Source organism: Narcine bancroftii, chromosome 1 (assembly GCF_036971445.1).
Source record: "Narcine bancroftii isolate sNarBan1 chromosome 1, sNarBan1.hap1, whole genome shotgun sequence".
Classification (NCBI taxonomy): Eukaryota; Metazoa; Chordata; class Chondrichthyes; order Torpediniformes; family Narcinidae; genus Narcine; species Narcine bancroftii.
This window is the reverse complement of record NC_091469.1, coordinates 99,407,967-99,677,197: the sequence shown is the minus strand read 5'-3', so window position 1 is coordinate 99,677,197 and position 269,231 is coordinate 99,407,967. Positions and strand designations below refer to the sequence as shown.

The following is a 269,231-nucleotide window of genomic DNA, read 5'->3' as shown; positions in this document are numbered from 1 at the left end:
GGAATGGTCGCTCCATAGCACCAGCCCTAGTAGTGCTGGGGGTGTGAAAGAACCACAGACAGATATACCAGACATGCCAGAACCGTCAGCAGTACCTGCAGTTTTGACAGCTGGTGATGAAGAGAAGAAGGGAGTTCAAGAAGAATAAGATGAAGATGATCAAGAAGATGGAGAAGAAATACCAGGGCTATTGGGTTTTGGAAAAAAAGAACCAAATATGAAAGATCTTTACTTACTAATATTGGGTCAATATCAAGTTATAAGGGCTGATATTAGAGAGGTTAGATCTGATATGAAGGAAGATAAAAGTGAAATGTTGAGGTGTGCTTCAGAGGTAAAGGAAGGTAAAAGAACAGTTCGAAGAGTTGATTTGGATCTGCAGAGAGTTAAATACGATATGGATATTCATAATGATAGAATTGAAAGAGTTGAACATTCGGATACACGCTGGGAAAAACAGAGGAAGAAATGATGGATAAGATGAAATAGTTGGAAAATCAAAGTAGATGGAATAATGTTGAGATTGTTGGGCTTAAAGAAGATTTTGAAGGAAGTGGCGATCCTGTGGAATTTTTTCAAAAATGGATTCCTGGATTCTTGGGAGAAAAAAATTTTCCAAATGGAATTGAATTGGGAAGAGCACATAGAGCTTTATTGAGGAAACCATCAACCACCTAGAGCTATATTGATTAAATGTCTGTGATATCAAGACAAATAGAACATTTTAAGATTGGTGGTCCAGAAAGCAAGACAGAACACAGTTATTGATGGAAATAAAATTTTCTTTTATGTGGATTTAAGTAAAGCAGTGGTGGATAGAAGAAAATAATTCAATCCAGTGAAGGCAATTCGTTGGAAGAAAGGCTATATTTACTTTTAGATATCCAGCTATGTTGAAGGTGTTTTCGGTGAATGAATGACCTAAATTCTTTATGGATGAAGAAGAGGCATGAAGATTTGCTGAATCACTTCCTTCTATTAAGGAAGAGCAGCAAGAATTGTTGAGTTTAAATCTTCAAGTTCAAAGAGAGGTGCTGTAGATCCAAATGTGCCAAAGCAGATTACAAGCTGTCAAAAGGAGTCTCAGTTAGAGCCGGAATCTCAGATGGAAACATCTTCAATTGATGATGATCAAGTTAATGTGGCAGGAAATTTATTATTTCCTAATGCGTAATTAGTTAATTCTTCCCCTGTGGGTGGGGGGGTTGGATGTTCTTCCTTGCTTTCTCGAACCATTATGTGCCATATTGTAGCTGGTGGCATGACCTGTATGGTGGAAGGAAATAGTGCTGTTGTGGCAGCCCACTGCCATGGCGATCGAGCCAGTGCTCCAGATGGCGAGTGCAACCAAAGGCCAGTAACCCAACAAGTGATCTGGTGGATGAACGGCAAGGGCAGCTTAAAGGCCAGCAACTCCCAAAATGGCACTGGCCTTGCTACGCAGCCAACAGACTGGGACACCGTGTGGGGAAGAAGGGCATTGTTATGCATGTAAGTTATGCATGCATGTTATGCATGTTGTGACATCAGCCAAGGGGGGCCACGGCAAGAACAGTTCAAGTATAAAAGTTGGGCCTAAGCCCTAATAAAACCTGACTACACTACGTGTGTGTCTCTTCTTTAGAGTAGCGCGTGGCTATACTGTTATATTTTTATTCAGCACTTTTTTGTTGGTGGAGGGGTTTATAGCTTTTTTAAGCATTAATTTTCTTGTTTGGTTATTCATGGATTTTCTTTTTTTTTAAATTATATTTCTATTTTCTTTTTAAGGAACAGAGATGCACACAGATAAAGACACATGAGAGAATGGGATTGGAAGAGATTTTGATTTGGGATAATGGATGATAAAAATAATTAATTTTTTTAATGTTAAAATTAAAAGGATAAGAATATTGTTATATGAAAAAGATGAAGGTTGATATTGCATTTTTACAAGAACTAATTTGACAGAAAAAGAACATTCTAAATTAAAAAGGGATTGGGTGGGCCAAGTTATCACTTCATCTTTTAATTCTAAAGCAAGAGGAGTGGCTATATTAATTAAAAAACATCACCAGTAAAAATTTTTGATTATTTGTCATAAGTGTGGACACATGAATATTTATACACCAAATGTAGATAATGAAGATTTTATAAATAATACTTTTTTACTTTCAGCGGAAGCACAGGAAAAGGTTTTAATAGGAGGAGATAATAATTGTTGTCTTGATCCATTATTGGATAAATCAATTAAACTGGTAATGAAAGCTAAAGCTATGAAAGCTATATTAAGTTTTATAAAGCAATTAAATTTAGTTGATATTTGACAAAAATTGAATCCTAGAGAAAGAAAGTATTCTTTTTATTCGCATAGACATGACTCTTATTTGAGAATAGATGTAAAAATAATTATTAGTACTGTTACATGGAAGGATTACTAAAGTTAAGTATAAAGCAAGAATACTTTCTGATCACTCACCACTTTTATTGATATGTTCAACTTTAGAGGAAGAAAATATACCCTATAGATCAGTAGTTCTCAAACTTTTTCTTTCCACTTACATATCACTTTAAGTATTCCCTATGCCATAGGTGCTCTGCGATTAGTAAGGGATTGCCTAAGGTGGGATGTGGGTGGGAAGAAAAAGTTTGAAAACCACTGTTTTAATTGTACCTAAATGACTCGTTATGTTCACGGTTTCATAACTCCAAAGGAAATGGGCCAATGACAATTTTTCTCAAGCAAAATATTTCAGTAACAAATGGGTCTAGAACAGTGATTCTCAATCTTCCCTTCCCACTCACATACCACCTTAAGCAATCCTTTATTAATCGCAGAGTACCTATAGCAAAGGGATTACTTAAAGTGGTGAGTGAGTGGAAAGGAAAAGGTTTAGAACTACTGCTATAGATGGAGATTTAATATTTCATTATTAAAAAGAGTAGATTTTTGTGATTTTTGCTTTCTTATAAAATCACAATTATTTGTTGTGATTTTAATTAAATTCAATTATTTTTAGAAGTTAATTTTAATTCTATAGATAATAAATGTATTATTTAGGATGTATTAAAAGCATATAAGAGGTCAAATAATGTTCCTTGGCTAAAATTAAAAAGGAATATATAATAGAGACAGATCAATTCGAACAGGACATAGGTAAATTAGAAAAAAGATTTACAAAATTATCCTTCTGAAGAAAAACAATTAATTAATTAAAAAATGTAATGTAACACTATCCAGACATATAGAACAGAAAAATTAATTCAATGAACTAAACAGAGATATTATGAATCAGGAGAAAGAACTCAGTTTTATCATGGCAATTGAAAGCTGAACAGACATCTGGAGTCATTGATGAAGTTAAAAAAAATCTTTGGAGACTATTACATTCAAACCACAAGAAATAAATGATGTATTTAGGTAATTTTATTCTGAATTATATCATTCAGAATCAGTACGTGATGAAAATAAGATTGATAAGTTTTTTAAATCTCAAATTACTTTACCTAGTCGGAATGATGCGCAACAGAAAGATTTGAATGTGGTATTTATGGCAAGGGAAATTAGTGAGATAATGAGTTCAATGCAAAATAATATATTGCCAGGAGAACATGGATTTCCTGTAGAATTTTATAAGAAATTTAAATATCTTGTAATACCTCTATTTCTGGAAGTGTTAAATTGCGTTATGAGTCTAGAGGACCACAAAACCCAGCAGCAATAGATATGCACCACAACGAAGAGTTACTTAAACAAAAGTTGCTTTTAATTATCTTTGAACATGAAAATAGAATTAAACTTTAAATTATCTCCATTGACTCACTTAACCTACTTAACCCCCTTCTAGTGTGCAAGTTCAGCAAAGTTCTTTGGTTCATAGTCCAATCTCACTGGTTGCAGACAATGCTTAGAATGTGCACAGAAGTTAACATTAATAAAGTTCACCAGGCTTTGGTGTTTAACAGGTAAATGGTTACCACTCAGAAGGGTTCTTGTTGGTTTTCAGAGAGAGAGTTTTTCTTGTTCCAGGACACCCACAACTGATTCCTTTTTAATCAGTCACTCCAGTGTCTTGCTGATGCAAATCGCCCCCTTTAGGGTTCCTTTCTCTTTTTCCTATTCCAAGGGAAACACCGGGCAGCCAGTCCTCTCCTTTGACCAGGCTATCTTCCAAAGTTTGCCTGCTTGTCCCTCTACAACTGGCGTCTGTGTCTCTCCTCTCTCTCACCTCCTTCAACTATGAGAGCAAAGCCTCTTTTTTTCTGCTCTCTGCCTGCAAAAATCACATGACTTTCCAGACAGTAAATGCTCTTTTCCAGACAAAGCTGCTACTGCCTTGTGTTACATTTGTTGCCCTTTTTCAAATGACAACCTATCACGAGTCTGAGCACTCTGGCAAATGCTCCTGCAAAAATTCTGTGTTTTAAAGTGTTTGTGTGTGACTTGCTCTAACAAACCTTTCCCAATTTATCTTCCAAACACCCCTATAAACTCTGTCACATATGGTATGAAGGTACATTCTCTGCCAGAATCCTTTTTAAAGTGGCAATTATTATAGTGATTCTGAAAAAAGAGAGATCCATTGAAACCAGCGACTTATAGACCAATACCATTATTAAATTCTGATTATAAAATATTAGCTAAAACATTAGCAAATAGATTGGCAAAATATTTACCAAAATTAATACAAACTGGATTTGTTAAGGGTCGGAAATCTGTAGCAAGACTTCCTAGTTTAATACATTTGGTTCAAAAAAGGGCAGACCTGAATGTGGCAGTCACTTTAGGTGATGAAAAGGCATTTGACATATTAGAATGGGATTTCCTCTTTAAAGTTTTAGAGAAATGTAAATTGGGTTAAATGTTTATAAATTGGGTTAGAATGATGTATAAAAAACCTATTGCAAAAGTAATGACAAATGGACAAATTAAACATCTTTTGAATTAACGAGATCAAGTAAACAAGGTTGCCCATTGTCACCAGCTTTATTTGTTTTAGCAATAGAACCGTTAGCTGAATTAATAAGATGAGATTCAAAGATTGTGGGTATTACGGTGATCCAAGAAGAATATAAAATAAATTTATTTACAAATTATGTTTTGATTTATTTAACAGATCCTTTAAATTGTTTGCAACAACTTATAATTAGAATAAGAGAATATGGAGATATATCGGAATAAATTGGGAGAAGAGTGAGATTATGTCTTTAATTAATGGAGATTATCAGAAATGTAAGGAAGTAATTAAATCTAGATGGCCTGATCTTGGAATAAAATATTTCAGTATTCGCGTGGAATCAGATTTGACAAAAATATTTGAATTAAATTACTTATCTTTATTAAAGAAAATTAAAGATTTGGAAAAATGGAACATGTTACCTATGACTTTGATGGATAGAGTAAATTGTGTTAAGATTAATATTTTTCCTCAAAAACAATATTTATTCCAATTACAATTCTTTAAAAATGTTTTAAAGAATTAAATGCTTGTGTTAAAAAAATTATGGAAAGGAAAAATGACTAGGGTTTCTTTGGGAAAATTTACGTGGAAATACGATTTAGGAGGTTTACAGCTTCCCAATTTTATGTATTATTAAAAAGCAGCACAGTTGAGATTTATCAGTGTAATGTATGAGCTAAATAATGTTCCAGCATGGGTAAATATAGAACTTGATAAAATAAGAGAAACGGAACCATTGTAGCCATGCACTACTTGAAAGAAGACACAAACACGTATTGTAGTCAGGTTAAGCTCTGAGTTTTATTAGGGCTCAGGCATGACTTTTATACTTGCACTGTTCCTGCCGTGGTCCTCCTTGGTAGATGTCACAACATGCATAATAATGCCCTTTTCCCCTGCACACTGTCCCTGTCTGTTGGGTCAATAGCAAGGCCTGTGCTATTTTGGGGTCGCTGGCCTTTAAGTTACCCTTGTCATTCACCTGCCGATTTGCCAGGGCCGCTGCGCAGGCTGTAGGCCTTTGGATGCGCTCGCTGCCAGGAACGCCGGCTCAGTTGCCGCCATGGCAGACCACCACGTGACCCCCCCAGAACCAGCGGTATTGTCCTTGTTATTGTTCTTGGTGCCCGGAGGCAAAGTCTCTGCAGCCTTCAATAGCCTGCCTCTTCAGCGTGGTGCTGGTGTCTTGACCAGGCACATTGGGTCTAGGTATGCCAGCTTCAGCCTGTCTGAGGTGAAGACCTCTGTCATGCCTCCGACCTCCAGCTCCATTGTGGCCCCATTGTTGCAGATGACCTGGAATGGACCCTCTTATGGCCTCTGATGTGGTGGACAATGTGGACTCCTGCGAATAAAAACATACTCACAGTCCTGCAGGGCTTTGGGTGTGTTGGTCCTTGTGTGTCCATGCCTGGAAGGAGGAATCAGGGCCAGATTGCTGACTCCTTCCCTTAACCTGCTGAGGAAAACTGCAAAGTCATCCTGCTGTCCACCTGGGGATGATATGAATTCTTCTGGGACCACCAGTGGAGTTCCGTAGATCGGTTCAGCCGAAGAGTTGTTGAGGTCCTCCTTGAGGGCCATGCAGATGCCCAACAGTGCCCATGGTAGCTCGTCTACCCAGTTGGGTCCTTGGAGATTGGTCACGAGTGTGGATTTGAGGTGCCTGTGGAAGCACTCCACCAACCCATTGAACTGTGGGTGGTAGGCTGTTGTGTGATGCATCTAGGTATCCCAAAGGCTGGCAAGGTTAGACCACAGACTGGAGGAGAACTGGGCCCCTTTGTCAGATGTGATGTGGGACGATAACCTGAACTATGCCACCCAGGATGAGAAGGGGGCCCTGGCACACAAGCCTGTGGATGTGTCTGTCAGTGGTACTGCTTCTGGCCACCTGGTGAAGCTGTCGACCATTGTGAACAGATAACGGAAACCCTGGGATACTGTCAAGGGTCCTACTATGTCCACATGAATGTGGTCAATCCTTTGTTTTGTGGGCTCAAAGTGCTGAGGTGGGGTCTTGGTGTTTTGCTGTACCTTGGTTGTTTGGCACTGCATGCACGCCTTTGCCCACCCGCTGACGTGTTTCTGCAATCCACGCCACACGTATTTGCTGCCTACCTGGACTGTGGTTTTAATGGATGGATGAGCCAGTCTGTGGATGGAATAAAAAACCTGTTGTCTCCAAGCTGCCGGGACGATGAGTCTGACCTGACCGGTGGACACATTGCACAGGAGGATGTTGTTACTTGTGCCAACTTGGATGTACTGGAGCTGCAGTCTTGATATGGCAGTCATGTATTGGGGAATCTCCTTGTCTTTCTGCTGCGCCTCCAGCAGTGCCACGAAATCCACTCCCCTTGATAGTGCCTTGACAATGTTTCGGCCACAACATTGTCCTTGCTGAAAACGTGCCTTACATCTATGGTGTACTCCAAGATGTAAGACCGGTGTCATTGCTGGTGGGCCAACTAGATGTCCGAGATCTTAGCCAAGGCGAATGTAGGGGCTTGTGATCTGTGAAAGCCATGAAGGAGCGGCCCTCTAGGAAGTACCTGAAGTGGCGGGTGGCTAAGTACAGCACAAGTAGCTCTCTGTTGAAAGCGCTGTTCTTCAGTTCTGGAGGGTGCAGATGTTTGCTGAAGAAAGCCAGCGGCTGCCAGCTTCCTTTGATCAGCTGCTCCAGAACACCATCGATAGCCATCCTGAGGCATCCACCATCAGAGCTGTTGGGGCATCTGACCTGGGATGTGCCAGGAGAGTGAAGTCCGCCAGGGCTTCCTTGGCCTTAACGAAGGCTTCTGCTGATTCCTCGCCATCCAGGCGAACAATGGCCGCATTATATAAATCAAAATTACAATGGGAGAAGGATTTAAATATACAATTCCAAGAGGAAATATGGTCAAAATTGTGTCAAGAGAGTGTAACAAATACAGTTAATGCTAGATATCAAATGGTTCAATATAATTATCTTCACATAAATTAAATGGACTTAATTCTAATTATCTGTATAAGTGTTTTCGATGTAGCAACATTTTTACATTCAGTATGGTCCTGTGTGAAAATGGAACAATTTTTGAAAGATTTGAGTGTATTGTTAGGATGAATTATGAAGATAGAGATACAAAAAGTTCCAATAATATTTTTACTTGGGAATATATATGAAGAAGATATAAAATTGAAATTGGATAAATATCAAGACATTCTTTTAAATATAGCTGTAGTGACAACAAATAAATGTATAGTGGTAATGTGGAAAACCTAGAAATTGGTAAAAATAGATGGCATATTGAAATACAAAATTGTATATCATTTGAAAAAAATTACATATAGTTTAAGAAATTTAATTCAAAACTTTTATAAAATTTGGGAACTATATATGGATTTTATGAATAAATGTCCATCCACATCCTCAGCCTTGCCCATCCCTCTCAGTTAGTAATTATAAAAAATAGGCAATGAAGACTATATATGTCAATAATATATATGTGTAGAAGTAGGTGTTCTTTCTTTTTCCTTTTTCCTTCCTTTTTTTGCTTTATTTTGGGGGCAGGGTTGGGGAGAAAATAAAAAAAATTATTTAATCATTTTGTATGGTTTATGAAGTTACTACAGGGATACACAATCCTTTATCTGGACATCTAAAATCCGGAAAGCTCCAAAAACTGGCAAGTGGGGAGAAATGACAGTATGAGTCAGGTGGGCAGGGGGGAGACGGCAACACAATTCGGGTGGGCTTAAATCTGGCTTTCCGAAATCTGGAAAAATCCAAAATTCAGAAAACACTGTACCCCAAGGGTTCCGAATAAAGGATTGTGCACGTGTATATTATTGACTTTATACTTTGTGTTGACACAAATGATAATTTAAATTTTTTAAAAAACGTAAGTGCCAACCAGGTCTCGCCCCACTGCATTCATGAGTCACTGGAAGGTCTGTGTGGTGTTCTTTAGCCCGAACAGCATTTGGAGAAATTTGAAGAGGCTGAACAGAGTAATGATAGCGGTCTTGGGGATATCATCGGGGTTTACCGAGATCTGATGATTTCCCCGCATGAGGTCCACCGCGGGGAAGATCCTTTCCTCATGCAGGTTAGCCACAAAGTCCTGGATGTGTGGCACGTTGTACCGATCTGGTGTTGTAGTCTTGTTGTGCCGGTGGTAGTTGCCACATGGTCTCCAGTCCCTAGTTGCTTTGGGTACCATGTGCAGGGGAGAAGCCCATGGGCTGTCTGACCACCATACAATGCCGAGCTCCTCCAGCTTCCTGAATTCCTCCATCACCAGCTGGAGCTTCTCCCGAGGAAGGGGTCTTGCCCTTGCATGGAGCGGTGGGCCCTGGGTCAGGATGTGGTGTTGTACTCCATGTCGGGGCATCACCATGGTGATTTGGGGTTGAGCACTGCAGGGAACTTGGCCAGGACCATGACATACTCATTGTCCGATCTCTTTATAGAGTCCAGGTTGAGAGCTGGGAGCCTGTTGTCTTTGAGGGGGAAGGTTTGTAAAGTCTTTGTGTGGACCAATCTCCTTCCCTTGAGGTCCACTAGCAGGCTGTGGGCATGTAGGAAGTCTGCCCAAAGAAGAGGGTATTCCATTGCGGCCAGCGTGTACACCCACAAAAGAAGGCTGCCTCCCAATGGCAGTTGGACCTTGCAAATACCATAGGTCTGAATCGTGGTGTTGTTGACAGCCCTCAGCATGGGGCCCGACTGCCTGTTCCTGGTGTCCTGTCCCGACAGGGGCAGGTTGCTGAACTATGCTCCTGTTTCCTTTTTTTAAAAAACTTTATTTAAAGATTTTAACACATGAATAAAACAAAAAAAATTACATTTAAAGAAAAATAAAATTAAAGTAATTATTACAACACAGCATTAATGACCTAACTTAAATCAGTCTAACCCCCCCATATATAAAAAATATATATATAAAAAAAAACCCCACCCTTCCCCCCCCAAAATAAAGAGTGAAGAATTAATAAAGTTAATAATATTATATATAAGAAAAAACACTCACAAACAAACAAAAAAAAATAACAGGTAAAAATACTAATAAAAATAGTTATCAAATCTAAAATATCACACATAAAAGATATTTAAGTCAAAATTAATTGCATGTACTTAACAAATGGAGTCCACTTCAGCTTATAAAAAGACATCTTATCTTGAATTGAAAAAGATACCTTTTCCATAATTAAACAAGACTTCATCTCCAAATACCACCTATTTAAGGTTAATATATTTCTGTCTTTCCAAGTAAGCGCTATACATTTCTTGGCCACCGCTAAGGCTAAATAGATAAAAGAAATTTGATAATCATTTAAGCCTAAGTCAATTAATGATTGCATATTCCCTAATAAAAATATATCAGGATCTAATACAACATAGATATTATATAAACTATTAAATATAGATTGAATACCTTTCCAAAACTGTTGCAATCGATCACAAAACCAAACAGTATGTAAAAAAGTATTGGCCGTCTGATCACAACGAAAACAACAATCTGACTTACTAAGACCAAATTTTTTAAATTTCTCTGGTGTTAAATATAATTGATGTATAAAATTATAATTAATCATCGCTAATCTAGCATTGATCAATTTCCAAATACTATTCTGACAAATTTCCATACAGGCTTCTTCAGCTATTATAGAACCTAAATCTTTTTCCCATTTCAACTTATCTTTATCCCAATCTGTCTTGCTTCCATTTTCTTGTAAAATACAATACAAATCAGATATATACCCCTTTTTTGGTATGGAAAGTACATATTTCTCAAAACTAGTTTCAGGCAATAAAATCATATGTCGGCCACATATCTGTTTTACAAATGATCTTAACTGATATACAGAATTTCCACTAATACCAAATTTCCTTTGTAATTCCTCAAAAGAACAAAAACATCCTTCAAAAAAACAATCTGATAAATTTTTTATTCCTTTCCTTTCCCATTGTTTCAAAGTGATATTGGAGACTGTAAAAGGAACAAGTTGATAATTATATAATGGCAATCGCCCAGACCATTTATTTTTAAGCCCCAATTTATTAAGTTTACTTGTCCATAAATTCAATAAATGTTTCAATATTGGTACATCATAAGTTCGTAATAAATTTTTATTCCATCGAAACAAAAACTCATGTGGAAATTTTTCTAAAATAACTGCCATTTCTATCTTTGCCCAACTAGGTGGATCCTCCATATTCATTAATGCACTAAGAAATTTAAATTGAGCTGCCTCATAATAATGTTGAAAATTCAGTAATCTCAAACCTCCAAATTGAAAATCCCACATCAACTTTCTCATTGCTACCCTCGGAAATTTTCCCTTCCATAAGAAGTCTAACTATGCTCCTGTTTCCATGAGGAAGCGTCGTCTGGACTGGCGGGCAATGACTGGCCCGGCGTTTCCCTGGAAAATGCATGTCAGCTTGCACTGATGTGATCTGGCGCCCCAACTGGTCATCTGGTTCACCTCCTCTGTGGTGCTGTTATTCTCTCGATGGTTCTGCACGGGTCTGACTGCAGGGTTTAGTGATGATTCCCATGAACACCTAGCACTCTCTCTTCTGTTTCAACAGAATGTCTGCTAATGCTGCGACTTTCCAGGGGTTCCTGAAATCTGCATCAGCCAGGAGCAGTTGGATGTCCTTGGGCAGTTGCTCAAGGAGTGCCTGCCCAAACATGATGCAGGGCTCATTTTTGCCCAGGAGTGCCAGCATCTCATTCACGAAGGCTGATGGGGGCCTGTCCTGTAGCACATCCAGGTGGAGTAGACGTGCCCCTCTCTCACACAGTGAGAGCCCGAAGATCTTGATCTGCAAATCCTTGAAGACTGTATACGCACCTTCCAATGGGGGCTCCTGGATGAAGTTGGCCACCTGGCCTGCTGTGTCCTGGTCTAGGGTGCTCATCACGTGGTAGTACCAGCTGGATTCTGCTGTGATCTTTCAGATCTGGAACTGTGCCTCAGCCTGTTCAAACCACATGCATGGGTTGATCTTGAATGCAACCGCGTTGGCTGCTGCCTGTTTGCTCATTGAAGGGTTTAGATGCCGTCTAAATGGTTGGGTTCACCAATTGTAGCCACGCACTACTTGAAAGCAGACTCACGCATAGTGTAGTCAGGTTAAGCTCAAGCCCAACTATTACACTTGCACTGTTCCCCCCATGGCTGATGTCACAACATTCAGAACAAAAGTGGTTTCCCGGGCGTGGGTACTTTCCTGCATAACAATGCCCTTCTTCCCCATGTGCTGTCCCTGTCCGTTGGCTGCGCAGCAAGGGTAGCGCCATTTTGGGATTGCTGGCCTTTAAGCTTCCCTTGCTGTTCACCCGCAGGTTTGCTTGTTTGGGCTAGTGCCACTGTGTAGGCTGCTGGCCTTTGGATGCACTCGCCGCCTGAAGCACTGGCTTGATCGCCGTGGTGGCAGACTGCCACTTGTGGTGGTGGTACACCACTGGCCTACTGTATGGGGCAACCTCTGTACCTGTAGAAGAGCATGGGGACAAGACAACACCTGGCTGGCTGTCAATCAGCCGACCTGAATAGACCAAGCCCCACCCGGCCAGGTGTCAATCACCCTCTGGGATATAAGTCTGAGCCGGCCCTTTGAAGACACTCTCAGAGCTTACAGCAGCTCTCCTCACAGCTGACTCTGAGGAAGTTTATGTCAAATAAAGCCTGTTGTACGGCCTTTTAGTTTTGTGTGTTTGCTTCTGACCGACAGCGCACCACAATTTATTCAACATAAATTCTTAAAGCTGCTGTGGAAAAGCTCCTGAGTGCCGGGAGCCTCAAAATAGACCTACGCCACCTGGAAGCACAAATATGCTTCGAGATCTGGAAGCACATGGTCGAAGCGATCATCGAGGCTCACCCTGGACTCCGATCAAAAGAGGCTCGTCTTATTCCAATCAAAGCTGGGTCCCTGAGCCTTCCAGGCACTTAAAGACTGCACTGGGTACTCAGAAGTGATGAACACACTTGATACCATGTATAAACCTCCCATGAATGTGGTCTTTGCAAGGTGGTCTATCTCCTGAATATCCGAGCCCATCTACCCGGGGAGATGGCCGAGTCTTACCTGGGAGCCCTGCGTGAGTTGACCCAACCTTGTCTGGCTGAACCCGGGATAAATGAAAGGGAGGTCGAGAGGCTGATCAGAGATGCCTACGTCCAAGGGCTACACATGAGGGCCATCAGGCAGAAGCTGCTGGAGGACAATATCTACTCCCTGGCCAAAACAGTGGAGGTAGTCCGAACTCTGGAGGCAGCAGCCCTGAACACAGATTCCAGGCCTCAGGCCTCCATGTGGTCAGCACATTTGGCTGCTGTGGCTCTAGATCAAGCTGGGGAAGAAAACATCGTTGCTGCAGGCGACCAGCATGCATGTAAGTACTGTGGGTCCCAGTGTGGGTCTGATCGCCGATCGAGCCAAAACTGCCCAGCTAAAAACCAGTATTATTCGAGATGTGTCAAGAAAGGCCACTTTGCCAAAGTATGCCTCTCAAAGCCAGCCAGCAACTCAGCGGCCCTCTATGACCTCCCCCCCTCCACAGTCCCCGCCACATGCGATTGCCGGGCGATGCCATTGCTCCCGCAGCCACTTCCGGCCTCCAAACCCCGGTGGCCCAACTTCCAGCCTCACCGACATCGATCGCCACGTGTGCGCCATGTGCCCAGACCAGCCCTCGCTCTCGCCAGCGCCGCCTCGCGAAGACTATAACGACATCACTTCCAGTCTATGGAATGACGTCAGTTCTGCCGGCCATGATGATGTCACCCTCACCGACAGTTAGCGGTGTGATGTCACTTCCCCTGGCGCAATGAGCGCAGCTGGGGAAAGGAGGCCAGCCATGCCTCATCCTCTCATGCGACACTGCCATCTTGGGCAGGACAGGCGTGGACGCTGCATCACCGAGGTCTTCCCAGGCCTCCAACGATGACAACATGGTCAACACAGTCATTGACCAGGCTGCCCTACTGATACACCCCATGCCTCTGGACTCTGCTAACCGCCGCACACCACACCCTATGACTACGGAGAGCACCACCAGTCGACACTCTTCTCTCACGGTGCCTACAGAGGACACCGACAACCACAATTCACCTCCACCATCGGAGAATGACGACTCAGACCCTGAGATGGACCAAGCAGCCACCACCCTGACCAGAAATGCTCCCCACAACCTCGAGCGCTCCATGATGGACGTAAAAAAGTACCTAATCAACAGTGGCAGCACCAAGAGTTTCATTCACCTGAGCGTAGCCCACTCACTAAAGCTAAAAATTCACCCCACCACCTTCTCTATCGCCTTCACTGCCAAGGACCGGACTATCAATACCCTCAGGCGCTGCTCAGCCGATCTGACTGTTGGGGGGTGGTGGGGGGAGACATACAACGGGTTCAGGCTCCTGGTCATGCCCAAACTCTATGCCCCAGTCATCCTGGGTTTAGACTTCCAAAGCCACCTGCAGAGAATCACCCTCGTCTTTGGGGGCCACTACCTCCACTCACGCTCCACAGCGCGCCGTCCAACCAGCCCTGGCCAAACTTCGGGCTCTACTCGCTGTGCATCACCCTTCCCATGTTCTTCTCACACCTCACGCCAGACAGCAAGATGATAACCACTAGGAGGAGGCACTATTGTGCCGTGGACAGATTTCATCAGGGCAGAGGTGCGGCGGCTTCTGGCAAAAGATGTCAGAGCCCAGCAACAGCCCTTGGAGAGCCCAGTCCCAGTGGTCAAAGGGGGCAGCAAACCAAGGATGGTCATAGACTATAGCCAGACCATCAACTGGTACACCCAGCTGGATGCTTACCCCTTACCAAGGATAGTCAATATGGTCAACAAGAGAGCCCGCTATCAGGTCTTCTCCACAATTGACCTGAAGTTGGCCTATCACCAACTCCCCATCCACCCGCGGGATAAGCTCGAAGGCGGACGGGCGTCTGTACCAGTTCCGCTAAGTTCCATTTGGGGTCATGAATGGGGTCTCTGTCATCCAGAGGGCGATGGATTGGATGGTAGACTGGCACAAGCTAAAGGCGACTTTCCCATACCTGGATAATGTCACCATCTGCAGCCATGACCAGCAGGACCATGTTGCCAACCCGGAGAAATTTCTCCGGATGGCTGAGAGGCTGAACCTCACTTACAACAAAGGGAAGTGCATGTTCAGCACCACCTGCCTCGCTATCCTGGGGTACATCGTGGCACATGGTGTCATCTGCCCAGATCCAGAAAGGATGCACCCGTTAATGGAGCTTCCCCTCCCCCATGCTCAAAGCCCTCCGCAGGTGCCTTGGCTTATTCTCTTACTACTCACAGTGGGTTTCCCGCTTCTCGGACAAGGTCCGCACACTGGCCAAGGCCACAATTTTCCTGCTCCCACCCGAGGCGCAGGCAGCCTTCATGCGCATCAGGCAGGACATCGCAGACACCACGATGCATGCCGTGGATGAAGACTCCCCTTTCCAGGTAGAGAATGATGCCTCCGATGTAGCCCTCGCCACTTCCCTCAACCAAAGGAAGTGCCCGGTCACGTTCTTCTCCAGAACCCTCCACGGCTCCAAGCTAGGGCACTCCTCCATTGAAAAGGAAGCCCAGGCGATCATGGAAGCAGTCCACTACTGGTGCCACTACCTTGCCAGCAGGAGGTTCACCCTCCTCACTGATGAGTGGGCAGTGGTGTTCATGTTCAACACCACCCACAGGAGCAACATCAAGAATGACAAAATCTTGCGCTGGAGAGTCAGACTAGCAACATACAGCTACGCCATCCAGTATCGTCCAGGGAAATTTAATGAATTCCCTGATGTCCTCTCCCGAACCTGCACGTCACTCCACGATAACCAGCTGCAGGCACTGCACGAGTCTCTGCCACCCGGGTGTCACCCGCGTATACTATTTTATCAAGTCCTGGAACCTCCCGTACACCATCAGGGACGTCAGGACCTTGACTGTGGCATGCTGTGTCTGTGGTGAATGCAAACCTCGCTACTTCTGCCCACCCCAGGCTCATGTCGCGAAGGCCACTCGGCCTTTCAAGCACTTCAGCATGGACCTCAAGGGGCCTCTGCCTGTCACAAATCAGAATGTCTATTTCGTCACAGTCATAGACGAGTACTCCCACTTCCCTTTTGCTATCCCTTGCCCAGACACCTTCATGGCCACCTTCATCAAGGCACTGACACAGATCTTCACTTCACCATGTTTGGCTACCCCGTATTTATCCACAGCGTCCGGGGGTGGTCTGACTTCATGAGTGAGGAACTACGCCAGTACCTGACAGCAAGGGGCACCACGACTAGTCACATGACTAGTTACAACCCAAGAGGTAATGGGCAAGTGGAACATGAAAATGGGGTGATCTGGAAGGCAGTTCTCCTGGCCTTTAAGTCAAAGGGGTGGTCCGTAGAATATTGGCAGATGCATTTCCTGAGGCACTCCATGCCATTCGGTCACTCCTGTGCACGGTTACCAACAAGACCTCTCACGAACACCTGTTTTCATTCCCCAGAAGAATGGCAACGGGAACATCTCTCCCAGCATGGCTTGCATCCCCAGGACTGGTGCTCCTGCGTAGACACATGCGAGAACACAAGGCCGAACCCCTGGTCGAGCAGGTATTCCTCCTACACGTGAACCACCGCTATGTCTACGTTAGGTTTGGCAGCAGCAGGAAGGACACTATCTCAATCAGGGGCCTGGCACCAGCAGGAGCACCCTCCACAGCACAGCACCCTCCAGCCCAGGACCACGTTGGCTTGACACACACCCCCGACCCTGGACAGCTATAGGCACTTAAGTCCTCCTTGGGAATAAAGGACTTGCTACAACTGCCCATCCGATGCGATACTCATGCCTTAACCATGGCTCCCCCAGCCATGGCTCCCCCAGCCACTCCACTGTGCTGGACCTTGCCAGCTGCTCCAGCCCCTGCCCCCTCACATCCTCACCGTCCAGTGACCAGGAGCCAGCCAGTCCTGCAATGGTTGCAGAGACTCCTGGACTATCTCAATCTGTAAATATTATGTATATATGTTTTGGGGCTCTTTACTGCAACTCCCCCCCACCCCACTGGGACAATTTTAAAGAACTGGGTGAATGTGGTGGTACACTACTGGCGTACTGCAGGGGGCAACCTCTGTACCTGCAGAAGAGCATGGGTCAAGACAACACCTGGCCGGCTGTCAATCAGCTGATCTGAATAGACCAAGTTGGGTGCCAATCACCCTCCGGGATATAAGCCTGAGTCGGCCCTTCAAGACACTCTCAGAGCTTTCAGCAGCTCTCCTCACAGCTGGCTCTGTGGAAGTTTATGTCGAATAAAGCCTGCCATACAGTCTTTTGATTTTGTGTATTTGCTTCTGACCGACAGTGCACCACACCACTGTACAAAATTTTATTTATAAATGGAATGCAAGATTGTAATAGCAAACACGCATGATGAAACATTTAAATGAACTTTGAAATAAAATTGATAAAGATATTGGAGGAATAGGTTTGAAGTCTTGAAGAATACCTTTATTTCAAAGTAGACTTATTCCATTTTCTATGGAAAATACATTTAAAAATATTTGGCAAAATTGTGCTATTAAGAAAATTAAAGATTGTTTAGAAGCCAGGAAATTTATTTCTTCTAGCAGGCTGAATGAAAAATTTAAGATATTGGAAAATGCTAAATTTTGTTATTATCAAGTTAGGAGATTTTTTGTGAAAATTTTGGTCAAGATTTAATATTACCAACAGAATCAGAAGAAGAATTATTATTAGGTACTAGGGATGTAAAGAAATTTATTTCAGAGATGTATAAATTATTACAAAAGAAGACTTGAAAAGAAGGAGTTATAAATCAAGACATAAATGGGAAATAGATTTAAATAAGCAAATAGATGAACTTTGGTGGATTCAGATAATGTAGAGCACACATGTCAAACTCTGGCCCGCGGGCCAAATTTTGCCCGCGATATAATTACATTTGGCCCGCAAGATCATTTCAAAAATGTATTAGAGGTGGCCCACTGGCCGCGGCGGCAGTATAACACATGCACAGTAATACAACAAATCCCAGAATGCATTGGCGTCAGCCTGCTAATCGCCCCCACCTCCTCTGTTTACGTTGCAGGGTCTCACCGTGGACTCTGGTTTTGGGGCCTGGCCGGTGTCAGGGGAAGCCAAGGCCGCTTCCCAGCGCCCGGAACTGGAGGCCTCGGGCCTGACCTCGCCAGGACCGTTGCCCACTCCCCCTCCCTGCTGCAGGCCGATCCGTGACTCACTGTGACGGGGCCGCTGATCCGCCGAGATGCCGCCCTGCAGCGAGAGCCGATGCCCCCGCACTGTCGTTGTCCAACCCGATTGCCCGCAAACCCCGCCCTCCCGCACACAGGCCTGAGTAAGTATTATGAACTTTAATCTCAGGATAAAACGATCTTCCAATAGTTTCATGTAACAGTGATAAATATATTCCTGGTTAAAAATGGTCCTGCACCTGGATACAAGCTCATTAGGCATAAAACTTGAAAAGTGTGTAAATCAAAGGATATCTGTACCAATGGAAAAAGGGCATGGCAAATAACCCTGCTAGAGTTCATGCCCACAATCAGTCACCCATTTGATTGTTTCAGGAATCATGTTATTCTCCCACATTCTCAATAGCCCTCAGATTTTACTATTCGACAGCACACTAGCAACATTTGACAAATCCTCTATAGAGAAATATTATTTATTGAATATTTTATTTCTCATTTGTTAATGCTTCTGGAAAGAGTTTATCCAAAACTATTATTAAACATTTATTTTAATAAGAAAAAGTATAACAAAACATGCAGATGTTGTTGAAAATTTTCAATAAATATTTAGTTCGGCCCTCGACTTAGTCCAAGTTTTTAATTTTGGCTCTCCGTGAATTTGAGTTTGACACCCCTGATGTAGAGTATGAAAAGTACAATAAATGTGAGATATCGGTTAGTTCAATATAATTTTATTCATCCATTACATTTAACACCACAAAGTTACATAATATAAATTATATTTATTTAGATTTATGTTTTAGATGTGGTCAAGATGTTGGTACTTTTTTTTTGCATTTGACTTGGCAGTGTTTCACAATTAAACCTTTTTTGGCTTGATTTGGGTAATTTATTAAAATGAATAACTGGAGTAAGATTCCCACAGGATCCAATGTTATTTTTACTAGGAGATGTTAGAGGAATTGAATCTAAATTAAAATTGAGTATGTATCAAGTAAAATTTGTTCAAATTGCTTTGCCAATAGCTAGAAAACCTGGAAGTCGGATATTGATTTGGGAATGGATAGATTGATGGCATATTCCACGAGAAAATTACTTATAATTTAAGAGATAAATATTATATTTTTTTCTAAAATAGGGAGCCCATATTTACAAACTGTTGATATTAAAATTTAAAAGACTCTTGAACATTCCCTTTCTCCTGTTGGTCTCTATTAATACATATATACAAGTTTAAAAGAATTAGAAAGTAAAGTATTCCTGTTGTGGTTTTCTTGTCCCTTTTCTTTTTCTCTTTATTTTTAGTTTGTAGGGGGTTGGAGGGAGAGGGGGGATTTAGGGGTGTTTTTTTCTTTTATTTATTTTACTTTCTTTTTTCATATATATATATATATATATATATATATATATATATCTTATATATATAAAATACCACATGTATTTGGATTAATTTTGAAACATTGTCATACGTTTTTTTAAGTAGTTTTATATTAAATTATTAAATTTTTTTAAAATGGCCACAGCGGAAACCATTCACAATGCCGCCATGGACCATGCAACACAATTCTGCACAGCCTCCATCTGCTCTGATGATGTAGATTCCAGTGCCCTGCCAACATGGGCCCAACAGGAAGAGCAGTCACCTGGGGTCCAATGGAATTCGACGGTGGGCAGACGACTTAAGGCTGGAATTAACCCAAGATCAGGCGTGGATGGGGGTAGACAAGTGCCCTTCATGCCAGAAGGTTAAACTGCATGGCTGGCCGACGGGTACACTGGGGACATTTGGCACAGCATGGGAGCAGGCCAAGTCTGGCAAGTAAACTATATTGGCCTTCTCCCACGCCAAAAGATAAAGGCTTTCATACTAATGATGGTGGACACCTACTCTGGTGTCTTGGTGGCAGTGCCCTGCAAGTGGGCCGACCAGGACAACATCATTCAGGGACTGAAATACTTCTCCTCCAGCTATGGAACTCCATGGAAGGTACTGTCCAATCAGGGTTGTATGGAGTCTAAGGTACAAAACTTGGCGACAGAGACTGGTATCTCGTGGCTGTTGCACATCTTCTACCACCCACAAGCATAAGGACCAATTGAAAGAATGGACTCCTCAAGCAAAAGAGACAACACACTCAAGGGGTGGCTTAGCATGCTGCAAGAATTGGTAGGCCATCTTAATTCATGCCCCATTATACATGGGGGGGGAGGGGATCCCCACTTTCTAGACATTTGGACACGTCGGCACAGCAAAAGGTAGATGAGGTTGACCTTCCAAACCCTGAGGAGTCTGGAAAAGTATGGGTGCAGCAACCATAAAATCTGCCCAGAAAGGGGGAGGTAGTTGTGCAGGGACAAGGAAGCACTCAGTGGGTTGCATTCCAGGGAGAAATGTCATTATCATGTTACCACACTAGCAAACTCTCCAAGAGGGATTGAAGAAAATTCCACCCATTCAACCTACAGGCCAAAGACAACTCAATGTTATGGAAGACCACCCTGCAGGACAAAGTTCACTTCAATGGAACAGACAGCTGTGATTCCCCTTACTGATTTTCATAGTCTTCCAGCCATCACCATCAGCTTGTTTTAGTTGCAGGAGCTGTTGCCAAGAATTATGCAGAAAACTTTCAACAGATAGGCAAGAATGTTGCTATGGACACATTATTATAGGTAATTCCAGCTTAACAACATCCACACCGTTGCCATGGACCTTTCAATTAGAGCCTTTGTAATGGACTTTCTTTTATTGAACCCTGAGCTGTGGTATTTACTCTTCACTAATGTCTAAGCACACAAGAATTTGTAGTTTCAGCTTTTAATTACAATGTTTGCTCATCACTATCTCTTTTCTAACAATTATTTTATCACATCCATATTGCCACTCTTTGGCATGCTGGATGCATCTTTCACCATGAAGACTGATACAAAATATTTGGTCAATGCCTCGGCCATTTCCTCATTACTCAATATCAGTCTCCCTTTCTCATCTTCCAAGGGGCCTATGTTGACTCTAGTCACCCTCTTCAATTTTATATATTTATAAATTTTTTTGCTATCTGTTTTTATATTTTGTGCTAATTTAGCTTCATAATCCTTCTTCCTTTTCCTTATTTCCCATTTACCTGTCTTTTGTTGCCTTTTAAAGTTTTCCCAATTCTTCAGTTTCCCACTACTCTTGCCTACTTTGTAGACACGAGCTTTTAATTTTATACTTTCTATTATTTCATTAGTTAACTAAGGCTGGCTCTTCCCTCTCTTACTTCCCCTATTTTAAACAGGAACACATTTTTGTTGAGCACTGTGAAGAATCTCTTTGAAAGTCTTCCACTGTTCCTCAACTGTTCTGCCAACTAGCCTGTGCTCCCAGTCCACGCTGATCAATACCTCCCTCATCCTGTCGTAGTCTCCCCTGTTCAAGCATAATACACTAGTTTTAGATCTATCGATTGCACCCTCCATCTGCATGAGAAATTCAATCATACTATGATTGCTTTTTCCAAGAGGGTCCCTAACTACCAGATCATTAATTTTACCTATATTATTACACAATACTAGATCAAAAATAGCATTCTCCCTTATTGGTTCCTTAACATGTTGCTCAAGAAAGCTATCACAGATGCATTCTATGAAGTCATCCTCCAGACTCCCTCGATCAACTTGATTTTCCCAATCCATATAGAAGTTAAAGTCCCCCACGACAACTGCCATTCCATTCTTACGTGCCTCAGTTATCTCTCAGTTAATTGCCTGTGCTACTGTGCTATGGTTATTTGGTGAGCAATAAACAACTCCTACCAGTGATTTTCCCCCCCCCCTTTACTATTCTTAATGACAGCGTCCTTCCAGTCTTCCTCAATAATAGAAACTAATTCCTCATGGGGTGGATGTTTCATCTTTCATTTAAAAGCTACTAATATAGTTGACTTTTAGTCCTAATTCCTCCTGGGTATCGTTACTGAGAACCAACACAGGCAAATGTGGGACCTGTTTAAAGGGAACACAAGCAGGAATGGCATCCTGGTGTCATACAATGGCCCAGAATAATGGGGCGCTCCCACGAGAATACAGGTACACCCTGGATGTACGGCTGCTGATGTCCCCTGCCTCACCATGTGACAGCACAGTGACAGGATGCTCGAGTCAAGAGAGGGTTTTGGTACCTTATGGGTGACCCTGCACAGTACCTACTAGCTTGAATATGCCTGGGATTATCTGATCTCAGAAGCTAAGCAGGCACAGGACTGGTCAGTACTGGGAGGAGAGACTACCTAGGAACACCAGGTGCTGTAGGTTTTTAATGAGGGGCAGTGGACAAAGTGGTGACTTTCTGTCTGCCTTATGGTAGACAAAAGTTTAAAAATTTCAGGTAACATTCTAAATGTAGTATTATGTAACAATAATGGAACTTTTACCTTCAGTGCCTGCTAGCAGACATTAGTGGTAAAGGTGCACACATACGCCAATTAAGCCAGAGAAACCAGACATGTGGGTCAGTGAACATAATTTTCTTTCTCTTCTCTTCCTTCTCACACTGGGGAACAGTTCCCACAGCACCCAGCTCCATCGGGAACACAAAGACCCTGTTTAGTCGGGGGTGGGGGGTGGGGGAATGGTGGGTGGAGCTGCTGAGACATTGTCATTGAGTTTGATAATATGCCTTGTCCATCATACAGAAGGCAATTGTGTATATATCGATCCACTTGCTTTGCACAGTTTTAGAAAAGTTTTTACAGTTATAACACAACTTAGATTTTACAGTTTGGAAACCAGTTATCCATTGTGTTTGTAGTGACTGACGAGCTATGTGACTTCTGAGGGGTGGAATGTTATATGTGGATTGTGGAGGAAGACATGGCCTCCCTGTCTGGAACATTGTGGATTGTGGATAGTCATGTGACCTCCCTGTCTGAAACTTATTTGGAAGTCGCATCACCTGCCAATCAAGGTTGGACTCCAGCCACCCATTAGTGCACACCTTACCATTGGCTGACTCAGTGTCATCATTGGCCAGATGCCCAGCTCAGAACAGTATAAAACATTGATGCACAGCACATTTCTTTCTCTCTGTCTCTTGGTCCAAGTCCTGGACATTGCTTCACACCAGGGCACTATTGTGGACATCATTGGAGGTGTCATGGGTAAGGTATGCACTACACTTGAGTTGAGCCATAGTACTGTGATAGATCAGTGCTTGAAAAAAGCCACACTCCTGTTGGTACATGAAATTGGGAGTGTGTTTGAAAGTCCCTGTTTTTGAAGTGTGTTCACATGGGAGCATGTAGAAGATAGGCGGCCAATGGTATTGGAGTACAACCTGGGTCCAATCTGAATGTCTATATAGTTGTTTAGTAGTAGAGTAATTAAGTATCATTTGATGCCTTCCCATTTGTCTTGTGTTCAATAAAGTTACCTTTGTTGTATCACTTGTGTCCAAACTCGTCTCTCTGTGAATTAACCGAACTTGATACTTTCCAAACACAACACTAGATTAATGTGTTTTTCTCATAGAGACCAAGATACCAACATACCAAGGTATCACGCATGAGGACATGCAAATAATATAGCCCCTTTCAAATTGCCAACTCTCCTAGGAAGTGGGTAAACTTATCGGGCATGAAGTACCCAGTAAGCCATTCACACTAGACCATGATTTATGTAGTTCATCTGGTTCTCTTGGACCTAAAGGGGGCCCCACCTCCAGTGGTGATGTCACAAGTGATGTATTACCTACTTGCTGGCCAGAGAAATTGTAGAAGGAATAAAGCACACAGGCGCTCTATGTATAAAGGACCGTGGGAAAATCTACCATAGTGGACTTCAGACTGTTCAAATTTAGGACAAACCCACATACCAGCTTTGTCATTATTCCCTAAACAATAAAATATAACAACTATTTAAATAGCATTGCATTGTATTAGGTATTATAAGTAATCTTGAGATGATTTAAAGCACAGGTATACATTGACAGCACTGCCGGCCACCCTGTGACAGCTCCACCATCCGGCTTGTGAAATATTACTGTACAGCTATATTTCATAGGGTGGCCAGTGGAGTTGTCAGTGCATACCCGTGCTTTAGATCATCTCAAGATTACTTATAATACTACCAGACAGACGCATGCATACAGGCACTAATGTCACTAATGGTACCTGATAGAGCTGGTTGAGCATTCACACTGCCACAGAGTTATTAACAAGTTAACTTGGCTGGGATCTGGTACTTGTCCCCAGCAAGAGTCAGAGCCCGGATGATCTTTACTCACCCTGCCCAGTTGGGACCTTTCACACCACCAGATTACCTGCTAAATTGGCCAGTTCAACCCACTTTATTTGGTGGGGTGAAAGGGGCTATTACAATACAACATCTAACCCATGATCATGCTGGAACCCTGTTACATATCCAGAGGATCAACAAATCCTGGTATTTGGCTATAACAATATAATTTAATTTTCATCTTCTCTCAAGAATATTTAGGTATCCCTCATTGAGCCATTCATTTCCCTGTCTTTAAAATATACTCTCATTGTGATATTGTGGCTTCCCTTTACTGGAGAATTTACTCATTGGAGGCAAATCTTGCAGGTTCAAGTACAGATTTTCTTTCATATTCAAGTGAAAGTTTGGATTTCCTTAATCTTTTCTAACCATTTTCCTTCACTCTCACTGGGTCACACTGTGTAGCTTCACTGCAACAGTAAGACATCTTCTCATCAGTGCAATGCCTTGGTACAGGGATTCTTTGGCTTGGCTTCGCGGACGAAGATTTATGGAGGGGTATGTCCACGTCTGCTGCAGGCTTGTTGGTGACTGACAAGTCTGATGCGGGACAGGCAGGCACGGTTGCAGTGATTGCAAGGGAAAATTGGTTGGTTGGGGTTGGATTTTTCCTCCTTTGTCTTTTGTCAGTGAGGTGGGCTCTGCGGTCTTCTTCAAAGGAGGTTGCTGCCCGCCGAACTGTGAGGTGCCGAGATGCACGGTTGGATTAGTGATTGAAAAAAAATCAGTCATCTTATGCATGTGCAGTTGTATTCTGAATGGATGGTGGAAACAGATTCATTCATAACATTCAAAAGATAATTAGCCAAATTATGGAAGGAATAAAAATAAACCCAGCATGGTTATAAAAGATTTAATAAATGAGGGGCAGTGGAACTGTCATGGTCTTATTTGATTCTATGTAATTGCACCCAAGTAAATCACTCATTTTCTGCAGTCCTCACTTCCAGTTTTGTACACCATCTTTGCCCATTTACAACACCCAATATTGGAATAGTAGAAACTCTTTCCTTGGTGGGTTGACCAATTGTACATACCATCTATGCTTGTAACAAATTCTATTTCTCACCCATCTACTTGATCTTTCTTCTTGCATTTGGTTGAAATGGACTAAGATGTTTGGCAACTTTTGTGTTGTATTTGACACAAGAAATTGACTGGGAGGTGCAGAAATTCTGTGGCTGCCGCTCTGCTGAGGAGAAGGCTGTCAGCATAAGGTTTGCCCCATTTCATTCAGAGTCCCTATGTCTTTTCAACTGCTAACAGTTCTATTGAACTAGCCAGTCGCCAACACTAACTGAGAGGAAACAAGAAATTCTACAACAGTTCTATGGAAATAATATTTTTAATTAAAGTTAGCTTAAAAACTCTAACAGAGCAGCTAAATGTATCAACAAGCAAAACAATTTACAACATATTTTGTGGAACTCCACTTATTATAAAACAGGTCAATAGTTCCATCTTAAAGAGATTGCCTATAGAGATCTGTTATCTCTCAAAGTAATTGCAGCCCTGTTGGAAAACAAAACAAAGTTCTGAATTCATTTAAGGTAAATTCTGATATTACAACTTATTAGTCATGTCAAACAATACAATAAACCTCTAAATTTGGCAAGCTTGATACATTGATGGGTTCGAAGTTTTGGATCTTTGAATATGATTCTATTAATACTCCACACAAATGTAATTTATCACTGGGTAAAAGATACAGAATAATAACTTTTCCAAGGTTTCTGGTAAAGTTGAAAGAGCATGGGAAATAGGGTTCCAGTGAAAATTCAAGTGACTGCAAGTCACAGAACCAGAAAAACTGCAAGTCACAGAACCAGAACCCAGATTGGCTTAAAGGGAACAAAGCAAAAAGGGAGTACAGGAACTGTGGGCCTGATGAGTGAAAGGTAGTGGCCAAATCAATGCTCCAATGACTCTAAAAAGAGGGAAGAGGGTGGGAACTGGTTCTTGACCCATATGAACCAAGTACCAAACGATTAGGATTTCTGAATAGTCATATAACGGAATACTAGTGTTTCAATGTACAGCAATATATTAACTGGAAATTCCAAACCCTTACTCAAACAGGAATAAATCCTTAAGATCAATTAAATGGTGTTTAACATAGAGTTTAATTCCTTAAAACAGATGGAACTAAATATTTTATGTTTGAACATATTGGCTCTGTGTGTCCAAACACTACCATGCATTAGAATGGTGCTATTTAATCTTCACTGTGATCAATCAGAGCACCTGAATGCAGTAACAGATTTGATGGCATTTATCTGTAAATAATAAATGGTACATAAATAAAGTAAATTAAAAATTGTTTGTGCATCTTGAGTTAGAATCTCTATGTATTTGTGCAATTTGATACCATTAGAGCTCTCCAATTTGCAATACAGCAGAGCTGCATGTCCTGCTACATGTTAAGGCACAAGCAATGACCACAGCTCTGAAAACTTCTTAGCTTACATGTAATGGCACTAAACTTACATTTGTTTGTGCATCTTCACTGATTCCATAATTGTCCTTAAAGATTCATTCTCCAGTAAGAAACAATACAGTATGAGATAAAAGGATGAACGTTGGCTGTATATTGTATTAATGACTGCATCAATAGTCATTGGTAAAATAAATTATTTATGATCTTTCACCAACAATACTTAATATGCAAAAGAGTTAAAAATATCAAAAAGAAATTCAAAATTGTAGTAAGTGCCAAGGAACTTGGTAGATGGTTAGAGGCAGCTGTGTTGTGGACCTGCCATTGGGAACTTCAACACTGCTGAAGGTAATGGAAAGGTGTTTCGTTATTCTAAGGGCCAAAAAAAGTGTCATGAGACAGAAGCTGGGGAAGAGTAAAAATCAGAAGATGCAGATTTGATTAAGGTCTGAAATAAAATTGTGGATAGTGTGTGAGGGTAGAGGTGTAAGAAATCTATTGCAAGTTACTCCTCCAATGGAGACTAGAGAATTGGGAAGATCTTTGGGCTGAAGGGACAGGAGATCAACTTGAGTGTTGAGAGGATGTAGATGCAAGATGGAAGAAATCATGGCTTTGGCTGGTTGTTTGGGAAGGTGGAGATTGGCAGGTTGGTGACCTCCAGGAGGGACTGGTAGGCCATAGAGTTTATTAGCATGGTGAGTGAGGCTTAAAAGATATATATACGGGTCTTATTTCTCCAGTCTGAATCTAATGCATAGAACTGCTGTCTAAGGAGTACCCAATTATGTGACGTTGGTTAAATTTCCTCTGGAATGGTCCAAAAGGAGTGTTGCACACTAGTTAATATGTGCATTTCTCGTAGAGAACTTGTCACATACATGAGTATAACAAATACTGGAGGAGGTCTGTCAAATTTCCAGAGCGACGAGAATGAGCTTCAAATAACCATTATCGCAATTTAGTCTGTGTTAACTCCTCCGAAACAAAACTGTCCTTTACAATCTACCAAACTATCAGTATCTGGAGAAAACCCCCAGATGAAATTTCAGTGGACAGTGAGATTAAATTTACCACTAGAAATGTATACCTATATTGCAGATCTCCAGTCAGTGCAAGGCCTGGATAATTCAACTAAAAACTCTCTGTTTTATACAAAGCATATTCCAGTTTATTCAAATTATAACAGATCCCCAATCTGAGCCAAAGGGGTCAGAAAAACAGGTGCAAAGGTTTCATCAATTGTCAGCAACTCCTTTTGTCCCTGAACTCTAGCCTGAAACCCAAGTTCTGTTCAGTAACTTCCACCGGGACTCTAATGTTTAAGGGTTCATCACAAACTTTGGTGCTATTCCTCATACCTACATATCTAAAACATCCTGAAATCAGTTCAATTCTGTTCTATTTTACATTTGTTATAAGGCCATCATTTTTTTTATTGTTGAAATTTTTACAAAAACAAGTGCTTGCCTTTAGCTCAAATTCTGCTTCTTCTTATGTTTATTTCTCCTTCTCCAACACATGAATGGTAGGCACATCATTGTTTTTGCCTCCCTAAAAATAAACAATATTGTGTAAAAAAATTGCAGTGCAGAACACCAAAACTTTACCTAAAACATCCTAAAATGGCCTCCCAAAAGCTTTAAATGTTAAAGGGCTAACCAAACTAAGGATTTTCAAAGAGGGCCATATACAAAAAAACAATCCACTATTTAATTAATTTACATTTAATATTTAAAAAAACTATCACATAAAGATCATAAGTAGCAGGAGTAGGCCAATGGCTCTTCCAGCATGCTCCCCCTTCATCACTTTTCTGTACTACTATTCCTCGATGCCCTCAATGTCCAAAAACTTTCAATCTCAGTTTTGAATGAATATAACAGTCTTCAGGGTAGAGAATTCAAAAGGTTTACAACCCTTTGAGTGAAAATTTTTTTAGTGCTGTGGTGATATGTAATTACATCACTAGGTCACCAAGGGTCATCCTGGTGACCTTGTATATAAAGCACTCCAGAGTTACAGTCTAGTCTGCCAGGTTCGTCTTGTAGAAAGACAAGACCTCTTAGTGTACATATTAGTTTATTAAAGTTGTCTTATACTCTCACTGCTGGTGTGGTTATTGTCAGTACAATTTAATAAACTAATAATATAGCTACTAGGATGGAAGCTGCTTCTGGTCCAATGCGTGTTCCTGACCACCTGGAGACTCTTCCTGAGGAATGGAATCTGGGGACAACCAACAAACACGTGTATCAGAGGACAGAGATGGTGAGAAACCGCTGTACTGGAATCGTGGTGGAATGTGGGGAAGACCACAAAAGTACAATAGGGCAGGTAAGAAATGACCAAGAGCCCTGCCTGCCCGTGGGTTTGCAGGTACAGGCGCCGCTGACCCTAAACCCCGGTCCGATCAGAAAGGGGCCACTACAAGCGCAGGTGGAAGGATCTTCACAAGTTGTGCTCCCAATCGCCACGTATGTACAGAATTCCCGACCACTCCAGAGCCAGGGAAAGCAGGCACCACTACCGTCACTCCCCCAGCAGCAGTTTCCCCAGTACTACGGAGACCTGACACTACCGCTGGGACCTCTCCTAAAGCCAACATCCCAAAGCCAGAGATTCAGCCAACAGCCCCAAGCACCCAGGTTACTCCTCCAGTGGGCACAAGCCCCACAGAGGCTCTACCAGCAGTTCCCAGTACCCCAGGGTCCACCCTTGCTACACCTAGACCCAGAGACCATGTGGGGACCGTGAATGACCCCCGGGGTGCCCCTACATTACATAAGGGACCAGAGACTGCGGCTTAGCCATGTGCTGCAACAAGACAAGCTGGAGCTCGACCCCAAAACTCCCAGACCTGGCATGCACTTTGGCCGCTGGCAGAGATGCTTTATGAATTACGTGGAGGGTGCTGAGGCATCGGATAAAGAGCTATTAATGCTGCGGTTAGCACAGCTGGGAGACTACCCTTACTCCTTTATACAGGATGCCAGGTCCTACCAAGAGACAATGAGCACTTTACAGAGGCATTATCATTCAGAGCCAGCTCTTCAGCGCTTGACGTCCTGCTTTGCGGAAACTGCCAAAATGTTTGGCCTGGAAGTCAGCCTGAAGAAAACTGAGGTCCTCCATCAGCCAGCTCCCCACCATGACTACCAGCCCCCCCACATCTCCATCGGGCACACAAAACTCAAAACGGTCAACCAGTTTACCTATCTCGGCTGCACCATTTCATCAGATGCAAGGATCGACAATGAGATAGACAACAGACTCGCCAAGGCAAATAGCGCCTTTGGAAGACTACACAAAAGAGTCTGGAAAAACAACCAACTGAAAAACCTCACAAAGATAAGCGTATACAGAGCCGTTGTCATACCCACACTCCTGTTCGGCTCCGAATCATGGGTCCTCTACCGGCACCACCTACGGCTCCTAGAACGCTTCCACCAGCGTTGTCTCCGCTCCATCCTCAACATCCATTGGAGCGCTCACACCCCTAACGTCGAGGTACTCGAGATGGCAGAGGTCGACAGCATCGAGTCCACGCTGCTGAAGATCCAGCTGCGCTGGATGGGTCACGTCTCCAGAATGGAGGACCATCGCCTTCCCAAGATCGTATTATATGGCGAGCTCTCCACTGGCCACCGTGACAGAGGTGCACCAAAGAAAAGGTACAAGGACTGCCTAAAGAAATCTCTTGGTGCCTGCCACATTGACCACCGCCAGTGGGCTGATAACGCCTCAAACCGTGCATCTTGGCGCCTCACAGTTTGGCGGGCAGCAGCCTCCTTTGAAGAAGACCGCAGAGCCCACCTCACTGACAAAAGGCAAAGGAGGAAAAACCGAACACCCAACCCCAACCAACCAATTTTCCCTTGCAACCGCTGCAATCGTGTCTGCCTGTCCCGCATCGGACTGGTCAGCCACAAACGAGCCTGCAGCTGACGTGGACTTTTTACCCCCTCCATAAATCTTCGTCCGCGAAGCCAAGCCAAAGAAAAAAAAGACAGTAAGGGGCATAGTAAACTCCGCTCCCGGTACAGGCTCATGACCAGGTCACAACAAGTAGGGGAGTCTGCCAGAAACTTTATACTCTCTGAAAGACCTGGTGAGAGGCTGCAACTTTAAAGCAGTATCAGCCCGGGAGTATATGGAGGACCTTATTAGGGACAAAATTGTGGCGGGCATATGATCCACTAAGATGAGATATCGATTGCTGGAGAAAGGAATGGTGAGGCAGAGACTATTGCAGAAGCTTCAGAAAGCACCAGGAAAGAATTGGAGGAGTATTCATAGGACCTTGGGGCTGGGGCAAACGTCACATTGCTGGACTCTCTAGCCCCATGAAAAGAAAAGTATGCTGCCTCACAGGAATCTACAGCAGCAGCAGCAGCACCTTGAGGGTCCCAAGGGCTTTTCCTACGGACAAAGAAAGCACCCCAGAGCCCTCAGCCCTGCCAGAGAAAATGCCTGTTCCAACTGTGGAAAACGTGGGCATTATGCAAAAGTCTACAGAAGCCCTGAGGCGCCTGCAAGCTCACACCAAGGCACAAGAGCAACTTGTCCGTGAACTACTCTTTGCAGACGATGCCGCTTTAGTTGCCCATTCAGAGCCAGCTCTTCAGCGCTTGACGTCCTGTTTTGTGGAAACTGCCAAAATGTTTGGCCTGGAAGTCAGCCTGAAGAAAACTGAGGTCCTCCATCAGCTAGCTCCCCACCATGACTACCAGCCCCCCCCACATCTCCATCGGGCACACTGAACTCAAAACGGTCAACCAGTTTACCTACCTTGGCTGCACCATTTCATCGGATGCAAGGATCGACAACGAGATTGACAACAGACTCACCAAGGCAAATAGCGCCTTTGGAAGACTATACAAAAGAGTCTGGAAAAACAACCAAGTGAAAACCTCACAAAGATTAGCGTATACAGAGCCGTTGTCATACCCACACTCCTGTTCGGCTCCGAATCATGGGTCCTCTACCGGCATCACCTACAGCTCCTAGAACGTTTCCACCAGCGTTATCTCCGCTCCATCCTCAACATTCATTGGAGTGACTTCATCCCTAACATCGAAGTACTCGAGATGGCAGAACCCAACAGCATCGAATCCATGCTGCTGAAGATCCAATTGCACTGGGCAAGTCACGTCTCCAGATTGGAGGTCCATCGCCTTCCCAAGATCGTGTTATATGGCGAGCTCTCCACTGGCCACCGTGACAGAGGTGCACAAAAGAAGAGCTACAAGGACTGCCTAAAGAAATCTCTTGGTGCCTGTCACATTGACCACCGCCAGTGGGCTGATATCGCCTCAAACCGTGCATCTTGGCGCCTCACAGTTCGGCGGGCAGCAACCTCCTTTGAAGAAGACCGCAGTGCCCACCTCACTGACAAAAGACAAAGGAGGAAAAACCGAACACCCAACCCCAACCAACCAATTTTCCCCTGCAGCCGCTGCAACCGTGTCTGCCTGTCCCGCATTGGACTTGTCAGCCACAAACGAGCCTGCAGCTGACGTGGACATTACCCCTCCATAAATCTTCGTCCGTGAACCCAAGCCAAAGAAAAACAGAAGCCCCAAGGCCACAGCCAAGGCCCATTCTCATGCTAATGAGAGGCGGGAAAGCTCTTCTTTCTCCAAAGACAAACAGAAGAAGAATGCCATGTGCAGCTGGCCATCTTGGACAAATACTACAGAGCAGAGGACAGTCTTCAGGAGACGAATATGACGCTATACTATCGGATGGAAGGACACGAAGGACATGCCAGACTCGTTTCCCTACGCATGAATCAGGCGAGTCCACATAATTTATCTGATGCCACTGTGTGCATCAAAATTAATGATGTGAGGGTAAATTGGCCAGGGGTTAGTCAACCACCTTGACCTCCCCACACGCCCGAGTGAGCACTGGATCCTGTTAGCAGCCAGCAGCCTTGCGGCTGAGGTAAAACAGTTTTGCAGGGTTACTCTAGAAATCAAGGGCACAAAATACGAAGGGTTCAAATTACTAGTGCTGCCTCACCTCTGTGCCCCCGTACTATTGGGGTTAGATTTTCAGTTCCAGTTAGAAAGCATTACAATAGTGCACAACGGGCCTCACCCCCAACTACGTCTTACGAAGAAACAACATTGCAGCCTGTCTGTCCTAAACATAGAACCCCCTCCGCTGTTCACACACTTGACCCCAGAATGCACACCAATAGCCACAAAGAGCAGGTGGTACAGCCCGAGGGACAGAGCCTTCATTAGGACAGAGGTCCACAGGCTACTACAGGAGGGCATCATAGAGCAGAGCATCAGCCCCTGGAGAGCCCAGGTGGTTGTAGTAAAGTCAGGAGAAAAACTACGCATGGTAGTGGATTACAGCCAGACAATCAACAAATTTACACAACTAGATGCCTACCCCCCTGCCACGCATAGCAGACATGGTCAACAACATTGCGCAGTATAAAGTGTTCTCCACCATAGACCTGAAGGCAGCATACCACCAACTGCCCATTAGAAATAGTGATCGCATTTACACGGCATTTGAGACAGACAGCAGGCTGTATCAATTTCTGTGACTCCCCTTCGGACTCACCAATGGAGAGTCCCTGTTTCAGAGAGAAATGGACCAATTAGTAGATGAGTTCCAACTGAAAGCGGTGTTCCCCTACTTAGACAACGTGACAATCTGTGGTCACACTCAGGAGGATCTTGACATGAATTTAAAACGCTTCTTCCAGGCAACCAAGGAAAAGAACCTAACATACAACAGGGACAAATGCGTCTTTAGGGCCAGGAAGTTGCCAATCCTGGGCAACGTAGTGCAGAACGGGGAAATCAGCCCAGACCCTGCCTGTATGCGCCCTCTCCTAGACCTCCCAGTGCTACACATGCTGAAAGCACTAAAAAGGCGTTTGGGACTGTTTGCTTACTACGCCCAATGGGTCCCCAACTACACTGACAGGGCCCACCCACTTATAAAAGCCTCAGTTTTCCCACTGTGCCCAGCAGCCACCAGAGCATTCAGGGACATTAGGGAGCATATCACTAAAGCTACCATGCAGTCCATAGATGAGTCGATCCCATTTCAAGTAGAAATGGATGCATCCGATGTGGCTCTGGCAGCCATCCTAAACCAAGACGGATGACTGGTAGCCTTTTTCTCGCGAACCCTACAGGAGTCAGAGGTAAGACACTCAGCAGTAGAGAAGGAGGCCCTAGCCATTGTGGAAGCAGTAAGGCACTGGCGACATTATCTGGCATGCAAACACTTCACCCTCATCATGGACCAACGGTCTGTGGCTTTTATGTTCAATAACCAGAACAGGGGGAGAATTAAGAACAACAAAATCCTGCGCTGGTGGATAGAATTGTCTACATTTAACTACGACATTCTATACTGACCTGGGAGACTCAACGAGCCCCCGGATGCACTGTCCAGAGGCACTTGCGCCATTCTTAACCACACGTCCTAGTTGCAGAGCTTGCACAATGAACTGGGCCACCCGGGGGTTGCTAGACTGTTTCACTTCATTAAAACCCAAAACCTCCCATTTTCGGTAGAGGAAGTGAGGTCAGTGAACAAGAGCTGCCCCATCTGTGCGGAATGCAAACCACAATTTTACCGGCCAGACAAAGCCACCCTGATAAAAGCTACCAAACCTTTCGAGTGCCTCAGCCTCGATTTTAAAGGCCCGCTCCTGTCCAATAATAGAAATGTTTATTTCCTAAACGTAATAGATGAATATTCCCATTTCCCTTCGCAATCCCGTGTTCTGATGTATCAGCAGCCACTGTTATAAAATGCCTCCAACTCATCTTCAGCATATTTCGGTACCCAAACTACATACACACAGACAGGGGTGCTGCATTCATTTTTTTAAAACTTTATTTAAAAGAGTTTAAACAACTTACAATCAAACATAACAGAGAAAAACCCAATTTTTTATATAATATATATATAGAAAAAAAACCCCGCCCACCCTTTCAGCCAGCCCCTTTAAGGGGAGCCAAATATAAAGACAATACAGTGATTATAAAGAATATTTCTAAATTCATATACTTCCAATAAGACCACATTTTAACAAAATAACAAATAATTGTCATGCAAGTTATATGTAATTTTTTCCATAATAATACAATTTCACAACATTATGCCAGCGTGTTATATTAACCTCCATATTATCCTTCCAAGTACGAGCTACACATTTTTGTGCTACAGATAATACTAGACGTACAAATGCAATTTGAAATTTATCCAACCCTAGTACTTTCAAAGAAACCACATATCCCAACAAAAAGATTGATAGTAATTTAATCTTAAATAATTTTTCCAAAACCAATCTAATTCCTTCCCAAAATGGTTGTACTTTAAAACAAGACCAAACAGCATGTAAAAAAGTTCCAGTACATAGTCCACATCTAAAACAAGAATCCGAATGACTAAATCCTTATTTTTTCAATTTCTCTAGCATCAATTATAACTGATGTAAAAAATTATAATTAACCATTCCATAACGTACATTCATCACTTTAGTTATACTATCAGAACACGTAACCTCCCAGTTATCGCCCAGAAAAATATGTTAAATCACTTTCCCATTTAAACCTAGATTTCTTCCATTCCGGTTTATCCTGTAACAATTGATACATATCTGAAATATAACCTTTCTTAGGTACAGAAGAAATCAAAGACTCAAATTTCGTTAACATGGGTAAATTCAGGAGGAGTCACGTGATGGAGTAGTGGCCCTCTCCAGAAAAGAAGAAAAAAAGTGAAGAAAAAACAAAGCCCCAGATACACAGAACACAACAAATAAAAAATAAAGGTGTGGAGAAAATGGCACCTAAGAAAGAAAAGCCAAAAACAACAGGAAGAAAACAAGAAAGAAACACGCCGGAAGAGAAAGGTGAAGGCCTTACCTGCACAAAAAAGCAGGGACCCACCGTGGAAAGAGGAGCACACTCCCTGAGGTTAGTGGGTCGCGACCCACCGACCGCAGGACTGCAAAGTGGGTCACGGGGCCAAACAAGAGGTGTGCAACCGCGTATGACAAAGACAACACCGACGGGAGGAGGTACCAGCTGTGGAGTGAAACTTCACAGCACGAACAGCTGAGAGAGACCTGACAGCAGGGCTCCCAGCTGGAAGATAAAGAAAACAACGGGAATGGGAGGGGTGAGAATGAAAAAAGGAAACTAGAGACACAACAGATAACCAACCCAGAAGAAGAGGACCAACATCAAGACACCATGGAAAAAAAACCCAACAAACTGAGACAAGCAGCTCAACAAGAAAGTCAGAAGAGACAGAGATACAAGGAAGAGAAATAGAAGACACAAACCCAAGAGCAGACACAGAAGCAGAACATCAAGCTCTGCACAGGAGGTAAAATGAATGGACAGTACATAGATTAAAAAAAATTTCAAGAACATATGAAAGCATTCAGAGAATGGCTGACACTAGAATTTAGTGAAATAAAAAGAAAAATGAAAAGTACAGAACAAAAAGTGAGTAGAATAGAGCTATGACAGAAATAGGGTAAAGATTAAAAAATGTGGAAGAACGTGTAAAGGCCGTAGATATAGAAGTGAATGACTTAAAAGAAAATTGGAAGAAAGTGATAAAAAAACACAGAAACACAAAAATAAAGAGACACAGGAGTTGTTAACGTAGAAGATGGATGTAATGGAAAACTATAGTAAGCGAAACAATATAAAGATAATGGGCCTTAAGGAAGATGAAGAAGGCAAAGATATAAAAGAATTTATAAAAGAATGGATCCCAAAAGTCTTGAGAATGCCAGAAATCCAGGAAGGAATGGAAATAGAAAGGCACACAGAACATTAGCCCCGAAACCACAGTCACAACAAAAACCAAGATCCTTTTTAGTAAAATTACTGAGATACACGACAAGAGAAAATATATTGGAGAAGGCAATGAATAAAATGAGAGAAGACAAAAAACCACTGGAATACAAAGGTCAAAAATTTTTTTTCTACCCAGACATAAGTTTTGAGCTCCTGAAGAAATTTAATGCAGCAAAATCAATCCTATGGAAGAAAGGCTATAAATTTATGTTGAAATATCCAGCGGTGCTTAAAATAGTTATCCCGGGGCAGCAAAACAGACTGTTCTTGGATCCGGAGAAAGCACGAGAATTTGCAGAATGCCTGCAAGACAGAAAGAGAGATGAAGAGATGTAACAAGAACAAAGAACGACGACAAACTACATATAAAGAAGAAAAAATAATAGTAAAAACTAAAGGAGGGAAGAAAAGGGAAGTAAGGGAGAAGGGGGAAAAATGAGGAGGGATTAAAATAAATAAATAAATATATTGTAAGATTCATAATAAATAAATAAAACAAAAAGAAAAAGAGAAGAAATGAGGGGGAGCTTTGTTGCAATGGGAAGATAAAAGTCTTTTCTGGAGGAGGTTGGATGGGAGAGAATAACAGTCACTGTGAAATCAGTTGACACTTGCGAACGAGTTGGCAGTTCGAATGGAGAGGGGAGTTGTGGTTGCCCAGCAAGGGACAAGGGGCGACTCAGAGAGGGGGGGGACATTTGGGGTTAAGGGAATTTTAGATGTGGGAATGGTTGAAATATTTTATGTTTTAGAAGTGTTGTCATACAGTGTGTTCAAAAAAAGAAAACTGAGAAATGGAAATGGGGAGAAGGGGATGGTGAGGAAGCGGAAATGAGATGTAAACAAAGTATGAGATGGCCATGTTGAACTATATGACTATAAATATTAACGGAATACATAACCAAATCAAAAGGAAGAGGATATTAAATTGACTGAAAAAAGAAAAAAATAAATATAGCATTCGTGCAGGGAACACATCTGATTTAAGTGGAACACAAGAAATTAAGGAGAGAATGGGAAGGGCACATAATGGAAGCATCATATAACTCAAAAGCCAGAGGTGTAGCTATATTAATCAATTAAAATGTACCAATCAAAATAGAGGAGGAAATAATAGATCCAGCAGGGATGTATGTAATGATAAAGTGTCAGATATATTCAGAATTTTGGAATTTGCTCAATATATATGCACCTAATGAAGAGGATCAAAAGTTTATGCAAGATATCTTTCTGAAGATTGTAGATACGCAGGGGAATATATTGATAGGAGGGGATTTTAACCTTAATTTGGATTCAAAGATAAATAAAACTGGACAAAAGACTAGCAGAAAGAACAAAGTAGCCAAATTTATGGTTAAATCAATGCACGAAATGCAACTTATGGATATATGGAGGAGACAACACCCAAAGGAGAAGGAATACTCATATTATTCGAGTAGACATAAAACATACTCAAGGATTGACCTGTTCCTGTTGTCATCCCATATCCAAGGGAGAGTTAGGAAAATGGAATATAAAGCTAGATTGTTATCAGATCACTCACCCGTTATTAGCAATAGAGCTGGAGGACATCCCACCAAGAACATATAGATGGAGATTAAACTCCATGCTACTTAAAAGACAGGATTTTAGAGAATTTATTGAGCGCCAAATTAAAATGTACTTCGAAATAAATACGGAATCAGTGAAAGATAAATTTATATTATGGGATGCAATAAAGCTTTCATCAGAGGGCAGATAATAAGTTATGAAACTAAGATGAAGAAGGACTACGATCAGGAAATAGAACAGCTGGAAAGGGAAATAGTAAATACAGAAAAAGAACTAGCAACAAGGGAAGATGCAACAAAAATAAGAGAACTGGCGGACAAAAAAATAAAATACGAAACACTACAAACGTATAAGGTGGAGAAGAACATAATGAAGACAAAGCAGAAGTATTATGAGCTAGGAGAAAAAATGAACAAAATAATAACTTGGCAGCTTAAAACAGAACAAACTAAAAGAACGGTATTGGCATCAAGAAAAAAAGACAAACAAATTACATATAACCCAATAGAGATCAATGAAAACTTCAAGGAATTCTACGAGCAATTATACCGAACTGAGAACGAAGGGAAAGAAGACAAAATAGATGAGTTTCAAGCTAAAATTGAACTACCAAAATTGCAAGAAGAGGAGCAAAACAAATTGATAAAACCATTTGAAATAGAGGAAATGCAGGATATATTAAAAAAGCTACCAAACAATAAAATGCCTGGAGAGGACGGACTCCCAATAGAATTCCATAAAACATTTAAAGACTTATTAATTCCTCCTCTCCTGGAAGTAATGAACAAGATTGAAGAAACACAAACATGCCAGATTCATGTAAAACAGCAATAATTACAGTAATATCAAAGACGGGAAAGATCCACTAACACCAGCATCGTATAGACCAATATTAATTCAGATTATAAGATAATAGCAAAACTATTAGCAAACAGATTGGCCGACTGTGTACCAAAAATAGTAAAACTAGATCAAACTGGATTTATTAAGAAAAGACGAACAACGGACAATATCTGTAAGTTCATTAACTTAATCCATGCAGTACAAGGAAATAAGATGCCAACAGTGGCAGTTGCTTTAGACGCAGAGAAAGCCTTTGACGGGGTAGAATGGAATTATTTATTCAAAGTACTACAGAGGTTCAACCTACCAGAGAAATATATTAATTGGATTAAAGCATTATATAAAGGGACCATTGGCGAAGATGACAGTAAATGGATATATATCGAACCAATTTAAATTAAGCAGGTCAACTAGGCAGGGATGTCCACTATCTCCCTCACTGCTTGCTTTAGCTACAGAACCCTTGGCAGAACTGATAAGAACAGAAAATAAAATAAAAGGGATAAAAATAAAAGAGAAGGAATATAAAATCAGTCTATTTGCAGATGACATCATAGTATACTGAATAGAACCAGAATTATCAATAAGAGAATTACATAAGAAATTGAAGAAATATGAGGAAGTATTGAGGTACAAAATCAACGCAAATAAAAGTGAAGCGATGCCAATGAATAATGCAGATTTCACAAGGTTTATGAAAGAATCACCATTTAAAGGGCAATCACAAGCAATCTGATACCTAGGTATTAGGTTAGATAATAATCTAGGCCATCTATACACATTAAATTATTAGCCATTAATGAAGAAATTACAAGATGACTTAGAAAATTGGAAAGATTTACCACTAACACTGATAGGAAGGGTAAATTGCATCAAAATGAATATCTTCCCAAGGATACAATACCTATTTCAATCATTACAAATCCCCTTAACAGAGAAATTCTTCAATGAGCTAAAGAACATAATAAGGAAATATTTATGGAAAGTGAGGAAACCAAGGATAGCATGAGATAAATTAACAGAATGGGACAAACAAGGGGGCTTACAGCTACCAAACTTTAAGAATTATTATAGAGCAGCATAATTAAGATATCTATCAGATTTTTATCAAACAAGGGAAAAACCAGATTGGACCAGGTTAGAGCTAGATAAAATAGGGGAGAAGGTACCAAAACATATACTTTATAAGTGGGATGAAAAGCTGGTGCAACATAGAAGTTCACCAGTACCTCACCATCTGCTCAACATTTGGAAGAAGATTCACATAGAAAGGAAAAAAACAAATTACCAACTACCAAAATTATTATTGACGCAAAATCAACTAATCCCTTTCACAATAGATTACCTTTCCTTTAGAGCATGGGAGAGAAAAGGGATCAAAAGAATAGAAAATTGTTTTTTGGGAAATAATTTATTATCTTTTGAACAAATAAAGTGCAAATATAGTATAACTCATGGTACAATATTTGCATACCACCAACTGAAAACCTACTTGAAGGACAAATTGGGAAGCAGGCTGAGGTTACCAGAAGGAATCAGCTTTGAATATATGATTACAGACACAATGATAATTAAAAGATGTATAACAAACATGTACATCAAGTTGCAAGAGAAAGAGAAAGATGAAATAAGGTGTAAACCCAAACAAAAGTGGGAACAAGATCTAAACATAAAGATAAAAAACAAAAAATGTATTTCTCATATGCTCCGGAACTATGAGAAATACAATAAACATGAGGTTACGCATGATACAATATAATTGGTTAGACAGGCTATATACCACACCCCAAAAGTTAAATAAATGGGGCCCAACAGTATCAGATAGATGTTTTCGCTGTAAGAAGAAAACGGGAACAACAGTGCATGCAATTTGGGCATGTGAGAAAGTGAAAAAGTTTTGGGAAGATCTAAATCAGGTATTAAATAAAATCACTAAAAGCAACATACAAAAAAATCCAGAGATCTTTCTTCTAAGTAATATAAGAAGTAAAGAACTAGGACTCAATTTGAATGAAGCACAAAAAAAGATTTATTATGATAGCCTTAGCTGTAGCAAAAAAATGTATAATGTCAACCTGGAAATCAGAAGAGAGCCTGAGAGTACAGCAATGGTACATAGAAACGAATAAATGTATTCCATTGGAAAAAATAACATACAATTTAAGAAATAACGTCACAGTATTCGAACAAATTTGGGAACCATACATGGAACACATCAGAGAGGGCCTATCGCGGACCTCCACCCCCTATAATGACAGAGTGAGAAGAAGACGAAATGAACTGACCCAGTGTGTAGAAGTAGATGACACAATTTTCTTGTTTATTTTCATTGTGTGATGACATTGTTTAATGGGTTTATTGTATTGTATATGTTGAACGTTTAGTGGGTAGGGAGTGGGGTGGGAAGGAGGGAGGGAAGGGAGGGGGGAAAAGGGGAAAAAATGACATTGTGTATATTCAAGAGGGAAATGTTTGTGTGTATTTTGGTTAATATGGTTCATAGTGTGAAAAATAAAAAAAAATTAAAAATAACATAGGCAAATTCATCTTTTTACCATAATTATCTTTTATCAAAGCTCTGAGTTGATAATACACAAACAGAGAATTTACAGATATATCAAATTTCTCCCTCAATTGAATAAAAGAAAGAAATTGGCCTTCTTCAAAATAGTCCTGAATTATCTTTATGTCCTGAGAATTCCATCTCTTTAAATGATTATTAAACATTGAAAAAGGAATAAGCTGGTTATGATATAATGGGGTTTGAATTGGTAATTTACCCTTTGATCCTAAAACCCTATTGCTTTTAACCCATATCCTTAACAAATGTTTTAATACCACCATATTACATTCCCGCAATAAATCCACATTCCATTTAAATATAAACTGATGTATCTCAACTTCAGATATACAAGCCATTTCCATCTTTGCCCAACTCGGAGGTTGGTCCACATCCATCAATCTGCTAACAAATTTCAACTGAGCTGCATCATAATAATTTTGAAAGTGAGGTAAAGCATATTTCCATGTAAGTTTATGTAAAGCTCCTTGGGCTAATTTCCCTTTCCATAAAAACTCCCGCACTGCCCTATTCAGGTCTTGAAAAAAAAACCCTTTGAAAGTAAACACGGTATAGACAGAAACAAATATTGAATTCGAGGAAAAATATTAATTTTAACACAATTTACTCGACCAATTAATGTTAACGGCAAATCTTTCCATTTAATCAAATCCATTTTAATCCTTTTTAATAAAGGGACATAATTCAATTCATATAAAGACTGGTGTCTGAATTTACTACCACTCCCAAATATTTAATTCTATCTGACCACTTTAATTTTATAATACTTTTATATTCTGAATAATATCCACCCCCAACTGGCAATATTTCACTCTTATCTCAATTTTCTTTATATCTATATAGCTCTCCAAATTTTAACAAACAATCTTGTAAATATTTCAAAGACTGTTCCAGTTCTGTCAAATATACCAGCACATCATCTGCAAGTAAATTAATCTTATATTCATCCTCTCCAATTTTCATTTCTTTAATTTTATCATTCTGTCTTATTGTCTGAACTAACAGTTCAATAGCCAATGCAAATAAGGCTGGTGTCAATGGAAAAGCTTGTCGAGACAAACGCATTAAGTTATAAGGAAATTTGACCATTTGTTACCACCCTAGCAGTTGGGTTTGTATATTAACCCAGCCTATAAAATGAGGGCCAATATTAAACTTCTCTAACACCTTAAACAAAAAATTCCACTCAACCCTATCAAAGGCTTTTTCCGCATCCAGCGGAACCACCATTAGATGGTTGGCTTGCTGTCTAAATGCATTGACTAATATTATCAATCTAAGAATATTATCAGACGCGTTTCTATTTTTAATAAAACTTGTTTAATCTATATGTATCAACTGCGGTAAATATTTGGCAAGTCTATTCGCTAACACCTTCACTATAATTTTATAATCTACATTTAATAAAGAAATAGGTCTATACGAAGATACTTTCAATGGGTCCCTATCTTTCTTAGGAATCACAGTAATTATAGCACTTGAACAAGATTCTGGTAACAACTGCTCCTCTGTGACGTGCTGCAACACATTTCCAAATATAGAGGATAAATCTTCATAAAATACTTTATAAAACTCAACAGAAAATCCATCATCTCCTGACGACTTTCAATTTGGCATCTCTTATATAGCCTCTTTAATCTCAAAATCTGTAAATTCTTTAACCTCATCCTCCCCTAAAACAGGTAAATTTAATTTAGATAAATAGGATTCAATAGAACCAGCATCCTGCTTTCCCTCAGAAGTATATAATTTTTGCTAAAATGAATAAATCTGATCATTAATTTCCTGAGGTTTATAGGTAACTATTGAATTCTTTTTCACAGTATTAATAATTTGTGATGTCTGTTCTGTTTTTAATTGCCATGCTAATACCTTATGAGCTCGCTCACCCAGTTCGTAATAATGTTGCTTAGATCGATAAAGTAGACGCTCATATTGATAAGTTTGTAAAGTATTATAACGTAATTTCAACTTCATTAAAACTGCTTTTTTACTTCTGTAACATCTTTCTGAAATTCCTTTACCAATTCAGCAATTTGTTTCTCTAACATTAAGCTTTCCGGCGCATATTGCTTTTTAACTTTCTTAGTATAACTAATAATTTGCCCTTGTAAATATGCTTTCAAAGCATTCCACAATACAAAATTACTATGAACTGAATTAACATTCTCAGTCAAAAACAAAGTAATCTGCTCCTTTAAAAAATCTATTCTAGAAAAGGAATCATGTCTAGAGGAATAAAAGGAAAAGTCTTTCTCTGTAGGGTTTACTCTCATCCAAACATCAACCAGATTCAAATCCTTCATCAAAGTTCCTATTTGTATTGCCGCCCTTCATTTCCTTATACTTTTCAGAGATCTATCCAATAAACGATCCAAAACACAGTTAAAATCCCCTCCAACCAAAATATTATTATTGGCCTGATTAAGCAATAAAAAAGCCTTTGACATAAACCATTCATCATCTACATTAGGTGCATATTTAACAAAGTCCACGATTCAGCAAAAATGTTACAATTAACCATCAAATCCTTCCCCGCATTTCCTTCACACGATTCCAATTCTTATGAATTAAAATCGCTACACCCTTTGCTTTAGAATTAAACAAAGAAAATACATGACCCAACCACTCTCTCTTCAATTTCAAATGTTCTTTATTAGTCAAATGTGTTTCTTGCAAAAAAAATATCAACTTTCATTTTTCTTATATAAGCCAAAACTTGTTTAGCTTAATTGGGTTATTCAAACCCTGAACATTAAAAGTTGCAAAATTCAAATGAGACTTTTTAAATCTAATAACATAACCCACTACTATAAAATAGTGATCCCCTTTTAATTCCCTTAATATTCTAACCCCCCTTATGTAAATATTCTAAAAAAAGAAAAAAAAAAACGTAACAATCCCCAAAACAAACTACTAAAAAAGTAGTAGTTCCCTAAACATCTGGGTGTGGTAAAACCCACTAATGGCAGATGACTGAAGGTCTCAGCGTCATCCAACCCCCACCCCCCGAGTCAGACTTTCACAAAGTACTGAAACAAAAATAATCAACCCAATGAGTCCAGTCCCAATGATTGTTCCGAATCTTCAATGTCAAGAAGATTTTGTGTCAATTCAACTTTCTTTCCATTCTTTCTATGTTTTCCATTCTTCCCATTTCCTTTGCCATTCACCCTCTTCTTAGATGACAATGGTGACGATCGTCCATTTCCTCATAAATCTGGCAATGATTAGCAAAAATTAATGCATCATGATCATTTTCAAAGAATTGAGATTGAAAGTTCCCATAAAAAAACTTTCAACATGACCAGATAATGAAAGGCAAATTTATATCCCTTTCGCCATAATATTTCTTTAGCTGAATTAAATTCTAGGTGCCTTCTAATAATTTCTTGACTCAAATCTGCATTAAAAAAAACACCCTAGTATTCTGGACCATCATTGGAGCCTTTCTGCTTTCTGCACCGCCATTCATAATATAATTTCTCTGTCCCGATATTTCAAACAGTGAATCAAAACTGCTCATGGTGGTTGGCCTGGAAACCGTTTCTTCCTCTATGTGCTCGATCTCACTCCAGATCATCTGGAAAAAATTCCTTGCCTAACACTTCAGGAATCCATTTCTTAAAAAACTTTACTGGATCAGAATCTTCTATATCTTCTGGAAGACCTACTATTTTTACATTATTTCTTCGACCCTGATTTTTTAATAAATCAATCTTCTTCAATAATTCCTTCTTCTGGATCCCACAATCCACGAACGAATCCTCCACTTTTTCCATTTTTTCTCTATTACGCTTCAGTTGGTTCTTGCATTCAAAAAAAGCTTCTTCAATCTTTTTAAAATTATCTTGTAGTGTCCACTGATTTAATACATCTACTAACTTCACTTTTAACTACATTAATATCTTGCTTCATACAAGTCATTTCTTCACATATAGTAGTCATTTTAGTTTTCACTTCCATAAATCCTTGAGTTATCTGAGTCGACATCTGTATTGACATATTTTCCATTTGATGAGCAATCCCTTCCAAAATTGTGAACACAGAATCCAGTCCAAGTTCTATCAACTCCCTTTGAGGCCTACCTTCTCTCATCTCAGTCCTCATTTCTTCCTGTGTAAGTTCCTGTAATGTTGATCTTTCTTCCTCCTCTAACATCATAGGTCCTCTTCCAGTGTGGCTGTGGGTCTGGACGCCCGTCGACAGTGTGCCGACCTCATCAGCCCACCACCGTTCAGGCTCCCCCACAGCCCACACCTTGTCCAGTAGTTCCCAGACCCGTGAAGTTCCGTGCATGCCTGGCAAAGTCACTGTCCGCACAGGTGCGTCTTCCAATGCTGCACTATGCACTTCTGGACTGCCAGGCAGTATTGCAGGTTCGCGGGTCTGTCTTCGCTTGGCCAATCCACCCGCACCCCCGGACTCACAGGGACGTGAGTCAGGGCCGGCTGAGCCCATCACTGAGCCGGCGCCATCTTGCGATTGCGCGATCGGCGCCAGTGTAATATTTAACTGAGCAGGAGTCCTCTGAGGCATGGGAACTCCAGTCGATGACTCCAAGGCTTCAACTTAGTAAGTAGGCCTCAGTTCTTCAACACTTTTGTAAGGTCATTTCTTTTGCAAATGAGCTTTTGATTTTTTCACGTTTGCAGCCATTGCAATCCTCCAATATTCCAAAGTCTGTAAATATTATTTTTAACCACTTTTACAAATATTAAATTCGAGTATTTAGAAGTCTAACTGGGGGAAGGTGGAACCCACACGTCTTCCCACTACGCCATCTTGCCACGCTCCCGGGGTGCTGCATTCATGAACGCAGAAGTACAGCAGTACCTGCATGAGAGAGGGATTGCTACCAGCCACACTACGTTACAATCCCAGGGGGAATGGACAAGTCGAAAGGGAAAAAGCCACTATCTGGAAAACGGTCCTCTTGACTGTAAAAGCAAAAGACTTCCCTGTTACTAGATGGCAAGAAATGTTGCCAGAGGCCCTACACTCTATACGTTCTTTGTTGTGTACTGCCACTAACATGACCCCACCTGACCGTATCTTTTCTTTCACAAGGAAAGCCATGACGGGCACAGTGCTGCCAAAATGGATGATGACACCGGGTCCTGTTTTCCTCCGGAAGCACTGCAGACCCCACAATGCGGACCAGGTGGTGGATCAAGTGGAGTTGAGGCACGCGAACCCTCAGTACGCCTTCGTCACATTCCCAGATGGAAGAGAAGACTCGGTGGCCACCAGGGATCTCGCGCCAACCGGATGCGTGTGCAACGCGGAGGAAACACAAATGTCTATGGATCAACAAGGAGCGCAGCAGCAGTCACTAGAACAGTCGTCCATCGAGTCACCCCAGAGGACTATATCACCCACCCTGGAAATCAGGAGCCTGGGTACGCCCACCCCACAAAATATCACCACCCTACTTGGTGGCAGGACCTAATCCCATACAAGAGGATCCCCAGCCCACATGACCAACCAGTACTTCCCACTCCCACACCTCCACCAAGAAAGGCCGAAAAGCAGATTGCACTCCCCACCCCTATACCACTACTGAGGAGGTCCAGAAGGCAACAGAAGCCACAAAAAATTTTGGACTTATGAACTTACAAACAAGGGAAGTGTGGGGGGGGGGGTGTTTTGGGGTGGAATAACAATTTTGTAAGGGGGAGTGAATGTGGTGATATGTAATGACACCACTAGGTCACCAGGGACATATAAAGCAGTCGAGAGCTACAGTCTAGCCTTCCAGGTTCGTCTTGTAGAGAGACAAGACCTCTTAGTGTACATATTAATTTATTAAAGGTGTCTTATACGTGTACTGCTGATGTGGTTATTGTCAGTACAAGTGCTATCCTTTACTCTCAAATTGGTTAGGTTAAGTTAGGGTAAACACACCCAATGTCTAGCCTGTTAAACCCTTCAAGAATTTTGTGTTTTGATGAGATTTTCTAAACTCTAGAGAGAACAGCCCCAACTTAATTAATTTTTCCTCATGCATCGAATCTAGTATAGTATAATGAGTCTTTGGTAAGGAGATCAATAGAGTATAAAATACTCCAAGTGAGGTCACAGCAAGGCTCTTACAACTGCAATAAAACTTTATTTCTGTAATCACTCACTATAAAAACTTCTTAATCACTAACTATATCTACACGCTGACAATCAGTAACATGTCCAAGGTGATCCAGCTGCTTTTAAACATCAACATTAATCAATCTACCACCATTTGCCAAGTACTGTGCTTTCACAATTTTTTAACAGTATATTCCACCTGCCATGTTTCCCCTCTCTCATTCACCTTGTTCATATTCATCCCATTTATATTATCCTATAATTCTGCCTTGTTTATTATCATCAGCAAACTTGGAAATATGATGTTTTCCCCCTGATATTATTGATACAAGCTGGCAACAACTGGGACCCAAGCCCCAAAATTGTGCAGTGCCCAATACTGATAGGTTCTCACTTGTGGATTTCCATCCAATAACCAAGTTCTCAATCCACATGTCAATGCACTTTCTCCAGTTTCTATGGGCTTTAATTTTGCAGGTGGGACTTTGTTGAAAACCTTTACAAAAATCAAATTAAACTTATTCATTGCATTCCCATTAAGTATGCTACCAGTCATGTTCAAAGAACTCCAACAGATTAGTCAGACACAAATTTCCTTTTATTAATTCAAGTTATATTTTGAGATGTGCAGTTTTTTCATCTTTCATTGTATATTTCTACATTTTCCTTACCAATGCTGTTAGGTCAACAGATACTGAGGTTATTTACATTCGTTACACTACAATTTACAATTCCAAAATATATGGGATGTACTTTTTTTTTACATTCTCTATGTAGATGGCTGGCTACAGTTTTTTGAAGGGTTTCAAATAAACTATAATAAACAGCATCATCTTGTAATGACTCAGTAATTGGCTATTTTCTTGCTTCGTGTATGGTCAATGATGCTGTTAAGCTTTGCTCGCTCAGTTATCCATCATACATGAAATTACAGTACTTACAGGCTAGTGCTATCATTATTGTCATCAAACAGCTCCTCAGAATAGTTAAGGTCCACGTCCAATCCCTATTTGAATAAGATTCAGAATTTCATCTAATTGTTCTCATTTCCACGTCACAAAGACATTGAATTAAAAAAAAAATTCATTGTCCTCTGCTTTTATGGCTTATGGGGAATGGATTAACAGATATTTATGATAAAGAATCCAATGTGGAAACAATTGCAAGCAATGGAGTACGAGAGGTTGTTTCAATGTACAAGGCTATCAGTTTATATGTATAAATGCAGTAAACTGGTCCAACTTTTGTTTCAACATAAGCAGTTTGTTGACACTGCAGAGGAAAACAGCACATTAGAAAGTTCATTTTGATTTTGCTCATCTTGCATTTTCTTTGAAATTCTTGTCTGCTACCTGCTTCATAAGGCATCAACCTTATGGGTTGAATAGAGGAATTAGGGGATATGGGGAGAAGGCAGGTAGGTGGAGTTAGGTCATAAATTAGATCAGCCATGATCGTATTGAATGGCGGAGCAGGCTTGATGGGCCATTTTTGGCCTACTCCTGTTCCTACTTCTTATGTTCCTAACCTCAGCCCTTCATCTTTAATTATTTCTGAGCTCCAGCACCCTCTTTCCACTAGTCTATAAACCACCCCATAAATAAAGGACCAGAACATCTTGCAGTCTTTCAAAGTTAGTTTATTATATACAAAATGTGTTTCCTTGTGTTTGCCACGCTAAGAGGCACCACTAGTCCAGTGCCCCTATCAAGAAGAGAAGCAAAAGAGAGTACCTTCAGAGACTTTGAATGTCCTTGAATCTTGCTACCTCCTGCACTCCTATAACCTCATAGCTGAACAGCCTTCTGTCCATTCCAACGGGGACCCTGAGCTCCAGGCATCTATCTATCCTGGATCCCAATGCGATTAAGGTTGTCAATGCCTGAGGCTATTCGGCAGACTCTAACAGTCCCCTCATGAATCTCAGCCCTGATACCTGTTTTTCACAAGCCAGCTGCCAGCTTGGTTTGAAGACTTCGGCTGTCAAGGTCTATGCCTGTCTGCTGTTGTGCATTCCTACACTGTACAGTCCTCTCCCAGCTTTCTTATTCAGGGGGTGGGGGGAAAGAGTATGTCTGCCCATCCTGGTGTCCTGCACCAGCCCACTGATCATCTGGAGCCTGTAACCATTGAGGTCTGAGCTGCCGAGCATGCATGCTATCTTCTTAAGACACTGTTCTCTATGAGTTCTTCAATGTGGGGAAAAAAACATCATCGCCCCAGTTCTAGAGGAAGTTTAAACCTGTTTATGGTTGTGGGGTGGATGAATGTGCAGGACACTGTGCAGGAGCGCTGAAATGTACATGTCCGATCCCCCCCAGGTCAGCGTCAGTGCCACCATTTTACTATCAATTTCTTGAGGTTCTCATTTTTGCAAATCAAAGGGTTTGAGGATTAATCAGTGTAAATAATGTGTTATGAATGTAACAAACCAACTTTAATTACAGATTCTCACATTTATAGAGCAGCTTTGCTGCAGTAGCATCTTGGTAATCTGAATTTCTTATCACCATTATGGAGTGAGCTAAAAATTAAGTGAGCCCATGAACCATAACATGCAATGGACGGAACAGATTTCTAAGAATCAAAAAGAAAAATAGTTCTGCATATTTTTACAGGATTATGTCACACTGTTGCAATACGCTTTTTTGTAAAGCTCACCTCAAAGTGTTCTAGTGTAAATTTAGTTTGTTGTTTCTTGTAGTCAATCTGAATTAAAACAGAAGAGAAGTTCATGTTTTTTTTTAATGGATAAATGGAACTACACCAGATATCAAATATATAATTATGACAATATCCATCAAAATTAATACATACAGATCAGGTGGAATTTGTTAAGAGAAGACTACTTAATATAATACATATGGCAAAATCAAAGTTGAATCCAAGTATAACCATCTCTCTAGATGCAGAAAAAGCATTTGATCAATTACAATGATCTTTCTTATTTAAAACACTGGAATTGGTATAGACAGAAAATTTATAAATTGGATAAGAACTGTTTATCATAAACCACAAGTCAAAATTATAACCAACAATAAGGTGTCAGCAGTTTTTCCCTTGAGTAGAATCCTCTCTCTGGCACTTTTTAATCCTAGTTATTGAACAACTGGCAGAAATTATAAGGAGAGATCCGACATTAAGGGCTTCAAAGTTGGAAAGGAAGAACATAAAATTAGTTTATTTGTTGATGATGTGGTTTATATATATCTGACCCAGCTGAATCCTTGATAAAATTACAAGCAACATGAGAAAAATATGGAAGAATATCAGGTTATAAAATAAATATGATCAAGAGTGAGATAATGCCATTGAAAATTTTTGATTATGAAAGGAATCAAAAAGGTAGATTTAAATGGAAGATAGATGGAATCAAATACTTAGGAATAATGACGGATAATAATAACTTATAAATTTAATTACAATTCTTTTAGAAAAAAAAGAAAAAGATTTACAGAAATGGAAAGACCTGCTACTCTTGTGGGTAGAGTAAATTGTACTAAAATGAAGGTGATGCCAATATTACAGTATCTTTTTCAATTGTTGCCTATTGCACTACCTAAAAATTTATTTAAATTATTGAACAATTATGTAAGGAAATTCCTATGGAATAATAAAATGCTGAGAATTTCATTGGAAAAGATAATATGGGACAATAAATTGGAGGACTATAAGAAGCATTATTTATCAGCACGAGCAAGTTTTTTTTAAAAATCATTCTTTTTTGAAGAAGACAGTCCCACTTCTTGGATCCAAATGGGGTTGAATTCAATAAAAGAAGCAGCAGCGAAAGACTTTATTTATAAGTAGAATGTTAATAACAAAAAAAGCCAGGTAATCCTATATTAATACATATGATTAGAATATAGCAAGAAATAAATGAGTGCATTGGAAAAAAAAAAGCAAGTATATCATTAAGAACACCATTATGTAATGTATGAATCTGGGTAACAAAATATTGAATTCATGGTATGATAAAGGAATAGGATATATTGATGACTGTTATATGGATGGATCTTTTATGTCTTTTGAACAATTAAGAAATAAGTACAGAGTGCTTAATTGGACTTTGTTTTCTCCAGCTAAACTTGTCCCTAAAAGAAAAATAGGGGCCAAGTCTGGGCTCACTTGAAATTAGTGAAATGGAATGAACGATTTGGTTGGAGAATACACCTATATTTATAACTATTATGTACTATGCTCTCCAGAATGAAAGAGTGAAACAAGGTTTACAGAGATCGAGAGAAATGGGAGTCAGATCTAGGTGTTACAATAATGAAAAGATGTTGATTTGATTGGTGTTTGGATAGCATGACAACAATTATAAATACAAGATACAGATTAGTGCAATATAATTTACTACACCAATTATATCTCTCACCACAGAAGTTGCATAAATCAAAATCTGAAATATCGGAAAGGTGTTTTGGGTGTTGGATAGAAATAGGAATGTTCTTACATGCTATGTGGTTGTGTGTAAAGGTAAGACATTTCTGCCAGGATATTATTGAAATATTAAGAATAACAGAGGTGGCCTTTATGGGTGAACTGGAGCTTTACCTTTTGGGCAGCTTCATTGAAATAAGTAATAAATTACTAAATTCCAAATTTCATTTGTTAAAATAGCCTTAGCAGTGACTAAGAAATGCATTGTGATTACTTGGAAATCCAACTCCCCTCTACATATAGCATGATGAACTGCTGAGATGAATAGTTGCATACCTATGGAAAAAAAATTCACACAACTTAAAAAAACAAATGACATATTTATTAAGATATGGCAACCATATATGGATCATATAAGGGCCTAATTGTAATTATAAATACAATAATTAAAAAGGATAATAATAAATGCTGCTAATTATAAATTCCAGTGACTTCCCCATATAGCATTCTTGATGATCAACATAAATGTGAGCCATGATGGGGTGTGTGGATTTATACTGAGAAAGCAAGGGGGGGGAGGGGAAGGGGTTGTTTTGTTTGTGTGTGTATATTTAATATTGGAGAGTTTTTCTATATTTATAGAAAAATTACAAAAAATATATAGACACACATCAGAAAAGGAACTATCAAATCAGAGAAAATCTACAGGAAGCACATAAATCCAACTTCACCTTCCAGAAACTAAAATTAAATTAAATTGGCCATTTCAAATGAGCAATGGGAAATTTTTATTCATAAAATGCAATATGGAAAAAAATATAAAAATTAAAATCATTGAAATAAATTGAGTGCAAATTATTTAGTGATCTTGATTGCAAATACGTTAACATGAGCAACAATGTTATGGTGCCATTGACCAGGGTTCAAATCCAGCACTGACTGTAAAGTGTTTGAATATTCTCCCTGTGTCTGCATGGATTTCCTCTGGGTGCTCTTGCTTCCTCCCACCATTCAAAAAAAAACTTACCGGGGTATAATTGGTGGCATGGTCTTGCGGGTTGAAAGGACCTGTTACCATGCTGTATGTTGAAATTTAAATTTAAATTCTGAATGATCTATCTTTGCCATGGCTTTATATTGGATAGTTACCACAGCTTTATCCTTCACCACAAGTTTCATTTCTTCCTCTGCACAATATGACTATATAAAAATAATTATAAATTAGTTATAAATTATCTACCAAGGTTCTACAGTTTAAAGCCCAAAGAATGGTATAGGCCTGGCATAAATTAAGGACACTGTGGCACAACTTTTGGTTTAAACTTCAAGGTACATAACAATTTATGGACATTATCACAAAATGAAGATCAATCAATTTCCTGGTTGTCCTGAAATAACCTTATGCTAATGCTCTTGTCCACATGGCAAACAGCCATTCAGTTTAATTCAGACATATTCCAAGGTTCCAAACTCTGATCAGTCCATATTGTTTAACTTGAAGTAAACAAAACACAGTGCTCAAGTTATTGGACCAGCAGTCAGAATTCTGAAACACTGATTGTTCTATTTTCCCTACCTCAGACTTGATGTACCAAATAACATCCCTTGTTGCCTTGCAGAAAACAATCCTATTCCATTTCTTATTTTCCTGTAACCTATCCATGCTTATTAATATTCTTCTAATTTCTTGCCATTGTGGCACATCGTGATGCAGGCGAACCGGCTCCGCATGTGACTGCCACGGTAGGGAGCAGCCACGTTAAGATCGGCATGGTGGGCATAGTGGTTAGTGCTACTTTTGTTTTACAGTGCCAGAGATTGGACTTGGGTTCAAATCCCGCGCTGTCTGCATGTTTTCCCCGCTCTCCCATGTCTGTGTGGATTTTCTCCAGGGGCTCTGGTTTCCTCCCGCTGTTTGAAATGTACCAGGGGTATAGGTTAATTGGATGGCAGAAACTCATGGGCCGAAATGGCCTGAAACCAATAATCATACTTAAATGGTATTATATGTGGTTAATCACCTTTCTTTTAGATAGAGTGAAAGAATATTCAAAAGACTCCACACTTCCAATCTGAAAGGGAAAGAATATCACTCTTACTAAAATTTGGGAGATAATTTTTCTTTATAATAGCCCATCATTTGTTAAAATAAACTTTTATTCCCAGGTCAAACTGCCCAACTTAAAAAAAAATTCAGTACATTTTACAAAAACTGCTCTTAAATTGGAAATAAAACTGATTGAAGAATAGAGTCAAGAACCAGGAGCCAATGAGGTCATGTGATGGTGGACAGCGAGTAGGAGCAGAATCCAGGAGCTCTTCTGAAAGAGAGACAAAAAGTCCACAACGAAATGTGAAGCCCAATGGATGTCAGGCTGCAGAACCTTGTGGAAGAGGAGGTCGGCGGGGCTCACTCAAGGCCACTGTGGGAGTTCGCAGCTGACTCTCCATCAAGAGAGAGTTGCCCAGAGTTAAGACAGGCAGGCAGTGAAGAGCCTATGAGCAGCGATGATGGCCGTGGGACGTCATGTCAACAGAGGAAGGGTCTGAAGGAGACAGCTGCGGCAGCAGCAGTAGTGGCAACATCAAGCAGGTCGAGGGTGGCACGGGGGTTCAAGGGCTGGCGGTAGCGGATGGGAACAGAATCACATGCGATATTGGGAGAGCAGCCTGACCTGTGGCCCAGGCAGACCCTATTGGCAGCAGATGAGGAGAGGAGGCTCTGGATGGCGAGAGGAGATGGCTGAGAGGTCGAGGACAAGTGGCATGGAGAGTGATGGTGAAGGGGAAGAGGAGAAAGGTGAAAGTGAAGGCCTGTTGTCGTAACAGGTGAAGGTGTCAGAGGGGTGGAGGCATTCTTGGAGGCCAGATTAAAGACTGTTTTAAAGGGACTTTCAAAAGAAATGGGGGAGATAAAGAGGGCAGTGGCAGATCTGACAGGGAGAGTTTCTATTGCGGAGGGCAATGGCCTCAGTCAGTCTTGGTGAAATTTGAGAATTTCAGGACTGGGAAAGGGTTCTTCAAGCAGCTGCTGAGGATGGGGGTGGGGGGTGGGTGGAAGCAGTTAATCCAGCCATTAGTGTGATATTGCTGAAGCGAAGGAAACAGTTTAATGAGGTGAAAAAGGTCTTGTGAGCCAAAGCATTAGAATATAGATTATTACACCCAGCAATGCTAAAGGTTATATTGCCCTGGGGGGGGGGGAGAGAGAAATAAAAATTTCAAAGGAGGCGATGAGATTCACCAAATCCTTAGTGGCCACCCAGGAGGAGGGGCAATAAGCTAAGAAGGAGGGTTTCTGTTTGAGAATATATATTTGTAAATATTATATATCTATTACTGTAAATATGCTGTATTGCTTATTAAGTTCTGCCTTAAGGTTTGATATGTTATTTGGGCCTGTATATATGAGAGGAGTTTGGGGATGACACGGGAAAGGAGTGAGTAAGATGGGTGCTGTGTGCACACCTCAGTTTGGTAAGGGAATTGGTGTCAATCATAGGGTTAGTGGTGCCAGGAGTTTAGGGGGACAGAAGGTGGAGGAGGAGTTGAATTAGTGGGGGGGGGGGGGGGCGGGGGAAAGATACATTATATTGTCTTACTTGCTGAATTTCTTTTCTTAATTTTCTTTAATTGACATATCCTTTGGTGGGTGTGTAAATCTATGTTCAAGGTCTGATAGGACAAAGAGGGCAGAAAGGCCAAGGGAAGACTTGAAAGGGAGGTGGGGGCTGGGGAGGATATCAGGAAGATATGAGATTATGGATCAGATAATTAAGGTGGTAAGTATGAATGTCAATGGGATAGGATATCAGGAAGACCCTGAGATAATGGATCAGATAATTAAGGTGGTAAGTATGAATGTCAATGGGATTAATGGTACGATAAAGAGAGTGTGAATCTTGACACAACTTAAAAAGATGCAGATGGACATAGTAATTTTACAAGAAAACCACCTCACGCATCAAGATACAAAGTTGAGGAGGGGTGGATGGGTCAAGTGGTGTCGTCCTCCTTTGGTTCCAGAACCAGGGGATTGGCTATCCTGATAGGGAAGAATGTTCCATTGGTGGTCTGGAGGTTCACTGACCCCGTCGGGAGATTTGTGATGATGCATTGTCAACTTAACTTGGAATCCTGTACCCTGATAAATGTATATGCCCCAAAGTATGATGATAAGTTTATACAGGATATATTTTTGAAATTATCTAAAGGGTGGGGGTGGGGGTGGAAATAAGGTATTGATTGGAGCGGATTTCAAATTTGGCCTGGATCAGGTCATGGATAAATCTATAAAGAGGGTCATGAGGATAAAGGAACTGAATTTTTAAAAAATGTTTTATTTATGATTTTCCAGACTTTAACTCAGTTATCAACATTATCAGTGTCAATGTTAACGTAATCAGCATTGACAACAATTTATAATTGACATCTACCTATTTATACAGTTTCTGCAGAGTTCAAGTTATTTTATCTCCCTTCCTCCCCAACCCCTCCTTATTTAACACTCAAAGTTTAACTAACCACAATTATACAGGACACTGAGGACACTCACAACAAAGGTGTGAAACATATATTGGGATTTTGTGGGTTTTTCATGGCACGGCGGTCAGAGCTCAAGCTTCTTTCTTGACTTTAACTGGTTAGGATAAGATAGATCTCCTGTGCCCTCCCCCAAATTCCCCACCCAAGGCGGTTGAGGAGTAGATGGGGAAGGCAGGGCAATAAGACACAACGGTCTACCTATAGTCATGCTCTTAGGGAACTTGTGTGGGGGCCAAATTTTTTTAAAGTATTGCATTTATTTCCTTAAGTTGTAAGTGATGTTGTAAGTGATCTTCTCTAGGGGAACACAACTTTGTATTTCCTTATTCCAGCGTGCAATGCTCAGGCAAGAGTCGGATTTTTAGGTAACTGCTATGCATCTCCAGGCCACTGTCAATGCGATCATTACGAATTGGATTTGGAATTTGGACAGCTTCATTGTAAGTCTTATGTCCATTATATTTCCCAACAGGAACAACTCAAGGTCCTGTGGGAATTCTTTACCTATAATTTTTCCCAGGACTAGACCTAGTTTCACCCAAAAGGGCCTCACCCTGGTACATGTCCAGGTTGCGTGCACAAAGGTTCTTGTCTCAATTCTGCATATGAATCATTGATGTGATCATTCTGGTTAAGATCTGTTCAATTTTTGTGGCGTCAGGTACAGCTGGTGCAGAAAATTGTAGTCATGCTGGTTTGACACAGGTCGGAGAGCACCGTTCATCAATCATTACTCATAAGTCCGACTCACACTACAGCCTTGATTTGTGAAGGCCTGGTTTGCGTCCTTCTGCTTGGAGCAGGAGATACTTTGGTGAGATCAACTTCTATGTGTCCCCCCTTCGAATCATGGTCTCTATATCACTGCACTTTGGCAGGGCCATTGTTGGACCCAATTTATCCTGCAGAAAAGATCTTATCTGAAGATAGCAGTGGAACGTCTTGTTTGATAAGCCATACTATGTCTGAGTTGTTCAAATGACATTAGTTGCCCCTACTCATAACAATCCACTATGCACCTGATGCCACTGTGACTCCAGGATCTCGTTACCTACCATTAATGGTATTAATCTATTTGGAGTCGGGGTGTTTTTGGTGACAGTCCCACTTTGATACCTAAATATTGGTTAATTTTGTTCCAGAGAGTGATGATTTGTTTTAGTATAGGGCTGCCTGCTTTTCCAGATATCAATAAATAAAGTCCTCTGCCACCTTCTTGCCCATCATGTGCAGGCCAATTTGTGCCCAGGATGGTACATCTCCCCCTTCAAAGAGTGAGGCGATGTATCTTGACTGTCCTGCCCAATAGTATTTCTTGAAGTCTGGCATTTGTAGTCCACCTAGACTGTAATCCCAATTCAATTTTTCCATAGAGACCCTGGCTACCTTTCCATTCCACGGAAATGTTCTTAATTGTGAGAACAAATTTTGGAAGAATCCCTGATGCAACATCACGGGCAATGTCTGGAAGAGGTACTGAAGCCTTGGCAACACATTCATTTTAATACAGTTGATTCTTCCCACCAAGGTTATTGGCAGGGACATCTACCTATTTAAGTCCTCCTTGATTCTCTCAAGCAATGGGGTATAATTTAGTTTATATAAATTATTCAAGTTGTTGTCTATTCTGACTCCTAGATACTTGATCTCATTTTGTGGCCACTTTAAATAGCTGTTTTCTTGACATTTACTGTAGTTCCCTTCAGTGAGTGCATAATTTCACTCTTGTTTCAAGATCTCCCCATAGTCTTCCAGAGTAGAGCGCAGCTTGCACAGCAAGTTTGCTGGGTCTGTCACATCCATCAATACATTATCTGCAATTAAGTTGATTTTATGTTCTTCCTGGCCTGCTCTAAAACCTTTCATGTCTGGATTCTGGTGAATAGCTTCGGCTAGCAGCTCCATGGCTGTATAAACAGGGCTGGAGACTTTGGGTACCATTGTCTACACTTGATCTTGTCAGTGGGAAAGCTGGAGAAATTTGTCCATTGGGGACAAATTTAGCCTTGGGGACATGATACAACGGCCTTATCCAATTTGTAAAAGTTAGCCCTAACCCCAACTTTTCCAGCATCTTGAATAGAAAATCCCACTCCAACCTTTCAAATGCCTTTTCTGCATCCAGGGCCACAGCCAGACCTCTCTTGATTCTGGTTTGTGCCAAATGCATTATACATGACATTCTGCCAAAGTTATCTGCTGCCTGTCTTTTTTGCACAAAGTCCACTTGGTCTTTGTTTATTAGTTTTGGAAACAATTTTGCCAATTTATTTGCCAAGGCTTTGGCAAGTATCTTATAATCTATGTTTAACAGTGAAATGGGTTTATAGGAAGACAACATTAGCGCATCTTTGTCTTTTTTAAGAATCGCCGTAATGATTGCTGTCGAAAAAGATTCTGGGAGGGTAAGGGTCTCCATTGCCTGATCTATCACCTCCATATAGAGAGTCATCAGTAAATCTTTAAATTCGTTATAGAACTCAGGTGGAAGTCCATCCTCCCCTGGAGAATTGTTAGTCTGCAGCGAGTTCAATGCTTTCCATATCTCCCTCTGTGAAGGGAAGATCTAGGTCCTCCTGTTTTTATGGGTTTCAATTGGGAAGCTCTAATTTGGAACCTGTTGACTTTATCAGAACCTCCCCCCCACCCTCATTAGTTCTGATTTGCATGACCCTCACAAAATTCCCTGAAGGTCTCATTGATCTCCTTTGTTTTGTACATGACCCTGCCATTCCCAGCTTGTATCGCATTGATCGTCCTTGAGGCCTGTTCTGTCTTCAACAGCCAAGAGAGGATTTTATGGACTCTCTCCCCCCAGTACATAATATTTTTGTTTTGACCATATTATGGCCTTTTCCACACTTTACGTTTGAATGTATTTCATTTTTTTATTTGCTAGAGCCCTGCAGTTGGCCTCTGAATCTGATTTTTTTGAAATCCTTTTCTAAGTGAGTAATTTCTTGTTCCAATTTGTCCACCTCCCTTTTTCTTCACTGTTTTGGTGTATCCAATTATCTGACCCCTCAAATATGCTTTGAGGGTAACCGATAGGAGGAATTTATCTGGAATAGAGGTACAGTTGGCCTCACAGAATATGTCTATCTGCGCTCTTATAAAATTACAAACCTTCGGCTTCTTAAGCAGCAACACATTAATACTGTAGTATTCTGCTTATCTGGCATTTCTATTGTTAATGTCAGAGGTCAATGATCTGAGAGAAGCCTCAATATGTACTCAGCCTCCATGATCCTACCCTCTGTATGGGATGAAGCCAAGAAAAAAATCTATTCTAGGAGTCATGTTGTTTGTGTAGAAGGAATAATCCCTCTTCCTCAGATGTTTCTGCTTCTACACACCTATCAAGTTCAGCTCCTTCATATAGCCATAGTAGCCTTTGCTGCCATTGTATTAGTTATTTTCTTTGTTGACTTATCTAAGACAGGATCCAGACAAAAATTTTAATCTTCCCCATTCGGAATGTTCTCCTTTCCTTCTGCCAATCTTAGGAAAGTGCTCGATAATGAAATTTTCATCATCAAAGTTGGGGGCATAAGGTCTATGATTCTGAATATATCTGACAGTGCACCATTACAAATCTTCCTGTTCTGTCTGTAGTCACATTCTGCACTCTCACAGGAACATGCTTCCCTATCAGAATTACCACTCCTCCTTGCATTCGAGCTGAACGAGGAGGATATTACCTGGGCCACCCATTCCCTTTTTAATTTTTGGTGTTCCCTCACTCTTAAGTGAGTTTCTTGGAGAAAGGCCAGATCTACTCCCATTTTTTTTTAATGTATGCCTAGACTCTTTTCCTCTTCACCATTCCGTTCAGGCAATTAACATTGAAACTAACGTACTTTATACTCTTAGTCATGGCCCCGAAGACTCTCAGACCTGTGTTTCTTCTGCACCTCTACCCCATGTCCATTATTCATCCGATCTTTTACCATCAACTATCTGCTCCAGCCCGCCAGGCCTGCAACAAACCCTAGGAAAATAAGGCAAGGACAAAAAAGACAACAAACCCAAAAAAAGAGGGGAAAAAACCCCCAAAATTATAATAAGACAGTAATCATCCCCAATTTATAGCCTTGTTCCATCCATTGTCCCCTCTGTGGTGATACACTACTAGCCTAATGCAGGGGGCAATCTCTGTACCACCGGAGGACAGACTGCACCTGGCCAGCTGTCAATCAGCTGACCTGAATAGACCCCTAAGGGGCTAACTGCACCCGGCAGGCTGTCAATCACCCGATCGTGATATGTTCCTGAGCCAGCCTCTCCTGAGCAGTCACTCGCAGCCACCATCACAGCCACTAATGTAGCAGAGACTTTTAGTCAAATAAAGCCTGTTGTACAGTCTTTAAGTTTGTGTCTGCTTATTGCTGCTGCAGTGCATCACAATTTATTTGGCTAAAAGTTAAACCTGCCATGGAAAAGCTCCTGACTGTCAGGAGCCTGGAAATCGACTCTTGGCACCCTGAAGCCCAGGCCCGCTTCGAGATCTGGAAGCACGCGGTCAAGGCAGTCATCCAGATCCACTCTGACATGGTCAATATGAACCAGAAGAAACTCGTGGTGGTCCACACTAAGATGGGCCCTTGTGCCTTCCAAGCCCTCAAGGACTGCACCAAGGACCCGGAAGCAATGGCTACCCTGGAGGCCATGTACAAGCCCCTGACTAACCTGGTATAAGCCAGATACCTGCTAAGTATCCGAACCCAGCAGCCAGGTGAGAACATCTGAAGTCTACCTGGGAATCCCGTCCATGTTTGGCAGAGCCCAGGTTGAACAAAAAGGAAGTGGAGCGACTAATCAGGGACATCTGTGTCCGAGGTCTGCACTCAAAGACCATCCTGCAGAAGCTGATGGAAGATAACATCTCCTCACTTGCCTGAACTGTGGAGATGGTCTGCTCCTTGAAGGCTGCAGCCTTCCATGCAGAAGTCTTCAACTCCCGACTCCCCCAAGCCTCTGCGTGGCTGGCCCAGATGGCTGCCGTGACTCAGAGACTGGTGGTGGAAGAGAGTATCAATGCTGCAGGCACCCAGCACCCTTGTAAGTACTGTGGGTCCTAGTGTGGGTCAGGCCGACAATCTCATAAAAACTGCCTGGCCAGGAACCTGTTCTGCTCACGAGGTGGCAAGAAAATGTGCCTTTCTAGGCCTGCCATCAGCTCAGTTTCCCTCACATCGCTACCCACCCCCTACCCCGGACCCCACCATGTGCGAGGACTGGGTGATACCATTGCTCATCCCACTACTTCCATCCTCCTCGCCAGCCCCACTTCCGGCCCTGCCCTCGACAGGCACCGTGGCCATGTATTCACCACAGGCGCCACCATACCTGCTGAAGCCTCACCTGCCAGGATTGATAATGATGTCACTTCCGCTGATGCCAAATATGCCACTTCCACTGGTGCCAAAACACCATTTACGGCCCCTTTGATGACACTATCGCCTGTGCATGCGGTGCGACCGGGGAGTAAAGCAAGCCAGGGTGCTGCCACCTTGCGCTGACTGAACACCGCCGCCATCTTGGGCCGATCGGGCCTACTCGATACTGCACCACACCCTCCACCCAGAACAGGACGTAGTCAATATGGGCACCAACCAGACCGCCCACTTGACGCACCCCATGCCTGTGGACACCGCCACTGGCTGCCACTCACCTCAACCATCGGGGAACAGCGACTCGGACTCTGAATTGGTCCTAGCGACCAGTACATTTAAAAGAGACATTCTAAACGGACTTGGGTGCTCGATGATGAATGTTGCTATCAACGGTAGATAACTAAATGCTTATGTGACAGCTGCAGCATCAAGAGTTTTATACATCCTAATGTGGCCCGGACACTAAGACTTAAATCTACCCCACGAACTTTGCCATAGCGTTCGCAGCCAGGACTGCTCCATAACAGCCGTTGGGCACTGCTCCGTCGATCTAACTGTGGGAAGGGAGACATGCAATGGGTTCAGGCTCCTGGTCATGCCCAAACTTTGTACCCGTCCTCTTAGGGATATACTTCCAATGCCACTTACAGAGCATCACCCTCGCATTCGATGGGCCCCTACCCCCACTCACACTTCACAGCACGGTGTCCAACCAGCCCCAGCCCACCTGCGGCCTCTCCACACTGCGCATCACCCCTCCCGCCCTCTTCAACTACCTCATGCCAGACTGCATTCCAATAGCAGCCAGGAGCAGGCACTATTGCGCAGCTGATTGAGACTTCATCAGAGTAGAGGTAAAGTGGCTTCTGGCAGAGGGTGTCATAGAACCCAGCACCAGTCCCTGGAGAGCCCAGGTCCTGGTGGTCAAAGGGGGCAGCAAACCGAGGATGGCCATAGACTTCAGCCAGACCATTAAACAGTACACTCAGCTGGACGACTACCTCTTACCCAGGACAGCTGACATGGTCAACTTGAAGTCGGCCTACCACCAGCTCCTGATCCACACATGGGATAAGCCCTGTACCGCCTTCGAGGCAGACTGGTACCTCTACCAGTTCTGCCGTGTTCCTTTCGGGATCACTAACGGGGTCTCTGATTTCCAGCGCAAAATGGACCACATGGTAGACTGGCACAATCAGAGAGCGACCTTCCCATATCTGGACAGTGTCACCACCTGTGGCCACAACCAGCAGGACCACGATGCCAACCTGGAGATATTTCTCTGGACGGCCGAGGAGGTGAACCTCACTTACAACAAAGAGAAGTGTTTGTTTAGCACCACCCACCTTGCCATCCTGGGGTACATCATGGAGCATGGTGTCATTGGCCCTGATCCAGAGTGCATGCACCCATTAAATGAACTCTCTCTCCAACACACGCTCAAGGACTTCCGCAGGTGCCTCTCCGATGTGGCCCTTGCTGCAACCCTCAACCAGAAGGGGCGACCTGTTGCCTTGTTCTTGAGAACCCTCCACAGTTCTGAGCTCGGGCACTCCGCCATTGAAAAGGAGCCCCAAGCGATCATGGAAGTGGTCCGCCACTGGTGCCACTATCTGGCAGGCAGGAGATTCACTCCTCAATGACCAGCGGGCAGTGGCGTTCATGTTCAGAACCACACTCAAAGGCAAGATCAAAAACGACAAGATCCTGCACTGGAGAGTTTAGCTGACAACGTTCAGCTACGATATCCAGTATCGACTGGGGAAGTTCAATGACTCCCCCAACGCCCTATCCTGGACCTGTGCGCCGGCCTAGGATGACCAGCTGCAGGCACTCCACGAATCCCTCTGCCACCCGGTGTGATACACCTGTACCATTTCATTACAGCCCAGAACCTCCCATATACCATCCAGGAAGTCCGGACCATGACTGAGGCATACTGGGTCTGCGCAGAATGCAAGCCCCGTTTCTTCCGCCCACCCCAGGCCCACGTCGTAAAGGCCACCCAGCCCTTCAAATCCCTCAGCATTAACTTTAAGGCCCCCCCTGCCTTCAACAAACAGAAATGCCTACTTCCTTGCAGTGATAGACGAGTACTCCCGTTTTCCTTTCGCCATCCCTTGCTCAGACACCTCAAAAGCCACCATCATCAGGGCATTGACAGAGATCTTCACTTTGTTCAGCTACCCCGCGTTCATCCACAGCGACCGGGGGTCCAGTTTCATGAGTGAGGAGCTGTGCCAGTACCTGGTAGCATGGGGCATTGCAACTTGTCAGTCGCATGACTAGTTATAACCCGAAAGGCAATGGGCAGGAGGAGCGCGAAAATGGAGTGATCTGGAAGGCAGTCCTCCTGCCCCTCAGGTCCAAAGGTTGGTCCATGGACTACTGGCAAGAAGCTCCACGCCATCAGGTCACTCCTGTGCATGACAACAAAGGAGATACCTCATGAATGCCTGTTCTCATTCCCCAGGAAATCGGCGACTGGAATGTCCCTTCCAGCATGGCTCACATATCCGGGACTGGTGCTCCTACGTAAACACACAAGAGCCCATAAGACCGAACCCCTGGTCGAGCAGGTGTTCCTCCACCACACCAATCACAACTACACCTACATCAGGTACCCTAGTGGCCAGGAGGACACCGTCTTGACCAGGAATCCTGCTCCAGCAGGGACACCAACACCAGCACAGCCTCCACCGCCCCAGGACCACGCCAACCCGACGCATCCTTCCTACCTTGGACATCCATGGCCCACTCACGACTCATTGTTCGACCTATCTCCCTGCCCCTCCAGCAGCTTCCCCTCTTGCCGATCCAGGCCGACCCGGCCACTCCACGCTATGTCATGCCAACTGCTCTGGTGCCCGTCCCAACCACCCCGACTAGCCCTCAGGCACCTAGTACACCCTCGCTGACCTTTAACCAGGAGCCAACTCTGCAATGGTCACAGAGACTCCGATGGCCACTGGACCGTCAATCTGTAATATGTAAACACCTCCTGGGACTATTACTCAACCCCCCCTGGACAATTTTAAAGAAGGGGGTGAATGTGGTGATATACCACTAGCCTACTGCAGAGGGCGATCTCTGTACCTGCAGGAAGACCACCAGAGGACAGACTACACCTGGCCAGCTGTCAATCAGCTGACCTGAATAGACCCTAGGGGGCTAACTCCACCCGGCCAGCTGTCAATCACCCGACCGGGGTATTGTCCTGAGCCAGCCTCTCCTGAGCAGTCAGTCAGAGCCACCATCACAGCTACTACTGTAGCAGAGACTTTTAGCCAAATAAAGCCTGTTGTACAGTCTTCAAGTTTGTGTCTGCTTACTGCTGCTGCAGTGCATTACACCTTCACCTTCCTTTGGTGACTGGTTCCCCAATTTCATAACCATCCCCCTCCATATAATAGGTTGTGTGACTTGCACCCATCTGCCTCTCTGCCCACCTTCCCCGAGCACTCCAGATGATCCTTCTTGTCACATTCTTTCCCCATTCTTATTTTAATGCACAAACCACAGACTCTTAATTCTTATTAGTCCACTATCATTATTTAAAATGCATTTTCACTTTTCATGAAACATTGACCACTTTTTTTAGGCTCCTAATCATTGTTAACCCATAGTATCTTAATATAGTATCTTAATATAGTATCTTAATAATTTCCATTCCAGTATTGTTAGTTATTACAAACTGGAGGCTGTCTGACAAACTGGGAGGCTTCTTTTGCTTCGGAGAAGAATTTTCTCTTCCCCTCTCAGCATTGATGTCTTCAAAGTTCTTGGTATCCAATTGTACTCTTGTATCCCTTCTGCTTTGCTACCCTCTTTATTGGCCCCAGCTCTTTCCTTTGGCGTAGCAGGGCCCCACTTATATCCGGGTAGAAAAACACTTTGTTACCATCTAATTCCAGCAACCCATCCCCTTTCCTTTGCCCCTGCAATTGCAGCACTCAAAATCTTTTCCTGGTCTTGGTGGCGCAGCAGTTTTACCAGTAATGAACGTGGCCTCTGACCAGGGCCTGGGTGAGAGAGGAAGAACCTGTGGGCCCATTTTATTTCCATTGACTCCCCCAGCTTCTCCCTCCCCAGGTCTCCAGCAATCAGTGCTGGAAAAATGCCATAGGGCATTTATTATATTTTTCCTATTATAATTTTCTAGAGCATCAATTTTCTGCCAGAGGCAGCTCCTTTCCATCCCTCACATTGTCACCTCTTTCTCCAGCTTCACTACTTTATTATCCCCTGTTCCCACCTCCAGCTCAACCACTCTTCATTTTAAAACATTTAAAACATTTTCACATCTGTCCAGTTTAGTGTTCAACTGTCTTTTATTTTGCTTAAGTCAAAAGAATCGTTTTTCCATTTTCTCCATCGCCTCCAGGATAACCCACAATGAGGGTTCCTCTCCACTCCCTGCTGTCATCACCTTGGCCACCTTGTGCTGCCCGACGTCCTCTCTCTTGCCACTGCTACTGGCCACCATGTCGCCTCCACCATCACTGTCACAGTATCAGCTGCCTCTGCTAGGTCAAGATCTCCCATGCCTCCCCTCTTCCCAAGCCTGCCAGCTGTCATGCTCCTTCCCTTATCGCTGGATGTGTCAGTCGTAGCCTCTGCCACCTTTGCCATTGCAGGGCAGAGGTCTCCCGCGCTCCCCTCTTTCTGTGCCTGCCGACCATCATGCTTCGCATTTATGTGCCTTGTGCTTGTCGCTCGGGAAGAACTGTTCCCTCTGCCACTTGATGCGCTAAAGTCTCCTGCCATGGGGCTGAGGTTTCCTGCACACCCCCGCTTCACACTCTTACCATCCAATGGGATTCAGACTCGAGTGCCCATGGAGTTCTAGCCATCATGGGAGTTGGTCCCCTTCCTGGGCCCCATCTCCTAACGACCGGTCCCCGACCATGTTATTGCAACTTTTTGGGTTATCAGCCTTACTGTTGACTGTTTCCCCGGGCTAGCCCTGGGTACTCTCCTCAGGTTTTATAGCGGCCATTACCATGGAGGCCACCATATCCTGCACCATCATGATCCTGTCGAGTCAGGCTGAATCGAGAATCTCTATTCCCAATCATTTTACTGGTCATCTTTTGCTGGCTCACATTTTTCTTCCCCATTTTGGCAGGTAAGCAATCTTGTCTTGCTGTCTGGACCTTTTAGTTCTTCTAACTTTGACTTTTATGGCTTTTTTCCTTTAATGTCTGGGAGTTCCTGGGGTCCACATCCTCCTACTCTCTCCGCATCACGTGACCTCAGGAGTCTAATTATATAGAGGTCTGGAGAAGGCTGAATCTGAGAGTGAGGGATTACTCTTTTTATTTGCGGGAACATGACTCCTACACTTGTATCAATTTTTTTCTTGGCGTCAGCCCAAATGGAGGGTAGGATAGTGGAAGCCGAGTACAGGGCATGGCTGCTGTCAGACCTTTCACCTTTGGTGGTATCGATCTTAATGACAGATAAACAGGCCCCAGCATATACAAGGTGGCTGAACATGACGTTGGTGGGAAAACTGGAATTTTGTAGCTTTGTGAGAGCTCCAATAGATTTGTTCTGTGAGGTAAACTCCCCACTACTGAGGATAACTTCCTGATATGGGACACAGTGAAGGCTTATTTAAGGGGCCAGATAATTGGGTACACCAAAAATGTCAAAAAATAGTATACGAGAAAGGTTAATGATCTGGAATTGGAGATAACACAAATGGAAAAGGACTATCAGAGGGTAGGCACAGAAGAGAACTATAGAAATGATGAATAAAAAGCTCAAGTACAATACATTGCAAACATATAGGATGGAAAAGTTTATTTTAAGATCTAGACAGCAGTGCTATGAGCTGGGGGAGAGAGCCCATAAAGTCTTGTGCTGGCAGGTGAGGGTGGAGGAGGCCACAGACAGGGGAAGGCAAGATCTCATACAAGCCAAAAGAAATAAATGACATATTTAAAGGATTCTATGAAGAAATTTATTAATCAGAGTTGGGGGAGACCCTGTCAAAATAGACAAGTTCTTGCACCAATGAGACTTGCCAAATTTAGGACAGGAGGAGCAAGAGGGGTTGAGTGCCCCATTTATTACGGATAAAATGGAACATGCTCTGGGCTCTTTGCAGGTGGGAAAATCCCTGGAAGAGGATAGCTTCCCTGTCGAATTTTACAAGGATCACTTGTTGCCCCTTCTTATGAAGGTGTTAGATCAGGCAGCGGAGACGCATACCCTCCTGGAATCTTTTTCAACAGTGATCATTATGGCCTCATAAGGGCGTATCTTGTTGTTGAATGCAGATTACAAAATTATTGCAAAAGCATTGGCGAACAGGCAGGTGAAACTTCTGCCAAAGTTAACAAACCCAGATCAGGTGGGTTTTGTAGAAAAGAGGCAATCAGCAAATAATATGGCTAGACTGCTAAGTATTGTACATCTAGCACAGTCAAGGGCAAATCCGGGATTGGCTGTAGCTTTGGATGCAGAGAAGGCCTTTGACAGATTGGAGTGGGATTTTCTGTTCAAGGGCTGGAGAAATTCAGTCTGGGACAAACATTTATCAATTGGGACAAGGCACTTTACCATAAACCTCAAGCCAAAATTATTACATATGGGCAGATATCCCCGGTGTTTTCCTTAAACAGGTCAAGTAGACAGGGTTGTCCTTTGTCTCCAGCGCTATTCATACCAGATATGAAGCCTCTGGCGGAAGCCATTTGGTGGGATCCAGACAATGTGAGCCAGGTGGAACACAAAATCAACGTTTTTGCTGATAATGTGTTAGTATATTTGACGAATCCCAGGGGAGGGGGGTGGTTGTTGGCCGGGCTGAGGACCATACTGGAGGGTTATGGGAAGGTTTCGGGTAGAGTAAATTTCGATAAGAGCAAGGTTATGCCTCTGACAAATGGAAATTATGATCAGTATATATGTGGCAGGAAGGTATAAATTATTTGAGGGTCAAAGTAGAAAAGGAATTTGTATAAGCTTAATTATATCCATTTGCTCCAGAAGATTGAGGAGGACCTGGCCATTACATTGATGGGCAGAATCAACTGTGGCAAATGAAGGTAATGCCAAGGCTCCTGTACCTTTCACAGTCGTTACTCATTGCATTGCCTCGGGTTTTTTTAAAAAAGGTACTTAACGAGTGTGGAATGGGAAAGTGGGTAGAATCTCCATGGAAATATTAACATGGAATTATAAATTGAGAGTTCAAAATTACCTGACTTTAAAAAGCATTACTGGGCATCCCAAGCGAGATTTATCACCTCTCTCTTTGAGGGAGTCGGGGCCCCAGCGTGGACGCAGATTGGGTTGCATTCGTTAGGTGAAAAGATAGCCGAAGAATTTATTTATAAATGGGATGTAAAACTATTCTCAAAGAAAACGGACGACCCCATCCTAAAAATGTACTTCAACATGGAAAAGGATAAAATAAGGTATTGAATGGAAAGTGGGGGTGTCCCCCAAAGTGCCCCTGACTCAGAATAATACCCTTGACTCTGGGTAATAAGATTCTGGACACCTGGTGCCAGAGTGGGATCAGGTATATTAAGGATTGTTACAAAGTGGGGCAGTTTATGTCATTTGAGCAATTGAGAAACATGTATGATTTGTCTAACAGAACATTTTTCTCCTATAAGATCTTTTCTGAGGGAAAAATTGGGACCAGCTATGACCCTGCATGAATATAGTGATATGGAGATTCTAATTCAAAAGGGGAATGTGTGTAAATTTATTTCTAAGATAAATTATATATTCCAATTTGAGCATCCTAAACTAGGCCTACAAAGGTCGAGGGAGAGATGGGAGTTGGACTTGGGTACAACAATCAATGAAGAATGGTGACAGGATCCAGTTCTGGACAATGTGACAAGGGTCATCAACACTAGATACAGAAACTACATTAATCAAAGATGGAGATTTCAGAGATGTGTTTCAGATGTGGTGTGAAGGTGGGAACTTTTGTCCACTCTACCTGGTTGTGTTCAAAGGTGAGACCTTTTTTGGGAAGACATAGGGGACACTCTAAAGTGGATTTTCCACAGAATCCAGAGCTGTTCCTCTTGTGGGATATTGGATAAGTGCAGTTTAGAATGACTAAGTTCCAAATTTTATTTCTGAAGGTCGCTTTGGTCGTAGCCAGGAAGTGTATAGCAGTTTTGTGGCAGTCCGACTCCTAGCTAAATACCACATGATGGAATATGGAAATGCAGAGTTGCATTCCTCTGGAGAAAAACATATATAATCTATGGAGGAAATATGACACATTAATTAGAGTATGGCAACCTTACTTGCAATAAATTGGTACTCAAATAGACTGATTCTCCCCTTTTAAATAGGGATACGGCTAAACTATCCCAGTCAGGCCAGAGATGTGATTACAGAAATGGGACTTGGCACAGGTGATGCACCTTTTCTTTTCAGTGATTTCTTTTGAATGACTTTCCCACTGTTATTTCTTTTCATACAGGTTTCAATAGGGGTCGTGTGCCCCATGATGATCTGGATCAAGATAAATTTTTGGAATGTATTCGCTGAGACAGGTGGGGGTGGGGGTTGGGGACAAATACAGACTTTGGGTACGAATATGTATATGGATGGCTTTGATTATTGGACTTCGTAAGTCTGAAAACTAAAATAAAATATTCAAAAAAAGTTTGCACTCTGAACCAAATTCACACTGCTGTACATGCTGGATTTAGTAATCATTGCAACCCTAATGAAATTAATTTCCATGTACTTTTATGGATGTGAGAGAAACTGTTTCTTAGATTCATATTCTGTGCCAGAACTTCCAGAGTATCTCTGGAGAACAGGTGAAATGCAACTAACGGAAGCCGATGACAGTGATAACTTTCACGAGGAATGTTCTCCTACCTGGAAGAAATTATGTAAAAATTTCCAATGCTCTTGATGATTTTTATTTGTGCTTCACTAACTTTAAACACAACTACATCTACTGTAGATATTCTCCAGCCGCTCTCTAAAAAAAAAAATCACCACCATCCAATGTCTTTTTAGTAACAATTATACCTCAAACATACATTGACAATTCCCGTTTCCCTCCAAGTATAACAGTTGCTCACAACAGGCATCTAAGCAACAAAAAGGCACTTCCATTCACAATGACTCAGGAGGCCGGAGCAGGGTCCTCTTCTACTCACAATGACTCAGGAGACTAGGGGAGGGTTCTCTTCCTACTAATGAGCAATAATGCACTTCTGCCACAACTAGGTTAGCAAGAATTGTCTACCTGTGGTTCTCAACCTTTTTCTTTCCACTCACCTACCACCTTCAGTAATCCCTATGCCATAGCTGCTCTGTGATTAGTAAAGGATTGCTGAAGGTGGTAGGTGGGTGGAAAGAAAAATTTTGAAAACCACTGTTTTAATCATACCTAATTGACTGCATATGTGCACAGTTTCATAACTCCAAAGGAAATGGGCCAATGACAATTTTTCTCAAGCAAAATATTTTAGTAACAATTGGGTCTAGAGCCGTGGTTCTCAACTTTCCCTTCCTACTCACATACCACCTTAAGCAATCCCTTACTAATCTAGACCTTAACCTTTCCTATTTTCCAATGCTCTACCCCTATCTGTCTGTGTACTTACTGCTCATTTCAATTAAATAGCCTGTAATTTGATTTTTTTGTGGGTAAAATATTTTTGATTTTCATGCTCGACAAACTTGTCAGAACATTAAGCAATCAGTATGATTTCCAATTCCGAAGAAGATGTCTTTCTTTTCATTTATTGTTCACCTTCCATGAATAGTACTCATATAGTAGAAAGTGTTAAATTCATTTTTTTTTTGTCTTCAATAAAACTAATTTGTAATGGGCACAAGTTGATAAACTCTGGTACTTTATCTAATGCCAGCTCAGCTACTGAGTGTTAACTGTGGAAAACAATGCACCCAGCCCAATCATTAATCAATCCTAGAAATAAAGCATTAGATATAAGAGTTTTTCATGATATAACTTCATACAGACATGTTTTTCACAAGATCCTTAAATGACACGACTGATGAATATTTAGTAATCTTTGCACTCTGCACATTACATTTCTTAAAAGTTAAACAGACATTTTGATCATCCTTTGGCAAACAAACTGGCTCGAGCAGTCACGGCCAAGTCTGCAGCCAGTGGAAACCGGGAGGGCTTTGAGTGTGGGGCAGACCTCAGCCAGGAAACCCACATCACTTCCAACCCGCAAAGCATGGGGGTTGCTGGGAGTGGGCTCTTAAGTGTGTGCTGATTCAAACAGTAAACAGTTCAACTGGACCCTGCTCGATTCAGTGTGTTGCTTTCACTCACTGCGATCAGCGCGACTACATTGGTGATCCTGAAAGTCCAACGGCATTTGGACCCAGCATTTGGACTTGACTCAACAGAATGTAGTTCCCCTTAAACTGCCAACCCTCTGGACCATGCATCCCCTGGTCTGGTTCAAGCAAGCAGAGACCCAGTTCCAGGTCAGGTAAATTGTCTCAGATGCCACCAGGTGGGGCAGAAGACAGCGGGCTGCGTTATCAACTTTCTGCATCAGCCCCTGGTGACAGACAGGTATAATGCACTCAAGTCCCTGTTAATCCGCACATTTGGCCTCTCCTGCCGTGAATGGGCCATGTGTTTACTGCATACGGGTGCCTGGGCGACCACACGCCATCAGCCCTGATGAACGATATGCTAGCATTAGCAGACAGCCATAAGCCTTACTTGCTTTTTTAACAGATCTTCTTGGAGCAAATGCCAGAAGACATCAGCTTCCTGCCAGCAGATGACCCACGCTGGGTGGCTGCTTGCACGGATGTACTGTGGTGCTCCAAACAAAATGGCAGAACATGGCTGAAAGCCCAGACCTCCCACACCCCAGCAGCAAAGCCCTTAACAACCAAACCAGGAAACACCTCTACTTCTGAGTCTTAGTATTTTTATCATCAAAGGAGGGTCCCCGAGGCCCACCGCTGCCGACCACTATGCTTGTTCCAGGGAAATGCCAAGATCAGCTGATGGCTACAGGGTCACCATGATAGCTTCTTCTATGTTTGGGACAAACACACTGGGCATTGATTCCTGGTGGACATGGGGGTGGAAATCAGTGTCCCATCCCCCTCAATCTACGATACCTGAACTAGAAGAACTGGACTGGAACTTGCGGTAGGCAACAGCAACACCATATGCACCCAGGCACAAGAACCATCCCCTTGCAGTTTGGATCCAGCTGCTTTTCATGGACATTTACGCTGGGTGCAGTATCACAGCCATTGCTGGGTGCGGTCTTCCTCTGCACACACGGCCTGCTCGTGGATTTGAAAGGATGACAATTGGTTAATGCGAAGACGTTCCAGACTTTATCCCTTGGTGAGGCCAGGTTACTGGCCCTGCACCTGGATTCCATCACTTATTCTGTCAACGAGTTCGCCAGAGTGTTATCGGAGTTCCCTTCGATCATCGTACTGCAGCTTTCCTCCACCCCAGACAAGGACCTTCACTTCATGGTCAGGTCCACAGGCTACCACCCAATAAGCTCTGCGTCGCAGAAGAGGAATTCAAGAAAATGGAGGAGATGGGGATTTTGTGGTGTTCTGATAGCCCCTGGGCCTTCCCACTCTATATTGTTCCCATGTCCGTGGGAGGGTGGAGACTTTCTGGCGACTATAGGAGGCTGAACATGCCACTATGTCTGATCGCTATCCGGTACCACACATCCAGGACTTTGTGATCTACCTGCATGGGGTGTGCATCTTTTCGAAGACTGACCTGATCCGAGGGTATTAGATACCAGTCCACCCAGATGATGTACCCAAGATGGTCCTCATTACTCCATTTGGCCTGTTTGAGTTCCTCAAAGTGCTGCTCAGGCAATGCAGATGTTCCAATGCCTGATGGACGCAGTAGGATAAGATCTGGACTTTCTGTTCATCTACCTTGATGATATACTTATCACCAGCCATTCCTGCCAGGAACATCTAGCACATCTAAGCGTACTCTGCCATCACCTAAATGACTACGGCCTGGCTATCAACCCCATCAAGTGCCAGTTCGGCCTACTCGCCGTCGACTTCTTGGGACACTGGATCGATTGCCTTGGAGCTGTTCCTCTGCCTGCAACAGTTGAAGCCATCCTCCAATTCGCCAGCCCAGCACTGATATGTGGGATGGTCAACTTTTACCACCGTTTCCTGCCTTCAGCAGCTGAGATCATACGACCTCTTTTCAGCTTGATGTTCAGCAAGGCCAAGGAAGTCACCTGGACAGAGGAGGCAAAGGTGGCTTTCAAACAAGCAAAGAAAGCACTAGCAAATGCCATGCTCCTGGTCCACCCCCGGGTCAACATCTCCACTGCTCTCACTGTGGATGCCTCCAACGCAGTTAGTGGCGTGCTTGGAGCCGCTCGCTTTCTTCAGCCGGCATCTACAATATGTACAGTACTTTCGACAGGGAGCTGCTGGTCCTGTATCTTGCCATTTGGAGTCTTCACAGACCACAAGCCCCTCACTTTCGCATTTGCCAAAGTTTTGGACCCGTGGTCATCTAACAACAACTCCACCTGTTGTACATCTCAGAGATTACCACCACGATCAAGTACATCTCTGGAAAGAAAAACATGGTAGCCAACACACTATCATGTACCTCTGTCCAAACAATGCACTCTTGGTCTCCGGGGGTGGATTATGCGGCATTAGCTGAGGCACGACGACTGGACAGTGAGATGCCAGACACGTCTCAGGACTCTGCCTCAAAGACATTGGGCCCAAAGGTAACAAGCTCCTTTGTGACGTGTCCACCGGGCAACCTTGGTCCATTGTCCCAACTGCTTGGAAGTGTTGAGTCTTAGCCCACACTTCCATCTGGGTGACCATCGGCTGATTGCAGATAGGTTTGTGTGGCACAGCCAAGGCAAGCAGGTCAGGCACTGGGCCAGGACATGCACGCACTGTCAAATCCAGAGGCATGTGAAGGCCCCACTAGAACCCTTCTAGTCGACACATTGGAGGTTTGCGCATGTCCATGTGGACATTGTCAGCTCACTGCCAGTTTAGAGAGGAGCAAGATACCTGTTCAACGAGGTGGACAGGTTCATGAGGTGGCCAGAAGCTCTCCCATTTGCTGAAACAGCCACAAAGACATGTGAAAGACCCCTGATTACCACCTGGGTGGCATGGTCGGACTCCCAGCCCACGTCACTTTGGAAAGGGGTGTGCAGTTCACATCAGTTTTGTGGTCTGCTCTTGCACAGCTCCACCGAATGACTGCTTACCACCCGCAGTCCATCAGCCTGTGGAACGTTTCCACAGGCATTTGAAGTCAGCCCTGATGGACGCCTCTGAGGCCAGACTGGGTGGACGAACTCCCCTGGATACTGCTTGGCATCTTCACGGCACCCAAGGAGGACCTGGTCACATTGTCAGCCGAACTGGTTTATGGAGTCCTGCTCACAGTTCCCCATGAGTTTGTGCTAGTACCCTGTGGCCAGGAGGACACACTTACAGTGGTCCTAACTAAACTCCGGGAGCGGCTTGGAACACTAGCCCCAGTTCCGATGTCCCACCACGGAACAATACCCTCTTTCGTACCCAAGGACTTACAACAGAGCAAATATGTTTTCGGTTGCCAAAGCATGCATGGACCGCCCCTGCAGTGACAACATGAAGGACCCTACAAAGTGATGCACCATAATGGGACAACCTGTATTCTCGACATTGGCAGTTGTGAAGAGACTTTTACCATTGACACCCTCAAACCGGTGCATCTAGACCTTGAATGCCCAGTTGTGGTGCCATCCCCATGACGACAAAGCCTGCCACCTAAAAGAACTGACAGTGTGTAGGCTATGGACTCTGCTCCTCCTATCGCCGGCTCTGGGCGGGCGGGGGGCCATGTGGTGACTCGGCCATGTAGCAAACAAACTGGCTCCAGCAGTTACGGGCAAGTCCGCAGCTAGCAGCAACCGGGTTAGCTCTGAATGCAGGGCAGACCTTGGCCTGGAAACCAACATTGCTGGGTCTGGGTTCTTAAGCACACACTGATTCAAACATTAAACAGTTCAACTGGACCCTACTCAACACAACGTGTTGCTTTCACTCGCTGCGATCAGCACAACTACAATCCTACTTTTGTTTGTTCTCTTTAATTGCAATTCATTCTTTAGTTCTCTTTAATCATCAATTAATTGCAATATTTATCTTGTAACTTTTAAATCTTACTTTTCAAATATGTATCCTTTCCTTTGAAAATAATTGTTTCCACAAATGTGGTAAAAATATGCAAATCGCTATATAAAAATAAATTTAGATTTCTCAACTAGAATATTTTAAAGATCAGCATTTTAGTCAGAAAGCCTGCGTGGAGAAAGGGGGAACAGTTTATGCTGCTATCGGAACAGACAAACAAAACCATGAAGTTATAAGGACAGATGAAACCATGCAATAATTATGGATGCCATTAAGAGACAGTCAGATATATGAAGATCTGGAAAACTACCTGGCACTTAATGTACAATAAACAAAGCTTATAGAAATAGTACGCACATTTACAATACTGCTGAAAGTGTTATTGATGTGTTGTGGAAAAATTGTTGCATGAAATAGTTTAGATGAGTAGCACAGAGATTGTCTTTGTTAACAGGTTAGATTAGAACATGATAAACATTAGAAGCTCATGATTCACACATGGATAAATCTGGCACAAGTGGACTGCAGTTGAGCCAGTAAGTAGGCTTAATTTGCTTAGTGAGGTTGATATCAGAAGCAACAAGAAAATGTAGATGCTGAAACCTGGAGCAAAACCAAACTGCTGTAAAAAGACAATGGGTCAAGTACCATGTGTGGAAACAAAGGGATGGTTCTGATGTAGGGTCTTGATCTGAAATATCAATCATCCTTTTGCCTCCACAGATGCTGCTTCACCCGGTGACTTCTTCCAGCAGTTTGATTTTTTCTCCGCACAGATCTGGATGAAAATACTGCTAAGGGTGAAAACAAAATCTGCAGATATATGTATACATGTCTAGTACATTGTCTTGCATGCTTGAATACTTGTGAAGCATATCAAGACCCTTGAAGGGCCATTAGCAGCCAGGAGCACAATCCTTTCTAGGTGGGAAGTTAATGATAGGGTGCCTCTGTGCCAGGCTAGTGGTGACATTCCCAAGCTGCAGAATTTGACAGAGCAGGCTTCTATCTCCAGAGGGTCAGGTAGAGGCCCACCAAAGTCTACAGTAATTTCTAATTCAGAGAGCACAACCCTTGGTATTTCAATAAAGATTAAATAAATTTCCAGGGACAAGTTCCAGATATGTCAGATAGTATTGTCGTCATCAGTGCCATCAGATTTGAACCAATTCGTGTGATCACCTTGCGTTGGTGGAATGGCGCAGATAGTAACATTGGTAAGATGAGTTTAATCCTGACCTCAAATGCTATCTGTGATCACCTATGTTTTTACCAAGTATTCTAGTTTCTTCTTGCATCCCAAATACTTGTAGGTGATAGATAAATTGGCCGTTGTAATTGCTCTTGGTATATAGCTAAGTGGTGAAATTTGGCAGTAGTTGATGGGAAAATTATGCTTATTATATGATTTGTAGAAATGATGATAACAATTTGTGAAGTAAATTCTGACCCACCTCTTCCTTCATATCAAAACATTCTGAATGGATGACATTTCTTCCTGCCTGTAAATGAAATATATTTATAAAAAGCATATTAAAATTTGAAAATATCATCTGAAAATTATAAAATCAAGAGGCCTAATTGTTTTTCTTTCACCATTCTTTAGCACATCCATATATACAGATTAATTTTGATATTATCCAACACATTATATGATTAATTTTAATTTAATCTGGACAATAAACTGGCTATGAAAAGTTATTTCAGATATTATTAATTCTCTGGTTGTGATAGTTTCCAGAATCATAAACAACATTAGAAATTTTCTTTAAATCCTAATTTTTCACTATATTATCCCTGAAATGTTATCAATTCCATGTGTGAATTCTGTCCAGTTTATACTCCAGTGAAATACTATAGCTTTTTAAAAAAAATCTTTACATTCAGACACTGAAGAAAATTGCAAGCACATACCAGAGCCTCCTCCATCATCTTGGGCCCTGCATTTGTGCTTTGAGTCTCCTGAATAAGTCAAAAATAATTTAGTAAAATATAACATGTAAAACAATTACTCTGTCATGACCTTTCATGAGCTAATCTCCATGTAGGTGAGTACTGCACACAAATTTATGATGACAAAGTCATCCTACTATATGTTTCTAAATGACTTGAATTGTAGCAATTTAAAGATTATGTAATGATATTATACTTCATTCTTGGTTTTCTAACTGGCACTTTCCTCAATTGCATTCTGAATAATTGAGATGCTTTCTGTTGCTACTTGGAAATTCTGGAAAATGAACAAATTATGCAAGCAGCAAAATGCAGTAACAGTTTATTAACCTGACTAACAAATGCACAATCAAAATACAAGGACAGCAAACAAAGAAATGATTCAAAGTGTCAGTTGGAAATCAAGTGGGCCACTGTCTTGGGAGGTGCAAACCTTCCAAGCACTATTGGAGCCGCACATTATTATTGGTATAATAGCTTTGGAAGTCTAGAGGGGCTAGCTATCCAGCCTCTGACATACTTTTGTCATTACAGTATTTACATGACTGATTAATTTTCTGGTCAATGGTACCAGGCAGGATGTTGAGATTTCAAGATTCCATAAAGATAATGTCCATGAATTTCAAGAGTACACAGTTGCATTTTTTCTTATTGGAAATAATCATGATTTCTTTACTTGGCAAAAGGCTCAGTTAGTCCAAGAACACAAGTCCAGAATGTTGTTTGGTCTTGTTGTGTTTGTTATATCCAGTCATCATAGAGCAAATCAAATTAACAGAAAACTGGCTTCCATGACTCTGGATATCTCAGAAGAAAGTGGGATGGATCATCTACTCCATTCTTCTGGCTGGACAGAAAATACTTTAGCCTTGTTCTAACATTAAAGCTGGCCTAGATATTATTAATCTGAGGACGTTCCTGGAGTGTTCACCTCCTCTTAGCTGTTTAATTGTTCTGCATTATTCATGACTAGATGTTGCAAGACTGTAAGGCTTTCATCTTGTCAAATGGTTGTGGCAACATTTAGCTCTGCTTAAAATATACTATTTTTGCTGTTTGCGTGCAAGTTTGGCAAATTTTTAAGGTGCATGTTCTTTTCCTGGAATATATTTCTCTTTCAACCAAAATTGATCCTCTGTCTTGATTGCAATGGTAAACTGACAGATATACCTGGCCACAGGTTAAAAAAAAACCTGAGGTATAGCACACAAAAAGGATTAACACATTTGGGTGAAGTAAAAAGGAAATAAAATGTTATGTCAGATAGGAGAGAAGACAAGAAATCTTACCAGTTTATCAACAGTCACTGTTGGGCTCAGGTAGTTGTTTTCCAAAATCAACCCCTCCTTTTCTTGCCCAAAAAATTCTTCAGAACTTTGGTCTTTAATATTTGACTTGTGAGCTCTAGAAACAGAACTATATTTATTTTAAATCTCAATTATTTTATGCTGTTGAAATACAGATATCCCTTGCTTTTCGAACTTTCGCTTTACGTCACTTTGGTTTTACGAAAAACCTACATTAGAACCTGTTTTCACTAATCTGAAGAGGATTTTTGCGTTTATGAAAAAAAGGGAATGAAATGTCACAGTGTCAAGAAGGGCTGTCAGCTGCCATGGCCAGACTTTGGGTGGGTAGTAGTGATCAATATAAGTGGCGACAAGGAGGACTCGCGAGAGCTGGCCTTGTTGGCTGCTATATTGTATTTGGCTTTGGCCTTTTAATAAGTTGAGAACAAACAGGAGGAGGAGGAAGGGTAGATGGAGTGAGGGAGGTACTGAGTGCAGGGGGCATGGGAGGAAAAGGCCTGGGGCAAAAGGAGTCGGCCCCAGGAGAGAGGCCCATAGGTGGTGCCATCTGAGGAATGAGAGGTTGGAGATAAAAGGCAGTGAGTAAGCGAGGAAGAAGAGGTGCATGTTCATTGTATGTGTGTGTGCGTGTGTATCCGGGGTGGGAGGATTGCTAGGGATGTGGGAGCCAAGGGGGCAGCAGCCTGAAAAAGTTTGGAAACCACTGCATTAGATGAATCTGGTATGATTTGATAGGTTATTTTTGTCTGGGAACACTAAAAAAAATTCCCATATTAATTGATGGTAATTGCTTCTTCACTTTATGACATTTCGGTTTATGAAAGGTTTCATACGAATGCTCTACTTTTGGATAGTGGGGTATACCTGTATTCTCTGTATAATGCTGGAAAATTATTGAATATATATGGCCCATTAATGATCTAATTTTCCTCACTGGCTCTGCTCAATGAATTAACAACACTCAAAGGTGAATACCTGTCTATCCAATGTGTTCCATTTATTTTGAGAACTGAACTTAGCAATGAAATCCCAGTTTATATAGGCCATCACAAAATTGTGCTGACCTAGATAAACCTATTTAACAATTTAAACTTTCTCTACTTCACACTCATAACCCTTAATTTTTCTTGCATCCATGAGTCTGTCCGTCTTAATTTCCCGATTGTACCACCACTCCAGGCAATGCATTCGGGCACCCACCAATTTGTGCAAAAAATCGTATCCCTACTGTTTGCAATAAACCTTCCTCCTCTCACCTTAAACAGATGTCCACCTTATCTATATCTCTCATAATCTTATAGACTTCGAATAAGTCATCTCATCCTTTATCATTCCAAAGAGAACTTTGTTTCATAAAACATTCTCCAATCCAAGCAATATCCTTTGCTTAAGAGTAAAACACAAAAGTCTGCAGATGCATTGCCTACATTTTGTTCATACCTTGATGAAGGGCTCAAACCTGAAACATTGGTTATGTATTTTTTATCTTTGCTATATAAAGTATGCTATTTGACCTGCTGAGTTTCTCCAGCATTGTTTTCACTTTAACATCCTCTGCACCTTCTCCAAAGCTGCCACATCCTTCTTGAAATGAGGTGACCAGAACTGAACACAATATTCCAAATAAACAGAGTTTTATATCACTGTAGTATTAGCTCACAGCTCTTGAACTCAATCCCTGACTAATGAAGGCCAACACACCACAAGCCTTCTTAACTACCCTATCAACCTGTGTGGCAACCTTGAGAGATCTATGGATATGGACCTCAAGGTCTCTGTGTTCTTCCACATTGTTAAGAATCATGCCATTAGGGGTAGTGGATTGAGCAGATGTGATTTGGCTGAGCTCTCTGTGAAGAGTTTTTAAAGATGGCTCAAAAGTACTTTGTTGACGACTTTTAAATAAAGTTTACTTATATTGATAACTAACAAAGATGACTGGAAAAAAAAATCGAAACCAAAGTTGGAAGAAGCTTTGAGTTCACCTGTGACATTGACTGATAGCCAGAACCCTCAAATTCAGGAACTTCTGCTCAAGAATTACAGGCAATCCTATCAAGGGTGGAAGCCTGAAGAATGCGGTTTTCAAAAGTTGAAGGAGTGATGAAAGATTTAACAGACTTGCTCAAAAACATGGGTGAGTCAATCACCGATTTAATAGAACAAATGAACAGTGCTGAAAGAGACTTAGGAAAGCACAATAATAAATTGAAAGATCTGCATGACTAAGCAAAACAGTGGGCAATTGAAAAACAACCAGCAGCATTTCAAGGCAAAACAAGAGACGGAAAAGTTTGCTCGTGGACTTTGACATTGGAAGAGAAATTTATGAAGATTGTACTTTTGTGGACAAAGTAAAGATATATTTTTCTTGAGTCATCTGATATTTATTAGGTAACGTTCATTTTTCTTATTGATATTTCACATCAGGGAAATGTTGAATGTTGAACAAAGTAAAAGCAGGGTGTAGATTCTCGACTAAGGGGGGCATAATGGCATCAGGAGGGAAGTTTGCTTTAGGGTGGTGTAGTTATTTTTTATCCTTGGATGATTATGTGGGCTTTTGGGGTTTCTTGTTTACGTCACCATCAGAGCAGGGCATTGCACTTTTTTTCAGAAGGGAAGAGATCATGAGATTATTTAACTATTTACTGTGACTGTATTACACTACAATATCTATTTGTAAATCAATATGGATGAGACATTAAAGTTTATAAGTTTTAATGTTAACAGTTTAAACAGAACGATCAAGAGAATGAAGATTTCGGCACATTTGAAAAAGAAAGGCAGATGTAGTATTTTTACAGGAAACAAATCTTACTAAGGTAGAACATGACAAGTTAAAAAGAGGATAGGTGGGGTAGTCTTCTCTTCATCGTTCAATTCTAAGGCAAGAGGGGTTGCTATTTTAATAAATAAAATATTCCAGTTAGCATAGAGAAAATCAAAAGACCAATTGGGTAGATATGTGATAGTAAATTGTAAGATTTATTCAGAATCATGGACGCTTATGGACATTTATGCACCAAATTATGATGATGAAGCCTTTATAAAGGTTATATTTTTGAAAGCTGTTGAGGGGAGACAAAATATTTTGATAGAAGATTTTAATTTCTGTCTGGATCCGATATTGGATAAATCTGCAAGAATAGTAACTAGGGCTAAGGCTGCCAAAATGATATTATCTTATATGAAGGATCTAAATTTGATTGATATTTAGAGGCAGCTTAACCCAACAGAGAGAGAATATTCTTTCTACTCAAGGGTACATGATGTGCATACAAGAAACAATTTATTTTTACTGTTGCCTGGACTAAAAGATAGGGTGATGAAGTCAGAATATTTATCGAGGTTATTTTCTGATTACTCACCACTTACACTGACCATTTCAACAGTGGAGAAACAGTAAGGTGTTTACAGATGGCATTTGAACCCTATAATGTTAAAGCAGGAGGATTTTAAACAATTTATTAGGTGACAAATAGAAATATTTTGTGAAACAAATTTGGGATCAACAGATAGCAGCTTTTTAAAATGGGATACAATGAAGGCCTTTTTGAGAGGTCAGATTATTTGATTTACAAAAAATGGGAAGAGGGAATATAATGCATAATTAAATAATTTTGAAAAAAGATATTGGAACTATCGAAAGAATATCAAAGAACAAGTGAACAGAATAAATATAGAATAATGGGACACAAAAATTCTATTATAATACCTTACAATTTACAGAGTGGAAAAAAATTCTTAAGACGAGACAAAAATATTATGAACTGGGGGAATGAGCTCAGAAGGTGCTGCCATGGCACTTAAAGGCGGAAAAGTCAGCAAGGGCGATAAATGTAATACAGAAGGATGCCAATATGGTTACATATAAATCAGAAAGAAATACACGATGCCTTTTGGCAATATTACACTAAGCTTTATAAATCAGATTTACCAGGGGATGAAAATGAAATATGTGAGTTCTTAGAAAGCGTTGAACTTTCCAGATTGGATCAAAAGGATAGAAATGGCCTGGATGCTGTTTTTACAAGGGAAGAGACTGAGAAAGCATTAAATACATTGCAGGCTAACAAGTCTCCAGGAGAGGATGGGTTTCCACCTGAGATCTATAAAGAATTCAAAGATATGTTAATGCCATTACTGATGGATGTATTAGATCAAGAGGAGGAGACACAGACACTTCCAGAATCTTTTTCAATGGCAATAATTATGGTATTACCCAAAAAGAATAGAGACCCATTAAAAATGTCATCATACAGCCAATTTCTTTTCTTAATACTGACTATAAAACTGTAGCAAAGGTGTTAGCCAACAGGCTTGGGGAATATCTACTGAAATTAATAAATCCAGACCAGGTGGGATTTGTAAAGAGTAGACATCCAGCAAATAATTTAGTTAGAGTGTTTAATATAAATCATATGACAAAATCTGGGCATAATCCAAGTATAACAGTTTCTCTAGACGCAGAAAAGGTATTTGATTTATTAGAATGGCCCGTTTTTTAAAAACATTGGAGAAATTTGGTATAGGAATGGGATTCATTAATTGGGTTAAGGCATTATAATCACAGTCCACAGGCTAAGATAATTACGAATAGTCAAATGTAGGCAGTATTCCCCTTGAGTAGAACGAGTAGGCAAGGGTGTCATCAGTCTCTAGTATTGTTCATAATAGCAATCGAACCTCTGGCTGAAAATCTCAACAATCCCTTCTAATAATAAGGGCTTCATAGTTAGACAAGATGAGAATAAAATAAGTTTATTTGCGGATTATGTACTTTTATATTTGTCAGATTCAGAAGGGTCCTTGAAAAAGTTACACGAAACTCTCAGAAAATATGATAGAGTGTCTGGTTATAAGGTTAATATGGACAAAAGTGAAATAATGCCCTTAACAAACCATGCTGTTGAAAGATACAAAAGAGGCAGTAGATTTAAATGGAAATCAGATGGGATTAAATATTTGGGAGTAGTAACAGATAACAATTTACAAAATCTGTATAATCTTAATTATTTTTCTTTAATAAAATAGACCAGCACTTACAAAAATGGAAGAGTGAGGTGTTTAAAAATGAAAGTGATGCTGACACTTCAATACTTATTCTAATTATTACCTATAGCTTAATTTAAGAATATTTTCAATTAAACAATCAAGAAAGACAATTCCTATGGAATACCAAAGGGCCTAGAGTTGCATTGGAAAAGCTAATTTGGGATTATAAATTAGGAGGACTGAGACTTACAGATTCCAAAAATATTATCTGGCTACATAAGCAAGAGTTTTAGCATCTTGTTTTGAAGGGAATTCACCAAACAGGGTTCGAATGGGGCTTTCTTCTATGAATGAAGTAACAGCTAAAGACTTTATTTATTAAATGGAGCACTAAATCAATTAACCTTATCTTGGTATGTATGGTGAAAATATGGCAGGAAATTAATTAATGTATTGGAATAAAGTGGGTATTTTGCTAAGAGCTGTTATGTAACAATGTCTTGTTAACTATGAATATGGGTATCAGAATTCAAAACATATGGTTACAAAAGGGTACACCTGGTGACACCAAAACACCATCTTTATAACAGTCTGCTATATGACCAGACTGTTATAAAGATGGTGTTTTGATGTCATATGAACAAATGAGACAGACCTCTTTGGTTTGGCTTTGCGGACGAAGATTTATGGAGGGGTATGTCCACGCCTGCTGCAGGCTCGTTGGTGACTGACAAGTCCGATGCGGGACAGGCAGGCGCGGTTGCAAGGGAAAATTGGTTGGTTGGGGTTGGGTGTTGGGTTTTTCCTCCTTTGTCCTTTGTCAGTGAGGTGGGCGCTATGGTCTTTTTCAAAGGAGGTTGCTGCCCGCCGAACTGTGAAGCGTCAAGATGCACGGTTGGAGGCGATATCAGCCCACTGGCAGTGGTCAATGTGGCAGGCACCAAGAGATTTCTTTAAGCAGTCCTTGTACCTCTTCTTTGGTGCACCTCTGTCTTGGTGGCCAGTGGAGAGCTCGCCATATAACACGATCTTGGGAAGGCGATGGTCCTCCATTCTGGAGACGTGACCAGTTGGGTCTTCAGCAGCATGGATTCGATGCTTGTGGACTCTGCCAGTTCAAGTACTTTGATGTTGGTGATGAAGTCACTCCAATGAATGCTGAGGATGGAGCGGAGACAGCGCTGATGGAAGCATTCTAGGAGCCATAGGTGATGCCGGTAGAGGACCCATGATTCGGAGCCGGACAGGAGCGTGGGTATGACAACGGCTCTGTACACGCTGATCTTTGTGTGTTTCTTCAGGTGGTTGTTTTTCCAGACTCTTTTGTGTAGTCTTCCAAAGGTGCTATTTGCCTTGGTGAATCTGTTGTCTATCTCGTTGTCGATCCTTGCATCAAATGAAATGGTGCAGCCGAGGTAGGTAAACTGGTTGATTGTTTTGAGTTCTGTGTGCTTAATGGAGATGTGGGGGGGTCTGGTAGTCATGGTGGGGAACTGGCTGATGGAGGACCTCAGTTTTCTTCAGGCTGACTTCCAGGCCAAACATTTTGGCAGTTTCCGCAAAACAGGATGCCATGCGCTGGAGAGCTGGCTCTGAATGGGCAACTAAAGCGGCATCGTCTGCAAAGAGTAGTTCACGGACAAGTTGCTCTTGTGTCTTGGTGTGAGCTTGCAGGCCTATGTTAAAGAGTAGGCCTGAGACAGACCTATGGTATACCTAATGGAATATTTCTATGCTTTCTTCTACTGAGAGCTCTTGAGGTACCGATGGGGACAGGCATCAACTCCTCTGGGAGTTAGTGAACTGGAAGAAACACTTTGGATAGGTAATATATTACCAGAATGGTAATATTTATTACCAAAATGTACTTTGCTCTTCAGTTAGAAAGTGATAAACCTGGTCTGTAGAGATCAAGGGAAAGGTGAGAGTCCAACTTAGGTGTTTCAATACCAGAACAATCCTGGTCTGAATGGTGTGTGGATAGTGTAACTTCAACTATTAATGCAAGATATGGGCTGGCTCAATATAATTTTTTACATCAGCTGTATCTCACTCTATAGAAGTTGCACAAATCTAAGCCAGAAATACCAGAACTATGTTTTAGATTTGAAATAGAGGAAGGAACGTTCCTTCATTCATCTTGATCATGTGGCAAGAAATTTCTGAAGTATTTACAAGAATTACAAGGGTGACGTTTCCAAGTGATTCAGAACTTTATTTGTTAGGTAATTTTATAGACATAAGTAACAATCTTAGAGTTTCAAATTACTTTTGTTAAAATTGCACTAGCAGTGGCCAAAAAGTGCATTGCAATCACATGGAAGTCAGACCATATAACGACCATATTTGAACTATGTTGGTGCCCAACTCTAATAATGCTGCTAAATTCAAGAATGATCTCTCCCTGAATCTTGAGGTTAATCTAAATTGTGAGCTCTAACGGTGTACGAAAAGGTATTTAATAAAGGGGGGAAGGGAGGACAGAAGGGGGTAGAATTAGGGTTTTTGTATGTTTTTTTTGCTTTATACAAAATTTATTGAAATGTCATAATTGTTAATTTCCTTATGAAAATAAAAAAAAAAGTATTTAACAAATCCTGCCATTAACCATGTACTCTGCCTTCAAGTTCCACCTTCTAAAATCCATCACTTCACTCTAATCGAGAATGAACTTAATCTGCCACTTTTCCACCAAACTCTGAATCCTGTCTATATCTGGTTGTAAACTTCAACAACCATCTACACTATTCATGACACAAAAGACCTTTATATCATCTGCAAACTTACTGACCATTTCTTCGACAGGTCATTTATAAAAATCTCGAAGAGCATGGGATCCAGAACAAATCTCTGAGGAACTCCACTCCTCACTGACCTCCAGGCAGAATACATTCCATCAATATCCACCTTCTGCTTTCTGCAGACAAGTGAATTCTAAATCCACACATCCAAGGTTCCATGGATCCCATGCCTCATGACTTTTTGAATGAGTCTACCATAAGGGACCTTGTCAAATGACTATCTAAAATCCATATAGACCTCATCTACCATGATCTTCATCAATTTTTTTGTCAAACTGCAAATAAGTATACAGCAATGAAATCCCAGTTCATACTGAGGGTAATGCAACGCAGACTCAACAGAATAAAACAATTAAATTATTACATATTTCCCATATACCACCCTGCTGTCCTCTCTGAAAACAAGTGTATGAGCCCTCCATGTATGTAGACATAGTCATTCTGTTGACTGGCTTCTTTTATCAGATGGATGTCCTTACTGTTTTCTAGAATTGGATGATGTACTTTAACTCATGGCAACAATTCACAAAAGTGCTTGAGACGTTCAACAGGATATGCAGTGTTCATAGAAAACTGTAGGCAGTCCATGTTTCAGACCTGAGCCTTTCATCAGGGATACCAATGATGGGGAAAACACCCAAATAAGATGGTGGAGTGGAAGCATAGACTTACTGGGGACAGGTGAATCCTAGTGGAGGGAGAAGAAAGGAGCTAAATGACAAAGGAGAAAGCAGAGGGCTGAGAAAGTTGCTCTCTGACAGGAAGGAAGCAAGGGAAGGAGAGGGCACCTGACTGGAGATTGTTAAGACAGAATTCAAAGTGCTATTCCTCCAATTTATGTATTGCCTCAATCTGGCAGTACATGAGCCCATGAAAACATTACACCAAAAGTAAAGATCCCAAAACTCCTTTTCTGAAGGGGTTGGAGTTGCTGGGATTATTGGAGTTTTTAAAAGGCTGATGAATAATGCCTTCTTATATAAGGGTTACAATGCATAAGGAGCTAATGGAATGAACAGAGTACCAGTAGGATCTTTTATTATGTAATGGAATAGGATTGATTGATTTCTATTCCCAATGTTCCGATGAGAGTGTGTGCCAGAAGGTCACGTTGCAGATTGATAAATTGTTTTCAATTAATCTGAACATGTTGATTCCCAAAAGTAGGTTAACCACCAAGAAGAAATGTCCTGCTCTATTTACTCAAGTAATTTGAAAGCTGAGAGTACTTGAAATATCAGCTGGGAAGTACACGGATCAGAGGTTGCATGACTACAACAGTCTATGCAATAGGCAGAGACATTTTATGATAGTAAAAATATCTTGTGGAAGAGAATGAAGTGACAAGATGTACAATAGTCAGTGGGATGCATATCCTTCTCAAATTATTCAGCAGTGGAGATTGCTAGGAATAACACATCAGAGAAGATCAGTTCACCATAAGGGACACTGCAGAACAGCAACATATCAAGATTAAGTTGTTATGAGAGATTCCATACACTGGGGACTTTCAGTGTGTTGGTAATCATATTTTGTGTTTAGGTGAACTTTCTTAATCAATGTGTTTTCTGTCCAACTAGAAAGTAGACATTTATAGTTCTGCTGTTAGGGAATGAAGTGGCTAAGGATTAATGGGAGAACACTAGAGTAACAGTAAATCAGCATTAGATTTAATTAGTAATAAAAAGCAAAATAAAAAATCCAAAGCAGAAATTTTACACTGGAAAACTTGAATGGGATGAAAGAGGCAAAGTGGAACCAATGTGATGTGAAATTGTAATGGACCATCTTCATAAATAGATGTTTCAGGTGGAGAATAGATATATTTCCTTAAATTAAAGATGGGGGAAATCAAAGCCACAGCTTCTTGAATGATGAGCGAGTTATAACATTTGACAAAATAGTTTGTGTAACTCATGTCAAGTAAATTCTTTAATCAAGAATCAGGATGAAAATAATAAGTTGAGAAGATGCAAGAGGCTGGAGAAGCTGGATTTGATCTCCTTAGAGCAAAGAATGTTGACAATTTTTACAAAGGCATAAATGATTGATTTCTTTAAAAAGCTGTTCCCATTCAATGATGATACAAGCATTGGGAAATGAAATTGACGTTTTAATCATGAGACAGAATGGGAATTGAACAACTTTTTTAAAATTTAGTGAATAGTAGTGAACTTGAACTCAGACTCTGAAGTGGGAGTGGAGAAATATTGCTAATCTCAGCTCCAGAAAGGCAGAACATGATGGAGTGATTGTCTACTGAGTCAATGTGGGTGGAAGTCAGACACTGGAAGGGAGCAATCACTCTACTACGAGTATTCTAAATGCCCCTAATAGCCTCCAGGTTAATGAAAAGCAAATACATGGACAGATTTTGAAAACCATAGAATGCTACAGTACAGAAAATAGGGCATTCTAGTCTATCCCAACCACTATTTCACTAGTCCCATTGAGCTGCTCCAACTCCATAACCCTCCTCTCCTATCCATGTATCTATCCAATCCATTTTTAAAATCAAAATAGAGCCTGCATTCACCATATCAGATGGCAAGCTATTCCACACTCCCACCTCTCTCTGAGTGAAGAACTTTCCCCTAAACCTTTCCCTTTTCACCTTAAATCTATGTCTTCTTGTATTTATCTACCCCAATCCAAACAGAAAAGCCTACTTGCATCCACTCTGTCTATACCTCTCATAATCTTGTAAACTTCTACCAAATCTCCCCTCATTCTTCTTCATTCCAAGGAATAAAGTCCTAACCTGTTTAATCTTTCCCTGTAACTCAACTCCTGAAGACCTAGCCACATCCTAGTAAATCTTCTATGCACTTTTTCAATCTTATTGATGTCCTTCTTGTATTTAGGCAATATTCCAAATTTCACAATATTCCAAATTTGACCTCACCAATGTCTTAAACAACTTCAACGTAACATCCCAAATCCTATACGCAATAAAGACTAAGATGCCAAAAGCCTTCTTTACAAACCTGTTCACTGTGACACCACCTTCAGTGAACAATGCATCTGCATTCTCAGATCTCTTTGCTCCTCCGTACTCCTCAGTGCTCTACCATTTACTGTGTATGTCCAACCTTGGTTAGGCCTTTCAAAATGCATCACCTCACACTTATCTACAATAAACTCCATCTGCCATTTTTTGGCCCATCCTCACAGTTGGTCCGGAACACACTGCAAGCTTTGAAAATCTTCCTCTGCCCACAACTCCTCCTATCTTTGTGCCATCAGCAAACTTGCTGATCAAGTTTTCCACATTATCATCCAGATCATTGAAATAGACAACAAAGGTCTCAACACAGATCCCTGAGACATACAACTCATCAAACGCCTTCAGTCTGAGAATCCTTGGCCACTACCACTCTGTTTTCTCCCACACAGCCAATTTCAAATCTAGTTTACAACCTCTCCATGGATACCTAGTGTCTTAACCTTTTGAACTAACATCCTACTGGAACCTTGTCAAAGGCCATGTTGACAACATCCGCAACCTTTCCTTCATCTACATTCTTGATAACCTCCTCAAAAAAAACTCTACAAGATTTGTTAAACACTACCTACCACCAACAAAGCCATGCTGAATGTCCTTAATCAGCCCATGGCTGTCCAAATACCTATATATTCTATCTCTCAGAACTCCTTCCAATAATTTACCTACTACTGATGTCAGGCTCACTGGCCTATAATTACCTGGTTTATTTTTGGAGCCTTTGTTAAAAAAAATGGGACAACATGGGCTACCCTCCAATCATCTGGCACCTCACCTTGCCTAAGGACATTTTAAATATAATCTCCCATGGCCCCTGCAATTTCTACACTAGTCTCCCTCAAGGTCGCGAGGGAATATCATATCTGGCCCAGGGGATTTATCTACCTTTATTCGCTTTAAGGCAGCAAGCATTTCCATGACACTTGTGCTTGTTTCCCTTCCTTCCTTATGCACTATGCCAGTTTCCTGAGTAAATACGGATTACTTAAGGCTCCACACACAGTTGACCACTCTGATCCTGGGGATTACTTAAGGCTTCACACATAGTTGACCACTCTGATCCTGGGGATTACTTAAGGCTCCACACATAGTTGAACACTCTGATCCTCTAGGGGATTACTTAAGGCTCCACACATAGTTGACCACTCTGATCCTGGGGATTACTTAAGGCTCCACACATAGTTGACCACTCTGATCCTGGGGATTACTTAACGCTCCACACATAGTTGAACACTCTGATCCTCTAGGGGATTACTTAAGGCTCCACACATAGTTGACCACTCTGATCCTCTAGGGGATTACTTAAGGTTCCACACATAGTTGACCACTCTGATCCTCTAGGGGATTACTTAAGGCTCCACACATAGTTGACCACTCTGATCCTGGGGATTACTTAAGGCTCCACACATAGTTGACCACTCTGATCCTTTAGGGCAGGGGTGTCAAACTCAAATTCACAGAGGGCCAAAATTAAAAATTTGGACTAAGTCGTTGCCAAATTAAATATTTATTGAAAATTTTCAACAACATCTGCATGTTTTCTCTTCTTTCAACATATGTAATGTTAAAATTTTTCTTATTAAAATAAATGTTTAATAATAGTTTTGGTTAAACTCTTTCCAGAAGAAGCATTAACAAATTATTTATTCAATAAATAATATTTCTGTATAGCCTTTAAGCTCCTTTTAAATGTATTTTTTTTTCACAAGCCAACAAGTCAAAAAAATAACAACTTGCTTTAATGACAAACAGGTTTGTCTTTTAAAATGATGAACATATAGTCTGTCTCCCACATGTCTTGAAAGGTCCTGTTTTCTGTCTTTCGTTTGGCCATTTTTCGTAAAGGGTTTATTACATGTGAGTTAGGCGACAGGTCGCAGATGCTAATGAAAGTAAAGAGAGGAGGTGGGGGCGATTAGCGGGCTGACGGGCCGGCACCCACGCATTTGCAAAGCATTCTGGGATTTGTAGTATTAGCTGTGCATGCGCTGTACTGGCGCGGCGGCCAGCGGGCCAGCTCTAATACATAGAGGGCCAAATATAATTATATCACGGGCCAAATTTGGCCCGCGGGCCTGAGTTTGACATGTGTGCTCTAGGGGATTACTTAAGGCTCCACACATAGTTGACCACTCTGATCCTCTGGGGGATTACTTAATGTTCCACATATAGTTGACCGCTCTGATCCGCTAGGGGAACAATTTTGTCCCTTATTATCCTTTAACTCTTAACATACTTTGGTTTTACGATCACATTATCTGCCAAAGCAACTTGGTGCCTTCTTTTTGCCTTCCTGATTTCCTTCTCGTGTGCTTTCTTGCATTTTCTGTACTCTTTAAGTACCTAATTCGCTCCATGTTACCTGTACTTGCTATGCACTTCCCTCTTCTTCTCAACCAGATCACCAATATCCCTTGAAAACCAGGGTTCCCAATGCCTGTTAACTTTGCCTTTAATCCTAACAGGAACATGCAAACTCTGCACTCTCAAAATTTTGCCTTTGAAGGCCATCCACTTCACACATCCTTGCCAGAAAACAACATATCCCAATCCAGTCTTTCTAGATCCTTTCTCATTTCCACAAATTTAGAATCCCAACATGAGGACCAGACATAACCTTTTCCATACTTAACTTGAAGCTAATGACATTATGGTTATTGGACCCAAAATGTTCCCTAACACATACATATGTCACCTGTCTTGTTCCCTAATAGGAGATCAAGTACTGCATCCTCTCTTAGTTGGTGCCTCTATATATTGATTTAGAAAACTTTCCTGAACACATTTCACAAACTCCAAGCCATCCAGTCCTTTCACAGTATGGGAGTCAATATTTGGAAAGTTAAAATCTCCTACTATCACAACTTTCTGCTTCTTACATTGATCTGCTGTCTCTCTACAGATTTGCTCCTCCAATCCTCTGACTATTGGGCTGTCTATAATACAACCCTATCAGTGTGGTTTCACCTTTCCCATTCCTCAGCTCCACCCATATGACCTCTGTAGACAACTATCCTGACTTCTCACAGCTGAGATATTTTCCCTGACTAGCAATGCCACTCCTCCCCCTTTCATCCCTCCCCCTCTATCACTTCTGAAGCAACGGAACCCTGGAACATTAAGCTGCCACTCCTGTAACCAAGAACCAAATCTCACTAATAGCAATAATATCGTAATCACACGTGTCAATCCATGCCCTAAGATCATCATCCTTTTTAACAATACTTCTTGCATTAAAATAAATAGACGAGAAAATTTCTATCACATACAAACCTTTGATTTCTGTCTATACATGCAGTCCTCTCATGACCTTTATTCTCCTCCTTCTCACAAACTGCTCTAACATTCTGGTTCCCCTCCCCCTGCAAATCTAGTTTAAATCCATTGGGACAAGACTAACAAACCTTGCTGCAAGAATATCAATCCCCTTCTAGTCTGATGCAATCCGTCCCATTGGTACAGATCCCACCTTTCCTAGAACAGAGAGAGCCCAGTGGTCTAGAAATCTGAAGCCCTCCCTATGACACCATGTCCCCAGCCATGTGTTAAGCTGCCTATCCTTCTACTTCTAAACTTTCCAGCACATGGCATAGAAAGTGGTCATGAGATCACTACTCTGGAGGTCCTCTTCTTCAACCAAGAGCCTAACTCCATGAATTCTCCTTGCAGGGCCTCCTCACCCTTCCTACTTACAATATTGGTTCCTTCATGGACCATGACATCTGGCCGATCACCTTCCCACCTAAGAATGTCGTGATTCTGAGATCTCAATCTGAGATATCTCAGACCCTGGCACCAGGGAGGCAACATACCATCAGGTATTCACTATCTCCTCCGCAGAACCTTTCATCTGTCTTCCTAACTATGGAATCCTCTATTACTACAGCTCACCTCATTTTTCCCCTTCCCTTCTTAGCCACAGCACCAGACTCTGTGCCAGAGACCTGATTGCCATGGCTTGTATCAGGAAGGTCATCCCCCTCAATGGTATTTGTTTTTCAGGGAGACAGCCACTGGGAGGGCCCTGCTCTGCCTGCCTGTCCTCTCTCCTCCTAACTGTAACCCAACTACCCTCGGTGTCCCTGCAACTCCTATCTATCACATCTTCTGCCTCCCAAATGCTCTGGAGTTTATCCAACTCCTGGTCCAAAGCCTTAACATGGCTTTTCTTGCATTTGTAGTCATCAAAGAAACTACCAACTTCCAAACAATCCACATCCTACAAGAGGAGCATTCCACTACCCTGGACACCATACCCACACTCTCCTTATCTAACCCTCTCTCTCTATCCCATTCTTTATCACATTCTTTATCACATGGGAGATTAAACATGTGAAAATAACAAGGTTGTCCTCATGGGTGATTTCAACTTGTCTAATACTGACTGGCAGTTCCTCAGTGTAAAAGCTTTAGATTCAGCAGAATTTCTTAGCTGTGTGCAAGGACTCCTGACACAGTAGGTAGATAGGCCAACTAGAGGAGAGGTCAAACTTGCTTTAGTACTGGACAATGAACTTGGTCAAGAAACAGATCTCTTGATGAGCAAGCATTTCAAATAGTGACAACTCCCTAGCCTATAGCATAGCCATAAACAAGGATAGGAACAGAAAGTGTGAAAGTGTTTAATTGAGGAAGGACTAATAATGATGGCATTAGACATGCATATGAGGGCATAAATTTGGAATAGATGTTTTCACACAGCAGATATGTGAAGGATGTTTAGGGACTAGATGCATGGGGTACCAGATTAGTCTGTCCTATTGAGACATGAAAAGGATGTTAGGGTTAAAGTGAACTGGAAATCACTGTTTATGGGCAGATTAGATGACTGGCCTTTCCTCTTGGCTCTGCCCCCATCGGTCCCGATATAAACCTTGTTTTCCTGCCTTATCTCCATTTTATCTGAAGACCATTATAGATACCGGCTGTTAATTGTAAGCTAATAAAAGCATGTTTGTACTCTACACAAGTCTCCAAGTACTATCAATCACATTAAAATTTTATTAGCTTACTTTTGGAAATGGGATAAAAGCCCTATTGAAGCCAGGCATGCTCCAGGACCCTCTGTCCCCAGAAACCCTGGAAGAATTTGCCTACTGGTTGGAGTGCTTCCACTCTTACCTAACGGCCACCCGAGAAGTCTTCGACTCCGACAGCCTCCAGAGATTGGCCCTCCTCTCCTGAGTCAGTTCCAAGGGATACACAGTCATCAGAAAATGCATGACATATGAGACAGTCATCGAAAGCCTTAAGGCCAACCACATGAGGCCTCAGAACGACATGCTGGTGAGACACCGACTCTCTCAATATTGTCAATGACCGGGTGAATCGCTGGATGACTATATTCTGGAACTATGGACACTGATGAGAAAGTGCCACTACGAAGCGGTCTCAGCCCTGGTGAGAGAATAAGAGCAAGACCGGGATACAGTCATAGCAGGAATGATCGAGCTATGTGAGGCAGTGACTGCTAGTGTTGGGAATGAAGGACCTTGCCAGTACTTTCGATCTGGCAAAATCACTTGGAATGCCCAACTAGGAGAGGACGACCTCTCTAACGAAAGTGGCACCTTCTTGGAAAATCAGGCTTGTGGAGCGCAGCCGTCCCCAGTACTGACTACTGCAGCCACACGCACCAGGGATGCTATTTCTGTGGATAGGCCAAATACCCCCATGCCAGATGCCCCTTGAAGGATTCTGTGTGTTCAGGATATGGTAAGAGGGGACACTGGGTGAAAGTCTGTCGGGCCAAGGGGAACCCCAGGAAGGCAACTGCGCAAATGACCACCAAACCGTCGTATGCCCCATGCTCAAGCCCAGAAGTGCGGGTCCCTGCCTCTCCATGCTGCTCACTGCTTCCATCTTGCTGCCCCTCGTGGTCGATGCCATCTTCCTGGCCCTCGGATCAAGATGACATCAACAGGGAGATGAATGCAGCCTCCAGAGCTCTGGCATCAGTCGTCCTCAACTAGGCAAAACCCCAGCAGATGAACAACTCAACAATGGAGGTGAGGGTAAACGGTCATCTGACAATTGTTTAATAGATACGGCTCAACTGAGAGCTTTATAAACTCTGTGATTACTTGGCAGTACAATTTAAAGGTTTCCCCAATGGACTACCGTATTTATCTAGCACCGCAATTGTATTTGGCGACTATTCAAGGGTATTGACTGTAAAAGGGGGAATTTTGTAAGTTCCGATTGTATGTATTGAAGGATTTGTGTGCTTCTGTATTGCTGGGCCGAGACTTTCCGTGTCAACTTAAAAGCGTGACCATGGAGTATTCAGGCCCACTCCCTCCAATCACGGAGCAGAACAAAAGGTTCCAAAAGCCAGACACTACATGCGGTCTCTCCACGCTGAATATCAAACCCCCCCCCAACCTTGTTTCAGAACCTAACCCCCGACTGTAAGCTGATAGTCACAAAGAGCAGGCGCTACAGTGCAGGGGACCAAGAATTTATTAGAGCCGAAATGCCAACAGCTGCTTAAAGAAAAAATTAATGAACCTAGCAACAGCCCGTAGAGAGCCCAGGTGGTAGTCGTGAGAGGGGGAGAAAAGCCCAGGCTAGTGACTGACTATAGCCAAACTATTAATTGCTTCACAGTCCTGGACGCATACCCACCTCCCCCAAATCTCAGACATAGTGAATGAAATTGCGCAGTACTGAGTCCATTGACCATCACCAGCTACCGATCTGTTCTGAGGACTGTCCCTATACAGCATTTGAGGCAGATTGACAGTTTTATCAGTTCCTGAGGGCCCCTTTTGGTATTACGAATGGTGCTTGGCCTTCTAGAGGCAGATGGACGAAATGGAAGAACGAGTTAAGGGCTACCTTCCCTCATCTCAACAACGTCACCATTTGTGGACACAATCTGGAGGAACATGACGCCAATCTTCGGAAGTTTCTCCTACAGCCAAATCCCTGAACCTCACACACAATGTCAGTAGGTGTGTGTTCCGGACTAAACGTCTAGCTATCCTGGGTTATGTGGTGAAGAATGGCATCATAGGCCCAGACCCTGAGCGTAAGCACCCCCTCTTAGACCTCCCGATCCCAAGGACCATGAAAGTTTTAAGGAGGTGCCTGGGCTTCTTCTCATACTATGCCCAGTTGGTACCTCATTATGTTGACAAGGTCTGCCCCCTTTTTAAATCCACCTCCTTTCCATTACTGGCCAAAGCCCAGGCGGCTTTTAGCTATGTCAGGAACTATATTGCTAAGGCCACCATGCACGTGGTGGACGAAAACACACTATTCCAGGTGGAGAGTGATGCCATTGACGTAGCTCTGGCCACGATCCTTAACCAGGCGGGCAGGCCGGTAGCTTTCTTTTCCCGCACCCTGCAAGGCCACAAGCACCCCCATGCCAGATGCCCCTTGAAGGATTCTGTGTGTTCAGGATATGGTAAGAGGGGACACTGGGTGGAGAAAGAGGCTCAAGCCATTGTGGAGGCCATCAAGCACTGGAGGGACTAGCTGGCTGGCAGGAAATTTACACTGCTCAATGATCAGTGATCTGTAGGATTCATGGTCAATAACACTGTGGTGTGCTGAGGTAGCAGCAAGCAAAAAAAAACTGTACAACAGGCTTTATTCAGGTAAAGTTCTGAACACCAGTTCATGCTTCGGTAGCTCCCATGTGATTGGCTCAGGAGGGGTCGGCTCAGGTCTATATTCGGGTCGGCTGGTTGACAGCCGGCAGGTTGAGTCAGCCCTTAGGCCGTCTTCCTGCAGGTACAGAGATTGCCCCCTGCAGTAGGTTGGTGGTCGTATCATCACAAACACAAAAAGGGGTAAAGAATGACAAGATCGGAAGGTGGAGGATCGAAATCTTCACCTCTAACTATGAGATAGTGTACACTTAATGAACCTCCAGATGCTCTATCCCAAAGAAGCTGTGTTGCTGCACACTCCAGCCAGTTGTGTTCAATTAACGATTAGCTCTGCCACCCGGGCATCACCTGCATGGCTCACCTCATCAAGGCATGTAACTTACCCTTCTCTACTGAAGACATCAGGCAAAAGACCAGGTCATGCCAAGTCTGTGCTGAGTGCAAACCGTACTTCTACCGCCCTGATAAAGTACACCTGATAAAAGCTTCCTGCCCCTTTGAACGACTCAGCGTTGATTTCAAGGGGAATCTTCCTTCCACCAACGGAAATGTGTATTTCTTAACGTTATTGATGAGTACTCATGCTTTCCATTTGCCATCCCCTGCCCAGACGCCACCCAAGTCACCCCATTTTCACCATGTTCGGGTATCCCAGCTATATTCATAGCATCATTTATGAGTGAAGAGCTACACCGACACCTGCTTGTAAGAGGCATCACCTCAAGCAGGGTGACTAGCTACAATCTCCGAGGGAACGGACAAGTTGAAAGGAGAATGCAATGATTTGGAACACTGTGAAATTAGCTCTCCAGTCTAAAGGCCTTCCAGACTCACGCTGGCAAGAGGTTCTGCCCACCGCACTCCACTCCATAAGATTGCTTCTCTGCATTGCGACCAATGCGACTCCTCACAAACTAATGTTTGCGCTCCCAAGGAAATCCACATCAGGGATCACTCTTTCAGCATGGCTAATGACACCAGGACCAGTCCTGCTGAAAAAGCACGTGAGGAGAAGCAAAACGGACCCTTTGGTTGAGAGAGTGCACCTATTGCTTGCAAACCCGATATATGCCTATGTGGCATACCTGAATGGCAGAGAGGACAACATCTCAATCAGAGACCTGGCACCTTCAGGAACTGAGGTACCAACACCCACAATAGGCCTGGAACCTCCAAATACCCAACGCAGGGTTCTGGATGACATGGTTCCAACCACACAACCATCATATCCTGAACCCTTAAGTCCCCCTTTGATTCCCAGTATCCAAGACCCACAGGAGGCACAGGAAGTTCTGGAAGAGCAAAATCCACCTGTTCTAAGGCACTCGAGCAGAATAACCAGGCTCTCTGACAGACTCAATTTGTAAATCATTGTATAAAGCTCATGTTGCTAAATGTTGCCTGGATTAGGGAGCATGCCTTATGAAAACAGTTTGAGTGAACTCAAACTTTTCTCATTGGAGCAACAGAAGATAAACGGTGACCTGATAGAGGCATATAAGATGATGAGAGGCATTGATTGTGTGGGTAGTCAGAGGCTTTTTTCCAAGGCTGAAATGGTTGGCACAAGAGGACAAAGGTTTAAGGTGCTGGGGAGTTGGTATAGATGACATATCAGGGGTAGGTGATTTTACGCAGAGAGTGGTGAGTATGTGGAATGGGCTGCCAGCAATGGTGATGGAGGTAGTGGCCAGAGAAGAACACCAGAATAATGTCGGTGGTTCTGACCATGACAGTCTTTGACATGAAGACGAAGTCTATTTGGGTGTGCTGTGGCTGTGCTCCACCTGAAGGGTTGTTGAAGGCATCGCACAGCTGGGCATTTTTTACCATTTTTATCAGGAGATTAGAGGAGCTGTCAGGTCTGTTGTTGACCCCACCAGATAGTCCACCCACATCGATGATGCAGTTGAAGTCACCAGCCAGGACGACTGACCTGGATGTCAACCAGCAGTGGTTGGAGCTGCTATAAGACAGCCATCCTCTCACTCTGCATGGGCAAGGCGTACATGGTGATCAGCCAGAGTGGGGTTTCACGCTACTTTATGTCTACCTCGAGATGTTCCCCAATCATTTCTTTAACCATGGTGTCTACAAAGTTGCCTCCCTGCAACAAAACACTTAGACTGGATGCACGACAATTGTTCCCCCCTGATCATACAGATAACCCATGAAGCCACCATTGAGACCACCTCCAATGGTTTCTGAGGTGTGGCAACCTGCACTCCTGTAGGAAAGTCACATCTGCCTTGACTTTACCAAAGTATTGCTAGGCGTTTACACATCACTTGGTATGTTTTAACACTGCGCATGTTGAGGACAGCAATTTTAATGTCCATTTTTTCATAGGAGTCCCCAGCTCTCAATCTTTATAGTCCAGTGTCAATCAGCCTGAGCCCACATGCCCACTCTGCTTTGGTGAACTTCAGTACTGATTGAGGGCTCAGGAATAGGATGTGATCATGCTTTAAGAGTTGAGTCTCCTCAGGCAAATGTGTTGTCACTGGGGGGGAGATCCAGCTGAGCTCCTGGCCCTCTGTCTCCTGGAACTGGGGCTGGGGACCCCGACAGCCTTTCTACTGCTCCTGGCCTCCTGGAGACGGGGACCAATGGCCTCTGCCCTGCTTGCAGTCTCCCAAAGCTGGGGGTCGCTGGGTGCTGTCCTCCCACCATCAGGTTTAATTGCAAATGTGCTTTCCTCCTTTCTTTTCACTTCCTTTGTCTTCATCTGGCACTTGTCCTACCTTACTCCTTTGTCTTCATCTGGCACTTGTCCTACCTTACTCCTTTGTCTTCATCTGGCACTTGTCCTACCTTACTCCTCAGATGCTGAGAGATTGCTGGCTTCTGTTTGTGCCTTGACCCTTTTCTTCCCACTGCTTGCAGTGTCCATTGCTGGTTTCTTCCTTGGGGCTTTTGTTTTTTTTAAACTTTTTCCCACCGTCTGCCATTTTCCCTCTATAGCTCCCTCCTCCATCAACTCTGCCTCCTCAGGAAGGGCCTCCAGACTTGTGAATGGGGATTGAGGTGAACATGCTGGGGTCTCCTCCCTACCTTGATCTTGGTCTCTCTCGGAGTTTTGAATGCAGTCGAGTTTGAGAGGGTGTTGGCCTCTCTGGGGGTGGTGGTGTTGGCCATTTGCCCTTTTATTACTTGTGAATAGGTGGCTACATATTTTGGGCAGCTCTGTAGAGGTGGCCTGCTTCTCCACTCAAGTTGTAGTACTTGCTTTCTCCACAGTCCTTGGTCTGGTAGTCTTCCTTCTTGCATTGGGCCACTACGTGTCCTGGTTTATTGCAGTTCCGCACACTCTGGGCTGTCCAGAGAAGACCAGGTACCTACAGATCCCTTCAATGGTGAACACCGAGTGGGGGTGGGGAGAAGAGAGGGGTGGGGTGTTGGATGATAGCACCTTTGCTGTCCTCTCTCAGCTTCACCTTTATTTGCCATTTGCTGGTTAGGATTCCAAACCAGTCTGATATCCACACAGGTCCCTGTCCCCTCGACCTAATGGCCTAGGAAGGTGAGCACATCCACACCTGTCACATGTTCATGGAACATGTGCACCATTATCACTTGTTCCTTCTGTGTTGGAAGGGCGAAGAGTGGCTGCATCTTGAATAGTGAGAGTTGAGCCATGTTCCACTTCTGGAAGTCCCAGAGAAACCTCTTCCATCCTGCCGGGGTCTTGAATGTCACATCAAAGTAATTGCTATCCACAACATCTAGGAAGCAGAAGATGTCCTTCTCCTCAAATTTGAGGCATTCCATCAAGACCTTCCAAATAGAGGACCCAGGAAAACAGCGGGCCTTTGCCAACATCCTTCAGTGCCACCCTGACGGTGTTCTAGATTCTGAGAGCTGCTGAAGAGTTTCCTGCTGTAGCCATCCTTGTGGAATGGGTGGAGGTAGGCTTACAGCTGGAAAGGTCTCCCCAATCAGCATGGATCCACCCGTGTTAGCAGGCCAGCTCATACCAGATGATTTCTTACAACAGTCCTCTCGGGTGTCTTCCTCTCTGCAGTTACAGCTTCTCACAGATCCAATTGATCAGTTCTGATAAGAACTACACTTGATCTTAGCCAAAAGACTGAGAGGCATATGAGATAGGATAGAGAGCCAGTATCTTCTTTCCAGGCCAACAACGTCCAAGACTAGAAGATATCCATTTAAGGCAGAGGAAAGTTTAGGGGAGTCAGCAGAGGCCATTTTGTTTTTATTTATATACAGAGTGTGGGGGGTGGGGATTGCCTGGAATGCATTGTCAGGAGCTGTGGTAGATGGTGATACAACAGGCATATGGGATGCGAGGGTGAGAAGAGTTAGATTGGTGTGGAGTATGTTCAGCAAAACATCGTAGACCAAAGGGGCTCATACTTTTCTGTACTGTTCTATCTACCATATCTATCTAATTTTAAGTGGATTGGCAGCTAAAAGAAGCAAACAAAATTGTTTGAGGACAGAGTAGAAGATTAGGACCAATTGAATCAATTTACAGAAAGCCAGTGTGGACGATGGGATGAACATTCTCCTTCTGTTAGAACTCGACCATCACAGATTCATTATAGCCAAAGCCATTGCACATTACATATTTTGTAACAATGAGAAATGTCACAACAAAACATTTACATGACAACAATATTACCTCTCGAATGCCCAAGAGAAAAATTCATCATTCTGATCAGGAATTTTATTATCATCTGTACACTGCACTGATTCCAAAGTAAGGGCATCCAGCTTTATAGCTAACCTAATGAAGACACAGATTATTTTTGTTAACTATGAAAATTAGACCTTTTCTGATTCTAAAAATAGATTGGACAAATTAACACTGTATCTTATTTTGCAATGTTAACAAAAACATGAAATACAAAATCATGAACAATAGGTACATTAATATGAATGCGAATAGCACATACTATCCCTGTGTAACAGTTCTGACGTGTGAAAAGATGCCTCTGAAACTGGTTTATGCACAGATTATTAGCAATATCAACAAAAACTGGGACTGGAAATTGAAAGAAATAAACTTCAAGGACCATGAGGATAGAGTGGAAGAATAGGACCGATTTGATTTCTCTAGAGAGAGCTGGTATTGGCTTGGTCCCTTCTGGTATGACATTATAGCCAAAGCATAGATCTTCTATCACCTTGCTATGATCTTACTATTTTCTCTACTGACCCAAAACATGCTCTTTGTTCAATCCACTCAATTAAAACCTTTCACAATTTGAAAGATTTATATCAGTTTATTACTTAAAATTTTCTAAAAAAAAGTCCTTGTTCATTCTTTCCTGATATTTCTATTTTCAGTTTTTGTATCATTCTTAAATATTTTTGCTCCAGACCTCTTCATTGTGTCCTTGTCCTTTCTAATAATACAGCAACTGAAAGTGTATGCAGTAGTCTCAGTGTGCTCTTGCGAATGTTTCATATATTCATTATAACTTTCTTGCTCCTCAGTTCCATCCCTCCAAAAATAAAAATGGCTGCTTGTTTAGTTTCTTTATTATTTTGGTAGCTCACAATGCCACTTTTAATGCATCATAAACAAGCCTCAGGCAGGCAATGTGAAGAAGGCACACCAACATCTCTACTTTCTAAGGAGTCTGAGGAGATGCGGCAAATCATTAAATACTCTATCGAACTGCCAAAAGTTGTATTATGAACTGGTTTGGAAACTCAAGTGCCCAGGAACACAGAAGACTGCAGTAAGTGGCAAACATAGTCAAGTCCATCATAGGCATCGACCTCCAGTCCTTTGAAGGTGTCGATGTGAGACGCTGCCTCAAGAAAGCAACCAACATCTGAAAGGATCTCCATCAGCCTGGTCTCACTCTCTTCTCACTGCTATTTCAGGTAAAGGCACAGAACCCTGGTCAAAAACCTAGAGGTTCAAGAATAGTTTTTTCTCCCCCCCAAATGCAATTAGGCTTCAACTATTCCAGGACCAAAGATCTGCCTGCACTATTGTATCATCACATTTTTTGCACTAGTTGCAACTGTGAATATTTATCCATTCTTCTATATATATTATCTTATTCTTCCGCATGGTAATTTAATTTAGACTTGTTATTAGTGTGATTGATCTACTTATGTATCTGCAACCAACAAGAATTTCAATGTACTTGTGTGTATCACAATTATCTCCCATCATTAAGTGATTAGTGGCTATGTATTCCAAAATCCACTTGTTCCTCTTTATAAATATGTACCTTTCAAGTGGTAAATGGCCTCTTTATTCTTTGACCAATATATACCTCACAGCATCTGTCTAGAACACCATCTGCTCATTCTGCAAGATTATAATGTCCTCTCTGACCCTGTTGCTGTCCTCACTACTGACTATTCCCCAATCTGATATCATATTAAAAAAATTCTAAATTTGCAGATGTCAACAGAAGTTCCAGCAGTGACCTCTGTGGAAAATCATTAGATACTTTCATTGTGAATAGATACCCTTTATTCCAATTCTCTGGTTTCTATCCTGAAATTAGTTAGCAGTGCATTCTGCTACTTGAGTTGACTTTGTACCATCTGATCTTTTAATTGGTCTATTAAAAGATAACATAAACAGTTTGCTGAAAATATGGATAAATAAACAATACTACATTATTCTAACACTGTCACATCTTCAATTTAAAAAATCTAGTCAAGCATGACTTTCCCCCTTGAAATCCATGCTCACTATTCATTATTTGACATTTTATATATGGATAATCTTCTATCTATCAATTTTAATCTGACAGTTCTATAATTGGTAAAATATGATCTAACCCTATTCTTAAGAAAAGGCAATACATTAGGGATCTGCACCCTTGGCACTGCGCCATTTCCAAATAATTAGGAAATCCTTATTTTGAGTCCTGATGAAGGATTTTGACATGAAACACTGATTTTTGGGGGATGGGGATATTGGGGGCTGTTGAGGAAAGCTTTTCAACATTGTAATTCAAGCACAAAGTATAGGCTCTAGGCGGGGTACGCTACCAGTGGTAGGGCTTGTTCTACCTCTCCACGGAATATTTCAACAAATGTTGGAAATATTTGTTGGCACATTGCCCGAAGGCAAGTTTTATGAATTCAGATTTGTGCTAAATCTTGTTTCAAAATCCTGTCCCAAAGTAATCCAGCTTGATACCTGCCCTAAATCAGAAGATGGGGCAATAGGAAAATAACCATGCTGACATCACATAGGATAACAAATATCCCATTTAATTACAGTGTGGTGTTAAATATGGAAATAATAAGCCTACTCCTTTCACGTGCACCCCTCTTCCACCTCCTGCTGCTCCCAACAGTTCTAGATTACTTTTGACAGCTATTAGGTCACAATCCCAATTATAACCAATTGTCAGCAACAATACTCTGCTGGGAACTGCTTGTGTATTTTTCAATTTATGAGAGCTGGCTAAGATAGCCAGGCATAGCAGCTGTTTCCAGGGGTTGAGGTTGAGCTTCCTCATGCATACTTCTCTAGTTGTTCTAGGATTCCTGCTGGGTTAATTGTTGGCACACAAGTTTCCAGGGGTTGAGGTTGAGCTTCCTCATGCATACTTCTCTAGTTGTTCTAGGATTCCTGCTGGGTTAATTGTTGGCACACAAGTTTCTGTTTATTTTTTTATTCATTAGGGATACTCAGGGCTCTCCACTGTCTACAAATAGAGAAGTCTGTTTCTTCTTGGCTCAGGACTTGATCTTTGTTGGTCTCGTGGTTACATAGGGAAAGTTACAGGAAATATTCGGTCAACACTCAATTTTGTTTAGGACATCTTGTTTAATAACGTTAGTCCCTTACAATGAACGACTCTTGGTAACCAGGAAGAAGACAAGGTAGATATGGAAAAAAGATGACAGAGAAGAAACCAGAGTTGAATGAATAAAGGACATAGAGAGTGAAGACTAAAAGAGTAGAGATTGAGGGAGGAATGAAGGATTCTGTAGGGATTAGATTTTATTTGTTTTGTGCTCATAAATGTTACTTGCCAAGTACCCACTGCAATAAATTACCCTTCACATAATGTTCTGCCCAATCCATATCACATAAATATTACTATTTTTGGCACATTTTATTTGATGGGAAATTCAATAAATTGCATTTTAAAAGAACTTAAAAATCCAAAATAATGAACATAATTATGTCTTTTGTTACAGAGTTCTGTGTTGTGTATTGGCCTATGTGTTGTGTGGTTTTATGTTAAAAAGTGACAGTTTGCCTTAGAGAGCCAAGGTGAAGGTGGACTGCTGAGAGTGGGAGACGGACTGAGCATGTGCAGAAAATGATCTAAAAGTTTCTGGACTTGGATGAAAAACCACCACTGGGTGGTGCAGTGGAGTGGTAGAAGACCCAGAGCATGAGTCATGGTCTGGAGGACAGTTTAGAACGTTGGGATTTCAAAAAGGATGAACATTCTGAAGGCAGCAAGAAGGATCTGGACAAAGCCAGTTGCTCCCCTCTCTCCAAGCAACACAAGACAACTTCAAATTTTGTGCTCTCTCTCTCTCTATCTCAAAGATCTTTTGGCTTCAGTTTACCAAAGTGAATTTTGTTTATGATCTTTGCTTCAGTTGAGATCGAAGTTTTGTGAGTCTTGTGTGTTTTGTGTCTAAATTTTTCTGTGGGTTGGTTGGAAATATAACTTAGACTTTGATTACATATGTTATATTTAGGCTGGGGAATTTATTAGCTTTCCACTGTTATAGAGATTTGCATAGTAACTAGTGGGTATTGTTATAAAAGGGGGGATTTTGAATTAAAGTTTGAGGGTGAATTTTTTTGTTAATAAAGTAATTGTTCATCTTTACCCCTGTGTGATATGCCATCTTTGTGGTTGCTGGTTTGATCTTGTAACATAATTTGGGGGATTCGTCCAAAATCAAACTAATTTGGAAGCTTTATGGGTGATTGACTTGTGCTTAGTTATCAGCCGTCTGAGTTTGACTCAACCTCCAGCTTGAAATTAAAAATAAAAGGTGAGTGTATAAATCACCAGCAGAAAAACCAGCCACTATGAATATTGACTAGTTCATAGCGATCCCTTCAGTGGTTAATTTAAAAATGGCTAAAAAGGTCAGAACTCAAGGTTATAGTTGGCAAGTTAAAACTTCTTACAGTAAGAACTGGGGGAAAAAAAGGAAATTGCCTGAAAGATTGTTAAGCGCTATGTAGGAAAGGGGGTATTTGAAGAAGCTGCATTAGAACAGTTTCCAAAGGAAAAAACTTCAGAGGAAGTAAAGTTGGCTTTGAGAAAACTAGAGTTAGAAAAAAAAAGAGAGGCAGAAAGGAAAGCTGAACGGGAAGCAGTAAGGCAGGCAGAAAGGGAGGAAAGAGCAGCCACAAGGGAGGTGAGAGAAAAAGAACAGAAACTTGAACTAGAAATAGCTAAATTGAGGCAGACCCTAACCCAAGGAGATGGAGAAGCCCAAAACCCACGTGCTGGTCAGAAGAAGAGGTTTCTGGTCAGTAGAGAAGTGAGGTTAGTTCCTCCATTTGAGGAAGCTGAAATAGACCAGTATTTCCAGCATTTTGAGAAAGTAGCTGTAAATTTAAAATGGCCACCAGACCAGTGGTCACTCCAAATACAAAGTGTTCTTAAAGGGAAAGCCCAACAGATGTACTTGTGTCTCACTGTACAAGAAGCAGCTGATTATGAATTTGTAAAGCAAGCTATACTCCGATCTTATGAACTAGTTCCAGAGGCTTATAGACAAAAGTTCAGGAGTTTAAAAAAGGCAGCAACCCAATCTTACCTGGATTTTGCTTATAGGAAGGTTGTGTGTTTTGATCGGTGGTGTGCCGCAATCAAAGTAGAAAATAACTTTGATTTATTGAGGGAAATCATTCTGATTGAGATTAAAAATTGTGTTCCTGATGATATTCAAGTGTACTTGGCAGAGAAGAATATAAAAACGGCAAGAATTAGCTAAATTCGCAGAGGAATATGCTTTAACCCACAAGCCTAAGTGGACACCAGGGAAAACCTTTCAAAGGAATACTGCTGATAATCCAAGTAGAGTAGAAAGAAAATCTAGAAGTGAGGTTAATGGAAGAGAGGAAGAGAAATGGATGAAGGAAAAATTTTCTAGTGTTATTTGCCACTATTGTAAGAAGCCAGGGCACATAATAGCAAATTGTCCTGTACTGAAAAGGAAGAAAGAGAAAGGGGTGGTACCAACTGCCTGTGTTCAGAGTGAGAAAGTTAGGGATATTTTTAAACCATTCATGACCGAAGGTTTCATTTCGGTTAAACAAGTATCCAATCATGTGCCAGTTAAAATCCTGTGGGATACTGGAGCAGCCCAATCGCTTGTATTAAGCAACGTTTTGAATTTTGGTGAGGAGACCGATACTGGAGATGTGAAGATGTGGTGAAGCAGAGCCTATACCTTTGCATAGAATAGTGATGAAATCAGACTTAGTTAATGGCCCGGTTACGATAGGGATAAGATCAAGTCCGCCAGTGAACGGAGTTTCTCTTTTGTTAGAAAATGATTTAGCAGAAGGTAAAGTCATACCTGCAGTAAAACTCACAAGTAAGCTTTTGGTTTATGAGATGGAAAAGGATTTGGAAATCTACCCTGCATGTGCCATTATTAGAGCCATGTCTAGAAAAAATATAGAGGTAGAGAAAGTCTGTGATAATCCTGTAGTGGAGGCAAGCATTGAGGACAAACCTAAGGATCCAGCTTTGCTGTTGTCAAGAGAAGAATTAATAGCTGGACAAAAGCATGATCCTGATCTTGCTGGGATAAGAGATAAGATTCTGTCTAACCAGGAAATTGAAATTGTGCCAGTCAGTTACTTTGTTCAAGATGGAATATTGATGAGAAAGTGGAGACCACAAGTAAATCCTCCCAGTGAAAACTGGGCATTAGTAAGGGAAGTTGTAATTCCCAAAACTTACAGGAATGAAATATTAAAGTTGGCTCATAGTACACCTTTAGGAGGTCATCTTGGAGTAAATACGATGGTAGAAAAGATAAGGTAACAGTTTTCTTGAAATTAAGAAAGGATGTTGTGAACTTTTGTAGAATCTGTCACACTTGTCAACTGGTGGGCAAGCCTCATCAAGGACCACCACTGGCACCTTTACAACCCATCCCTGTTCTCGGGGAAACCTTCTCAAAAGTGATAGTGGATTGTGTTGGCCCATTGCCAAAAACCAAAGCAGGAAATGAGTATTTTTAATACTCATGTGCACAGCTTCAAGGTTTCCAGAGGCTATTCCCATGAGAAACATAAAAGTGAAGATGATTGTGAAGGCAATGCTAAAATTTTTCACACTGTTTGGTCTACCAAGGGAAATTCAATTGGATCAAGGGAGTAATTTTATGTCTGGAATATTTCAACAGGTGGTGTATGAATTGGGAGCCCATCAAATTGTGTGTCTATCTATCATCCTGAAAGTCAAGGAGCCTTGGAAAGGTTCAATTTAACTGTGAAAAATATGATGAGGGCTTATTGCGTGGAAAATAAGAAGGATTGGGATGAAGGAATCCATTTGTTATTGTTTGCCATTAGAGAGGCAACTCAGGAGTCTCTTGCCTTTAGTCCATTTGAGTTGATATTTGGTCATGAAGTCAGGGGTCCATTACTATTGTTGAAGGAATAGTGGATACATAATGATATACAATCAAATCTGTTGGATTATGTTTTCAAATTTAAAAACAGATTACATCAGGCTTGTGAGATGGCAAGGCAAAATTTAAAAACTGCTCAGGGAAAAATGAAAATTCTTTATGATCAAAAAGCAAAAATTAGGGACATTAAGCCTGGAGACAAAGTATTGGTTTTGTTTCCAATGCAGTCAAACACTTTGAGAGCTCAGTTTTCAGGACCATACAAGGAGAAATCAAAAATTAACCAGGTCACCTATGTAATTGAGATGCCTGATCGTCGAAGAGAGACACAGGTCTGTCAATTGTACATGCTTAAACCTTACTTTGAGAAAATGACTGAGAAGGAGACTAGGATTCCAACCCAGGTGCTAGTTATAGAGGAAAGTAAAGAGATAAGTTTCGTGGAAGGTCATGGAGCACAGAAAGTGATAAGCCCCAGGCTGGAAAATTCTAGAGTTTTGCCAAACTTAGACACCAAGTTAATGCATTTGACTAAATCAGAAAGGGAAGAAATGAAGACTTTACTTATGAAATTAGTAAAAATTCCCAGATGTTCCAAGAAGAACTACTGTGGCTTGTCATGATGTGGGGTCAATGATGCTAAGCTTATTAAGCAGCATCCTTACCGAATTAATCAGGAAAAGAGCAGATTGTTGGATCAAGATATGGATTATATGATCAAAAATGAAATCATCTGAAAATCAAGTTCAAATTGGAGTTCACCCTGTGTTCTGGTGCCTAAGCCAGAAGGCTCAATTAGGTTTTGTACAGATTATCGAAAGGTAAACATGGTGACAAAAACTGATGCATTCCCTATTCTCAGAATAGATGATTGTATAGATAAGGTTGGAAAGGCTATGTTTCTTACAAAGATTGCTCTTAAAAAGGATACGGTTTGTTCCTTTGACAGAGAAAGGCAGGGAGATTTCTGCATTTGTTACACCTTCGGGATGTACGAGTATAATGTTATGTCTTTTGGGATGAAAAATGCACCTGGCACATTTCAGAGAATGATTAATGTAGTAATTCAGGGTTTAGAGCACACAGGAACCTATATCAATGATTTAGTAATTAGTACGGATACATGGGAAGAACACATGCTTGAATTAGAGCAGTTATTTCAGAGGCTGGTGAAAGCACACTTCACTGTGAATTTGCACAAGAGTGAGTTTGGACATGCCACTGTAATTTATTTGGGTGATGTGGTAGGACAGGGACAGGTGGCTCCGGTTGGAGCAAAAGTATTGGCTATCACTGCATTCCCTATCCCCGGTAATAAGAAAACTCTTCGGAGATTTCTAGGTATGATTGGCTACTATCATAGATTTTGTAAAACCTTTGCAGAAATTACACTCCCATTAACAAAACTACTTGGAAAGAAGGAAAATTTTAACTGTCAGATGCATGCCAGGAAGCGTTTCTGAAGTTAAAGGCCATTTTATGCCATCAGCCTGTACTTTTGTCCCCTAACTTTGAAAAACCATTCTTTTTAGCCATGGAAGCCAGTGACGAAGCGGTTGGTGCTGTACTGTTACAGAAGAAGGATGGTGATGGAGTAGAACATCCTATTTTGTACTTCTCAAAAAAGTTTCGTGGATTCAACCATTGAGGAGTTATTAGTGCTTGTTTTAGCGTTGTGACATTTTGATGTGTATATTTGTACTGCTCAAAACTGTTAATAATATATACTGATCATAATCCATTAGTTTTTCTGTCTAAAATGAAAAATAAGAACAGACGGTTAGTGAACTGGAGCTTAATGTTACAAGAGTATGATTTAATTATTACATACATAAAGGGGATGGATAATGTAATAGCAGATTGTTTGTCAAGATGTTAATCTGGGTAGATATGAATCTAATCACATACTTATTGTAAAAAAATGGAATGTTTATTTTAATTTATTGATGTAATACTTCTATTGTTAAAAATTTGTTCTTGTGGACCAAATGTTTTTTTTTAAGCAGGGAAGGTGTGAGAGTTCTGATTTGTGTATTGACCTATGTGTTGTGTGGCTTTATGTTAAAAGTCACAGTTTGCCTTAAAGAGCCAAGGTGAAGGTGGACTGCTGAGAGAGTGGGAGACGGACTGAGCATTTGCAGAAAATGATTAAAAATTTCTGGACTTGGTCGATAAACCACCATTAGGGATGCTGTGGAGTGGAAGGTGGCCCAGAGCATGTGTCATGGTCTGGAGGACAGTTTCGAATGTTGGGATTTCAAAAAGGATGAACATTCTGAAGGCAGCCAGAAGGATCCGGTCCAAGTCAGTTGTTCCTCTCTCTGCAAGTAACACAAGAAGACAACTTTGAATTTTGTGCTCTCTCGCTCTCAAAGATCTTTTGGCTTCAGTTTACCAAACAAAGTGAATTTTGTTTATGATCTTTGCTTCAGTTGAGATCGAAGTTTTGTGAGTCTTGTGTGTTTTGTGTCTAAGTTTTTCTGTGGGCTGGTTGGAAATATAACTTATAATTACATATGTTATATTTAGGCTGGGGAATTTATTAGTTTTACACTGTTATAGAAATTTGCATAGTTACCAGTGGGCATTGTTATAAAAGGAAGGGATTTTGAATTAAAGTTTGAAGGTGAATTTTTTTGTTAATAAAGTAATTGTTCATCTTTACCCCTGTGTGATATGCCTTCTTTGTGGTTGTTGGTTTGATCTTGTAACACTTTAGACTATCTTCTCTGATAATATTTGAATTTGAAACAAACACATCACAGGGTGGACTTTCATTGGGAATACTATGATATCTCCACACAAAGTACTGTGGATATGATTCAGCAAGCCAAAATGCTCAGATTATGGCATACCCTTATAAATCAAGTTAGGCCTTAGCGAGAACACTACATCCAGTTCTGTACACACTATAATATGGATGCAAGAAAAAAATGGTGTCACTGTTGGAGCTGCTGTAATGGCAGCACTGCTGCTGTGTGGACCAGGGGAGATCAGGGAGCTCTTCCCCCCAAGGGTCCTCCCAACAGGCTGATAGCAGCTTGTAAGTGGAGCTGAAGGTGTTTCATTTAAGATCCTGTGCCCTGTGGCATGATCAATGATCATCAGCAGACATGAAGCAAGCAGTCAAAGGCTTTATTAATCAGAAAACCTTGGTGTGCCTCTACATGCTGCTGGCTCAAGTCCAAGGCAGGTATGAAGGAGGAGAATAGGGCTCTCGACCTTTATTAGGAATCTTACGGGGAGGAACTACAGGTACAGAAGGCGGGCCAGCCTGCCCAGCACAGTGAGGTCATGCCTGCAAAACTGCATTCTACCACATTCACCCCTCCTTTTTTTTAATGAAATTCAGCTGGGTCACATGGGGCAATGTCCATCTGCACTGATCGTGTTGTCCATAACAATTCATAGGTTCAGCCGATTCAGTGGCTTTATCTGGTGCTGCATTCGCCATAGCACCAGTGGAATGGTGGTTTGTTCAGCAGGCTGAGTGTTGGAGGGCTGAACTGTGTCTGTGTGTACAGGTTCCGTGGGGGAATTTGTTTATAGGGGTAGGGAAGGCAGCTCGAGGGGCCATAGTGGTAGTGGGGTCACTTTGTCACTTGTCAGGGTAATCCCTGGACTGACTGGTTGCTGACGGAGTTACTGGGTGGACCTCCCGTGCCAGGGCCCTAGCTCGAGCCAGGTCCTGGTTGGGCACTGTGTCATCCTGTCCCAGTGGGTACCTTACCAGATCATACTGTGGGTTAGCATGCAGGAAGTGCACTTCCTCAACCAATGGGTCCACCTTGTGGGTCCAAACATATTTCTGTAAAAGCACCGGCCCTGGGGTCGTAAGCCAGACAAGCAGCATGGTTCCTGATGCCAACCTCCTAGGGAAGAACAATTTTTCATGTGGGGTGGCGTTAGTCACAGTGCAAAGTAAGGACCTGGTAGTGTGCAGCGCTTCTGGAAGGACCTCTTGCCACTGGGAAATGGGCATCCCTTTTGACTTGAGGGGCAAAAGGACTGCCTTCCAGATTCTACCATTCTCCTTTTCCACCTGGCCGTTCCCGCAAGGATTGAGGCTGGTGGTTCTACTCGTGGCTATGCCCTTGAAAAGGGAGTATTGCCAAAACTCCTCACTCATGAATGAGGATCCCCAATCACTGTGAACATAACTGGGATATCCAAACAGGGTGAAGGTGGTGCGGAGTGCTTTTATGACCATGGATGTTGTCATGTTGGGATAGGGGATGACGAATGGGAAACGCCAGCACTTGTCCACAATATTCAGGAAGTACACATTCTGATTTGTGGATGGAAGGGGCCCCTTGAAGTCCATACTTAGACATTTGAAGGGGCGAGTGGCCTTGATGAGCTGGGCTCTCTCCGGTCGGTAAAAATGCGGCTTGCATTCTGCACAGACCGATCAATTGCGAGTCAGCTCCCTGACCTCCTGTAATGAATAGGGGAGGTTATGGGCCTTCACAAAATCGTAGAGTCCTTGTGACCCTGGGGTGGCAGAGGCTATTATGGAGGGCTTGGAGGAGATCTACTTGCACTCTGGCACAGGCTCTGCTGAACAACGCATAGGGTGGCTCATTGAGTTTGCCCGGCCGATACAAGATCCCATAATTATAAATGGTCAGTTTAATTCTCCACTACATGATCTTGTCATTCAGCAGGATGTATAGTCTGCCCAGCCAAACAGTGCCTCCAGTGATGCATGGCCTCCACTACAGCCTATGCCTCCTTCTCAATGGCAGAATGCCTGCATTTGGGCCTTGGAGGATTTAGGAGAAAAATGCCCCTGGCCTGCTTGCTTGGTTCAGCGTGGTGGCCAGGGCGAAGTCAGAGGCATTGCTCTCCACTTCGAACGGGACAGATTCATCAATGGCGTGCGTCGCCGTCTTGGCAATCTTGTCCTTGATGCCTCGAAAGCCTTTCAGGCCTCCGCCGACAGGGGAAAGGCTTGGCATGCATCTATACACTGCTGCCTCATATCCAAGCCAGGTATGAGGGAGGAGACTAGGGCTCACAGCCTTTATTAGGGATCTTAACAGGGAGGAGCTACAGGTACAGAAGGTGGGCCAGCCTGCCTAGCGAGGTCATGCCTGCAGTACTGCATTCCACCACAGGCTCAAGAAGATAGAGCCTGTGTTTGGCAGCAGCCACAAGGATTGCAGCAGGCTGGTGCAGAGCCCCAGTAAAGTGGAGAACACCTCTTTTTAAGAAGGAGAGGCAGAGGAGACTTCCTGAGGACAGTGACCCCAGTGGCGCACCAGTGAGAAGCTCTGTGGCTGAAGGACACACACAGACTTGCAGGTAAGGAACTCACAAAGGCTGTGGGCTGCTGGCAATGAGGTCAAATGACTCACACCAGGCTATGGGCTGCTGGAGACTGGAGAACCAGGTATCGGAATTGAAATCAAGAGGGTGTTGAGGGCAAGAAGGGCTCTGGGCACTGAAGCCTTCCTTATCGTGTTTGAGGTTTGGATATGAGATCAGGCCGCCAATGGTTTGAACTGAACTGGAGTCTTGTGCTACTGCAAAGGCTGCGAGAGCACTGGAGGCAAATCCACAGACACTCAGTGATTCTGAGGGGACTCTTTTTGTTTCTCTTTCTCTGACTGTAAGGGGTGCCAGGCATTGAAAATGGCAAATATTTGTCTGCCTCATGAATATCCATTTGATTAAGTGACAAAAAATAGAATCTGATCTGGATACAAAAGCCATGGAAGGGATGGGGAGTATCAGATATGTGGAAATATCAGAGAAGCTGGGATTGTTTTCCTTGGAGCCTAAACAGTTAATTCAAAATGTATTAAGGATACTCAAGTTTGGGGTGTGGCCATGCTGAGAATCTGAGATGTGCTTTGAAAGAGCTCTCATAAAAAGTATTAAAAAGATGGTCTGAAAGCTAAAAAAAACCAGAATTTAATCATCAAAAATAAATAAAACTAGGGCTAAACGACCAAGGCAACTAAAAACAAAAATTGAAGAAGCACAACTCAGCCAGGCACATCAGGTGAAAGCTTGATGAGGAGCAGCTCAGAGTGGCCTTGGGTGGGGGTGGGGGAGGAGTCAGCCCGAGATATAGGCACCATCCTGAACAAGATGGAAACTTTTTAAACTCATTTCACAAGTGTTCAATCAGCAATAAGAGACACATGGGAAAAAAATATTGGAAATTAAATAAATTGTGGAAGGTTTAATGGAATGAATGACTCAAGTAGAGGCTGAGCTGGAGAAAAGACAGGCTAAAGGCTCTAGGAAAAGCAAAAACATGGGACACAGACCGAAATGGATTGATGGACAAGATCGATTATATGGAAAATTTTAGCAGATGTAACAACGCAAGAACCATTGGACTGAGAGAAGGGATCGAGGGGAAGACCCGGTGAGCTTCTTTGAAACATGGATCCCACAAATGCTGGGACAAAACAAGTTAAATACGAAGTTGCACATTGAAAGGGTTCACCAAACCCTCAGACCCAGAAAATAAATGTGAATAGAGACCATGACCAGTCCTGGTAAGACTTTTAAGTTACCAGGAGAGAGATGCGATCTTTGGGAGCAGCATAGGAATATTCAAAAAATAACAATGGCTCATTAGTGGTGGACAATCCAAAAGTAATGTTTTTTCAGGACTTTAGCCCTGTTTTGGCCAACAAAGAAAGGAATTTGATGAAGTAAAGAGACAACTGTGATCAGTAAACTTTAAACATTCAATGATTTAACCAGTGAGTTGAGGGTAGATGTCTCAGAAAGTAATCGACGAATTTTCAAGAATTAAAAAGTGGAAGAATTTTTAAAAAAGTTATAAAAAGATTAAAGTTGCTAAATGAGAAGATTGAAAGACTATTTTAAAAACAGAACGAAGAGAGATGTATTTTTAAAAAACTTATATTTAGTAGTACTAATTTTTTGATATGGGACATGCTCAAAGCATATTTGAGGGGACAAATTATATCCTGCACAAAGAATCTTAAGATCTTGAGAATATATGGCAGAAGTAAATAGCCTGGAGAAATATATTATAGAATTAGAAAATATCAAAGAACAGGACTACAAAAAGAATGCAGATTACTGGAGAATAAAAAGCTAAGATATAATACAATACAAACATACAGAACAGAAAAAGCTATATTAAAAACTAAACAGCAATATCACGAGTTAGGTGACCAGGCACACAAAGTTTTATCGAAATTATACATCAGAATTACTAGGAGACGAGAATGAAATTGAAGAATTTTTGTCGAATGTTGAACTTCAAAACTAGGAGAGAGAAAGGATAGAACTAGACACTCCCTTTACAAGGAAGAAATTGAAAAGGCCCTGAGTATCCTACAGGCTAATAAATCACTGGGGGAAGATGGATTCCTATTGAGTTTTACAGATAATTTAAAGAACTATTAATGCCCCTGTTCTGGACCAAGCAGGAGAAACACAGACCTTCCCAGAATCATTTTCAACTGTGATTATTAGTGTTACCGAAAAAAAGGGACCCATTAAAAAGTTCATCATATAAACTAATATCCCTGTTAAATTCTGATTACAAGATAACAGCGAAAGTGTTGGATAATAGATTAGGACAATATTTACCAAAATTAACACATACAGATCAAGCAGGAGTTGTTAAAGGAAGATATTTTCCAAATAGTCTAGGAAGATTATTTAATACACATGATAAAATTTGAACGGAATTCAAGTATTACAGTCTCCCTGGATGTGGAAAAAGCATTTGACCATTTGGAATTACCTTTTCTATTTAAAACACTGGAAAAATTTGGCATAGGCCGAACATTTATAAACTGGATAAAAACTATACCATAAACCACAAGCTAAATTTGTAACCAATAATTAGATATCTGCAGCATTCCCCTTGAGTAGATCAAGTAGACAGGGATCCCGCATCCCCAAAGTTTTTTATTTTAGCAACTGAACCACTGGAGGAGATAATAAGAGGGGATCTGGATAATAAGGGCTTCAAACTTGGACAAGAAGAACATAAAATTAGTCCATTTGCTGATAATGTGCTATTATGCCTATCAGACCCGGCTAAACCTTTGGAAACATTACAAGGAACACTAGAAAAATATGGAAGAATATTAGGCTATAAAATAACTTTGGACAAAAGCATGATAATGCCATTAACAAATATGGAATACAAAAGATACCAAAAGGAAATAAATTTAAATGGAAGACAGATGAAATAAAATATCTTGAAATAGCGACAGACAACTTACAAAATCTGTATAAACTAAATTATGTTCCTCTTCTTGGGTAGAAAGGGACCTACAGAAATGGAGAGACTTATAGATTATTTTAGTGGGAAAATTACGTCAAAATGAAAGTGATGCCAAGAATGCAGTATCTTTTTCCAATCGATGCCTATTCTATTACCTAAAAACTTCTTTAAACTTCTAAACAATAATATGAGAGAGTTCTTATGTATATTCTTCTTCTTTGGCTTGGCTTCGCGGACGAAGATTTATGGAGGGGGTAAATGTCCATGTCAACTGCAGGCTCGTTTGTGGCTGACAAGTCTGATGCGGGACAGGCAGACACGGTTGCAGCAGTTGCAGGGGAAAATTGGTTGGTTGGGGTTGGGTGTTGGGTTTTTCCTCCTTTGTCTTTTGTCAGTGAGGTGGGCTCTGCGGTCTTCTTCAAAGGAGGTTGCTGCCCGCCGAACTGTGAGGCGCCAAGATGTACGGTTTGATTCGATATCAGCCCACTGGCGGTGGTCAATGTGGCAGGCAGCAAGAGATTTCTTTAGGCAGTCCTTGTACCTCTTCTTTGGTGCACCTCTGTCACGGTGGCCAGTGGAGAGCTTGCCATATAACACGATCTTGGGAAGGCGATGGTCCTCCATTCTGGAGACGTGACCCACCCAGCGCAACTGGATCTTCAGCAGCGTGGACTCGATGCTGTCGGCCTCTGCCATCTCGAGTACTTCGATGTTAGGGATGAAGGCGCTCCAATGAATGTTGAGGATGGAGCGGAGACAACGCTGGTGGAAGCGTTCTAGGAGCCGTAGGTGATGCCGGTAGAGGACCCATGATTCGGAGCCGAACAGGAGTGTGGGTATGACAACGTCTCTGTATACGCTTATCTTTGTGAGGTTTTTCAGTTGGTTGTTTTTCCAGACTCTTTTGTGTAGTCTTCCAAAGGCGCTATTTGCCTTGGCGATTCTGTTGTCTATCTCGTTATCGATCCTTGTATCTGATGAAATGGTGCAGCCGAGATAGGTAAACTGGTTGACCGTTTTGAGTTTTGTGTGCCCGATGGAGTTGTGGGGGGGCTGGTAGTCATGGTGGGGAGCTGGCTGATGGAGGACCTCCGTTTTCTTCAGGCTGACTTCCAGGCCAAACATTTTGGCAGTTTCCGCAAAACAGGACGTCAAGCGCTGAAGAGCTGGCTCTGAATGGGCAACTAAAGCAGCATCGTCTGCAAAGAGTAGTTCACGGACAAGTTTCTCTTGTGTCTTGGTGTGAGCTTGCAGGCGCCTCAGATTGAAGAGACTGCCATCCGTGCGGTACTGGATGTAAACAGCGTCTTCATTGTTGAGGTCTTTCATGGCTTGGTTCAACATCATGCTGAAGAAGATTGAAAAGAGGGTTGGTGCAAGAACACAGCCTTGCTTCACGCCATTGTTAATGGAGAAGGGTTCAGAGAGCTCATTGCTGTATCTGACCCGACCTTGTTGGTTTTCATGCAGTTGGATAACCATGTTGAGGAACTTTGGGGGGCATCCGATGCGCTCTAGTATTTGCCAAAGCCCTTTCCTGCTCATGGTGTCAAAGGCTTTGGTGAGGTCAACAAAGGTGATGTAGAGTCCTTTTTTTTGTTCTCTGCACTTTTCTTGGAGCTGTCTGAGGGCAAAGATCATGTCAGTAGTTCCTCTGTTTGCGCGAAAGCCGCACTGTGATTCTGGGAGAATATTCTCGGCGAAACTAGGTATTATTATATTTAGGAGAATCCTAGCGAAGATTTTGCCTGCAATGGAGAGCAGCGTGATTCCCCTGTAGTTTGAGCAGTTTGATTTCTCGCCTTTGTTTTTGTACAGGGTGATGATGATGGCATCACGAAGGTCCTGAGGCAGTTTTCCTTGGTCCCAACAAAGCTTGAAAAACTCATGCAGTTTGACATGCAGAGTTTTGCCGCCAGCCTTCCAGACCTCTGGGGGGATTCCATCCATACCTGCTGCTTTGCCACTTTTCAGTTGTTCAATTGCCTTATATGTCTCATCCTGGGTGAGGACCTCATCCAGCTCTAGCCTTATTGGCTGTTGAGGGAGCTGGAGCAGGGCGGAATCTTGGACTGAGCGGTTGGCACTGAAAAGAGATTGGAAGTGTTCTGACAATCAGTTGAGGATGGAGATCTTGTCGCTGAGGAGGACTTTGCCGTCTGAGCTGCGCAGCGGGCTTTGGACTTGGGGTGAGGGGCCGTACACAGCCTTTAGAGCCTCATAGAAACCCCTGAAGTCGCCAATGTCCGCGCTGAGCTGGGTTCGCTTGGCGAGGCTAGTCCACCACTCATTTTGGATCTCCCGGAGTTTGCGTTAAAGATGGCTGCATGCGCGACGGAAGGCTTGTTTCTTCTCTGGACAGGACGGCTTTGTAAGGTGAGCCTGGTGGGCAGCTCGCTTCTTTGCCAGCAGCTCCTGGATTTCCTGGCTGTTTTCGTCGAACCAGTCCTTGTTTTTCCTGGAGGAGAAGCCCAGTACCTCTTCAGTGGATTGCAGTATGGTAGTCTTCAGCTGATCCCAGAGGGTTTCAGGGGACGAGTCCGTGAGGCGGATTGCATCCTCGAGCTTTGCTTTGAGGTTTGTCTGGAAGTTTCCTCTCACTTCGTCTGACTGCAGGTTTCCAACATTGAACCTCTTTCTGGGGGCTTTACTGTTCCTGGGCTTTGGCTTGAAGTGAAGGTTGAGCTTGCAGCGAACCAGCCGGTGGTCAGTGTGGCATTCCGCGCTGGGCATGACCCTGGTGTGGAGCACATCTCGTTTGTCTCTTTCTCGCACCAGGACGTAGTCCTGGAGGTGCCAGTGTTTGGATCGGGGATGCATCCAGGTAGTCTTCAGGCTGTCCCTCTGCTGAAAAAGGGTGTTTGTAATGACAAGCCGCTGTTCTGCGTGGAGCTCCAACAGGAGGTGCCCATTGTCGTTGCACTTGCCGACACCATGCTTGCCCAGGATTCCTGGCCAGGTTTCTGAGTCTTTGCCGACGCGAGCGTTGAAGTCGCCAAGGATGACAACCTTGTCGGCTCTAGCGGTGCGTTGAATAAGGTACCAAGAATTGCACTGATAAATCTGACATGGAACTATGGGCTGAGAGGACTTAGGCTTCCAGATTTTAAAAAATACTACTTAGCTGCACAGGCTAGATTTCTCACAGCCTTCTTCATTAAAGACAACCCCCGTCTTGGGTTAAATTGGGAATGTACTCAATGGAGGAGGAGGAAGCAAAGGATTTTATCTATAAATGGGGTGTCAAATGGACCGTGACCACAGCGGCAGACCAGTGAGAGGGCTGTGCGGCTGAGGGACCAGTGCAGCTGGCTCCTTGAGGTAAGGAACCCATGGAAGCTGTGGGCTGCTGGAGACTGACTCAAACTGACTGGAGGGATGCCAGGTATTGGAAACAGGATGTGAGGAGGTGCCGAGGGCGCTGAAGGGTTCTGACTGTGTTGGAGGTACGGATCTGGAGCTCAGGTTGCCAATGATTGTGGCTGCTGGGGCTGCGGAAGCGCTGGAGGCGAATCTACAGACACTTGGTGACTCTTGGTGGGGGGGGGGGTGGGGAAGAGAATCTCTTTAGCTGGTGGCAAATCTGTTTGCCTTGCAGCAGGCAAAAATAAATTTCATGTAATACAACACTGTTTTATTACAATGATAATTAATTGAACTTGATCTTGAACTTCTCAACAATCTTCATCAGTACCGGAGTATCACAGGGCGATGTTCCCTGTTCTACTCATTTTACACCTACAACTGTGTTACTTGGTATGACAATAACGCTATCTGCAAATTTGCCGAAAATACCTGATAGTGTGTTGTATAAATGATGGGGATGTGTCAGCATACAGGATGGAGATTGAAAACTTGGCTGAATGATGCACCAACAACAACCTCACACTCAATGACACTAAAACTAAGGAGCTGATTGTTGACTTCAGGAAAGGAAAGCCAAGAATAAATCCGAAAAGCATGTTATACCTTTAACTTTCCAGAGTAAATAAGCTTGATCAATTAGAGAGGGATGAAAAAGGAAATTTAGTACAATAGGAGTTTCCAAGATAAAATGACTTAGGCCAAAAAATCTCCGGAATTGAAACCATATACGTAGTGTATGTTTAGCCATTGGATTATCAATTTGTTTATATAATTTAGTAAGAGTTAAAGGGAGAGCAGCTCCCAAAATAGAGCTAATTGAAAAATTTTGTATCGGTTTAATTTCTAAATTTACCCAATGGGGATTTAGAGATAATTCTGAATAATTCAACCAATACCTTAAGTAACTAATATTAATTGCCCAATAATAAATTCTAAAGTTGGGTAATGCCAACCCTCCCTCTAGTTTAGATTTCTGTAAATATTTTTTCCCCAATCTAGGATTCTTGTTTTGCCAGATATACGAGGACACTTTAGAATCGACCTTATCAAAAAAGATTTAGGAACAAAAATAGGTATAGCTTGGAATATATATAAAAATTTAGGTAAGATCATCATCTTAATAGCATTAATTCGGCCTATCATGGATAGGGATAATGGTGACCAATTGGTAAGTAAACTGCCGATCAGGTCCAATAGAGGGAAAAAATTAGTCCTAAACAAATCTTTATGTTTTTTAGTAATCTTAATCCCTAAATATATAAAATGGTCTCCAGCTATTTTAAAAGGTAAACTATCATAAATAGGAACCCATCCATTAAAAGGGAATAATTCACTTTTATTTAAGTTCAGTTTATATCCCGAAAAATTACTAAATTGGGCTAATAAAGATAAAACTGCAGGAATAGAATTTTCAGGATTGGAAATATATAACAATAAATCATCTGCATATAGTGATACTTTATGAATATCCCTGCAACGAATAATACCAGTAATATTGGGTGCTTCTCTGATAGCAATTGCCAAAGGTTCTAAAGCTAAGTTAAATAATAAAGGGCTAAGGGGGCACCCTTGCCTGGTGCCCCGAAATAATCGAAAATATGGCGATCTTTGGGTATTAGTAAAAACCGAGGCAACTGGGGAATTATAAAGAAGTTTCATGTCTTTTGAACAATTATCCATGAAATATGATTTACCTCGTTCTCATTTCTTTCGATATTTGCAGATTAGGAGTTTCTTAGTTTCGACTTTACCCTCTTTTCCCAATCGGGAGACTACGACTGTTTTAGAGGATATACTATATTCAAAATTCCCTCCAAAAGGTGTGATATCTAAATTATATAATATAATTACAAAAATAAATTCTGGGACTTTTGAAAAGTTTGAAAATGATTGGGAAAGAGAACTCAACCTTCATATTTCTAATGAAAATTGGAATAAAATTCTGCGACTGGTAAACTCTTCTTCTCTATGTGCAAAACATTCACTAATACAGTTTAAAGTTGTTCATAGAGCTCATATGTCTAAAGATAAACTCCATCGCTTTTATTCTCATATCGATCCTATATGTGATAAATGTCAATTGGAAATAGCTTCCCTTACACATATGTTTTGGTCCTGTCCCTCTTTACAGAATTATTGGAAGGAAATTTTTTCCATTATATCTACTGTTTTGAATATTGATTTACAACCACATCCCATTACTGCAATTTTTGGATTACCTATGATAGATTTGACTTATTTATCTCTTCCTGCGGATCGTATGATTGCTTTTCTTACACTAATGGCTAGAAGATCTATACTATTGAATTGGAAAGAGGTTAATCCTCCCACTGTTTTCCAATGGTTTACCCAAACTATACTATGTTTAAATTTAGAGAAAATTAGAAACTCTGTCTATGAATCCCCTTCTAAGTTTGAGTTAACCTGGCGACCATTTATTCAATATTTTCATTTGTGGTGAGTTGATCTGGCTCTGTTTTCTTTCTATGATTATGTATGATAATTGGGCTGTAAGATGAGATCGGAGTGATCGGCGTGGTTTAGCTATATCTGTAGGTTTTTTTTTTAAAGTTTTTTTTAAGTTTTTTTAAATTCAGATTTGTTTTTTCTTCTTTTTTGGGGTTTTTTTTTCTCTTTTTTCATATATTGTTATTAATTATATCTTTTTTTTTAGAGATAGTTCACACCCTAAACTGATCAAAATTTTTTTTATGATATATTTTTACTCTGTAATATTATTGTTTAATATCTCTGTATTAATTCATTACTTACTATGTATTTTTTATATCTCTTTGAACTGTATGTGTTTATAAATTATAATAATAATAAAAAGATTGAAAAAGAAAGGAAAGGAAAGCCAGGGGTATACAATCCATTGCTTATTGGGGGATCAGAGGTGGAGAGGGTGAGCAAATTTAGGTTCTTGGGAGTCACTATCTCGAAGGATCTTTCTGGACTCAACACACCAATGGAATCTTGAAGAAAGCACATCAGCACCTCTACTTCTCAGGAGTTTGCAGAGGTTTAGTATGACACCAGAAACCCTGGCAAATTTCTACAGAGATGTAGTGCAAAGTGTGCTGACCTGCTGCATCATGGTCTGGTATGGGAACACCAACACCCCAGAGGGTGAAGCCCTCCAAAAGGTAGTAGACACAGCCCCAGGACATCATGGGTAAAACTCTCCCCACTACTGAGTAGATCTACAGGGAATGCTACCATCGGAAGGCAGCAGCAATCATCAAAGACGCACACCACCCAGCACACGCTCATTCTCATTCTCATCAGGAAAGAGATATAGTCACCACAAGACATGCACTGCCAGGTTCAGGAACAGCTGCTACCCTACCACTAGACTCCTCAACGACAAACTCAGACTCATTTAAGGATTTTTATATGTGCGCTAATAAATTTGTTCTCTCTGGATTGCAGTTTGTTTAAATCTGCTATCTGTTTAGTTCTTTTATTTGTTTACACTGTGTACAGTTTTTTTTGCACTACAATTAGTGGTAATTCTGCTGCACCCGCAGGAGAAAGGAATCTCAGGGTTGTATGTGATGCTATGTATGTACTCTAACAATAAATCTGAAAACTTACTGATTAGTTTCCTCATCAAAAACATCTTCAGGTTGATTGGTAATACTTGGAATTTCTGTTAAATAAAAGCAATAGGTTAAATTGCAGCAGGGCCATATCAATTCAAATTCATAGTGGCTAGTAGCTATCCATGTTATTTGACTGAATGTAATTCATTTGAATCAACACAAAATTACTTGCATAATTTTATACATATCTAGCAAGGGTCAGATATTTTTGCTGTTTCCAACAATAAAAGAAAAGGAGTTTCAAAACACAAATTAAATGCAGATTTTGTTCCTGCACAAAAGTAACAACAGGCTAGAAAATTTCCTGTGAATAAAAGTCTAACATTTATCTGACCTTCACAATGGAGTTGATTGACACTATGAACTAACAATGGACAGCTCTTGCTAGTTGTAAAGTTTTGCTTGTAATGCAAAAAATTGTCTTGTCCATGTTGTTGAAGCAGAATCTCCAATTTTGTAAGTGGGATAATTGGCAAAGATGTAGGCAATAAAGTTGTAACAGTATCATAATCTGGGATATCTTTTTGTCTCCAACTGGTAGTTTCCAGCAGTGTATCCATACTTTTACTTTTTCTCAACAATTTCACAACCCTATTTGTTGATTCACTTTGAAACCTTGTCCACGTTGTACTGTGGCTTTTGTCAACAGACGTTGCCATGGATATTTTCCTGTTCAGAAAAGAAATGAAACATTATAACAGCTTAGTTAACAACATAATAATAGTAATAAAAACAATTACAAAAATAAATTAGTGGATTCATATCTCACACCTTGAACTGAGTATATAATTAACTTTATGCCTAGCAAATGTACTATTTTGAGCTTTGTCCCTTGGCTAATAAAGTTGAGACCTTAAGTGAAAATTATTCCTTCAAATATATATAACCTTTAAGAAGTTTGCTATTAACTGCAGATCTTTCTTTGGAAAATTGGCTTCAATGTTAATAGCTGATAATAATTTTGAAAACACAAAGCTGCAGAAAATTCCAGTATGTCCTGACTTCAGAAAAATTGGATTCATTGAATTGATTCCCAAGCAATTGAACTATTACATTACAAAACCAAATATGCAATATTAATCCATTTCTCACTGCCCAAAATCCATGTTACCATATACGGTACATCTCTGATTACCCGAAACGTTTGGGACTGGGCCTATCTTGGATAAACTTTTTTGGGAGATCTGATCATTTTTAAAGAACAGCCCAGTAGTAACAACAAATCAGTGGTAAGTGTTTAAACAATAAAAAGGGAAGGCTTTTTAAGCATTAAAATAATATTTAATTCTCACCAAAAAAAATACTGGCCACCTCTAATGACTGACAACTCCCCACTGAAGCCCTGCTCGTTCTGGGATCCCAAGGTTCCCGCTCTTGCCCAGCAGCCCAAGGTCTGCGCTGCCGCCAGCAGCTCATGGTCCCTGTGGCTCCGAAAAATTTTCAGATAAATGAGGATTTCTGATTTGTTTCAGATATCTTCACTTTCCCGAAATTTAAAAAAATGTTCAGATAAATGAGGATTTTGGGGAATCTGATATCAGATAACCGGAGTTGTACTATAAATGATTTTAAAGGTATTAACGAAATTTAAAGAGCAGACAAATAATGAATTTACATAAGTAGATCTTATTATTACTACTGAACTTTGAAAGGAAGTTATCCTAAACGAGCACACTCAACACTAGCACTTGTCAAGAATATATACTCTTATAGTCCTTCAAAACAAGAGGTCTCCAAAGTGGTCGGGTCAATAGGACTATCCAAGGGATTGATAAATACCTAGAGGTTTAAGGGGGTCAATTGAGCTTTCAGGGTGAAAAGCAAGACTGTATCTACGGAAAATTTTAAAAAAAATCACACATATAACCATGTAACAGTTTACAGCGTGGAAACAGGCCATATCGGCCCTTCAAGTCCACACCGGTTCACTTGAACACTCCACTAGTCCCCCCCCCTCCCACTCTCTGCCCATAACCCTCCAACCCCCTCATATCCATGTACACATCCAACCTTTTCTTAAATGACAGAAAGAACCATGCCGCAACTAACTCCTCTGAAAGATCATTCCTTTCTGCCACCACTCTCCGAGTGAGGAAGCATCCTCTAACATTTCTCCTAAAGTTTTGCCCCCTTACCCTTAACTTATTCTTTCTTGTTCCAACCTCCCCTGACCTCAGGGGAAAGAGTCTACTCACGTCTTGTCTATCTATTTACTTCATAATTGTAAATACTTATATCAAATCCCCTCTCAACCATCTACGTTCCAATTAATAAAGTCCCAGTCTCCTTAATCTTTCTCTGTACTTTAGATGTTGTAAGCCAGGCAACATCTTGTAAATCTTCTCTGCACCCTCTCCACCTTATCTATATCCTTCCTATAATTTGGAGACAAGAACTGAACACGATACTCCAAACCTGGCCTCACCAATGCCTTAAACAGTCGCAGCATCACTTCCCAGCTCCTATACACTATACTATGATTTATGAAGGCCACCATACCATATGCCTTCTTAACCACCCTGTCTTCGTGGGAATTCACCTTCAAGGAACTCTGTACCATAACTCCCTCTGTTCCTCTGCATACCTCAATGCCCTCCCTTAACTGCATATGTCCTATTTTGTTTATTTTTTCCGAAATGCAGCACCTCGCACTTCTCTACATTAAATTCCATCTGCCATCTTTCAGCTTACTTTTCCAAACAAACCAAATCTTTCAATAATCCAAGAAAGCCTTCCTCACTATCCACCACTCCCCCTATTTTCATATCATCTGCATATTTGCTTACCCAGTTAACCACCCCCACCTCCAAATCATTAATATAAATGATAAACAACAGAGGACCCAGCACCGATCTCTGAAGCACAACGCTTGTCACAGGCTTCCATCCTGACAGATAGTTGTCCACCATGACTCTCTGCTGTCTATCTTCCAGCCACCTCTAAACCCATCTCACTACCATAGTGGCTAACCTCTTGCAAGAGCTGGCATCGGTGATCAATCTCTTGGTGGCTGCCATGTTGTATTTGGCTTCGGTTGTCTAATACGTTGAGAGCGAACGGGAGGACAAGGAATGGTGGACAGCCCGCATTATCAACCCCACCTCCGACACACAAAGAACACTTCGATGCCTGGGGGTTGATGAGAGATCAAGGACACCATGGTCTAAAAAGTTTGGGGGCCTTTGCTTTAAATCCATGACTATATTCCTAAATATTATACCAAATCCATCTTCAAATTTGTCTTTTTTTTGAATATTTTATTTAAATTAAAATGTTTAAGATAGTAATAACAAACAATAATAAATCACAATATTACAATGTTAACAAATATATGTTGAAAATATATAAAAAGGAAGAAAAAAAAACTAGGAACACTACAAAAACTAAAAAAAAAACGAACTGGAAACTAAAAACCTAAAACTTCCCCTCCTTAACCTAATTTCATCCCATAATTTATCTATATTTATTATAAAATACATGATAACATAGCTACATATTATTTGAATTGCTTCAGATGACACTCAAGGATTCCAAAAATATCATTCCAAAATATTATTCATTCAGGGAAAACTTCACTGGTCAGGAGGATTAAAAATATTAAAATTTTAATCTAATTATTCTAGCATATTTGTAGAAATAAGGAATATTTACCCCTTAAATTGTGTATTTTTTTTCTAAAGGAATACAACTTTAAATCTCTGTATGCCATCTTTCTAATGTTAATGAGACACCAGATTTCCATGTAACATCAATACATTTCCTTGCTTTTACTAAGGCTAACTTAAATTTCAATTGAGAATCTGACAAAGGTAATTTAGGAGTAATACTTTTAAAATTTCCTAACAACAATAATTCGGGATTTAACAGAAAAGTCACACCAGTAGATTGTTGTAAAAACTTACTAACAGAAACCCAAAAAGAATTAACCTTCAAACAAGACCATGTAGAATGAAAAAGAGTTCCAAATTCTTTTCCACATATAAAACATTAATTTGATAAATTCAATATCAATCTACTCAATTTCTGAGGTGTAATGTAAAATTGATGTAAAAAAAATTAGAGTGAAGTAATCTGTATCTTACACTAATAGTATTACATTAATAGTATTAGACATAACTTATTTACATAAATCTTCCCAGACCTGTTTATCTATTATTATATCTAAATCTTGTTGTGACAGATTATGTTGTGTTTGTATTGTATATAGATATGTTTTTGGGAGATAAATTGGGACAGGTTTTTTAGTGTAGGTTGGATATAAATACTTCAAAACAGATCTCATGTAAAGTACTAGAACACTGCTCGAGCCAGAAAGGGCAGCTTCTGGGGGCCTTTGCAAAAACTATGGGGAGTGCCCAAGAGACTTCAATAATGGATTGTTTTTTGAAAATCAACAGATGAAAGAGATCGGAGGAGTAGTTTGGAGCCACAGGCTGTCTGGGAGTGCAGCTTGCTGTTCTAAGAGGGTCATGTGGTTTTTGCAGGCAGAGGGAGTTGAACAGTTTCTTCCTGTGAGTGAGTGAGAGAGAGAGAGAGAAAGAAGGAGAGAGAGAGAGAGAGAGAGAGAGTGAGAGAGAGAGAGAGAGATAGAGAGAGAGTCAGTTCAGTTCTGTCATTTTACAGTTCAGCAGCAGCTGGGACTGGAACAGGACAAGCTGTAAAGCTTGTGGAAAAACCCCATTTGGAAGATACGTTGTGAGTGCTTAATTCAGCCTGGTCAAAGGCCTTGTGGTTCACGCAAGAGGAGAGGACTGGCTGCCTAAAGTTTCACTTGAAATAAGGAAAACAAAAAGGAACTCTGTGGTGACCTGAAAGAAAGAAGTTATCACCTGGAAAACCTCGATGGAGCAGGTTTCCTCAGCAAGACACTGAAGTGGCTGATTAAAAGGGATCAGTTTGTGTCCAGGAAAGCACATCTCTCTGAAACTGACAAGAACCTTCCTGAGCAGTAACCATTTACCTTTCAAGCACCAAAACCTGGTGAACTTCATAAATGTTAAATTCTATGCACAGTATAAGAATTGCCTGCAACCAGTAAACTTGGAGGAATGAGAAGTGAGATTGGACTGTGAATCAAAGAACTTTTCTAAAAAGTTGTTTTAGGTGTGATAGAGTCGGAGGGGCAAGAGGAGGTGGGGTTGCATTGCTTGTCAGGGAAAATATTACAGCGGTGCCTAGGAAGGATAGATTAGAGGGCACATCCACGGAGGCTATTTGGGTGGAACTGAGGAGTAGGAAAGGAGAGGTTACACTTGTAGGGGTGTATTATAGACCACCCGGAGGGGACCAAGACCTAGAGGAGCAAATCTGTAGGGAGATAGTAGATATTTGTGATAAGCACAGGGTTGTAATTATGGGAGATTTTAATTTTCCACATATAGATTGGGAAACACATTCTGTGAAAGGACTGGATGGGTTAGAGTTTGTGAAATGTGTGCAAGATAGTTTTTTTACAACAATATGTAGAGGTGCCGACCAGAGAAGGAGCAGTGTTAGATCTACTGTTGTCAAATGGGATGGGTCAAGTGACGGAGGTAAGTGTTGGCGAGCACTTCGGGTCCAGTGATCATAATGCCATCAGCTTCAATGTCATTATGGAAAGAGAGAAGTCAGGGCCAAGGGTTGAGGTTTTTGATTGGGGAAAAGCTAGATTTGAGGAGATGCGAAAGGACTTGCAGGGTGTGCATTGGGACAATTTGTTTTATGGGCAGGATGTAGTAGAGAGATGGAAGTCTTTTAAAGATCAGATTTTGAGAGTGCAAAAGCTTTATGTTCCTGTTAGGTTAAAAGGAGGGGCAAAAGGTTTGAGAGAGCCGTGGTTTTCAAGGAATATTGGAAACTTGGTTCGAAGAAAAAGGGAGGCGTATATTAGATATAAGAAGCATGGAGTTAAGGAGATGTTTGATAGATACATTGAATGTAAGAGGAATCTTAAGAGAGGAATTAGGAAAGCTAAAAGAAGGTACGAGGAAACTATGGCAAGCAGGGTGAAAACTAATCCAAAAGAGTTCTACAAATATGTTAATGGTAAAAGGAAAGCTAGAGACAAAATTGGTCCCTGAGAAAATCAGAGCGGAAAACTGTGTGTGGAGCCTAGAGAAATGGGGGAGATATTGAACAGTTTCTTTTCTTCGGTATTCACTAAGGAGAAGGATATTGGGAGATGTGAGATAAAAAAAAGCAAATTGGGTAAATATGGGGAATATAGAGATTACAAAAGGTGTAGTTTTAGGGCTTTTGAAGAATATAAAGGTGGATAAGTCTCCGGGACCAGACGAGATCTTCCCCAGGACATTGAGAGAAGTGAAGGAGGAAATAGCAGAGGCTCTGGCGGTAATTTTCCAAATGTCATTAGATATGGGGATAGTGCTGGAGGATTGGTGCATTGCGCATGTGGTTCCGTTATTTAAAAAGGGTTCAAGGAGGAAGCCTGGCAACTATCGGCCTGTAAGTTTGACGTCTGTGATAGGTAAATTAATGGAGAAAATTCTTAGAGATAGTACTTATAAACATCTGGATAGACAGGGTCTGATCAGGAGCATTCAACATGGATTTGTGGGAGGAAGGTCATGTTTGACCAATCTGATTGAATTTTTTGAAGAGGTGACTAGGAATATGGATGAGGGTAGCACAGTGGATGTTGTCTATATGGACTTCAGTAAGGCCTTCGATAAGGTACCACATGGAAGGTTAGTTAGGAAGGTGCAGTCTTTAGGTATAAATTTTGAGATAGTCAAATGGATTGAACATTGGCTGAAAGGGAGAGGCCAGAGAGTGGTAGTGGATAATTGTCTGTCAGGTTGGAGGCCGGTGACCAGTGGTGTGCCTCAAGGATCTGTATTGGGCCCATAGTTGTTCGTTATATACATTAATGATCTAGATGATGGGGTGGTGAATTGGATTAGTAAATATGCAGACGATACTAAGATAGGTGGAATAGTGGATAATGAAGAAGGTTTTCTAGGATTGCAGAGGGATTTGGGCTGCTTAGAAAAGTGGGCTGAAAAATGGCAGATGGAATTTAATGCTGATAAGTGTGAGGTGCTTCATTTTGGTAAGAAGAATCAGAATAGGACATACGTGGTAAATGGGAGAGCATTGATGAATACAGAAGAGCAGAAAGATTTAGGAGTAACGGTACATCGTTCCCTGAAGGTAGAAACTCACGTGAATAGGGTGGTGAAGAAGGCTTTTAGTATGCTGGCCTTTATCAATCATTGCATGGAATATAGGAGTTGGGAGGTGATGTTGAGATTGTATAAGACGTTGGTGCAGCCTAATTTGGAGTTCTGTGTGCAGTTCTGGTCGCCTAATTATAGGAAGGATATAAACAGAGTGGAGAGAGTGCAGAGAAGGTTTACCAGAATGTTACCTGGGTTTAAGCATCTAGAGTATAGGGAGAGATTGGACAGATTAGGTCTTTATTCTTTGGAGCGTAGAAGGTTGAGAGGGGATTTGATAGAAGTATTTAAGATTATGAAAGGGATAGACAGAGTGGATGTGGATAGACTATTTCCGTTAAGAGGAGGAAAGATTAAAACAAGAGGACATGAGTTAAGAATTAAGGGGCAGAGGTTTAGAGGTAACATGAGGGGGAACTTCTTTACTCAGAGAGTGGTAGCCGTGTGGAATGATCTTCCGGGAGAAATAGTGGCGGCGGAGTCAATTGTATTATTTAAGAAAAGGTTGGACAGGTATATGGATGAGAAGAAGATGGAGGGTTATGGGCATTGTGCAGGGAGGTGGGACTAGAAAGGGGTGTTTGGTTCGGTGCGGACTAGAAGGGCCTAATGGCCTGTTTCCGTGCTTTTATGTTACTTACACACACATTACATACAAGTTCACTTAGAATTAGAAGGGGGGGTTAAGTAGGTTAAGTGAGTCAATAGAGAAAAGTTAAAGTGTGATCCTGTTTTCATGTTTAAAGATAATTAAAAGCAACTTTTGTTTAAGTAACCATTTGTCTTGGTGAATATCTATTGCTGCTGGGTTTTGGGGTCACATTGTTCCCATCTTTCTTTTGAATTAAACAAACCTACTTTAGGTGTTTGCTCTTATAACAACAAATATGCTATTGAAATAAATTTTTTTTAGTCATTCCATCCACTATAATTTGTTTCAAATTTGTAAGATTTTTTAAAAATCATATCAGATCCTAAATTCTTTCTTAAATATGCTCTTAATTGAAAATACCAAAATAATCTATTATGAGGAATATCCTATTTAATTTTTAATTGGTCAAAAGACACCAATCATTATCATTACAATCTCCCAATTTTGAAATTCCTTTATTGTTCCAAATATTTTAAAAAAAAATATCTTTTGAAAAAATTAATAGTGGATTAATTAGTGCCATTTTTAAAGAAAGAAGGTTTCCATCAATTTCTAACTTAACTTTATTTCAAATATTAAGCAAATGTTTTAATATTGGAGTATCTTCATCCATTGTTATTAATTTCAGTTCTCATTTATAAACTCTTCTGGTATAGTCTCTCCATTTTATTTAATTCAATTTCCACCCAAGATGATTTAGTTTTTATAAACAAGGAAACTGAAAATCTTAATTGTATTTCCTTATAATAATTCTTAAAATTACAAAGTTGTAGTCCATGTTTGTATTTCCATGTTAACTTTTCTAATGACTTTCTTACCATTTTTCCTTTCCAAAGAAATTTCCTAACTTGTTTATTTAAATCTACAAAAAAGTTTTGAAGTATAGAAATAGGTAGAGTTTGAAATAAAAATATTCATTTTAATACAATTAACTCTTCCAAATAATGTAATAGGCAAATTTATCCATTTCTTTAAATATTCATCTACCTTCTTAAATATTGGGATACAATTTAATTTATATAAATTTTTCAAATTATTGTGAATACTCAAGTATTTAATCTTATTTGTCCATTTAAATTGAACTTCTTGTCAACATTGTGAATAGTCTTCTTGTACCAATTCCATTACCTCAGTTTTATCCCAGTTTATTTTATACGCTGAAACTTTCCCATATTCTAACAACTAACTATAAAGTCTTAGTAATGATAATTGTGGTTGAGTTAAATAATCTAACACATTGTCAGCAAATAAACTAATTTTATGTTCAGTCTGGTTTATTACAACCCCTTTCAACTTTCGGTCATCTCGAATCTTTTATGCAAATAGTTCTATAGCTAAAGGAAACAAAGCTGATGTTAAAGGACATCCTTGTCTACTGGATCTGGTTAAATTAAAAGATTGAGACATCTGTCCATTTGTTATTACCTTAGCTATAGGATTTCTATATCATGCCTTAATCCAATTTATAAAATTCAAACCAAAACCTGAAATAAAAAGTCTCATTCTAACCTATCAAAGGCTTTTTCTGCATCTTACACTATTATTACATTCAAATACATTTTATTTTCTGCTAAATGAATTATATTCAATAACCTTACTGTATTTTCCTAAGTTTGTCTATTTTTAACAAAACCAGTCTGGTCCATATTTATCAATTCAGGAAGATAATCATCAATCCTATTCACTAAAACTTTTGCTATAATTTTATAAACAACATTTAATAACAATATGAATCTATACGAAGTTGGTTTTAATGGATATCTATTTTTTTCAGCAATAACAGTGATTATCGCTGTGAAAAACATTTCTGGAAGAAAACTGAGTTTAAAGGCTTATTCTATTACCTTCATAAATAAAGGAATCAATGAGTCTTTAAATTTTTTTATGAAACTCAACCGGGAACCTGTCTTGTCCTGGAGATTTATTATTTTGTAAACAATTAAGTGCATCATGAACCTCTTGCTAAGTAAAAGGACTATCTATGTCATCTTTACCTACTTCAGGTAAACTTGGTAATACCATTTGTGACAAATATTCATCTATAGCCTTCTCATCATGTAATGATTCAGATGATATAACTTTTCATTAAATTCCTTAAATACATCATTTATTTTTTGTGGTTTAAATGTCACTTCATTATTATTCTGCTATATTGCATTAATTGTTCTAGAGGATTGTTCCGCATTTAATTGCCAAGCTAAAACTTTGTGAATAACATTTCTGCTTAGATCGTAATATCATTTTCTATGTTGTATATGTTAACAATGTATTATATTGTAATTTCTTATTAACCAAATCCTATATTTACTCTCACAAGATGTTTTTTGAATTTTTTTTAACAATATTGTTATTTCCTTTTCTAATTTATTTATATCATTCATATATTCCTTTTTAAGTTTTGAAGTGTAACTTATAATTTGTCCTTTTAAATATGATTCACCCAACAAAGTTTCCAAACAAAAATTAAAATTGCCACCTACTAAAACATTTTCATGTACATCTACTAAATTCAAAAAATATCTTGCATAAATTTCTGATCATTTGTATTATGTGCGTATATGTTTAACAAAGTACATTCCTCAGAAAATATCTGACAATTTACCATTACGTATCTTCCCGCCGGATCTGTAATTACATTTTTAATTTTAACTGGGTAAATTTTTCTTAAATAAAATTGCTACTCCTCTAGCTTTAGAATTAAATATACAAAGAAACTACCTGACCTACCCAATCTCTTTTCAATTTCAAATGTTCATTTTCAGTTAAATGAGTCTCCTGTAAAAAGGTAATATCTATTCCCAATTTCTTAATACAATATTAAAACTCAAAATCGTAACTGTTTTATCTGTGTCTATACATTTTTTTTAAATTCTATTGATCATTCCTATCCAGAAGATTCCCACAAATTTGCTCCTAAGTGTCAATGTCTGCAATCCAAAAACATCAAAATTATTCAAAGCAAGCACATTATACAAAAAGAAAAAAAATAAAACAAAACCACCCCAAAATCCTAGAGATACTAGCATTACCACTCTCCATTTTACAGGTCATGGTCAAACTGCGAAAACACATGAAGCCGTCTGAAATCAACAAACATATCCCCCGACCCCCAGGAAAATTTTTTCCTGTACAACAATACTTCCCCATACAAAGTCTCTTCAACCATCAAAAGAAAGAAAAAAGGGGAAATAAACCCCCTTTTAATACATCAGCAATTTATTTCAGCAAATCATCATCTATTGTTACTTGAGTTTTAGACAAACCATTTGCATATTCTTCAACCTGAAGATGATTTGTAAAAAAAAAACATTCTGCTGATCTGGCAAAAAATATTTTCAAAGTAGCTGGAAAATGAAGAGCAAATTTAAAACTTTTATCACATAAAACCTTCTTAATCAGGTTAAACTCTTTTCTTCAGAAGAGTTTGACTCAGATCTGGATTTAAAATATTATCTCCTTCATAATTCAAAGGTCCATATTCTTTAGCTTTTTTCATTGCTAAACCAAGTATCTTCTATCTTGATAGTTTAAAAATCTGATCAAAATAGAACGAGGTCTCTGATTAGGACCTGGTTTTTGTCTGAGTTCTCTCAATCAGAATCTTACCTTCAAAATTATCTTTGCCAAACATTTTTGGCATTCATTCTAGGAAAAAAAATTATTCCTTCTACTGTAGTTTTCTAAGATGTCAACTTTCTCAAGTAATTTTTCATTCATAGAAATCAAAGCAGTCATTGAATTTTCATTAACATTTGTCCTTTCTTCAATACATTGTACTTCTTCATGTACATCTTGAATTTTCTCTTCCACTTTATCAACTCTTTGTGAAACATTATTTATCAATTTAGTCAAATCAGTTCTAACTTGCTTTTATTCTGTAGTTAAAACTTTAAAATTACTTTCCAGTGCATCAGAAAGTTCATTAATTTTAGTTTCAATTTTATTGTCTTTTTCTTGCCTTTACATCTTCCTTCTTCAGAGATTGTCTCTTCTTCTTCACTTCCAGTTATCAGAATCTTCTTCCACATTAGAAGTGTCCCCGTCTTGCTCAGAGGTAGAGACACCAGAGTGGTCCTTGTAAAGGTTAAAACCTCTTTTTTACTTCTTAGCTAATTTTGTGCCTATCCCTTTAAGAAATTGTTGTTTATTATCATAGTTACTATGACATCATATGTCATAATATCTGGGCATACGGATCGTTTGCATCTCATTCTTTGAAGAATTTTGCAGAAGATGCAAACTCGAGATACTTTTTGAATTTGTCTTAATCATCTTAATTTTGGCTTATGTCTGTTTAAAGTGAAATATATTATTATACAGTATGCTTTGTTTATTCATCATTATGAAAATCTCAATACTAAGTTATGCAAAATGTTAATCCATTTTATCAACATCTTAAACCTACAAAGTTTGATTTATTGGATTAATAAGATAGTAATTTGAAATATTGTCGCTCACGTTTCCTTGAAGGTGGCACATTTTGAAATTGGGAAATATTAGAACTTGGAAAGTGTTGTCTATAGCCCTTTAAAAGTTGTGAAGTTTTTTTCTGAACTATTTCTTCTGCAGTGTGCATGCACAAATCCTCACGCATGCATGATGCAGTTTTGATTTTTCCAGCGGCGTCATCTTTACGGGGAGCTGCAAAGGCAACTCTGGAGGATAGTCCTTCACTAGGGCCCTCTCCAGCGAATCTGGATCAAACTTCAGCAGCCTTCTTCTATGACAAGGTAGGCCCGAGTTCTCTCTCCTTTCTCTCGTCCCGTTTTTCTTTTGGCGTAGTCTTTACAGCTTTTTTTCTTCAGCGACACCCTTTTTCTTTCTGATAAACAATTTAAAGTAACTTTAAAATAATTTTTCTAACTAACTTTTCTTAATATGCACTTTTTTTAGTAAATCCCTCGTGAGTCAGTAGGGTGCGTGGTGTTGCTCACAACATCACATGATGCTCCCTTTCCATCTTCAAATTTGTCAATGGAACCTGAGTATCAAATAACAATGTTACAGAATTTAGGAAAGAGATTGAAAGTCTAATGGCATAATGATAAAATAACAACCTCTCCCTCTCTTAATAAGGGGAAGCAGAGGATCATTGACTTTAGGTGAGGGGGCAAAGTCCATAGATTGAAATCAAAAGAGTTGCATCTTCAAGTTCTTGGGAATAAATATCGCCATTGACCTAACCTGGGACAAGCAGGTTAATGCGATTATCCAGAACACGCATCTATAACTCTACCTTCTTGGAAGACTAAAGAAGTTCAGCATGTCCCATTTGTTCGTCATCAACTATTACAGGTGTTAAAAAAAAATATTTTATTTAATTTTCAAAATTGAACTCAAAAGTTTACACATCATCAAGTTTTTGCACATCTGTGTCAATTACAGCTTATCCTAATCTTGCCTATTTGAATTCTCTATCGAGTCCAAGCCCAACACTCCTTCCCCTTTCTCCCTCCCCTTGCCCCCCCCCCCCCCACCCTCAAACACAACAGATAGACAACCAAAGTGGAAATAAGAAGTATACTTCCTGGATACATTACAGCATGGTTTGGGTGCTGCTTTGCTCAAAATCAGAAGCAGTTACAGAAGATAGTGAATGAAGCTCAGAACACAAGACAAATTTCCTTCCCCTCCATGGATTCCATCTACAACTCTCACTACTTACAAAATGTAGCCAACAATATCCACCACACTCCAGACACATTCACTTTCTCCTCCTCCCTTCAGGGTGAAGGGTTAAATATGTGAAACCATGCACCAAAGGGGTCAAAGGCAGTTGCTTCCCTGCAGTCATCAGACTCCTGAATGAAAGCAAAGCAGTGCTATCATGCTGCTCTTGCTTGGTACTAATTGATCTTCCTTTTCATTGTAATCCCATAATCTGAAAATTTTGTTCTTTATATGGCAGTAGGAATGTTAGATAGCCTGTTAGTCTGTTTGTAGAAGCACTGTCTTTGCTCGAAGAAAGATCGAAGCTCGAAAAGTTCAAAGTTCAGATTTATATTCAGAGTACAGTACATACATGACATCACATACAACCCTGAGATTCTTTTACCTGCAGGCCAAGCAGAATTTCTATTCATTGGTAGTGGAAAAAAAACTGTACTCATGAAAAAATGCATACAAAAGAGAAAAGTAAACAATGAAAGAAATGTAAACAAACTTTGCAATACAGAAAATAAATATTTAGTAATAAATAATGTCCAAAGTAAGAGTCCTGATTGAATTTGTTGTTTCGGAGTCTGATGGTGGAGGGATCGCAACTGTTCCTAAACCAGGTAGTACAAGTCTTGTAGCATCTATAGCTTTTCCCCCCATGGCAGCAGCTAGAACAGAGCATGTAGATCCTTAATGATTGCTGCTGCTCTCCAACCAGAGTACTCCATGTAGATTTTCCTTGATGGTGGGGAGGTTTTTTTCCTGTGATGTACTGGACTGAGTCCACTACCTTTTACAGGGCTTTCTGCTCAGAGGAATTAGTGCCTCCATATCAGTCTGTGATACAGCCAGTCAAGACACATTCTACTAAGTTTGCCCAGGTTTTTGATGTCATACCAAACTTCTCCAAACTGCCAAGGAAGTAGAATGATGTGCTTTCTTCACATTGACATGTGTGTGTTGGGTCCAGGAAAGTTCCTCTGAGATAGTTTACCCTCTCAGATTTCCTATGATCACTGGATAGTATACCTCTGGTTTTCCCTTCCTAAAGTCTACAATTTCTTGGTTTTGGTGATATTGATTCTGAGGTTGTTGTTAGTACATCATTCATCCAAATTTCCAATCTCCCTCCTGTATGATAACTTATTGTCCCTTTTCATACAACCCACTAAAGTGCTACCATCCACAAATTTGTAGACAGTGTTATTGTCGTACTGAGCTACACAGTCATTGGTGTAAAGCAAGTACAGCAGGGGAGTAAGTGGTACTCTGGCACTGATGGAGACTGGAGGGATGTTCTTACCAGTCCTCAGATTGTGGGCTAGAGGTGAGGAAATCCAGAATCCAAATACACAGTGGGGTATTGAGTCTTGGAGTTTTCTGACCAGTTTTAAGGGGATGATGGTGTGGAATGTTGAGACTGTGGTCAGTAAAGAGCATCTGATTTAAACATTGGTCACTCTTTACTTTCATGAATACTGAATGACCTGCTGAGTTTCTCCAGCAAGCTGATCTATTTCTAATTATTTTGTGACAAATAAACTTAAGGAGGCAACATGCCATTATGTCAATACGGGTGCCCCCCCCCCCTCATGACTATCAATTTTCAGATTATAATTCATGAGAAATGGAATAAAGACAAAGAAATGGATGGCTGCCATTCTCATAGGGATACAACACAGACATCATAAAACAAAGAAGAACATGCTGCAAATAACGCCAGGTAGTATCTGTATAGGGAGAAAATCATAGATGATATTTCAGTCAATGACCAATAATCAAAAGTTTGAAATGCTAAGAATTTTAGCACAAGAAAGAAAAGGGAAAGGCCAGACAGAACAAAAAGGAAGGTTTATTTTAGGGTCGGGCCATGAGAGACAGGAAGCAGTAATGGTGTTGGTAAAAAGAGGTTGTGCAAGTCTAACAAACAGCGTACATCTGTGAGAATTGTAAGTTCTGGAGATGAAATGTCATTTGAAATTACCAGGAGAGAGAAAAAAAATTGAAACAAGAATAAAAATCTTTGATTATTTGAAATTGTCAGATTCAATGGTAAGACAAGAAAGCAATGCTGTATTGCATACAAAGATACTATTCCTCAAGCTTTGCTGGGATAGGAGAGGAGATCAAAGAAAGAGGTTATAATGGGACTGCTAGAGTGGAGATGCAAGAATGAACCAGGGTACCAAAGAAAGAATGAGCCTTTGAAAAGGCAGGGGAAGAGAAAATAAGTTGGATGTTGGAATCATTTTGGAAGTACTGTACCTCTTTCCTGATGGTAGCAGGGTACAACTTCTGTTTGTGCGTACTGCACATGCCGTTCGTCTTCCACTCCTTGCCAGTCCACTATGAGGTTCATAGGCCGCCACCTAACAGGAAAGTGGAGCCAGACGTATTCGTCCAGGCGTACGATGGTTTCCACAATCGAGACCCCTCCTGTCCTAAGGGACTCTACCAGTACCCAGAGTTCGCCAGCACCATAAAGATCTTCCAAACAGTCAAGCAGCTGATGAGCTGCCGCACCCAACAGAACTCTCCTCCAACCCCAGTCCTCCATAGCCTCAGACGATTCAGGTTCCATGACGGCCTCCTCTTCTCCCACTTCAGGGGAGACCGCCCCAACAGATTATCTTGATGTGCTGAAGGGATCCAGCCAAGAAGTTTCAACTGTTTCTTAATCGTGTCCGCAGATCTTCCTGGATGCACGGCTACCAGTATCTTAGAGAGCCCACCTAGGCCCAGATCTACCAATCAATTCTCAACTGCTTCCCTCCGTAGAGCTAGATCTTTCTGCTCTGCCCAATGACCCCAGCAAATAGGCAGTTCATCCAGCCTATGAATATTATGCTCCACTGGGTATTGCCTCCTCATATGTTGCCCAAGTCCCGCCTTGGTCTGGAATGCCATAGGGCAAATCTTGCACAAGAACCCACCTTCATCATCACCTGTGACAACGTGGGTACATCAATGGTTGGACATGCCAGAGCGCAAACGAAAGACGCAACCACATTCTGGATATATGAAGCCCAATTGCTCCTCTGGTCTAGGGTTTGAGCATGGCCTAGGTGGTGAGGGCCCTTGATGACAGAAGCTGCTTTCTTGAAGCACTGCCTTCCATAGATGTCCGTAATGGAGTGCCTTTGGTGGCACTGGCTGAGTTTACAACTCTCTGTGGCCAGTTCGTGCTCTATGCATTGGTACCTCCATACCAGAGAGTCAGAATGCTCTCCACAGTACATATGTAGAAATTTGCAAGTCTTTGGTGACATAACAAACCGCCTCAAATTCCGAATGAAATATAGCCGCTGGCGTAGTTTCTTGATGATTGCATCAACATCATGGTCTTCATAAGTCTTCAGAAATGTTGAAACCCAGGAATCAGAAGTTTCCTACCCTCTCATTTGCTGATCACGCAATAAGGACACGTTTGTATTCTCCTGAAGTTCACAATCAATTCCTTAGTTTTACTGACATCGAGTGCAAGGTTGTTGTTGTGACACCACTCAATTAGCACTCCTGTAAGCTTCGCTATTGTCATCTGTGATTCTGCCACCAACTGTGGAGTTATCAGATTTGGAGATAGCATTTTAATTTTGCCTAGCCACACAGTCATGAGTGTAGAGAGAGTATAGCAGAGGGCTAAGCATGCATCCTTGAGATGTGCCTGTGTTGATTGTCAATGAGATGTTGTTAATATTGATTGTCAATGAGATGTTGTTATTGATCCGCAATGACAGTGGTCCTCTGATAAAGAAGTCAAGGATCCAATTGCAGAGGGAGGTACAGAGGCCCAGGTTTTGAAGCTTACTGACCAGTACTGTGTTGATTGTCAATGAGATGTTGTTATTGATCCGCAATGACAGTGGTCCTCTGATAAAGAAGTCAAGGATCCAATTGCAGAGGGAGGTACAGAGACGCAGGTTTTGAAGCTTACTGACCAGTACTGAGGAGATGATAGTGTTGAAACCTGAGCATATAAAGACAACCTGCATCACCTGCTGCTGATAACATTTCTCTTTCTATGCCACACCCTTACACATTTCAATGTTCACTTATTTACAATACCTTAGCTGCTCCATGGGTTAAAGCAATGCTTCCAAGTTAATTTATTACCCTCATGTTTAAATATCCCCAAGGCATCTCAGTATTCTGTAGTCATGTGACTTTCACTCATCATGCTTGTTTCATTTGTCCCAGGAAGTCAGGCTGAGAACTGCTCACAATTCTTCTTTCTTTCAAAACTTAATAACCCTCCCTAAAATGTATGTCTATGATCAACATTTTGATCAACTCTACAATCATCTTTGGTTTGGCATTCATATTTGTCTGATTATGTCTCTAATAAACACTTCAGGAATATTTTAGCACATGAAGAGACAGTACATATGCAAGTGCTGTAAACATGATGAAATGAAGAACAATTTTGCTTTAAAACAATCACTTTCTGCCTGAATAACTTATTTAACAAATCGCGCTGCTCTTTTGCAAACTGGAGATGAGCACCATTATGTATCTAATTGACTACTATAGCGATGTTGCCTGATCTTACTGTGGTTAGTAAGATTGACAAGACTTTTGCAATAAAGATGCTCCTGTTTCTTAGAATAAATTGTTTAAATTGTACAGTTAAGAGACGAGATAAGATCACCATAATTTGCCACACGAACCATGAGGTATCTCCAACTTTGTAAAATGTCTGCAAAAGAGATTGCTTTGTGCAAGCCTTAAATTAAAAATAAGATTTTTGAAACTTCAGAAATGATCTCTGCTACAGTGTTAATAGTTATGTATTTTTCAGAATCTTAGCATTAGGAGGCATGGTTACAGAATTTTATTGCAAGGCTTTTGAAACCTTCAGAATTTACTTACAACTAAAAAGACTCAATTATAGGCATTGCAAAAAGTATACATGCAAGAGACTGAAAGAGATTATAAAGTTCAAGTACGACCTAATGAACTAATGTTCTCCAGTCCTTGGTGCAAAACGTGTAAATACACAACCAGATACAAAACACATACAGACAAGCACTTATCTAGTTCTCTCTCATATCTTTCTATCCATCTCACACACTTATACAGGTATGCGCAGCTTAATATCCATAATACGGTCTGTAAAATTGGCTTTATGTGCTGTTGACGTTGTATGAACACCATATTACTGTATATACTTAGCAAAGCTATATACAATATCGAATGAACTTTAAATTAAACTGTTTAATATTTTTCACTTTTTAAACTTTTATGTAAACACTTTCTTCACCTACATCAGATACAATTTAACAAAGAGGATCAGGATCATCCACATCACTGTTCTTAACTTCCTCATAGTGTTCCATTGGAAGACTTTCAGGTTGAATAATCTCCAATGATGAACTGTCACTCTGTAGTGCCTGAACAGCCTGGCTGTGGCTCTTCTTGAAGAGGTGTTGGCTTCTTCAGGAATACGTTCAGTGTTGTTTGACTAGTTGGCTTTTTCTTTTCTTCATAAATTTCTTTATATGCAGCAAACATTGCATGAGCATTCCTCACCATCTGGGAAAAGCGTTCAGTGTTTGGGTCCATCTTTTCAGTAAGCTGTTAATGTCTGCAAAGAATTTGGCTAAGCTCTTAACAGTGAACAACTTCTGCACTTGTTCTTCTTCTCCTTCTGCAGTTTATTTTTCCCTTTTCTCTTCAACAATTCACCCTTGCTCGAGCTCCAGCAACTCTTCATTTATTAGTTCCTCAGATACCAACTCTAGGAGTTCTACAATGTCCTCATCATCTATGTCTAGGTTCAGGTTGTTGTTTACCATGTTGACAACAGCTCTATTACTCCTTGCAATCTCATCATCTTTTTCAAATCCCAAGTCATACACATACTGCTTCAGTATATTATTCCAAATGCCATTCATGTACTCTTTGTTCACACCATCTCAAGCCCAAACAAGGTTCTTTATGCAGTGGAAAATGCTGTATTGGTCCATTGGCTGGATTAAAGAGATGTTTGGTGGGAGGAACATCTCTTTGATGTTGAGGTGGAGGTCACCAATGAAAGGTGAATGTCCTTGCGCTACAATTAATGTCTACAATTAACATACATTCTTCCAAGCAGTAATTCTCCATTTCATTGGCATAGCAATTGAGAAGGGCATCCTGAAACAGTATTTGTGTCATCCAGGACATTTTATTGTTCTTGTAATAAACCAGTAAGAAATGGCTTTAACTCGTAGCCAGCAACATTGCCTCCTAACAACACCATCACTCTTTAAAATCCTGGCACTGACTTGGCCTCCTTATCGATGAAGGTCCTTTCAGACATTCACTTCCAGAATAAGAAGGTTTTGTCCAGATTTAAAAATTGCTGGGGAAAATAACCTCCCTCTACAATTAGTTTATCTAAGGTTTCATCAAATTCTTCTGCTGCCTTCCCATCAGCACCCTCAGACTCACCACGCACTTTCACATTATGCCACGAAAAATGTTGTTTGAAGAGCCTGAACCACCCGGAGATGACACTAAACTTGATATCATAGTCTGGTCCTAATTTTTCTTTTATGCTTTAGCAGTGATCGTTAACGTGCTGAAAGGAACACAATTTTGTGTTCCTCTCGCATTTTTGTTAGCCTTGTAGCTTTCAGTAGAGCCGAACCTTTAATAGCATGGAGAATTTTTGTTTGTTTTTGAGGAACATAGTAATTGTTGAGTGCGACATATCTAAATCACAAGCAATTGCATTCACTTTTTCCATATTTTTGTTTAACCTTTTGTTTCACTTCCAAATTGATATTCTCCTTTGCCGCTTGCTGCTATCACTAACAATGTTTTTGCTGCATTTGGGAGCCATGATATGAAGAAAGCACAGTATCTACATACATAAGCCTTTGTATACGAAAGATATGATACATTCGTTGCATGTGGGAAGTGTGTAAATCTGGTTACGTCCACTACATCCCATTCTCCAATTGGGATTTCTGAACTCTATAATAACCTTATGCATTATAGGACCACGGACGAATTTGCAGTCAGATGTTGCCCGAATGGACATTAAGCGGTGCCTACCTGCACACACATATATACAGTACAACTCCAATTATCTGAAATTTTTTTGGACCCAGAAGTGATGTCTATTCGTCCTTGAATATTTTTTGGATAAATGAGAATATCCAAAACAATCAGAAATCCTAATTTATCTGAAAGTTTTTCGGAACCGAACTAACCGCACAGGTTGAAAAGAAATTCACCCAACATGAAACAATAATGACTATTGTTCTTGCTTAAGGTAACTCCCTCCCCTCTCTCTTTCCATTTCTTATTTACCTTTCCTTATTCACTTTTCCATCCAACTCTCCCTCTCAAACTGCATGCCACTGTCTAGCAGCCGCAAGCAGTTGGAAGAATCCCTTGTCCCATCGTCATCAAGGAGAGCGACCTCCTGGGCAGGAGGGGGACCTCGGGCTCAGTGGCATTCCCTCCCTCCTTGGCACACCGGAGCTCCCGACGCTGTTTCCAAACCCTCCCCTCAGCCTACCACTGCACATCAGACTCCCTGGTGTGCAGCAGGCCAAGGGGAGAATTCAGAGTCGGGATTTGGAAACCCAGATGCCATGGTCTCACAGTTCAAAAATATGCGGTGCAGGAGGGCTGTGGGTGCTGCTAGGCTGAAAAGGCAGGGGGTGCAGTCACATCCATGCTCCCCACCCCCCAAGCTATGCTCCTGCTCAGACTCCTGAGCAGGAGCAGTGACCTTGGTGGTGATATGCTGTTAATAGGGGGTGGCACTGTCGATGTGTCAGGGATAGGCAGCAGCCAGCATTTTTTTGGTGAGAATTAAACATTATCTTAATCCTTAAAAAGCCTTCTATTGTTGTTTGTTGTTGTTTCAACGATGATATAAGTGATTTGCTGTTGCTACTGAGCGTTTTTTTTTTAAAAAGACCAATTATCTAAAAAATTTAGTGATCCAAAATATGTCCGGTCCTGACCATCTCGGATAATCGGAGTTGTACTGTATACATAAACATGTATATACATATACCTCAGTCACAGTGTGTGTGTGTGTGTGTGTGTGTGTGTGTGTGTGTGTGAGACTATTTTGCTTAATAAATACTAGAGTTTTGGAAGGTTATTATGAGCAGTTCATTCAGTAGTTACACTGCCAATTTCTCAACCTGGTAGTTCTGGCTCTGCTACTCTCATATCTCTTTTCCATTGGGAGTGGCTGAAAAGTGCTGTCCAGGGTGATAGGGGTCTGCAACAATTTTGGCCATCTTCTTCAAACAATGATCTCAGTAGATCTTGTTGATGAGGTCAAGGTGGGAGTGGGAGAATCCAGTGATCCTCTCTGCACTCTTATGGTCATGTGGATTGACCTCTGATCCAATGTTCTGCCCACTCCTCATCATAATGTGATGCAGCTCCTCTGGATCGTTGACAGGATGGTAGCCAGTAGCCTTGTCAGCCTCAATCATCTCAGGAAGTGCAGTCGCTGTTGTGCCTTCCAGACAAGTGAGGAGATGCTAAGTGTCAAAGGTAGGTCACTTGTTAAGTGGTCTCCCGAGGAACTTAGTGCTCTCTCCACTACAGTTATTAACATGTAGTGGAGGATGGTTGCTTCTGGTCCTCCATAAGTCCATGATCATCTCCTTTGTCTTGTCCACATTGAGAGACAGCTTGTTATTCTTGCATCATATCACAAAATTTTCCACCACTTCTCTGTAGCATGACTTATCGTTGTTGCTGATGAGGCTAACTACTGTTGTATCATCTGCAAACTTGATGACATTGTTGAGTTGGATCTGGGAGTTGTAATTCTGGGTTAACAGTGAGAACAGAGTAGGCTGAACACACATCCCTGAGGTGCTCCAGTGCTCAATCTGCCAACCCAGTAACACTGTGGTTTTTCCATTGGAAAATCCAGAATCCAATTACAGAGAGGGGTGTTGAGTCCTAGCAAGGACAACTTCTCCACTAGCTTCTGGGGAATGATTGTACTAAATGCTCAGCTGAAGTCAATGAACAGCAGTCTGGTGTATGAGGCATCATTCTCCAGGTGTGTCAGGACAGAATGGAGGGACAAGGCTACAGGATCATCAGTTAAATGGTTTTGTCTATCAGTAAAATAGGTCCAGTGTATCTGGGAGTTGCACTTTGATACGTTCCATCACCATAAGCTTGAAGCACTACATAATGATGGAAGTCAGTACCACGGGCAATAGTCATAGAGCATTCTTTGGTACCGGGATGATGATGGCTGTCTGGAAACCCCTGGGGACAATGGACTGGGGCAGTGAGGTGTTGAAAATCTCTGTAAGGACCTCTGTCAGTCGGCCTGTGTAGTCCCTTAGTACATGGCCAGGCATGTGGCCTGGTCCTGCAACCTTGTATGGGTTTACCTTGGATAGAGTTTTCCTCACCTCGACCATAGCTATGTAGGGGGCCCGATCATCAGGGACACGGAGCTGTCTTCAGTGTCAGCCTGTTCTTCTCATCAAACCATACATAGAAGATGTTCAGTCTGTTTGGAAGGGAGGTGCATTGTCTTTGACTCGCAAAGTTGTTTTGTGATCTGTTATGATCTTGATCCTTTTCTACATGTGCCTCGTGTCGCTGGGGGTGTTGCGTAGCTGTCTATGGATCTTCTGTGTGTACCTACACATTGCCTTTTGGTTTTCACGGGAAGGTTCAGTCCTGGCTGACCTTAGAACTATATTGTCACCTGGCCTGAAGGCAGCATCACAAGCTCTGAGAAGTGTTCAAACCTTTGCATCCAACTATGGGTTTTGGTTAGCCCTGATGTGAAGCATTTGATCTCAGTGACATCTTCAATACATGCTGATGTAGCCAGTCATTGAGCTCATGTACTCTTCAATGTTTACATGACTGTTGTAGATGGCCACCTCCCTGAAAAACCTCAAATCTGTGGTCTCAAAGCAGTCCTGGAGTGTTGCTGTGCTCCTACACCCCCACACCACCACCATCACCCCAGCCATCCCCTCTCTCCCTGAGAACTGGCTTAGTTTGTTTAGCCAGTGATCTGTAGGCCAGCATTAGCAGGATGGATATATGATCCAAGGTGGTGGCAAGGGGCAGCCTTCTTCGTACCAGGAATGTTGGTGTACACTCGATCCACCTCCTCTGGTGGTGAAGATGACATGCTGTTGAAACCGTGGTAAGATTGTTTCCAGTTTGATGTGGTTGAAGTTACCTGCTACAATCAAGTCTGGGGCTTCACAGATGGCACCATAAAGCTCCTTTGTGACTTCACCCTCATTAGCCAAAGGTGGAGCATAAACTGTAGCAATCACCATGCCGAGAATTTCCTGGGTAGGTAGAAGGGTCTGCATTTCACCAGGAGGTACTCTATCGCTGCTAAGAAGTTCTTTCCAGCAGACATTTTTGCACCAGTTCTCACTAATGTAAATTCACAACCCCCCCTCAAGTCTTGCCTAATTCACTTTTTGAAATTATAACCACCAAATTTTAGAACATAGAGCACTACAGCACAGCACAAGGCCCTTCAGCCCTCAATGTTGTGCCAACCCATATATTCCTTTTAAAAAGTACTAAACCAGTGGTTCTCAATCTTTTTCTTTCCACTCACATATCACTTTAAGTAATCCCTATGCTATGCACTCTGTGATTAGTAAGGGAATAATCACATCAGGGTGGTGTGGAAAGGGAAGGTTGAGATTCACTGCTATAGACCCAATTGTTACTGAATATTTTGCTTGAGAATATTTGTCATTGGCCCATTTCATTTGGAGTTATGAAACCGAACACAACAAGTCAGTCAGGTATGATTAAAACAGTGGTTTTCAAACTTTTTCTTTCCACCCACATACCACCTTAAACATCCCTTACTAATCACAGAACACCTATGGTGTAGGGAATAATTAAAGTGGAATGTGAGTGGAAAGAAAAAGGTTGAGAACCACTATACTAAACCCTTCATATCCCGTAACCCTCTATTTTTTCCCGTCCATGTGCTTGTCCAGGGAGTCTGTTAAATGCCCCTGATGTTTCAGCCTCCACCACCATCCCTGGCAAGGCATTCCAGGCACCCACAACTCTGCGTAAAAAATTTACCCCTGATGTCACCCCTAAACTTCTCAACCATCGCTTTGTACATATGTCCTCTAGTGTTTACTATTCCTGCCCTGGGAAACAGGTGCTGTCTGTCTACCCTATCTATGCTTCTCATAATCATGTCGACCTCCACTAAGTCTCCTCTCATTCTTCTATGTTCCAAAGAAAACAACTCCCTTTTACACTGACAAGGTCACCATTATAATTTTATATTTTCAATTACTTTTTTTATAAACATTTCAGTTCAGGCCCTTCAGGTCTGCACATCACTGGCTAACTCTAACAATGGCCAAGAATTTCCCAACTGTGTAACTCTCAATTTTTCTTCAATTCCATGTACTTATCTAATAGACTCTTAAAAGATCCTATTGTACCTGGGTCCATCTCCGCTGCTGAAGTGCATCCCATGCAGCCACCACTTTCTTACATTCCACCCCCCCCCCCCATCCATCCACATGATTAATATCTCTCATCATATACACCTCTAACAGGTCACCCTTCATCCTCTGTCACTCCAAGGAGAAAAGATCAAATGCACTCAACCTATCCTCACAAGGCATGCTTTCCAATCCAGAAAGCATCCTTGTAAATGTCTTTTGCAAGCTCTCAACAGCAACATCATTCCTGTAGTGAATTCCTGTAGTGAGGTGTTCAAAATTTAACAGAATATTCCAAGTGGGGTCTGAGGCCTTTAGTTGCTCAGTTAATGAAGGGGGCGACACAGTTAGCGGAGCTGTTATAGTTTCAGCTCCTGGGACCGGGGTTGAATCCTATGCTGTTTGTAAGGAATTTCTGAGTGGGTTTCATTCCATTGTTCAAAAAATGCATTGGGTGCATGGGCTCGTGCTGAAAAGGCCTGTTACTATGTTATATGCCTAAATTTTAAAATGGACTAACAAATTTAAAAAAAAATAAATTTGATCCCACAGTCAATGAAGGCAAAACAGCACACACCTTAACAAGACAACCAACCTGTGCAGCAGCTGTGAGTGTCCTATAGACACAGACCCCACAGTCTCTCAGTTCGTTCACATTTTTATTCCCTGAACCTGACAGTAAAACTAATTCCATCCAATGGAAACAACACGTGAAATTACAGGCGGTCTGGAGTATTTCTTCCGAGAGAAAGTACGAAAAATGCGAGGGATTCCAACCAAATGGGCCCACTCGATCTCTCGCATTCTCACACCCAAGCAGATGCCATTTATTGTCCAAATCACCTTAAAATCACTGCATTGGGGTGACTCAGCTCACAAATGGAAATAATTTCGGATCGCCAACGTTAGGGCTTTCCCAGACCAGAGCCGATGTCCCGCAGCTTTCCCTCGCCACGCCATCAGAACTCACCTGAGGTCACCCTCACAGATAAGGTGGCTGAGTCACTGACCCACCAGCGAGGAGACTTTTTCCCTTTGGCGACACTACCCTACCGTCACCAACTCCAGCATTAGCCCACTATTGCTTCAAGCAGACGTAACAACCCCAAGCCAGTCCTGCAACCGCCACGACCGCGCTTCGCCTGGCCTCACTCGCAAGCCGGGGACGTCACAGTCATGGCAGAATGGCCGTGCCTCGCCTGCAGCGGGCGACGTCACGGGGTGGCTGGCGCCGCGTGCGTTCTCCCCTGCAAGCCCCACCACCCAGTCGGAGTCACGGCGCTTCGCCTGACGTGCAAAACGACCACGCCCGCGAAAGTGTGCGGCTTGCCCTGAGCCTCGCGCGAAACTTGTGACGCCACGTGCCTGCGCCGCGTGCGTTGGACGTTGTTCGGAAGAAGCCGAAATGACGGCGGCACGAAAACACATACACACTGCAATGGAAAGTCAGTGAGTCCGGCAACATTTGTGGACGTAAAGGGTTGTCCAGATGGAAACTTGCGAGTATATAGGGTGAGGACAGGTAGAATCAGATCGACTTTGTATGGCGGGGTGGTTGGTTGGGGTTGAAGGTGAGAAATGGGCTGATGGAGGCATGAATGGGGTGTTGAGCAGGTTAGTGATAGGTGGAATAAATAGGGGGGGGGGAATGGTGGATGGACCCTGACGAGGGGGAATATGGGAAGGGGAATCAAGAAATTCAGGTAGACAGGTACTAATGGAACTAAAGGGGTGGAGGTGCAGAGATGGAAAAGTAGGAGTGGGAAAGGCACCTGGAGTGGGAATTGTTACTGGCCTGCAGACGACCCAAATGTTGTATGATGGGCTTTTCTTCTAGTTTGTGTGAAGCCTCAATGCGGTCGTGGAGAAGGTCGAGGATATAGGTAAGTGTGGGAATGTGAAGGGAAGTTAAGATAACTTGGAACTGGAAGCTCAGGATGGCTATTGCAGGTGCTCTGTAAACCGTATGCTTGGTCAATACTTGGCCTCACCAATACAAGCATGGAATGCAATAGACCTGGTACATGTGAATTCTGCCTCAACTCGAAGATCTGTTTAGTTCCCTGGCTAGTGGTGAGTGTGGCTGTGTGTGAACAAGTATTGCAGCTGTGGAAACTGTGTTGCTTCGTCATGAACTGCCCTCAGAATTTGACCTTTGAATTTGTTACTGAATGAAATAATTTCATTTGTGTTTTACAGTTCTTTTAATGATATATTGGGAATTAGAGAAAATTCAAGTATTCTGTATAATGTCTATACTATTGGGAAATATTGTGAAGCCTGGTGATTTTCACAGCATGAGAGCCAACAAGCACAACCATGAAATATTTGAGGCGCCAGCACTATTAGATGTATATATTTGGAGTATAGTTCTCGTATTAGTCTATTTTGGTAGTTATTTCAAATTGCTCACATTCCATTCACTTGCAAACCTTGCAGGCTCTGTTTTCCCTGATGCCAATAAGCTGGGGGTAATAAATCATAGAACATTACAGCACAGTACAGACATTTTGGCCCATGATGTCCCGACCTATTGTAAGGTAAAAATATCATGAGTTGGGACCGGAGAAGGAGTCACCCAGTACTAAGGAGTAACAGGATGCAGGTGTGACCTTGTACGCTCAAGATAAGTGTGGCAATAACAAGAATGATGTGCAGCAGACTAACAGAGAAGGGTAGCAACAGCTTATTCATTGGACAAATTAATGGTATGATAATTTACTAAGTGCGTGTCCTGGGGTATAAAAAAAACACCACTTGCTGATATCGTTAGAATGCGCCTTCTCCAACTAACACTGTTAGTTGCAAGTGTTACAATCCGGTAATAAAGAACCTTGATTTCGACTCAGTCTGGTGTCTGACTCACTCATTCTCGAACAAAGCAGACCTAACACTATATAAGCCTACAAAAAAAAACCTTCCCTACCTCGTAATGCTCAATTTTTCTTGCTGTATGCTTGCTGCCCTTTTCACACTGGCTAACCAGTAAATTGGCTGTTCAGTGTATTGGATAAAGAAGCTATTTTTGCCATTCACACTAGGCCACTGTTAATTGGTTCTCTGCATCCTTTCATATTCATCGCAAAGCATCTCTGGGGATAAGGGATTCTATGCACCCGGTGACATCTGAGTGATGCATTGAGTGATGGTGGACCTGCCCTAAATCCTGATCAATTATTATGATCTTGTATTTAAACAAAATTAATCATGCCTAATTATAACATAATTAGGCATTATGTACAGCACAGTATGGGCCCTTCCAGCCTCTGTTGTTGTGCCGACTTATATAAACCTTTCTAAATTTATGAAGGTCCTTGGGAAGTGCTAGCGGCAATAGCGGACAATTTATAAAGACTGTGGGAAAGAGCGATGATGGACCTGCCCTCCCAGAATTCCATGCGGCAGAGAAAGGGCTGTATACATGGAGCACTCATGGATGGGTTTCTCTGGGAGAATTCTGGGAGGGCAGGTCTGCCATAGTTCTCTCTCTCTCTCTCTCTCTCTCTGCAATTTTTCCCATGGTCCTCTAGAAATTTATAAAGTTTTATATAAGTCAGCAAAGTTTATACTTTTGTTTCCTTCACATTCCTGCACTCATGTAAAAATGTCATCATTGCGCCACTACTTTGTCCCTGGATAGTCCATATCCCTTTCATACTGGGTAATCTGCACGCAGGCATCAGATGACCCCAGGGATGATACAGCCTACCTAGGCAGTCCATCTCCAGCATGATTTGAAACCTGCGTGCCGATTAAAGAGTTTTCCCACTGCACCTTAACCGTTATATTGGCTGTTAATTTCTAGGACAAGGTGCCAGTGTGAAAGGGGCTTTAGAATCTCTTAAATTTTTAATTTAAACATGCTCCATTTGCCTTTTGCTCCATGAGCCTGTGCTGCCCAATTACACCAATTTACCTACACCCCGGTGCATTTGAACAGTGGGACGAAACTCATGCAGACACTGGGAGAATGTATAAACTCATTACAGACACCACTGGATTCAAAGCCCGGTTGCTGGTGCTGCAACAGCATTGTAACAGCTAACTGTGCTGCGCCTATTGTTCCAGCCTCCACTTCCATCCTGTGAGGAATAATTTTGCTGTGCTATTTTATATGATAGAATTAATTGTAAAAGGCATATACATTTGCATCTGGTCAAAAGAGAACTCTAAACCCTTTTTACCTTTGTTTGCAATTTACAATGCTGTCCAATTAGTGTCATACTCTGCCCTTTCCCCAATCTTCAACCAATTCCTTCTCAGGTGTTTTTCTAAATCAAACATTTGCAGGTGCTGAAAGTTTGAACTAAAAAAAGTGCTGGGGATACTCATAGAATCGGCAGGATCTCTGGAGAGCATTAGACTTAACATTTCAACCATTCTAATGAAAGATCAACCTGAACTTTTAAGTATTCTTCTCACCATAGATATCACAGCATATTTGTTTTTATTTCAAGCATTAATTTACCCTTTGAAGATTGCCTTAATTCTGATATTGTCACCCTTTCAGGTTGGGTATTTATTATCATAACCTGAGGTAAAACACAGGATTCTGTTGACACTGTGGTTAAGTGAAAAGACACACAAATGCTGGAGAAACTCAGCAGGTCAAAAAAGGCCTTTATGTAGCAAAGGTAAAGATCTCTCATGTTCCCCCACACCTTGATGAAAGGCTCAAGCCCGAAATGTTGGTGATGTATCTTTACCTTTGCTACATAAAGGCACTATTTGACCTGCTGAGTTTCTCCAGCATTTGTGTGTGTTTTTTATTATCATAACATAGGGTACAGACTCTTTTGTGTAGTCTTCCAAAGGCGCTATTTGCCTGGGCGAGTCTGTTGTCTATCTCATTGTCGATCCTTGCATCTGATGAAATGGTGCAGCCGAGATAGGTAAACTGGTTGACCGTTTTGAGTTTTGTGTGCCCGATGGAGATGTGGGGGGGCTGGTAGTCATGGTGGGGAGCTGGCTGATGGAGGACCTCAGTTTTCTTCAGGCTGACTTCCAGGCCAAACATTTTGGCAGTTTCCGCAAAGCAGGACGTAAAGCGCTGGAGAGCTGGCTCTGAATGGGCAACTAAAGCGGCATCGTCTGCAAAGAGTAGTTCACGGACAAGTTTCTCTTGTGTCTTGGTGTGAGCTTGCAGGCGCCTCAGATTGAAGAGACTGCCATCCGTGCGGTACCGGATGTAAACAGCGTCTTCATTGTTGGGGTCTTTCATGGCTTGGTTCAGCATCATGCTGAAGAAGATTGAAAAGAGGGTTGGTGCGAGAACACAGCCTTGCTTCACGCCATTGTTAATGGAGAAGGGTTCAGAGAGCTCATTGCTGTATCTGACCCGACCTTGTTGGTTTTCGTGCAGTTGGATAATCATGTTGAGGAACTTTGGGGGACATCCGATGCGCTCTAGTATTTGCCAAAGCCCTTTCCTGCTCAGGGTGTCGAAGGCTTTGGTGAGGTCAACAAAGGTGATGTAGAGTCCTTTGTTTTGTTCTCTGCACTTTTCTTGGAGCTGTCTGAGGGCAAAGGCCATGTCAGTAGTTCCTCTGTTTGCGCGAAAGCCGCACTGTGATTCTGGGAGAATATTCTCGGCGACACGAGGTATTATTCTATTTAGTAGAATCCTAGCGAAGATTTTGCCTGCAATGGAGAGCAACGTGATTCCCCTGTAGTTTGAGCAGTCAACTGAAAAACCTCACAAAGATAAGCGTATACAGAGCCGTTGTCATACCCACACTCCTGTTCGGCTCCGAATCATGGGTCCTCTACCGGCACCACCTACGGCTCCTAGAACGCTTCCACCAGCGTTGTCTCCGCTCCATCCTCAACATCCATTGGAGCGCTTTCATCCCTAACGTCGAAGTACTCGAGATGGCAGAGGTCGACAGCATCGAGTCCACGCTGCTGAAGATCCAGCTGCGCTGGGTGGGTCACGTCTCCAGAATGGAGGACCATCGCCTTCCCAAGATCGTGTTATATGGCGAGCTCTCCACTGGCCACCGTGACAGAGGTGCACCAAAGAAAAGGTACAAGGACTGCCTAAAGAAATCTCTTGGTGCCTGCCATATTGACCACCGCCAGTGGGCTGAAAACGCCTCAAACCGTGCATCTTGGCGCCTCACAGTTTGGCAGGCAGCAACCTCCTTTGAAGAAGACCGCAGAGCCCACCTCACTGACAAAAGGCAAAGGAGGAAAAACCCAGCACCCAACCCCAACCAACCAATTTTCCCCTGCAACCGCTGCAACCGTGTCTGCCTGTCCCGCATCGGACTTGTCAGCCACAAACGAGCCTGCAGCTGACGTGGACTTTTTACCCCCTCCATAAATCTTCGTCCGCGAAGCCAAGCCAAAGAAAATAGGGTACAAAGATTATCTGAATCAATATTGAGGAATATTGACAAATAACAACTTACAGAACTTGTATAAATTTAATTACACTCCTCTTTTAGAAAACATATAGAAAGATTTACAGAAATGGAAAGACCTGTCGATTGCTCTAATAGGGAAGAGTAAATTGTATTAAAATAAATGCGATTCCAAAATTACAGTATCTTTTTCAATCATTGTCTCTTGCACTACCTAAAAAATTATTTAAATTGTTGAATAATTATAAATTGGGAGGACTTAGACTTTCGGAGTTTAAGAAATATTATTTATCAGTGCAAGCAAAATTTTTATCATTCTTTTTTGAAGAAGACAGTTCCCCTTCTTGGATCCGAATTGGATTGAATTAAACAGATGAAGAAACAGCAAAGGACTTTATAAGTGGAATGTTAAGTTAATAACAAAAATACTATATTAATAAAAATTATTAGTATATGGCAAGAAATAAATGAGTGTATATCATTAAGAAAACCATTATGTTAAAATGTATTGTTATCTATGAATCTGGTTAACAAAATATTGGATTCATGGTATGATAAAGGAATAAGATATATTGATGATTGTTATATGGAGGGATCTCTTGTGTCTTTTGAACAATGAAGAAATAATAGAGTGCTTAATGGAGCTTTCTTTTGTTTTCTCCAGCTAAGATTATTCCTAAGAGAAAAATGGGGGCCAAGTCTGGCCCCACTTGAAATTAGTGAAATGGAATGAATGATTTGCTGGGAAATGCACCTAAATTTATAACTAAGATGTACTATGCTCTCCAGAATGAAAGTGCGAAACCAGGATTTCAGAGATCGAAAGAGTTGGGAGTCGGATTTAGATCTTGCAATAATGGAAAGTTGTTGGTGCTGCCACTAAAAACGCAGTGATGGCTGATGAATGTGAAATAACGACACACACAGCTGCAGGTAAATCAGAACTCGTTTACTCGAGTCATGCGCATATTCTTTTTTTAACATGTGCCTTGACATTACGTCATGATGTTATGGTGTCCTGTGCCAGTTAGTAGACTTCTGGGAGTTGTAGTCTATCTACAGCGCAGCTCCATGGTTCCCCCCCCCCCCCCCCCTCCAAGAACCGGCACTATCTTTGGGAGGTTAACCCTTGCGTCGGACTGCTGGCTGTTGAATAAGGGCAGTTTTGTCAATGTGGGAAGATTTGAGCCTTTCAATTGTGAATGCCAGAGGCTCCCTGGGAATGTCCAAGATGCAGGTTGACCTTGTTTGTCTTATCACCCGGTATGGTCCCTTGTATGACGCCTATGAGGGCTGTCCATGTGTTCCTCTACGTACAAACAAGTATTCATAGTCCTTCAGTTCGTGTGGTACAAAAGAAACATGTTTGCCATGTGATGATGGTGGTACAAGGGATAATTTGCCTACTGTATCCCTTAGTCTGCTCAGCAGCTCTTTGGAATCTTCATCTTTACTGGATCCATGTGAAGTAGATTCCCCTGGTGCCACCAAAGGTGTGCCGTATACACGCTCTGCAGACCAAGTGTGAAGATCCTTTTATGAAATTGTCCTAATGCCAAGTAACACACATGGTAATTCGTCTGCCCAGTTGGGACCATCCAAATGGGCCATTAAGGCTGACAAGGTGACAATGGAATCATTCAACCATCCCATTGGACTGAGGGCAATCGGTGCTTGTGTGGTGAAGCCTTGAGGCAAGCAGCTGAGATAAGGCCATTCATAACAAAGATGTAAATTGAGGTCCTTTGCTTTCCTTTTCTTTCCACTCCCCCCTTGAGGTGTGAATAAAAGCTCTCACAACTGGAGGGAGAACGCATACTTTTATTCGCTTATAACAAAGGGTAAGGTCTTACAATAGTCTTCAGTAGGGCACAGGGTTTAGGTGAGAAACCTGGGTTATATATGGGGGTGGAGTCTGTGGGAGGAGCCAGTCATCAGCACAACCCATCACCAGTGAATCTCAGTTCACTGCATTCACCCTTTCCTGCAGAATTAGGATCTATGGATGAAGAACACAGATTCAGCAAGAAAAAAAAATCAAAATATATACAATTATTTACAGATTTAAATGATCCGGGGGTCTGGAAATCCTGGAGGAACACCTCAGCACTGGTGGGCCTTGGGCTCCTTGTCCCCCATAGGGGAGGTACAGTGGGCGGTAGAGTCTCCAGTTCTATGACAGAGGGGGACAATTCTTCCTCCTGAACCGAATCTCCTGAGGCCCTGATTGGAGGTGGTTAAAAAGAGTTCTGAAACTCATGAGTCACGTGAGGCAACGGACTTTCTCTTCCGATGGGTACCAAGTCCCTGATAGAGATGGTGTCTTCCCTGCCATCCAGGTACTCCACATAGGAGTATGTGGGGTTGGCATGGAGTAGTCTCACCCTCTCCACCAGGGCATCGGTCTTGCTTCTCCTCACGTGCTTTCTTAGAAAGACCTGACCTGGTGTGATCCATGTTGGAAGTGTAGTTCCTGATGCCAATCTTCTTTCAAAATTGAATAAAAGCTCGTGAGATGTCACACTGGTCAATGTACAGAGTAGCGACCGGATGGAGTGGAGTGCCATGGGTAGAACATCCTGCCAGCCTCTTGACTTGAGGGCCAATTTGACAGTTTTCCAGACTGTGGTGTTTTCTTTTTCAACCTGCCCGTTCACCTGGGGTTGTAGCTAGTAACTCTGCTAGATGCAACCCCTTGCCAGCAGGTACTGATGTGGCTCCTCGCTCATAAATGGATATAGCTGGGATATCCAAACAGGGTGAAAATAGAATCTAAGGCCTTGATTACTGATGAGATGGAGGTGTCTGGGCATGGGATAGTGAACAGGAAGCAGGAGTACTCATCAACAATGGAGAGAAAAAATGTATTCCCATTTGTGGCGAGGAGAGGTCCCTTAAAATCAACACTGAGCCATTCGAAGGGCCGGGGTGACTTAATCAGGTGCTCCTTAGCGGGATGGTAGAAGTGGGCTTGCAGACCTGGCGGGACCTGGTCATTTCCCTGATGTCTTCCATTGAGTAGGGCAGATTGTGTGCCTAGACAAAGTGAGCCATGCGGGTAACCCCTGGATGGCAGAGCTCATTATGTAGAGACCGCAGTTGGCTGGTGTGTGTTGAGGAACAGCTTCCTCTGAGTAAGGCATCTGGAGGCTCATTAAGGGCACCTGGCTGATAGGCGATGTCATAATTGTAAGTGGAGAGTTCGATCCTCCACCTAGCAATTTTGTCATTTTTAATTTTTCCCCTCTTGACGTTATTGAATGTAAATACCAGAGCATTGGTTAGTGAGGAGCGTAAATTTCCTACCAGCCAGATAGAGCCTCCAGTGCCTGATGGCCTCTACAATGGCTTGAGCCTCTTCCTCCTCAGAGGGATTCCAGAGTATGTGACCTTGCACGGTCTTGGAGAAAAATGCCACCGACCTGCCCGTCTGGTTAAGAGTTGCGGCTATAGCCACATCCGAAGCATCATTTTCTACTTAGAAAGGTATATTATTGTCCACTGCGTGCACGGTGGCTTTCGCAATGTGGCTTCGGATATAGATAAAAGCTGGGCTTCAGCCGAGAAGGGAAAAATAGTGGATTTTAAGTGGGGGTGAACCTTATTGGCATATTGAGGGGCCCACTGGGCATAATATGAGAAAACCCTAGGCATCTCCTCAAAGCTTTCATGGTCGTTGGAAGAGGGAGCTCGAACAGGAGGCACATCCAATCGGGTTTGGGGCCAATAATACCATTCTCCACCACGTTCATGGATAGCCAATCATTTAGTTTTGAACACACATTTGCTGGATTTATAAGTGAGGTTTAGGTCTCTTGCTGCATGGAGAAAGCTCTGAAGGTTGGCATTATGATCCTCCAAGTTGTGCCCACTGATGGTGACGTTAACGAGGTAAGGAAAGGTAGTCTTCAACCTGTACTCATCCACCATTCTATCCATCTGCCTCTGCAAGTTAGAAACCCCATTGGTAACACCAAAGGGACCCTCCAGAATTGATAGAGATGGCCGTTTTCCTCAAATGCAGTATAGGGACGGTCCTTGGAACAGATTGGCAGGTGGTGATGGAAGCCTTCAGGTCGATGGTCGAATAGACCCGATACTGCGCAATATCATTCACCATGTCCGAAATTCGAGGAAGGGGGTATGTGCCCAGGAGTGTGAAACGATTAATTGTTTGGCTATAGTCAATTACTAGTTTGGACTTATTTTCCCCTTTTACTATCACTACTTGTACTCTCCACTAGTTAGTGCTAGGTTCAATGATTTTCTCGTTGAGCAGGCATTGACTATATAGATGTTTAGAAGTAGAGTAATTAAGTATCTTTTGATGTCTTCCCCTGTTGGTCTCCCGTGTGTTCAATAAAGTTACTTTTGATAGTAACACTCTATTCCAGGGGTCTCAAGCTTGCGGCCCGCGGGCCAACTGCGGCCCTCGGGACGATAGTTTGTGACCCTGCCTTAATATGAAAGTTTAATGTTAGTGCGGCCCGCGAGTTTGATATGATTGGCACTTTTCAGTGTTGTGTGCGGAGCTGAACGAACCTACCAATCACAGTGGGGTATATTGCTCTCGGGGGCGGGACATCGGCTGGGCTTATTGCGAATATAAGCATATTTGTGTGCATTTTCTATTTGTAATTATATGCACGCTGCACATGCGCAATTTCCGTGGCCGCTCCTGCTTCATGCGCTTCAGCGTCCAGTCTGAACCCGGAAGTTGTTGCTCAGCGGGACAGAAAAAGAAGCGGAAAAGACGCATCAGCTAAACATTGACCAGCAGTGCAACTCTGAACTCAAAAGCAAGTTCAAGGGAGGTGAGTGGAAAAGCAGATAAGCTTGGGTAATTTTTGAGAGAATTGCCCCCCAGCTTCCCTGAGCTTTCCCGAATGTTCAAGCGGAACATGTGTCTTTTTGGGAGCACATACTTGTGCGAAAAGCTCTTCTCTACCTTGAACTTCAATAAGTCCAAGTACAGGTCCAGATTTACTGACGAGCATCTTCAAGCCCTACTGAGGGTCTCAACTGCCTCCTCCCTGAAGCCAAATGTGGCTCGGCTATGCAAGAGGAAGCGCTGCCAGATCTCTAGCAGTAAGAAGTAGGCAGAAGAAAACATGTTCATAACAGTTTATGTTCAATGTTCCATTCATGTTCAGAAAGTTAAAGGTTAAAGAACTGTTAATACAGACATTTGAATCTGAATAATAATAATTACATTTCTCCAGTCAGCAACTTATGTGGTTTCTTCAGTCTTCTATATCTGCTGTATTATTATTTTCATTTTTTTAATTTATTACTGATTGATTTTATTTTTTTTCTTATGAATTGTTAATTTATTTATTTTTTTCATCTTATTTTGTGTTAAAAAATAAAAATAAAGACATTTGATAACATTGGAATTTTTTTTGTCAGAGCTTCTCTTGTGGAAAACCTGATGCGACCCAGCCTCACCCAGACTCTACCTCCAGCGGCCCCCAGGTAAATTGAGTTTGAGACCCCTGCTCTATTCAGATTCATCCCTCTGTGAACCCACCGAACCTGATACTTTCCAAACACAACAGGTGACCCAACAAAGTGCGGGCATCAAATGAATTGGTAGACATCCTTGATGGTAATGTAGCAGTGGTTGAAAGTGTTCATCCCTCTGGGGTGTTGTAGGAGATGGGCTGGTGGTAGTTTGGGAGAATTTTTTTTTTGTAATTTTTATTTATCGCACAATGAACCATATCAACCAATATATTTACAGATGCATCTCTTTAAATATTCACAGTGAGATTTTCTCTTTTTTCCCCATCCTTCCCATCCCCCTTCCCACCCCCTCCAAAAACAATAAATATTGAACATATAAAATACAATAAAACAATATCTATACAAAAGGAATACAAACAAAAAAGGCGTATCATCTACGTATTCACATTAAATCTGATCGTGTTTAACTTCTTATCATTTTAGGTGTTGGTGGTCCGAGGCCTGCTCTTTGTGTTATGTTCCATATATGGTTCCCAGGTTTTTTTAATCATTGTACCTTTGTCTTTTAAATTATATGTGATTTTTTTTTTCCCAATGGGATACACTTAAACTTGGTTATATATTTCATTAATGTTTATAGTCGTATAGTCCAACGTGGCCATCTCATATCTTTATTTTCACTTCTTTTCCGCCTCTTCACCACCTCCATCCCTTTTTTCCATTACTGTTTAAGTTTTCCTTTTTAATCTCAAACTATGACAACGCACTTAAGACATGAAATACCCCAACAATCCCCACAAGCAATAACCCTTTAACCCCAAATGAACCTCCCCTCCTTGAATTGCCCCTTGTCCCTTGACGGCAAACACAACTCCCCTTTCCATTTGGTTTGCGAACTTGCTCGCAAGTGTCAACCGATTTTGCAGTGACCATTATTCTTCCCCCCCCCCAAAGAACATTATTTTCCTATACTTATAAAAAAGCCCTCTCTCTTTTTTTCCCTTATTCCCCTTCTCTTATCCATCTTTAAATCTTTATATATACATTACTTTATATATTTTTGCATATTTTTGTATATTTTCTTGCTGGTCATCCTTCTTGTCACTCCTCCTCCTCTCTTCTCCTATACTGCAAATGTTCAGCAAATTCTTTGGCTTTCTTTGGGTCCGAGAACAGTCTATTCCGTTCCCCAGGAATAAATACTTTGAATACTGCTGGATGTCTTTTTTTTAAAGACTTTATTTAAAATTTTTATAACATGAATACAATAAAGAATTACATTTAAAGAAAAATAGAAAAAAAAAATTTAAAAAGGTATGATTACAATATTACATCAGAAAACTACACAAAATAACCCCCCCCCATTAATTGTAACACAATATTAATAGTCTAACTTAAAATTAGTCCAACCCTCCCCCCCAAAATAAAGAGTGAAGAGTTAATAAAATTGACAATATTATATATGAAAAAAATACCCACTTACAAAAAAAAAGATAAAACTTAACCTAAAAAAATTCTAACAACAACAAACAAAAATTGTCAATACTAAAATATCACACTTAAACATATATTTAAATCAAACTTAAATGCATATAATTAGCAAACGGAGTCCACTTTAACTTATAAAAAGACATCTTATCCTGAATTGAAAAAGATATCCTTTCCATAGTCAAACAAAATTTCATTTCCAAATAGCACTTATCTAAAGTTAGTATATTTCTATCTTTCCAAGTAAGTGCTATACATTTCTTAGCCACAACTAAAGCTAAATAAATAAATGAAATCTGATAATCCTCTAAACCTAAATCGATTAATGATTGCATGTTCCCTAATAAAAATATATCGGGATCTAATACAAGATGGATATTATATAAACTGTTAAAAACAGATTGAATACCTTTCCAAAACTGTTGCAATCGATCACAAAGCCAAACAGTATGCAAAAAAGTATTGGCCGTCTGATCACATCGAAAACAAGAATCCAACTTACTAAAACCAAATTTTTTTAATTTCTCCAGCATTAAATATAGCTGATGAATAAAATTATAATTAATCATCGCTAGTCTAGCATTAATTAATTTCCGAATACTATTCTGACAAATTTCCATCCAAGCTTCTTCAGCTATTTTATGTCCTAAATCTTTTTCCCATTTCAACTTATCTTTATCTCAGTCTTTTTTACTATCAATTTCTTGTAAAATACAATACAAATCAGATATATATCCCTTTTTTGGTACTGAAAGTACATATTCTTCAAAACTAGATTCAGGCAATAAAATCATATGTCGACCACATAACTGTTTTACAAAAGATCTTAATTGATAATATACAAATATAGAATTTGCACTAATACCATATGTCCTTTGTAATTCGTCAAAGGAACAAAAACAACCCCCAGAAAAACAATCAGATAAATTTTTTATTCCCTTCTTTTCCCATTGTTTCAAAGTGGCATTGGAGACCGTAAAAGGAACAAGTTGATTATTATATAATGGCAATCTTCCAGAATATATATTTTTAAGTCCCAATTTTTTAAGTTTACTTGTCCATAAATTCAATAAATGTTTCAATATTGGCACATCATAAGTTCGTAATAAATTTTTATTCCATCAAAACAAAAACTCATGAGGAAATTTTTCTAAAATAACTGCCATTTCTATCTTTACCCAACTAGGTGGGTCGTCCATATTCATTAATGCACTAAGAAATTTGAATTGAGCTGCTTCATAATAATGCTGAAAATTCGGTAATCTTAAACCTCCAAATTGAAAACCCCACATCAATTTTCTCATTGCTACTCTCGGAAATTTTCCCTTCCATAAGAATTCTCTAATCGCTTTATATAAATCCTTAAAAAAACTTTTTTTTTAAAAATAAGGAATTGATTGAAACAAATATTGTATTCTAGGAAAAATATTCATTTTTATGGTATTAATCCTCGCTAGTAAACCCAAAGGTAGATCCGTCCACCTAATCAAATCTAATTTAATCCTTTTTATTAAAGGAAAATAATTAATTGAATATAATTCTTGAAATTCCGTATTAACATTAATTCCTAAATATTTAATTTGTGTAGTCCACTTCAAATTTGTAATATTTTTATATACTGAATAATCACCTTTACAAATTGGTAAAATTTCACTTTTGGTCCAATTTACTTTGTAACCAGATAATTGGCCATAAATTTTTAAACATTCTTGAATTGCAGGTAAAGAAATATCCGGATCCACCAAATATAATAAAACATCATCAGCAAATAAATTAATCTTATATTCCTCATTCAGAACTCTCATACCTTTAACATTTTCATTTTGACGTATTAATTGTGCTAAAGGTTCAATAACTATAGCAAATAAAGCAGGTGACAACGGACATCCTCGTCTAGTAGATCTTGTCAAACTAAAAGATTCTGAAATTTGGCCATTAACAGCAATTCTAGCCTTCGGGCTATTATATAAAGCCTTTATCAACCCAATAAATGAAGAACCAAAACAAAATTTCTCAAGTACTTTGAACAGAAACTTCCATTCCACTCTATCAAAAGCCTTTTCTGCATCCAATGAAACCACTATTGGATAATTCAACTGAAATTTAGATTTATTTATCAAAGTTATTAACCGTAAAATATTATCTGACGCATACCTGTTTTTTATAAATCCCGTTTGATCACCATGTATAATTTTATGCAGATATTGAGCTAATCTATTAGCCATAATTTTAGCTACAATTTTATAATCTACATTTAACAACGAAATTGGTCTATAAGAAGAAACCTGAAAAGGGTCTTTATCTTTTTTTGGTATAACCGTAATTATTGCGTTAGAACAAGACTCAGGTAATTGAAAAGTATTGTAAGTTTGTTGTAATACATCCTTATAAATAGAAGATAGATCAGCATAAAAAACTTTATAAAACTCTATAGAAAACCCATCTTCACCAGGTGCCTTTCCATTCGGCATGTCTCTTATTGCCCTTTCTATTTCATCTTCTGTAAAAGGTTTATCTAACTCTTGTCTATCTTCTTGATTCAATTGTGGCAAGTTAATATTTTCCAAGAAAGAATCTATTGCGTCTCCAGTTACATCTTTACATTCCAAAGTATACAATTGTTTATAGAAATTACAAAATTCCTCATTAATCTCCTTTTGATTTAAAGTAATACCTGATTTCTTTCTAATCGCTGGTATAATCCTAGATAATTGTTCCTTTTTTAATTGCGATGACAAAACTTTATGAGCTTTCTCACCCCATTCATAAAACTTATGCTTAGTTCGATTCATTAAACATTCAAACCAATATGTTTGTAATTCATTATATTTAAATTTTAAATTAGTTAACTGATTCTTTTGCGTTTCGGTAGCATGTTTTTGAAATTCCTTTTCAGTAGCAGTTATCTTTTCCTCTAAGTCTTCAATCTCTTTAATTCTCTCCTTCTTTACTTTAGAGGCATAACTGATAATTTGGCCTCGCAAAAAAGCTTTCTTTGCATCCCATAAAACAAAATGACTAGAAACAGAATTACAGTTAATACCAATAAAAATTTCAATTTGTTGTTTTAAAAAACTAATAAATTCTGGTTTTTGCAATAGCATAGTATTAAATCTCCATCTTGAAGCTTTCTGAACATCTTGTGAACTCAAATATTCTAATAATAATAATGAATGATCCGAAACCAATCTAGCCTTATACTCCACAGATGTAACCCTATCCTGCAAATGTGTTGATATTAAAAAAATAATCAATTCTAGAAAAAGAATTATGTCGCAAGGAATAAAAAGAAAAATCTTTCTCTGTAGGATTAACTCTTCGCCAAATATCAATTAAATTCAAATCTGCCATCATATTAATCACTTGGATTGCCATCTTAGACTTCTTAATTACTCTTGAGTACTTATCCAATAAAGGCTCCAACACCACCTTCAAATCTCCCCCAATCATCGCATTAGTGTTCGATTGTCCAAGTAATAAAGACATATCCACAACAAAAGCTGTATCCTCAACATTAGGAGCATAAACATCAAGCAAAGTCCATGCCTCATTAAAGATTGTACAATTTAATTTTAATAATCTTCCACCATTTTTCTCTTCATTCTGTAACTGAAATGGTAAATTCTTATGTACCAAAATTGCCACACCTTTTGCCTTAGAATTAAACGAAGAATTAAAAACTTGCCCAACCCATTCACGTTTGAGTTTCAAATGTTCCTTATCTGTTAAATGAGTTTCCTGTAAAAAAGCAACATCAACTTTTAATTTTTTTAAATAAGCAAGTACTTTCTTACACTTCATAGGATTATTTAAACCCTGAACATTAAGAGAAGCAAACTTCAATTTAGACATTTCTTACACTCAATAAAACACAACAACAAGAAACAAACAAAAAAAGGAAAAAAGAGAGTAAAAAAAAGAAAAAAAAAGAAACCCCCCAAAAAAAGAAAAAAAGACAAAAAAAACCCTTAATTCCCCTTTGAAATTACAACCAAAAAATAAAAAAAATATCTAAAAAATATCTAAAATATATCTAAAAAAATTTAATTATTTAAAAAAGATTTAAAAAAAAGCTTCACTCCCTAACCCAAAAATTAAAAAGAAAAAAAAACAGGTCGGAGGTCACAATTACCTCCTCCTGTTTAAACTGCCTAATACGGTAACTCCCCCAAAATATTGGGTGTGAGATAACTCACATGCAGCTGATGACTTCTGGAAATTGGTGCCCACCCAGTTCCCTCTCCCAACTCCCATCACTATTTAAAATCTTCTCAACAAAAATAATTAAAAAAAAAATTTAAATTTTTTTTAATCAACTTTGCCATAGCGACCACCGTTTCTTCCATTTCTTCCAGAAATCAAATTCCCTTCTTGCAGCGCTGCCCTTTTTGGAGACCGTGGAGGACTACGTCGTTCCTGGAATTGCGTAATTGGTAAAGACTGAGTAAAATCCATAGCTTCTTTAGGATTATCAAAGAACTTTGGTTGATATCCATCCTGAAAAATCTTCAGTACTGCAGGGTATCTAAATGTTGCCTTATATCCTTTTTTCCACAATAATTCTTTCACAGAATTAAATTCACGTCGTTGAAACATAATTTCCTGACTCAAATCCAGATAGAAGAAAACACGATTACTCTGAACCATCAAAGGAGATCTGTTTTGCTGTGCATTTCTAATAGCCATACGTAAAATAGTCTCTCTATCACAGTAATTTAAATAGCGAACCAGAACAGGTCTTGGATTCTGTCCTGAAAAAGGTCTCCTTCTCAAAGCTCTATGAGCCCGTTCTAATATTAAACCTTCAGGAAACTTATCTTGTCCCAACACTTGTGGAATCCATTCAGTGAAAAATTTTCTTGGATCTGGCCCTTCTATGCCTTCTGGCAAGCCGACAATTTTCACATTATTCCGTCTGGATTGGTTCTCCAAATAATCAACCTTTTTTACTAAATTTTTATTCTGAATCTGTAGCAATTCGGTTGTTTTATTCACATCTTGCAATTGATCTTGTACATCAGATAATCCTTGATCACACATCTCAAGTCTTTCAATAGTTTCGACTTTAAAAGCTCCATAATCAGCCATCTGTTGAGTATTGACATCCACCAATGCATTAATCTTAGAAGTAAGATTATTCATAGAATCACCTAAATGCATCATTGAAGTAAATATCTTATGTTCAAGACTCTTGAAAAGTATATCAACATCAGTAGATCCAGACATGGTGGGATCCTGCTGTTCTTGTAGAATCAGAGGACCTTCTATCCCTTCTTTTAATTTAGTAGCTTTTCTTGCAGTTTGACTCCGTGTAAGAGCCCCTGCCACAGACCCCCCAGAAGTATCAGGAGGCTGATGATCAGGGTTATCTTTGAGCCAAACCTCCTTTAAAAGCTTCGTTACGTCAGTATCTGGAAGAGCTGTTATAACTGGTGGTATAGCAGTCAAATAACAACTCTTTAACTCTCCAGCTGGTGGCGCCCCAGCTAATTCAGCAGTCAAAGTCTCAGTAGATGTTGTTTGAAATACTGGCATCCGGCCAGCCCTTTGTTCTAAAGGCTGCTGAAAACGACCTTCAGAAAGACTTACGGAATCAGAACGGAGCTCCAAGGCCGAATTCTTTGCTTCTTTTCATGGATCCATTTCACGCTGAGTCGTGGCTTTTTGTAAACAAGCAGGCTCAGATAATTTCGGAAAATATAATTTTTTAACAATCTGATGTTTCCTTTTACTTTTTTTTAACAAATGTACCATTAGGTATTAATTCAACACCTCATACTATTTATAAACTTTTTAAAAAGTTTTAACGGGCACTTAAAGACAAAACAATAAGTTAGAGTCAGGAGAGGACTGGAAGGCACGTCTGTTCCTTACGCCATCTTGCCACGCCCCACTGCTGGATGTCTTAATATAAAGTTATACCCTTTCTTCCATAAGATTGTTTTCACCGTGTTGAATTCCTTCCTCTTCTTTAAAAGTTTGAAGCTTATGACCGGGTAAAAAAAATATTTTTTGTCCCTTATATTCCAAAGGCTTATTGTCTTCTCCAAACTTCTTTCTTGCCTGCTCCATTATGTTTTCTCTTGTTGTATATCTTAGAAATTTTACCAATGTGGTGGTGGTTTCAGTACTAGTGCTCTGTGCGCCCTTTCGATTTCTATTTCTTCATGTGAATCTGTCATTCCCAGCACCTTTGGGATTCATCCTTTTATAAATTCCTTCATATCTGACCCTTTGCCTTTTTTCAGGCCCACTATTTTTATGTTGTTTCGCCTACTGCAGTTTTCCAATACATCAATTTTTTGAGACAATAAATCTTGTGTCTCTTTAATTTTTTTCTGCTCTCTTCCAACTTCCCTCTTAAATCATTTATCTCCATTTCTACAGCAGCTTCTCGTTCCTCCACATTTTCTAATCTTTTCCCTATTTCAGTCATGACCAACTCTAAGCTTTGCATTCTGTCTTCAGCTCTTTTCATTTTTCTTTTGATTGAACTAAATTCTAATGATAGCGATTCTTTTAATGACCTCATTTGTTCTTTGATAAAGGCTTAATCTAAACTTTGTCCTTCTATTTTACCTTCTTCTTTCCTTTGAAATTCTTGGTCGTCTTCCTCCTTGTTCTATGTCTGTATCTATGTCTGTGTCATCTTCATCCTTCTGTGGTGAGCTGCTTCTGTATCCTTGCTGGGCCTCCAGCTGCTGTGTCTCCTGTTGTTGGTCCTCCCGCCGCAGGCCGACCCGCCGCAGGCCGACCCGCCGCTGGGCCGACCCGCCGCTGGGCCGACCCGCCGCTGGGCCGACCCGCCGCTGGGCCGACCCGCCGCTGGGCCTCCCTCCGCTGGTCATCCCCCTGCCGGTCGCCCCGTTGCTGTTCACCCTTTTCCAGCCTTTCATTCCCTTTCTTACCACTCTTTCTTGCTTACTTCCCCCAGCCAAACGCCCCGATACTGGGCATCTCTTAGCTGGCCGCTCCTCAGCTGAGTCCCCCTCCCACTGGCGTTAACCTTTTCTTTTACTTGCGCACTGCGCATTCGCAACTTTTCGTGCATGCGCAGTTGTGCACCTCTTCTTGGCTCTGAGAGCCATTTTTGAAGTCCACCAGACGGGTGGACACCGCTCCTCTGGAGACTCACCAACACCAGAGATCGGCCGCTCCTCTCCACGGTGGCTCTCTGGTCTGACGTACAGGTAAAGTCTTCTTCTTTCTTCTCCAGTGATTTTCCTTCTTCTCTTTTCTCTGTTATTCTTACTTTTTCTCTTTTGGATGCCATCTTCTGTCTCTTCTCTGTAACTTTATCTTTCTCTTCCTGTATTTTATGTTTATTGAGCTCTGTTTTTTCACACTTTTTTTTCTCTGGAGGGCTGGTTCCACTCGACCAGCCATTACTCCATCATGTGACTCCCCTTGGGAGAATCTTCTTTCAGCAAACATGGCTGAAATCACTGGCAATGACTGAGAAGGCATCTGGATGCACTTTATGATATTTGTTGATCATAGTGTGTCGATTTTCTAGCTTAACATCTGCTTTTGGAGGATGTGGACTGTAATCAGGACAACTGAGGTGAACTCCCTTGGGAGGTAGAAGGGGCAGCACTTCAGTACAAAATTTTCTAGATGATTTTCTAGATGCCCTGGGATAGGATTGTTACATCTGATCACGAGGAAAAACTAACAATGAAGCAGACGCCATAGCCCCTACCTTTCTTTGAGGAAGTCATCTGGTCTATGCAATGTAGGGAGAGATCTTTATGCTGCAGGGCTGAGTATGGAGTAATGGGATGGGGTGAGGGTGCTGTATTAAGCCATGTCTCTCTGAAGCAGAGTACTCAGCAATTCCTCATGTCCCTGTAGTATATCAATCTTGCCCTTTGGTCCTCAATTGTATTCTCCAAAGACTGTACATTGGCTTGAAGTATACTAGGAAGGGAGTGGGGTGGGGTAAGTTTGGTTTAAGACCTCATCAGAAAGACAGCACCTATTGACACTGCACCCCTTCTTTAATATTATGCCCAAGTTCAGGAGATAATAGAATCCAGGTTTCTGAAATACAACGATATTTCAAGTACTAACAGTTGAATCATGCCTGATACCTGAGCAATGTAAGAAAAAATGATAACACTGGGTACATTATGAAATTCTTATGCAATCATATTGAGGAACTCGGCACTAAGTTTGCATTCTTTACTTTGTGGAATGTGCCTCGTGTGCCAAAGGCAAGTCAATATCTTATGTAATGAGTCCTTAATCTCCAATAGGGTGTGAAGTAAATCTCTTAATTGCACATTTTGAAAGGTCTAGTTTCATTTTCATCACAAGAAGTTTGATCCCATGTCAAAAGAATTTGCTCAATTTCGGGTATGAGTTGAAAACTGAAGCAGAAAATGAAATTTCTTATCTGGATTAAAAAGTGAGGAAAGCATTGCTATTCAAGCTGAGCTGACTTGAGAGCTGTCACCGAATTACTTTTTTTCCCATTCCACCAAGACCATAAGTCACAATGGTTCAACCAGCTGTCTCCAGAAACAGTGTGAAATGCACATCTTACCATAAAAGGGACCTGATAATACATTAGTAGATCTCACTGACTGAATCCCTGATGAAAATTTTAACAGATTTTTCTTTCATTGTAAATGTCTACACTTGGTATTTGTTGATAAATGGCAATGATTTAATGTTACAATTTAACAATGTATAAAATTTTTACTTGAAGTTGCTGAGGATGTGCCCAAAGAAAGATCAGATCTGAAATAGATGCTGAAATTAAATATTTGGAAGTTGCCCTATGCAGGCTCTCAGCAGAGCAGTTTTATCAGTCCATTCCTATTTCCCTGTAACTTAATCTTTCTCATATGCTGATGTTTTTAATCCTGATTTAGCATAATATGTCAGCAAATTTAAGGATTATCCAAACTATTGTTTCACAATTCAAATTGTCAGGTATACTCGGGAAATGCTACAAATAAAACAACAACAAATAAACCCCAAGTGTTTTGGTCTCAGAATTTTCTGAATTGCATTCATTGCCCTAACTTAGCATTTATATTTCCCATTTGTAGCTGACTTGCTTGGGCTGGATTTTTGTATGCATACTTGTTGGTCAAGAACAGCTTGTACTAGATCAGGGCTTCCCAAAGCTTTTAGCTCACAGAACCCCTTTGGGAGCACTTGGAAATCACGGAACCCAAATCGTCAATTGCAGTTTAAAATACCTGATATATACACAAGCATAGTAAGTATGATAGTCTGCACTGTCAATATAGAAAAATACATGGCAGAACCATAGAACATACAACAGATTTTTAAAATTACATTATGCTAGTGGGTGAGGAATATTAAGTTCATGTAGGCAATGTCACCTTAGTCAATATCGACCCTCAGTCAAAGATCACAGTGAAATGGCACAGTATTTATGGCATTTTCTGGAGTCATACTTTTAATTCATTTGAGGTATATTGTTACAGTTCCCTTTAACACATCATTGTGGTTCTCTTAAGAAATGTAAATGATTGACATCAATCATCTATTCACAATTGATATTGTTAAAATTTCATATTTTACAAACATTTGAAGCAATGTCTAGAAGGTTTTCTTCCAATACATCGCAAACATCTGTGTCCTGTGTATACAAGGTTTAAGTTTTAATTATCACATGCTAATCATTAGTTTGGAGAATCAATTCAGTTTTAAGACTCAACAAAGGAAAGGAAACTTTAGATTAAGGTTGACAGAGAAAAGGAAAGGTTTATCAGCGCCTTAACATTGATGTGTGAAACCTATGCCTTTTGACAAGTAATGTTAGACAGCTGTCTTTTGTCTGGAAGAATATTTATGAATGGGGTCGCCACTTCTGACAGGTTCTATTTGATCACTAAGCTGTTAACGCTTCTGTCAACTTGTTTAATAATGCACAATTTAAAGTATCTTTAAATAGTAGTCAAAAAACCAATCTGGGAGGAAGACTGTGGTTCTGTTTTCAATATACATAGCAGTGACTCTTTTGAAACACTGGATTGATGCAGGGAATCTATTAATAAACTTAATAGATATGCTTCTTCTTAATCATTGTTGCTTCTGGATGATTCAAAAACAAAATCTTTCACATAAGAAAGTATATAAACTCTCCATTTTCCACAATCCACATTCTCTTTTGCAGGTGGACAGTGAGTTGCTTCATGAAATGAAGATTCTTTAACATCACATCTCAAATTCTTTGGTAATCTCCTTTAATGTGTTTATTGGATCTCCCTTCCCACATAGCTAGTCTTTGCTCGACTTCTTCCAGAAGGCTGGAGTGAAACTTTTAGAGGAGGTCAAAATTCGAGAGGAGCAGGGTCTTTCAGCTGCTCTGATATGATATCATCTCTGGTCACAACACCCTGGAAAGACACTTTGATGACTTCAAGGTCCTTTAGGTAACTTCGTTCTATGGTGGCCACTTCTTTGGCAAAGAAGTAGGCTTTGTCAGCTGGGAGCCACTTTCTCTGCATCTCTTCTTCATCGTCCACCTTGACATAGGTGGCATCAGGCAGTAAGGGTGTTGTCAATGGGGAGTGGGTACTGCCGTCTGGGCTGAGGCTGGGAGATGGAGAGGTTCAGGACACTGTGTCAAGCCTGCGAGGTCAGTGAGAGCTCTGACATGAGGGCTACATGCCAAGGAGGCTGCATGGTAGGGGTCTCACTGGGCTCTTGCCACCCTCACCTCCTCCTTCTCCTCCTGCCCATCTGTCACAGGGCTCTGAGACAGCGAGTGGCTCCTGCAACCTGCTGGCCTCTCGACGGTCGAGTTGGAAACTACTGGATCCTTCTTGTTGGGTGGCACAGGTTCCAGTAGGTGCAAGACCCATTCCAAAAGAGAAGCCATCGTTTTGTTTTGACATCAGGCACTGAGATCAGGAAAACTTCAGATTGATTGCATTTTACTGTGTTTCCTCTCAAACCAACTTTTTGTATTTGACCTCTTTAATGTAATCCAGAATTTGCTTCTGGATTTTCCCACTAAACTTGAATGAGGATCCTCAGCTGGATTAATTGGATGCTGGTGATGTCACCCACCACCACTAGTTGGTGATTTTACATGCAAGGTAGTGGGCACACCCTCCCCCCCCCACCCCATCGAGCCCGTCTGCCCGCTGACATCACAATGGGGCAGTGAGATGAGACGTCACCATCCCTCCCCCCATCATTCCACCTGCTAATTGATCCAGAACCCCATTGCCGGATCCTTTGACAGACAGGCTGAGCCCAGGCGCCGTGGGGGGGGATTGTGCAAATGAGTGGCTGAGGTAAGTGTCGGTGGAGGGTTGTGCATGTTTCTCCTTCCTCCTCCCCCTCCCCCCCCCCCCCCCCCCCCCGACCATGGCCACATTCTTGTCTTACCCCTTGGAAACAAATTAAAGACAGGTAAAAAAGTAATTTAAAGAAAAATAGATCCCTATCATTTCTTCTGAGGAACCCCTAGTCCTTTCCACGGAACCCAGTTTGAGAAACACTGCACTTGATAATTGAAGCTTTTGATCTGCCTTGGCTATATGGGTGGCCCCAGGAAAAGCCCGACTCATGGTGAGAAAACCTTTGGAGATTGTACCTTCATTGGTATACCATTTATCTGACAAGATATTCGGAAGCTTCTAAAAGCTGTTAAAATTAAATTAAAAATCAGTTAAAACACTAAATTAATTAAAATTATAACTTTAGCTGCTAACAAATAATTGATAAGAACCACCTTTTTGCAAAAGTTATAAAATCTCATTTGAAATTTATCTCCTTGCAAATGCTCAACCAGCTCTAACCCCACACAGTACCTGTAAACAGTTTTCCCAGCATTCATGCTGGGATATCTCGCCAAGATCATGCCATTGATATTGGGTGGTGCATTGTGCAGCAGCAGAGTGTACTTGTAGATACACCGATTAAATTCTCAGCAGGTTCATGATCCCCAAGTTTGGATGTGCTTGCACTGAAGTCCAAAAATAACTGGTGTTTACAAACTTTCTGTTACATTTTGCTTGCAGTTTAATAGTAAGAACTGGTTCATTGTGAAGATGATCTCTCTCTTTGGCTTGGCTTCGCGGACGAAGATTTATGGAGGGGGTAAAAAAGTCCACGTCAGCTGCAGGCTCGTTTGTGGCTGACAAGTCCGATGCGGGACAGGCAGACACGGTTGCAGCAGTTGCAGGGGAAAATTGGTTGGTTGGGGTTGGGTGTTGGGTTTTTCCTCCTTTGCCTTTTGTCAGTGAGGTGGGCTCTGCGGTCTTCTTCAAAGGAGGTTGCTGCCCGCCAAACTGTGAGGCGCCAAGATGCACGGTTTGAGGCGTTTTCAGCCCACTGGCGGTGGTCAATGTGGCAGGCACCAAGAGATTTCTTTAAGCAGTCCTTGTACCTTTTCTTTGGTGCACCTCTGTCACGGTGGCCAGTGGAGAGCTCGCCATATAACACAATCTTGGGAAGGCGATGGTCCTCCATTCTGGAGACGTGACCCATCCAGCGCAGCTGGATCTTCAGCAGCGTGGACTCGATGCTGTCGACCTCTGCAATCTCGAGTACTTCGAGGTTAGGGATGTAAGCGCTCCAATGGATGTTGAGGATGGAGCGGAGACAACGCTGGTGGAAGCGTTCTAGGAGCCGTAGGTGGTGCCGGTAGAGGACCCATGATTCGGAGCCGAACAGGAGTGTGGGTATGACAACGGCTCTGTATACGCTAATCTTTGTGAGGTTTTTCAGTTGGTTGTTTTTCCAGACTCTTTTGTGTAGTCTTCCAAAGGCGCTATTTGCCTTGGCGAGTCTGTTGTCTATCTCATTGTCGATCCTTGCATCTGATGAAATGGTGCAGCCGAGATAGGTAAACTGGTTGACCGTTTTGAGTTTTGTGTGCCCGATGGAGATGTGGGGGGGCTGGTAATCATGGTGGGGAGCTGGCTGATGGAGGACCTCAGTTTTCTTCAGGCTGACTTCCAGGCCAAACATTTTGGCAGTTTCCGCAAAGCAGGACGTCAAGCGCTGAAGAGCTGGCTCTGAATGGGCAACTAAAGCGGCATCGTCTGCAAAGAGTAGTTCACGGACAAGTTTCTCTTGTGTCTTGGTGTGAGCTTGCAGGCGCCTCAGATTGAAGAGACTGCCATCCGTGCGGTACCGGATGTAAACAGCGTCTTCATTGTTGGGGTCTTTCATGGCTTGGTTCAGCATCATGCTGAAGAAGATTGAAAAGAGGGTTGGTGCCAGAACACAGCCTTGCTTCACGCCATTGTTAATGGAGAAGGGTTCAGAGAGCTCATTGCTGTATCTGACCCGACCTTGTTGGTTTTCGTGCAGTTGGATAATCATGTTGAGGAACTTTGGGGGACATCCGATGCGCTCTAGTATTTGCCAAAGCCCTTTCCTGCTCACGGTGTCGAAGGCTTTGGTGAGGTCAACAAAGGTGATGTAGAGTCCTTTGTTTTGTTCTCTGCATTTTTCTTGGAGCTGTCTGAGGGCAAAGACCATGTCAGTAGTTCCTCTGTTTGCGCGAAAGCCGCACTGATTCTGGGAGAATATTCTCGGCGACACTAGGTATTATTCTATTTAGTAGAATCCTAGCGAAGATTTTGCCTGCAATGGAGAGCAACGTGATTCCCCTGTAGTTTGAGCAGTCTGATTTCTTGCCTTTGTTTTTGTACAGGGTGATGATGGTGGCATCACGAAGATCCTGAGGCAGTTTACCTTGGTCCCAACAAAGCTTGAAAAACTCATGCAGTTTGGCATGCAGAGTTTTGCCGCCAGCCTTCCAGACTTCTGGGGGGATTCCATCCATACCTGCTGCTTTGCCACGTTTCAGTTGTTCGATTGCCTTATATGTCTCATCCAGGGTGGGAACCTCATCCAGCTCTAGCCTTAGGGGCTGTTGAGGGAGCTGGAGCAGGGCGGAATCTTGGACTGAGCGGTTGGCACTGAAAAGAGATTGGAAGTGTTCTGACCATCGGTTGAGGATGGAGATCTTGTCGCTGAGGAGGACTTTGCCGTCTGAGCTGCGCAGCGGGCTTTGGACTTGGGGTGAGGGGCCGTACACAGCCTTTAGAGCCTCGTAGAAACCCCTGAAGTCGCCAATGTCCGCGCTGAGCTGGGTTCGTTTGGCGAGGCCAGTCCACCACTCATTTTGGATCTCCCGGAGTTTGCGCTGAAGATGGCTGCATGCGCGACGGAAGGCTTGTTTCTTCTCTGGACAGGACGGCTTTGTAAGGTGAGCCTGGTGGGCAGCTCGCTTCTTTGCCAGTAGCTCCTGGATTTCCTGGCTGTTTTCGTCAAACCAGTCCTTGTTTTTCCTGGAGGAGAAGCCCAGTACCTCTTCAGTGGATTGCAGTATGGTAGTCTTCAACTGATCCCAGAGTGTTTCAGGGGACGGGTCCGTGAGGCGGGTTGCATCGTCGAGCTTTGCTTTGAGGTTTGCCTGGAAGTTTCCTCTCGCTTCGTCTGACTGCAGGTTTCCAACATTGAACCTCTTTCTGGGGGCTTTATTGTTCCTGGACTTTGGTTTGAAGTGAAGGTTGAGCTTACAGCAAACCAGCCGGTGGTCAGTGTGGCATTCCGCGCTAGGCATGACCCTGGTGTGGAGCACATCTCGTTTGTCACTTTCTCGCACCAGGATGTAGTCCAGGAGGTGCCAGTGTTTGGATCGGGGATGCATCCAGGTGGTCTTAAGGCTGTCCCTCTGCTGAAAAAGGGTGTTTGTAATGACAAGCCGCTGTTTTGCGCAGAGCTCCATTGTCGTTGCACTTGCCGACGCCATGCTTGCCCAGGATTCCTGGCCAGGTTTCTGAGTCTTTGCCGACACGAGCGTTGAAGTCACCCAGGATGACAACCTTGTCGGCTGTAGGGGTGCGTTGGATGAGGTTGCGCAGGTCGGTGTAGAACTTGTCCTTTTCTGCTGGTTCCGCCTGGAGGGTTGGAGCATAGACACTGATGAGGGTGATGTGACGCTTATTTTGAAAGGGGAGTCGCATGGACATGATTCGGTCCGAGAGGCCTGTCGGAAGGTTTTCGAGTTTGGAGGCAATGAAGCTCTTGACCATGAAGCCTACACCAGATAGGCGTCGTTCATCCGAAGGCTTGCCAGACCAGTAGAGTGTGTAGCCCGCGCCGCGTTCTTGGAGGCTGCCTACATCTGCCAGGCGGACTTCACTGAGAGCGGCTATGTCGATGTCAAGTCTGAGGAGTTCATGTGCAATGAGGGCAGACCGACGTTCAGGTCGGTGGCTGTCAGCCTTGTCTAGCATGGTTCTGATGTTCCAGCATGCTAGCTTGAGTTTGTGAGCATCTTTTGCCGTGGAGGGGGAGGACGTGGAGGGGGAGGACGTGGAGGGGGAGGACGTGGAGGGGGAGGACGTGGAGGGGGAGGACGTGGAGGGGGAGGACGTGGAGGGGGAGGACGTGGAGGGGGAGGACGTGGAGGGGGAGGACGTGGAGGGGGAGGACGTGGAGGGGGAGGACGTGGAGGGGGAGGACGTGGAGGGGGAGGACGTGGAGGGGGAGGACGTGGAGGGGAGGACGTGGAGGGGGAGGACGTGGAGGGGGAGGACGTGGAGGGGGAGGACGTGGAGGGGGAGGACGTGGAGGGGGAGGACGTGGAGGGGGAGGACGTGGAGGGGGAGGACGTGGAGGGGGAGGACGTGGAGGGGGAGGACGTGGAGGGGGAGGACGTGGAGGGGGAGGACGTGGAGGGGGAGGACGTGGAGGGGGAGGACGTGGAGGGGGAGGACGTGGAGGGGGAGGACGTGGAGGGGGAGGACGTGGAGGGGGAGGACGTGGAGGGGGAGGACGTGGAGGGGGAGGACGTGGAGGGGGAGGACGTGGAGGGGGAGGACGTGGAGGGGGAGGACGTGGAGGGGGAGGACGTGGAGGGGGAGGACGTGGAGGGGGAGGACGTGGAGGGGGAGGACGTGGAGGGGGAGGACGTGGAGGGGGAGGACGTGGAGGGGGAGGACGTGGAGGGGGAGGACGTGGAGGGGGAGGACGTGGAGGGGGAGGACGTGGAGGGGGAGGACGTGGAGGGGGAGGACGTGGAGGGGGAGGACGTGGAGGGGGAGGACGTGGAGGGGAGGGGACGTGGAGGGGGAGGACGTGGAGGGGGAGGACGTGGAGGGGGAGGACGTGGAGGGGGAGGACGTGGAGGGGGAGGACGTGGAGGGGGAGGACGTGGAGGGGGAGGACGTGGAGGGGGAGGACGTGGAGGGGGAGGACGTGGAGGGGGAGGACGTGGAGGGGGAGGACGTGGAGGGGGAGGACGTGGAGGGGTGAGGACGTGGAGGGGGAGGACGTGGAGGGGGAGGACGTGGAGGGGGAGGACGTGGAGGGGGAGGACGTGGAGGGGGAGGACGTGGACCTGTCCTCGGGCCTGCGCAAAGGAGCTTTTAGGTGGAGTGCAGTGCGCGCAGTACTGGCCCCACCCTTTACACCCATGGTTCGTGTGCCGTGGCCAAGCAAGCTGGGACGTGGCAGCGAGGTCCTTGGGTCGTAGGTTTTATATCGGAGTGGCCTTCTCCTATGCAGGTTTCTTACCCGGGCTGGAGGGGCCTGCCTCCCCTCCTAGGTCGGTCCATACTGCCCGGACCGGGGCCGAGGCCGCCGCAGTTCACCCTGTGCCTGGATTGGGGCCTCACTCGACCGAGGCCGGGGCCGCCGTTCTCCCCCTTGCTCCTGCCCGTATCGGGGCCGCCGCCGTCTACCCTTCGCCCGGACCGGGGCCGCTGCTGCTCTCCCTGTGCCCGGACTGGGGCCGCCGCCTCCAACTATTCATTGTGAAGATGATAATATTTATGAAAAGCACTAAAGAGAATGTCATAAGGATGGTACGACAGCAAGTGTCAGCAAGTAAAGAGTGTCTGGCATTTATGACAGTAAGTTTCATGGAAAGTAGATACCAGAGCAGATTTGTTATAAAATGCAGTTGAATTTTACTTGGGTGCTGTCAATCAACCAGAAGAATCAGGCAAAACAGAAGTATGTTAAGGATTCTGGAAAGATTGAATGCTAATAGTCCCTAATTTGAATTTTGCATTCTAGCAAGAACATTTGAAACACATCGTGCAGCGAGCAGAGTTCCTGCCATCTATAAAATGCACTGTGGCTACTTGCACACACCACTTTAACAGCAGTTCCCAAGCCTGTGTTTTCCACCAACAAGCCATAGAAGGGCATCAGGCTTATGGGAATGTCACCATTTTCACCTTCATGTTGTACGCAACCCTGATTTGCAAATATATTGTTCCTGTCCTAGACCTTGCCCCACCTGTTTCCATCTGTCCACCATCTTGTCCATCTTGTTCTACCTATCATCTACCACCTTCTATACCATCCTTACCTCCTCACTTGTACGACTATCTTTAATAATTGATAATGAGTTTATTATTCATATACATACACAATGTACATATGTACTGAAATTCTTGTTGCAACTCTGCAGGAACTTTGTTTAAAAAAAACTGGAAAAAGCATACAATAGTATACTTAACTGAATTAAAATAGACAATAAATACATAAAATAGTGTATTAAAAATGGTGATTTTGCAATTTTGCAGGCAATCCTTTGGTGGCGTTGGAGCAGTTTTTATTAGTGTAATAAGGGGAAGTTCAAGAGCTTGATAATATGGAAAGAAACGTTGAATCTTGAGAAGCTAGTCTTCAGTCTTCTATACCTTCTGCCTGAAGACGATGTGACCAAGGTGATGGGGGTTCTTTATAATGTTGTGACTGTCTTCTGAGGCAGTGCCTCACAGATGCATTCAATAAATGGGTGGTCGGAACCTGTGATGGACTTGGCTGCGTTTGTTACTTTCTGGAGCCTTTTGCATTCTTGAACTGTTGAAATCTCAAATCATATTTTGATGCAACCAGTCAGTGTACCTGTAGAAGTTTGACAGAGCAGAACAATTTTTTTGGTCCCTGAAAGTAGCAACAGTGACAGACAATACAGTGAAGAAGATGATCGACACTTGCCTTCAGTGGCCAAAATAGTGAATATATAGTACAGATATCGTTAAATTGAGCAAAATGTTGGTGAAGCCACACTTAAAAGTATTATGTTCAATTCTGTTTGTCACACTACAGGAAAAATGTGATTTTGCTCAAGAGAGTGAAGGATTCATGAGAATGTTATCCAAACAAGAGGTCATGAGTTTGGAGACTGGGAATAATTTGCTTGGAGAAAAGGAGGCTAAGAGGTGATGTGATGGAGATGCATAAAATTATAAAAGGGATTGATGAAGTTTATTTTCCCCATTTCATACTCTTAATCCTTTACCTGCTGGGACAGTTTGTTTCTTTTCTCTTATTCGGGGGGGGGGGGAGGGGTTATATATCTGTTATATATGACACTTCAATGAATGTGTCATTCGTAATATTTTGTTTATCAGGTTTGCATGATTCTTTGGAAAATTAAAAATAAAATATGATTTGGGGGTGTCCAGAGGGCATAAGTGTAAAGTTAAACGAATGAGGTTTAAAAGGAATCATCTTAAATTTTCATACAAAGAGGAGGAGAGTAGTAGTTGTCTACAATGAGTTGCCAGAGGAGGTGTGCAGGCAGGAACAATAACAATGTTTAAGAACCATGTAGAGAAATTCATAAACTCCTAGCATTTCTATGTCCCATTTTCTGAGGCCGAACCTTCAGAAGGATGAATCCTTGAAAAGTGTCCGACCTGGATAGCATACCTGGCCATATCCTTAGAACCTGTGCAAACTAACTGCCTGGAGTTTTTTGTTTGTACAGTTTCAGTTTCTCATTACAATAGTCATAGATCCCCACCTGCTTCAAAAATACACCCATTATTACATGTCCAGGAAGAGCAAGGTGACCTGCTTAACAACTATTGGCTGGTATTTCTTACATCTACCATGATTAATTGCTTTGTGAGGTTAGTCATGGAGCAGATCAACTCTTATCTTAGGAAGGATGTGGACACACTTCAAATCACCTATCATCACAACACATCAATGGCAGATGTCATCTTAGTGGCCCTCCACATTAGATTGCCTGGACTACAGCTCAGTTTTCAACACCACCTTGCCAGCAAACTAAGGGATACGAGGCTCTCTTTATCTCACTGCAACTTGATCCTTGACTTGTTCATTAGCAGACCTCAATCAGTGTGGATTGGCAACAGTACCTCCTCTTTGCTGATCATCAGTATAGGGGTACACCAGAGCTGAATGCTTGGTCTCTTGCTCTATTCTCTGCATATCCAACTGTGGCTCCAATGCAATCTACAAATTCACTGACACAAGCATTGTTGGTGAAATAACTGGATATGATGAGTCAGAATACAGAATGGTGATTGAGAATATGGTTTGGTGGTGCTAAAACAACAATCTTTCCCTCAACGTCACGGAGACCAAGGAGTTTATTGTAGATTTCATGAAGGAGAGGCCAAGGAACCACACACCTGTCTGCATTGATGGGATGGAGGTTCCTGGGAGTCCATATTTCAGAACACCTCTCCTGGAGCCAGTACAATGAGCCAACATGAAGAAGACACACCAACGCCTTTTCTGAGGCAATTTGGGATGTCATCAAATTTTCTAGATACTCTGTGGAAAGTATGTTGACTCAGTGTATCAGAGCCTGGTTTGGTAGTTTGAGTGCCTAGGAACGCAGAAAGCTAGCAAGCATAGCTAGGTCCATCACAGGCTCCAACCTCCCATTCATTGAAGACATATATGTGAGATGCTGCCTCAAGAATGCAGCCAACATCATAAAAGATCCCCATCATTCTGTTCACAACCTGCTCTCACTGCTATCTTCGGGCAGAATTTACAGAAGCCTATGTTCAAGAACAGTTTCTTTCCAACAACTATCAGATGCTTGAGCAACTATCACTGCTCCAACACTACAAAAGGACTGTCTGCACTATTTCAGTCACCTTTTATTCTTGCCCAAGTATAACTGAATATTTATCTATTTTAATCCAATTTTAATTCCATTTATGAATACTATTTTTTAATGAAGTATGTGTTTGGCTGTAGCAAATAAGAATTTCAGTGCATATTGTCACATAGATTGTACAATGTACATAAACTCATCGTGAATGACCAAGGCATTGAGGGATACAGAATGAATGTGGGCAAATACGATTAGTGAAAACAGTATATTACACAGTTGGTGATATGCACAGGCTGTTTCTTTGCCCCACTGCTTTATGACAATAACTCTATGACTTCAACACAAAGAAGGCTATTCATCCCATTGTGTTTGTGAAGGTGATCCAACAAATTCTATCTTCCAGTATTGGGTCTCTAGCCCTGCAGGAAGCAACCCTTCACACATTTATATACTTTTAAAATCTGATAAGAGTTTCTGTCCTATCTTGCACTTACACTGCAGCCATAAAGGTACTGAAAGAACTGTATGATCAACTGGTGAACAGAGTTCATGCCCGGCTCGTGCTTGCGTCGAGGAAGCCACAGCCCGGCGAGTCCAGCAGGGCATATTTACAAGTATTAAAGGCATTTGGCAAGGACTGTAACTGTGTTGACAAAACTGCTGCCGAGATCACAAACGATCTCGTCCGGGATGCCAATGTGGCCGGGCTCCGATCGAACAAAGTGAGGCTACGCTTGCTCGAACAAGGGGTAGAAAAACTAGAGGACGTGGCCTGGCTTGCGATCACAATGGAGAATGCAGCCTTAAAGTCCACCGAGTTCTCTAGGGACTGGACCCTTCGTTCTGATGTGATTAGAGTGCCCTTCTACCCTACCACCCCGCGAGATACTGATGCCCTGTCGGCTGCTGCTACACTGCCCCCTGCGAACCCAAAATGTTATTTCTGCGGGAGGGACAAGCACAGCAGGTCCCAGTGCCCAGCAAGAAAAGCCAGGTGCCAGAAGTGCCTTAAAAACAGCCACTTTGCTGCAGTCTGTAGGTCTAAAATGGCCACCAGCATTCTTCGCAAACCTCGCCCCTGGCTGGAAGCCTGTGGCCACCAAAAGTCGGAAATATAGTTACGAAAACAGGCAATTCATTAGGAGTGAGGTGCATAGATTGCTGGATGAGGGCATCATTGAACCCAGTTCAAGTCCCTGGAGAGCCCAGGTGGTGGTTGTCAAGAACGGGGAAAAGCTACGGATGGTGGTCGACTATAGCCAGACCATTAACCGCTTCACGCTCCTGGATGCGTACCCCCTGCCACGCATCACGGATGTGGTGAACCAGATCACCCAAAACCGCATATTCTCCACCATTGACTTACGTTCGGCCTTCCACCAGCTCCCGATCCGCTGTGAGGACCGACCATTCACGGCCTTCGAAGCGAATGGGCAGCTGTATCAATTTCTCAGGGTACCATTCGGGGTCACGAATGGAGTCGCGGTCTTCCAACGGGAAATGGACCGGATGATGGACCAGAACAGGCTAACCGCTACCTTCCTGTATCTGGACAATATCACCATCTGCGGCCACGATACGCAGGACCACGACGCCAACCTAGACAAATTTCTTCAAACTGCCTGTCGGCTGAACCTGACTTATAATTTGGACAAGTGTCTTCCGGACCACACGACTCGCGATTTTAGGTTGCGTGGTGGAGAACGGGATAGTCATGCCAGATCCTGACCGCATGCATCCCCTAATGGACTTACCCCCCCCCCCCCCCCAATACCCAATACTCAGAAAGCGCTCAATCGCTGCCTAGGCCTTTTCTCATATTACGCCCAATTGGTTCCACTCTACACCAACAAGGCGCGTCCTCTTATCAAGACCACCTCCTTTCCCCTCTCGACCGAAGCCAGAGCGGCTTTCGATCGAATCAAATCCGACATCGACGCTGCACGCGATCGATGAGTCTGTCCTGTTTCAAGTCGAGAGCGATGCATCCAACTTCACCCTGGCAGCTACCTTGAACCAGGCCGGTCAGCCTGTAGCCTTCTTCTCCAGAACCCTCCATGGTCCAGAGAGTAGACACTCCTCAATCGAGAAGGAGGCTCAAGCCATAATTGAAGCAGTGCGTCGTTGGAGACATTACCTCGCTGGGAGGCACTTTACACTGTTGACTGATCAACGCGCGGTCTCCTTCATGTTCAGCAACACCCAGCGTGGTAAGATAAAAAACGACAAAATCACCAGTTTGAGAATCGAACTCTCCACCTTTAACTATGACATCCTGTACCGGCCTGGTAAGCTCAACGACCCACCTGACGCGCTCTCCAGGGGGACGTGCGCCAGCATACAGATGGACAGACTACAGAAACTCCATGAGGCGCTCTGTCATCCAGGGGTCACTAGGTTTGCCCACTTTGTGAAGGCGCGCAACCTACCCTACACAGTCGAGGAGATCCGCTCCATGACCCAAGCCTGTTCGGTGTGCGCTGAATGCAAGCCCCACTTCTTCCGTCCGGATAACTCCCATGTTATCAAAGCCACCCGCCCCTTCGAGCGTCTTAGCGTAGACTTTAAGGGGCCCCTACCGTCGACCAACCGTAATAACTACATCCTTACGGCCATCGACGAGTACTCCCGCTTCCCGTTCGCTGTGCCCTGCCCAGACACCACTGCCACCTCAGTGATATTGGCCCTTCACAGTATTTTCGCCATTTTCGGGTACCCCAATTCCATCCACAGTGATAGGGGGTCCTCATTCATGAGCGCAGAGCTGCAACAGTACCTTCTGGAGTGTGGTATCGCTTCAAGCAGGACCACCAGCTATAACCTACGCGGTAACGGCCAGGTCGAGAGGGAGAATGCCACCATATGGAGAGCGGTTACACTGGCTCTCCGGTCTAAAGGTCTCCCCACATCTCACTGGCAGGAGGTTCTCACTAGTGCCTTACACTCCATCCGCTCCCTCCTATGTACCGCAACAAATGCCACCCCCCCGAAAGGATGTTCCTTTTTCCGAGGAAATCCGAATCGGGAACCACTGTACCGGCATGGCTCACCGTCCATAGCCCCGTCCTTTTGCGACGCCACGTCCGGCACTCAAAGAATGACCCATTGGTCGACCGAGTGACTCTACTCCACGCGAACCCGCATTACGCCTACGTTGAGTTCCCAGACGGGCGGGAGGACACTGTTTTGGTGCGGGACCTAGCTCAGGACGCGGTAGACCCAGCAAACCCCCCAACCCAATCTTCCCCAACTCTTTATTCCCCAGGCCCTGTGCCACAACAGAAGGACCAAAGGCACCCCAACGACCCGGGCCACCCTGCCGACAACACGACTGGGGAATTGCGCGAAGGGTGGTCGCACCCGACGAGCCCGCTGGTGACACCACTCCAGCGACCCCAATTCCAGCACCACAGCGGTCACGCCGGATGGTCAGACCCCCTGACCACTACAGTCCTTAACCTACCCCTTCCTTTCATTCTCTCCCTTGTTTTTTTGTTTTTTTTCCAGGGTCAGTTCTCCAAGAAGGGGTGAATGTGATAGTACAGATCTATCACCAATGTATATAGTGTTTATAGTTACAGTATCTAGACTGTGCTTACAGCGATTGGCTTAGAGCTTAGCTACGCCTACTGTTTGGGCCTTAAAGGGTTGTGTCCCTAGCCAGGTCGGATCATTCCGGACTGGTCGGCCACCTGTGAAGAGCTCCTGTCTTTTGCTAATAAAAGCCTTGGTTTGGATCAACAAGTCTTTGATTCTTTCGATGAGCTCTACACTCACCCAATTATTACTTTCAAACTATATTAAAGGAAATAATTGATCTTATTCACTCTAGGACCCTCATAATTTTTTAACATTCCATTAAATCTCCCCTTGGTCTACTCTGCTCTAAACAATGCAGCCCCAAATTATCTAGTCTTTGCTCTTAGCTACAATTTTCCATACCAGGCAACTTCATCGTGAGACTCTGCTGTATTATTTCCAATGCAATTACATCTTTCCTTAATTTGGTAATTTATTATATGTAGCATTCAAGCTATAGTATAAGCAGTATTGTATACAGTTCTTGCTTGTATCCTGTGGTGAAGCTTATAAACAAAAAGTTCCTAATTCTCTTTTTAACTGCTTTTGTTAACTTTTCCTGAACAGGATCTGTGGATACACAATCCAAGGTCCCTCTCTTCCCCACCTAACATCCTCCCATTTATTGAATATTTTCTTGCCTTGATGCACCTTTCCTGATGTGGAACCTCACAATCACTTGGATTAAATTTCATTTGCTGTTTTCCTCTCTCACCTTGCCCTCTCTAACTTCTTGTAATTGTAAAGCTTTCCTCTTCATGGTTAACTATATGGCCAGTTTTTATATCTGCAAACTTTTTTCTCAGGTCATATAATTCTGTTTTAAATTGTTATATAACAAAAAAAATGAGATGACTTGTGCAATCCCATTTATAGTGGCCTTTCAGTTACAAAGACACAGCTTGGTGTGAGCTGAAACTTTTCCATCCACTTTTTTTATTTAACCACTAATCGTGTTTGACTTACTGGTAGTTCCTCCAGCAATTTGTGTTTGAGCCAGGATTTAAAACCTCAATTGTTATTTTGTCAATGCTATATGGCATTCAATCAAAATTATTACCATAATTATTTTTAAAAACCTGTTTAAAAATAAAAGACAAAACTTGTATGGTTAATGTAAAAACACAAAAATGCTGGAGGAACTCAGCAGGTCACACAATTGGAACAAAATGTATGATTAATGTGCTGAGTGAAACATTGGTGCCTAGAACTTGGAAGGCATCAGTTTAGTGATGACTAGTTTTTCAACATGCCCACAAATGCTTTTTCTGCAACTATCTGCTGAGAGATAGTCATGCACGAGCCCACAGAATTGCATGCTGCTGAGCAGGCCATATTCAACAAAAGGCTCTTCTTTCCCACATTCCAGCCATTGGAGTCAAGGACTGGGAGTCATGGGAGAGAGAGAAGCATAGGGGTGGATGGAAGTGGCATTTGGGAGGCTAAGGATCAACACCAATCAGTAAATTCAGGGATTGGATTGAGAGGATTGGAAGTCAGTTCTTAAGTCAGGAGAGGGTTTACAGTTGAGTTAATATTTAAAAGACTTTGATTATTATTTGAATTAACTGCTGCAGATAAGTTAGGTGAGCAAAACCTTTTTTTTCTGGGAATTCCTCGCACGTATACATCTGATAACCACTAGATGGCATTTGTACATCAATGTTGTGCAACGAAAGTTGCATGGTCTCCTTGTACTTTAGTTTAGATCTGCCCTAAAGCAGTCCGTCTGCTCTTCACTATGGTGTCCCTTTGATGAAATAGTATAGCCCCATTGTTACAGTTTTATTTTACTCCTCTGGTACAGAATTCCATTTGACACAGGAACTTGTTGGAGAGACCTGATTAGGTCCAAGCAGGTACAACAGGAGTCTATTCATGTGCTTTAGTTGCCCATTCAGAGCCAGCTCTCCAGCGCTTGACGTCCTGTTTTGCGAAAACTGCCAAAATGTTTGGCCTGGAAGTCAGCCTGAAGAAAACGGAGGTCCTCCATCAGCCAGCTCCCCACATCTCCATCGGGCACACTGAACTCAAAACAGTCAACGAGTTTACCTACCTCGGCTGCACCATTTCATCTGATGCAAGGATCGACAAAGAGATAGACAACAGACTCGCAAAGGCAAATAGCGCCTTTGGAAGACTACACAAAAGAGTCTGGAAAAACAATCACCTGAAGAAACACACAAAGATCAGCATGTACAGAGCCGTTGTCATACCCACGCTCCTGTTCGGCTCCGAATCATGGGTCCTCTACCGGCATCACCTACGGCTCCTAGAACGCTTCCATCAGCGCTGTCTCCGCTCCATCCTCAACATTCATTGGAATGACTTCATCACCAATATCGAAGTACTCGAGCTGGCAGAGTCCGCAAGCATTGAATCCATGCTGCTGAAGACCCAACTGCGCTGGGTGGGTCACGTCTCCAGAATGCCTTCCCAAGATCGTGTTCTATGGCGAGCTCTCCACACTGGCCACCGAGACAGAGGTGCACCAAAGAAGAGGTACAAGGACTGCTTAAAGAAATCTCTTGGTGCCTGCCACATTGACCACCGCCAGTGGGCTGATATCGCCTCCAACCGTGCATCTTGGCGCCTCACAGTTCGGCGGGCAGCAACCTCCTTTGAAGAAGACCGCAGAGCCCACCTCACTGACAAAAGACAAAGGAGGAAAAACCCAACACCCAACCCCAACCAACCAATTTTCCCTTGCAACCGCTGCAACTGTGCCTGCCTGTCCCGCATCGGACTTGTCAGTCACCAACGAGCCTGCAGCAGACGTGGACATACCCCTCCATAAATCTTCTTCCGCGAAGCCAAGCCAAAGAAGAAAAGAAGATTCATGTGCTAGAACTAAAATTCATGGGAAGGAGAAATTAAATGGTGGTTAAACTTAATAAAGCTGCTGCCATTTATCCTTAAACACATATAGAAATTAAATACATAAGTAGCAAATGTTTTCTACATAACTTGCCTTGAATACTGAATTGTCAGCTTGCACTTGCTCGTCCATTGCTGTTACCATTCATTTGAAGAATAAGAAGAGTACACCATTCACCTTTTTCACTATTCAGTTCAAGCTCAAATGAATTGCCTAATACAAGCATCTGTTGCAAAGATTTAAAATGTTAAAATGGCAGTGGAATTCAGCAAAACGCCCAAGTGTGAGGGACAGCAGATTTTAGAATGTGCATCCAGAATCCAGAGTGGAATGAAGTGGAGGAAAAAGTTTCCTGTTCAATTTTGAGTTTAAATATGACCTTGCTTCTTTCTCTCTATCCTTGTAATCCTCCTTCCCAGATGGAGGGAAGGAGGGAACTGCTCCTTCAATTAGGCAAGTCTGTGCATGCAGTATTTTCAGGTTTTAAAATATCTACCTCCTCCTTGAAGATGTTCCTTAAAACCCATCTCTTTGATCAAACCTTCATGGTAACATTCCTTTAGGATTATTTTTTTTCTAATCATGTGATTGTGAAATGTTGTGGTACATTTTACTTAGTTACAAGTATTGGCCTTCAAGTTAGCTTTCATGATATTTTTTTCAGCTTTGTTTTGTGGAATGAAATTTGATAGTTAGAGCTTTGATTTTTTTTATGCATCTCTGGAAATTAGACGGTGCTTGTTGCTGGAACTCAAGCTGCACAACTGACATGTTTCAGAACCAGATTTGTACTAATGAAATCAATCCTAATCAGTGCAGATAGCCTCTCCTGGTGAGAGATAGACTTGAGGTATATGCACTGGAATTTAGAAGACTGAGAAGAGGAGAAACATCACTCAGAGAGTTGTGAACGTGTAACACTTCCACAGAAAGTTGTTGAGGCCACTTCAACTTTCTGTGTTGGAAGTGACTCTTATAGCTAAAGAAATCAAGGAGTATGGAGAGAAAGCAGGAATAAGGTATGAAAGTGGCAAGATGAGCCATGATCATGTTAAACAGATGCACAGGCTTGAATGGCTGAATTACCTACTCCTGAACTTGTTTGCTATGATTCCGTGACTATTCTAAAATCTGTTCAATCAAACAGGATTAGAAATACATTTCCTATGCAGCTGCACAATTTATAGGGATACTTACACTGCATTCAGCACTTCTCCCTCCTGCTCCAGAGCACATGGAAATGGGTGCACATTCTGAACTGTGCTGAGCCTCCTCACTAAAGCTTCAGATGAATTCCATTGCCATTTCAACACTGGAAACTATTTGCAGTAGCATCATTATTGGTGCCCTGAGTTAAATGGGGTGGATGGGCATTGTCAGGAAGGAGACAGAGGAAGAATGAGGGAGGGGGGCACCGAGGGTGCAAGGCAGATTGAGGAGGTTGGAGGCGTTGTGCAACACTGTAACTGATCAGGTGCATCATCTTGCGCATGATTCTAGTCTGCTCACGTATATTGTTCTGAAGATTAACTAGCATGTCAGCAAACCTGTCAATGCTGTGCCCCGCTGCACCCTGCTGCTCAGCATGCAGACCCTGATACTGATCCATCCTCTTCTCGTGTCACATGTGGTCACGCTCTGGTCCTCGTGTTCCATGTCCCTCAGGAACCCATGCATCCCAGGTTTCCTCCTGTGCCCAGGTGGGTCACCTCCTCTTCATCCTCCTCTCCAATCCTGCAAAGCAATGGAACACATGTCAAATAAACCAAGTGCTCCTCATGGGTAAAAACACCGAGCAAACATTTGGGAAAAATGGTATTCATGTACAATGCAATCTTTCCATCTTCCTGATGTGCCTCTACCTTGGGCATGCTGGAGCCACATGAGATGTCCATGGTCATGACCCTCCTTGATGGCACAGACTCTGGGCTCCTTGCGCTGGTAGATGGTTTCGCGCTGTGGGAGGGTGCCTCATTGTGGGGGTCAGCCTCCGGGGGGGGGGTTCTCTACCCACTTCCCTGAGCTGCATCACTGGGCTCACAGGAGGAGATGGTGACTGGGGGTGGATGCCACGCTGCAGCCTTCATGCAGGATTATGTTGAGGTTGATGACACTGCGGAGGTGCCTGCCTCGCTGCCGAAGGGGCTGTTACTGGTCTCCGGCCTCTCAATGTTAGCCTGCAGGGACAGAGAGGATGCTGATGGGCTGACACCCCAAATCTGATAGACTGTGTGCAAGTAAGACCATTCCATTCGGCCTTTGCTGCTCCTACTATTGTGGTCATTGACCAGCAGGAACTTCTTGCACAGGTTTTTAAGTTTGTTAATTACCTGCATCTTGGTTTTCACAAAGCCTGCTTCCTGCCGCCTGACCACTATCAACTCATTCATTCGACCATCTTTCCCAGTCTGTGAAAAATGCTTGTCAACATTGGGATCTCCCCTTCTTGCAAGCATCTCCCTGACTTCAGGATTCTCCCCCACCCCCCCTCCAGTTGTCAACCATGATCTGAAATGCTGAATTAAGGATTTTAATGTTTTTATAAAATATCCAAACTTCAGACTGTCAGAATGCACTGTGCTCTGACAGATGATCTGAAATCAAAACTCTGGAAGTGAAACCGCAGTAAAACATGTCACAAACACGTTTCCAAAAACACTGGAGTTCACTGACCTTCTTGCATACTTCCTCTCTGCACTCAACTTCCCGCAAAAGTGATGCATGCACACAGGCGTTGAATTCACTAATCTTACCTGGTAAGACTTTTGTCCTTTCACACCACCAGAAGCCAATTGGCGGGTTAATTTGACCAGGCTCCAAGAGTACCCCACATCCCCATCACCCCATATCTCCGAGCTAAGGTGAATTTGACCTGCCCTGCCCAGTTGGGATATTTCACACCGCATGATTATTGGGTAAGTTACTGGGTAAATTGCCCAGATAACCCACATGTACTCAGCAATGTGAAAGAGGTGAAGAGTTGAAGCTGAATCAAATGCTGCAGAAGTCTGCAGATGCTGTGATTGTAGTAAAAACACAGAAATGCTGGAGGAACTCAGCCAGTCTTGCAGCATCCATAAGAGGTAAAGATATATAACTGAAATTGGCTACAGGAAAGGGCTCACAAAATTCTATCATCAGAGTCTACAAAACTTAATTCACCTATCTTGATCTCTTTGAAGAGCAGAATTTGTGGATGCTGTCTTAACTGCAGACCAGCATTCTTTCCTGCAGTACTCTCACAGTGAAGGTCAAGGTCACAGTAACACAAGTTTCAATCCTTGAGATTCTTCTGAATTACTGTGGCAAATCCAAGCTATATTTCATATTTGCTGCTGAAGGGCATTACTTATGGTGAGATAGTATGACAAATACTATAAATGTTAGATATAGATTTTTTAATATCAATTGTGTCCTATGCCTCAGGAGTTAAATAGATTGAAATCAGATTTATCAGGCTAGTATTTTAGATGTGGTCAAGAGATAGGTACTTTTTTTTTTACACACATTTTACTTAGTCTTTTCCTAAAGTGAGAACTTTTTGTTTAAATTTGGCTATTTTTTTTAGAACGGATTATAGGAATTAAACTCCCACAAAACCAAATGTTATTTTTATTAAGTAATACTGAAGGGATAAGACCAAAATTGAAATTATCTATATATAAAAACGAATTTGTAAAGATGGCCTTAGCAGTAGCAAGAAAATGTATAGCAGTAACATGGAAATCAGACACTCATTTAGGTATGGAGTGATGGAACGCAGAAATGCATAGCTGCTTTCCTCTTGAGAAAATGTCTTATAATCTGAGAAATAAATATGATGTACTTTTGAAAACTTAGCATCTGTATTTACAAATTGAAGGAATTAATTTATAGATGTTTTCTCGAAAGTTCAAACCTTGTCAACCTCCTTGGAAGTATTAAAAGATAAAAATGATTAGAACTGTGTGGTGAGGGGTGCTCTTTTGCAACCAGGATTCTATTCTTGTTTTCTTACTTTCCTTTAGCTTTCTTTTTCTATGTTTTTTCTTATTTTTATTTCTTGGGGTTTTGTTTTGGGGGAGGGTTTTTTTTAAACCATCATGTATAATAGATTTGATACTAATAGTTGACTACAGTATTTTGCATCTGCCTATGACTACATGTATAGAAAAAAAACTAAATAAAATATTCAAAAAAAGTGCATTACCGAGGGCACTGCTGCTCTGTATTTAACAAGAATTGGTGAAATCAGATATGTATTTGGACATGGAAAGATGGCATTTGGAAATTCAAAGTTGTATACCCTTGGAGAAGATTACACATAATTTGAGAAATAAATTTTCAACTTGTGTACAAATATGAAGCTCATATATCCAAGGTTTAAGGCTAAATGTATAAGAATGTACTTCCAGTCTCTTAAGACCTGTATAATCTTCTTCCCTAAAGTCAGTTAACACGAAAACTTTAAGATTCCAGATTGTTATTACTTTTACTTTTTCTTTATGCTTTTTTAACTTTTTATATAATTATTTTATATTCTTCTTTGGCTTGGCTTCGCGGACGAAGATTTATGGAGGGGGTAAATGTCCACGTCAGCTGCAGGCTCGTTTGTGGCTGACAAGTCCGATGCGGGACAGGCAGACACGGTTGCAGTGGTTGCAGGGGAAAATTGGTTGGTTGGGGTTGGGTGTTGGGTTTTTCCTCCTTTGTCTTTTGTCAGTGAGGTGGGCTCTGCGGTCTTCTTCAAAGGAGGTTGCTGCCCGCTGAACTGTGAGGCGCCAAGGCGCCACAGGGAAAGCAGTGGCGGCCCCGGCCCCGGTCCGGGCAGAGGGTAGGCGGCGGAGGCCCCGATCCGGGCAGGAGCGAGGGGGAGGTGGTGGCCCCGGCCTCGGTCGAGTGAGGCAGGCGGAGGCCCCGGTCTGGGCAGAGAGTTGGAGGCGGTGGCCCTAGACCGGGCACAGGGAGAAGAGCGGCGGCCTCGGCCCCGGTCCGGGCAGAGGGTAGGTGGCGGCGGCAAGGGGGAGGCGGTGGCCCCGGCCTCGGACGAGTGAGGCAGGCGGAGGCCCCGGTCCGGGCAGAGAGTTGGAGGCGGCGGCCCCAGTCCGGGTACAGGGAGAGCAGTGGCGGCCTCGGCCCCGGTCCGGGCAGTATGGACTGACCTAAGAGGGGAGGCAGACCCCTCCAGCCCGGGTAAGAAACCTGCATAGGAGAAGGCCACACCGATATAAAACCTACGACCCAAGGACCTCGCTGCCACATCCCAGCTTGCTTGGCCATGGCACACGAACCATGGGTGTAAAGAGTGGGGCCAGTACTGCGCGCACTGCACTCCACCTAAAAGCTCCTTTGCACAGGCCCGAGGACAGGTCCACGTCCTCCCCCTCCACGTCCTCCCCCTCCACGGCAAAAGATGCTCACAAACTCAAGCTAGCATGCTGGAACATCAGAACCATGCTAGACAAGGCTGACAGCCACCGACCTGAACGTCGGTCTGCCCTCATTGCACATGAACTCCTCAGACTTGACATCGACATAGCTGCTCTCAGTGAAGTCCGCCTGGCAGATGTAGGCAGCCTCCAAGAACGCGGCACGGGCTACACATTCTACTGGTCTGGAAAGCCTATGGATGAACGACGCCTATCTGGTGTAGGCTTCATGATCAAGAACTCCATTGCCTCCAAACTACTCGGACCGGATCATGTCCATGTGACTCCCCCTTCAAGACAAGCGTCGCATCATCCTCATCAGTGTCTATGCTCCAACCCTCCAGGCGGAACCTGCAGAAAAGGACAAGTTCTAAACTGACCTGCGCAACCTCATTCAACGCACCCCTACAGCCGACAAGGTTGTCATCCTTGGCGACTTCAACGCTCGCGTCGGCAAAGACTCAGAAACCTGGCCAGGAATCCTGGGCAAGCATGGTGTCGGCAAGTGCAACGACAATGGGCGCCTCCTGTTGGAGCTCTGCGCAGAACAGCGGCTTGTCATTACAAACACCCATTTTCAGCAGAGGGACAGCCTGAACTCTACCTGGATGCATCCCCGATCCAAAAACTGGCACCTCCTGGACTACGTCCTGGTGCGAGAAAGAGACAAACGAGATGTGCTCCACACCAGGGTCATGCCCAGCGCGGAATGCCACACTGACCACCGGCTGGTTCGCTGCAAGCTCAACCTTCACTTCAAGCCAAAACCCAGGAACAGTTATGCCCCCAGAAAGAGGTTCAATGTTGGAAACCTGCAGTCAGTCGAAGTGAGAGGAAACTTCCAGGCAAACCTCAAAGCAAAGCTCGAGGATGCAATCCGCCTCACGGACTCGTCCCCTGAAACCCTCTGGGATCAGCTGAAGACTACCATACTGCAATCCACTGAAGAGGTACTGGGCTTCTCCTCCAGGAAAAACAAGGACTGGTTCGACGAAAACAGCCAGGAAATCCAGGAGCTGCTGGCAAAGAAGCGAGCTGCCCACCAGGCTCACCTTACAAAGCTGTCCTGTCCAGAGAAGAAACAAGCCTTCCGTCGCGCATGCAGCCATCTTCAGCGCAAACTCCGGGAGATCCAAAGTGAGTGGTGGACTAACCTCGCCAAGCGAACCCAGCTCAGCGCGGACATTGGCGACTTCAGGGGTTTCTACGAGGCTCTAAAGGCTGCGTACGGCCCCTCCCCCCAAGTCCAAAGCCCGCTGCGCAGCTCAGACGGCAAAGTCCTCCTCAGCGACAAGATCTCCCTCCTCAACCGATGGTCAGAACACTTCCAATCTCTTTTCAGTGCCAACCGCTCAGTCCAAGATTCCGCCCTGCTCCAGCTCCCTCAACAGCCCCTAAGGCTAGAGCTGGATGAGGTCCTCACCCAGGATGAGACATATAAGGCAATTGAACATATAAGGTATGGATGGAATCCCCCCAGAGGTCTGGAAGGCTGGCGGCAAAACTCTGCATGTCAAACTGCATGAGTTTTTCAAGCTTTGTTGGGACCAAGGAAAACTGCCTCAGGACCTTCGTGATGCAATTATTTTATATAACTATATATTATATCCACTGTTATAATTATCTTTATACTGGTTGGGGATAAGAGGGAGAGGAGTGTGGGTAATTAATCACTCTAAGTTTCAAATTTTATTAAGTATTGATTCTGTATAAATATAATTACATGGATGGAAATCTTAAATAAAATATTTAAAAAAAACAAGAACTGATGAGACAGTAAAAGACAGTAAAAGATCTTAAATAAAATATTTAAAAAAAACAAGAACTGATGAGACAGTAAAAGACAGCAATGTCAGCCACACAATGTAACCCTTGGATTGCCCCTCAAAAACCTGGAATTTCTCATAAATGGCAAGCTTTCTGGTCCCTCAATGTTTGTGATTTTCAGCCATCAGAGAAAGTTCCTCATATAGAGTATTGTTGTTTCCTAAGAGCTCCCATAACTCCTTCATTCTATTTGCCTATAATCTTTTGGGGCAAGGGGAAACAAGCTTTTACCATGCATGGCCCTGATGGTGAGTCAGTAGTGGAATGGCAGTCCTCACTGATATTTTGGCGGCGCCAGGCCAGGGTGGGGGGGGGGTGATATCGTCATTGGTCCAGGGTGGTGGGGGGAGTTGGAGTGGTGGCATCAGTGGTGACAAACGAAGGGAGTGTGGCAGTAGTGTCGGACTGTGGGGGTGACAGCAGCATTGTACAGATAAATTTAGATTGCAGGCTTGGTCCAGAGACCTGTGGGCAGGATAAATTTTCCCACCCAGGTTACATAGCTGAAAGATGCTAAGCAAAAAAAGGTGTCTCCTCCTTACCAAACCTAATTTTTGTGTGCTCTGCATCTGTAAGTAAAAGCCATAATTGTACAAGTAGTTTCAAGGCAAACACAGTTGATCTCAAAATAAATTTTCACTTTCTGCTATATATTTCACTTTTGTGTTGGTTAAAGAAAAATGCTTCGATCATCAACATTTTTAAATTGTTCATCTCTAAATTTAGTTGTTCTTGACTAAGAACTACATTTAAAAAATACTCTATTAAAGAACATTTGCACAATCTGTACATTCTTTTTCTTAGTTCCACCTTGCATAGTCTTATGGTCCAACCACAATATTACAGAGCTGTGGTTACTGTCTAACTGCTGGAAGCCTGCCTCATTTGTTGATACAGGAAATATATTTCCATACCAAATGTCATTGATGAATACTTGCCCTGGAAGGTTCAATATCTGGGACAGCTAGCTGTGACATTAATGCAGCTGTTGCTTGAGAAGCAGAAGTTGAGCAAATCTGAATACCATAAATATTTAGTACCTTAGATAAAATCTGTGGAGAGAGGGTTTACATTTAATTAAAATGAAGAAAATGCAGAGACAAAACAAGTTTAAGGATGCAAAGAACAGAGTAAGAGGAAAAATGAGCAAATTGAAGGATGACAAAAGGTGTGGTAGAGGCAGCAAAAAGGAACTTAAAAGGATTGATGAATAATAAAAGTTATCTGGAGATGTAAAGAAATGAGAGAGAGTAAACCCTCTTGAATGCTGGAAATATGACATCCAAAGGTCGGAACAGCTGATTAATTGAAATGGCCATTTCAAAGTTAACCCCAAAAGGTCATAATGTTTCAATGGAAGCCATGGTGTTGCTTCTCATGCTTACACTCTACTTCATGCACCAGAAAAAGAGGAATTGCTCTATACATTGCAGAAAGAGACACGTAAGACTTGAAATCACATTGTTTTCCACAGTTGCACCTATGATTTGGGGAAAGAGAGTAGAGTTAAAAGGAGAACATTAATCCCTGTTATTAAATTTCCATGCTTTCTGGTCTAGCACAGATTTCCTATTTTGTTCTCTTTCTTTCTCTATACCCGAAAACTTGTTTAATCTTCATTCTTCGCAGTTCTAATGAAAAGTTATTGATCTGAAATTATAACTTTTTTTTCTCTGTAGATATTGTGTGATATGCTGAGCATGTCCAGCATATTTTACTTCATTTCATATTTCCAGCATTGCAGTATGTTGCTTGTAAAAGAGACCCTAATGTCCTGAAAGAAGATGGGTTATTCAGACCTCACAATGAGCAGGCAATATTTGTTTGAACAAATGACACAACGACTTCCAGATCCTTGAAAATCTTGGTGACTGCCTCCGAGAAAATAGTCATCTGCTTCCAAATGACCACAGTGAGATCCCATGTTGCAATTTTGATAAACAGTCATCCACTTGAAATATGAACTCTGCCTCCCTTTCCACAGATGCTGCCTGAACTGTTGGGTATTTCTGATTGTAATCCTGATGCCTCATCTCCCTTTTCTTAGAACAGTTACCTGCTCCTGCTGGAGATCCTTTTTCTTGATTTGCAGTTAACACCTCTGAGACTTCTCAGTGTATGAAGACTATACTGGGATTGGTGAATGCCTCCATGGAAATGCAAAGCTGTCCCTGCATCTGCTGAGAGGTGAGAATGTAATTCAATTAAACTACAAACCATCACGTCTTTGGGGTGTGGGAAGAAAAATGGATCACCAGTGGAAACTCATGAGATCACAGAGAAAACATGCGAAGTCCATACAAACCACCAGAAGTCAGGATGGAAACCAGATCACTAGAACTGTGAAGCAGAAGTGTCATCTCATTTAGCCAGGGTTCAATTTACAATTATGGGGCACTCAAAAGTTAAAACAATATAGATGCTGGTAATCTGAAATACAAACAACAAAAAACATTATTTATCCAAAATACCCAGATGACTGTTAAGGCTCAAACAAAAAATACAAATAGTGCCACTCTAATATCTGATTTGCCTTTGCCTGGTTGGTAGCCAAGGCAAATAGCGCCTTTGGAAGACTACACAAAAGAGTCTGGAAAAACAACCAACTGAAAAACCTCACAAAGATAAGCGTATACAGAGCCGTTGTCATACCCACACTCCTGTTCGGCTCCGAATCATGGGTCCTCTACCGGCATCACCTACGGCTCCTAGAACGCTTCCACCAGCGTTGTCTCCGCTCCATCCTCAACATTCATTGGAGCGCTTTCATCCCTAACGTCGAAGTACTCGAGATGGCAGAGGTCGACAGCATCGAGTCCACGCTGCTGAAGATCCAGCTATGCTGGGTGGGTCACGTCTCCAGAATGGAGGACCATCGCCTTCCCAAGATCGTGTTATATGGCGAGCTCTCCACTGGCCACCGTGACAGAGGTGCACCAAAGAAAAGGTACAAGGACTGCCTAAAGAAATCTCTTGGTGCCTGCCACATTGACCACTGCCAGTGGGCTGATATCGCCTCAAACCGTGCATCTTGGCGCCTCACAGTTTGGCGGGCAGCAACCTCCTTTGAAGAAGACCGCAGAGCCCACCTCACTGACAAAAGGCAAAGGAGGAAAAACCCAACACCCAACCCCAACCAACCAATTTTCCCCTGCAACCGCTGCAACCGTGTCTGCCTGACCCGCATCGGACTTGTCAGCCACAAACGAGCCTGCAGCTGACGTGGACATTTACCCCCTCCATAAATCTTCGTCCGCGAAGCCAAGCCAAAGAATATCTGATTTGCCTTTGCCCCGTTGGTAACACTGTTGTTTGTCAAATTACTGGAAATTATGTCAGAATACACAATGGAGATCGGGAATCTGATTGAGTGGTGTCAGAAAAACTATATCACTCAACGTCACAAAGACCAAAGATCTTATTGTTGTTTTTATCAAGGAGAGACCAAGAGACCACACATCTGTCCTCATTGATGAGATAGAGGTGGAGAGGTTTAGAATGGTGCATGAAGTTGCAGCGGCCACTTTGACTCTTTACAACGGCGAAATCCCCAACCCATTATGTACTGTCTATGATCAGGAAACACTTGTGAAACGAAGAAATATGAACTGGATTTTCATATGAGTGGATAGGATTACTAAGCTACTAACCTACTGAAGCAGGGGATACGGACTGCAGCAAACCACAGATCAGTTCAATGGAGATGTGATGGAGGCCTTAGAAGCGCTGTTGGAGAAGGCAAAAGTACGGCAAGTGGGCTGACATCGGGGTTAGGCTGAGAGTTAACCTAACGATTGAGCTGGCAAATGTAAGGTCACTGGAGAAAAATAGATTTCTTGAGGCTACGTCTGAACCAGAGAGAACTACAAGGTTGCTGTGCTCTGGTGATTGCAGAAATATGGCTCCATTCTAGGCACAGCAATCCAGCTGGAGAGCCTTATCTCCTTCAGGGCAGACTGATTCTCCTGCTTCTGGAAAGACTCGAGGAGCATTTACATTATTGAACTGGTACACAAATATCTCTGTTGTGAAGACATTCTGCTAGGCAGAGATAGAGAACCTGATGGTGAAATGCAGACCCTTCTACCCGCCAGGAATTCTTGGCCATGCTGATTGCCACAGTTTGCATTCTGCCTTCATGAGGGTGATGCCATGAAGGAGCTTTGTGAAACAACCTGTCAAATGCAGATGTCCCATCCCGTCGGTGCTATGATTGTAGCTGGCAACTTTAACTACACTAAGCTGAAAACAGACCTACTACAGTTTGAACAGAATTTCAACTTCACCATCAGTAGAGAGAATATCTTGGATTGGATGTACACCAATGTCCTGGGTGCATAGGAAGCTACCCCTCACCCCCACCTTGGTTATTCAGATCACATAGCCATACTGTTAATCCTAGCACACAAACTGCTGGCAAAACAAACTAAGCCGGTTTGCATGGAGATCAGGATGTGGCCAGCGTGGGGTGGGGGGGGGGGGGGGGGGGGGGGGAGTCACAGCAGCTCTACAAGACTGCTTTGAGACCATGGACTGGAGCTGTTTTAGAGAGGTGGCACCTACAATAGTCATGTAAACATCAAGGGGTACACGAGCTCAGTGACTGGCTACATCAGCAAATGCATTGAGGATGTCACCAAGATCAAATGATTCACAAATAGGGGTAACCATAAATCATGGCTGGATACAAGGATACTTCTCAGAGCTTGCGATACTGCTTTCAGGCCAGGAGACAAGATGGTACCAAGATCAGCCAGGGCTGAACTCTTCCATGCAATCTGGAAGGCAAAAAGTGGGTATGCACAAAGACAGCTGTGCAACATTGGCAACACAAGGTGCATATGACGAGGGATGAAGATCACGAGACAACGCTGACTTCCTTCCGAATAGGCTGAATATATTTTGTGTACAGTTTGATGAAAAGAACAGGCTGACGCTGAAGAAAGCTCTGTATCCCTTTGATGAACGGGCCCCTTGCATAGCTGCAGCTGAGGTGAGGAGAACCCTATCTAAGGTGAAACCACACAAGGCAGCGGGACCAGACAACATACCTGGCTGAGTACTGAAGTACTGCATAGACCAACTGATGGAGGTCACTAGAGATATCTTCAGCACATCACTGCAACAGTTCATCATTCCCGCGAATTTCAAGGCAGCCACCATCATCCTGGTACTTAAGAGGGTTATAGTAATAGGCCTCAATGATTACTGACCTCTCCACCATTATGAAATGCTTCAAGCATCTGGTGATAGAACGCATCAAAGCACACCTCCCATTTCAATTTGCCTATAGACTAAACCTTTCCACAGATCATGCTATAGTCTTGTCCCTCCACTCCATCCTGACTCACATGGGGAACAATGCCTCATATGCCAGAATGCTATTATTGACTTCAGCTCAGCATTTAATATGATAATTCCCCTGATGCTGGTGGAGAAGCTGTCCTCACTGGGACTCAACATCCCTCTCTGTAATGGATTCTGGACTTCCTAACAGAAAGTTCTCAGTCTGTCCGGGTCACCTCAGGGCTGTGTGCTCAGTCTGCTGCTGTTTACGATACTGATTCACGACTGCAACGCCAGATCCAGCTCCAACAAAGTCATCAAGTTTGCAGATGACACAAAAGTAGTTGGTCTCATTAGCAACAATGATGAGTCACACTACAGAGAAGAGGTGAGAAGTGGAAAATCTCGTGATATGGTGCAAGAATACAGCCTGAGTCTCAACGTGGACAAGATGAAGGAGATGATCGTGGATTTCAGATGGACCAGGAACAACCACCTTCCTCTACATATTAATAACTCTATGGTGGAGAGAGCACCAAGTTCCTCGGGGTCCACTTAAGATCTATCCTGGACACACAGCATCTACTCAATTGTTAGGAAGGCGCACAGCGAATGCAATTTCTGAGAAGACTGAATGAGCAAGACTACCAGTCACCGTCATGTCAGCTTTCTACAGGAGCTCTATCAAGAGCGTCCTGGCTGGCTGCTTCACTGTGTGGTACTGTTACTGCAGAGAAATGGATCAGAGGTCAATCCACAGGACCATAAGAACAGCAGAGATGATCTCTGGGTTCACCCTCCACCCTAAATCAATGTGATCTACCAGGATCGTCGTCTGAAGAGGGTGTGAAAACTGTTGAGGATCCCTTCCACTCAGCACACAGCATCTTGTAGGAAAGAGATACAAGAGTATCAGAGTCAGTACCATTAGGCTGAGAAACAGCTACATCTCATGGGCACTGAGACTGCTGAACAACTAAATGAACTCACAATAACCCTCTGAGACTACACTTTATTAAACAATATTTTCTGGTATTTATTTTTATATACAGAATGTATATTTGTTCTGCATCTGTTTCGCTTGTCAGTATGTGTGTTATGTCTGGTTGTATTATTGTATGTTTTTGCACTGAGGACCAGAGACTGCTGTTTCATCAGGTTGTACTTGTGCAATCAGATGATATATAAACTTGAACCTGCAAGTTCCTGGGAGTTCATATTTCTGGGAGCTAGCACATCTAGCCAACCATGAAGAAGGCACACAAACACTTCTACTTTCTATGGTTTTGAGGAAATTTGGCATGTCATAGGATACTCTGTCAAACTCCGACAGATGCACTGTGGAAAGTATACGGAGTGATTGCATCACAGCCTGATTTTTGGGAATTCAATTGCTCAGGAATGCAGATGGATGTAGAAGGTAACAAACACAGGCTCTGACCTTCCAACCACTGAATGCATCTATTTGAGACACCATCTCAAGTAGGCATCCAACGTCATAAAGGGGCCCCATCACCTTGGTCGCATCTTTTTCTCACTGCTACCTTTGGGCAGAAGGTATAGAGCCCTGAAGATCAGCACCTCTCTGTTAAAGAAGTGCTTCTTTCCAATAGCTCTCAAGCTCTTGAACATCTCCTTGTTACACTAATCAAGGACAGCTCCAACCCCCACAAAAGTATTCTCTGCATTATTGCTAAGTCACTTTATTTTGCATTGGGATAACTGAATATTATATAGTTTTTTGTAATTATTGGCTCTTAAATTAAATGTTTTGTCATTGTTTTTTAATTTTTATACTTTTTATTACAAAGTACGTGTTCAGTTCCAGTAAGTAAAAATTTCAATGTGTATGGCCATTGTATAATATATTTGACAATAAATTAATGATAATTTTAATGATTGTTATTCAGCCAGGATAGTGATTTAGGTTAATGAAATTTTTTAAATAGTGAGGAATTAATGCTGAAAACACTTAGAAAATATGGCAGGTTCTGATAAACAGTCAGTAACCCAAAATATTAACTGTTTCCCTACAGATTCCTCTCAACCAGGTTTCTGTTTTAATTTCTAACATGTGATTCCTTAACAAAGATTTTTTTTCCATACATCAATCATCATATCCCACAGTTCTTTACAATGAATTATTTTTAAAATGTCATAATTGCACAACAGAAATATGTAGCCAATCTATGCACAATGATGTCCCATTGCTCAGTACTTTGCCTTTGTGATACTCATCAAGAGATAAGCATAGGCATCCATGAGTAACAAATGGATTCTGCTTTGGTGTTATTTTTGTCCATAAGTTGGAAAGTACACAAACATTACTCTATCCTTCCACAGTATTGTAAGGAATGACATAAAAATTACATAAGACTTATAAGGAAGAACAATGACTAAAAGTGGAATGAGAGGAAGGGAGAGAAAATCAGTTCTGCTGTTTGAAGAACAGATGTATATATGTACGTTGGTCTTTTGATTTTAATATAATGTGAGCTTGTTTGTATGCAATGTGTCATTAAGTTGGATGGCGTGTATTGGGCAGAAATAATTACTCATAATAAACCATAGGATCTTTTATGGTCACTGAAGAGACAGACATGTTCACTTTTGTTAGTTCAAGTTTACATTTATTGTAGCAAGGTACAGTGAAAAAGTTTGTATTATGTGCTATCCAGCAAGTCTATCCATAAGCAGGATAAAAAAACCATAAAGAGAGTAGAGTTACAGTGAGAGATCTGTTTGGAGTAAGGGCAACATTATTTTACAAGTATGAGCTTGGTTCAGTAATCTCATAATAACAGGAAATAAACTGTCCTTAAACATGGAGGTGCATGATTTCACATACTTGAATCTTTTTTTTTGAAAATTTTATTTATTAATCATAAACCATACAATGAAAAAATACATCTTAAGAAAACATGGAATACATGCATGATATTTTTATGTAAATAATACCCCCTATGACCCACACCCTCTACCCTAACCCACCCATCACTCCCCACCCCCCTCTAAACTACCCCCAAAAAATAAAAGGAAAGAAAGAGGAGATCACATAACATAAAGCTCATCATTTAGTTGCCATAGTTCAGAACAACACCACTAATGTGTGGAAAGGAGATTAATATTCAACCCCATATAATCCAAATATGGCTCCAAGTTTTAACAAAAAATAATTATTACACAAATTGTTATCTTTTCCAATGGAATACAATCTAATTTCCAAATGCCATCTCTGAATACTCAAGTTAGTCTAATTTTTCCAAGTAATTGCCAAACATTTTCTTGTCACAGCTAAAGCCAATCTCAAAAAAGAAATTTGAAATTTATTTAATTTTAACTCCACAAACATTCTCTTAATATAACCCAACAAAAATACAAAAGGATCAAGTGGAACCTTCAATTTAAAAATAGCTTCTAAAAGTTCCTTAAATCTATTTCCAAAAAGGTTTCACCATCTCACATAGTCAAGTAGAATGTAAAAAGGAGCCGACTTCCTTATGACATCTAAAACATAAATCAGAAGAAATAAGTTTATATTTCCTTAATTTCTCCAGAGTTAAATATAATTGATTTACAATTTTAGTCATACTATCCTCACATAGATTCATCCAATCATCCTGAGGAATAGATACAGCCAAATCTTTTTCCTATTTTAATCTAGATTATGAACATCTGGCTTAAGCATTTTATTCTGTAATAAAGCATACATCTCAGATATGAATCCTTTCAAATTTCAAATTTAGACCATCTAGTAAATATGCCCAAAATGATCCAACAATAAGGCTTTAATTTGATAATAAGAAAAAAGAGTATTCAAAGATATATATTTCTCTTTCATTCTTTGAAATGAAATAAAATATCCTGCTTCATAACAATCTTCTACCAATTTAATGCCCTTTTGATCCCACAACTTCAAAAGTTGATAAATATTAAGTGTAAAAGGAAAAAGCTTATTTTGATACAAAGAAGTTTTACCTGAAATTTTACCTTGAGTACCTATAGCTTCATTTTTTTTATACCATAAATCCAGGTAAATTATAATTACTCAATAATTGTGAACTCCATCTATAAATAAACTGATCTATCTTCTCACCGATCTGAGATAATTCAATATTATCCCAAATCAAAGGTTTATCCACTCCAAACATCCTATTAATAAATTTCAACTGAGCTGATTCATAATAATTTTGAAAATTAGGGGGTTGCAAATCTCCTAATGCATACTTTCAAGTTAATTTCTGTAATGATACCCTTACCATTTTATCTTTCCATAAAACTTCTTCACCAAAGCATTTAAGTCTTTAAAACATTTTTGAGGAACCTTACAAGGAATAGACTGAAAAAGATATTGAATTCGATGGAAAATATTCATTTTAATACAATTAATATGTCCTATTAATGTAATAGGTAAATCTTCCCACCGATTCAAATCATATTTAATTTTAGACAATGAGGGCAGGTAATTCATATCTTATAAATAATTGTAATTACCATCTATCTTAACACCTAAATACTTAATCTGATCTGACCATTTAAATTTCACAATATGGCTACACAAGGAATAATTCATTTCAGAAAAAGGCATAATATCACTCTTTTCCCAATTAATTTTATAACCTGATATTTCACCATAGTGCTCCAGTCTATCATGCAAATTCCTCAAAGAACTCAGAGGTTGTGTTAAATATATCAAAACATCATCTGCAAACAAATTTATTTTAAATTCATCAGATTTCACCTTAATACCTTCAATATTACTATCTTGTCTAATCATCTGAGCCAAAGGTTCAATAACCAATGCAAATAATCAAAGGGCAGCCTTGCCTACTCAATTTAGTTAACATAAAAGCTGAAGATAACTGTCCATTTGTCACAACTCTAGCAGTAGGGCTTCTATACAAGGCCTTAATCCAACCAATAATAAAAGGGCCAAAGTTAAATTTCTCCAAAACATTAAATAAAAAACTCCATGCTACTCTATCAAAGGCCTTCTCTGCATTGAGAGAAATAGCCATTGGTTGTTTAGATTGCTCCCGAGAAGCATTAATTAAAGAAATCAACTTTACAATATTATCTGATGAATATTGATTTTTAATAAAACTTTGTTGACCTACATGAATTAAACCTGGTAAATATTTAGCTTACCTGTTAGCTAGAACCTTTGCCACAATTTTATAATCAACATTCAATAAAGAAATAGGTCTATAAAACCCTGCTTTTAATGGGTCTTAAGACCATCTTAAGAATAACTGTAATAATTGCTTTAGAAAAGGAATCCAGAAAAGAATGTACCTTTGTCACCTGTTTCAATACATCCATCAATAAAGGAATTAATAAGTCCTGAAATTCTTTATAAAATTCAGAAGTAAAACCATATTCTCCTGGAGACTTCCCACTAGGCATAGATCAAAGTGCATCCAAATCTTTAATATTCTTAACATTCAAAAAAGTTAAATCCAAATCAGATAAAAAATGATCAATTTTGGCTTCATCTTCCAATACTTCAGAAGTTTACAATTTTTCATAAAATTTATGAAACACATAATTGATTTCCTGAATCACTAAATCATATCTAATTGCATTTATTGTTCAAGAAGCTTCTTCAGTTTTTAACTGCCAAGCTAATACTTTGAGCTCTTTTGCCCAATTCATAATATGTCTCGTTCTCTGTAATAATTTCTCGAATTTATAAGTTTGTTACAAATTATATTGTAATTTCATATTAACTAAGCGTACTTTCTTAACTTGCGTAGAATTTTGTTGTAAATCCTTTTCTAAAATTTCTATCTCCTCTAATCTACTTCTTAATTTCTTAATTTTAACAGTATAACTAATGATTTGTCTCCTTAAATAAGCTTTTAAAGCATCCCATAAAACAAATTTACTATCAACTGAATGTGATAGTACAGATCTATCACCATTGTACATAGTGTATATAGTTACTGTATTTAGACTGTGCTTACAGCGATTGGCTGAGAGCTAAGCCACGCCTATTGTCTGGGCCTTAAAGGGTTGTGTCCCTAGCCAGGTCGGATCATTCCGGACTGGTCGGCCACCTGTGAAGAGCTCCTGTCTTTTGCTAATAAAAGCCTTGGTTTGGATCAACAAGTCTTTGGTCCCTTTATCCCGGTCAAGTGCAACCTTGTCGCTAATGAGATCCTCTGGGTAGTGGGGATAATGTTAAGTCCCCAACGGAGGGCCAGATCTGCCTGGATAAAACTGTCAGTTGACCCAGAGTCAAATAAGCAATTGCTGTAGTGTCCATGCACTTTAATCAGTTCCATTGCTCTGGTGAGGGGATGAGAGCATTGCTGGTTTAGTGTTATTGAAGCAGTTGACAGAGGAGTTTTGCGCGATGACGTCACGCAACGTGATGACATCACGCAACAGGATGACGTAGTAAACGCTGGAGGAGCAGGTTGGAGGACCTCCCGGAAGTGCTATTGTGGCGGCGTCGGCGGATGAAAGGTAAGTAGTGGGGTTTGTAGTTGCTCGCGGTTGGTGGTGGGTAGGTCGTCGGTCACGGCGGTCGGGCCCCGGTGGTCGTCAGCGATGGATGCTAGGCTGAGTACCTAGTAGGCCGCGGGGGTGGCTGTGGCGGCGGTAGCAGCAGCGGTAGCGTCGGCCCCGGGGGTGTCTGTGGCAGCAGCAGCGGTAGCGTCGGTACCGGGGGTGGCTGTGACGGCGGCAGCAGCAGCATCGGCCCCGGGGATGGCTGTGGCGGCAGCAGCAGCAGCGGTAGCCGCAGTCGGGACCGAGGCCGGGTTGAGTGTTCCGCACGGGGGCGAGAGGGGGGCTAACACCATGGTTGTGAGGGTGGGATGCCCCTTCCGGGTTCGGCGTCTCCGTGACGTCAGGCGTTGCCGTGCAGGGGAGCCCTCGCTCTCATTGGACGAGAGCTCTGGGGAAGAAGAGTTTGAATAGTGGCGATTGGGCTTCACACGAGGCACTGTGTTTGCTGGTGGCCATTTTAGACCTACAGACTGCAGCAAAGTGGCCCTTTTTTTTTAAAGATTGTATACCTAAAATGGATGAGAGGGGGGTGGTGGGGGGGTGGCTTGGGAGGAGGGAGGGGGGTGGGAGAAAAAGTCACTGTATATGTGTGAAAAAGAAAAAGTGTATATCATGGCTAATGTGATTTATGGTGTGAAAAATAAAAAATTTTAAAAAAAAAGTGGCCCTTTTTAAGGCACTTCTGGCACCTGGCTTTTCTTGCTGGGCACTGGGACCTGCTGTGCTTGTCCCTCCCGCAGAAATAACATTTTGGGTTCACACGGGGCAGGGTAGCAGCAGCTGACAGGCCGTCAGTATCTCGGGGGGTGGTAGGGTAGAAGGGCACTCTACTCACATCAGAACGAGGGGTCCAGTCCCTAGAGAACTCGGTGGACTTTAAGGCTGCATCCTCCATTGTGATTGCAATCTGGGCCATGTCCTCTAGTTTTTCTACCCCTTGCTTGAGTAAGCGCAGCCTCACATCGTTCGATCGGAGCCCGGCCACATTGGCATCCCGGACGAGATCGTTTGTGATCTCGGCAGCAGTTTTGTCCACACAGTTACAGTCCTTGCCCAACGCCTTTAATACTTGTAAATATGCCCTGCTGGACTTGCCGGGCTGTTGCTTCCTCGACGCAAGCACGAGCCGGGCATGAACTCTGTTCACCGGTTGATTATACAGTTCTTTCAGTACCTTTATGGCTGCAGTGTAAGTGGTCTCATCCTGGATGTTCTCGTAGACTCTCAAGGACACCATAGACAGCAATGCTGTTAGACGCTGGTTATCCTCCTCCACCTCAATGAATCTCAGGAAGTTTTCAAAGTTCAGCAGCCAGAACTTAAAGGCTTTGAAGGCTGTAGCTGACTGTGGGTCAATATCAAGTTTTTTCTGGCTGAGTCAAACGCTCCATCCCTTTCAAAAAAAATTCTTTTTGCTAATAAAATTGTAGAGCTCGTCGAAAGAACCAAAGACTTGTTGATCCAAACCAAGGCTTTTATTAGCAAAAGACAGGAGCTCTTCACAGGTGGCCGACCAGTCCGGAATGATCCGACCTGGCTAGGCACACAACCCTTTAAGGCCCAGACAATAGGCGTGGCTTAGCTCTCAGCCAATCGCTGTAAGCACAGTCTAGATACAGTAACTATATTCACTATGTACATTGGTGATAGATATGTACTATCACACTGAACCAATATTTATTTTCAAAAAAAAACCATTAAAACCACCCCCTACCATAATTTTGTAATATGCCTGATTTAAATTAAGAAAAGAATCCAACATAAATTCCTCATCATCTATATTAGGAACGTAATATTCATTAAAGTCTAACACTCAGAAAATGTTTTACAATTATCAATTCAAAGCCTACCAATTGACTCAATAACTGATTCCAATTTAAAAGATAACATTTTATTAATCAAAATAGCCATACCTCTTGCTTTTAAATTAAAAGAAGATGCTATAACTTGCCCAACCCAATCTCTTTTTAATTTCTCATTTTAAGTTTTATTTAAATGTTTTACAAAATACACACAAACTAAACAGTCTCACAAATAAAAACAACAAAACACAAAAAAAGGACCCTACTACCCCCCCTCCCCTTACCTAACCCACCCCCTCTTGGAGCTAAAAAATAATTTTGCCAGGTATTATATGGCTGCTGCTTGGTGTGCCAACCCTGTACATCACAATTAAAAACATTTACTTAATATCTAAACCCATACATTCCAAGTATAAATTCCACACTTTAACAAAAAGAGAATAATTATTCTGCAAATTATAAGTTATCTTCTCCAAATAAAGACATGATTGTAATTTATTGTGCCATCTTTGTGTATTTAATTCAACATCATTTTTCCATGTAATAGCTATAGTAATTCTTAGCTTCTGCCAATCCCAAATGTATAAATGCAATTTGAAATTTGTCCAATCGCAATCCTGTCATCAGTGTATTCATATAACCAAATAAACACACCAGCGGATCAAGTTGCAAATCCATCTTGAATAAATCTCCCAAAAACTTAATGATTTTTTTTACCAAAAAGGTCTAAGTTTTATACAAACCCATCTTCTCTTTGCCTTGGCTACGCAGACGAAGATTTATGAGGGGTAAATGTCCACGTCAGCTGCAGGCTTGTTTGTGGCTGACAAGTCTGATGCGGGACAGGCAGACACGTCAGCTGCAGGCTCGTTTGTGGCTGATAAATCCGATGCAGAACAGGCAGACACGGTTGCAGCGGTTGCAGGGGAAGATTGGTTGGTTGGGGTTGGGTGTTGGGTTTTTCCTCCTTTGTCTTTTGTCAGTGAGGTGGGCTCTGCGGTCTTCTTCAAAGGAGGTTGCTGCCCGCCGAACTGTGAGGCACCAAGATGCATGGTTTGAGGCGATATCAGCCCACTGGCGGTGGTCAATGTGGCAGGCACCAAGAGATTTCTTTAGGCAATCCTTGTACCTCTTCTTTGGTGCACCTCTGTCACGGTGGCCAGTGGAGAGCTCGCCATATAACACGATCTTGGGAAGGTGATGTTCCTCCATTCTGGAGACATGACCTACCCAGCGCAGTTGGATCTTCAGCAGGGTGGATTCGATGCTGTTGGCCCCTGCCATCTCGAGTACTTTGATGTTAGGGATGAAGTCGCTCCAATGAATGTTGAGGATGGAGCGGAGACAACGCTGGTGGAAGCGTTCTAGGAGCCGTAGGTGATGCTGGTAGAGGACCCATGATTCGGAGCCGAACTGGAGTGTGGGTATGACAACGGCTCTGTATACACTAATCTTTGTGAGTTTTTTCAGTTGGTTGATTTTCCAGACTCTTTTTACAAACTCAAGCTAGCATGCTGGAACATCAGAACCATGCTAGACAAAGCTGACAGCCACTGACCTGAACGTCGGTCTGCCCTCATCGCACATGAACTCCTCAGACTTGACATCGACATAGCCGCTCTCAGTGAAGTCCGCCTTGCAGATGTAGGCAGCCTCCAAGAACGCGGCGCGGGCTACACACTCTACTGGTCTGGCAAGCCTATGGATGAATGATGCCTATCTGGTGTAGGCTTCATGGTCAAGAACTCCATTGCCTCCAAACTCGAAAACCTCCCGACAGGCCACTCAGACCGGATCATGTCCATGCGACTCCCCCTTCAAAACAAGCGTTGCATTACCCTCGTCAGTGTCTATGCTCCAACCCTCCAGGCGGAACAAGCAGAAAAGGACAAGTTCTACACTGATCTGCGCAACCTCATTCAACGCACCCCTACAGCCGACAAGGTTGTCACCCTTGGCGACTTCAACGCTCACGTCGGCAAAGACTCAGAAACCTGGCCAGGAATCCTGGGCAAGCATGGTGTCGGCAAGTGCAACGACAACGGGCGCCTCCTGTTGGAGCTCTGCGCAGAACAGCGGCTTGTCATTACAAACATCCTTTTTCAGCAGAGGGACAGCCTGAAGACTACTTGGATGCAACCCCGATCCAAACACTGGCACCTCCTGGACTACGTCCTGGTGCGAGAAAGAGACAAATGAGATGTGCTCCACATCAGGGTCATGCCCAGCGTGGAATGCCACACTGACCACCGGCTAGTTCGCTGCAAGCTCAACCTTCACTTCAAGCCAAAGTCCAGGAACAGTAAAGCCCCCAGAAAGAGGTTCAATGTTGGAAACCTGCAGTCAGACGAAGTTGGAGGAAACTCCAGGCAAACCTCAAAGCAAAGCTCGAGGATGCAATCTGCCTCACGGACTCATCCCCTGTAACCCTCTGGGATTAGCTGAAGACTACCATACTGCAATCCACTGAAGAGGTACTGGGCTTCTCCTCCAGGAAAAACAAGGACTGGTTCGACGAAAACAGCCAGGAAATCCAGGAGCTGCTGGCAAAGAAGCGAGCTGCCCACCAGGCTCACCTTACAAAGCCGTCCTGGCCAGAGAAGAAACAAGCCTTCCGTCGCACATGCAGCCATCTTCAGTGCAAACTCTGGGAGATCCAAAATGAGTGGTGGACTAGCCTCGCCAAGCGAACCCAGCTCAGCGCGGACATTGGCGACTTCAGGGGTTTTTACGAGGCTCTAAAGGCTGTGTACGGCCCCTCACCCCAAGTCCAAAGCCCGCTGCGCAGCTCAGACGGCAAAGTCCTCCTACAAACCCATATGGAATGTAAAAAAGTACCTGTCTGTTCTCCACGTCAAAAACACAAATCTGAAGAACTAAACCATATTTTTTCAACTTTTCAGGGGTTAAATACAATTGATGTAAAAAATTATAATTAACTAAACTATATCTCACATTAATTAACTTTGTAACACTACCTACAACCATTCAACCATTCCTCCCAAGATAAAGTAATAGATAAATCCTTCTCCCATTTATCTTTCATTTTACACACATCAACCTTAGTCATCTTTTCCTGTAGTAACATGTTATTTTCAGAAATAAACCCCTTCTTTCTTTTATCAACAATTAACATCTCAAATTTTGTTTGACCAGGTAACACCAATTCTCATCCAAAATTTTCTAACAATAGATCTTGAACTTGATAATAAGCAAATAAAGAATTTGGTAATATGCCAAACTTCTCTTGGAATCTATTAAAAGAAAGAAACATGCCTGCTTCAAAACAATCCTCCACTAATTTCACACCATTTGTTTCCTAGTCTTACAAATAAGGATTATTTAAAGAAAAAGGAATAATCTTATTCTGATATAATAGTGTCTTTGCTTAAATTTTACCTTTACTTCCTATAATTTGATCCCATTTATATCCATTAAATGTCTCAATACTGGTAATTTATACTTACTCAAAAGAAAGGGATTCCATTTATATATAAATTGAAGTGTTTTATTTTCAAAAATCTGGTCCAGCTCAACCTTCACCCATACTGGAGGTTGATCAATATCAAACAATCTATTGATAAATTTTAATTGTGCTGCCTCAATAATTCTGAAAATGTGGTAAATGAAGTCCACCTAAGTCATATCTCCATGTCAACTTCTGCATAGAAACTCTTGACAATTTACCTTTCCATAAAAACAAATGAATTACTTTATTTAATTCCTTAAAATATTTATTTGGTAGAACAGTCGGAATATACTGAAAAGGATATTGAATACGGGGATATATATTCATTTTGATACAATTTACTTGCCCAATCAAAGTCAATGGTAAATCTTTCCATCTATTTAAATCAAATTTAATCTTATTTAATAACAATATATAATTTAAACTATATAACTTCTGATATTCTTTATCCACTATTACTCCAAAATACTTAATTTTATTAGACCATCTAAACTTCATAAAGTGTTTACAATCTGAATAATCCTCATCCGATATTGGTAGTATCTCACTTTTATCTCAATTAACTTTATAACCAGAAATCACTGCATATTGATTCAACAAATTTTTAATGATTCTGAAGAATTTTTAGGATAAGATAAATATATCAACATATCATCTGCAAACAAATTAATTTTATACTCTTGTTTACCTATTGTAATTCCCCTAATATCTTGCCTTATCGCTTAAGCTAAAGGTTCTATAACCAATGCAAATGGTGACAATGGACAACCCTGTCCAGTTGATCTAGACACATTAAATGCAGATAAAACTTATCCATTCGCCACCTCTTTTTAATTTCTGATGTTCCTTTTCAGTCAAATGTGTCTCTTGCAAAAAAGGCAACATCAACCTTCCATTTTTTTAATATATGCCAACACCCTTTTTCTCTTAATCGAATGATTAAGCCTGTTAACATTAAAAGTAGCAAAATTTTAATTAGCCATTAAAACATAACAGTAGTCACTTCACCACACATGGTGAAGCACTTCCCCATGGCAACAACACAAACAAGGCAAAACGATCTCTTCAAAGAAGAAAGAAAGAAAAGAAACCCCATTAAAAAAACCCAAACAAAAAAATACTGTAAGCAGTATTACCCCCCCCCCCCCCCTTCAATTATACAGGAGTGACCAATGCCACAAAGTGGCTGACGACTTCGGACGGATCATTAGCTGAACCACCTCCCCCAAACAGAACAACAAAATATAATATATAAAAAATCATTTTAAGTATTAAATGCTTCCTCCAAATCTCTTTTAACTTGATCATCATCCATACCAATATCAATCAACTGTTGAGATTCCACCTCTCATTTTCCATTCTTCCTCTTCAGAAGCAGAACAGGTTTTTTTTTAAACTTTATTTAAGATTTTATAACATGAATAACATATAGGATTACATTAAAAAAATTAAGAATAAAATAATAAAATTATAATACAGTATCAGTAATCTAAATAAACTATACCCTCCCCAATAATTATTACACATTAATAACCCAACTCAAATTAGTCCAACCCCCCCTTTCCCCCCAAAAAATAAAGAGTGAAGAATTAATAAAGTTAATAATATATGTGAGAAAAAAACCCACTTACAAAAAAAACAAAAACATAACCGATTAAAATACTAACAAAAAGAAAAGTAATTAATACTAAGATATCAGACTTAAAAAACATATTTAAATCAAACTTAAATGCATATATTTAACAAACGGAGTTAAGATAAAACATATATTTAACTCAAACTTAATATAAAAAATTAGTAAAGTTAGTAACATTATCTATCAAAAATTCTTCAACAATAATCAATTCTTAAAAAAAATTGTAGCATGAAAAAAAAATGAAAAAATACTTTCTCTATAGAGATAAACCTTCACCAAATATCAACTAACTTCACATCTATCATCATATTAGTCACATAAACCACCATCTTAAAACAAAATTCAAACCTCATTAAGCATTGTACAATTCAATTTTAGTACTCTTCCACCATTTTTCCATTTTACTCTTGAATAGTTATACAATAAAAGCTCCAATACCACATTTAAATATCCCCAATCATTACGTTAAAATTCAGATATCTAAATAATAAAAACACATCTACAATGAAATCTATATCTTCAACAAATGGAGCATAAACCACAAACAAAATTCAAGCCTCATTAAGAATTGTACAATTCAATTTATAACTTTAACCATTATTCCCTTCGTTCTATAACTAAAATAGCAGAATTACCACTCCTTTCACCTTAAAGTTAAAGAAAAAATTTTAAAAAACTTATCCATCTCATTCACATTTAAATTTCAGATATTCCTTATCTACTGAATAAACTTTACAAAAAAAACCACGTCAAATTTTAGTTTTTTAAACAATCAAATACTTTCTTATGCTTTTTTTTATATTTAAACAAAAAAAACCCTTCACTCTTTAATCTAATAATACAAAAAAAAGGAAAAAAAACGGGTAGGAGGTTAAAAATACCCCCTCCCGTCTAAACCGCGCAATGCGGTAACTCCCAAAAAAAAAATGGGTGTGAGATAACTCACACGTAGCAGATGACTTTCAGGAAATAGTGCCTATCCAGTTCTCTCCCCCAACTCTCACTTCATCTTAAACTAACATCATCATTATTTAATATCCCTTTTTAAAAAAAAAATTAGAAAAAAAAAGGACAACTCTTCTTTTAATCAGCTCCAACTGCCGAGTCACCATTACAACCATTCCTTCTTGGAGCACGGCTCTTTTCTTCCATCTCTTGTCTCCTTAGAGATCGCGGCAGACTATGTCTCTGTTGAAACTGAGTAATTGGCAGCTCTTGAGCAAATGCTATAGCTTCCTTTGGAGAATCAAAGAACTCTGGTTGGCAACTATCTTGAAAAACCTTCAAAACAGCTATTCAGTAAACAATTTTCTTGGGTCTGGTCCCTCCATACCTCTGGCAAACCAATAATCTTTATATTGTTCCGTCTGGATTGGTTTTCCAAATAATAAATCTTTTTCACCAAATTTTTATTCTGAGTTTGTAAGTCTTCGACCATTTTGGTCCCATCAAAAACTTGATCCCGTATTTCGTCTATATCTTCTTCATACGAATTAAATCTATCTCTCACTTCAAGCTTAAAAGCTCCAAACTCAGCCATCTGTTGAGAATGTATTTTCACCAGAGTATTAAACCTAGTACCAAGTTCAGTCATAATCTTGGATAATCCCTGCATTGTATAAGATAATTTAGATTCAAGATTCACAAACATCTTTTCAATTGGAAGAGATTTTGGCTCAACAGATTCCTGCTTCTTCTGCATAACCAAAGGATCTTCTGTTCCTTCCTTCATTCTGGTTGCCTTCCTTGTAGTATGACTGCGTGTGGAAACCCCAACCACAGCCTCTCCAGCAGTGACTGGAGGACGCTGGCCGGGGTTTTCCCCAGTCCATAATGTATTAAGTTCTCCCAGTACATCAAGTTGTATAGGTTCTTCTATCTCAAGAGGTGCAGTTTGCAGCGCCACCTCTACAGTTGACAAATGCCTTTGAGTAACTCTTTGTTCTGAAGGCTGTTTGGTGCCCTCTTTAGGGGGCTCTACTGATGTAACATAGAGCTCTACATCCGAACACTGTACCTCTCTCCTGGGATCCATTTCACGCTGAGTCCCGGTGTCTTTCCTGCAGGTAGGCTCCAAAACTTGAACTTTTGGAAAATGTAGTTTTTTGATGATCTGTTGTCATTTTTTTTTGCTCTTTTTCACCAATTGTACCATCATAAGTTAAATTAACAGCACTGAAATTATCTAAACTTTTAAAGAAGCAGAACAGGTTGTTGAGGAAACATTTCTTGACTTTGCACCTGCTTATTATCGGGTAAAGAATTAGCAAATGTAAGAACTTCAGCATCATCACTAAAGAACTGAGATTGATAATCTCCCTGAAAACTTCAAGTACAGCAGGATACTGCAAAGAAAATTTGTATCCTTTCTTCCACAAGACAGCTTTATCCGAATTAAATTCTTTACCATGTTTAATAACCGCTTGTCTCAAATCAGCACTTATAAAAGACTTATTTTTAACTACTAAAGGGCCCTGATTACTTCTCACATTTTAAACAGCAACTCTTAAAATCAACACTCCATCTTGATAATACAGACATTTAATAAAAATAGAACATGGAGCTTGACCAGGAAAAGGCTTCCTTCTTATTGCTCGATGAGCTCTGTCCAGTTCCAGACCATTTGGAAAATATTCTGTTCCTCAAACCTCAGGAATCCACTTCTGAAAAAAAATGATCCAGGTCCGGATCTTAAAAATCTTCCGGAAGACCAACATTTCTTCAACTTTGATTCTCCAAAGCATCAATTTTCTTCAACAAATCACTTTTCTGAAATTCCTAGCCAGTAAATAAGTCCTCCTTCTGTCCCATCTTTACATTGTTCCACATCATCTTTACAATCAATAAATTCTTCTTCAATCTTCTTAAATTTATCCTGGATCTTATTCACCACTTTCAGACATTTTGCCACATCCAATTTAATAAATATTTCCTCCTTCATATCAGCAAGCTTTTCCTTCACAGATGAAAATCCTTGACCCATCTGAATTGACAAATTTTCCATCTGCTGATGTAAAGTTAAATCTGAATGATGAGAGTCAGACTTAAACTTTAAAGCCTACTCTTGTATATAACAGTTTCCTCCTCCTCCATACATTGGTTGCCTTCTTCTTCCAGTCCTCCTGTGTCTGCTTCCTTCTCCTTCATTGATACTGAAGTCATTTCAGTCCAACTACAGGTGTGGACTCCCCCTCCTGTCAGTCCAGGATCATTGGTCCGAGAGAGGTCAGGCCCCCCTGCAGTCTTGGCCATACCCAACATAATATGCATGCATGAAGTTTCACGCATGTGTAATTGTTCTTCTTGGTCTGGAGGGGGAAGACGTCGGGTGCCGGTGCCATCTTCCGCAGCACTGCGTGATGTCAGCGCCGGTGTAGACTGGATCCTACCGGAGGACTGGCACTGTGGATGAGGGTGAAGAGGAATCGAGTCCGGAGGCTCCACTTGTAAGGTAGGCCCAAATTATTCAGCACTTGTTAACTGTTTAGTAGCTGTTTCCTTTGCTGGTTGAGCTTTGTTCTTTTCATAGCTGCTTCTAGGATACTTCAACAGTATATTTAAAACTTTCTGAAAATAATTTTAAAAGTTTAAAATGGGTTTTGAATAGTTCTGCCAGGAGTATGTGTTTTCCCATGTCTTCTCCCTACGTCATCATGCACGCTTCATTCTTGAATCTTCTTTCGGACAGGAGGAGGAAGAAGAGAATCTGGCTGGGGGGGAGGGGGTGGGCAGTGGGGGGAGCAGGGAAGACTCCTTTAGTATATTGTAGACCTGCCTCTGTTTAACATTTCCTCCCGCAGATGGCAGCACTCCCTTAGTTCTGCGTTGGACTGTCAGTCTAGATTATGCACCAGGTCCTGGTTCCATCAGTGACTTCAACCTTCTGGTGTATTATCCCAGTGGCTGTTGGATAAGATCCTTGAAATCTGCCAGCACTGATCTCATAAGCGAGATAAGATAATATCAATAATATTTTTGGCCTTAAATGGCATTACTATTCATACAAGTCCTTACACAGTATTTCAGACTAAGTAATAAGCTCTTAGTGAATGCTATTTATCTTTCTGATTCCAATTAATGTTGCGTCCCTGGTGAGTGGCCAATAAAAACATCACCTGTGCAGTGCTTTCGAATGAGGACCAGCAACATAAAGTATTATGGAATGTGTATTGTTACAAATAATTATAAATATGACATCCACCAGTTGAAGGAAAAGGATGCCAGGTGCATGGGGACCCCCATCACCCATGGGTTCCAAATATACTACAAAAACAAGCCCCAAACAAGTAGTAAAGTATAAGGTAGCGGAGTAGAAAAGCACCACACTAATATCCTTGATTTGCTTTGCCTTGATGGTGGCGCCCATGCTAAGAAGCAGACCATGAGGGGTACAGGCTCCGGGGAAGAAGCAGACAGGTGCAGGCTCCGGGAAAGGAGCAGACAGGTGCAGCGTACTTGAGCTGGAGAACACCATTCTGCTGAGAAGCAAAATCCTAGGTGAGGACCCTATAGAGAAGAAACCACAGCAGTGGACCTGTAAGGGACTTGAAGGCTAAAGGACTCGTACCAGGCTGCATGCTGCTGGAGACTGACTGGTGGGAATGAAGTATTACGACCAAGATTCCGCTGGAATAAACATGGAATGGTTGTGCAGCTGTAGAGTTTAGGGAAGCACGGGAAATGAATTCATAGATGTTCTGTGCCTCTGAAGGGACTCTCTTTTGTTTCTCCTCTTATTTTGGCGAGAGGCTAGTAGTGCCTATTTGTGTGCCTCTACAGCAAACAAAAGTTAACAGATTTTGTGTATTTATATACTTGACAATAATGGAACCTTGAACCTTGGCAATTTATTATGATGATTGCTATTGAGCTAGAAAAGTGGGTCTTGTGGATGCAAATTGTTGAATAAATGAAGGGTGAATTTAAATGGACACTTGGAAGAACTTTAAATAAAATAGTAATTTTCATAAAACTCAGAATGCTTTAAAACTGCTCAGAAAAGTTGAAGTATTGTTTTAGTGAAATTTGATGGTTATGGGCTTTCTACTTGTTGGACAGGATTTCTCTTGTCCTCTCCTACCACCTCATCAGCCTCCACATCCTCCCACAATTTCCAGCACCTACTTGGTGATTCCACCACTAGACATATGTTCCCCTCTCCTCCCCTCTCTGCTTTCTGCCAATTTCAATTCCCCATCCTGTTCCCTTGCTGACATATCTATCCATGGTCTCATATACTGCCAGACTGAGACCACCCACAAATTGGAGGAACAATTTCTGACTGGGCACCCTCCAACTGGATGGCATTAATATCAACTTCTCTGGCTTTTGTTAAACTCCCCCCCCCTCCCTAATTCTTCCCCCATCACCTTCCCCTCGCTCTGTCTCTCCCTTCTGTCTCCTTTTGCACAAACATGATAAATTCTTACTCATCCCTTATCCTATCCAATTACCACCTTTTTTTGGACTGGATTTCTCCCTCAGCCAGCCTTGTCTGAATTCTGAGACTCTGAGATTTCCTGCTTCTGGCTCATTCTACTTATTCCTTGAAGAAAGTCTCAGGCCCGAAATGTTGTCTTTTATAGATGCTGAAAAGACCAGCTCTATAGTTCTCCAGCATGTCAGTGTGGTTTTATCACAATCACTGTATCAGCAGACTTTCGTGTTTCACTATGGCCTTTCCTTTGATTTGTTTTTGCTACCTTTAGCAGAGTTATATATGTAAGGCATTTACAGCAAGAAACAGTTGTGCTGATAATTATGTTTCACGAGCCACCTCCCACCTCCTTTCATTTCACCTAAATAGCATAACTATTCCTTTCTCTGATTATCAAGTTATTTTTAATGCTTTATATTGACTTTTGGGAGAGGCAACATTGTTACTTCTGTGTGCTTATTCATTTTTTAACAGAAATGTTAAATGTATGAGTGGAAGGCTGGCTTATAATAAATGAATTCTTGTATTTCTTTATAATTATTTGTTTTAGAAAATCTGATGAGTTTATCTATACTTTGTCAGGGAAGTAGAAGACTTAAAGACAGTAACGTAAATATTATAGCTTAAATTTGGATTGAAAACTGTTATACGAATGAGTGAGAATGAACCACAAAATAACATGGAAACTGCTTCATTGTTTCCATCCTTTTTCTTAGAGCATTGATGCAAGCTTGTATACAGGAAAATAAATCAGCACGAAGAACAAAAAGAAAGGAAACGAGTGTTGTTCAGGAAAATCCTTTTGTAGATATTGGAGCACTTGTTACTGTGTTGATTAATCACCACTTGAGGTTTTCCCATCCTCTGGTTGAAAACCACAGGATTGCCTTAAACAGGGAAATGCATCTACAATATTAACATTGAGCCGTTTGCTACCTTTTTCTGCTTTGGAGAGGGGCAGGTGTCACAGTGCTGACAGACATCTATGTTCATGGTGCCAGAGTGACTAGCAGGGGCAGCATTAGCATTGGTTATCAATGTCAGAATTTTGGAGCTAGTTCACTGCTTTCTAATCACACTGACCAAATGATCAGTACACTTTCTTGTTCAGTGTCTTCTTCTTTGGCTTGGCTTCGGGGACGAAGATTTATGGAGGGGGTAAAAGTCCACGTCAGCTGCAGGCTCGTTTGTGGCTGACAAGTCCGATGCGGGACAGGCAGACACGGTTGCAGCGGCTGCAGGGGAAAATTGGTTGGTTGGGGTTGGGTGTTGGGTTTTTCCTCCTTTGCCTTTTGTCAGTGAGGTGGGCTCTGCGGTCTTCTTCAAAGGAGGTTGCTGCCTGCCAAACTGTGAGGCGCCAAGATGCATGGTTTGAGGAGATATCAGCCCACTGGCGGTGGTCAATGTGGCAGGCACCAAGAGATTTCTTTAGGCAGTCCTTGTACCTTTTCTTTGGTGCACCTCTGTCACGGTGGCCAGTGGAGAGCTCGCCATATAACACGATCTTGGGAATGCGATGGTCCTCCATTCTGGAGACGTGACCCACCCAGCGCAGCTGGATCTTCAGCAGCGTGGACTCGATGCTGTCAACCTCTGCCATTCTTCCATAAGAGATATCAAATTTCAATGATTGTTGTGTATGTTAGAAATCAGAAATAAAATAAGAAAATACTGGAAACACTCAGTCAGCGTCGATGGTTTGGAAAAGAGTCAATGTATCAAGTTCATGACTTTTCATCAGAAATGGGAGAATCACCATCAAACAAGTTTTAAGATGCAGGGTAAGTGAGAAAGGGAGGAGAGAGTATAAAGTAAGCTCCGTTATAGGGTTGAAGGTAGGAGGGATTATAGTACCAGGACAAATGATGGAATGAAAGGAAATACTAATTCAGAATAATTACCTGAAATTACTCACAAAAACAGAAATCTGAAGTAATATTACTGAAAATGCTGAATTTCTCAAATGTTTTATGTGAATGGCTGCGATGTATTTTGAAGGAAAGTGATGTGCCATTGCCTATTGCTTAGTGGCTTGGTAAGTTCTTGATTTGAGAAGCAGTAATTAAGTGGTATTTTGGGTGATACCTGGTCCTTAGCTGAACTAAGCTCAATCATCGAAGGTGGTTGATAACAGATTTTGCAGAGCATTTTCCATACTTAGTCAAGATGAAGAAAGAAGCCAGCATGGTTCGTGTGGCTATTAGCACAATACTGTTACAGCACCAGTAACCTGGGTTCAAATCCAGTGCTGTCTGAAAGGAGTTTGTACGTTCTTTGTGTGTCTGTGTGGATTTCCTCCAGGTACTCCGTTTTCATATACAGAGGTACTTCAAAATATACAGGGTTTGAAGGTTAATTGGGTGTATTTGGGTGACGTGGTCTTGTGGGCCAAAAGGACCTGTAACTGTGCTGCTTGTCTAAATTTATTTGTTGGTATTCAGAGTAATCCCATTCCTACACTAATTTTCTAGGTAACCTTTTCTCTTCACATTCTCATCAACTCAACCCAGATTCCAATTCTCACACATTAGAAGCAGTTTGCAGTGACCAATTAATTGATCAATCAGCATATCTTGGGGGAACCCATTTATCTGCAAGATTAGAAAACAGGATATGAATGCAGTTAATACCTTGCATCTTGCTCCACTTGAATCCTGAAGTGTTTAATGTTGAAAGATATAAATATGTTAGATTAATTAATTAGGCCAAGGGAAGATAAACCATCATAACAGAATATTTTAATGAGGCTTGCAGTCTCTGATTTGACCTGCTTTTGAGGCTAAGTATTCTAGAAAATCAGCAGCTGAAACTAACTGGACAATTACAGGGGGAAGATAAGTTAATTGATAATACTGCATGTGAATCTAGAGGAATAGAACAAGTTCCCAACTCAGATAAGTACTCCACAAAAGTTTTGAGGTCAGGGATCAGACAACTAGCTGTATGATTGGGGTCAGAGCTGAAACACTAGCTCCATCAGATAAGTGAAATAGGTTAATATTTTTCAGGTCTTGTCTTATCTAGAATTTACTCTTTGGGGACATTGAAGATGTAAACATCCTGCTGGATACTAAGGGGTATAATTGTAGCGAGAGGAAGGTGTGAAGAAGCTTCCATAAAAGTACTACTATATATTGTAATGGTTTAACATAACTAAAAGTTGTTTGTGGCAGCTTTGAATTTGACACAGCTATGCACCAGGATTTTAGCTGCTTCTGTTTTGGTCTAGCTCTTTGCTGAGTAATTTTCCTGAACTATATTTTGATCTTCTTTATCAGCATGTTTTTTCCTGCCATGTTCACACTTTGAATAGTTTATCCAGCCCTGGGCCTTCAGAAATAAAGTCACAATACCAACATACATAATAAATGACAAAGACATTTAAGAATGCCAGCATTCATAAGCAAAACAGGAGCAACAGATTGTATCCTTGAATTGAAACATCACAGGAAGTTGACCACATTCTTTCATTTCTCACATATTTCTCTACTTAACTTTCAACAGCTACTATACACCACAACTGTTTCTAGTGAGGAATGTTGAGTCCCTGCAGTCCATTGTGCAAAACAAATCTTCATTCTTTTGTGATGATGTTCCATGAAGACTCCAGTTACTCATTGATGATGAGAAATACATTCTTACTGAATCCACTTCTCCCTTATTTTGAGCATTTTTTTCATCTTTTAAATTTTGACCCAATAAGGAGTTCCACTTTCTTTCTTCTCTTCAGACTTTTCAAACTTTGTTCTATTCTAATGAATGTCCTCAGTGCTTTCTTTGTTATCTGTGACATTTACACAATGTCAAGAACCCAGTCGATTGGAAATTTGTTTAACTCTTAGTAGTGCAGTTTTGCGTTCATGTCTTGGTACATGGAAGCAAGGAAATTCATCTGCTCATATTTTGGCAGCTTTCCCCTGTATAAATTGCTCCCCAAAAAATTAATCTGCTGTGAGATTTCAACCTCATTGGTCTGAAAAACAACAATTCTTATTTTCTCAGATTGTTCAGGTTTAATCAGATCCTCAATCTGCGTTCACTGTCCTTAATCTGATCTGTCAGATTGAATACTCTTCACACATGTGCCTGGACTGCTTTTTTCAAGAAAGTCGGGGTCAAGGTCACTCTCAAACGGACCATTGTTACGCACTAACAACTCTTTTAATTATGTTTGGGTTTAAAGGGTTTTTGTTTGCACTAACACAGGAACAGCAATGGAAAATTCATCAGACAATGGCAAGTTCAAAATAATAGTTTTTTATTAAATTATTAATAACATAATATTTCTTACTAAACTCTAAACTTACTTAACCCCATTATGTGCAATTGTAAATGTGTGTGTATAATTCAAAGTTCCTTTCTGAAAAGTCAGTCTTTAAAAGTTCAGCACCATTTTTGTCTTGCTTGAAGGTCTTAAATTCTCAGTTCTTAAATAATTATAATGTGCTTTTATACAGTATATCTTTAGGCTTCTTTTACTCACAATTATGTTTTCCACATGACGAATCTGCCCTAATTCTCAAAGACAGCGAATATGGCTATTTTCTTCCACAATGAAGACCCAACTGCGCTGGGTGGGTCACGTCTCCAGAATGGAGGACCATCGCCTTCCCAAGATCGTGTTATATGGCGAGGTCTCCACTGGCCACCGAGACAGAGGTGCACCAAAGAAGAGGTACAAGGACTGCTTAAAGAAATCTCTTGGTGCCTGCCACATTGACCACCGCCAGTGGGCTGATATCGCCTCCAACAGTGCATCTTGGCGCCTCACAGTTCGGCGGGCAGCAACCTCCTTTGAAGAAGACCGCAGAGCCCACCTCACTGACAAAAGACAAAGGAGGAAAAACCCAACACCCAACCCCAACCAACCAATTTTCACTTGCAACCGTTGCAACCGGCCTGCCTATCCCGCATCGGACTTGTCGGTCACCAACGAATCATACCCCTCCATAAATCTTCATCCATAAAGCCAAGCCAAAGAAGAAGAAGAAGAAAGAAGAATTCACAAACTCAGAAAAAGGTTAAACAAATGTGGTTATCTTCTTCCACGATGAAGTCACAAACCAAACAAGGGTTAAATGAAGTGGCCAAACACAAAAATAGATCCAGTAGAATCTGTCCTCTTTTCCAAAGAGACAATAAAGTGGTCTTCATTAATTCAAAAGCCTGTTGTACAGTCTTTTGTGTTTTGTGCTTCCTTGCTGCTACCTCAGTGCACCACAATTTATTCCAGTAAAATTTTAAATAACGACCATAGAGAAGTTCCTGATGATTGGGAGCTTGGAGATTGACCCTCAACAGCTGGAAGCCCAGGCACGCTGAGATCTGGAGGCATGCGCTTGAGGTGATCGACCTAACACAGGTGGAGATGATCAACATGAACCAAGAATGGCTCATGGTGCTCCGCATCAAGCTGGCCCCACGAGCTTTCCAGGCCATCAAGGACTGCACAGACTATGAACCTGCAATAGCCGTCCTGGAGCTTGTACAAGCGCCTGACAAACGTGGTCTATCCCAGGTACCTGCTCAGCATCAGGTCTCAGCAGCCAGTTGAGATGGCAGATGCCTACCTGGGGGCTCTGCAGGAGCTAGCTCACTTGTGCCTGACCAAAAATAGGGTGAGGGAAGGGGAAGTGGAGCGATTGATCCAGGACGCCTGCGTGTGAGGGCTGCGCTTGTGGAGTCAATGAGATAGCCTACTATAAGTTTTTCTCAACAATTGACCTAAAGTCAGCCTATCACCAGCTCCCTATCCATACATGGGATAAGCCATACACTGCCTTCGAGGCAGACGTGCGTCTCTACCAGTTCTGCCTGGTTCCGTTTGGGGTCACTAATGGGACTCCGTCTTCCAGCGGGAGATGGACTGCATGGTAGACCGGCACAACCTAAGAGCGACCTTCCTGTACTTGGACAATGTCACCATCTGCGGCCATGACTAGCAGGACCACGATGACAACCTGGAGAGCTGAACCTCACTTATAACAAAGAGAGGAGTGTGTTCAGCACTACCCGCCTTGCCATCCCGTGGAAAATGGTGTCATTCATTGGTCCTCATCCAGAACGCATGCGCCCACTAATGGAACTGCCCCTCCCCCACACATTCAAGGCCCTCCGCAGGTGCCTTGGACTTTTCTCCTATTACTCCCAGCGGGTCTCCCGCTTCTCGGTCAAGGTTTGCCTACAGGCCCAAGCCACCACCTATCCTCTCCCCGACCCCCCCGCCCCCTGAGGCACAAGCAGCTTTTGCTCACATCAGGCAGAATATCGCCGATGCCACGATGCAGGCCTTGGATGAGGATACCCTATTCCATGTGGAGTGCACCCTCAACCGGGGGGGGGGGCGGGTAGGGTCACCCATGGCCTTTTTCTCCAGGACCCTCCACGGTTCCGAGTTCAGACACTCTTCCATTGAAAAGGAGGCCCAGGCGATCATGGAAACGGTCCGCCACTGGTGCCACTACCTGGCAGGCAGGAGGTTTACCCTCCTCACTGGCCAGTACATAGTGGCATTCATGTTCAGTACCACCCATAAGTACAAGATCAAGAAAGATAAGATCTTGCGCTGGAGAGTCGAGCTGGCCACGTTCAGCTACGGCATCCAGTACAGACTGGGGAAGTTCAACGACTCCTCTGACACCCTGTTCCGGCCACTCGGCCCTTCGAATGGCTTAGCATCGACTCCAAGGGCCCCCTGCCTTCCACGAACAAGAACGTCTACTTCCTCACAATCGTAAATGAATACTCTCATTTTCCCTTCGCCATCCCTTGTCCTGACACCTCCACAGCCACCGTTATCAGGACTCTGACGCAGATCTTCACCATGTTCAGATACCCGGCATTCATCCACAGTGATTGGGTTTCTGGTTTTCATGAATAAGGAGCTGCACCAGTACCTGGTAGCGCGAGGCATTGAGACTAGTTATACAAATAGTCACAACCCAGGGGCAATGGGCAGGTGGAGTGTGAAAACGGGGTGATCTGGAAGGCGGTCCTCCTGGCCCTGAAGTCCAAAGGCTGGTCCGTTGACTACTGGCAAGAGTCCGTCCCTGAGGCACTCCATGCCATTAGGTCACTCTTGTGCACGGCTACCATTCAAAACCCTCATGAGCGCCTTTTCTCATTCCCCAGGAAATCAGCGACTGGAATCTCCCTCCCAGCTTGGCTCACATCTCTGGGACCGGTGCTCCTATGCAAACACGTGCATGTCCACAAGGCTGACCCGCTGGTCAAGCAGGTGCTCCTTCTCCATGTCAACCACGATTATGCCTACATCAGGTACACCAGTGGCCATGGGGACACTGTCTGGACCAGGGATCTGGCACCAGCAGGGGCACTATCCCCTCAGCATCACGACAACATGACCCAACCTCCCTATCATGGGTACCCTTGGCCCACCCAGAATCCAGGGGTTGAACCACTCCCTCCGCTCCTCCAGCACAACCCACTCCTGTCGATCTACACCTACCCAGCCACCCCCGCCCCCCTGCGGACAAATGTGCTGATAGACACCACACTGCCCACACCGACACTCGCCATGATTACGCCGGACATAGCCAGCCCTCAGGCAGCAACTACACCCTTGCTGACCTTTGACCAGGAGCCAATGGTCCCAGAGACTTCAATAGCCGCCGAACGGTCTAAATTTGTAAATATCACCCAGCACCGTTCCACATGCCCCCACCCCGGACAATTTTAAGAAGGGGGTGAATGTGGTGATACGACCACCAACCTACTGCAGGGGCAATCCCTGTACCTGCAGGAAGACCAGCTAAGGGGCTGACTCCACCTGGCTGGCTATCAATCAGCCAACCTGAATATAGACCTGAGCTGGCCCCTCCTGAACCAGTCACACGGGAGGCACCAAGGCATGAACTGGTGTTCAGACTTGTACAATCTTTTGAGTTTTGTGCTTGCTTGTTGCTACCTTAGCGCACCACATAGAATTTAACATTAAATTTAAAAGATTTACATAAATCCATTACACTATGCAGGGTCACTGCTACTGATCTCTGCTACGTCTCACAGACTGCTGTTCAATGTTGCATATAGAAGTTACCCAAACTCAAGAAGAGTTTTCTTCAGCTTCCTCTTCATCCCACAATAACAGGCAAAGCAGGCACAGTGTATTGCCTTCATTGTTGCATCTCCCAAAAAGCATAGGTATTCAGTGATTCTACTCATGCTCTTACAGAGAAATCCACGGCTATTTCTTACCAGGAGATGCAATACTTATTATCATATCGGTAAATGCTCCCTTTGCTGGAGACTCAATCACTCTTCCAATTTAGTGTAATAGATTTGGTGCAGTTTCATTTGCAGACTTTATAGAACACCTTTGTTCATTCCCCATAGGTGACTCTAATTTTCTAGTCACTTGCTTTGTACTTTCGTTCATCATCCACTTCTACTCTGACCTCTGTCTTTGGCCATTACATTGTTCCACAAAAATTCAACATAAACTTGTGGGAAAGCTTGTCATCTTCCAAGAAGGAACATCGCAGCCTAAGGATTCAACTATAAATGATCAAGTTTATTGTCATCTGATTGGACAAGACCAACCCAATGAAACAGTGTTCTCCAGTCCTCAGTACAAAACATGCAGACATACAACCAGACATAACACACATATAGAAAAACAATACATCTGAAGGACAAGTATTCATCTACAGTGGATCCCCGATAATAACGCAATAGTATGGGTCCAAAAAATTGCAGTGTGAAAAAAGCAGGACACCCTGCAGCTCACGAAAAACAGCAGTTTCAAAAAAATTAGGAGTACATGTACAATACCTGTTTTTGTAATCAACTTTTTATTTCTTACAATCTAGAATTCCAGAAAGAGCAAAAAAAATCCTCCAATAGCTCAACGTGTTATATCCAGATTCACGTTAAATTGGCGTTCCACTCTATACAAATAACAAAATAAATATATTGAGAGTCTCATATGGTCAGTTCCTTTGGTCGTTCAGAATTCTCACTACCCATGAGAAGAAGCCATTCCTTAGTCTGCTGGTGCTGGCTCTGATACTCCTGTACCTCTTTCTTGATGGGAGCAGCTGAAAGATGCCATGTGCAGGGTTGAAGGGGTCCTCAGTGATTTTGCACACCCTCTTCAGACAATGATCCCAATATATCACATTGATGGGGAGGGGAGGCGGTGGAAGGAGACGCCAGTGATCCTCTCTGCCACTCTTATAGTCCTGCGGATTGACCTCTGACCCATTTCTCTTTAGCAACCTCACCTCACTGTGATGCAGCCGGGAAGGACGCTCTTGACTGAGTTCCCAAGCAAGGATGACATAATGGTGGCCAGTAGCCTTGCCCGCTTCAGTCTTCTCAGGAAGTGCAGTCACTGTTGTGCCTTCCTGACAAGTGAGGAGATGTTGAGTGTCCACGATAGGTCACTAGTTAAGTGAACTTCAGGGAACTTATTGCTCTTCGCTCTCTCTAGTACATAATTGTTGATGTGTAGTGGAAGTTGGTCATTCCTGGTCCTCCTGAAGTCCACAATCATCTTTTTCGTTTTGACAACATTCAGACTCAGGTTGTTACTCTTACCTCATTTCACGTGAATTTCCAACTCTGTTGTGCGACATCATTGTTGCTGATGTTGTGTCATCTGCAAACTTGATGACACTCTTGAGTTGGATCTGGAAATACAGTCGTGGGTAAGTAGCGTGATCAAAAATACATAGCTCCGAGGTGCACCAGTGCTCAGTGTGATGGTGCTTGACGTTCTGCTACCGATCCGGTCAGACTATGGCCTTTCCGTTAGGAAGTCCAGAATCCAGTCACAGATAGGGGTGTTGAGTCCCAGCAAGGACAGATTCTCCACCAGCCTCTCGGGAATGACAATATTAAACACTAAGTTGAAGTCAATGAATAGCCCCCTAGCATATGAGGCATCATTCTCCAGGTGGGACAGGAAGGAATGAAGAGACACGACTATAGCATCACCTGTCAAATGGTTTCTTCTATAAACAAATTGAAATGGTTCCACGATCTCTGGGAGGTGTGTTTTGATGTGTTCCATCAACAGATGCTCGAAGCATTTCATAATGTTGGAGTTCATTGCCACAGGGCGATAGTTATTGAGGCCTTTTGTTGTTACCCTCTTGGGTACCGGGATGATGGTAGCGGTCTTGAATCCTGCAGGAATGATAGACTGCTTCTGTGAGGGTTTGAAGATGTCTGTGAAGACCTTTATTAATTGATCTGTGCAGTCTTGCAGTACCTGACCTGGTATTTTGTTTGGACCCGCTGCCTTGTGTGAATTCACTTTGGATAGGGTTCTCCTTACCTCGGCCCATCTATGAAGGGAGCTTGTTCATTAGAGGGACATGGAGTTTCCTTCGGCATTATCCTGGTCTCATTAAGCCGTGCATAGAAGATGTTCAGTCTGTCTGGGAGGGTGGCAGCATTGTCCTTAACTCATTGGGTTGACTTGTGATCTGTTATATAGGGTTTTTAGACTGCAGGCCTATAAAAGGTCTTATTCAGAAGAAAATGAAGGCTTAAGAGGATAAGTTATGAGACAATTTAATGGAGAGCACTTGTTAACCTTTGATTATAGAAGTCCAAGAAGTGAATGAATTGAAGTCCCTATCACAGAGTTCATTATGTTCTTTATGTTCATCAATGGAAACTGGTGCACATCCAACATCAGGTGAAAATTTGTGGCACAGAACAGAATTTAATATACAACTTTGATTTAACATCAATAGTGCCAAACTGGACATCATTCATTGTACCAGCTTCTCTATTTGGCAGTGGTAGCAATTTACATATTTATATTCAGGTTTTATTGCATTTGGTGTAGCTGTGTGCTGTGTTAAAGATCAGAAGGAACAACCTTGAACAATATGCTCCATTGTTTGTCATTGTTATAATTATTCAAGCTCAAGCCCCTTTCTCAAACCTATCTATGTTCATCAACAGGAATGAGCCTCCCCTCCCAGTGTCATTCCATACAGATCAGTTGCTATTTGATTTCTACTAGCTGTTTCATTAATCCTAAAAGATTTTGGTCTTTCTCAAGTTGCTAAAATCTGGCATGTGAGGTGCTGATGGGGTTTGACTTGAGTTCAAGGCTTTTCTGCATAAAGCAATATAATTCTGGCTGTGTTAGTCTTTCATTCCCCTTGGAGTACTGTGATTGGAGAGCAAGCAGAGGATATAGAAAGCAGAATAAACAAGTGGGTGGAGCAGCAGAGGACTATATATACTTCAGGAAGAATAAATTATCCACCTTGTCCCTGCCACAATTCCAACCACAAATATAGATGGAACCCTATTTCCAGTGATTGTCAAAGTTACCTCAATAAAGAATTGTTATGCATCTGGAGATATTTGCAGCAGCTTGCAGTTTCCAACTCCTGTTTCATGAGGATCCTGAATGCATTTTATCACCTCTTGTCAGAACAAATTGAGGAGTATTTTGAGGAATACAGGATGCTTGGGTAACGAGCAAGAGCTCAGATGATAACTAAATATTGTGCAGAACCATGAGAAGCTAACTGGTCCATGCAAACTAAAGTTATACGTGTACTCTTATCTTTCACATTCCCAGGATTTCCTGAGAAATTTGCAATTTATGAAGCATCAGAGAACATAGAACATTATAGCAGGCCCTTCAGCCCATGATGTTGTGTCAACCTATTTAAACCTACTCAACAGTCTAAACCTTCTCTACCTCACACCCATAACCCTCTATTTTCTTGCATCCATGTGCTTGTTTAAAAGTCTTTTAAATGTCCTTATGGTACCAGCTCCATGACCACCCCTTGCAAAGCATTCCAGGCACCCACTGCTCTCTGTGTAAAAAAAAACATGCCCCTGACATCCCTCCTAGACTTCCTTTCCCTCACCTTAAACAGATGACCTCTGGTATTTGCTACTGTTGCCCTGGGGAAAAAAAGATTTTGGCTGTTGTTCACCCTATCTATGCGATCTTGAAGACCTTTATTAAGTCACCTCTCATACTTCACTCCAAAGAGAAAAGTTTTCACATTATCATTGTAATGTAGAATGCATACTGGGCAACTTGAAGAAGACATTATTTAATTTTTTTCAATTATACTGGTTAGGGGATAAATATTGACTAGGACAGAGTTTTTTTTAAATTGAAACAAAGAGATGAAATCATTTGCATTTAATAGAGAGCGTAAACAGCACATCTGATAGTGCAGCATTCGCTCAGCCTCAGCATTGGACTGTGTAATGAAAGAGGCACCTGTGCAAGGAAGCCCTTGTATTAACTGTAGTGATGTCAATCAGTGAATGGGTTTAATATCACTGATGTAACATTGGAGAATGGAAATACGGTTCTAAAAAGTTTTGACTTGAAAAGCAGAATGGCTGCACAAATTAATTTAATTGCTTGGAGAAATTGTGGGAGGAATTGGGGCAGATGCACTGTGCAGTGCACATCAGTTTCTTTGCGCTCTACAATTTTTGACATTACATTTTTCCATGTAACCATTGGAAAAAGTGAATAAAAAGGTTAATTTTATTGCTTGCTCAGCACCTATTGAGTCATAAATGACAAATTTAAACACTGTTCCAAAACTCCTCAGCTCATTTGAAATCTGAGTATTTTATTTCTTGGTATCATGACTTTAATGAAGGCAAAGAAGTTGAAGCAATGCCATTGCAATTAAAAAGAATGACTCATGCATGGGAGTTTTCTTCATCTTCACAGCGGTTTGCAACTTAATTACAGTGAAGTAGTTAGAACTGGAGAGAGTAGGCCACTGAGAATTCTGGATATTTGCGACTGACATAGGCAGTAAGTTTGATGGATCCAGATGTCTTTTTACAATAAAGGAGGGAGCTTGGACTTACCAGGGAAGAATTATGCTTACACAACCCCATTTATGATCCCAAGATGTCTCAAAGCTCTTTACAACCTACAACTGTTTAACTATCACCACTGATAATATAGAAAATATTTCAGTAAATTTATGTTTATCAAGATCCCAGAACCAACTTTGAGATGCTGATGAGAAAATTTTATTTAATGCTCTTGAGTTGAGGGCAAAATCTTGGTCAAGACCATAGATTTAGGTTCAACCTAGTGTTTTGGTTTAAAATATTAGTTGTCTAGAATTTGGATTTCATCCTTTTCTGGTGTGTTGTATGTGTGCTGTGTATTGTGATAATTTCTCTCTCTCTCATGTGATAATTTCTCTCTCTCTCATGTAAGGAAGGGCCTTATTTGCCTGTGTATCCATGTCATCTCCTTTGCTCTGCTCTTCTGGGAGATTAACTCATTTTGTTTTGTTGATACATCTCCATAGCCTTCCCCTTCCTCTTGCACCTTTGCCACCTGGTGTTATTTGGCCTATATCTCTTCACCTTCAAAATCTGAATGTACAACTTGCTCATCCTCTGGAACCAGCTGATGTTTTTGGATTGCTAGATAGTGCAGTGTAGTCAAGTCAAGTTTATTGTCATCTGATTGTAGAAGTACAACCCGATGAAACAGTGTTCTCCTGTCCTTGGTGCAAACATGCTGACACATAACAGACAAATAATACATATGCAGGACAAGTATTTTGTCCATATACACAAATAAAGAGTTGTGTTTTTTTCCATGAATATGAGAGTCTCGGATAGTTAGTGTGAGCAGTTCCTTTGGTCGTTCAACATTCTCACTGCCCTTGGGAAGAAGTTGTTCCTTAGCCTGGTGGTGCTGGCTCTGATACTTTAGTGTGGATTGTGGAGGGTCATGTGGCCTTTCTGTCTGGAACCTGGTGGGAGTGTGGATAATGTGGCCTCTCTGTCTGCAATCTGGTGGGAATGTGGATTGTGGAGAATTATGTGATGCCTCTGCATGGAGCCTAGTCCTAGTCCTGAAGTTTGCAAATCTCTCTTTAAGCGGATCCTGCATGAAGCAGTGATTCAAATATTCTGAAGGACCCCCTCCATATTCCTGTACATATATTCTCTAATGCTGTTAATATGGCTGCCAGATATTGATCATTGCTCTTACTCTTCCCCTGAGAGATAATGGATGCAAAGCTCATTTAAAGACCTAGATACAAAATCTAGACAGCTACCCACTGTAGACCAGTTGATGACCCACCTACTAAAGAGTTGTCAAATTGAGGCTCCAACTACCTTTTGAGAAAAACTAAAACATATGGCACTAGTTCAAGGAAGTGCAATGAGTTCTCTATGATGTTCTGATCAAAAGTTATGACACAAACAAAAAAAGCAGATTTACTGGTCTTCCTCACATGGGTTTTATAGCCCCCTTCTTAAGTTGGCCACTGTAGTTTTTACATTACAACAGCAAGTGTACTTCAAAAGTAAAGTCCTGGTCATTTTTGAGACTTTTAAATTTTTTTTTCTCTGTAAATATATTTCACAGTGCTATAGCAATGGTTTGGGGTCAGCCACATATGCAGAAGTATCATATGGATTCATGCTTATATTTAACAATGGGATGTGGAAGCTCTCTTGTGGAAACAAAGATTTTTATAAACTGAAACAAAAGTTGGAAGTAGTTATTTTAATTATTTTAGAATCCTTTTAGAATCTGGAAACAAGACTTACAAAGGAACGTTGCTTATCTAGATGCATTCAGCTTCAGCAACAATTGAGAATCACTCCATTCAGGACAAAGCAGGCTTTTTTAATACATAGGAGCCTGCAGATGCTGGAATTCAAAGCTGAGCACACCCATTGGAAGAAATCAGCAGGTAAAGTAGTGTCAGTGAGAGAAAAGGAACAGTCGCCATTTTGGGCTGAAGCCCCTTTATGGAAACTGGAGAAATAGAGTCATATAAAATCAGAATCAGAATTTATTGTCATGAACGTGTCACAAGATTTGTTGTTTTGCGGCTGCATCACAGTGCAAACATTTACATAAACCACATCTCAAAATAAATAAAAATGGTGCAAGAGAAAGGTAAAGTAAGGTACTGTCTATGGTTCATTGTTCATTCAGGAATCTGATGGCAGAGGAGAAGAAGCTGTTCTTGTGCTGTTGATTATTTGTCTTCAGGCTCCTGTACTTTTTTCATGATGGTAGCAAAATGAAGATGGTGTGGCCTGGGTGGTTGAGGTCCATGAGGATAAAGGATGCTTTCTTAAGACACCACCTCTTGTAGATTAGTGTCTGTGATGTTTCAGGCTGAGTTAACAACCTTCTGGAGGTTTGAGTTTTAATACTATAGTTCTGAAAGGAAAATGTGATAATTTCCATCAGAGAGTTTTTATTGCACATGGCTGAAACATGCTCACTGGACAGTTTGATCATGCTGAACAATTACCTTCTTGCTTTAGTTCTACTTGCCCGCTTCAGTCCCATACCCCTCCAATTCCATCCCATCCATATAGTTATATAAATGTTTTAATGATAAGTTTGTCATATACATTGTACATATTGTTACAAGATCAAACCAGCAACCACAAAGAAGGCATATCACATAGGGGTAAAGATGAACAATTACGTTATTAACATAAAATTCACCTTCAAATTTTAATTCAAAAATCTCCCCTTTTATAACAATGCCCACTGGTTACTATGCAAATCTCTATAACAGTGTAAAACTAATAAATTTCCCAGCCTACATATAACATATGTAATCAACTAGCCCACAGAAAAACTTAAGACACAAAACACACAAGACTCACAAAGCATCGATCTCAACTGAAGCAAAGATCATAAACAAAATTCACTTTGTTTGGTAAACTGAAGCCAAAAGATCTTTGAGAGAGAGAGAGAGAGAGAGAGAGAGAGAGAGAGAGAGCAAAAAATTCAAAGTTGTCTTCTTGTGTTGCTTGCAGAGAGAGGAACCACTGGCTTTGTCCAGATCCTTCTGGCTGCCTTTGAAATGTTCATCCTTTTTGAAATCCCAACATTCTAAACTGTCCTCCAGACCATGACTCATGTTCTGGGCCTTCTTCCACTCCCAGGGTAGTGGATTATCATCCAAGTTCAGAAATTTTTTAGATCATTTTCTGCACATGCTCAGTCTGTCTCCCACTCTCTCAGCAGTCCACCTTCACCTTGGCTCTCTAAGACCAACTGTCACTTTTTAACATAAAACCATACAACACATAGGGCAATACACAACACAGAACTCTGTAACAATATTCACCAAAATTCTTACTTCCTGATGCCAAACAGACATTTCTTGAAAACAAAATAGCTACAAGAGTATACATTCAATTAAGTTTAAAAGAGATAATAAATATTCAGTTACCATGGTGCAAGGAAAAAAAGTGGAGGTATAGTTATGCATATAGTCCTAAAGTCGTGTTGATTAGTGAGGACAATTAAAGGTGAGCCATAAATGATTACCTTGCTAGTAAAGAACATATTTCATGAGTGAATATGTAACAGAATTAATATTACAGTTCAGGTTAAACAATAAAATCTGCAGATGCTGGGGTCTCGGTGCTGGCTCAGGCCTGAAATTTTGGTTGCCTTTTAATTCCTATGGATGCTGCGTGACCTACTGTTTCTCCAGCACTTTTGGGAACTAATCTTTGAATTATATTGATTACAATACCAACTTAAACTAACATAGATTTACAATACAACTTAATTGAGTGTTTGCCTATTTTAACTTTAAATAAATTGCAATGTGCCATTTAACCAAATGAAAACAAATCAGATTCAGTTTGGTAACAGCTAACTGAAAACCTGTGATACCTCACCAGCAGCAGCAAAATCAAATCCAGCTGGTGCCTAGGGGGAGAAGCATTTCACAATTCCAAATCTCGAAGGAGTAATGTTTCAATTGATCATAAATCATCGATGACATTTTGGAACAGTGCTTGTCAAGTGAGACGACACCCAAAATCTTTACTTTGGCCAGGACGAGCTCATGCTTACATATATTTACAGTTATTCTGAAGACTTCCTAATGTTCTGTTCTGGAACAACCAGTTCATTTTCTTTTGTTGCTATCACACTCTTTAATTTGACACAAAGCCATGGATTGTTATTATTCATTTGAATTGTCTATGTTCATTTCAGATGTTTGTTTCCCATCAAATCACAGAAACATTAAGCATGAAGAAGCCTGTTTTCCCCTTGAGTTTCTTTGATGGAGCTATCCCAAGTACATCCACACTTCAGTTCCAATGAGAGGTCATTGACCAAAGACATTACCTTCTTTTCTGTCTCCACAGAACATAAGAATATAAGAAATAGGAGCAGGTATAGGCCATCCGGCTCCTTGAGTCTGCTCCGCCATTCAATAAGATCATGCCTGATCTGATCATTGACTCATCTCCACCTATCTGGCTTTTCCCCATATCCCTTAATTCCTTTTTTTTTGTAAAAATCTATCTAACTGAACCTTAAATTATGTTTAATGAAGTAGCCTCAACTGCTTCCGTGGGCAGAGAATTCCACAAATTCACTACTCTCTGGGAAAAAAAGCATTTTCTCATCTCTGTCTAAAATCTATTCCCCTGAATCTTAAAGCTGTGTCCCCAGTTCTGGTCTCATTTACCAGTGAAAACAATTTTCCTGCCTCTATCTTATCTATCCCTTTCATAATTTTATATGATTCTTGAAGATCTCCTCTCATTCATCTGAATTCGAGTGAGTATAATCCCAGGCAATTTATAGTCTCTCCTCATAGGTCAACCCCCTCATCTCCGGGATCAACCTGGTGAACCTCCTTTGGACCTCCTCCAAGGCCAATATATCCTTCCTCAAGTACGGAGACCAGAACTGCACACAGCACTCCAGGTATGGCCTCACCATTACCTTGTACAGTTGCACCGTGACCTCCCTTCTTTTGAATTCAATTCCTCTAGCAATGAAGGCCAACATTCCATTTGCCTTCTTAATACCTGTTGTACCTCAAACCTAACTTTTTGTGATTCATGCACAAGCACTCCCAAGTCCTTCTGCACTACAGCATGCTGCAGTTTTTCACCATTTAAATAATAATTTGTTCTTCTATTTTTCCTACCAAAGTGGATGACCTCACATTTACTAACATTGTACTCCATCTGCCAGACATTTGCCACTCACCTAACTTAACTTCTGCAGTCTCTCCACATCCTCTGTACAATTTGCTTTTCCACTCAATTTAGTATCATCTACAAACTTGGCTACACTACACTCTGTCCCCTCTTCCAAATCATTAATGTAAATGGAGAACAACTGTGGGCCCAGCACCCACCCCTGCGGCATCCCACTTACCACTTCTGCCAAACAGAAAATCACCCATTTATCCTGATTTTGCCTTCTGTCAGTTAACCAATTCTCAATCCATGCCAATATACTTCCCCTGACTCCATTCACCTGTGTCTTATTGATAAGTTTCTTGTGTGACACCTTACCAAATGCCTTCTAGAAATCCAAATATATAGCATCAACTTGTTCCCCTTTATCTACCACTCCCATTATATCTTCAAAGAACTCTAGCAAGTTTGTCAAACAAGACCTGCCCTTTCTGAATCCATGTTGTGTCTGCCTGATGGAACCCCTTCATTTTAAATGCCTTGCTATTTCATCCTTAATGACAGCTGCAAGCATTTTCTTGACTACAGACATTAAGCTAACTCGCCGAGTTACCCGTCTTCTGCCTACATCCCTTTTTAAAAAGTGGCGTGACATTTGCTGTCTTCCGATCCAGACAATTTTGGTAAATGACTACTAATGCATCGACTATAATTCTCGCCATTTCCTTCAGTACCCTGTGAAGCATCCCATCAGGATCATGGGATTTGTCTGCCTCCAGTCCCATTAGCTTGCTCATCACTATCTCTTTTGTAACAATTATACAAATATTTTATCGAGGCCCTCATCTCTGTTCGCATCCTAACACCACTCTTTGGTGCCTGAGCTGCTGAGAAACCCCAATGTTCTCTATTTTAATTTCAGATTTACAACATCCTCATTTTGTTTGTTTTTCAACTATTCCTACATCATACTCTTTCTTCATAGCCCAACAGTCTTTTCCTTTTTATGTGTATGATGGTAAACCACCGGCCTACTGCAGGAGTGTACCGCCGGCCTACTGCAGGGGGAAACCTCTGTACCTGCAGGAATGTAAGGGGACAGGACAACACCTGGCCGGCTGTCAATCAGTCGGCCTGAAAGGATCAAGCTCCACTCGGTCAGGTGTCAATCACCCTCTGGGATATAAGCCTCCCGAAGCTCACTCAGAGTTACTGCAGCTACAGCCAGCCTGGCTCTGTGGAAGCTTTTGTGGATTAAAGCCTGTTGTACAGACTTTATCTTGTGTGTGTCTATTTCTGGCTAACCGCGCACCACAATGTGCACATCCAATACCATTCTGCATATTATAATTGAATCTGCATCCACCAATATTTCAAACAACACAAAATAAAACAGGGCATAAGTCAACAGTGTGATAGAGTACTTTCCACTTCCCTGGATGAATGTATCTCCAACATCTGTCAAGAAAATTGACTCCATTCAGGATAAAGCACTCCAATTGATTGGTGCTTTATTAATCCAACTAAATATTCATTCCATCCATCACTGATGCAGTTATTGGATCATGTACCATCCACAAAATATACTGCATTTACTTGCCCAAGTTATTCTGGCAGCAATTTCCAAAGCTACCATTTAGAAAATTAATAGTAGCAGGTGCATGGGAACACCATGGTCTGTAGTTTTTCCCTCTATGTTGAACACCATATTGACTTGGAAATATATCACAAGATCTAAATCCTGAATTCCCATCCAGAATGACTGCAGCATTTCAAGGAGGTAACTCACTGGCATCTTCTTAAAGACAATTTGGTTCTGAGAATAAATTAATTTAAATTAAAGGGTTACTTAAACAAAAGTTGCTTTTAATTATCTTTGAACATGAAAATAGTATCAAACTTTAACTTATCTCTCTTGACTTATGCTACTTAACCCCCTTCCAATGCAAAGCGCAAGTGTGTGTAATGTGTGTGTAAGTTCAGCAAAGTTCTTTGGTTCACAGTCCAATCTCACTGGTTTCAGGCAATTCTTGTACTGTGCATAGAAGTTAACATTAATAAAGTTCACCATTCTTTGGTGCTGAACAGGTAAATGGTTACCAGTTAGAAAGGTTCTTGTTAGTTTTCAGTGTGAGGGTTTTTCTTGTTTCAGCTTACCACAGAGTTCCTTTCTGTTTCTCCTATTCCAAGAGAAACACCGGACAGCCAGTCCTCTCCTTTGACCAGGCCGTCTTCCAAAGCTTGCCAGCTTGTCCCTCTGGAACCGATGTCTGTGTCTCTCCTCTCCTTCTCTCTCTCTCTCTCTCTCTCTCTCTCTCTCTCTCTCTCTCTCTCTCTCTCTCTCTCTCTCTCTCACTCCCTCCTCTCTGAGAGCAAAGCCTGCTTTTTTTCCCTGCTCTCTGTCTGCAAAGATCACATGACCTTCCAGTCAGTAAGTTCTGTTTTCTAGATAGCTGCTACTGCCTGTTATTAAATTTGTTGCCTTTTGCAAATAACAGTCCATCATGAGTCTGAGCACTCTTGCAAAAGCTCCTGCAAAAATTCTGTTTTAAAGTGTTTGTGTGTGACCTGCCCTTACAAACCTTTCCCAATTTATCTCCCAAACACCTCTATATACTCTGTCACAATAGACATCATTCCAAAACCATTCCACAAATGTCACTTATAACCAAATGAAAAAAGAAAAATAATCAGCCTTTAGACTGTTGTGAATTGGAATGTGCATGGAGAAGAGGTACAATGTGAAAACAGACCATTCACTTTATTTCATTATGACAAGCTGAGTCTTGTGCAGTTTATAGTATGATCCCTTAATGTAAGAAATGTGCAGTGGTTAGATTACTGGAATAATATAACAGTAAATTACATTGGATATACCATGTGAACATAGGCAATTTGACCTAGAGTCTCTTCCTTATCACTGATTTAAATCTTGGATTGTGGCAGCCCGCAATTGCAAAGATCAGAATGGCACATCGCACGGCAGCAGAAGTTAAGAGATCGCTAAAGTGACTCCCAGGACAACGAACCGGCGGGGGTAGAAGCTGGGGCAGCATCAGACCAACAGCCCTAAAATATCATTGGTCAAGCTGCCCAGTTAATTCAGCAGAAAAAGGCTGGGGAAGAAGGGCACTCGTATACATGGATGTTCCCGCCCGCTATTGTTATTCATATGGATGACTCAGTCGATCAGAAAAAATAGCGGGAACTTGAACAGTATAAAAGCAGCTTTTCCAGCACTAATAAAGGAGTAAGCTTAACCTGCCTCTGTGTGTGTGTGTGTGTGTGTTTCTTTGTAGCGGTCGGCTACAATTGGTGACCCTGACGGTTTAGAAAGAATCTAAACCTAGCGATGGAGAATGAAGCAGCAGTCGGCCTGAAGCTCCCAAACTTCTGGACAGTTCGACCCGGCGTGTGGTTCGACCAGGCAGAGGCTCAGTTCCAGATCTGGGGCATAACAGCAGGGACCACCCGGTACTATCATGTGGTCAGTGCCCTGGATCTGCAGACTGCAGACAGAGTGGCCAATGTTATCCAGAGAACACCAGCGGAAGGCACTTACACTGAGATGTTTGGACTCTTGCGGCGAAAGCAAGGAGCACGTTTGGTCCACCTGGATGGGCTTGGAGACAGATCCCCATCGGCACTCATTAACGAGATGCTGGCACTCCTGGGAGATGAACAGCCCAGCATCATCTTCAAGCAGGCGTTCCTGGAACAGATGCCTGAAGACATCCAACAGCTCCTGGCGGATGCGGATTTCACCGACCCCCAGAAAGTCGCAGCACGGGCAGACATTCTGTGGAAATGGAAACAGAAGTGCTTGGCTACAGTGGGCCTCATAAAGAAGTCCCACAATCAGACCAGAGCAGTCCCAAGCAAGGAACAGCAGATGAGAGGCAGGAGCGAGTCCAGAAACAGATGGTGCTTTTACCACCGGAGATGGAGCACCGAGGCCCGCCGATGCCAGTCCCCCGCGAGTTCCAGGGAAACAACAAGGCCAGCCGTCACTGATTGCCTTGACGGCTGGCCACCAAGAGAGCCTCCTGTACATCTGGGACCACCTGTCCAGCAGATGCTTCCCAGTAGATACAGGAGCAGAGGTCAGCGTGATACCCCTGACAGGGTGGACACTAGGCACAGGCTAACGGGACCCACATTGAGGGCTGCCAACAACAGCAGTATATGGACCTATGGCACTCATAGGGCTGAGCTGCAGTTCAGGGGCAGTCACTTCTCGTGGGAGTTCATGCTGGCCGCAGTGGAACAACCACTCCTCTGAGTGGATTTCGTGCGACCCCACAGCCTCCTAGTGGACCTTAAGGGTAAGTGACTCATCCACACCAAGACCTACCAGACCATTGCACTGAGGGTGCTAGGTTTCCAGCAATGCACCTGGACTCCATCCACAGCTTGGAGGATGAGTTCTCCAAGGTGCTCGTGGGATTCCCAACAATCCTTTCCCCTCAGTTCACAGCAGAGATGCCCTGACACAATGTCAGACATCCCATCCTGACCAAGGGCCCACCTCTTCAAGCAAGGGCGAGACAACTTCCCCCGGAGAAGCTTCAACTGGCCAAGGAGGAGTTCCACAAGCTCAAGGAGTTGGGTGTTGTTCGACGGTCAGACAACCCATGGGTCTCGCCCCTGCACATGGAGCCTAAAGCAAATGGGACTGGAGACCATGTGGCGACTATCGCCGACTCAACGAGGCCACCACCCTGGACCGTTACCCCGTGCCACACATCCAGGATTTTGCAGCAAACCTGTACAGGGCAACAATATTTTCAAAAGTAGACCTTGTGCGAGGATATCACCAGATCGTGGTGCATCCTGATGACATACCTAAGACGGCCATCATCACTCCATTTGGGCTGTTTGAATTCCTGAGGATGCCATTCGGGCTCAAAAATGTGGTACAGACATTCCAGCGACTGATGGACGCAGTGGGCCGAGACCTGGACGGCACTTTCGCCTATCTCGACAATATCCTCCTGGCAAGTAGAACCTGACAGGAACACCTTCAGCACCTCCGAAATCTCTGTAGTCGTCTGCAGGAGTTTGACCTCACCATCAACCTGGCCAAATGCCAGTTTGGCCTGAACACCATCGGCTTCCTGGGCCACAGGATTACAAAGGACGGAGCCACACCAGTGCCTGACAAGGTAGAGTCCATACACAGCTTCCCGAAACCCAGTATAACCAAAGGTCTGCAGGAGTTTGTGGGATGATAAACTTTTATTGCAGGTTTATCCCAGCAGCTGCCCAAGTGATGCACCCTCTGTTTATCTTGTCCAGATAAACTGTCTGGCAAGGAGAAGGACCTGACCTGGGATGACGAATCCGCATGTACATTTGTGGAAACGAAGGAATCCTATCCAAAGCTGCACTCCTGACCCACCCCAGACCAGATGCACCCACGGCCCTCACAGTCGATGCCTCAGGAACAGTGACTGGTGGAGTCCTGGAGCAGCAGATAGAAGGAAGTTGGTACCCACTAGCTTTCTTCAGCAAACATCTGTGGCCCTCTGAACTAAAATACAGTACTTTCGATAGAGAGCTGCTGGCGCTGTACTTAGCCATCCGTCACTTCTGGTACTTACTTGAAGGAAAAGTTCATTGAGCATAAACCACTGACTTTCACCATGGCTAAAATCTCCAATCCCTGGTCAGCCCGCCAACAGAAACCCTTGTCTTACATCTTGGAGTACACCACCGACATCAAGCACATCTCGGGCAAAGAAAACATGGTCGCGGATGCATCCACTTCCGGGTCAACAGTCTGGACTTCGCAGCATTGACAGAGGCACAGCAGCAGGACGACGAGATCCCGCAGTACAGGACCGCTATCACAGACCTTTGGCTTCAGTAAGTTCCAGTCGGCACAGGTACTACCACCCTCCTGTGCCATGTGGCCACCGGGCAGATTCGGCCTATTGTCCAAACTTTATGAAGGCGACGAGTTTTTGACTTCATCCACAGACTGGCACACCCATCAATCAGGACTACAGTCCGGCTGGTGGCCAGCAAGTACATGTGGCATGGATTGCAGAAACAAGTCCGGGGGTAGGCCAAGGCGTGTACGCAGTGCCAAACAGCCAAAGTGCAGCAACACACCAAGGTGTCCCCACACCCTTTCGAGCCAATGGAACGCAGGTTTACCACATTCATGTGGACATAGTGGGACCCTTGCCAGTCTCTCAGGGTTTCCGCTACCTGTTCACAGTGGTCGACCGCTTCACCCGATGGCCAGAAGCAATCCCCCTGGCCGACACATCCACCAGGTCCTGTGCCAAAGCACTCCTCTTGTCCAGGATTGCAAAATTTGGACTGCCACAGCACATCACTTCTGACCAAGGCGCTCAGTTCACCTCCAGTTTGTTGACCGACATTTCCAACCTGTGGGGTTCTCAGCTACACTATACAACGGCATACCACCCGCAAGCCAGCAGCGTGGTGGAGCATTTCCACAGGCACCTCAAGACCACACTCATGACCAGATTCAAGGGCCTCAACTGGGTGGACGAGCTACTATGGGCACTACTGGGCATCCGAATAATGCCGAAAGAAGAACTCCACACATCCTCTGCTGAACTCGTGTACAGAGCCCCACTCACGGTTCCCGGGGATTTAATTCCACAGGCCAGAGGACAGCAGGAGGAGACAACCACCTTCCTGGACAGGCTGCGCGAAAAGCTCAGTAACCTGGCTCTGATCCCACCCTCCAGACATAGACAAGCTAAGTTCAACATCCCCAAAGAACTCAAGGACTGTGAGTATGTGTTTGTATGCAGAGGACCCCACTATTCACCACTGCAGAAGCCATACGAAGTTCTCTTTCAAGTCATCTGGAACAACAGAGCCACCTTCGAGCTGGACATGGGTGGTAAACCAAAGGTCTACACTACAGATAGACTCAAGCCTGCCCACACAGACCCAGCCAAACCTGTGGAGACACCAACACCTCAACGCAGAGGTAGACCACAAAAGACTTTGGGGACTATACCTAAGGACACTATAGACTGGACGCCAGTTCTGGGGTGGGGGGTGAGGTGGAAATTGTGGAGATCGGGTCAGCACATCGCACAGCAGCAGACGCGGACAGAGATCACTAAAGTGACTCCCAGGACAATGAACTGGCGGGGGTAGAAGCTGGGGCACCATCAGACCAACAGTCCTAACATGGCATTGGTTAAGCTGCCCAGCTAACTCAGCAGAAAAAGGCTGGGGAAGAAGGACATTCATATGCATGGATGTCCTGCCCGCTATTGTTATTCATATGGTGACTAGTCAATCAGCAAAAATCTGCAGGAACTTGAAGTATAAAAGCAGCCTTTCCACCCCTAATAAATGAGTGAGCTTAACCTGCCATACTGTGTGTATGTGATTCTTTGTAGCAGTCGGCTACAGGTTCCTCTCTTCCCTACCCCATCAACTCTCCTCACTTATCTTAAACTCACAAAACATATCTGGAGATAAACTGATGGAGCTTCTCTTTGTTGATGTTGATGTATTTGAATCCACAGAGCCACTCTTACCTACATCCTTACTAAGTGCAGCTTCTGATGGAACACACCATGATTATCAGTAGGTAATGCTGATCACTAGTGGATCACTAAAAAGCATCTTGCTAATTTTGGCTGGATACATTCATTGAGGATTCACTGTACAATACCTGCTGTACTGACAATAACCACACCAGCAGTGCAAGTATAAGACAAGTTTTAATAAACTAATATGTACACTAAGAGGTCTTGCCACTCTGCAAGACGAACCTGGAAGGCTAGACTGTAGGACTGGACTGCTTTATATACAAGGTCACCGGGATGACCTAGTGGTGTAATTACACATCACCACACCTGCAACCAACCACCCTCTACATAAACATCTCTCTCTTTCTCCCCTGTTCAGTGGTAACACATAGAAAGCCTCCCTTGAGCATGAACTGAAGGTGAGGTTAAGCACTATAAATTTAATTTCAAATTCCTGAATCCCCACACCATTGACCACATTTAAGTTGTTAAAGATGTTAGAGTGAATTTCACCCTTGATTATATGAAAAATTGGATATGTGCAGTTCCCAATATAATGAATCTGTTGTGATTGCCACGCTTGACTATTTTGATGGAGAGGGAGTGAGCTCCCAGGTTTATTCTGTCCCTGTAGTAGGCTGCAGGAAGTGGCAAACCTGGGCAAGTCCATCCCAGGTACCAACTTCCTGTCCTTTGAAGACATCTTCAGGTGTCCCCAAGAAAGCAGCCAGAAAGAATCTCCTTCACCTTGTTCTAGTCATGCTCTCTCCTTGCTGCTACCTTCAGGCAGAAGATATAAAAGCTTGAAGTCTGGCACCTCTTGGTTTAAGAGATTTTTCCAAAGCATCCCTGTGGATCCCAATGATAACACGACTCCAGGATCAAAAACCATCTGTCTGCATTATTGAAACATCACAATTTTTGCACTAACTACAACTGTGAATATTTATCTATTCTTATATATTTATTATATTTTTTCAATTGTGTATTAATTTAATTTAGATGTATTTCTTATTGCTGTATTTTTATGAGTTTGTGAAGCTGCAGCATGCAAGAATTTCAGTCCATCTGTACATTGTACTTAAGTGTATGACAATAAACTCTCATCAACATCATTATATTGCATTTCAGAAGGGGGCTGTCTCACAAGAGCAGAGAGATAGCATGGGTGAGGGAGAGGGTGATTGTCCTAAAGTTAGGAGCAGAATCATGGTCCCTCCTCTCCCACACTTCAATGTCAACCATTCTGAGGTAGCACAAGCCATTTAGTTCTATTCAGGGGAACAAAAAATGAGCAATAAATACTGCCCTTCCTACCAAATCTACAGTACATCCCAGGAATAGCAAATAGCTATGCAATAATGTGATATTGATGTGCATGCTCTCACCATATGTATTAGTGCAGTGTTAACTCAGTTGTGTGTATGCAAATATCATGAACTCATAGGAACCCATAGGAATTCAGAGTTATTTATATTTAATTACAGGTTACAAAAGTGGCAAGGAGAACTAAACTTTCACAAACATCCACTGTTTTAGATAGAACAGTATTACCCTCATGTAGGGTTTATAATTTGGCCCCAAGATGTACTCTATTCTTTGGTAAATGTATCCCAAAGGATTTAAGGTATTAAAAAAATTCTACACACGGAAGCTTGGTGCTTTCAGCATTATATCTTCAGGTGGTATGTATATAATTTTTACTCCCAAACTATTACAGCAATACAGTGAGCAAATATTACCAACTGAATTCAAGGATTGTATTACAATCTGTCAGTTATACCATATTGCTTTCATTAACATTCATTTCAGTTTTAATTTAAATTAGAAAACATCTTGCTAATTTTGGCTGGATACATTCATTAAAGCTTCACTGTACAATGTCCTGCATCCAACCACCCTATACCTACATATATCTCTTCTCCTCATCTTCAATACTTTTGTGACTAGTAATCAGAATCATCAAAAGGAAATGAGAAAGGGAAACAAGTTTTTCTTGATAATAGCAAAGATGGAGGCTAGTGAGTGGAACAAAAGCAATTTCTCAGATGGAGAAGATGTGGTAATGGGATCAGATTAAGCAATTATGCTGTGTAATTTGTTGCTACTGTGATTACGGCATATGGGCACAACCTTAGCAGGGCAGATTATACAGAAAAGAAAAGGAAAAAAATATGGCAGACAAAAATGGAGACACAGACTAAGAACCTGCTCTCTGTCCACTCATGCCAGCTGGAGCTACTGATTGATAAAATTTTGAAGTCCTCTTCCCATTCCCACACCGACCTGTCTGTCCTTGATCTCCTCAGTTGTCAGGGTGAATCCAAAAGTAGATTTGAAGGGCAACATCTCATATTTAATCTGGGTAGTCTGCAACTCATTGATTGAATATTGAATTCTTAGTTTCTTTCTCTCTCCTTATCATTCACATATATGAGAGAGCCTTACATCCTTTCTAATTACCCCCCCTATCCCTGTTATCGTTCCTTCCTCCTCTTCATCTGCCCACCACCTCAAACATTTATCTCTTCCCCCACTCCCACTGTCCTCATCTGGCCATCATCCCTTCTTACATGGTTTCACCTATCTCCCACTTTCAGTAGCTGTTTCCATCTTTACTCTCCTGGCTTCATTTCCTTTTTTGTACTTGTCTGATTCTAACAACACTCTCTTGTCTGTCCCCAAACTCCACTCTTCCCACTTCCCATCTGATTCCATCTGTCTATCATCCTTCACCCTTACTTGGTCCACCGTTAACCTACTGAACCATTTTCTCTCCTCTTCAGTACTGCTGATCTTCCCTCTCCATTTTCAACCTGGCGCACTTTGACCTGAAGCGTCAACTATTTATTTCCCTGAGTTCCTTCAGCAATTTGTTTTCTGACGGACAAAAATGCTTATATATAGATAAGAAGAAAGAGCAAGTTATTTGAAGTTGGAGAATTGAATCCTGAAGGCAATATCATCCTCGGAGAGCATAACATCATTATTGCATTTCAAGTGGCCACAGACAGAAAGATCAGAGTGAGAGTGAGATGATACATTAAAATGCCAGTAAACTAGAAGCTCCAAATAATTCCAGCAGATTGAGTGCAGGTGCTTCACATAGTGATCTACATTTGATTTTTCTGGTGTAGAGGAGACAACATTGTGAGCAGTGAAAAGAATACACTAAATTGGAAGAATTATGAATGAATTGCTGCTTTACAGGGAGGATGGGAACTGGTTAGGTCTCTATTCAGGGAGAAAGTAGAGAGGGCCTTTGAAACTCTCTTGAAATGGGATGGAGAATGTTTGTGAATCAATGGTGAAAATGAACTAGTTAGGAGCAGCATAATGGAAAATGTTGAAGTAGCGGAGAGAAACTGAAGTTAGCAGTTGTAGGTGGGAAGGTATTGGACCTATGGAGAAAGGATCAAGTAAAAATAGGAAAAAATAAATGGAGTGGGGCAAGAGCAGCCTGAAATATTTAGTCTGCCTGGGCAATCCTGCTTTAGAATTTGGGCAAAAATTAGTAGGAACTGAAGGGATGGGGCACTGCAAGGTTGGAAGCTGTGGAAGGAAAGATCTGAGGAAATTAGGTCTGTGATTGTGCAGGAGACAATGGCAATATATTTAATGATGGGGTCATGGTCCTGAGAAAGGTATGAGATGTGTTCTGAGAGTGATTGGCCTGAGTGAGATGATACACCAGATTACAGCAGCAGCAGCCTTATTTAAAATTTTGGTAACAATATTTGAATGGTTCTTAGTCAGAGTATTATAATAATAATAGTAATTCAGATGGGAAACTTAAGAGACTGGTAGATAAAATAAAAGGAGGAAAATAAGAAAAAAATGAAAGAAAAAACAAGAGAAGTAAAGGAATTACCCAAGAGGGAACTTGATTGGACAGGAATTACCTGAAGGTTAGTTCTAGATGGTCTGGAAAAAAAAGGAAGTTATGCCTGAAAAGGGGAAACCAATAGGCACTTGGATTAACACAACCTGACCTTAACCATTTTGAACTTTACCATAAACATGATGATCTCGAACATGTGTTTTTCCAGTGGAATGCAAAGCAAATGATCTTGACCTGGGAGAAAGCACTGAGCTCTGCCCGCATTTTCTTTCCCAACTCAGTCCAAGTGTGATCTAAACCTGACATGTATAGTGTCAGAGGCATTAAGGGATAGTCCAGGTCAATGGTTCTCAACCTTTTTCTTTCCACTCACATACCACTTTAAGTATTCCCTATGCCATAGCTTCTCTGTGATTAGTAAGGGATTGCTTAAGGTGGTATGTGGGTGGAAAGAAAAAATTTGAAAACCACTCTTTTAATCATACCTAATTGACTGTTTATGTGCACAGTTTCATAACTCCAAAGGAAATGGGGCAATGACAATTTTTCAGTAACAATTGGGTCTAGAGCAGCAATTCTCAACCTTCCCTTCCCACTCACTGTGGTGAATGTCTGCCAAGCTGCCTGTCTCCCCTCTGGCGAGCCTGGCTGTACTAACATTGGCTGTGCATTATCTCTACTGTTAAGGACACTCCGCTTGGATATTACTGTATATGCATCTATTGTCTTTCATTTTTGTACCATGAGTTTCTGCTAATAAAAGTCATGATTATTGTTTGACCACATCATCTTTGTCTACTTCATCAACTGGCACTTCACTCACATACCACCTTAAGCAATCCCTTACTAATCATAGAGCACCGATGGCATCGGGATTACTTAAAGTGGTATGTGAGTGGAAAGAAAAAGGTTGAGAACCACTGGTCTAGGTGGACACGATTTCCATTGCATTAAGATATATAATATGCTGTCATTGGGCAGATATGTCCTTGACTGCTCCTCAATGCCTCTGCTGTAATATACTATACAGTGTTGCTTTTCACCAGTGCCTTCTGTATATCCTTCCAATACGAAGAATCTTCTTAGTTATCTGCAGTATACCAGCAGTCTACCTATATCCTCCTTCTTTCTTCTTTGGCTTGGCTTCGCGGACGAAGATTTATGGAGGGGTTAAAAGTCCACGTCAGCTGCAGGCTCGTTTGTGGCTGACAAGTCCGATGCGGGACAGGCAGACACGGTTGCAGCAGCTACAGGGGAAAATTGGTTGGTTGGGGTTGGGTGTTGGGTTTTTCCTCCTTTGCCTTTTGTCAGTGAGGTGGGCTCTGCGGTCTTCTTCAAAGGAGGTTGCTGCCCGCCAAACTGTGAGGCGCCAAGATGCACAGTTTGAGGCGATATCAGTCCACTGGCGGTGGTCAATGTGGCAGGCACCAAGAGATTTCTTTAGGCAGTCCTTGTACCTTTTCTTTGGTGCACCTCTGTCACGGTGGCCAGTGGAGAGCTCGCCATATAACACGATCTTGGGAAGGCGATGGTCCTCCATTCTGGAGACGTGACCCACCCAGCGCAGCTGGATCTTCAGCAGCGTGGACTCGATGCTGTCGACCTCTGCCATCTCGAGTACTTCGATGTTAGGGATGAAAGCGCTCCAATGGATGTTGAGGATGGAGCGGAGACAACGCTGGTGGAAGCGTTCTAGGAGCCGTAGGTGATGCCGGTAGAGGACCCATGATTTGGAGCCGAACAGGAGTGTGGGTATGACAACGGCTCTGTATACGCTGATCTTTGTGAGGTTTATCCTACTTTTAACACAATGTCTCTCGTAAATCCTGCTGATCCCAAAGTTTCTCTACATCTCCTCTATATCCCATTTAACAAGCTCTTCTCAGCATTCAGCCATACTCTAATGTGTCTCTACTAATTGGTTTATCACTTCTTTATTATGAAGATCCTAATGCAGTGATTCTCAACCTTTTTTTCCCTCTGCATTCTGTGGTTTCTACTATAAAATGCTGTTCTCTTTCTGATTTTCCTACATGGTCTCTTCTCAGAATGGCTCTACTCTCTAGTGCCATCAGGACTCGTGCCACCAGGTTCAAGAATAATTGGTACCCCTCAACCATCAGACTTCTGAACAATAGACTCACTCAGAGACTCATTTAAAGACTCATATTTTGCTCATTACACTGGACAACAACTTTTTTTTTCAAAAGATTTGCTTCCTGAATAAAATTTGTGGATTAAGATAGTCAACTTCAAGCTGAACACAAGGATAATTTCAGATTTGTCATATCATGTGGGAAGTTGGAGAAACATGTACTTTTATTCAACTTCGAATGTTTAATTGCATAATGATGTTGACACATTGCGTTAGTTCAACTGACCTAAAAAATGTTTGGCCACTGATTTTCATTTGTTCTCAGCATCTGATCCCTCTTATATCAGCGTCCAACAATAGTTGGTCAGTATTGATAGATTCCATTTGCCCTGATATCGCTTTTCCATGGCCGCAGTGTCCTGGTGAAACCTTTCACCATGTTCATCACTGACTGCACCAAGACCATGGAAGATGTCCAAGTGCAAATGAAGAAAATGAATTTTCAATTACATGTTTCACTTCATTTTGTATCCTTGAAGCATGTTAAAAAAATATAACAGGAAATCACAAAAATAGGTTACATCCAAAAATAGGAATGTGATAGGAAAAATCTTAAGGTGATTTTCACGATCAGCAGCCCAAGTTCCATAAAATACACCCAAAGGTGTTTCTGTGATCCAATACCATGTTTGATCTGTCTTGAGTAATTGGTTCAGCGGGCTGCCTAGTGTAGACATATTAGGGATACATTTTCAGTAGTGAGTAACAAGTCCTAGGAAAGACTGTAATTCTGATTTGTTGGTTGGGTATGCGGCCTTGTGAACGACTTCTATTCTTGCTGGATTCATTCGCAACCCCTCGTTGTTGATTGTAAACCCAAGATATGTTACTGAGGGGCGCATGAAGACACATTTATCCTTTCGTAATCATATACTAGACTGTTGTAGTCTGGTTAAAAGTGTTCGCTGTCGTTTCGGCCCGTGATGATGATGTCATCTAGGTAACACCCAACTGAGAGTCCATGTAGTAATTCGTCCCATGTCGCTTGAAAAATCCCAGATGTTGCTGAAACTCCATAAGGCCTGTGTGTAGGTGAATAGGCCCAGATGGGGACTGATTGTCACATATTCCCTTGATTTTTTTTGTCCAATTCTATCTGTTGATATGCTTGTGACAAACCTAGTTTTGTGAATTTTTGCCCTCCGTTTAGTGCTTGGAACAATTCCTCTGCCTTGGGCATTGGGTGTTCGGGTTTTTTGAGTGATGGATTGATGGTGATTTTGTAATCGCTGCAAATGCGAATTTCACCGTTTGCTATTCGTATGGGTACAATGGGCACTGCCCAATCGCTGTATTGTATTGGTTCTAATATGCCTTCATGTTTTAGTCTGTTTAATTTAGCCTCATTTTTCCCTTTCATAGCAAATGGGACTGTTCTGGCTTTGAAGAATTTTAGTTCTGCAATATCTTTTAATTGCAGTTTGGCTTGAACACCTTTAATTTTCTGCAATTCTTGTTGGAAAACAACTTTGGTTGTTGAGGATTTGGTCGAGTTCTGGCTGGGAGGTGTCTGTGTGGTTTACATTTTGTATTGAACTGATTTCCAGCCAGTTGAGGGGAATGTATTGTTGCCAGTTTCTTCTGAAAAATGCTGGTCCTTGAGTATCTATGATGTAGAGAGAGCACTTTTGGTTGCTGTTGTTTGTATTGTACTTGGACCGTACGTTTTCCAAACACTTTGATTCTGTCTCCTGTAACAGATCTTAGAGTTATTTCAGTTGTTTTTACCGGGAGGTGTGGTGGCAAGCATTCATTTACATGTAACGGCATTAGGGACACCTCTGCCCCTGTGTCTAACTCCATCTCCAGGGGGTGTCCATTTATTTTTAGCTGTATAAAGATCGCTGTGTTTCCTTCGTTTATTCCTCGGATATGTAATATCTCAGGAGTTGAAATTTCAGGAGCTTGAAGGTCAGCCATAATTGGGCTGTTAATCATCATCGTTGCTAGGTTGCCTCTCTGTCTCTGCAATTGTTTTGACTTTAACTGCCTTTTTATTTGCAGGCCACCTGCACTTTAGAAGCTGACATTTAGCTTTGATATGTCCTTCAGTTTTGCAATGGCTGCATTTAGAATTTTTGAAGAAACAGTTTTCTGGTCAGTGGTTGTATTTCCCATGACGGAAGCATTGTTGGCGGGAAGACCTCCCGGCCAGTAGATCTGGTTGACCCACATCTAAGTTTTTATCTGCCATTTCAGAGCTGCAGTCAGCCCTGTATACAATCTGTAATGTAACATTTTCATCCATCGCTAATAATTTTTGCCTTACTTGGCGATTTGCCAGCCCCATCACTAATCTGTTTCACAGTACCTGATTTAGAAATTGCTTGAAATGACAGTGCTCTGCCAGTTTGTGCAATAATGTCAGGTATTTACTTTCTGTTTCTCCTGGTCCTTGTCTTCTTTCATAGAACCATTGCCTTTCTGTGGTTTGGGGCTTAATTGGTTCCTTAGAGCTGTGCATAATTCATTGAATATCTTCATCCTTGGATCCACCAGGGACAGCAAGTTCTTAAGGAGGTTGAACGTTTTGCTGCCAATTATACTGAGGAAGAGGGCACGTTTGCAGTTTACTGGACCTTCCACAATATTGTGGGCTACGCAGTAGTGGTTAAACCGTTCTACGTAGTTATCCCAACTTTCTTCAACTTCGTGAATTCCCAAACTTTCCCTCCGCCATCTTGATGTGCTTTCACCTTGATCTTTTGGTGGAAATTTGTTGGGGTTGTTAGATAGTCATTTTTTACCTTTCACGGTTGGTGCATGGACTATGTGTAGGGTTTGTTTTGTTCCTCATTGTCACTGTTGTGTATGCCCTCACACAATTAAGACTCAGAGACATTATGCTTTCTCATCCTTTATGTCTAATAGACTAACATGGCTACTGACACACAGGGCTATATATGGGCATCATGATGTCCAGCATATGGCGGGCTCATACCCAACAATTTTCCATTGTTATTACTGTATATTTATACATCTGCACGCTGCTGAAGATCCAGCTGCGCTGGATGGGTCACGTCTCCAGAATGGAGGACCATCGCCATCCCAAGATCGTATTATATGGCGAGCTCTCCACTGGCCACCGTGACAGAGGTGCACCAAAGAAAAGGTACAAGGACTGCCTAAAGAAATCTCTTGGTGCCTGCCACATTGACCACCGCCAGTGGGCTGATAACGCCTCAAACCGTGCATCTTGGCGCCTCACAGTTTGGCGGGCAGCAGCCTCCTTTGAAGAAGCCCGCAGAGCCCACCTCACTGACAAAAGGCAAAGGAGGAAAAACCCAACACCCAACCCCAACCAACCAATTTTCCCTTGCAACCGCTGCAATCGTGTCTGCCTGTCCTGCATCGGACTGGTCAGCCACAAACGAGCCTGCAGCTGACGTGAACTTTTTACCCCCTCCATAAATCTTCGTCCGCGAAGCCAAGCCAAAGATACATCTGCATTTACACAGTCAGTTTATTTGCAGTTCTTCCTTTGTTTACAGTTTACAGTTATCGGTAATTAGAAATTCTGCTGGGCCTGCACAAAGAAAATCTCAGGGTTGTATGTGATGTCATGAATGTACTCTGACAATAAACATGAACTTTGAACTTTGCTTCCCTCTCCTTCCCGCCCTATATTATTGTGCTGTCAACTGTTTAAGTTGCAGAAATTCATGCTTCTAGCATGAATCCTTTAGTACCTATTGAGCTAAACTGTTTCTACACCATGAATTTTTTTTATATTTCTGCCTTTTCATGATTGTAACACAATTAAATGCAGAGTTGTATTAAATCACATAGATTGTTCCTGTTATGTTCCCACTGTCTGTTCTTCACCACTATATATACCTAGTTTAATGGATTTTAAAGAACACCATGATATCAAGTTTTATTTGATGTACTAGCTGGGATCTTGTGGGAAACTTTTCAAATCCCAGTGTTGTCATATAAATGTGGATTTTAAAACAAAGTGATATTTTAACCAGGCGATGGAAATAAAACATGTCCTGGCTGCAGTATGGTAAGATAAATATTATCATGAGTGGGGCTGAACCTCATGGATTCACATCTTTATTAGATATTCCAGCTGACCGCCATGAATAGCTTTTTCTTGCACCACACATTCCTTTTCTTCACCCTTTGGTTTGCCTGTCGTATTATCAATTAAAATGCACAAAGTACCTTCATATTGGACCTTACATTTGCCAAAGCTCAAGAAATGCCTCAATTTATATTGAAAACTCTTCATACCTCAAAGCACTTTACAAATTCTAAACTATATTTTAATTCACTGGTTGTAATGATGTAAACACAACTTTTAGTTTGAGGCACAACAATGTAATAATGACAAAATAGTCTTGTTTCAGTGATGTTGGATGAAGAATAAATTTTGGTCAAGACATTGAGGAGCACTTCCCTCATGTTCTTCAATGTAGTGCCAGTGTGGTAAACAACTGTTATACTGTGATTGGCTACTGCCAGCTTAACACGCCTCCCGAGACCGATCTTATCCATTACCCCTTTAGATGCTTCCCACTCTTGGTTGCTGCTCCAGTCTATAGTCAATAAAAGCCTATCAGTTTCACAACCTCAGTCTTATGTGCTAATTGATGGTGCATCAATTTTATTGACTTTTTCGAAGAAAATGAAGCAATACCTGAAACCAAAGAGACTCAAATTAGACCCTCGATCCTCTGACACCCAAAACACATTTGAATTCTGCTACGTGGCTTTGAGGATGTCCTGACGGCGACTGCGAATGTTGTTAACATGGACGAGAACAGACTAAAACTCTTCTCACAAGTTGGACCCCTAATCTTCGCAATGATCTACAGTCCCAAATCATATGTGGTGGCCATGGGTACAATGAAGGTCCAGAATCGTAGATCTATACATGGCACCTTCTGGCCACTAGGAAACAGCGACCTGGTGAGTTGAGGGCTGAGTACCTACGGGCCCTTGGGCTCTCTGCAGGGTATTCAACTACAAAGCTGTGACGACTGCCCAGAATGCAGAGGACCTCATCTGGGACTCATATGTGGCCATCATAAGACAACGACTCCTGGAGCAGAAGGTACTTGACTTGCAAAGGGTGGTTGAATTAGCAGAAACACTGCAGGTGGCCTTCCAAAACTTGGACAACTACTCGGCCGTCTCTTGGTTGCCACGGGCACCGTGATCTTGGGATGAGGAACCATCTTGCGCCGTGAGCGAATGGTCTCAGTCATTATTGCACTCCTCTAGTGACCTGACCTTGGCCGCCATGGTGGGTGATTGCCCCAAATGCTTCTTCTGTGGGCAGGCAAGCACACAAGGAAACGCTATCCTGCTAGATGCGGGAAAAGGGGACATTAAGCAAAAATCTGCTAGTCTAATCAGCCCATGGAACCTACCAGCGCCGCGTATGGACAACCACCACCCCAGACAGCATAATCAGTACCATCCCCTCTGTGGACCAGCAAAGTCACATGCGAGTCATGGAGACCACTATTTTGGACTGCGCATCCAGTGCCATCTTCTCGGGCCTGCAGAACTACGGTGGAACAGGGAAGATGACCATCTTGGGAACTTGGGTACTCATCAGACTTGGACAGTGAGTTCATATTGGCCTCCATCATCCTTAACCAAGTGGGACTATATGAACTCGCCAGCTCCATGATGGATGTCCAGGTAAACGGGTGTGTAACTGTTTGTTTGATAGCGGGAGTACAGAAAGCTTTATTCACCCTGATACCACTAAGTGCCTATCCATCGAAATGCGACCAGTCAGCCTTAAGATATCACTCACATCCAAATCCCATATGACAGGTACCCACAGTTTTTGTATGGTGACTTTGACCATTGGAGGCACAGTTTACAAATACTTAGGTTCCTCGTCATGCTGCAGCTCTGCACCCCCTTGCTACTGGGGCTGGACTTTCAGTGCCAACTTAAGAGTGTTACATTGGAGTTTGATGGGCCCCATCCCCCCTCACTGTTTGCAATGAACAGTTCCTAGACGGCCCTCTGTGCACAACCTGTTGGCTCTTGAACCTCAAGGTCACTTCTCCCTACTGTTTGCGAACCTCACTCCCGACTGCAAGCCAGTGACCTCCAGGAGTAGGTAATACTGCGCCGCAGACAGAGCATTCATCAAGTTAGAAGTGCAGTGTTTGTTGAGCGAAGGCATCACTGAAGCTAGAGTTATGAGTCCAGAGGACCCCAAAACCCAGCAGCAATAGAAGTTCACCAAGACAAATGGTTACTTAAACAAAAGTTGTTTTGAATTTTCTTTAAACATAAAAAAAGGATCAAACTTTAACTTATTACTATTAACTTAACTTAACCCCTTTCTAATTCTAAGCACATGTGTATGTAATGTGTTTGTGTTCAGGAAAGTTCTTTGATTCACAGTCCAATCTCACTTCTCCAAGTTCACTGGTATCAGGGCAATTCTTGCACTGTGCACAAATTTTAACATTTATGAATTTTCATCATGTTCTGGTGCTTAAAGTTAAATGGTTAATGCTCAGGAAGGTTCTTGTTGGTTTCAGAGAGAGATTTGTTGCTTGTTAGTCACACACAAATTGATTTATTTCCATTAGGCATTTCCGAAGAAACTTGCCCAATCAAGGTTTTTCAAACGATAACCTCTTCTTCCAGGTCACCACTGAGTTCCTCTTGTTTGCCTTATTTCCAGTGAAACACTCTAGCCAGCCATTTCCTCTTGTAAGGACTACAAGGGTTTTCAACAGACTGAACTCAGAACTCACAACCCGACTTCCAAAATGGGTTTTCAACAAGCTGCCAGCTTGTCATGCTGCTGCTTCCAAAAGCCACTGCAGAACCGAGTTCTTCTTTCTCTTAGAGAAAAACTCTTTGGTCTTTTCCTCTCTGCTTGCAAAACCACATGACCCCTCTTAAGGCCCCAGACCCAATCTTTGAAAGATCTTATCAGCACTTGAGCCTGGACTTCTCCATTTGCACCTGCTTTTGAAAATACTTTAGCAAATCATTTCCAAAATAGTTTTATTGTCTTTGCAAAGGCACTTGGTGCCCTAATGTCTTACTTTCAGCAAAACTCTTGCATTTTAAATGAGATCTCTTTTGTGAAGTGTTAACATCTGTTTGTGAAGTGACCTACACTCTAAACCCCCACAATCTAACTCTTTTAAAAACATATTTATATATAAAATATAATATAACCCGTCACACTAGCAATAGTCCGTGGAGGGCCCAGATGGTCGTAGTAAAGAATGGGGTGAAGAACAGGATGGTCATAGACCATAGCCAGACCATCAACTGGTACATGCAGCTCGATGCGTATCCCCTCCCCTGCATATCCAATATGGTTAACCAGATTGCACAATATCAGGTATTCTCCACGATCGACCTCAAGTCAGCCTATCACCAGCTCTTGATCCATCACAAGGACTGCCAGTATACTACATTCAAGGTGTATGGCTGTCTCTACCACTTCCTCTAGGTCCCCTTTGGTGTCACCAATGGGGTCTCTGTTTTCCAACGGGAGATGGATCACATGGTGGACCACTATAAACTGTAAGCCACTTTTCCATATCTTGACAATATAACCATCTGTGGCCACTACCTGCAGGACCATGATGCCAATTTCAAAAATTCCTCTGGGCAACAAAGCTCTTGAACCTTACTTATAACAAGGAGAAATATGTGTTCCGGATAACCCGACTAGCCATTCTTGGCTGCGATATTGAAAACTTCATCATTGGTCCCGACGCCGACTTAATGTGCCCTCTGCATTCTCAGAGCATTGAAGAGATGTCTGGGTTTCTTCTCATACTACGTTCAATGGGTCCCCAATTATGCAACAAGGCTCATCCATTTTTCAAAGCCACCTCTTTCCCCCTGTTGGGAGAGGCCTGATCAGCCTTTGGCCGTATCAAGGATGACATCACCAAGGAGACGATGCATGCAATAGATGAGTCACACCTTTCCAGATGGAGAGTGATCCATCTGATGTTACGCTGGCTGTCACACTCAATCAAGAGGGGAGACCCATTGCCTTCTTCTCACACACCCTCCAAAACTCTGAAATCCACTACTCCTCAGTCGAAAAGGAAGCCCAGGCCATCGTTGAGGTAGTACAATACTGAAGGTCTACCTTGCTGGTAAACACTTCACCCTGCTCACGGACCAGCAGGCGGTCACCTTCATGTTCAACAACAAACAGAAGTGAAAAATCAAGAATGATAAAATCCTCAGGTGGAGAATTGAACTGTTCACCCATAACTACGATATCCTATACAGGCCTGGCAAACATAACGAGCCCCTAGATGCCCTCTCCTGCGGGACTTGTGACCATATCCAAATGGACAGATTGCAGACCCTCCACAACAACCTCTGCCACCCCGGAGTGACTAGGTTCTTCCATTTCATTAAAGCATGGAAACTGGTGTACTCCACTGAGGAAGTCAGAACAATGACCAAAAACTGCCAGGTCTGCGCCGAGTGCAAACCACACTTCTTCCATCAGACAAGGTGCACCTGATCAAAGGTACTCACCACTTCAAGTGCCTGGGCATCGACTTCAAGGGGCCTTTCACTTCCTTGATTCAGAATGTATACTTCCTCACTGTCGTCAATGAGTATTCTTGCTTCCCTTTCGCAATTCCCTTCCCAGACATGACCACACTACAGTCATCAGGGCCCTCTGCAATGTCTTCGCACTCTTATGGTACCCCTGCTTCATCTACAGCAACTGGGAGACCTCATTCATGAGTGATGAGCTGCAGCAGCACCTGCTGGCCAGGGGCATTGCCACAAGCAGGACCCCAGGTACAATCCCAGAGGGAATGGAAAAGTGAATGGCATGGTCTGGAAAACCATCCTCCTGGCTCTGAGGTCATGGGGCCTCCCAGTCGCACTCCAGTCCATACGATCGCTCTTATGTACGGCAACTAACAATACGCCTCATGAATGTATATTTGCCTTCCCAAGGAAGTCCACGTCAGGGTCTACACTGCCAGCCTGGCTGACCTCCCTGGAACTGGTCCTGCTTTGGAAACACACCAGACAATCTAAGATTGATCCATTGGTTGAGTGGGTCCACCTCCTCCACGCAAATCCCCAGTTTGCCAACATAGCCTTCCACAATGGGCGCGAGGACACAGTCTCTATCCGGGATTTGGCACCATCGGGCACCCCTCCGACTGCGATTGACCACAACAGCCCCTCCCCAACTGCCATCTTGGCATTACCTGAACCTGCTACTGACCACACTCCACTCCCGGTAACTGTTGTCATCCATGATGCACCAGCACCACACTCCCTCCTCCCTTCACCTGTCTCTTCCCCATGGCGAACTGTAAGCAGTGACGATAGACCAACCACACAAGCTGCCCAGGGCACCACGGTAGTGCCCCAATCATTACCATGTCATTCGCCCCAATGGACTTGACCTTTAAAATATGTATATGTGTATATATTCGCTTCTTTTTTTACTTTCACCCTGCAGGGCTCTTCTTGAAAAGGAGGGGTGAATGTGGTAAACCACTGTGATTGGTTACTGCCGACTGGACATGCCTCCTAAGACCGATCCTTCCCATTACCCCTGCCATGATCAGTCGATGAGGTTGGTTGCTGATCCAGTCTATAGTCAATAAAAGCCTATCAATTTCACAACCTCAGTCTTTTGTGGTAATTGATGGTTCATTGCCAGCATATCTTTTATCAATATCTCTGCACAGCATTTCATCCAAAAGATAGAACATTCAGATTTCAGTTTTATTGTTGGAGAACATACATGATATCACATACAACCCTGAGATTCTTTTTCATGTGGGCAAGACAGAATGACTACTTATTGGTAATGCAAAAAATAACCAGACTCAACATACACATGTAAACAAATAAACAAATGTAACCAAAATGACTGTGCAATGCAGAGAGAATTTTAAAAAATCCATAAAGTGCAAAAGTAAGTGTCCTTAAGTAAGTCCTTGATTGAGTTTATTGTTGAGGAGTTTGATGGTGGAGGGGAATCAGCTGTTCCTGAACCTGGTGGTGCGAGTCTTGTGGTAACTATACCTCTTTCTTGATGGTAGCAGCGAGAACAGAACATGTACTGGATGATGTGGATCCTTGATAATTGCTGCTGCTCTTGAGGGCAGCATTCCCTGTAGATATTCTCCATGGAGGGAAAGGGTTTGCCTTTGATGTCCTGGGCTTTGTCCACTACCTTTTGGAGGACTTTCCACTCAGGGGTATTGGTGTTCCCTTTCCAGACCGTGATGCAGCCGGTCAGCATATTTCACCACATAACTGTAGAAAATTGCAAGAGTTTCCGATGTTATGGGAGCTGAGGACATTCAGTACAACACTGAGACGTCAAATTGGATTGTGGACTCAAGGCCCTGAAGTGAAATCACAACCATTAAAATTGACTACAGTCTTAAAAAATATATAATCTTTCAATCAGAGGGGTTTAACATTTAACTCTTGCTGTGTTCAAGAGTGGGATAATTGAGATAAATTTTGGATACTGTATTCTCCTCTTGCAGTATTTCTGGGTTATTTAACACTTGAGAAGAGACTACACCTTTCATTCTCAATATCATTAATTAAAGTATCGAAGTAACTAGGTAATCAGACATGTCAGTGCACGAGAAAAATTACCCTCATCTGGATGATGAGGTTCCTTTCTATTGCTTGGTGGTGTGCCAAAACTTTAATAATTGTACTTAGAATTATCTTCCTTCCTGTTCTATGATACAAGCAATTTAATAGAGGGCTCATGGAAGTTACACATAGGTCTTTTATGGAATGGTCTCAATGGCATGAATTTAAAAATCTGAAGAGATGAGATCATGAGAAATCTGATTGTACAGTTCAACAAAATAACACAGAGTGCAAACTATTTTATTTATATGTGAGAATGGTATCGATTTTATCTAGATAGTTTTAGGCTGAAAAGTTATCATTTATTCACAGCTACATCTCCAGAAAAATCAACCTTTAAAAGGCAAAAACAGCTTGTCAAAGGTGCTTAAGATCTAAAAGGTTTTAAATTAATATGTGTATATATAGTATAGACAAGTTGCAAATAACTCATTGGATTGGTTTTTAATAATACTTTAGATCTGATGTCACTGATAAGTAGTTTGCATTGTTTATTTGATCTAGGAGCCTTCCTGTGAAAAGAAAATGAAAGTTGTTGGGCATTATGCTGCACTTGATACAATAAAATCTTTTAACAATATTATACACAGGGGGTGTGGCCATCCTGAGGAACTGAGATGTGTATTGTAAGGTAAAACATCATGAGATGGGAATGTGTAAGGAGTTACCCTGTATAGGGCTGTAACAAGATGTGAATGCATCCTTGTACTTACAAGATAAGAGAGACATTGATGGATTGAGAGGCAGGAAGCTAGCAGGGAAAGGATAGCAACAGTTTTAGTCATTGGACAAGTAATGATATGATGATGTTCTAAGCACGTATCCAAGGGTATAAAAAATCATCATTTTGCTGATAACGGCAGAATGCATTCTCCGACTAACATGGTTAGTCGCAAGTGTTACAATCCGGTAATAAAGAACAAAGAACCCTGATTTCGACTCAGTCTGGTGTTTGTCTCATTCATTCATGAACAAAGCAGACCTAACAGTTTTGAAAGAGCTCTCCATAAAAAGTATTAAAAAGATGGTCTGAAAGCTCAGAAACCAGAATTTTATCGTCAAAAATGGATAAAACTAGTGCTAAATGACCAAGGAAACCAAAAACAAAAACTGAAGAAGCAACAGCTCAGCCAGGAACATCGAGTGAAACTTCAACAAGGAGCAGCTCAGGAAGGGCCTTGGGACCGGCTGAAAGGGGTTGGGGGGGGGGGGGTCAGCCCAAGATATAGCCACCATCCTGAACAAGATGGAAACTTTGTGCACTTGTTTCGCGAGTGTTGAATCAGTGATAAGAGACATATCGGAAAATATATCAGAAATTAAAGAAATCATGGAAGATTTAATCAAATGAATGAATGAAGTGGAGGCTGAGCTGGACAAAACAAAAGACAGGCTAAAGGCTATTTAAGAAAAAGCAAAAACATGGGACATAGGAAAGGATTGATGGACAAGACCAATCATATGGTAATTTTTTATCAGATGTAACATTGTAAGAATCATTGGACTGAGAAAAGGAATAGAGGGGAAAGACCCAGTGAGCTTCATTGAAATACGAACCCCACAAATGCTGGGACAAAACAAGTTAAATGCAAAGTTGCAAATTGAAATGGTGAACGCAGCTAAATGCACTCAGAGACAAGTGAGGAGTACAAACACACTTTTAATAGCTCACAATCATTGCCAGTAAACACAATAGTCCTCAGGTGAATATGAGGGAAGACGGATAATACAGGGTTTATATTGGGGTAGGTGAGGGTGGAGCTAGAGAAGGAGCCAGCCATCAGAACAAAACATAGATAGTGAATTCCAGTACACTACATTCACCCCTTCCTTCAGAATTGAGCCTGTGGGTGAAAAACACCATTCATTCAAAAAAACAAAACTTTACAAATATTTACAAGTTAAGTATGTCAGGGGTTCTGGTAATTCTGGTCAAGTACTGCAGTACTGGAGGACTTTGGGCTTCCCGAACCTCCTGGACTCCCTATGGTACAGGGTCAGTGGTCCTTGAGAGCTCCGGCTCAGGTCATAGGATGAATTGGTTCACCTCCAAGCAGTGTCTTCCAGGACCCTGAGTGGGGTACTCAGTAGTTCCTAGCACACTTGAGGTATTGGACTTTCAGTTCTGTCAGGTACCAGGTCTTTGATCTGGACGGTGTCCTCTCTGCCGTCAAGGTATGCCATGTAGGTATACATTTTGTTGGCATGCAGCAGGTGCACCCTCTTGATCAGGGTGTCTGTCTTGCTACTCCTCAGGTGCTTTCTCAGCACGACTGGCCCTGGTGCCATCAGCCAAGCCAGGAGTGTAGTCGCAGGCATGGATTTCATCTGGAACATATACATAAGCTCGTGAGGAGTTTCGTTGGTAACTGTGCAGAGGAGCGACCTTATGGAGTGGAGGACCATGGGTAGGACTTCTCGCCAGCGTGAGTCTAGAAGGCCTTTGGACCAGAGACCCAATTTCACGGCCTTCCATACAGTCATGTTCTCTTTTTCAACTTGTCCATTCATCCTGCTTGAGGTAATGCCCCTTACGTGCAGGTACTGGCATAGCTCTTTGCTCAAAAGTGATGAGACCCATTGCTATGGATAAAGCTGGGATACCGAACAGGGCAAAAATAGAGTGCAAGGCCCTGATAACCATGGTGGTGGTCATGTCTGGGCAGGGGATGGCAAACAGAAAACGTGAGTACTTGTCGATGACGTTGAGAAAATAGACCTTTCTATTGGTGGAAGGGAGGGGACCCTTGAAATCGACACTGAGTCATTTGAAGGGGTGAGATGCCTTTATCAGGTGTGCTTTGTCAGGGTGGTAGAAGTGCAGTTTGCACTCCATGCAAACCTGGCAGGGCCCGGCCATCTCCCTGATGTACTCAATGGAATAGGGCAGGTTGCTTTCCTTGACAAAATGAGCCATGTGGATGATGCCTGGGTGGCAAAGCTCATCGTGCAGTGACCACCACTGGCCAGTGTGTGCAGAGGCACAGCTTCCTCTTGACAGGGCATCTGGAGGTTCATTGAGAGTACCTGCCCTGTATGCTATGTTGTAATTATAGGTGGAGAGTTCGATCCTCCACCTAGTGATCTTATCATTCTTTATTTTTCCCCTTTTTGCATTATTAAATCTAAATGTTGGTCAGTGAGCAGTATAAATTTTTCTGCTGGCTAGGTAATGCCTCCAGTGCCTGATGGCCTCTACGATAGCTTGAGTCTCTTTCTCCACAGATGGGTTCCAAAGCTCTTGGCCTTGTAGGGTGCAGGAGAAAAAGGCAACCGGCCTGCCCGCCTGATTAAGGGTAGCGGCCAGTGCTACGTCAGAGGCATTGCTTTACACCTGGAAGGGTGCATTCTCATCCACTGCATGCATGGTGGCCTTTGCGATGTAGCTCTGAACGTAGTCGAAAGTCTCTTGGGCTTTGGCCAACAATGGGAAAGAGGTGGACTTTAAGAGGGGGCAGGCCTTATTTGCATTTTGAGGGACCCACTGGGCATAGTAGGAGAAGACACCCAGGCACCTACTTAAGGCTTTCATGGTTCTTGGGATTGGGAGGTCTAACATGCGGTCAATCGGGGTCAAGGCCAATGATGCCATTCTCCACCACATAGCTCAGGATCACCAGACGTTTCGTCCGGAACACGCATTTACTGGAATTGTACTTGAGATTCAGGGCTTTGGCCATGTGGAGAAACCTCTGGAAGCTGGCGTCATGTCCTTCCAGAGAGTGTCCACAAATGGTGACATTGTCGAAATAAGGGAAGGTGGTTTTCAACTCGTACTTGTCAGCCATTTTGTCCATCAATCTCTGGAAGACTGATACCCCATTGGTGATACCAAAAGGAAACCTGCAGAACTGATTGAACTGTCTGTCTGCCTCAAATGCTGTGTAGGGACAGTCCTTAGAACGGATTGGTAATTGATGGTATGCAGTTTTCAGGTCGAAGGTTGAATAGATCCGGTTCTGCGCAATTCTGAGAGGAGGTACGCGTCCATGAGTGCTCTGGGCTGTTGTCGGGTCCAATGTTATTTCCTTTGAGTAGCCGCTGTGTCTTGGCTCTGATAAATTCCCGATCCCCACATTGTATCACCTGCTCTTTGTAGCTATTGGTTTGTAATCGGGAGTCACGTTCAGAAAGTGGTGGGGGGATCAATATTTAGGCTGGAGAGACCACATGTGGCATCTGGCTATTGGGACCTTCTGTTCCACACTGTGATTGGAAGGAGTGGGCCAGAGTTCTCCATGGTCACGCTTTTAAGGTGACAAAGGAAATCCAGGCCCAGCAACACAGGAGCACACAAATCCTTTAGTACATACAATCAGAACTTACAAAATTCTCCTCCTTTTACAGTTAGATGTACTATGCAATACCCCTGGATCATCGCAGAGTGCGAATGCGAAGTTAGGAAAATATAATAGTCCATCGGGTACACTCTTAAATTGTTCCGCAGAGCCATCATCGAGTTTATAAAGCTCTCTGTGGAGCCAATGTCTACTAAGCAATAAGTCAAATGTCTGTTTACTCTCACCTCCATCGTGGAGTTATTCAGTTGGTGAGGTATTGCCTGATCCAGGATGACTGATGCCAGGACTCCAGAAACCCCGTTGCTGCCCATGCTGATGTCGACTCTCTCCTCTTGGCCCGCGGGCAGACAAGATGGTGCTGACCATGAGGTGTGACAAGATGGTCACCCTCCATCTTGATCTGACGATAGACTAGGTGGAGCCGACTTCAAGGCGCAGAAAGGTGGCCTCCGTGGCTTCCCGTGATGCTTCACTTCTGGTGGTGAGTCCCGCAACGAGATGCAGCAAGAAGATGTGCGGGGCAAACAGAGCAGAGAGATGGGGGCCGGACCTTTGGGACTCGGGCATGGGTCAAGCGATGATTTGGGGGTTGCACTCGCAGTTCCCCTCTTTGGTTTCTCTTTAGACCGGCAGACCTTCACCCACTGTCCTTGCTTACTGCATCCAGTGCACACGGAGTTTCTCGCGGGGCCACAGGCGCAGGGGTGCTGTGCCTAGCAACAGAAGTAGCATCCCCAGTCTTGCATGGTTGAAGCCATTAGCGCTGGGGTTGTGGGGGTCATAGGTGCCCCAATGATCTGGTCCTCTGAAAGGGCACCGCTTTCACCCGTGAGGTTGTCAGCTCCCAGTTGGGCCTGCTCGAACACTTTAGCCAGCTCCAGGATGCTGGATAAGTCTTTCTTCCCCAACTCCAGCACTTGCTGCCTCATGTACCTCGACCTCACTCTTCCACAAGGGTGTCCCAGATTTGTGCCACCTCTCTCACCCAGGCTGTGGCAGTTTCGTAGTGGCACTTTCTGGTCAGGACTCACAGTTCAAGAATATAGTCATCCAGTACTGTTGATGTTGAGAGAATCAGTGCCTTGCCAGCACATCATTCTGGGGTCTCATGTAACAGGCCTTCAAGCCTTCTATGGCCGACTTGTAGGTAGCACAGTTGCTGATGACAGCGTACCCTTTGGGGTTGACTTGAGAGAGGAGTACCGATCTCTGGAGACCATATGAGTTGAAAACATCTTGTGTGGCTGTCAGATAGGACTGGAAGCACTCCAGCCAGTAGGCAAATTCCTCTGGGTCCTCAGGGGGACAGAGGATCAATCTGGACCATGCCTGGTTTCAACAGGGCTTCCATCTTGTTTCAAAGTTAAGCTATTATGCATGACATCACTTATAAATGCAAGATATGGATTGGTTCAGTATAATTTTTTTACACCAATTAGATCTTATCTCACAGAAATTACATAGATCAAAAGCAGAAATATTAGAGATGTGTTTTGGATGCGGGACTGAGACAGGAACTTTTTTACATGCTCCATTGTCTTTCGTGAAGGTGAGGCCATTTTGGCAAGACATTACAGAAAACTTAAGCAGGATAACAGGAGTGGCATTCTTGGCGACCCATAGCTATATCCATGTGTACAGTTTGCTGGTAATACAGAGCATTGCCACTCAAAAGACCAATATGACAATGGGAATGGCTGACTCAGTTATTCCAATGAGTGGATTTTGACTTTTGGAAATTTGCAGAATGGATAGAAATCAAATATGTAGATAGGTACTTCTATGACAATGGAATGAATCTGTTTGCATAGAATACATAAGTAGTTAGTGTCTAACAATGTACCACCATTTTCTTTGCATTTATTTTCAGAGGCTGATGTAATAGCATGTGATGTCTATTCATTATTTCATATAATTCTATGGGGTAGGGAGCCTATACCTGTGTTACATGAAGATTTAATGAACCAAATATACCAAGGTTATTCCAGCTTCATGGTGAATTATCACCTGGGTAACCACCTGTTAAGTAGCATATGATCTGCACTCTGCCACTAATTTTAGTCTGGTAATGCATCACCATCTTTGCTTGCC

The 269,231-nt window shown here is 42.0% G+C and overlaps 1 protein-coding gene and 2 long non-coding RNA genes across 19 annotated transcripts; 2 read left to right on the top strand and 1 right to left on the bottom strand.

The window, feature by feature from the left end:
• Nucleotides 1–25,803: 25,803 nt before the first annotated feature.
• LOC138761350 (uncharacterized) lies at nucleotides 25,804–151,022 on the bottom strand. 15 transcript variants are annotated; one of them, XM_069933306.1, is made up of 13 exons: nucleotides 150,710–151,017; nucleotides 127,775–127,933; nucleotides 125,139–125,473; nucleotides 124,797–124,851; nucleotides 102,666–102,770; nucleotides 79,575–79,701; nucleotides 78,247–78,294; nucleotides 77,787–77,834; nucleotides 54,241–54,291; nucleotides 50,495–50,542; nucleotides 48,775–48,839; nucleotides 28,385–28,468; nucleotides 25,804–25,989 (listed from the first exon to the last, which is right to left on the bottom strand). In XM_069933306.1, the coding sequence occupies exons 2-12, from the start codon at nucleotides 127,819–127,821 to the stop codon at nucleotides 28,387–28,389; spliced, it is 1,011 nt and encodes a 336-aa protein (XP_069789407.1). In that variant the 5' UTR covers nucleotides 127,822–127,933; nucleotides 150,710–151,017; the 3' UTR covers nucleotides 25,804–25,989; nucleotides 28,385–28,386. The 15 variants fall into 15 exon arrangements, with proteins under 15 accessions (XP_069789407.1, XP_069789475.1, XP_069789510.1 ...); XM_069933314.1 differs by lacking the exon at nucleotides 25,804–25,989 and adding an exon at nucleotides 25,996–26,753; XM_069933374.1 differs by lacking the exon at nucleotides 48,775–48,839 and having other exon boundaries at nucleotides 150,710–151,019.
• On the top strand, nucleotides 106,311–112,264 carry LOC138761403 (uncharacterized). The gene is made up of 2 exons (XR_011356310.1): nucleotides 106,311–106,604; nucleotides 111,133–112,264. It is a non-coding gene; the product is annotated as an uncharacterized lncRNA (long non-coding RNA).
• LOC138761397 (uncharacterized) lies at nucleotides 150,808–218,764 on the top strand. 3 transcript variants are annotated; one of them, XR_011356309.1, is made up of 6 exons: nucleotides 150,808–151,251; nucleotides 156,894–157,037; nucleotides 160,801–160,918; nucleotides 161,514–161,579; nucleotides 167,414–167,491; nucleotides 218,626–218,764. It is a non-coding gene; the product is annotated as an uncharacterized lncRNA (long non-coding RNA). The 3 variants fall into 3 exon arrangements; XR_011356308.1 differs by lacking the exon at nucleotides 218,626–218,764 and adding an exon at nucleotides 180,608–180,832 and having other exon boundaries at nucleotides 150,810–151,251; XR_011356307.1 differs by lacking the exons at nucleotides 150,808–151,251; nucleotides 156,894–157,037; nucleotides 160,801–160,918; ... (1 more) ...; nucleotides 167,414–167,491; nucleotides 218,626–218,764 and adding exons at nucleotides 173,921–174,343; nucleotides 180,608–180,832.
• Nucleotides 218,765–269,231: the final 50,467 nt, after the last annotated feature.

Excerpts from the sequence above, each read along its gene's own strand:
- LOC138761350 (XM_069933306.1), bottom strand. The coding sequence starts at position 127,821 with ATGGCAGCCACCAAGAGATTGATCACCGATGCCAGCTCTTGCAAGAG. Across the intron at positions 78,295-79,574 it reads CAGTGACTGTTGATAAACTG|GAGACTCAAAGCACAAATGC; the intron begins GTAAGATTTCTT and ends TGACTTATTCAG. Across the intron at positions 50,543-54,240 it reads TCACTCTATCTAAAAGAAAG|ATTGACTACAAGAAACAACA; the intron begins GTGATTAACCAC and ends GTTTTAATTCAG.